The sequence below is a fragment of the Martes martes genome (genome assembly GCF_963455335.1).
Source record: "Martes martes genome assembly, chromosome: 2".
In the NCBI taxonomy this organism is placed as follows: domain Eukaryota; kingdom Metazoa; phylum Chordata; class Mammalia; order Carnivora; family Mustelidae; genus Martes; species Martes martes.
The window spans coordinates 152171415-152411170 of NC_137889.1; the positions used below are offsets into that span (position 1 = coordinate 152171415).

Below are 239756 nucleotides of genomic sequence, written 5' to 3' on the forward strand. Positions count from 1 at the left end.
TACTGGGTGATGGAGATGCCGCACGTATACATTTTGACAATTCCAACCTCCAGTTCATCTACATTTTGAATATATATGCATTTCTGTGATATTCATAGGTTGAATTCTTAGCTAAATAAAACAAATTTATACAGGGCATGTGATGATTTGTTTTATTGTTTTTTGTTTTGGAAAAAATAATAAGCAACAATGACAAACAACTTTGCAACCACAGTGATTTTTCTTTTGCCATTTGGGGAAGAGTCAATAGGATGTAATGTATTCCTTTCCTTGCTTAACAATTCTCTCAAGATATGAAAGGCAGGTCAAAAAGTGTCCATTCTTCTACGGAGAAGGAGATGCTTATGTGAAGCCAGTGGACCTTCTTGGTACTGCCCAGGAGAACGGTGAGCCAATTGGTAGGGAAACCCTGTTGCCCTGCTGATAGTCACCCTGGGTATCCCCAGCTAGAGCACCCACACGAGAGATAGCGCACTATAGAACCACTATTTAGTAATTATATTGCCAGGGTGATTTCTGTCATCAGAGAAAATTATTGAAAGTTTTACTTTGGTTTTGAAAAGCAATGTTCCCTATGGTGAGCAGTGAGGAGAGACATTTTAAAAACCCAACTTTAGGGGCACCTGGCTGGCTCAGTCAGTAGAGCATGGGACTCTTGATCTCTGGTTGTGAGTTTGAGCCCCATGTTGGGTATAATGATCACTAAAATATATAAATAAGTACACACACACACACACACACACACACACACCCAACTTGATGGATTCTACTGTTGTAGATTCTTATACTGGAAAAAAAATCCTAGAAAATCCATAAGTTGATCACCTTTTCGTGTTTTGTAAGGGTACCTTTTTTTCTTTTCTTTCTTTTTTTTTTTTTAGGATTTTACCTATCTATTTATTTGACAGAGAAAAAGAAAGTGAGAGAGCACAAGCAGGGGGAGCAGCAGAGGGAGAGGGAGAAGCAGACTCCCTGCCGAGCAGGGAGCCTGACGTGGGGCTCGATTCCAGGACCCCGGGATCATGACCTGAGTCGAATGCTCAACTGACTGAACCACCCAGGCCCCCATGGGTGCCTTTTTTAAAAGATTCTCATCTATAAGGCTTTATCTCTGTCAGACATCACTATAGCAAATATTAACGAGTTACTTAGAACTTATAAAATTATGACAAAAACACTATTTCATAACTGAGAAAACAGAGTGGGAATGCATTACTTTTTCAAGTTTCCTTTATGTATCAAGTTTCGTATCAGTCCATGTAAATTATAATACTACAGTAAAATAGGAATTATTACACTTATTAAAGTTATATATTCAGAGAATCAGTTCTTCTTTAAGTTGAAGCCTAGCTTACAAATCTTATTATTCTATTTATAAGGCTAGCAAATGTTAACAGTCACTTTCAAAAGGCTTTTTTGATTCCTTGATCCCAGTTACAAATTAAATTAAAAAAACACCTTGAAATAACCTGTATATATTTATTCAATTTCTTTCTAAGCACTCCAATTAACTGACAAAATTTAATAATCCTTCTAATAAATTAAATTTAAGATACTGTGAACCTTTTATAAATGTTCTAATGCTGTGTATAAATGGAGTATCAACCGGAATTGCAAGTCTGACCTGTTTTGTGTAGACTACCTCCTCTTAATCATCACCAATATGTAAAATAGTAAATATGCACAGATTTTAAACTAAAAAATATCAATACTTCAATTTTTGTGTCTTTTAGATATTTTTACACTTATTTTGAAATCTTGTCAAGGCAGGATGCTTACTCACCAAGGAAATAATTATACCATCTCTCAAATTTTCAGGAATTGCTTACCCACATATTGCAGGAATTAATTCTCAGAAGGCTTGAGGTCACATTATGATCCTCAGTCTTTTTTTTTTTTTTTAACTTATTTATTTATTTTAATAAACATATAATGTATTTTTATCCCCAGGGGTACAGGTCTGTGAATCACCAGTTTACACATTTCACAGCACTCATCATAGCACATACCCTCCCCAATGTCCATATCCCCACCACCCTCTCCCGTCCCCCCTCCCCCCAGCAACCCTCAGTCTGTTTTTTGAGATTGAGTCTTTTATGGTTTGTCTCCCTCCTGATCCCATCTTCTTTCATTTTTTCTTTTGCTACCCCCCCCCAACAGCCCCACATTGCATCTCCACTTCCTCATATCAGGGAGATCATATGATAGTTGTCTTTCTCTGATTGACTTATTTCACTAAGCATAATACCCTCTAGTTCCACCCACGTTGTCGCAAATGGCAAGATTTCATTTCTTTTGATGGCTGCAAAGTATTCCATTGTGTATATATACCACTTCTTCTTTATCCATTCATCTGTTGATGGACATCTAGGTTCTTTCCATAGTTTGGCTATTGTGGACATTGCTGCTATAAACATTTGGGTGCACGTGCCCCTTCGGAGCACCACGTTTGTATCTTTAGGATATATACCCAGTAGTGCAATCGCTGGGTCATAGGGTAGCTCTATTTTCAGCTTTTTGAGGAACCTCCACACTTTTTTCCAGAGTGGTTGCACCAGCTTGCATTCCCACCAACAGTGTAAGAGGGTTCCCCTTTCTCCACATCCTCGCCAGCTACTGTCATTTCCTGACTTGTTAATTTTAGCCATTCTGACTGGTGTGAGGTGGTATCTCATTGTGGTTTTGATTTGTATTTCCCTGATGCCGAGTGATGTGGAGCATTTTTTCATGTGTCTGTTGGCCATCTGGATGTCTTCTTTGCAGAAATGTCTGTTCATGTCCTCTGCCCATTTCTTGATTGGATTATTTGTTCTTTGGGTGTTGAGTTTGCTAAGCTCTTTATAGATTTTGGATACTAGCCCTTTATCTGATATGTCGTTTGCAAATATCTTCTCCCATTCTGTCAGTTGTCTTTTGGTTTTGTTAACTGTTTCCTTTGCTGTGCAAAAGCTTTTGATCTTGATGAAATCCCAATAGTTCATTTTTGCCCTTGCTTCTGTTGCCTTTGGCGATGTTCCTAGGAAGAAGTTGCTGCAGTTGAGGTCAAAGAGGTTGCTGCCTGCATTCTCCTCAAGGATTTTGATGGATTCCTTTCTCACATTGAGGTCCTTCATCCATTTTGAGTCTACTTTCTGGTGTGGTGTAAGGAAATAGTCCAATTTCATTTTTCTGCATGTGGCTGTACAATTTTCCCGGCACCATTTGTTGCAGAGGCTATCTTTTTTCCATTGGCCATTCCTTCCTGCTTTGTCGAAGATTAGTTGACCATAGAGTTGAGGGTCTATTTCTGGGCTCTCTATTCTGTTCCATTGGTCTATATGTCTGTTTTTGTGCCAGTACCATACTGTCTTGATGATGACAGCTTTGTAATAGAGCTTGAAGTCTGGAATTGTGATGCCACCAACACTGGCTTTCTTTTTCAATATTCCTTTCGCTATTCGAGGTATTTTCTAGTTCCATATAAATTTTAGGATTATTTGTTCTATTACTTTGAAAAAAATGGATGGGATTTTGATAGGGATTGCATTAAATGTGTAGATTGCTTTAGGTAGCATAGACATTTTCATAATATTTGTTCTTCCAGTCCATGAGCATGGAACATTTTTTCATTTCTTTGTGTCTTCCTCAATTTCTTTCATGAGTACTTTATAGTTTTCTGAGTATAGACTCTTGGCCTCTTTGGTTAGGTTTATTCCTAGGTATCTTATGGTTTTGGGTGCAATTGTAAATGGGATTGACTCCTCAATTTCTCTTTCTTCTGTCTTGTTCTTGGTGTAAGAAATGCAACTGATTTCTATGCATTGACTTTATATCCTGACACCTTACTGAATTCCTGTACAAGTTCTAGCAGTTTTGGAGTGGAGCCTTTTGGGTTTTCCACATATAGTATCATATTATCTGCAAAGAGTGATAGTTTGACTTCTTCTTTGCCAATTTGGATGCCTTTAATTTCTTTTTGTTGTCTAATTGCTGAGGCTAGGACTTCTAGTACTATGTTGAATAGCAGTGGTGATAACGGACATCCCTGCCATGTTCCTGACCTTAGCGGAAAAGCTTTCAGTTTTTCTCCATTAAGAATGACATTTGCAGTGGGTTTTTCATAGATGGCTTTGATAATATTGAGGTATGTGCCTTCTATCCCTACACTTTGAAGAGTTTTAATCAGGAAGGGATGCTGCACTTTGTCAAATGCTTTTTCAGCATCTATTGAGAGTATCATATGGTTCTTATTCTTTCTTTTATTAATGTATTGTATCACATTGATGGATTTGCAGATGTTGAACCAACCTTGCAGCCCTGGAATAAATCCCACTTGGTCGTGGTGAATAATCCTTTTAATGTATTGTTGGATCCTATTGGCCAGTATTTTGGTGAGAATTTTCGCATCTGTGTTCATTAAGGATATTGGTCTGTAATTCTCTTTTTTGATGGGATCTTTGTCTGGTTTTGGGATCAAGGTGATGCTGGCCTCATAAAATGAGTTTGAAAGTTTTCCTTCCATTTCTATTTTTTGGAACAGTTTCAGGAGAATAGGAATTAGTTCTTCTTTAAATGTTTGGTAGAATTCCCCTGGGAAGCCGTCTGGTCCTGGACTTTTGTTTGTTTGGAGATTTTTGATGACTGCTTCGATCTCCTTACTGGTTATGGGTCTGTTCAGGTTTTCTATTTCTTCCTGGTTCAGTTGTGGTAATTTATATGTCTCTAGAAATGTAACCATTTCTTCCAGATTGTTGAATTTGTTGGCGTAGAGTTGCTCATAGTATGTTCTTATAATTGTTTGTATTTCTTTAGTGTTGGTTGTGATCTCTCCTCTTTCATTCACGATTTTATTTATTTGCATCCTTTCTCTTTTCTTTTTGATAAGTCTGGCCAGGGGTTTGTCAATCTTATTAATTCTTTCAAAGAACCAGCTTCTAGTTTCGTTGATTTGTTCTATTGTTTTTTTAGTTTCTATTTCATTGATTTCTGCTCTGATCTTTATGATTTCTCTTCTCCTGCTGGGTTTAGGCTTTCTTTGTTGTTCTCTCTCCAGCTCCTTTAGGTGTAGGGTTAGGTTGTGTATTTGAGACCTTTCTTGTTTCTTGAGAAAGGTTTGTACCGCTAAATATTTTCTTCTCAGGACTGCTTTTGTTGTGTCCCACAGATTTTGAACCATTGTGTTTTCATTATCATTTGTTTCCGTGAATTTTTTCAATTCTTTAATTTCCTGGTTGACCCATTCATTTTTTAGAAGGATGCTGTTTAGTCTCCATGTATTTGCGTTCTTTCCAAATTTCCTCTTGTGATTGAGTTCTACCTTCAGAGCATTGTGGTCTGAAAGTATTCAGGGAAGGATCCCAATCTTTTGATACTGGTTGAGATCTGATCTATGACCTAGGATGTGGTCTATTCTGGAGAATGTTCCATGTGCACTAGAGAAGAATGTATATTCTGTTGCTTTGGGATGGAATGTTCTGAATATATCTGTGATGTCCATCTGGTCCAGTGTGTCATTTAAGGCCTTTATTTCCTTGTTGATCTTTTGCTTAGATGATCTGTCCATTTCAGTGAGGGGAGTGTTAAAGTCCCCTACTATTATTGTATTACTGTTGATGTATTTCTTTGATTTTGTTATTAATTGGTTTATATAGTTGGCTGCTCCCACGTTAGGGGTATAGATATTTAAGATTGTTAGGTCTTCTTGTTGGACAGACCCTTTGAGTATGATATAGTGTCCTTCCTCATCTCTTATTATAGTCTTTGGCTTAAAATCTAATTGATCTGATATAAGGATTGCCATCCCAGCTTTCTTCTGATGTCCGTTAGCATGGTACATCGTTTTCCACCCCCTCACTTTAAATCTGGAGGTGTCTTCGGGTCTAAAATGAGTTTCTTGTAGGCAGCATATTGATGGGTTTTGTTTTTTTATCCATTCTGATACCCTGTGTCTTTTGATTGGGGCATTTAGCCCATTAACATTCAGGGTAACTATTGAGAGATATGAATTTAGTGCCATTGTATTGCCTGTAAGGTGACTGTTGCTGTATATTGTCTCTGTTTCTTTCTGATCTACTACTTTTAGGGTCTCTCTTTGCTTAGAGGACCCCTTTCAATATTTCCTGTAGAGCTGGTTTGGTGTTTGCAAATTCTTTCAGCTTTTGTTTGTCCTGGAAACTTTTTATCTCTCCTTCTATTTTCAATGATAGCCTAGCTGGATATAGTATTCTTGGCTGCATGTTTTTCTCGTTTAGTGCTCTGAATATATCATGCCAGTTCTTTCTGGCCTGCCAGGTCTCTGTGGACAGGTCCGCTGCCAATCTAATGTTTTTACCCTTGTATGTTATGGACTTCTTTTCCCGGGCTGCTTTCAGGATTTCCTCTGTCGCTAAGACTTGTAAATTTTACTATCAGGTGACGAGGTGTGGACCTATTTGTATTGATTTTGAGGGGCATTCTTAGCATCTCCTGGATTTTGATGTTTGTTCCCTTTGCCATATTAGGGAAATTCTCTCCAATAATTGTCTCCAATATACCTTCTGCTCCCCTCTCTCTTTCTTCTTCTTCTGGAATTCCAATTATTCTAATGTTGCATCGTCTTATGGTGTCGCTTCTCTCTCGAATTCTCTCCTCGTGGTCCAGTATTTGTTTGTCTCTCTTTTGCTCAGCTTCTTTATTCTCTGTCATTTGGTCTTCTATGTCACTAATTCTTTCTTCTGACTCATTTATCCTAGCAGTAAGAGCTTCCATTTTTGACTGCACCTCATTAATGGCTTTTTTGATTTCAACTTGGTTAGATTTTAGTTCTTTTATTTCTCCAGAAAGGGCTTTTATCTCTCCGGAGAGGGTTTCTCTAATATCTTCTATGCCTTTTTCGAGCCCGGCTAGAACCTTGAGAATCGTCATTCTGAACTCTAGATCTGTCATGTTACCAATGTCCGTATTGATTAGGTCTCCAGCCTTTGGTACGGCCTCTTGTTCTTTTTTTTGAGGTGAGTTTTTCCGCCTTGTCATTTTGTCCAGATAAGATTTGCTTTCTCCTGCTGTGGAATTCCGCTGTTCTTGGTGAGCGAAGTTGGTCTTGGCTGGGGTTCTTGTTGATCTTCTGGGGGAGGGGCCTGTTGTGGTGATTCTCAAGTGTCTTTGCCGCAGGCGGAATTGCACCGCCTTTGCCAGAGGCCGGGCTAAGTAATCCGCTCAGGTTTGCTTTCGGGAGCTTTTGCTCCCTGAGCGCTTTCCGTAGAGTTCCGGAGGACGGGAATGAAGATGGTGGCCTCCCCATCTCCAGCCCGGAGGAGCCGAGAGCTTGGGGTTCCACTCCTCAGTGCGCCCTTAGAGAAAAGCGCCCAACCGCCCCGCCTCCCTGGCCTGCGGTCGCGCCTTGTGGAAAGCAGTCAATTGCTGGAACCTGGAGAAAAGCACCCGGTCGCTTCTGTCTCCGTGGCCTCTGGCCGCACTCCGAGCCTGCGACCGGCACAAGGTAACCCCGGGTTGAGAGCTCACTCCTCGGCTTTGTCACTGTAGCCGGCTTCCCTGCTCTAATACCTGCAAGCTCTGCAACACTCAGACACCCCCGGTCCTTCTGTGACCCCGCAGGACCTGGGGTTACGCTGACCCCACGTGGGCTTCTCCCCGGTTTAGCCTCTGGAGCGATGTCTCTCAGTGGAGCAGACTTTTAAAAGTCCTGATTTTGGGGGCACCTGGGTGGCTCAGTGGCTTAAAGCCTCTGCCTTCGGCTCAGGTCATGATCCCAGGGTCTTGGGATCGAGCCCCATGTCGGGCTCTCTGCTTAGCAGGGAGCCTGCTTTCTCTTCTCTCTCTCTCTCTGCCTGCTTCTCTGCCTACTTGTGATTTCTGTCAAATATATTAAAAAAAAAAAAAAAAGTCCTGATTTTGTGCTCCATTGCTCCGCCGCTTGCCGGGAGCTCGCCCCTCCCCCCGGGGTCTATCTTCCCATCGCTTTGGATTCACTTCTCCGCAGGTCCTACCTTTTAGAAAGTGATCGATTTTCTGTTTCTAGAATTGTTGCTCTTCTTCTCTTCGATTTCCCGCTTCAATTTTCCTCTTCTTTCTCTTCGATTTGTAGGTGTTCGCAATGGTTAGATAAGCTATCTAGCTGATCTCCTGCTACCCGATGTCGTCTCAGCCTGCTACTTCTCCGCTATCTTGATTCCTCCCCTCTATGATCCTCAGTCTTGCCTCAAATACCACCTCCTAAATGATCACCCAGTTCAATACTGAAAGCTGTCTTCCACCTCCCCAGTTGCTGCTCTTCTTTACCCTGCTCTAAGTGTTCTTTTTACTTAATTTTAACATCCCACATAAATGGTATACATATTACATTTGTCTTTATTGTCTGTCTTCTCCCTTGAGAATGTCATCTCCATTAGGATAGAGATCTAAGTTTTTGTTTATTGATCTATCTCAAGCCCCCAGAACCATTCCTAAATTATACAGAAAACAAACTTTTTATATACGCAAAAAAAACTTGAAACACAAATAAAAATTTTAAAGTGTCCCCTTTCCTCCCTCAACCCCACTTCCAAAGGTGACCATTCCTACATCTCTATACATTTTTCTATATTCTTTCATAAGTATACATCCACTTTTTTTCTTACACAATGCATTATTTGTATACATATTGTTCTGTAATTTGGAGCACATATTCATAATCAAGCCACCTTCTTCTGGAAAAAACATTGGACAACATAACTCTTCTTTTTATAAAGAGAAGAATCGTATATGACAAAAAAGGAGCTGTCACTTACTTTTTTTTTTTAAGATTTTATTTATTTATTTGACAAACAGAGATCACAAGTAGGCAGAGAGGCAGGCAGAGAGAGAGGGGGAAGCAGGCTCCCTGCTGAGCAGAGAGCCGGACCCGGGCTTGATCCCAGGACCCTGGGATTATGGCCTGAGCTGAAGGCAGAGGCTTAACCCACTGAGCTACCCAGGCACCCCTGTCACTTACTTTTTAAGTCAATCATTTTGACTGCAGGAAATCAGGAAAGGGAAAGGCACATATAAGTAGTAGTTAATAAAGTTTCTTGGGAAAGTGACTGGAACTAAAGTAAATGTGTTTCACCCTGGCTGAGAGGATGCATGGCCAAGAGAGACACGAGCAAGCAGGGCATCCAGGACAGATGGACTGGGTGTGTTCTGTGGACAGTGGGTGGATGGGCTGGGCAGAGCAGAAGGCTGTATATTAGCAGATAAGTTCCTAATATTCACCATCTTGCAGAAAATATATCCTACATGCCAGGTAATACACTAAGAACTTGATGAGATTTATCTGTGTTATCACATTTAATCCCCAAGGCAATTTTTTAGCTTTTTTTTTTTAAAGATTTTATTTATTTATTTGACAGACGGAGATCACAAGTAGACAGAGAGGCAGGCGGGGGTGGGGGGGAGGTTGGTGGGGGGAGCAGGTTCCCTGCTGAGCATAGAGCCTGATGTGGAGCTTGATCCCAGAACCCTGAGATCATGACCTGAGCTAAAGGCAGAGGCTTTAACCCATGAGCCACCCAGGTGCCCCAACTTTTTAGCTTTTAATTTTGACATGATTTCAGACTTACAGAAAGTTGCAAATGTAGTACAAGGAATCCCTCCATATCCTTTACCTAGATTCTCCAGATGTGAACATTTTTTTTAAAGTTTTTATTTATTTATTTGACAGAAAGTGAGATCACAAGTAGGCAGAGAGGCAGGCAGAGATAGAGGAGGAAGCAGGCCCCCCACTGAGCAGAGATCCCAATGCGGGGCTCAATCCCAGGACCCTAAGATCATGACCTAAGCTGAAGGCAGAGGCTTTAACCCACTGAGCTACCCAGGCACCCCCAGATGTGAACATTTTACTGCATTTATCATATTCTCTCTCTCCTCTCTTCACCTCTTTCTTCTTCTGTGTGTGTGAAAGTGTGTGCATGTGTGCAGGTGTGTGCACATCAGTGTGTGCATATGTGTGAGTACTGTGTGTGCACACTTGTGTGCCTATGCATGTGTGCAGGTGTGTGCATGTGGGTGTGCGCAATATGTGTGCATACTGTGTGTGCACAGGCATACACATACTATGAGTGCATGTGTGTGTGTGCAAATGTGTGGGTGTGTGTGCACTATGTGTGTGCAGGTGTGTGCATACTGTGTGTGCACATGTGTGTACTCAAGGTGTATACATGCTATGCGTGCATGCATGTAGGTGTGCAAATGTGTGGGTGTATGCATGTGGGTGTGCACTGTGTGTGCATGTGCGCTGGTGTGCACACGTGTGTGTGTGCAAAAGCTTTCACTGAAGCATTTGAGAGTAAGCTGCAGATACCTTACTCCTTACCTCTAAATATTTTAGTGTGTATTTCCTTTAAAAATATTTTTAAAAGCATTCTCTTATATAACCACAGTTCAATGATCAAAATCAGGACATTAACACTGACACAGTTCTGTTATCTCATCTACAGATCTTATTCCAATTATGCAACAGTCCCCCTTATGTCCTTTATAGTTTATTTTTTTGCTTTTTAAAAAAGATTTATTTATATATTTGAGAGAGAGAGAGTGAGCAGAGGGAGGGGGAGAGGGAGGGAGAATCGTCAAGCAGACACCCCACTGAGCACAGAGCTCCAACATGGAGCTTGATTCCAGGACTCCGAGATCATGACCTGAGCTGAAATCAAGAGTCAGCTGCTTAACTGACCAAGTCCCTCAGGTGCCCCTGTAGTTTGTTTCCTTTTTAACATGATGCAGAGTCCAGGCTGTACTTAGTATCACATCTCCTTAGTCTCCTTTAAACTTGAACAATCCCTCAGTCCTTTTTGTCTTTTATAACCTCGACCTGTGCTGAAGAACACAGGACATTTATTTTGTAGACTCCCCCTCAGTTTGGGTTTCGTTAGATTTACTTGGGTATCCTCAGCAGGAATGAGGAGACATGAGGTTGGGACCATCCCAGTATATCCTATAGGAGCATTTGATATCTTTTTGTCCTATTACTGGTGGTATTTACTTTGATTACTTGGGGAGTGGTCTTATCAGCTTTCTCCACTGTGGTTACTCTCTTCCCTATTCAGACTAGTCAATATCCTCTTGAGAGATATTTTGAGACTGTGTAAACAGCCTATTTCCCATCAAATTCTTATCCACTCATTTTAGCATCTGTTGATGTTTCCTGCCTAAATCAATTGTTATTTTGATGGTTACCAAATGGCTCTTTTCCTAATTCCATTACTCTTTCTACATGTATTTGTTGGCATTTTACTGCAAGGTAGAATCTATATATTCATTCATTTATATATTTTTATCAGTATGGACTCACAGATTCCTATTTTACTCTATGGCTTATTATCCATTCCTATTTCATTATTTATTCTGATGCTCAAATTGTCCCAGATGTGACCCATGAAAGTGCCTTCCGGTAGCTCCTTTTGACATGTCCACCCTTCTCTGAGCTCTTACTTACCTGTGGCAGAGCAAGCCCCATTCGGGATTAGGGACCACTGCTCACCCACTCTGGAGGACCAACGAGTATGAGAACTGCCCTTGCCCACCTCATCCTTGACAAAGCAACAGAGGAGAGAGAGAAGATGGCATCCGTTAGGAAACCAAACACCACGTCATCGTCATAAGATGTTCAAATGTCAAGTACTCAGTGAAAAAATTATTGAACTTAACTTTGATTAAGAAGTTTATCAGAAACACCTTCTCTGGGATTTTCTTTTAATAAAAATTCATTATCATTGGTGAATGGGATGCATCTTTGCCAGATTTCCACTATAAGTGACCATAAATTGTGCATTGTTTGTGGAAAAGATAATGTAATGAATTACATCATGATGTAAAAAGACCATTAAAAAAAAAAGAAACCTTTTATCCAAAAACACCAACATTTTTAGCACTTTCATTAAGGATTAATTTATACGCCATGAACTGCAGTCATATACGGTTCAAAAAATTAATTTAATTTCAAAAAAATTAATGAAGTCTATGACTCAATGGTTTTCAATGTTTACAGAATTGTACAAACATCACCACAACTTTAAAACATTTTCATGGCCCCGAAAGAAGACCATGTACCCTAGCATTACTCTCCCTCTCTTCCAAGCCCAGTGTAGGCAACCACTAATGTACTTTCTGTCCTATGGGTTTGCTTATTCTGGACATTTCCTATAAATGGATTTACACAATATGGGGTTTTTGTGACTGGGCTCTTCCAATTAGTCTGATTTCTTGGTTCATCTATGTTGTAGCATAATGTCCCAACACTAACTTTTGTATGTCATCATTATGTCTCTCATCCCAAATAGAGTAGAGCATGTACTTATTTTCCTTCCCTTTTCTTCACATAAAAACATCAAGCTTATTTTTTTATTTCCACATAATTTTGTTCTTTATAACTTTTAATGGCTATCGAATTTCACGACATTCCCCTGCAGTGGAAATTTCCAGGTCTGAGATTTCAGACAATCCCATCAGATCCTATAATCCCTTACTCAGAGCATCGTTAAAGACTAATCTGTTTACGAAAACTGAGTCAAAGGATAGCATGTAACAATGATCATTTTAATACTCAATTGTTCCCTCTGCAGCTAAATGAAGGTTTTATCCTAGGGAACCTGTGACACCATCGCAAGGGCTGACTAGCCATAGCAGTGACATCCTCTTCTGGGCTTCTCCCCAGGAGACATGGAAGTCATTACCATTGTTCCTCAACTAAGGGCCATTGTGACAAAAATGCAAAAAATGAAGCTTTCCGGGGAACATCTTCATTATCACATTAACACTTCTTTCTCATGCCTGTTTATAAACAAATGTACTTTGGGCTTTTTTCAAATTTTTTATTAAGGAAATTTTCTAATCTATTTAAAAGCAGAGAGACTACTATAATGCAGTCCCCTTTCCCAGCTTCAACAATGATCAACCCCTGGCTAATCTTCTTTCATCTGTACCTTCACCTCCACTCTCCCACCTCCAATGACAAAAGCTTCTCACTAAAGATATTTTCCAATATTTACTTGGAATGCCCCTTCCCTGTCCTCCCATAGATATGGTTATTTTAACTTTATGTTCAGTAGGTATTTTGGGAGAATTACTATGTGCCCAGCATTGGGTCCTGAGGCTACAAAGATGAATAGGACATTGTTTGGGCAGTTTACAGACCAGGAAGGAAAAACACAAACATCCCATTTGATTATAACATGAGGTTGGGGGCTGGGCAAAGTTGGTTCCTGACACAGCTTCCCACGGGCAGTGGTAGGATTTGGAAATAAAATCATTAATAGTAACCACATGCTGGCATGAGGGTCAAATTTCCAATAAAGTTACTGGTATGGAAGATCTCACATGATATTATTTTAAGGCTAGAAATGATGAGCTTGGGGTTGGCTAAAATGTGAAAACAGGGCCACTTCTCTGATGGAACCCTTGAGCAGATGTGTTGGTGCAATTCACAACCTAGAAAACCCAGAGCACTGAAAGTCAGTGTGATTGCCCTTCTTTTCCCCATCACCACAAAGCTCCCAAGGCAAAGAGACATGGGTCCCAAGATCACCTGGGATGGGGATAGAGACAGGGTAGGTAAAAGGAAAGGTAATTGAATATCTCCATAAATCACCAGCCTCAAAGGTCTGAGCCAAAGTTAAAATGTACATAACACAAAAATACCTAGACAGCCAGCCATAAATGGGAAGAAGATGGTTTGTCTATGGACAACTGTGAAGAAGCTTCCCTGCCCGTGGGCTCACATAGGCTGCCTGGTCAGGGGCAGCTGACATCTTCCAAAGTGCAGGGGACTGCTTGTTGATGCACCGAGTTTCTAATGTCAGAGCCAGATCATCATTTCCTTGACAAACCGTTCAATCAGTAAGTGTTCTTGTTCTTCCCACATTCAGTCCCCAAGATGCACTCATACACACAGGACGTTCTGGGAGCCAGAGTTGTGATTGGCCCATAGAACCAGAAAAGGGTCCCATTTGTTTACCATCAGTTTTGAAGAATAAAGAAAAGGTAGGCAGGTGAAGAAAAAGGCTGAGGAATGAGGGTGTAAATAAAAACAAAGGCATTGAGCCCTGAAACAGCATGGCCTCATCACAGGCATCAGTGGGGGTCGAGTGCTGGACAAGAAGCATGAAGGGAAGGAGGCAGGTGCAAAAGGTGGGCTGGTTCCCAGAGCTTTTCAGCCTGTGAAGGGACATGGGCTTGATCAAAGGATTAGAAGCAGGGAGATGGCATGATCAGACACGATCAGACTTGTGTATTAGAAAGATCCCTGTAGATAGAAAATTGAGGCAGAAGATCCAGGTGGAAACATGTTGCAAAGTGAAGGGCAGAAGGAGGCGGACTTCAACCAATTCAGAAAGATTTAAGATTGTTGTGAACTAAATTGCAGCACCCGCAAATTTCTTATATTGAAGTCCTGATCCCCAGGACCTCAGGATATAACTGTATATGGAGATGGACCTCTAAAGCGGTAAATACGTTAAAATGAGTTCATTAGGGTAGGCCCTAATCCAGTATGCCTGGTAGGCCTCATTATAGGAAGAGATTAGGACATACACTAGCATCTTGTGAAAATACAGGGAGAAGACAGCCAAGCCAAGGGGAGAGGCCTCAGAAGGAAACCAACTCTGTAACACCTTGACCTCAGAACTTCTAGACTCTAGAACCTTGAGTAATAAGTTTCTGATGTTTGAGCCCCCCAGGCTGTGATACATTGTTATGGCAGCTTTAGGGGAGTAATACTAGGGAGTAACACATGTGAAGGAGGGTCAGGAAAACCAACAAGACTTGTTGGTTGCAAGTGGGGACAGAGGAATGAGAAGGATCCAGGAGGCCAACCAGATTTCTCATTTGATGGGATTATTAGATGGTGATAACATTAACTGTCACAGGAATCCAGGAGAAGGAACAACTTGATTAGTTATATCCTAGAGCCTGTGGGTGGGACATCCATGTAATGCACAACCAAAAACTGAATATTGAATCAAGCATTTCACAAACGCTGGCACAACTGTGATTCTTAGCCCATTTCCAGGACTGTTTTTGCTGTGTGCTCACCCCTCAACCAGAAGAAAAAGAAAAAAAAAAAAAAAAAAGGACAAGATAATAATATCTTCCCTGAGACAAACCATAAGAGATTCTTAATCTCAGGAAACAAACAGGGTTGCGGGAGGGGAGGTGGGTGGGAGGGATGGGATGGCTGAGTGATGGATATTGGGGAGGTTATGTGCTATGGTAAGAAAAAAATTAAAAATTAAAAATTTTGAAAAATAATATACTTTCCTGTCTACCTTGCTGAGTTGCTGAGGGATCAGATAAAAGTAATACAGTATATGCAAACAACCTTTAGGAATCATATAAAAGCACTTTTTAAAAGAAAAATGTATAATTATATCTAATTTCTCCAGGATACTCACTAATGGGTAATTTCCAAACTGGACTAAGCTCATTGAAGTTCTTTTTTTTTTTCCTTAAAGAATTTATTTATTTGAGAGAGAGAGAGAGAGAAAGCACAAGTAGGGGAGCCACAGAGGGAGAGGGAGAAGCAGACTCCCCAATGAGCTTGAAGTGGGGCTCAATCCCAGGACCCTGAGATCATTACCTGAGCCAAAGGCAGGTGCTTAAGCAACTGAGCCACCCAGGCACCCCTCACTGTGGTTCCTTAGAGCAATCTGCCTCAAAATGACAAACTGTTTTCTAGGCAGACACTGTTTACCAAATCCTGGATCTGGTAGTAAGATCCCTTTGATTTGTTTTGTTTTGTTCTGTCACCACAGGGTAGCAATTTCCCATTTCCAGAAAATTAACCATGCTGGCTTATAATGCTTAGTGTAGTAAGGACTGACTTACAACAATGACTTGCATTTTTGTAAGATTTCTTACCAGAGGAAGTACTATAAATCAGAGATAAGTTGTTTCATTTGAAACATCAAATCAAAAAGATATTAGAGAAGTAACAAACTTCACCTTCCTGTAGATACTGTTGCTTTGTTAAAATCCTGGGCTAAATGTTTTAACATTGTTATTACTGTGATATTGTCACAAAAGCATAGGTTATAATAATCATAGTCAAAGCAACACCTGGTGTGCAAAAATGTATAAACTGTGATTCTGAAGTTACACTACTTTTAAAAACTGAGGTGGTATGACCACCTTTCACCACCTGGGGGAAGCAATCCACCAGCAATAAACACATTGTGTCTTGGGGTGAGGTGGTGAGGGGGACAGGGGATGTTGTACGCGTCTTCCAACTTAGATTCATTCTATGATTATAAGAGGCTACATTTCAATATCAAGTTCCAATCAAAGAAGGAATGTCCTTTTTATATTTTACATATACCACTGCTGGCTAAATAGAATGGGTGTCATTTCGGGGCGGGGATGGAGGCAGGTGTTGTCAGACCGCAGAGGGCAGAAACTGTTAGAACTTCAGAGGTCTTCTTCCATCTTACCAGTGATCTGTAAAGTCGTGGCCATAAAAGTATGCCTCTTTAGTCTTTTGAGGGAACAGAGTCCTAAAAATAAAAATATTTGGTTAACTGATAACTCACCAAGGATAAAAGAGTAGCTAGGGCAACCATGACAAGTCACTGGATCAATCTTTTTATTCATAAAAATCTACTCTTTAAAAGTTATTATCAGGGGCACCTGGGTAATTCAATCGGTTAAGCATCTGCCTTCGGCTCAGGTCATGCTCTCAGGGGTCCTGGTGGAACCCCACACCAGGCTCCCTGCTCACTGGGGAGCCTGCTTCTCTCTCTGCCTCCTGTTCCCCCTGCTTGTGCTCTCTCTCTCTCTCTCTCTCTCAAATAAAGATAATAAATAAATAAAAAAATCTTAAAAACAAAAGACTTTTTTTTTTTTTTTTTTTAAGTAATCTCTATACCCAACATAGGGCTTGAATTGACAATCCCAAGATCAAGAGTGGCATGCTCTCCTGACTGAGCCAGCCAGGCACTCCAATTCAGGAGATTATTGCAGGAAAATCCCAGACTTGACCAAAATGAGACTAAGAAATAACAATTAGTCGGGGCGCCTGGGTGGCTCAGTGGGTTAAAGCCGCTGCCTTCGGCTCAGGTCATGATCCCAGCGTCCTGGGATCAAGCCCCGCATCGGGCTCTCTGCTCAGCAGAGAGCCTGCTTCTTCCCTTCTCTCTCTGCCTGCCTCTCTGCCTACTTGAGATCTGTCTGTCAAATAAATAAATAAAATCTTTAAAAAAAAAAGAAATAACAATTAGTCTTCTTTACTAGTAGCTTATGGATGTAGGAGGATGCAATGAAGTTCTTTAAAAGGCACATGTTTGAGTGTAGGTACCTGGAGACCCGGCTCTTTATAAACAGGCAGGACTGGACCCCTCGCTAGGCAGGCTGGATGACTAGGGAGCTGCAGGAAGTTGCCTGAGGATGAAACTCCTACCAAAAAGGGGTGATTAGGACCAGGAACTAGAATGTGTCCAAGGAACAGAAAGCTCAACGGGTCTGAAAGCTGAGGCAAAACTGGAAAATAAAGAGAAACAACCACCAGGGGATCTGGACGCCACTGAGCCATTGAAGGCATGGGAGATGTCCAACAGCAGTCATGATCATTGTCAACAGTTCAGGACATGGCTGGGGGCAGACAGGCCAGAACTCCAAATTTGTTTTTCCAGAGAAAGAACAAGCTGGTTTAAAAGCCTAGAATCGGGTACAAAAGCAAGAGGCTCTTCATGATTCATCAGCAGCCAACACGATGTTCATGTCAGGAGCTGCTGGAAGTGAAGTCCAATAGTGTGTCGCTTGTGCTGGGTCTTGATCTGCCTCCACCAGCTGTCCAGTTCAGTGATCTGGGACCACAGTCTCAGAAACAGCTCTCTGAAGGCCGAAAATAAGATGGTGTGTCTAAACCAAGCAAGGCTGCTGCTCAACGTGGTCCATGGACCTGCTTCTTCAGCATCACCAGAGAATTTGTTAGAAATGTAGATCTCAGATCTCACCCCAGAAACACTGAATCAGGAACTGCATTTTTTACAGGACCCCAAGGCAATTTTATGTACTTGAGGTCAGGTCTTCTGGTAGTGGTCAGTGAACAGCCTCAAGAATGACCAAAGCAGACTTGTTCATTACTAAACTTAGAAGAACCTTCAGCCTGATGGTTCACATGTTAGGGCAGAATTACCTGAATCTATTGACTGATCAGTGCGCTCCCTAGATCCAAGAAGAGTATCCATCTCTAGAACAGAGAGCTCGGGATACAGAAACACAGTTCTACGTTTATTCATTGGTAGAATGGATAAGGATGAAATAAATCTATTTTTTGAGGAATTCACTTATTAGAAGCAGAGCAGAACCTTCCCTTGGCTCTAGAAAATTGTTGATTACAACATGTGGAGTGCTCACTTGCTCCAGACACCTTCCACCCACTTCACATAGTCATCCTCCCCGAATTTAATCTGTAGATTTGAATGGCCTCCACTTTGCTCAAACTATATTCTACCAGGAGTGTTGGGCATTGATTTTCTAAATCTAGAAACAGATTCTGTGACTCAGAAATATACCTTTCTGTCGTTCTTGTATTTCAGACTCACCTAGAAAGATTGTTTTATTTTTTTAAAGATTGTTTATTTATTTATTTGACAGAGAGAGACAGTGAGAGAGGGAACACAAATAGGGGGAGTGGAAAGGGAGAAGCAGGCTTCCCATCTAGTAGGGAGCCCAGTGCGGGGCTCAATCCTAGGACCCTGGGCCAAAGGCAGTACCTTAACCGACTGAGCCACCCAGGCTCCTGGAAAGACTGTTTTAAATGCAAACTTTCAACTCACCATCCCAGAGATTCTGATTCAGAGGGTCTAGGGTGAGATCTAGAATTCTGCATTTTTAACAAGCAGCTCAGGTGAGACTTACCCACATGGGCCACAACCACACTTTGATAAACGTGGGTCTGGTTGTTAATGATCACTTCCTGCTTACACAGGCACTTCTCAGGGAATGAAGAGGGATTAATTAGAACAGCCAGAGAGTTGCTGGCTTTACAAGCATTTCTTTTACACAAGTGATGCCAGTGAAATCCCGCTGACCTAGGGCAGAACTTGGAGAAAATGGCCTGGTGAATCACTGCCAAGGAAAATGCTTGCCTAATGCGGTGCCTTGAACTTGAGTCCCTGCCATCAGAAAGAACACTGGCTCACAAGACCACACCTATTGAATAGGGAAAGAATGGGACTTCAGGTAAGGAAACAATAGGGGCCCCAACCAGGTTCTGTGAGTATTTTAGTTACGCAGACACTGAGAACAAAAATTAAGATCAGGAAGAAAAATCAGACTAGTCTGTTCCAACTGCTAGGGTTAAAATGTTTTTCTAATAATTACATTGTGACCACAGAAAATTTAAAAAAGGACCACAGAAAATGACCAGGCCTCAAAAAAGTAGTTAACCATTAAAAATGTTATCATAAATTCTTGGTCAACAAAAGACTCCTAAGAGAGTTGTAAGGCCACAAATCTCCTGGGTGGTTCTAAATAAAAGAATACCAATGAAAAGCCCTCACTGCCCACCCTGTCACGACCCCTCTCACTCCTGACAGCTTCTTCTGTATCCTTGCTTATAAAACTCTATTGCTTTACTAGCTCTCCTTTGTCTGGGAGATTCATTCTTGGACTCCTTGAGACAAGAACCTGGCTCTCGTGCTTCAATATGGAAATGGTAAAATTGAGAAAAGCACTTCCTTTCAGATAAACACCTATACAAATGTAAACTCCTAACAAGATAAAGGGCAAGCTTAAAATGTTTTCCAGGAATTCTGTATATATCTGTAAAACTGTCGAATATTACATTGGTAGAAGCAGTGAATTGCACTATTATGCAATTGATGCTGTGATCTTGTTTAAAGGTCTCATACAGGTGCCAAAATTATGGGGTGAAGAATACTGCAAGATCACTGCAGGTGCTTGGTGGTTATGCCAGAATGCCTCTCAGGTACTATGGAAGGGGTGGGTCACCTTTGCTTGCGTCACACCTCCTGAACAATGTGCACACGTGGTTGCTGTGTAGTAAGACATGTGACGCCCAGCATGTCCCTCGCATTAACAACAGGCACTCTGATGACGGGAGTACCCTAAATACCAAGTTCTCTGCATCAAGCTTTACCCTGTTTGAAAAATAGAGAACCCATAGTAAATTGCTAAACTTCTGTTGTGCCCTTTTAATGTGCAAGACTCTACTCAAAGTTTTGTATCTATGTCAATTAATTCTCACAGCAAGCGCAGGAGGAAGGTATACTATTATTCATGCCTTACGATAAGGAAAGGGAGACAGGGAAGCACACTGTGAGGAGCCCAAAGACAGTCTGGCTCCGGAGCCCAGTTTTATTGCATCATCTCTCAGTAATTGTTGGGTGGTACTTATTTATTCTGGATACTAATCCTTTGCTGATTACCCAGATTGCAAATATCTTTTTCCAAGCCATGGTTTGCCTTTTCACTATCTTGATGTCTTTTTGTTGGGCAGAAGTTCTTCATTTTAACGTAATTGAATTTATCAACCTTCCTTTATTGTTAGTGCTTTCTGGACCCTGTATAAGAAATCTTCGCCTGCTCCAATTTCATCTGAATAGTCTCCTGTATTATCCTTTTTTTCTTAAAGATTTTATTTATTTATTTGAGAAAGAGAACCAGTGCGGGGAGAGGCAGAGGAAGAGGGAGAAGTAGGCTCCTGCTGAGAAGAGAGCCCAACGTGGGGCTTGATCACAGGACCCTGGGATCATGACCTGAGCCGAAGACAGATCCTTAACCGCCTGAGCCACCCAGGTACCCCAGTCATCTATGTTATCTTACACAGATTTTATTGTTTCACCTTTCACATTTGCTTGGAAATTATTTTTGTGTTTGTTGTGTGGTAAAGGTCAAAACTCCCTTTTTCCCCCCTGAACACACACCCACTTGGCCTCCCTTCATTCACTGAGATCAAAGGGCTTCTTCATTATGTAAAAGACTCCACTGCTCTGCAGTACCACTTTATAAGAATTCCAGTGTTCCTATAAAAATGCTAATTCGTTTTTAAATATCAGTTTGGCATAACTTGTGCACAAGCCAAATTATATTGGGATACTTTTTATTTTATTTTTTTCCTTAAGTAGGCTCCATGCCCAACATGGAGCCCAATCCCGGGGCTCAAACTCATGACCCCAGTTAAGACCTGAGCTGAGATCAAGAGTCAGATCCTTAACCAACTGAGCCACCCAGGCACCCCTATTGGGATACTTTTTAAATATTAGGAGATTATACTAGAAATCTGATCATAATACTCAGATCCCACACATAACTGGACTTCTGCCTCGAGTGGCTAGGGCAAAAGCCCATGCATGTCCCTGCAGCTATCTTCTATTCCAGAGCCCCCAAAGGGGTTTGCAAAGAACACAGTTCTCTGGACGGGTGAGGGGAGGACTTACATGGGGAGAGCAAAACATTTAATCCTTCACCACATGAATTCATTTGTTCAAGCCACAGAGTGTGGCCAGTTTTCATTTTCACCCTAGGGTTTTTTTCTAAACTTGTTAAGGAGCTCGTACCTGGGACACAGCATTAAGAAGAAGCATCTCCCAATCCTGTTTGACCTCAAAACCCTTTGATCTCAGAGCACTTGGCTCTCAGCATGGCCTTCATTCTCTATTTACTAGTGAGAAGAGAAGCTATTAAGCCATTAAGTTCCTGCCACCAAACCTATAAAGCCACCTGCATCTGACCTCACTCTTTCCTTCCTTCTCCAGTTACTAGCTTGTGCTCTTCAGTCAAGGGATGCCCCTTTCTTCTGCTCTAGGGCTGCCCCTTTTGCTTCCTTAGGACTCTGCTCCCCTCCTCCCCTTGCATCTTTCCTCTTCCTGGTGACCAGGTCCTCCCCTACAACACATAAATATGCTTCACATCACCCACCTTAAAAAAACAAAAAACAGGAAACAAAAAAAACAGGACACCTGGGTGGGTCAGTTGGTTAAGCGTCTGCCTTGGGCTCAGGTCATGATCCCAGGGTCCTGGGACTGAGTCCCACGTCAGACTCCCTGCTCAGTGGGGAGTCTGCTTCTCCTTCTCCCTCTGCTGTTTTCTCTCTCTCTCTAATAATTAAATAAAATCTTAAAAAAAAAACAAACATGAGAAATGTAAAATGCTACAGCTCTTTTGGAAAATAGTTTGATGGTTTCTCTAAAAACTAAATATGAGTTTATCATACAACCCAGTAGTTATACTCTTGGACATTTATGCCAGAGAAATGATAATTATAGCCACATAAAAGCCTGTATACCATGTTCATAGCAGCTTTTTTTGGAAGAGTCAAAAACTGGAAGCAACCATAATGTCCTACAACAGGTGAATGGCTAAAAAAACCTGTGGAGCATCCATAGCAGGGAATAATACTCAGCAAGAAAAAGGAGTGAACTATTGGTATGGATCTCAAGAGCATATGCTGAGTAGGAAAAACCAATCTCAAAAGTCACATGCTATATGATTCCACTTATATAATACTCTAGAAATGATAAAATTATGCATGGAGAACAAATTAGTGGTTCCCAAGGGTTAGGGATGGGGCAGAGGGGAGCATGAGGGGGATCTTTGTAATAGTTTGATTCCATAACGTAACATAGAACTATATGCACACATTATACTAACATCAGTTTCCTGGTTTGGATATTGTACTGGAGTTACATAGATGCAGATGTAGATCTGATCATGTGATAAAATGACTTACAACTGTATATACATATACACATATTAAACCAATGTCATCTTCCTGGGTTTGATATTGTACTATAATCATGTAGATATAGAAGTCACCACTGGGGAAAGGTGAAAGGGAAATGGAATCTCCTGGCTTCTTTTCCAGCTTTCTGGGAACTGATAATTTTTTTCAAAATAAAGCACTAAGAAGAAAAGGGAGAATATCAGTGTCCACCAAACAAACAAAAACATACCATCTGCCCTAGATCCCACATTCCACTCTAAGTACAACAATATCTTTCTCTACTTTTTTGCAGCCAAACTTATTCTTCAATTTTCAGTACACTACTTAGCTCATTAATTTATTCATCAAATATTTATTAAGTGACTATTATGTCATGTACATTATTCTAGTTTCTTGGGACATGTGAATGAACAGAATTTCTTTCCTTTACAGCTTACATCTGAGGGAAGGTAGAGGTGGCACACAATAAAGTAAATAAATAAAATATATAGTATGTTCAATGATGATAAACGCCATGAAGAAAAACAAAGTAGGAAAGAGGAATAGTGCTTGAGTAGAAATAAGTAATTTAAATACAGTGTCAAGTAAGGCCTCGCTGAAAAGTAATATTTGAGCAAAGACCTTAAGGAAGCAAAGGGGTGAGCTGGCAGAAATCTGGGAGCTTCATCTCTGACTGACCAAACAGCAACTGCAAAGGTCCTGTGGCAGAAGCTGTGGCTTTTTTCTAGAAACAGTGAGGAGGTTAAGTGTGATAGGAATACAGACAGTCATAGGAGATGAGGACCAGGAGATAACTAGTCAGAAGTAGAGAGATCAGATCACTTGCTGGATATTTTAAGTCTGAAAGTGAGTGATTGGAAAGACTCTGGGGAGTTCTGAACTCAGGAGTGACATGAGCTAACCTACATTTTCACAGAATCTGCTGAATATGGAATAGACCTTTGCAACTGTTCTTGCCAAGGTAAACTGTAACCTCCACATTGCATTCTCTGTTGGACTCTTCCCAGTCCTTATTTCTGCGGACTCACCTCTGCAGTGTTTGAGTTTGTTGATCACTCTTGTCCTCTAATTAGTATCGTTATCTGCTATCTCTGGGGCCACTCCTCTGTCTCTTCCTTTACCTGTCTCATAAATATTGGACTTTCTCAAGATTATGTATATGGCCCTCATATTACCTAAGTACAAATACTCCACTTGGGCATTCTTATCCTCTCTCCTGGTTTCAGCTATATGCTGATGCTTGCAAAATTTGTATCAATTTTGCAAGCATGACTTGCATGACTCACCTGGGCTCCAGACCCATCCATCCAGCTGCCTATTGCTTATTTCCACTTGGATGTCTCTAACTGGAGTAAAATGGAACTGTTTCTCCTACTGCCTCTTTGCATAACCCTGCCCCCCAAGACTGTTCCTCCTCCTGGGTCCTCAATCTCAGTTGAAAGCAAGATATCCACCATGCTGCTTAAGCTAGAAATCTAAGTCACCTTTTTTTTTTTTTTTTAAGATTTTATTTATTTATTTGACAGACAGAGATCACAAGTAGGCAGAGGGGCAGGCAGAGAGAGAGGGGAAAGCAGGCTCCCTGCTCAGCAGAGAGCCCGCTGCGGGGCTCGATCCCAGGACCCCGGGATCATGACCCGAGCGGAAGGCAGAGGCTTTAACCCACTGAGCCACCCAGGCGCCCCTCTAAGAGTCACCTTTAAAATCTTCACTGTCCCTCACTCTTCAAATCTGGTCCCTCACCATGTCATCTTGATTCTACATTAAGTGCATGATAATTCTCCATTTCTCTGCTTTGCTCCAAGCCACCAGCAGCTCTCCCCAGCGTACAAGTCTGTACAAGTCTTCAACTGCTGGACCCTGCTTACCTGTAGAGCTCCATTTTGACCTCTCAATTCCTTGAACGACCAGCCACACACTCCTCCCTATTCAGAAGCGCTTTACCCACATCCTTTCTCTTCACATCCATCAGTCCTACTCATTGTACAGGTCATAGGTTTAATGTTAATTTCTCTGGGAAAACTTTCCTGCCCCACAAATCAGGTGAAAGCCTCCTACTCTGTGCTCTTGTATTTTCCCTATTACAGCCCTCACTCATCACATACCTTTGGCATCATCTTTTTTAGTTGTCCTTCCTTCCTGCATGATGTGCTGAATGGAGGCAGATTGTGCCTTTTATTTGTCTTGTATCCCCAGAGCCTACCTCATTACCTGCCATATTGTGAGCTCTGAAAATATTTAGTAAGAGGATGAATGAAGTAAATAGGTAGATCCCGGGGTTCATGTAACTCAGGACACTCTTGCCTGTCTTATTCACTGCTGTACTCACCAGCACCTAGAACACTGCCTCACATGAACTAGACATTCAATAAATATTTGCTGAATAAATGAATGAGCACACATAGCAAAATTCCATGCCAGTGGCCTGAGGAGTAGTATATTATTGCGTGTGACGTGGTTCTATTGAGAACCATCCTCTTAATCCTTAATCGACAGAGATGTGATCACGAGACCAAATTACACAGCAATGAAGCAAATACACACAGAAACATGAAATGGTATCTCAGTAAATCTTTACACATTATATTCATGCTCCCCCGCATGAATACCTCTTCCCCAACTTTGTAGAAGTCTAGATTATCTCTCTCAAGTGATTGAATCAGAAGTGTTCCAGATTTGGGGTCCCCAGATCAGTCAGGGGGATGCATGTAATTGCAAATAGGGAAATTAAGTGAAAATCTATAGACTGAATTACATAAATCAAGACACATTCCACCTGACATGTTCCCAAAAAACTAGCAGTCAGGCTATTAAAGGACAGACATGCAACTGAAGGATCCTTTTTGAAGAAAAGGAGAAACCTAAGAGAAAAGGCTTGTTGAGTCTGACTTTTGGGGATGTCCCAATGAAATGACTGGGTCTTACTTAATCACCCTTGGGTGATGGCTGCTAATTATCAAAGGGGTTCCATTTAGCTTTTCAGTGCTTCACTTTTATATATTACTAGACAGCCAAAGACCACCAGGCTTTTGAGGAAATCCACCCACATCAAAGTTAGAGGTTCAAACAAAGAACAGATGGTTCTCTGAGGGAACAGACAATTTGGAGTAGAAGCAAATTTCAGAGAAAGTATCATTAATATCTAGAGAAAAATAGTAGTGAATATTGCAACAATGAGAAACGAAAAAACTCTTGGAAATTAAAATTTCTGGTAGCAGAAATAAGAAGTTTAGGAGCAAAATCCAAGGAAATGGGAAATAAGATCAATGTTAAAAAATCCATGTTAAGGGGCATCTGGGTGGTTCAGTGGGTTAAAGCCTCTGCCTTCCGCTCAGGTCATGATCCCAGAGTCCTGGGATCCAGCCCTGCATCGGGCTCTCTGCTCAGCAGGGAGCCTGCTTCCTCCTCTCTCTCTGCCTGCCTCTCTGCCTACTTGTGATCTCTGTCTGTCAAATAAATAAAATCTTAAAAAAAAAAAATCCATGTTAAGCCTCCATTCAGTCATGTCAGCCTCTATTCTTAATATAATCGATTCTTACTACAGAGTAGCTGTTGTTATCTCATTCAAAAGATAAATTTGTCAGGGACAGCTGGGTGGCTCAGTCAGTTAAGCACCTGAATTCTGCTCAGGTCATGGTCTCAGGCTCCTGGGATTGAGCTCCACAACAGGCTCATGGTTCAGTGGGGAGTCCACTTGGCCTTCTTCCTCTCCGTCTGCCCCTCCTCCTGCTCATGCTCTCTCTTTCTCTCTCTCTCTCAAATAAATAAATAAAATCTTCTAAAAAGGGCCGGGGGCGGGGGGAGCACCTGGGTGGCTTAGTCAGTTAAGCCTCCAACTCTTCTTGGTTTCAGCTCAGGTCATGATCTTATCTCATGGGTTGAGCCCCACGTCAGGTTCCTCCTGGTAAGTCTGTGTGAAAGACTCTCTCTTTCTGCCCATCCCCCTGCTTTCTCTGTCTCTCAAAATAAATAAATAAATCTTAAACAAAAAACAAAAAAAAGATAAATTTGTCAGTAATCTTTGGACATGAGATTCCTTCCAACTGGAATGTGTCTTCTAGGGATAGTCCATTAAAATGGAAATTTCTTTTTTTTTTTTTTTTAAGATTTTTATTTATTTATTTGACAGACAAGTAGGCAGAGAGGCAGGCAGAGACAGAGAGAGGAGGAAGCAGGCTCCCTGCTGAGCAGAGAGCCTGATTCGGGGCTCGAACCCAGGACCCTGGGATCATGACCTGAGCTGAAGGCAGAGGCTTTAACCCACTGAGCCACGCAGGTGCCCCTAAAATGGAATTTCAAAGTCTCACATATATTATTTTAGAACATTAATCTTAGGTGTGTACACAACAATGAATTTGCTCAGCATTTACAATATACTTTGTGGGCAATTGCATTGATTTAAAAAAAAAAAAACTTTATTTATTTATTTGCCAGAGAGCGAGAGAGAGAGCGCACAAGCAGGGGGAGTGGCAGGCTGAAAGAGAGGCAGACTCCCTGATAAGCAAGGAGCCAGGTCCTGGAGATCCTGACCTGAGCTCACGGCAGATGCCCAACCAACTGAGCCACCCAGGGATCTCGGCAGTTGTATGGGTTTAAACATTAACAACCTAGTGTATAAACTTGCAGCTCTAACTGCTTCTCTGGGTCTTTGTTTTCTTGTGACGGCTCCCACGTAAACATTAATAAGTAAAATTTGTACGCTTTGCTCCTGTTAATCTGCTGTGTCACTTTAATTTTCAGGTCCAGCCAGAGACCTTAAAAGGGTAAAGGAGAAATTCTACCTCTTCTACAATGTTAAAGAATGTAGACAAAGAAGAGCCAATCTAACAAGGGCATCAAGAAAGAGTTCCTTTGGGAAATGAAATCAGAACTGTGACCTGAGAGATGAATAGCAATTACTGTGTGGGCAGATACTGCCTGTTGCCTAAACAACGTCCAGTCTCTCTTTCACTGTTAATTTTAGAACCCAGATTTTCATCTTGGGTAGCAGCCTTTCTTACAGATAGGGACGGCCAACCAGTTGTAAATAGAAGTCCTTGGGCAGAGCTTCCAAAACATTTTGTAAAGGGAATGACTCTGCTGGGGGGTGGGGTGGGGTGGGGGCTTGGTCTTTACCCTTCGTCCTATTTGGAAGGCAGAGACAATGGCTGACTTTCCAGCAACCAGATGACCTTGAGGATGCAAACTCTCCGTTAACAGGTGGGAGAGGCCCTCTTGTTTACTCTGTCTTTCAACCCCCACGTGACAACCTAACAATGGAGCTTGGACCTGATCACTTTCTTACCTAGAGATAAAGAATTCACACAGGCTGGGCTGGACCCATCACGTTGTATGGGAACATCTTTCCCTGTTTCACACTCAGTGTGTGTTCCTTTGTTCTTCTGAAGCATGTGTCAGTCAATGGCCCACAGGCCTGCCCCCAGCTTTCAGTATTCCAGAGTGCACTGGGGAAGGGGAGGGGTCCTGCTACTGAGGCGAGAGAGGGTTGTGAATAGTTCAGTCGCCCTGCACTGGCTTTCGGGGAAAGGCATCGGCCATGGCGGACAGACTCCTCAAGCGTACCTTGCCATTTCTGCTCTGTGTGAATAAAGCATTGCTCCATCCAGCGCTTGAGTGCATTGCATTTTTCTTTGACAGCTCTGATACCAAGATGGCGGTAGGCACAAGAGCTTGGACTCCTGCTCTGCTTGTTCGGCAACAGGTGTCTTTTGCTGAACACTAAATATGGTAGAGCAGAAAGACAAGAAATTTGAGCCTCTGATAAGTTTAGGCAGCCAATGTACCGGCCTTTGTCTTCTCTCACATGAGATGATGAGTCTCTAATATGTTTAAGCCTCTGTGTAAGAATTTCTTTAAAAATGCACACGAAGCTACATAATGGTTCATGGATGCCCGAAACCACAGATGGTACTGAACTCTATACATACATCCCTATGATGAAGTTTAATTTCTAAAAAATCAGCCACAAGGGCTCCTGGGTGGCTCAGTCATTGAACATCTGCCTTCGACTCAGGTCATGATCCTAGAGTCCACGTCAGACTCCATACTCAGCAGGGAGTCTGCTTCTCCCTCTGACCCTCACCCCACTTATGCGCTCTCTCTCTCTCTCTCAAATAAATAAATAAATAAATCTTTAATAAAATAAAGTAATAAATGAGCCATAGTAAGAGATGAACAACAAGAACTACTACTATTAAGCTAGGACAATGATAACAATACACTGTAATAAAAGTTATATGAATTGGTCTCTCTCTCAGAATATCTGTTTGCACTCTACTCACCCTTCTTTTTCTTGTGATGATGTGAGGTAGTAACAGTCTGGCAGGACAAGATGAAGTAAGTGGAATGACGTAGGCATCGTGGGGGAGCATTGGGTTGGAAGTTCCGTTAGAGGATCCGGTCAGGAGGATCACCTGCTTCTAGACCGCCTTTTGACAGAGGGTAACTGAAACCACAGAAAATGAAGCTGCATACAAAAGAGACAACTGTCCAGGGCTGTGTGGGCCTCTCAGGTTTGCTGGGTTCCCAGCACCTCTTCCACTCTCCCCCTCTGGTGAGGGAAATGTTCCCCCCTTGGAGTCCCACCTCCTCAGGGAGCAGCCAGAAGCTTCACTTTCCCAGCACAGTCGGGGGTGGGGTTAGATAGGGGACCTGACTCTGCCAGTGTTGCCACCCTCAGCAGACTGCAATTCAGAGGAAAGCACCCTGAGGAGGGAGGCCATGTGGGATCAGCATTGCTGGTAGGTTCAAAGCAAAAGGAAGACAGATCTAGCTGGTGCCATCTCTTCCTGCTTCCCACCACCCTGAGTCTAGATAGGACGCCTATATCCCCATGCAACCATGAAGGAACCGCCAAGCAAAGAGCAAGAACACCGGGGCATCATGAAGCAGCTGAACTAACATTGGAAAAACCTATCACTGGGATTGCTATTATATGAGAAAAACAAACTGGTGCTTCTTTGGGCCTCTATTAGTCCAATATTCTGCTGAAATTGTTCCTAACTTAGGGCAAAATTACAAACAAGCACTGCTAGGTGTTGTCATGGAGATGTGAATCCAGGGCCTCTTTCTTGACAAATATGATGAAATATTCTCTCGCTGTGCTCCGTAATCTCGGGAGCATTTGAAACTCTTGAGGTCCCAATCCGTAGGCAACCTCCCTCCTTCCTTTGGTGATGCTACACCATTCATGTTATGAAGCTGAGCATGGTGTTCAACACCAGAGCTACATACAGGGCTTTCCAGCCAGGAGGCTCTCAGCACACAAATCTATAATGTAAGGGGTAGGTGGTGTGTGTGGTTGCATATGTCCCCAGGCTTAGTAGGGCCCAACACTTGCTTTAATGATTTGCTGTCAACACCTTGTAATTCTTGATCATTTTGAAGAAGGGACCCCATATTTTCATTCTACTCTGAGCTCCAAAAATTAGGCAGCTGGGCCTGGTGAAAGACTAACATACCAATGAACCAAATCAGAAATATGGTGCCAACTTCCTCAAATTCCTCCCAATTTGATTCTCATACATCTACTGCAATATAAATTGATGACTTCCTGGGAGAGTCCATAATACCTGCAAATGAAAATCAAACACTCCTCACAATGCTCCTGTTCTCTGTGAATTTATTTTTTTGTAATAAAATGTGTAAGATTTAAAAAACATTTTCATTGGGCATCTGGGTGGCTCAGTGGGTTAAGCCTTTGCCTCCGGCTCAGGTTGTGATCTCAGGGTCCTGCGATAGAGCCCCGTATCAGGCTCTCTGCTCAGTGGGGAGCCTGCTCCCCACCCCCCGCCTGCTTGTGATCTCTGTCTGTCAAATAAATAAATAAAATCTTAAAAAATATATTTTTATTGAGGGGCAATAAACATATGATGTTATATTAGTTCAGATGTGTATTTTTTTTAAGATTTTATTTTTGTAAAGTAACCTCTACACCCAATGTGGGCATAAAACCCACAACCCCGAGATTAATAGTCACTGACTCACTCTACTGACTGAGCTGGCCAGGCACCCCTAAATGTGTGTTTTAAGGAGCAGCAGCAGACCACATCCCTCTCCTTCAGACCAGCCCACTTGACAGCTTCTCTGCCTACACTCACTGTCAAAGGAAACCAGATAATGCTGTAGCATCATGATGTGTTTTATTATTTCAATTCTGAACTTCCAACAAGCCCCCACAAGAGATTGTCCAGTTTGGAAAAGAAAAAAGAAAACCAAAGTAAGCATGAGAACCAATAAGAAGTAGGAAACACTTCATTTTAAATCCAGGGTGGCAGAATTGAAGTATAGGAGCCAGGCTTTGTAATGTTATCTGTGTGTATTGGTTAGAATTCCACGTCAACTGTTAGAAGAAAGGACAAAATAACAGTAGCTTAAACAAAGTAACAGTTGGTATGTTAGCAGTCCAGAAATAATTCACTGGCCTCATGCTATTGGTGACAAGCCTCCTTTGTCTTGTGGTTTATAGCTCCTCCCACTAAGGCTGCATTCCAGGGACAGAGAAGGGGAGAGGAGGAGGAGGAGGGGGGGGAGGGGGAGGGGGAGGAGGAGGAGGGGGAGGGGGAGGGGGAGGAGGAGGAGGGGGAGGAGGGGGAGGGGGAGGAGGAGGAGGGGGGGAGGAGGAGGAGGGGGAGGAGGGGGAGGGGGAGGAGGGGGAGGGGGAGGAGGGGGAGGAGGAGGAGGAGGAGGAGGAGGAGGAAGTCTTCTTTTCCATTTTACAGAAATCTTAAGTTTTTTTTTCAAGGAACTATTCTCTATTATCTTCCTGTCCCATTGGTTGCTACATTTTGTTGTCTGGGCTGGTTCTTCGTTTCAACATTTTTCTTTTGAAGGCCCTTAGAACTCAGTCCTTGTTCCTTTGCTTCCCGCCCCCCTCTTCCTCCCCCATGCCCTCCTTTCATAGATTCATGGCTTTAGGTACCATCTTCATGCCAACGACTCTCACATGTATATCTCCAACCCAGAACTTTCTCCTGAATTCCAGACTTACATCAAGTTACTTCCTTCACATCTCCACTTGGATGTCTAGTGGACATCTTATATTACTGCTCATCGCCTCCTGCAAACCTGCTTCACCCATAGCCTTCCTAGTTGATGGCAGCCTAGTTCCCATTCTCAGTGAAGGCAACTTCTTCCTTATAGTTGCTCAGACCATAAACTGGAGTCATCTTTGACTCCTTTTTCTCACACCCGAACTCCAGTTCATGAAGAAGTTCTGATGGTCCCACTTTATTCCTTTTTAAAGATTTTATTTATTTAAAGAGAAAGAGAGTACAAGCAGGGAGAGTGGCAGGCAGAAGGAGAAGCAGGCTCCCCACTGAGCAGGGAGCCCCATACAGGACTTGATCCCAGGACTCTGGGATCATGACTTGAGCTGAAGGCAGACACTTAACCAGCTGAGCCACCCAGCTCTCCCTCCACTTCCCAGAATCTGACAATTTCTCAATACCTCCACTTCAGCACCCTAGCCTGAGCCACCATCAACTTTGGCCTACATTTTTTAAGAGTGGCTTAAAATTACAGTATTTATTATGCTCACAGATTCTGTGGGGGTAATAATGCAGACAGGGTTTGTCTCTGCTCCTTGACATATTAGATTCCAGGCTGTGGCTGGAATCATGTGAACTCCAGTTCTCACACATCTGGAGCTTGATTCTGGCTGCTGTCTCCTGGACTTCAGTTCCTCTCCTCTTGGCTCTTCCACACGGTCTATGGGCTATGTTGGACTTCTCAGCAGGGAAGTAGTATTCAAGCAGCTGATGGTCAGTTCTTTCCACTCCTTAGATATTTAGACTTCAGAGTCAGATTATTCACTGGACATCTCTCTTCTCCATGTTTCATCATTAATGTTTATAGTATTCAGTATTTATGGTTTCTAGAACACAGTTTTCATCCTGCAAGGATTTCAGCTTTGGAGTGTCCTTCACCCAAGTTTCAAATGTCTGGCTGACTCCATCCTGAAGAGGAGTGAGGAGAAGAAGCACTCTCTCCTGCAAAGTGAATCAATGGCATATGCCATCTAGAAGCTAGATTGCAGGCATCTTAAAAAAGGGCATAACTCAGGGACGCCTGGGTGGCTCAGTTGGTTGGGCGGCTGCCTTCGGCTCAGGTCATGATCCCAGCGTCCTGGGATCGAGTCCCACATCGGGCTCCTTGCTCTGCAGGGAGCCTGCTTCTCCCTCTGCCACTCTGTCTGCCTGTGCTCACTCTCTCTCTCTCTCTGACAAATAAATAAATAAAAAATCTTTAAAAAAAAAAAAAAAAAGGGCATAACTCAGGAACAGCCAGATGAAAGAGATACGTGGGGCAAGGTATGTGGGAAGGGGCGTGGAGCTTCCATGCCCTCTCCAAGTGCATCACTCTCCCTGAATCTCCACATGTTCACCATCCCAAGTGCTCCAACTCTGACCTACATTATCCTGTCTATAAACAAGATTTGCATTGCATAACAATTTACAGAGTTGTGAAAGATGTTCCTTGGAATCTGAATCAGATACCGCAGAGGAGCCTCTAGGCAGTCTCTCTGGAGCAGGTACAGGTTGCCAGGGAAGCATAACCTTCCCCTACCTACACTGCGTAATCTTTTTGTACCCTTTATGCCATATCTATCAATTGTACTAAAGCACAGCTTGTACTTCTCCCAGTTCCTACAAAGTACTTAATGAGTCCAAGTGAACTCCCACATCAATTATAAACTCTTCCAGCCTTTCAAGATCCTCTTTAATTCAGCACCACTCTCTTTTATAACCACCTTTCATTCCAGGCAGGCCTGATCCTCATACCCCAAGCCAAGCCAACACCCTCCCTCATACGTCTCCATATTTTCATGGCCTCCTCAATCATCTATATCCTTCTCAGTCTACTGGATCATTGCAAGCTTTTTTTTTTTTTTTTTGGTTTTGCGTTTATTATCTAAAGACCACAAGTGAGACCTATCCTATTCTTCAATTATCAAATCTATATCCACTAGACCTTGATCATGCTTTCATTCAAACATTATGTGAACACCTTGTGTATGTGCCAGACACCCACACATGGAACATTATCAAAGTTTCTGGATGGTGTGCCATCAAAGTCTTAGTCAAGCTGAGAAGGGGACAGAAGGAATTGGGGCATAGGCATATATCATGAAAGACTGTCTCTTTTTATCTCTTACACTCATGATATATCTTGCTTCTATTACATAATAAAGTCCTTGAGGCCATGGACATTTAAATCCATAGTTTCTAACAAAGAACTTAGGGAACACTTTGTAACCTTAAGGTTTGATCAATCTTACACCCCAAAGTGGTCAATAATACTGTTTGGTAAGGACAAGAGTTATTGGGAGGCTGTGACATTTATTTCTCCCTTACCCCATTAAGTATATGAAGATGTAAATGCTGTGGTCCTTGAAGCACACTGTGCAGTTGGTGTATCCCCACCACCTCCCTGTGCCCTAAACTAAAATCAAAGATCCAGCTAAAATTAGGATCAGACACTGGTGTAATATTAAGGATAGCTTCCCTAATGCCTTCCTCTGTGTGCTTACCAATGTTCTCAGCGTTGCATTCAACCATGTACTTAAAAAAAAAAAGATTTTATTTATTCACTTTTAGAGAGAGAGCGAGCGAGCGAGAATGCACTAGCAGGAGCTAAGGGAAGGGCAGAAAGGGAGGGAGGACAAGCAGACTGGGCTGAAAGCAGAGACAAGGTGAGGCTGACCTCTTGACCCAAGATCAAGACTAGAGCCGCAATCCAGAGTAGGACACTTAACCGACTGAGCCACCCAGGTGCCCCCAACCATGTAATTTTTTTGCAATAAAAAATTTAAGACCTTTTTTTAAAAAAGGAAACTTGTGTTAAAACATTGAGCACTATTCACAAGGATCCTATTTTCCAAAGCAATACTTAGGGTGTCTTACATTATAACACCCCCGGACGACATGCAAGTTCAAAATATTTCCAAAGAAGGATACGAATAAAAAAAACTCGATAGGAGAGCCTTTAATACCTGGTTAGACCTCTACAGTAAAACCCCACGTCTCCTACCTCTCCCGGGTTTCCCGGAGCCCCACCTCCATTCCCGCCCCTCGCCCTACGGCGTAATCGAGACTCCGCCCGCCTCTTAGCTCCGGCCGGCACCAGGACCGGCAGGCTGGCACGCCCCTGAGCCTGCGCCAGGTCCGCGCGTCCATCCCAGCACCGCCCAGTATGCGGGCGCGCGCCTTCCCGCACCGCCCCCGGACATCTGCCCCGCCCCCAGGCGCCCTCCGCTCGGTCCAGCCCAAGCTCGTCCGCGTGCAAGCCAGACCGTACCCAAAAGCCACGCCCCTCGTGGCCTCCAGCCACGTCCCTGACGCCTGCCGGCCTCTCCCTGGCTCCTTGCCTCCACCCCACCGGGCGCGCGCACGCTGTCCCCGAAAGCCCCACCCCCAGACCGGCGCCCGTCCCCTCCAAATCACCACGTGCTCGCTGGAGGGCGGCGCAGGGGCTGAGCTGGGAAGATGTTCTTGCTGCCCCTTCCGGCTGCCGGGCGAGTCGTCCTCCGACGTCTGGGCGTGAAGCATTTGTGGGCACGGGGTCTCGCCGCCGCAGACATGACGAAGGTGAGAGGCCGTCACGGGAGTCCCGCTCCGGGCGACCGGGGCTTCGAGGGGTGGTCGAGACCGCGGTGTCTGGCTTCTGCGCCAAGTTCGGAAACCCGGCTCAGAAGTTCCCTGGCATTGCCAAGCTGGGCTTTGGCCCGGGCAGGTGGCGTTGGGCTGCCCATCCCCCAAGCTGTTTGCCGAGGGTGTCCATTCTTCCATCCTTTGCTTGGTGGGGTGGGGGGGGGGCGCGGAGAGTGCTAGGTTCCGAACTCCGGCCGAGAGAGAGTGATACCTGCGGCCACCGTGTCCTGAGCTCGCACTCTGTGCCGTGTCCTGAGCTCGCAATCTGTGCCGTGTCCTGAGTCCTTGTTTTGTTTAGCCCGCGCTGTGCCCCAGGAAAGGACATTGTCGGTGGTGTTGCCGCCGTAGCTAGGACAGAGCCCGCGTTTGGTGAGGTGCAGCGTCCTCTAAGGTCCCAGAGGCGGCCGGTCTCGGGCTCCACTCCCCCCGCCCCATCTCCCCTGAAGTGGAAGGCCAGGACAACAGCTCCTCCGGGACTAAATTAATTGCCCGAGTTTCTAGAGGAAAAATAGCGTCTCTCTAGGGAAAAGGGCTTTGCACGGGGACCCATATCTTTGTGAGATTGGAAGGAGAGAGTCTTGCAGGAGAAAAGCGTTTTGCATCTAATTGAACTAAAAAAAAATTATGAAGGTCCCTATTGGGATGTGGAGGATCTGGGAAGGTGAATGGTTCTGTGGGAGAAGCCACAAGCTTGGGAATCACGCTTAAGGACCAGAAGAAAATGGCTCTGTCTGGCGAGGAATATTCTAGATAGGGACTGAGCTCAGGCCTCCAGCAGTATCGCAGGTGGCAGGGGGGACCAGATGCCTTGTCCTGTGTTCTTTCCAATACTGTGCAACATCCTTTCCAGGTGACCGCTGGGTCCTGTGTCCTTAGTTCCCCACTTGGTTCCACCGAATTCCGGGCAATGGGCAATCTTAGGAAAATTAGAATCTGGAAAATTTACACCAAAGAAGAGTTATCTTTTTGATGAAGAAGAGAAAGAACACTGTTTGCTCCAAGTACCAGTGTGATTTTGTGGAAAGGTGGTGGGATTGTCAGAGAAGGAATCAAGATCCTTGCTCAGTTCTGGTGCACATGGGCTAATAGATCAGACCAGGTTTCTTCTCTCTCTCGGTCTGTGGGAAGAAGAGTACGTGTTCTTTCCACCTCACAGAGTTGCTGTAAGGCAGAAAACATTTTAAAGTTAAAAATTGCCGTGCAAAGACAAATAGTGATTCCCAGGTTGACTTCCTTCTTTCAGTTGTTTGAGGCGTGACAGGATAAGCTGCTAAATGCTGGGCACAGGGCTCTACTCCTGCCCCTGCTGCCTCTCTGTGAAGATGCATCCTTCTTTCAGCCTAGGAATTGGCCAGAGTACATATTTGTATTGGCAAGTGCAGCCATTGGCTTTACTGTGGTGGCATCCCAGAACACCTGAGATCTGCATTTGGAGATTGTAGGGAAGGGAAAACTTCCTTCTACTCAGCAGGCTTCTGTGGCTGGACCTGGGAATTAAAGGGATGTATGACAGGTTAACAGGGAAAAGTGTACAAAATTTGTTTGATATTTTTACATGGACATGGGAATCTTCGAAAGGAGAATGAAGACCCATAAGCCTCGAGGCCTGAGTGTGTGAATACCTTTTTAAACAGAGAATGAGCAATTGTTGGGATGTGATGAGACAGAGGGGGGCTTGGGCTGGGGCAGGAAATTTTGTGACAGTGACTGTGAAGTATGGAGAGGGTAGATTAATGGAAGATAAGGATTATTTTAGTAGGTTTGTTTGTGTGGGTCCATTTTGGTGCTGACTCCCAGTCTCTGGGGATAAGAATGTTCTCTTCTTAGTACAGGGAGAGCACGTTTCTTACAGGAAATTTTTTCACCTGCTTTTAGGTAAGAAGTGGCATATTTTGGGGTGGCATGTTCTGAATCCCCTTGTGGTCTAACTTGGTTAAAAACAGACTTGTTTTCTTAAACAAAACACCTTTCTGCCCTTCTTTGTTTGGAAGTAAAGGAAACCCTTTAAGCTGTGAAAGCCCTTTCTTGGGAGGCACCTTGAAGACTCAGGACAGGTACTGCTTGGGAGTCTTTTTTTTTTTTTTTTAGATTTTATTCATTTATTTGACAGACAGAGGTCACAAGTACGCAGAGAGGCAGGCACAGAGAGAGAGGGGGGAGGAAGCAGGCTCCCCGCCGAGCAGAGAGCCTGACGCGGGGCTCGATCCCAGGACCCCGAGATCATGACCCAAGCCGAACGCAGAGGCTTAACCCACTGAGCCACCCAGGTGCCCCACTACTTGGGAGTCTTGCTTTGGCAGGAACATTTAGGCAAGATGTAAGTGTAGCTGACTGCCCAGCACCTGCTTCTTTTTTGGCTTTGTCCTTAAGGGGAACACAGTTTGGGTGGAATTATTTGCTGCTTCTGGAAGGTGGGGAACTCTTGAGTCTCCTGGTGATCTCTAATTATACTTATTTTTTCTTGCTTATTCTTTCTCAGGGTCTTGTTTTAGGAATCTATAGTAAAGACAAAGAAGATGATGTGCCACAGTTTACGAGTGCAGGAGAGAATTTCGATAAATTGGTGTCTGGAAAGTTGAGAGAAATTTTGAACATGTAAGTAGTCACCTATGGGCTCCTGTTTTTAACATGCCCCGAAATCGAAAGAGAATTTTTTTTTAATGCTTTATTGTTAGTACGTAAAAATGAGCGGAAGTCAGTTGGCCATTATCTTCTCAGTGGAAGTGAAAGTATTTGCCCCTGGAATGCACTTTGGTACTTTGCCTTTCAGTAGGGGTGAGTCTGCAATTCTGGGAAGTCAGGCCACTTCAAATCAGAAACAGATTGTGAGAGACTGACCCAGAAAGATGTGGAAAGTACCAGATTTCCTCATTCCACACTCATCCTAGTCCCTGGACTAGTTCAAAACAGTTGATGGTACAGCTCCATTCTTGGTGTGCCTTGAGTTTCAGAGTCTCCAAGTGAATCCCTTGAGGGTATAGTTAGACTACAGATTCTAATTCAGTGAATTTGGGTGGGGCCTGCCACTGAGAGTACTCAGATTAGCTATAGTTTAGAGGAAGTACAGAAAAATTGGAGTTTCCAGCACCTTCTGAGCTGTTGGCCACATTTGGCAGAAAGGGAAGTGTCAGCATAAAGCCACTGCAAGTATATGTTATTTGGATTATAGATAACCTGTTGGATTACAGTCTGATAAGTACAGTAATTGTCTAATACCGGAGTGATAGAATTTGCATTCCTTCTCAATTCCCAGTCCTTCACCAGTAGACGGTCATTAATTCATTAATCCAAAATCCACTGTTAGAGGACAGTACAGCCTGGCCTTCCTAGAGATAATTGTCAGCTGTGGCATCAGGGCATCCAGTCTTCTGTCTGTAATTATTCTTTGCCACCTGCTTTGTTTGGAAATTGCCCATTATCCCATCTCTACAGAACCCCCCACGCACCCCAAGAGCCTGCCTGCTGAACACTGCTGTCAGCTTGGCTGTTACGAAAGATGGGAGATTCCGGGCTAGCCTTCATCCAGTGCTCTGTCCCCCTCTCTGTGGCCACACATTATCCACCCAAGGCATTGCTTTCTGTAGTTGTTTTCAAAGAAGTATGTACTAAATCCCATGTGGAAGTTTCCTAAATGATTTTTGAGCTAGAATTAGAAATGCTGCATCTGAAAAATTTGTATTTTGATAAAAACAGAAATGCAGCAAATTCACAGAAGCAGCAGAGTATTGTAATAACGTGAAAGGTATATATATGTCACTTTCCAAAGGAGCAGAGACAACTAGTTTTTAAAACAAAAATTTCCTCTCGTTTTAGATCTGGACCTCCTCTGAAAGCAGGCAAAACCCGAACCTTTTATGGTCTGCATGAGGTATGAGATGAAGATAAATTTTTATTTGGCAGAGCCTTGGTGAGCCCCTCCTGAGTGCCAAGTACTGTGATTGCACAGTCATTCAGAAAATTTTGTATCTGATTGTGTGTATGCTTTTATCCCTGTGTTAAGCCACAAATATTACTTAAGATTGTGAACAGACAGTTGGCTGTTAAGAAGCATTGCATTGCAGTCTGTGGGCTTTCTCTGTTCAGTTTCCGTAGTTGTGGCATAGGCTTACATAGAATTATTTGCAAGATTATCCTTACTCTACCTTTTAAACACACAAATGGGGGGCACCTGGGTGGCTCAGTGGGTTAAAGCCTCTGCCTTTGGCTCAGGTCATGATCTCAGGGTCCTGGGATCGAGCCCCGCATTGGGCTGTCTGCTCAGCGGGGAGCCTGCTTTCCCCTCTCTCTGCCTGCCTCTCTGCCTACGTGTGATCTCTGTCAAATAAATAAATAAATATCTAAACACGCAAATGGTACAGTTTTACCAAGAATACAGGGTAAAATAGAACAGAATAACCAAATTTCATGGGGAGGTTCCTATGAGGAGGTGAAGGTAATTGTGTGGGAGCTCCCAGACCCTTCCCCGCTGGAAATGGATGTTGTAAAGACATGAAGGGGTTGATCTTGTGCATGTGCTGAACAGGACTTCCCCAGCGTGGTGGTGGTCGGCCTCGGCAGAAAGGCAGCTGGAGTCGATGACCAGGAAAACTGGCATGAAGGCAAAGAAAACATCAGAGTCGCTGTTGCAGGTGATTGCACTTTCGAAGTTCAAGGTTGATGGAGAGGCTTGAGGATGTCCTCTTTAAGATGGTCTCTTTCCGCTCGCTTGGTGCTTATATCCGTCACCACCTTCCACCACATTCAGAGAAAACACTCACCAGAGCAAATGCTCAGTTTCCTTTACGTGTATGCCTGGCCTTACGTAGATACAGAAGGCTAGCTTTTGAAATTTTAGTTTTGATATTTCCGTAGCTTGTGTTTGGAGGTTTTGCAACCATTTACTTATTGCCTCCTGCATTATAGACCTCAGAGCTCTCTTCTACCAGAAAGTTATGGTGGATTTTTTTCCCTTTTGTAATACAAACCTGGTGTTGCTTGGCTTAAATGATGTGGAATCCTCTTACCTACAATTAAAGGAAATGGGCGCAAAGTGTAGGGTGCTTGTTTCTTATTCGTTACCGGAGGTAGGTGTCTGTCCCAGTTTGCCACGTGCATGGTTTACACGTTGAGGTAGATGCCACTGAGTCACTTAGGGGCTGAGCAGCAGAATGAGGCCTTTACCACAGAGACTGCTCAGAGATGCTTTGAGAGACATTGCTGAGACAGTGATCATTAGCTTGATTGATCTTTGGCCCTGTGGATAGCATCTCTCCTTGTTAAATCTGCTTTCAAAGTTCATGTTGAGTGATTCGTTCATAACTTTTATTTAGGACTTTTTTTTGCTGACCTGATCTTCATAAAATGCTTTGTTACTAATGGACTTTACTCAGTTCTGTGGATATAATTTCAATGTCATCATTCCTTTCCCATTTTTAATCTGGCCCACTCTTGGTGACTGGAAAGCTTTGCCAGGAAATTCTGGTGTTTCAGAAGTTGTACAGTAAGAGCAGCTGCTTCTGAGGGCCCGTTCTACGAGGGGCCGGGCCAGGCTCACTTCACAGAAGGACGCTCAGAGAGGTCAAGTGCCAGTGGGATTGGAACCCCAGATCTCTTATTTTCTCAGCCCACAACCATGCCTCGGCCTTCCATTATTGGGTTGCCTCTGACTGACTCCATTTTTTCTGGTTTTTCTCTGTCCTTCTGAAGCGGGGTGCAGGCAGGTTCAAGACCTGGAAATCTCTTCTGTGGAGGTGGATCCCTGTGGAGATGCCCAGGCGGCTGCGGAAGGAGCGGTGCTTGGTCTCTACGAGTATGATGACCTAAAGCAGAAGAAGAAGGTTGTCGTATCTCCGAAGCTCCATGGAAGGTGCTGGAACAAAACCAAGATCATGCTTGCATTTCCTGACATTCAGATAGTGGGGCATTTGGTTAGGAGCTGCCTGCTTCTCACTGTGGGCACATCACACAGCTTGTCTGGGACTGCCCCCATCACCTCAGCCGTTTTACAAGCGTGGTGACTGTGCCTATGCTCTGCTCCTGGCTTTTGCCAGGTGCGGGTTTCAACCCATGGCTTCCTAGGCCCTTCCATGCTTGCTGGTTACTGGGAAGCCAAACCAAGTCGGCTCTCTGAAGAGGGAGGAATGAGGTGACAGGTCCCAGCAAGTGTCGTTATGAATAATTTCCATTTAGCCAGCATCTGCTGGCACTGTGTCAAATGCCAGGATACACAGACAGAGGGCTCTTAGGGTCCTTGCCCTCATGGTCTTGTGGGGAGAGTCATTTTTCAGCAGCCTTACTGAGTACCTACTACATTGCAGCCCTATCTGTCCTGGGTTCTAGGAGATAAAGCCTCTGCCGCCAGGGATAGACAAAGAGGTGGGACCTTCAGGAGATGGTGCTGTGAGGACAGTGGGGTCTTGATATAGCTTGGGGTTTGGCAGCTGTGAGGGAGTGGTTTGAAATGAGAGCTCTGCTACCATTCAGCCTGGCTTTGAATCCTGGCTCTCCTACTTGCTAGCTGGGTAACCTCAGCGAAATGACCAAAATCTCTGTTTCACTTTCTTCATTTGTTCAGTAGAGCTGTAATGCCAATGTCATAGGGCTTTTATGATTGAAAGACACTGTCAAGTGTGCAACACATGGCAAATTAATTCCTGTTGTGCCTAAGAAGAGCCGAGATCATGACACGCATGCCTGTATCTTTTCTTTGCAAGCTGGTCCTTGCCCTTTGGTGCACTTGTGTTCAGAGCCCTGACCTGGGCAAAAAGAAGGCAGAAAGGCCTTCACTTTCACTTCGGGACTGTTGAGTGTGCTTGCTCCATACAAGCACTAGGGGCTGCCTCATCCCTGCTGCAGTGAAGGAGGACACAGTGGGCTGTTGGAAAGATGGAAACCTCCTCCATTGGTTTGTGTGTTAGAGTTAGGACTTTGGAGACCCATCAGTCTACCCTTTTTCATGCACATGAAATGTGAAATGCTTCCCTCCTCTAACTTGGCTCAGCCAGGGCCGTGTTTTCAAGCTCTTGGGACCTGTTACCCTGGGTCAGAGCAGAGAAAGATCCAGGTCCCGTGTGTCCATTTTGCACTTGGGGTCTTCCCCTTTTGTTTTTGTAGGGTAAGAGCCCTCCTAGCTGCAACACAGTATCTTGAGAGGTTGTCTGACAGTGATCTTGTGCTTGCTTCCACCAGTGGGGACCAGGAGGCCTGGCAGAAGGGTGTCCTCTTTGCTTCTGGGCAGAACTTGGCACGCCACTTGATGGAGACTCCAGCTAATGAGATGACGCCAACTAAATTTGCCGAAATTATTGAGAAGAATCTCAGAAGTGCTAGTAGTAAAACAGAGGTGCACATCAGGTAATGCAGGGTCCTGTCATAGACTCAGGGTGTTCCAGGCAGGAATGTTGGCGTTCCTAAAAGTCCAGCACCCTCAATATTCAGAGGAGTGACTCAAGACCAGGGAGATAAGATGACCCACTGGCAGCCACAGACAAGCTAGGATAAGGGCTCAATTTGAGGTTCTTCTCATGCCTTTGAACGAGCACCTTGACTTCACAGTACATACTGTGTGTGTGTGTGTGTGTGTGTGTGTGTGTGTTTGTGTGTGTGTGTGTGTAACAGCTTTCTTGAAATACAATTCACAAAGCAATGTTGTATCTCAAGGGAGCTTGCATTTAAAAGGCTTCTTCAGTGCTTAATTGTGACCACAGTTCACACTTCTCAGGAAAATGCCTGTTGTCTAGACAGAGTGAGTAAAAATGTGTAATCTATAGAAAACAAAGGACTTGGAGCTTGATGACATTTTTGGAATGGCTGGCACATATTTAACCTGTGGTAAGCTTTAGTCTCTATAAAGGTGTCTTGGCAAAGACTGTTCTTGTTTTATTTGAGGAGACACCAGAGCTGTTTTATGTTAGCAAACAGTGACTGTGTGGTTACACACCCGTGAGGGCGCTTTCTGTGTGTGCCTGGGAGTTTGGCATATAAAGGTTGGGGGTGGTGGTCTTTGCCCTCAAAGAAAGGAGGAACTTAAAGGCAGGAATAGGCAGGGAAAAGGGGTACGCAGAGGATCCTAGTCTAGGAGGGTTCTGGGAGAGCCAGAAAGGCTTGCCAACGAAAATGGGGCCCAAGCAGAGTCTGGAAGATTGCACAGAAGTTAGTAGATGGAGAGAGAGTCGGACGGGGCATTTCAGATGCAGAAGCTCGTGTGCGGTGGCCCCTTGGGAAACTGCCAGGGCTTGTGAGCCAGCCAAGGGAAGGTTCAGGCAGGGATCAGGCAGGTCAGGCAGGTCAGGCAGGTCAGGCAGGCATTAAACAGAGAAAGCTGCACCAAACCTGCTCTAGTGTAGGTGGCTCTAAGTCAGAGAAGTACAGATGGGAGTTCCAGAAGACCAGGGCTTTCATAAAGTATGTCAAGTACTGGGAGTTTGTGGTTAAAATACCCACATACAGCCTTGCTGCTTTTGAAGTGGTGTTTTCATTGTCATCCCTTCTGTTTTTATGTTCTTCCCCCTCTGAAGTAATATTTGTGGCTTAACACAGGGATAAGAGCATACATATTTATACCTTTCATGTTTAATAGTTGTAACAAATGGATGGGCAAGTGTAGGAGGAGCACTCCTTGGTGTGGTGTTTTTCTGCTTTGCCTGTTGGGAGTGTAGGATTTCTCTCCTGGCCTAGTTCTTGTGGCCAGAATTCAAAACAAAGACCTTTGTACCCCTTGATACGGCATCTGTTTTCCGGGTGGCATTACACGCTGTCCCATTGGGATCACCCCCGGTGATCCTGTGTTTGTTAAGTAATTACTAGTTTTCCCACTTCAAGCAGACATCAGACTGCGGTTGAAGCCGTGAGAAGTAGTGTGACAGTGTTGAAAAGGTCAAATTCCTGCAACTCTGAAACCGCAAAGAATTGTGATGCTTTAGTCCAGTCCTAGGACTGTAGCTTTTTCGGATTTTTTTGTTTTTGTTTCTGTTTTGTTTTTATCGGTTGGTTTTTTGAATCATTTTTAGAAATACAAAAAATAAAGCACTGCACCCAGAAACTGCATCCTTTATGGTCTCAAAGCTTTGCTAACTTTATCTTACATGAAGTCTTTAGATAGAGATCAGTAGATTAGGGGGAACAGATCAAGCAATAAGTACTTAACTGACTCTGTCCTGTTACCTGACATTGTATTGTACGTTATAGGTGAATTCTCTTGGTAATTCGGTGGCTTGTCTTTTGACAGATCTATCATTGACCTCGTTTTTTGGGTTTTTTTGTTTGTTTGTTTGTTTAAGATTTTATTTATTTGAGAGAGCAAGGGAGAGAGATACCAAGAGAGCACAAGCAGTGGGGAGAGGGAGAAGCAGGCTCCCCGCTGAGCTGGGAGCTAGACAATCAGTCCCAGGACCCTGGGGTCATGACCTGAGCTGAAGGCAGAGGCTTAACTGACTGAGCCACCCAGGTGCCCCAGCTTCGTTTTTTAGATGAGGAAACGGGCTCAGAATCAAGTGGCCCAAGAATATACAGAAAGCAAGTAGGATGTGATAATTGAAGCATTAACACATGTATATATTTTAAGAGTTTTACATAAGAATTTCTAAGTTATTTTGAAATAGAGATAACCAAACATGTTGACTTTTCTCTTTTTCTGCCCTATAGACCCAAATCTTGGATTGAGGAACAGGAAATGGGATCATTCCTGAGTGTGGCCAAAGGATCTGACGAGCCTCCAGTCTTCTTGGAAATTCACTACAAGGGCAGCCCCAATGCAAGCGAAGCACCCCTGGTGTTCGTTGGGAAGGGAATTACCTTTGACAGGTACCTCTTCATGTCTCTGTGCTTTGCATTTGGTGAATGCGCTGTATGTACTTGTATCGTTTATTTAAAGTTTGCTTCACAAGCATGGTGTCTGGTCCAGGCTTATATGTTACTTTAAATGTATTAAGCTGCCATGTAAAATTCTTATTGTGTCTCAGAGAGTCTATTAGGCATCTTACATGTGTTATCCTTGATCTTACTCCTAGGAGTTAGGCAGATCTTCCACAGGTAAGGAAAGCATGGCTTGGAGAGGTGCAGTAATTTGCTCAGAGCCCCATAACTCAGACACAGAGTTGGATGTCAAACTCATGTCTGTCTTTAAAATGACTTAAGATCTTTCCACTGTACACTTTGATTTTCTTATATGGATATTAAAGCTCCTTCATGTGGATAATGGGAGACAGCTGTTTGGATCATGGCATTGCCCCTTTGCTTGCTTCGGATTGCTTGCTTTAGCCAACCAGCCTAGCTCCCATTAATCTTATTGAACCATAAGTATTTTTTAGAATTGGGAACTGGTTATTCCAAACAAGGAGAAGCTGAGGTGGAGAGGTGGTGTAGGTCCCTATTTCCCGTGGGAGGCACTGGCCGCTAATTAAGCATGAGGGTTAAAAAGGATTACTTGGGCAAAAACTAAAGTAGATAAAACACCTGAGCTATTTGTTGTGGGGCCTTTTTGTTGGTGGTGGTGGTGGTGGTGGGGTTTTTTTCGTTTTTTTAACTACAGGACTTCTCAGGGCACAGAATATAGTGTTTTCTAGGCATCCTTTTGGAGGGAATTTAGTTCTCTTGGGACTCATGGTCTATGGAAACTACTTTGGAAGATGCTTGTATGGATCCATAAAATCTGGGTGTCTCCAGTACACTCGTGCACCCATTCAGATGGTCTGCCTGAAATGTGAATGAGTGCAGCCCTCCCAGAAATGCTTACAGGTGCCGTGAGACCCAGCCCGAGCAGAGCTGGCCGCCAACAGGGTCTTTTATGTTAGCCTCCTCTGTCTTCCACCCAGAGGTCCCCCTTCTCTCTTTCAAAGCATTGGTCTCCAAACAATCATTCTGTAGCCCATCACTAAAAGATTCAAGCTCATATTGTTCACATTATGCATATTGATTTTTAAGTTACATCCATAGGCAATCATAGACATAAGACTTACGTGTCTGTCATAAAGCACAACAGCAAATAAAAATTAGAGTGAAAGTTATGCTGTTTTTAATTGTCTTGCTAATTGTGAATATTTTATACTGTCTGGAGCTAATATCTTGATGCAGCATTAATGCTCATTATGAAATTTATGGTTATTACAAATCCATACTTGAATTTGTGCTATGAGAATAATTTAGCAAGGAAACCTGACGTAGTCTATGGGTTTAGAGAAAGCTTCCTTAAGGGAGTTATAGGTTTAGCTAAAGATGGGAATGGTAAGGGTGCCTGGGTGGCTTAGTCGGTTAAGCAGCTGCCTTCAGCTCAGGTCATGATCCCAGGGTCCTGGAGTCGAGCCTGCTTCTCCCTCTGCCTGTTGCTCTGCCTTCTTGTGTTCTCTCTCTCTCTGTGTCAAATAAATAAAATCTTTAAAAAAGAAAAAAAGTGGGATTGGTGGGAGGAGTTAGTACAGCAGGGAATAGGGTAGAGAAGAGCTTGGTGGAGGCTGCAAGGCGGGAAGGACGAGGGAACTCCTGGCCCTGAGAGATGGGAGAGTGGGTCCAGCAGAGTATAGCAGGGAAGGAAGCACATAGTGGCTGGAGAGGTGGGCAGAGCGGTGGTTCTGGGCCCAGTTGCATTTTGGACTTTGCTCTAAGAATAATTAAAGTAACTAAAGGGTTTCTAGCTAAGGAAAGCCTGTTTCTTCTCTAAGTGTTATGGTTTTAACATTTAAAGCTATGATCCATTTTGATTTTTTGTGCATGCTGTCGAAAGCATTGTGGGTTTTTTTGTTCTTTCCATATGGGTATGTATTTGTTGCAAAACTTTGTTTAAAAGACTATCCTTTCTCTGTTGAACTACCTTGCACCATTGTTAAATCAGTTGGCCATAATCAGTGGGCCTAACTCTGGCCTCTCTGTCCTTCCCCCAGGACCTTGTGACCAAGTGTCTAATGAGTACAGCTTTGTCTTGATACGTAGTAATATGGGTTCACCAGCTTTGCTGTTCTTTTTCAAAATTATATTAGCTGCATCTTTTGCATTTACATACCAGTTTTAGAATTAGCTTATGATTTTTTACATGCACACACATGCGCGCGCACACAGACACACACAAAGGCTACCAGGATGTTCGTTGAGGTAGGTATTTTTTATTTTGGTAAAAAAGGTAGTTGTGTGAGGAATAAAATGAGGGGGGTAATAAGCCTGATACAGGGAGACCCGATTTATAGCAGCCATGGCAAACACCCCTGTGACATGATGGTGGCCTCACCGGGATGGATGCAACAGAAAAGAAACGATGGATTTGAGAGGGATCTGAAAGGTGCGCAGCGATAACTGCTGCTCTCTGATTGGTCGTTACTTTGAACCATAGTCCTGCTCATGGAGAGTAAGCGTGAGTAGACAGAACGACCTCATGTACTGGTGTGTTCCCTGCCACCCCGCCCCCTTGGGGTTCTCTGTGGACTTACTGAACCAAGAGTGTGTTTCTTTCCTTATTCTGAGCCAGTGGATCATCTTTAATTCTAGGTGTAATTGACAGCCATCCCATTATCAGGTGCTTCTGAGGTGAATGAGTATTAGGACTTAATCTCTAAGGAAAGCAGACCTCTGTGCAGGGAGTAGACTCTGGAGTCACAAGGGCAGGTCGGCAGCGGGTCTCAGAACCCAACCAGTTGGAGCCCGGGCCCCAAGCCCAGCCCATGAAGCAAGTGGTTTCTGCACTCTTATAGACCGGAAGCAGAGAAGTCACTAGGTAGTTAAAGAAGCCTGTTTGGGGGAATAGTTTGGGTTTTTGCTAAAACTGAAACCCTTCAGAGCTCTCACATTTGAGCACAGTCTTTAAGGCTTTGGGTGAGCATCTTTTTTCTTTTGTTCATTCTTATTTTTAAATAAGTTATTTATTTAAGAGAGAGTGTTAGAGCATGAGCGGGGGTGCAGGGGGAGAGAGGGAGAAGTAGGCTCCCTGCTGAGCAGGGAGCCTGGTGGGGGACTTGATCCCAGGACCCTGGCATCATGACTGGGCTGAAGGCAGATGTCTAACCCAACTGAGCCACCTGGGCACCCCTGGGTGAGCATCTTCCTTGTGCATCTGCCTGATTCAGGTTGTATTTTGCCATCAGCAGGATGAAGCACACCTTAGGGGTGTTCCTCTGTCCCATAGCTTGAAGGGGATCCTTCCAGTCTTCTGAGCTTGTTGGCTTTTCTTCCCTAACAGTTCGTGACCCTCAGGTTCAATAAGTTGATCAATTCATAAAATTTGCTGAGAAGACAAGTCTATGTGGGTGTCAGGAGTTAATGGGCAAATACAGAGATGGGATTTGAGCAGCGCAGATCGCATGAGATAGTAATATTTCCAGTGACACGACTTAAACATTTCATTCAAAAAGAAATAAAATGAGCTAAGAGACCCATTTATATTTTTGCAAAGTTTGCAATATCCTCTTTTAAAATGTTGAAATCATTCGGATTCTCAATTTAGAAATTTGAATTTTCTTTGCGAGGGAGGTAGTGCCTCTGTTTATATATTCGCTCTTAAGGAAGTGATTTGGGTCCTCTTTGTTGCCACTGATGTTGCACACTGTCCTTTTCTCCCACAGCGGTGGCATCTCCATCAAGGCCTCTGCAAATATGGACCTCATGAGGGCAGACATGGGAGGAGCTGCCACAATCTGTTCGGCCATCGTGTCTGCTGCCAAGCTGAACCTGCCCATTAACATCGTAGGTGAGGGGGCAAAAGGGGGTACCCTGGGGAGCCCTGGAATCCGGTCAGATGACAGAACAGACAGCAGACGTGGTTTCCTCTAACCTGAAAAGACCAAGAAATGGTTTTCATCAAGCAGAAGCTGTTGAGCTAAGTGTTATCTTGTCTGAACTGATTGAGTTAAATGTGTTTTGCAGTCACCGGCTGTAGCTAGAATTGATTTTTTGGTACTTCTGCAAAAAGCATTTAGCAGGCAGGGGCACATAATGTCAAGTCTGTGATTTACTCCAGTGAAAAATGCTCAGTAGTCAGGGTGGAAGGACACTGCTGGCATATGCAGTGATTGTCTCATAGGGGTTGTGGCTGATTATGAGGCAGGATGTATAGAAAATGCGTGAGACAGAAAAAGCGTTCAGTCCGCAGCAGCTCTTCATGGAGTTCCAGATGCCAGACACAATGCTGGGAGTTTGCCATGTTTCAGAGGAGTGTGGGGATGGGGGGAGGCTTTGGTTAATGACTTCCCCGGTGTCACGTCCGTTAGGTCTGTCTCATATGCACCCTCCCCCTTCCCTGCCAGTATCCTAGTCTTGTTTTGCAAAAGTAAGTTGCCAACATGCCATGTCACTCCCGAATGCTTCAGCATGTATCTGTCTGCTAAGAACAAGGGCATCCTGTGTAATGACCATACCATTATCATTCCCAGGGATTGATACAGTCATCTAATTCAGACTTCCCAGTTGTCTACAAAAATGTTCATTTTGTGTACACACACACACAAACACACTCGTTTTTATTTTGGAAACCTTAGAGCCAGTTAAGGATCACACATTTAATGTGGTTCCAGGTCCCTATTTTTTTTAATCCGGAATGTTTTTCCTGCCCTTTTTTTCCTTCATGATACTGGCAGTTTTGAAGAGTTCAGGCTTGTCTTGTGATGGTCCACAATTTGGATTATTTGGTTGTTTCTTCATGATAGAATCAGGTTAGACTCTTTGGTTAAACACATGCATTTCCTGTGGCTGGCGCACACGATGTCAGTCGGCTCCTCGGTGATGCTACATTTGATCACTTGGGTGTCTGTGGCATACTTCTAATGGCGCACCAGTGGCCTGGGTCTGTTGGGTGTTGAGCGGGGACCCAGCACATTCCATGTTCATATATGGTTTTCATATATGGTTTTCCAATAGGTTTGGCCCCTCTTTGTGAAAATATGCCCAGTGGTAGAGCGAACAAGCCTGGGGATGTCGTCAAAGCCAAGAACGGGAAGACCATACAGGTGCGTGAATGCCAGACATAGCCCTGCCCATTCTGGTGATCCTAGAGGAACCTCCAGTCACCACATAAGCACACCTTGAATGGAAGCGGAGCATGGGCTCCATTTAGGGGAGGGTGGTATCTTCATTGCAGGGAGTTTTTCATACAAAGTCAGAAGTATTTCTTCATGGGAATTTTAAAAGTATTTTCTCTATCTTACTGTTCCTCCTGTAAACCATGCACACAAATCACCACACATCTACAGCAAGCCTTGTACAGCATGGCCAGGCAGGAAGAGTGAGCAGTTTTCTAGAGCTAGGCCTGTGTCATGCATGATTAACTTCTTCACTTTTGGTGTTCAGGTGGAGCACACCATGCTGAGTCATGGACTCCGCACCCCTAGGGATGTGGCTGCAGGGTCTTCTGCTGGGGCACCTGCATGCGTGCACACACTGCCCCTAATGCCTGGCCACTGTTTAAAAGAAGGGACTCTGGATCTCAGCTCAGGTCTTGATCTCAGGGTCATGAATTTAAGCCCCACGTTGGGCTGCATGCTGGGTGTGGAGCCTACTTTAAACAACTTTACAAAGTTGCTGAACTTGCAAGGGTTCCTCCTGTCTGGAGAGCTGGACTGCCACCTCACTGTAACCTTCCGAACTCTTTAGCTTCTTTGTCTTCAGAAAATTTTGAAATTTTCCTTTTTTCTGCTGGATACTTGTTGGTACAATGGGCTGGACATTTTCTATTTATTTCTGCTTCCAAAGTCATGAGCATTTGGGCATCAGCTCTGTGTACAGGGATTATTATATTATATTTGTTCTTCAGATTAAATAAATTCCTATTCTAACTAAAGTATACGTATGTTTTTGGTACTCTGGCAAGTGTCACACTAGCTTTCCTCACTTTTAACTTGAAATGTTGTATCTTGTGTTGATATTGTAGACATGTGTTTTCTTACCCTAATTCTTTCGACCCTTCTCTTCTCAGGTTGATAACACTGATGCCGAGGGGAGGCTTATTCTGGCTGATGCCCTTTGTTATGCACACACCTTTAACCCAAAGATCATCATAAATGCCGCCACCCTGACAGGTCAGACGCGTGCTTTTCCTGCCTTTGTTTGAAAAAGCCACATTCATTGGCGTAGGGTGCGCACAGTAACTCAAGGCATGATTTTTCTGAAAGTTGGCTTGTTCCACCTACATTCAAATATCTTTCACCAGGGGAATTGTTCTGCAGCTGCCAACTGTTTTAAACATTAGGTTTGTTGTTTTAAAACATTCCAGGCTGCAACTCTAAAAAAATAATAAGCAGGTTATATCAGCCCATCCAGAGTCCCCTCTGCAAATGACTTGAGATGTTTTGTGGTATGAGTGCTGTTTGATACAGATCTGAAGATATTAGTGAGAGATCCCCAAATCAGGAGCTGTTTGTATTAATCGCAGTGTATCTGAAGTTAGCTGAGTTTTCTGAACTTTTTGTACTTGTTATAAAGAAACAAAAAACATGGTGGGGGGTGGGAATGTCCTCATTTAACAGAGGTAGCGAGGCGTAATGTCCAGATCACCTCGCTCTCTCCTGCTGGGCCTCTTACAGCCCTTTAGCCATGGGCAAGTTACCTGACCACCCTTGCAGCACTGTACCTAGGATGCCTGTGTTACCCTAGCAGAGTAGTGGAGTTTGGGAGGAGTTTTTAGGAAGTCTCTTTAACTCAGCCCCTGCTTGTGGCAGACAATGGCTAAAGGAAGGCTAGTAGCCCACTGGGTCTGTGAGTCCTGAACTCATTCCCCGAGGGATGACAATAGGCATTGCTTTGCTGCAGGTGGCAAACAGTAGTAGTCTTTTATCTAACAGTTCTCTTTCCAGGGTTCATTCTGTTTCTGTCTCTGCCTCTTTTAAGATTAAAATTCAGATTTTTTAAAAAAATCTTTTGGGTTTAGTTTGTCGTCTGCTTGTGTGAGCCTTTATTATAGCAGAAATCAATTCACGTTTTTCCTTTTATGGGGATCTAACAAGAGTGCATAGATTTACTAGGAGTCCTTTTTTTTTTTTTAAGCCAGCATTACAGTATTTTTGTGGTCTTCTTCCTGTTCTTTTTAGCAAAGGGGAGCTGGAGGTTGGGGGTGCTGAGGCTGGTGTTTGCGGGGCAGTGGTGAGGTGGGTGGTAGTATACCCTTTCTGTAAGTGAGGACTCATAGCCCCCTTCCCTTCCCTTTTTTTTTTTTCCCTAGTCTGAGGGTGGGAAAGTTGGCCCCAGGTTATTAAGAGCAAGCTGATGGGTGAGCCTTTACACTGCCTGGGTGTTGGCCTGGCTGAAGTTCCCCACACACTCACAGAGCCCCTTCTGGGTTCTAGTTGCTGTGATCAAAGGGGAGCATAAGAAACACTTTCCAACCCCAGGTTCCTGGTGGGAGGAAGTACACAGTCTTTAGAGATGGAGGCCCTGATCTTAAATTGGTCTTGCATTTTAATAGCATGTGATTTTGGACAAGACCAAAGTTGTCTCATCTGGAAAAAAGGGTATAATAATGCCTCACTGACAGGAGGAGTTTCTGTGCAGATGAGATGAGATGATACAGGGTGATGGCCCTGGCCTGGCAGACATTAAACCAGTGTTCACTGTCCTTGAAAAGGCAGGCCTGTACCAGACCGTACATGGCCATTCAGTAGTGCTGCCTGTTTTCATTTTCCTCATGCATGGTTGTGATTTAGGATCAAAAGAGTGGTGACATCATCACCTTCCTTGGAGCTTTGATTCTTCTGTGGGACTATAACAATTCTGGTAACTTGATCAGTTAGCACCTTTGGCTCCATATGGGCCTTGGAAAAGAATATGGAAAGTAGGTCCCTGCTATTGGCAATTCTGAAATTGGTGATGGTAGCAGTTCTGTCACTGTATGTAGAAAATAGAGGATTTTCTAAAGAATGCAATGAAATCAGCTTTAGAGCCTTGATCTCAGTTGGGATCATATCAAATATTTACATCTACTGCTTTAGTAGAGGACATCACATTCTTACTTGAAGATGGGGCATCTTGCTGAGAACTGCTGCTTGAGCTGGGATCTGAAAGAGGAAGCATCGCTGGGTGGAGGAGGGAAGGAAGAGCATCTCAGAGGAGGGCGCCCTTCACTTTGGGTGTGTGAGGGTAACGGCAAACGGGACTGGGAAGAGCACGGTGTGACTGGGGTGGGTGCACGAGGCCAGCATTAGGAGGCACCAGACCCCAGCTTGGCCTTGACGTGTTTCTGGGGTTTGTCCTGAGCTTAAGTGCAGCAGGAAGCTATGGGGACAGTAAGATCATGTTTGCGCCGTGAAAGGGCTGGTGCTGGCAGTATGCAGAATGCCCTGGAGAAGGGCCTGAGGGGTCTGGCAGGCCAGCTAGGCAGTGAGCAGTGTGCTTGTTGACTCTTGTAGATGCGTGAGTGTGTATGTAGATGCATGAGTGTATGTTACAGACAAATGTTACAGTATGTGCAGATGGCTCCAAAATAATCTGTCAGGCAGCGGGTGTAGAGGGAACAGGTTTGCTCAGGAGTTGGTAATTGCTGATGCTGATTAATAGGTATCTGCATTTATTATACTGTTTCCTTCGTGTGTATTTGGAAATTTCCAGAAGTTTATGTTGTTGTTGGTTTTTAAGACCATTATTACTGCAGTCCAGTTTGTGGATGATGATGGTAGCACTAGCAGTAGGGAGACGTGGATAGGCTTGAGAGAGAATTGGGAGGTAGAGAGTAACAAAACCTTAAGGAACAAATGACCAGACAGACGGAGCTGCCCAAATGTCATGCAGAATCACAGGGTTTTACAAATGGGTCACTACTTTTTGTTTTAAATGATCAACGGGGGATGCCTGGGTGGCTCAGTGGGTTAAGCCTTGGCCTTTAGCTCAGGTCATGATCTCAGGGTCCTGGGATGAGTCCCGCATTGGGCTCTCTGCTCAGCAGGGAGCCTGCTTCCCTCTCTCTCTCTCTCTCTCTCTGCCTACCTCTCTGCCTACTTGTGATCTCTGTCAAATAAATAAATAAATAAAAATCTCTGGGGTGCCTGCGTGGCTCAGTAGGTTGAGCAGCTGCCTTCGGCTCAGGTCATGATCCCGGATTTCCAGGATCGAGTCCCTCATCAGGCTCCTAGCTCCTTGGGGAGTCCGCTTCTCCCTCTGACCTCCTCCTCTCTCATGCTCTCTCTCACTCACTCTCTCTCAAATAAATAAATAAAATCTTAAAAAAAAATAAATGATCAACAGTTTGACATCCCTTATGATTAACCAACTATTAATGTAATTTTCTTGTGACTTTTGGAGAAAATATACAGTTCAGTGCCCTTGTGACACACAAGAATGGATTTCTTACGTGCTGCTCCCTTCCCTGGAGAGTCTGTGTAATTGTGGTGTGTGTGTGGCTGGTGGGGTTAACCAAGATAAACAAAATGTAATGATGGCTCTCTGCTGTATTCCTTAAGTCAGAGATGTGTGCAAATATTTACCCACAGACATGCAAGTCTAGGGGATCACTCACTGGGTGTCCTACAACCAGTGATGCCAACTGCAAAGAAATGGGAGGATATGGGAAGTTTTCTTTATTGTTAAAAAAAAAAAAGTCTACAAAACGGTGTATATAATTGTATTTTCAACTATCCATTTTTGTTGGGGGAGATGCTAATAAGCAGTGCATGAGAAGCCACCATGCAAAGCTATACTTAAGGATTAAGGAGCAAGCTGGAGGGGTGCCTGGGTGGCTCAGTTGTTGGGTGTCTGCCTTCGGCTCAGGTTGTGATCCTGGGGTCCTGGGATCAGGCCCTGCGTTGGACTCCTTGCTCGTGGGGACCCTACTTCTCCTGCTTCAGCTCCCCGTGCTTGTGTTCCCTCTCTCACTCTCTCTCTGTCAAATAAATAAAATCTTAAAAAAAAAAAAAAAAAGGCAACCTGGCCATGACTACATGACTTGTGAAAACTATAAAGTTTCCCTCATCTTCTGTGGTGTCTCCTCTGATGTTCCAGGAGTGTCCTATTACTGAATGATAGTGGGCTTTGCTTTTCCTTTTGCATAAATACTGAGCTCCAGTGTGCTAGGCCCTCAGCACATACTTAGGAATCAAACATGATGCCTGCCCCAGAGCTTGCACAGGGCCAGCGGAGTAACAAAGGAAACTGTTGAGAGCTGGTACCAGAACTAGAGGAGGCGCTGAGTTGCAGCACCTAATTGTGGTTGACATTCAGGAATGTGTGCCTGCAAAGAACCTGGAAGTCCGGATTTTTAACTTGATTTTTAAAGGTGTATTAATATAGGGGCGCCTGGGTGGCTTGGTTGGCTAAGCAACTGCCTTCAGCTCAGGTCATGATCCCAGGGTCCTGGGGATTGAGTCCTGCATTAGGCTCCTTGCTCAGTGGGGAGTCTCCTCCCTTTGCCCCTCCCCGCTGCTTGTGCTCTCTCTCATGCTCTCTTACTCGCAAATAAATAAATAAAATCTTTAAAAAACATACATAAATGTAAAAAGAGAAGTCAACCAACGGAGGCACCTTTGTTGGAGGAGGAAATGCAGATGAAACAAATACGTTACGATAAAATAAAAATACTTTTTTCCCAAAAAAAGAAAAAGGGGCAGAGAATCTTAATAGCAGATACTTACAGATGTCATTAAAAATATTGAGGAATTAGAGATGCCTAAATGTCCCATAGGAAGTGATTTTTGATAACCTCTACCCGATGCACTTTTAAGATCATTAAAACTACTTTGTAACGTTTGTTTCTAAAAGAGGAAGCATAAGAGGAAGAACACATACTTGGACATGAACAGTATGGTCTTAATTATGTTTTTTAAAAGTTCAGAAAAAATCTGGAAGGAAATATTAAAACATGTAATGGTTATGCTGAGGATGAGGTTACTGGTATTGTTTCCTTTTTTACATTTTCCTTAATAACTGAAGTTGAATTCTAATTGAGAAAGTAGGAAGATAGTAAATACAGTAAAGATTTCTGAAGCTTCTCTAGTTTTGAAAGTGAAGCAGGTACTAAAATCAAATTATAGGGTGAAGTTTTGGTTTCAGCGGCAGAGAAACCCATCATGCCTGGAGAGACTGAACGCTGACCTGAAGCCTTGTGTCTTGCAGGTGCCATGGACATAGCCTTGGGGTCTGGTGCCACTGGGGTCTTTACCAATTCGTCCTGGCTGTGGAACAAACTATTTGAGGTAGGAATAATAGGTAGAGACTAAAATGACATATGATTGAATTGTTGTAGTAGAATAATAATTTTTACTGTTTTATTACCCCTGTGTTAAAGTGATTTTTATGTCATAGATTTGCCTTTGAATTGAAAATACAGTACACTCTGAATGGGTTCTCTATAAATGTTCCAAAATGATAGTTATGATACCAGATTTCTCCTCTCCTCCTGTGGCCTCAGAATGATGAGAAGGTGACTCACAGAACCATGGCCATCGTGCAGACTCCCTGCGGTAGAAAACGTTATGAGAACAGCTTTGTCAAGGAAGGGATGACCTTTAGTGAATGCTTATTGTGAATAAGTAGGGCTTGTCCTGATCCATTTGTGGGCGGTGATAAGGACGCTCTGTTCCTTCTGCACACTGTTCATAGCTAGCCTACCTCTTCCAAACAGTAAGCTCCTATCACCCCCTCTCTGGTTCCTTTACCCACTGCCTGCGGCTTTCCCCAGCCTACCCCACTCAGCCTTACTTAGCCTGGCTGGAGGCAGCCTGCAACTCCAGTCTCTTGGTGACACCCCAGTCTGCTGTGATCATCTCTCTGGTTTGCTTCTTCACTGATTTCTCTTTTAGTTTCCTCTGCCAGTTTTTTCCTTCATCTTCCCGTTTGGTGGGTGTTCAGCCCTAGACCACATTCTCTTCTCCCTGCCTCCCCACCACCACCTTCTTCATGGGGAAGCCTAGTGGCTTTAGCTAGCTAGCACCTCTCTGCTGCTTGCTCCCATCTCTCTCCTAAGCTCCAGACCCTGTGTATCTGCCTGGTAATGAGACAGCTCCCTCTGGTACCTCCAGGAGCTTACTACCTGCCAGTAAGAGACAAATCCAGAATGTCCTTGAATACATCTTTGATGTTAGTTTATGCTCCTAAATTTACCCTTCCTGCCTAACCCTTGTGACATTCAGCTCAGTTGTCTCTGTGCAGGCTAGGCAGGGGACTCTCCTCTGGCCTGTCGTGCATTCAGTGTCCCTCTTTATTAAGCACCTACAGCGCTGATTTTTTAAAATTTAAGCTTTTTTTTTTTTTTTAAATCAAAGTTCTGTGTGCACGAACATTTAAGTACCAGTCAGCAGTCTACAACAGTCTACAGTCTTATCTTCCCAGAGGCAGCTGCTTTCAACATTGGGGCTGATCCAGCTGCTGTTGACTCATGTCTCCAAATAACGGCTTCTGTTGCGGCTTCCTGACTTTTCACTTTTGGGTCTTCTCTCTGACCACCAGTATATTAAAACAGTCTGTGTATCTGTTTCCCTTACCAGCCTCTGGGCCTTCTGATGGCTCAGATATTAAATTTCTGTATAGCCCCAACACCTGGTGGTGCTCTATTGAGATTCAGTAACTGATTAATGTGAATGAGTGTGTGTATGATTATGCGAGTACATAAGGTCACCTTATCTTGGGCTCTGGTCTTCAGTGATGCAGTTTCAGACATGTATTCCTTAGCACTCTGAGCTGGCAAGTATCACAAAGGCTGTTTCCCCATAATCAATCCCATAAAGTTGATGTACTGCTGAATACCATCTTACTGTAAATTGACATCCGTAAGAATTGATGATTTTGGCAAATGCCCTACAGATTTGTGGGGTGTTTTATAACATTCCTGGTTTCGTTTATAATTCTTTAGTAAATCTTTTGATTAACTGAAATGTTTCTGGACCCGGTTGCATAGTTTCCTGTTTTAGAGGTCAGAACAGTTCTTGCTTTCCAGCATTGAATACTTTAGTGCTATGAATTTAACCAGAGCTTACTTCTTGCAGTCTCCAGCTATTGTACCTATTTCTTCTTTAGGCCAGTATTGAAACAGGGGACCGTGTCTGGAGGATGCCTCTGTTTGAACATTATACAAGACAAGTTGTAGATTGCCAACTTGCTGATGTTAATAACATTGGAAAATATAGGTATGTAAAAGGAGCTATAAAAGTACATTTTTACAATCACTGGGTACCAAAATGACCACTTTAAATTTTATGCCCTTTCACAGAAAATGTAGCGAATTTCCTTTTGATACAGTGCTCATAAGCACTAATTTCAAATGTCTTTAATTTTCAAGGTATTTTCCATCTGGTGCTTGAAATTTTGTGGGTTTTTACAGCTAAAAGTCATTTTAAACAAATCATAAGGGAAAGAAATGAAAAATAGGTGAATTCATTACCATGGGAAAGAGGAATCTACAATTTATCCTTTATTGCTTAAAGCTATATCTGAAAATAAATATTCTGAAAGTGGTTTTGGGTTATGCTCTTAATCTCATAAACTTGACTTTTGCTCTCTGGTCATAGAAGCTACTTAGTGAGAATAGAAAGTCTTAATGGAAATGTTCAGTGCACATTTACATGGGGTTAAAAAATGATTTTTGTTTTTCTCTTTAGGTCTGCAGGAGCATGTACAGCTGCAGCATTCCTGAAAGAATTTGTGACTCATCCTAAGTGGGCACATTTAGATATAGCAGGTGTGATGACCAACAAAGATGAGGTTCCATATCTGCGGAATGGCATGACTGGGAGGCCCACAAGGACCCTGATAGAATTCTTGCTTCAGTTTAGTCGAAACAGTGCTTAGTTCAGATCTTCTAAAATTCTCTCATTCTGTCTTAAATGGGCAGTTGAGCCTCAAAATATTTTTGAATGAATGGATGAAAATCTTTCAAAGGAAACAATGGGTGGTATTTAAAAATGTAGAACAAAATAAAATTTGATTGCCTTGATTTGTTCATTTTACATGGAGATTTATAAAGGTAAAGCTAATCTCTAGCTTGGCAAAGATTTTTAAGATATTCTATAAATCATTAAATGTTTAAAAACTACCTAGTTAATTTTCAGAATATATGTTTTTAATATAGGAGCAAAGGTGTCTTTTAGATTTGTGATGCTAGGAATAAATTAAAGGTTACTATGCAATTGTCAGAAATAATAAATCAACTTTTTGTGCTTTCTGGTGTGGCTCTGGTATTCTGTATTACTGTATACTCAGTAGTAGCCCAGCTAGCTTTTTTGGCTGTGTTATGTGAACTAAGTAAGATGGTATAGTATTTTCTCAATGTTAATAATCACTTTAGGGCACTCAGCAATGAGTTTATCAGTTGGTGAGGTAGCTGCTATTATCCCCATGTTACAGATGAGGAAAATAGTCACCAGAGAGAGGGAGGGGTAAGAATATGTCAAAAATGTCAACATGGAGGACATTAGAAGGAAAGGAAAAGTGAATTGGGGGAAATCGGAGGGGGAGACAAAGCATGAGAGACTGTGGACTCTGAGAAACAAACTAAGGGTTTTGGAAGGGGTTGGGATGGGTGAGCCTGGTGGTAGATATTAAGGAGGGCATGTATTGCATGGAGCACTGGGTGTGGTGCATAAACAATGAATCTTGGAACACTGAAAAAATAAAATTAAAAAAAAAATGTCACCAAGCTACTAAGTGGGAGAACAGAGATTTAAACAGGAGGGAGCCTGCCTCCACAGCTGGCTTAATTGTTACATTGTAATGCTTCTGTCAGTTCAGTGACTTGAGTGGATGTGGGATGTATTTGAGTTAAGGAACAAGACTAATAAAAGAGACTGTTCATGGGTAAAGTATTTGCTTACCACCTGGGACTACAACAAGTCAACAAAATTGTACTCGTGCAGATTTACGACAAAGCTCTCCTCTTTTCTTTTGTATCTAGGTGAACAAATTACCCATGAATTGAGTCCCTCTACTTTTTTCTTTTTTTAGGACTAAACATTTGATAAGAAACCTGTTTATTGGAGTTATTTTTAATATTTTATTATTTTTAAAAGTTTTATTTTAGAGAGAATGTGTGTGTGGTGGTGGGGCAGAGGGTCAGAGAGAGAATCTCAGTCACAAGCAGACTACCCCTCTGAGCAGAGAGCCTGATGTAGGGCTTAATCTCACAACCCTGAGATCACAACTTGAGACGAAATAAAGAGTTAGACACGTAACTGACAAAGCCACCCAGGCGCCCCAATTTTTAATATCTTAAAAATTTGACATGTAAGAGGATGTTATATGTCTCAAGTGGTTTATAGAGAGGGAATGGATATGGGCATGCATATCTGTGTTATTTGTTAGAATTAAAGAAAATCAGGCAGGAATAGTGAGTAAACAGGTTCCTCTGGGTATCCATGTCCAGGAGCTCTTTTGTCAGGGAAGATGGAGAGGTGGAACCACTGGCTCGTGAAGGGAAACTAGAATTAGATTTCTTTCAGTGACTCACAAGGCGAAGCAGGGATTTGGTAGAAGTCTTTTTATAAACAGAGGAACAACAGAACTCTTTTGTTTACCAGAGTGTGGGATCCAAAAGGCATGACTTAGCCGTGGATTCATGTGCTTTATCTAATCTCACTGAGATGAAATTTAGTTATCATTGCAGGTACATTTGGCTGCCAGGTATTAGACAAACCCTTGACTCCTCTCAACCACACTCAACCATGGGTATTATCCATGTCTATCCATGAGGACCAGGCATGGCTATGGCAAGCACCAAATCCAAACCAGCAGTGGTTTAGAATACGATAGTGTTAAAAGGTAGCTGAAGTAAAGAAACCAAAACTGAAGCAGCCACATGGTCATCAGAAATCTAAGGTGGGAAATGTGTATCACCACCCAGCCTCAAGGCTCTCTTGTAGTCACAGATGGCCACTGGGGTTGAAGACTATGTAAGAGTGAGAAGAGTCAGTCTTCTACTTTTGCAAACAAGTAAAGTGAGCCCAACTCTTCTTTTTTTGGTTTTATAAAAGATAAATAGTAAAATATTCATGCTAATATTAACTGGCTTATTTTTAAATATATTATTTACATTCTCAGTTTTAATATGTAGGTATTTTACATATTCCAAGTTTTAATTGAACAAATACCAACACAACCCATACCTGTTTGTAGTACTCAGTATTTTGGGAGTATAAAAGGGTCCTAAGACCCAGAACAGTTTGAGAACTGCTGGAGCCCACTAGTTTCCTTATGGCGTTATATTTTTCTTTGGTCAACAATTATGCCTGACAGTTTGGGGTGTTAAGAATACAGGTGATGAAGACAGGCAGGCCCTGATCTCATGGAGCTTGCATTCCTGTTGGTGCATGTGTGTTAGGTGACTTTGTTAATGAAGACAAATGAACCACATAATTTCATGTAATGATTAAGTGCTATAAAGAAAATTAAATGGTGAAGTGGCTGGAAGTGTGGGCTAATTTAGACTGACAGGGGAAGATGAGTTTTGATCTGAGACCTGATGGGCAAAGGGGAACCTTTGCTTTATCTAGCTGCTACTGCCCTGCCTCCCTCACTCCAGCCCCACTGGCCTTTCTGTGGTTCCTAACTATGACAGGCGGGTTCTTTCTTCAAGGACCCCTCTGTCTAGAAAACTTTTCTGGTTACATTTTCATTCCAGTCATTCTAGCCCAGATCTCTTTGAGAGGACAGCTACCCATCTCAAACCCATCACTAGCCATTTGCTTACTGGGTTTCATTTTTCTTTTATCACTTATCTCCACTAGATATTGCTATATATATATATATATATATATATATATATATATATATATACATATATTTGTGTGTTTGTCTCTCTTCCACAAAAACAGTAAACATGACAACAGAGACTTGGGGTGACTGTTATAACCCCAGATTAAATAGAGCCTAGGGCACGGAAGGCTCAATGTGCTGGATAACTGTAAAATTAAATATAATGGGAAAAGAAACCTTAGCTTCTGAAAAGATAAATGAATGCTAAAAGGAAGTTACTGAAAGATTGCATATGTGGCTTTAATGCAACCATAAATATCTAAGGCGAACAGAGACGTAGTGTTTGTTACCCGCCTCTCCGCACAGAGAACTTACGGGTAACTTTGCCAGTTTGTTCCCGTTATAGCCACAGTAGTAGATTAGTCACTGGTGCACTGTAAGGGCTCAATTACTGTGGAATGAAGGGGTGCCTCCCTCCTACCAATCGCTAACCTGAGCCCAGAGAGAGAAAACCTTGGCCAAAGTCACTCCAAATCTCAAGTGCAAAGGCGGGACTTGGCACAGGAGTATCCCGACTCCGGGGAAAGGGCTAGTTCCACCGTAGCTACTGATTCTCCACTCCCCACAACTGCGCCAAATCCTGTTAGAGCCTTTCATTCTTAAATTAGGAAAAGAAAAAAGCCTGACCGCCTACCGGCAGAAAAGGAGAAAGCGAGGGTTATCAAACCTGCGGTTTCCCTGGAGCCCCAAGGACGCCTGCGGAGGCCCTCAATGTCACATGACTAGGGCTGTCACGTGAGCCGCGCGCGCCAGCCTGCGCAGCCGCACGGTGCCTCTTGCGCGCCATTCCAGGAATGGCGGCTCCGCTGGGAGGTATGTTCTCCGGGCAGCCACCTGGACACCCCGGGGACTCCAGGGGCCAAGCTTCGCTTCTTCAGGCCGCGCCAGGCCCTCCGAGAACTTCTAACAGCACCTTGGTGGATGAGTTGGAGTCTTCTTTTGAGGTAAGATGAGACTGGGGCGTTGTGTTCCCAGCCTACCTTCTTTCCTGAAACATAAGCTGCGCCTGGGCAGTTGTCTCTTTTCAGCGACGCCCACATCAGGCTTATGAATAGGGGAACAGGCTCAGAAAACGGAAGTCACTTGCTTTAGTTTCCACGTTGGGTGGTGACCGGCATTCTGCTCAGGTCTGCTGGCACAGTTGTAAACTTTTATGTTTCTGGAAGCACGTGGGCTTGGAGTTTGCCCATCCCCAGCCTCGGGACCCGTCTAGGTTCCGTCAGTTGTACCTGTTCATCCTTTTTTGAGCCCTGAGCGCTCTTCCCCTCACTCCTGCGTGTTTAATACTGGTTCATCTAGGACAGGTAACGTCACGCTGCTATGTCCTGTGTTCTTTCCCTTGGGCTCCATCCTCAGATGGCTCCAAACTAATGGACTCTTGGAGATGAGATGGACTTAAGTGAGGGTTGCTGTATGAAATTTGGTACTAGAGGGGAAAGAAGGGAAGCTGGAGAGAGTGAAGGAGGCAGGGATGACCCAGATTCTGAGTTCTACCCAAGAAGTTAACCCCTCTAGCAAGGGAAATGGGGAGTGGTAGACAAAGGAGAGGTAAAAATAGGTGCTTAAAAATAAGATGGCTTTCAGTGGTCTCTAGAGTGGAAGATGAGCCATTATTGTGTGGAAATAAAATAACTTTTAATTGCAGCTACCTTTCCACATTTTAAGTCCTAGTCGTGTGAGTTTTATACTGTGTATAATAGCAGAGTAGAGTGTGAATATAGGTTGTTAATGAATGTGTTATTGGGGCTGCATGGGAAAAATGCTTTTACCTGGGACTGTACGTTAAAAAACTTGGAAGTAACTGATTAAAAGACATCGAAATTTATCTGGGAGAAGGATGAGATGCCTTTGCAGTGGTGCCAAGCCATAAAGGAGAGGGTTTGGTAAGCTTTAGAGCAGCATTTAGCATTGAGGTGAGGTGGCTGTCAGTCATGAGTGCTTGCTGAAAGACTGGCCTTGTAGAAGTCTTGGCCAGAGCAGACACCAGTGCCCTAATGCTTAAAACCCTTTAGTGGCTACCTGTAAATCTTGAGATAAAGCCAGAAGGTTTACTGTGGTATTCCTAGCTTAGCATATTCAACTCTCAGCTCCATTGCAGTTTCCTCTTACTCTGACCACAGAAGACTTTTTCTCCATGTGCTGTTTGTGTTCTCTCTGGGTTTCCAGGTCCCCTCTTCCAAATTGTGTATCATTTCCTCAATGGATCTGCCCCTGGTGCCTTTTGTAGGATTTACCACTAAACCAGGCCCTTAAAGTCAGAGGCCATCTATCTCTCATTCCTCCATCAGTGCTAATACAGTGGTACCACATAGCAAGTGCTTGATGAATATTTGTCAAACAGTGAAGGAACCTGTTGTGTGTCAGTCCTGGTGTGGAATGGGACTGCGAGGAAGGGGGTGAGTGGCAGGAGTTGGGACCAGGTGGTGGTGTTAGCAAATACCAGCAGCCTCATTTGCAGGTCTCCCTCTGAGGGTCTGATGGACTCAGTGTACCAAGTTTCTGCATCAGCAGTAGTATGTCTTGTCAGCTGATGTGCAAACTCGGACTCTGTCAGCTCATTGCATGACTTAAGAGAAGTTATTTCTTACTCTGAAGGAAGATTTTTGACATGTGAATGACATATTTTTTCTTACTTTTTTTTTTGGGTCACACAGGCTTGCTTTGCTTCTCTTGTGAGTCAGGACTATGTCAATGGCACGGATCAGGAAGAAATTAGAACTGGTAAGAATTTACTCTCTGTAGACTATGTTCTTACCTTCAGCAAGATTCCTAATTACTGAATTTATACTCGATGTGTTTCAGTTCTATTTGTATCCTAAGAGAACTTTTCCAGGGAATAAGATTTATGCAGTCATTTCTGTGTACTCCTGGTTCTTTGTTCAGTTTATTAATTGACATGTCACTCATAATTAACCACTTAAAATGAGCTTTCTTTCCATTTTGGTTTGGTCAGTGACAACCAACAATGCATACTGCTTTTTTCAAAAAACTTAAGTTTTGATTATTTTTTGAAGGTGTTATGCAGAAAAGTCTCTTGTGCTTCCCTGACTTCACCCAAGTTCTGCCTCAGAGGCAACCAGTGTTTCTGACTTTTTTTGTACCATATTTTACATGTTACATTTTAACTGGAAGTCATGATGCTAGTTGCTGGATATCTGGATTATCTCTCTTCAGAAGAACTTTTGTGTTGTACTGAGGTATCATTCAACTCATAAAAGTACAAATTATGTGCTATTTAATGTTGGTTAATACATAGGGGTTGGGAGTCAATATCACTGCTGTGACCAGAATTAAAATTCCAGATAACATCTGTGGGAAGGTGCCATTTTGATATTTTGACTGTTCATTTATTAGGGAGGTACACGTGTCTAGGGTTTTTCTTACTATTTTGGCCTTTTTCTCATAAGGTGTTGATCAGTGTATCCAGAAATTTCTGGATATTGCAAGACAGACGGAATGTTTTTTCCTACAGAAAAGATTGCAGTTATCTGTCCAGAAACCAGAACAAGTTATCAAAGAGGTATGAATTCACATTTCTCCTTAACTTTTAGGAAAAACACATGTTGTCAGGATTCCATCTGTGCTTTAAATGAGATATATATCCTTTTCCCATGAGTTACCATAGGGCTTTGTAGATTGAATACAAATGTTGCTAGCTGTCAGTGTTGATGACAAGCTGGGCAGGTAATGGAGCCAGAGGGTCGTGGAGGAAAGATGGACTCAAACAGAGCAGTTTAATTTGCTGGCTTTCATGAAAGACTTTTCCTTCAGGAAAGGTTCTGCTTGAAGAAGGTGGAGAAGCCATTAATGTAGATGACAAGCTCATTTTGGACAGAAACTGGGGTGTGTGTATATCCCAAGCTGCCTTAGACGCAGGAAGGGCTCAAGTTTCTTCAAGGAATCAAAAATTAAATGTTTTGTCCAGCTTCCTTGAGACTCAGGATTTCATTTATCTCAGTTGTTTGAACGGGGGCATTTGGGAATGTGTTGAGTTTGCCATGATGACTGGGAAGCTTTATTGGCATTTAGTGTATTGGGCCAAAGCCTGCCAAATGTATTGTGGAAGGAAGAAGAATCATCTTGCCCAAGAGACCTCTGATGCCCCTAATAAGAAATACTAAATTGAAATGCTTGTTTTGGGGACTTTTGAAGTAAGTCCTCCCAGTTAATTAAAAACATTCTTTTTATTCACTGATACCAGCTGTTGAAAACATGAAGGGTAAGATGATATTTTTAGTTTATCATGTCAGATCATTTTCAGATTTGAACACTTGAGTAAGAACATAGGTGTGTTTGCGGTCAGGCCTTAATAAAGAATTATAATGCTGGTATTCATTTAAAAAACTCTTGAATATGAGATTTTAACACTTTATGCTGAAGTGATAGAACAGTGGTTTTGGACTCTTTTTAAACAGTTGTTCGCATATGTTTCAGGTTCTCAGTGTTTTAGATCTCAGCAGTAGCCTTTGAGTGGAGGTATTGGGTGCCTGGGGACTGGGATGGGAAAGAGACTGCCCTTCGGTACTTTAGAATATTGGAACATCTGTATTACTTACGAAATTAAAACGAAAAATAAAACCTCCCAGTGTTAGGCAGGCATCTTCCATTGGAGGAGCTGCTGCAGGTTGTTTATGGATAGTGGAACCAAGCAGGATAATAGGTGTACAGTGGTTTAATTGATTCTCTTGTTTTGAATTACTTCTTAGAGCTCTTACCAGATCAGGAACTGTTTTCACTTTTCATGAGCTTACTCTTACTTCGTTGTCTTCGTTTGTAGGATGTCTCAGAACTAAGGAATGAGTTACAGCGGAAAGATGCTCTGGTCCAGAAGCACTTGACAAAACTGAGGCATTGGCAGCAGGTGCTGGAAGACATCAATGTGCAGCACAAAAAGCCAGCTGAGATCCCTCAGGGCTCCTTGGCCTACCTCGAGCAGGCATCAGCTAATATCCCTGCACCAATGAAGCAAACCTGAGTCAGAGCTGGTCTGAAGGTGATCTGGTGTGTGAGTCAGCCTTAACAGTCTTGACAGACATCACTTCTTGTGGACATGACATTTTGGAAGAACTCTGTGCCAAAGAATAAGATGATTTTTGTTGATGATCTCACCTAAAATTTTCCCCTTATTTTTATAAGCGTTATTTTTTGAGTACTTTATAAAATGTCTATATAGTTTTGGTAAATCAAGTAAATTTTCCCGTCTGTAGCAAAGTTTAGACTGTTAGTGTGATACCACTTAGAGATTTCCTTTTCATGTTTCTTTTTTCTGTTTGTACTTTTTGTTTTTGTATGAGTCTCTTCGTGTTTCCAGTTTTAGATTAGCTTGTATGATCTGATCTAAGAATCAGAAGGTGAGGATTTTGTTTGTAGGCCTTTCATGACAATTATCCCTCAGTAGTTGCGCAGAAAAATAGGTAAATTTGCATGTTTCAAGACTTTAAATTACCTCAAGAAGAAGAATCTAATACAGTGATATTTGTAATGCATCTGGAGCTCTTAGAATGAGGATATTTTGTAAATAGGTTGAAAGGATTATAATATCCTAAGTTAGTATAGTAATAATATGGTATCATAATATGGGATCATAATAATATGATCATAATAATAATATCCTTACGTTGATGTTGACTTTTATTTGAGCTAACCTTTATATTTTGTGTGGTGGTTTTCCACTTTTTGGAGTGGAGGTGTGTAGTAGGAGCAATAATAAGCTAAATTTTGTTATGTTCTCCAGTGATGAATCACTGTAAGTAAGGGGGCAGACATTGTTTTCATTGTGATGCTTGAGGCATATATGCAGTATGAAACATTAAAGCTTGCTATGATCATCTCTTTTCATTTTGAGTTTGCTTGTGTCTTTCTTGTTTCTGTTTTTTTGTAGCTGAATTTTCTACTAAGGATGGTTCTTGCTAATAAGTGACATTGATACCAAGGGACTGAGGCTTCTGGGTGGGGAGTGGGCTGCAGGATGACCCTCAGCAAACTCCCTGTTCTCAAAAATCATGGGCGTCTCAGCATTTGGGAAGACATTTTACCCTCTTGTTGGCTACAGAGGCCAATGAGATTCGCTACTGAGCTGCTTTTGAGAAGTACAGAAGGGCATTGAGTGTGGTGCTCCCTAGGTGAGATTTTCCTTTCTCTGTGTTTACAGTCGCTTATTAGATGACACCTCCTAACTGAAAACAAATGCTCTGTTGTTTTCTAAGCAGGCAGTACTTCTACACCCTGTATCCTGACTTGTTTTGATTCCTTCAGCCTTGAAGGCTCCTCCCTCCATAAGGTTGATACCCATCCGTTCATGGTTGTTTGGCCTGGATGCCTCCTGGTCCCTGAAGCCTCTGCATGCCCTCTCTGCTGCACCCCACCCAGGGACATGGGACTTCCTCTCTCTTTGCTGACCTTGCTTGATTCTCCCTGGGGGTTAGAGATTTATATCTGTTTCTGAGCCCCTCATGAGAAGTAGGCATTGTTCCTCTCAGAATATACACTGACCATTTATTATTTATCTTTTATGCATAATACTTATTACTCATTCTTGTCTGTGCACGTGTGTGGGGTATCCAGCTGGGGTCAACCCCTCAGTGTAGATTAAACAAAGCTTTTAAAAGTTGTTTTTACTTTTGTTCTACAACCTCAAGGTTGTTAATCTGGCCAACCTCGTCCTTGCAGAATCCAGATGGATCCTGGGGAATGAGTATAAAGACCAAGTAACCTCAAGTGCAACCACTGTGTTGGCTGTTACATTGATGCTAGAGCAGCTGATAAGGGCTCAGGTACACGATAGCAGCCATTGCTTGGGCGAGTTCATTCTTTTCCACCCTAATTAAGAAACCGTTTACAGCAATCTTCCTTTACAGTCTTGCTCCAGCAGTGTTAGCCCTTCCTCCTGTCGTAATAGGGCCTACCAAGATTTATCACCAAATCTTGCTGATTCTCCCCCCGACTCAATCCTGAATCAGTTCATTTCTCTTCATCTCCACTGTTCTCCCCAAGCCATCACTGTCAGGTCTGGACCACTCACTCTTGAGAGACTGATGGAATCAGATTATGTACACAAGAACTGGAAGAACGTTTTCTCTCTCAGATTGAGTTTCTTTGTCAGTGTTTTCTAGGGTATGGAGAGGTAGGATTTTAGTCACTGCTGGTGAAGGTGTAAACTTGATGGAAACTTTCTGGATGATAATCTTGGTATGTCACAGAAAGCTTAAGCATGTATCCTTTGATGCTTTACTTCACTCAAGGAATTTGTCCTAAAGAAATAAATGGTAGAAGCATGCACAGATTTAGTTAACAAAGATGTATCATTGCAGGATAGAATCTAGAAATTTAACCATCTTTCACTCAGCTGCACCAAGAAAGAAATCAGACAGATGTAGAGTCTCAATAAAATTCTGTCCCTGCAGCTTGTATCCTGCTGAATTAATTAAAGGAGACAGTTGTACAAGGTGCAGCCTGCTTTGCTAGTCATCAGGAGTTGCAGTGTTGGAAAAATATTTCAATAAACAGAGCTATCCATACATAGTTTTTAAAACACAAAATGGAAGCATGATCCTACAATGTTCACCTTAAGCAGGAAACAAGATGACTAAAAAAAATGTGATATTGGGGCGCCCGGGTGGCTCATTTGGTTAAGCATCTGCCTTCAGCTCAGGTCATGAACTCGGTCCTGGGATTGAACCCTGAGTTGGGCTCCTTGCTCAGTGGAGATGCTGCTTCTCCCTCTCCCTCTGTGCTGCCCCCCAACCTGTGGTCTCTCATACTCTCTCCCTCTCTTTCAAATAAATAAAATAATTAAAGAAAAAGTGACACTGAAAATAACATGGTATATTACATGTCTGGGAACAAGTATTGTCATTTAAGAAATTATAGGGCCACATGTTTTGATTAGATGGTGATTTTACCTTTATTAAATTGTGAGTTGTAATTGGATTTCTCTCAGAATGACGTATGGAAGCAGCTTTTTATTTGAAGATGATCTAATTGAGGTTAATGTGAACGTCCTATTTCCACGCTCCATCTTCATCTAATTTCACCTTTCTTTGGGAAAACAATACAAGTCACAGCCATTTTTATTGCCCAGTTGTTTGAAGTTTTATTCAAAGAGCAAAGGTTTGACAGTGCATAGAATAAATAACTGTTTATGGCCACCTGTGGCCAGCACCAAAGGACTGAGAACATATTTTGCCCAAATGTATTGAGTCTTGTCAAATTGCACTTCTCTGTCAGAAGGTCAGACAATTCAGTGTGGACTGACAGGTCAGCACCGTGAATGGCCAGTCCTGAGTCCCTTTAATGTACTGAGCATCCATGCAATGGAGAAGCAATGCACCATGAGGCAAAGGGCCCAAGCCCAAAGACCACAAGTTCAGTAGATCTTTGACTTCATAGAATACTCTAGAAACCTTGACAAGTGACCAAATTGAAACTATAGTCATTGAAACTGAGATGTGTGATGGGGCAAGGCTCAGTTATTTACGGAAAAAATCTGGCAGTGGTTAATTCCAATTCATGATTGGTATCATTCCCCATAATATTTTGCTTAATTCTTGTAAAGCCCCTTTTGAGGTAGGTGTTATTCCCTCTGTAGTCTACATGTAGTCTTCATGTCCTGGAGCTATAAAGTCAAAGCATTCAATCCAGGTATGCCAAGGTCGGCTGTAGTCCACTCCTAGTTTTGCCTCATTTTGTTTTTTTAATTGGCTTTCATGAGTATCTTGAACTTTTATTCTTCTTCCTACTGAGGTTGAATGTGCATTTTGGAATTGTGTCATTTACATAGAAATACTTTTTAAGTGGAGATGACTAGCATTCTAAGGAAAAATGAAACCACTTTTAGAGTAGACCATGGAAATCACAAAGCCTGATATTCCATAAAATGGAATGAAACCTTTTGGATACTAGAAATACAATGTGAATGTTATCAGCAACATTAATATTTTCCTAGGGTGCCTTTTGATAACACTTTTTGGGGTGGGAGGGTTACCTTAATGGCAAGAATTTTTTTTTAAGCACTGGTGTCACAATGAAATAGTATGAAATGTTAAGGCCAAAATTTGTTTTGGCTAATATATATAAACCATATCACAAGCAAGTTATTTGGTTGGTTGGTTGTTTAGTTCATTCCTTCAATCAGATGCTTTAAAAGAAATGTTTTTCAAATGTCCTCTTTCTGATGAATCCCAAGAACCAGTTCAGAAAGAAAAATACTTGGTAAACCATTCCTGGTGGGCAGAGCTCTGTTTCTGCTGGACTTCTTTGGGTTGGGCTGTTTCACCATCTTGTGTCCTAGAAACACACCAACAAACAAAAAGGGTTTCTTAGATGGTTTTGAAAATTATTCAGCAAACACCGTAATACCCCACTATCTTTCAGGGAAAGAAAGCTGCTTCGTTACTCTTGGAAAGACAGTACAGTGTAACTGGCCAACATTCATAGCTGGAAGCAAGTTGTGAAAGGTGGGGGTGGGGAGGGAACATCCAATTCCCATTTTGAAACCACGGTCTCCAGTTTTACTTTAGACTAATGAGCCATATCGTGCAACCTTATTTATTTCAGGCACAAATAAACTATAAACCTCATAAAAAAGGGAATGAAATAGTTAATCATTGCAGCCTTACAATGTCTGACTTCTCTAAAAGCTATCTAATGTGTTCTAGCATCTCAATAAGACAGTGGAATTAGCCTAATAAATTGAAAAGAGACAGTAAGCCAGAAAGTATGATGTATACCTGCCTGAATGGTCTCTGTCTGCATTTGTGAAGCTTTACACACAGGTGTGTGCTACTGAGATGAAACCAGAGTCAGGAGTTGGCTCTAGCAGTTTGAGAGGGCTGTGCTCAGGGGTCCAAGCCTCAGTTACCCCAGCTGTGAAACAAAAGGGCTGGACTCATTTGGTGACTGCCAGAGGCTCCGTCTAGCTCAATATTCATAAAGGGCTGTGCCTCCCCATTTGTCCAAGTAGACGGGGTTGCGGGCCTTTGGAAAAGGAACTTTTTAGAAGGAGCCCTTTCTGAAATGCAAAATTCAAAGCCCAGAATGTAAAATTTTGCCTCTGAATGGAAGACTGGATAGGAGGGAGCACTAATAAAGGGAAAACTCATATTCCTGAAAGAAACATGTTGCAAGGGTTTCTGGGAAAGTAAGATGGTGTCTGAGAACATCATGAATGAGCTCCCAAACCCATAGATTAAGAGGTCTTACAACTTCAAGATGATACAGTAAATCTTGGGAAATAACCTTAATAATAACAGTGGAAATATACTTTCTGTACTAGGTCTTGTGCTAAAGCATGTTCCACAGATTCATCCCTTTAGTCCCACATCAGTTTGATGAGGGAGATGCTATACTATCATCATTTTAAAGGTAAGGAAATGGAGATCCAGAGAGGTCAAGTAATCTGCCCAAGGCAACCTAGCTAAGAACAAGAAGGATCAGAATTTGAATCCAGACTTCAGGGCCAGATGATGAGAGTCCCTCTTCTGTGTTAGCCACAGTGACACGGGCAGCTGAGTGTCCCTTACCTAATCCATGGAAAAAGGCTTTCTGGAATTTGGTACCAAGATAGTACCTCTTCTAAAGAATGACATACTTCCTTCCTCTTACACAACCCTTTGGCTTGATTGTAATTTGTCCAAGACAGGGCTTGTTTTGCCATTCTTTATATCTGCCCAAATGCCGGATATTTAAGAGGTGCCAGAAAGGAATCCAAATTCCCCTCCTATTAATGGAAACTGGAAATCACAGCTTCCCCTCCCACCCCAGCCCTTACCTTGTGGCAGTTTTCACATCTAGAGACTGGGGAGGTTTGTAAGGCTGACCAGAGCCAGGGCTTGGGTCCAAGCTGGGTGATTTAGTTATCGGAGGAGCACTGATCCTGGAGCTCAGATCACCACTCAGAAAGTTCTTTGCATAGGAGGCGAGGTTTGGCACACTGACCACTCGGCTGGGCACTTCCTCCATCTTCTTTTTCTGTTTGTATTAGAAGGAAGGTTTTTTAGTGCTACCCCAAAGAGGCATTATTGTAAAAGCAAAAAGGCCTACCTAGCCAAAACTATATGGGAGAGGAGGCGAGAATTTGTATACTTACATGTTTGTTTGTTGTTTGTTTGTTTGTTTTTAAGATTTCATTTACTTGAGAGAGAGAGTGTACATGAGAGAGCACAAGCAGGGTGAAGGACAGAGGGAGAAGCAGACTCTCTGCTGAGCAGGGAGCCGGACACGGGGCTCAATCCCAGGACCCTGGGATCATGACCTGAGCTGAAGGCAGATACTCAACCAACTAAGCCACCCAGGCACCCCTTACATGTTATTTTTTAAAGCATTTTTTCCTCCAGTCTACTTTATGTTTTAACAAACACATAGGTTTACAATTTCTTATCAGAAACTTCTGGGGATAGGTGTGTTTTATAATTTAAAAAAAAAATGTTTTAGGCTTTAGAAGGCCATCTAAAACCCCAAGCAGGGGCTGGGCCCATTGTCCTCAAATGTGTTAATATTTCTGGAGTGAAACTTAGATCTTGTTGCACTGAAGGGCATATATAAAAATTATAAATGAGCTCACATCAGGTTTATTGTCCTTTGAACTATTAAAAAATATTTTTTAGCACTTTTAAGATTTCGTGATAGCAGATGAGAGACTTGGATGTGAATATTTTCATTATAACAACTTGCGAAAACATACAGGGATTAAAAAATTAAGAAGTGGGAGATGCCTGCTCTTTACTCTCCTCCCTATCACCCAGACATAACCGTTATTAACAGTGACATGTTTATTTATAGGGAGTTTGGAGAATACAAAAACCCATAAAAAATAAAAAAAATTGTAAGTACACATAATCCACTTAGCCAGATACAAATACTGTTTGCTACTAATTTGGAGTATTTCCTGTGAGTCTTGCTTTTAGTGGGTATCCCTCTGAATGTATGCCAGCCCACTGACAAATAAGCTACAGTTACCTTTAGGAAAACAAAACCAGCAGAATTGTGTGATGCTTGAAACCAGGAAACCAATTTACCTTCATGGAAGGGGTCAAATATCCTGGGTGAGGATTGAAAGAGAAGGACCGATTCCGATGGGACATGGCACTGGGGAAGGCTGCATAGTGAAATCTTCTCTCCTCCTGGAAAAACAATACAACTGAGTCTACATGTGCCTAACTATACAGCACTGGATTTGACCTGAAGGAAAATGGCTGTGTGAGGGCAGATCACAGCACAAGGAGAAGAAAGCCCAGGGGAGGGAAGGGGAGGTCAGCAGGGGTCACCGGGGATCAAGCTGCTGTCCAGGGAAGCTTTGAGAAAGCAGCTTTACTCCTGTGTCCTTTGAGTCCCTAGCTTCTCTTGTATAAGAAAGAGAAAGCTTATTTGAAACACTATACATATATATATATGTCCAGGTACTCTTAGCATCTGAAAAGAGTCTACTGCAGAAAGTTAATAATAAGGAGAGAAAACTCCAGCTACAAACACCATATGGCCATTGTTTATGTGTATCATTATCCACTTTTTTCTTTCCTGCTGTATTATTTTTAAAGATTTTATTTATTTATTTGACAGAGATCACAAGTAGGCAGAGAGGCAGGCAGAGCGAGAGGAAGGGAAGCAGGCTCCCTGCCAAGCAGAGAGCTGGATGTGGGGCTCGATCCCAGGACCTCGATCCCAGGACCTGAGCCAAAGGCAGAGGCTTTAACCTACTGAGCCACCCAGGCGCCCCATGCTGTATTATTTTTAAAGCAAATTCCAGTCATTGTATAATTTCATCTGTAAAAACATCAATACGTATCTCTAAGAGATAAGGATTCTTAAAAAAAACAAAAAAAACAAACCAAAAAGTTAACCACAATACTTCTGTCACATTTAGCAAACAAGCTATTCCTTAATATCTAATTTTCAGTTAGTGGTGAAATTTTCCTGATGGTCTCATCAGTGTACTAATATGATGGGAATGGTCAGGAATAGGAGTGGGAGTGAGATTTGAAACACATGGCTGTACTTGTGGGAGGATCTGACGCCACAATAAGATGTAGATATTACTTGGAGAATATGGGAGGCCATGGGAAGTGCTGAATAGAGCCGTGCTATCATGTGATATATTTTCCTAAGATTGCTCTGGTTCATGTGGGGGAGGTTTGAGTGGGAGACCAGTGGTTCTCCACTGTGTGTGAGAGGGGCTTGGACTAAAGTGGTGGAGGCAGAGATGGGGTGGGGGGAGGTGGCTGGACTGATGTCCCCCGTAGTGGGCTACACTGACAGGAGTGAGTCAAGACCCACGGTCTCCAGGGCTGAATGTAAGCCAGGGGAAGCAGTCCTAGCCAGTTCAGCTGCGGTAATACAGCTCTCAACCAGACCAGAGAGCAGGGAGAGGTGGGTTAGTGCCCAAAGGAATGGATACAGCTATCGGGAGACAGGGATATGAGGTGGGTGGGTTATGACAGGGCAGGAGTGGATGGAGGGTGGGGCATTCCAAAGAAACAGCCTTAGGCTTTGGTGGCTGTTGGATACAGAACCAGAGGGAGAAAACTAAGAGCCCAGGGGGTGGCTTGCTAACTGCAAAACAGGTAGTCATTTTTGCAAAAGGAAGATCAATAAACAATAATTGGCTTGATTTACTAAAATTCAGAAGGCAAGCCATTCTAGATTTTTCCAGTTCTGTAGGTTAAAAACAAAACAAAACAATGTCAGGTAGATGTTGTGGGACTTGAGTGCTTTTTCTGCATCTATTTTCCTGTATTTTTTTTCAGGCATATGTTTTTTGTTTGTTTTGTTTTGTTTTTTAGATCATAGACAAAAGGAATCAAGGATCTTCTGGAGGGAATTTTAGGGTTATCAGGATTAAAATCGAAGGGCCCTGAGCAAAGTAAAATGGCTCTCCCGAAGAACTCTGCAGAGCCCCTGGTTGCCCTGACAGCCTCACCATGAGCTGCTTGATGATCTCCTCTCTCTCCTTCAGACGGGTCTGCAGACGGCCTATGAGCTGAACGTCCTCTGGCCTGGACGCCCCCTTCCCTGTCTTCTCTCCAGAATCTTTCAGTCTGTTTGGAGCAGGCATGCAGTTAGTCTCCTTACTGTCATTATCCAACAACAAACAGGTGGATGTGGTGGGGACGTTGCTGTGAGCTTAACCTGGCCAGCTAATCTCTCTATTCACGAAAGGGGAAACTGAGGCCCTGGGAGCTTGCCCAGGGCCCCCCACTGAGTTGACTGCAGCGCTCCAGGGGGAGACCAGGACCTCAACTCCCAGTCTGAACTTCTCCGGAGACTGCGGGGCCAAGGAACCAAAGGCCTGTGTGTGATACACACGCTGCTCTCAGTGAAGCTTCAAGAACCAGGGATGTCACTGGACAAAGGCCTCCGCAAAATAATGCCCCTCAATCCCCCGCCAAATGCCCACGCTCTCCGTCGCTGCTGCCACAGTAGGGCTAATGCCGACGTGGCTCTGGCGCCACCTGCTGGCCGATACAGAACGCGGCATGCGCCGGTTCTCCGGCGGAGCAGTGGGGCAGCTGGAACAGAGCCAGCTAGCCCTTTGAACACGAAGCTGGAGAGAAATAACTCTCTGCATGGTGGGGGGAGGGTTATGGCTGTTTGTGACCTATGGACTGTAGCTGATAAGAAGCCAGGACTTTAGGGCGAGATGACTTGGGATCTAATTCTTATTCTGACTTTTTCTAGCTATGTGACCCTGTCCGTAGCCTTTCCCTGTGACCTTTGGTTCTCTCTTCTTCAAAATGGGCACAAACCAGGGTGGTTGTGAGGATTTTGTGAGATATTGGAAGCCTGGCATGTGGTAAGTGCCCACTAGGTGGTAGCTCATAAAACCTTCCACTCTGGATTTCTCATGATTTGCTTTGTATTGGAGACAGTGGAGAACATTTTTTAAAGAGCATGAACTAAGGGTCAGACCAGTGACATTTAAATTCACTCAGTGCTGCTTGACCTTAGACAAGTGGCTTTACCTGTCACCTTCCAACTGGTCTCTCTGCTGCTAATCCTGACTACCCCCCTCTCTTCTCCCAGCAGCCAGAATGACCCCATTAAAAGATAAATCAGGCCATGTCACTCCTGCTCAAAGTCTTGCAATGGCTTCCCAGTGAATTCTGAACACATCCAAACTCCTTCCTGTTTAGTGCAGGGTCTCCTTCATCCCTCCCAGCTACACCACCTACCTCAATTCCTACCACTCACCCTCTCACTTATTCCTGGCTGTTCAGGCACATGAAGCAGGCCCCAGGGCCATTGCACTTGCTGTTGTCTCTGCTGGGAATGCTCTTCCTCTAAATGGCTCTCTCAGTCCCCCCACCTGCTTGTGCTTAAGTGTCACCTCCTTAGAGAGGCCTTCCTGGCCTACCGCTGCCACTCCCTAGACACAGATCCTGTATTTCTTCCAGAACTTTCTCTATCTAATATGAGTCAAATGTTTATTTGCTTCTTTCTTGTCTGAATCCCCATCTAGAATTTGTGAGCTCTATAAGAGCATAGTCTTTGTTCAGTTCCCAGCCTAAAATAGGGCAGGGCACACAGTAGGCTCTTAATAAACATCTGTTGAATAAATCAGTGAATGCATCCCAACATGCACAAGGCCCTTTGGTTCCTTTATCTGTTATCTGTCTGGGGGAGTAACAGTTTCCATCGTGAAGGACTGCTGTAAAGATTCAATGAGATGAGGCATGTGAGAAGGGGCAAATGTTTAAAAAAGTAGCCTTGATCCTTCTGATTTCTTCCCAGTGTGAGGGTCAAACCAAGTCCACAAGGCAGTGCCCATTCCTCACAAAATCCCAGTGCTCTGCACAAAGAGAATGCAGGCTCCCAAAGTGAGGGGGACCAGCTCTCCGCATGTACCCAGGACTGAGGTGCTTCCTGGAACTCAGGACTTGTAGTTTCAAAACTGGGAGAGTCCCAGGCATACTGGGATGGGCTGGTCACCCTAATAAAATGTACATCGACTACCCCCTCACAACCTGGGGCCCCAGACCTCGCTTACTCAGTTTCCAGGGCAGCCAGCCGGGCCTGGAGCCGGGCTTGAGCACTGCTGAAATCTGCCACCATGGCCTGCATCTCCTTCCGGTGTTCCTGGCGTAGCTTCTCCGCCTCCCGGGCTCGCTGGGCTTGCTGATCCTCCTCTAGCAGCCTGCAGGGGGGTGAGAGCTCAGCTAGGCTGGCCTGGGCTCTGGGGACTGAACTTCATGGGCACTGGGGATTCTCCACCCTCCGCGGGGTGGCTGGGCTGGGGAGACAGTCTGGAGGAGTGGTTATATGAATGTGAGGTCAGGACACTGGGAAGAAGACCTGGGCTCTCTGAGTTGTGGGGTCCATGAGAACCCTGCCTTTGGGACCCCTTCTCAGCACCTCCTACCCCAGCATTCCATCTGTAGTTATAAACTTTCTAGCAACGGGGTGAAAGAGCTGTGAATTCAGAACTGATAGAAGCTATCCAGCTTGGGTTAGGTAATAACAGTAACCGCCACGGTTTACCAAGGGCTTCCTCCAGGCCAGGGCCGGTGCAAAATCCTGCTTATGTTTCACTGCAGTCCACGACAGCCCTGAAAACTGGTGTTCTTACCTCCACTTGCAGACGACGGCACCGTCTAGGGGAAGTTAGCTGACTCTCAGGGAGCTCACACAGCTAAAGAGTGCCCAGCACCGTTTGCACTATTCCATCGCCCTGTCTCCCTAAGGCTGGTTTTGAAGATGCTTTTGGTATGGTCAGGTCTGATTCCATAAATTCCTTGTTTGTAGGGAAGTAGGATTCCCTTTTCTATTCCAGGGCAAATCCTCTGCAGGGTTGAGCCGAAAGCACTAGTACTTTTCATGGGTCTGGAGTAACATCAGTGACGTGCTAGCATTAAGGAGTCTTTCCTTTGCGGAGATGGTGAGGCGGGGAGCCTTAGATCTCAGAGGCTCGCCACCGAGCAGTGGTGGAAGCTAGGGTGGGCGGGGAGCTAGGGTGGGCGGGGAGCTCCCCTGCCTGGAGACCCACCTGCGCTGGTCGCGGAGCTGCAGCGCCTCCTGCTGGTGCTGTTCCACCTCGGCCCGCAGCCGCTGCACTGCGTCCTTGAGCTGCGAGTTCTCCTCCCAGAGGGCGCACGCCTGGCTCGGACCCGGCTCGGCGGCGCCCTCCGGAGAGCGGGCCTGGCCCAGGCCGGCCCCGTCCTGGGGAGAAAGGACCCAGGAGGGGTGTTTTCAGGGGGCGCCAAGGCGGACGAGGCGCAGAGGGCCCAGACGTGCCGCGCAAAGCCGGACCCAGTGCTCCGCCCAGCCTCCTGCTCCGGATTCAGGAGCTCACAGCCAGGCTCCAGGTTTTCCCGCTTTGAGAACTGGCCACATCCGGCTCTCACGAAGCTTAATAAGGTCGGTCAGCCAAGAACGTGGCTTAAATAAAAACCGGCCAACCACTCTGCCCGTTTTTTCAGACCTCCTTGCCTTCTCTGCCCAGAGAGCCCTCCCTACCGAAATAGCATTGCTTCGGGGAAGAAGAGATCAGGTTTCTCCTCTCTCCTCTCCTTTCTACTCTCTGCCATCACTGAATCCGAATCCTGGCTGTGAAGAGATCACAGGGCAACGCGCTGTGGTTTCCTCAGCCAGCCCGGGAGCGGTCCGGGAAGGCACCATCTCCCTTCCAGTTTTCCAGTCCTCTGGCGCCTGCTCCGTGGCTGGCATCCAGTAAGTGCCAAATAAATGCTTGCTAAATGAAATGGCGCCTGAATGCCAGTGGTTCAGATAGAAATTCGAAGATCTATGTCCAAACTCAATGGGATCAGAGTTAACTCCTGCTTAGGGAACGCTAGGGTTTTCAAGGCCGCTAAAACGTGCCTGAAGGCTTCTGCATTTGCTCATGTCGGAGGACTGAGCAGCTTGGCACAGGGAGCATCTGTGGGACACGCCTTACGCTTCCTGCCTCCTGCCTTGGGGCTTGCGTCTGCATGACACTCATGGGCTCTTGGGCGCCAGGCACTGGAGGAGCTTGGTTAAGGTCCTGTGGGACCACCCTTGACTAATGCGAGAGCCTGATGTATAAATGCATCCCTGTCTGTCCCTAGTTCGGACAGAGAGGATAATTATTTCACAGAGCTCCTCAGAAGATCCCAGCAGGTGGGATACCACTTACCTGCAGTGGGGGCCAACTTAGGGATGCATCCTTGTATGGGGTATCTGTCCCTTCCCTCTTTCGGTTCTGCTGCCTGGGGCTGTTCCTCCTTGCTAATACCCCCATGTTTCTTCTCTGTGTGAGTTTTCCTCTGGGGCCTTGCTGTTCTTCCCAGAGGGTCCCGAGCTTCCCTCCAACGAGGTGAAGGTGAGGGAGGGTGCCTGGTGGCAGCCAGGTATCATCTCATCTACCCAGTGATCCCAGGGTTCTATCCATGGCACCCAGGGAGCTTGTCGTCACAGACGTCACAATCCCACAATTCCCCTGCCCCCTTCCATGCGTATGGCTGACTCCAACAGATCTAGAACACTTCCTGGAACACGATCTGTCTTTCCTCTGCTACGCTTTACTGGGCAGAGCTCCCTGTGACTCATCATTTAATATTCTTCATGAAACACAAATCATCTTCAGGTGCTCGGTACTGACAATATCTTGAGTGAAGAATCCCATGCTCCCGGGACCTCCAGCGGGGCTGGGACACCAACTAATCATCCGTACCCACAGACTTGGTGTTGCGCCCATGTGGAGAGTGGGGGTGGAGATGAAATGAGGCAGACTGGCCTGGTTCTCAAAAGACTCCTGGTCCAGTTGAAAACAACCGTAAAGAACATCCATGATATGATGGCTGCCTAACTGGGTCATGCAGTAGACATGAGAGCGGCAGGACTATAACAGAAGTGCTGGGGGAGCTCAGAGATGGGTGAGGCCACAGGTGTGGAAGGGAGGTCCCCAGAGCCTCACCTCGATAGCACATATACTCAGATCGGAAGGGAGACCCCTGGCCCAGAGGGTGAGCTGGGCCCTGAGGAGGGAGGAAGGTGTCCCAAGCAGGGATCAGGCACATGCAAAGGCCCAGGGGCACGATGCTGGGCCCACATTTAGAGCAGAGGGAAGTAAGGCTGAAGATAAGAAGTGTGGCCAGTGGGTGAAGGCTTTTCCTCGCCAGGCATCTGGAAGTCGTTCTGATAGCAGGAGGGAGTCACTGAAGCTTTATATAGATGCATACCTGTCACCGTATAGTACACAGTGGGCTGCAGGGGAGAGAGTCTGGGCTGTTAGGAAGTCACGGCACTGCTGGCCAGGTGGGAATATGGATGTACAAGGAAGGGGCTGAGGGGCCAAGTCTGACTAGGAAGTTCAAGGAGAGTTGGTGTTGAACCTCGGTGACAAAAAGGCGGCTTCCATTGATGGAAGCAGGGAGGTTAAGGCAGGGAGACTGTCTGAGGAGGCATTCTGAGACATCCTCTGCAGATTTGAAGGAGTAACCCCAATTGGCTGATTCTAGGGCCCATGTCGCAACGCCACTCTGAAATACTATTGTGTCTGAATTTAAAATGACTCACAGCGCTTAAAACTTGTTTTTTGCTTTTCAAAATGGGAGGCTGCAGACCCATCCAGGATCTCCCAGGACTGTGGAAGAAGCGTCTTCCCCATTCCAGAAGTGAATGATGACCCCCTGGAGCCCCTCCTTTATGACTTTCTCCCTGTAGCCCTGATGTCACTGCAAGAGGGGTGCAGTGTGGGCAGAATGCGGTGCTGACCTCGGCAGGGATGGTGTGGTCCTCGCTGTCCCCTGGACACTGGGCGATCGCCCGCCGCCTGCCCAAGCCGCCCAGAGACCTCAGCTCAGCCTGCAGCGCCTCCAGGTCCTTCTGGTGCTCGGAGCAGGCGGCCCGCTGCTCCGACAGCTCCTGCTTGAGGGACTCTGGAGAAGGAAGAGCTATTACTTTTTAAAGACAAGATCATTTTCAAGTGCTAGTAAATTTGATATTTTCCTTTTCTGTTAGGGACTTTTTGGGACTCTATTTTTGTTGCTGCAAAGGATTGCTGAAACATTGTTCCAAGAATTCCATAAGCCATGAGATACCCTGTAGACTTAGATGTCTTAGTACAGAACACATGTTCAACATATGTTGGTAAAATAAACAAGTGATGTTTAGAGTGGAAATTAATGATATTATAAAAATGTATCTGTAGCAAAAAGACTTCCCGTAAACTTACTAATCTTCTCTGAAAGTTATAGTATATTAAACACAACAAAGCTTACTTATTCTGATGATATTTTGAAAAATTTACTTGATTTATCTTTCCTCCCCATTAGGATTTTAATAGTGATTTCTATAGCCTCTTTTCTTTAAAAAGCCCAAACCCAACTCAGTATTTTGAAATCCTTTATCACAAAAATATCTTCAATAAAACCCTTTAGTAAAGCGTAACTAGAGCGGGTTCATTTATTACCCTTCCCTCTTCTGTAATATATTTCCTTCCCTCCCCTTCTCCCTCCCTCCCTCCCTCCACCATCTGTCCATCCACTCTACCTCTCTACACATCCACCTACCCATCTGTCCATCAGCCCATCCATCCATCCATTCATCCATCCACACAACCACCTGCCCTTCCGTCCTTCTACCCATCCACCTGTCCATCCAGCATGGCCGGGTCCCCACCCCAGTGGATCAGGTAATCTGATGGACACTCCCTAACCCTCACACACTGACCTACACTGCAGGTCAAACGTGTTTCACACAGACAGTGGAATCACAGTAATTGGGACCAGGAATGTCTAATTTAATAATCCTGTCATGGTAGCCCCCCCCATAGCACCCACAAAGCCAGCGACTTTCTATTATCCTAAGAGAGTTCATGGAGCCCCTTCTTCCTGGGCCTATGTTGAGAATCCCAGCACGTACCCAGGCTCTCTCCTGAATCTTTTGTCCAGGACAGGACCAGGTTGCTGCGGGATCAGAGGGACAAGGGAAGTGGCGGTAGAGACAGCTGCTGTTGGGTGCTGGAATCACCAGTGGTGTTCAACATGATCAACATGAATCTTGTCTTGTATCTGAGACACATGGGTTTTATCTTGTGTAATCCATCTTCCTTAGATGATGCCAACTCTAGCATTTCCCACTTGGATGTTAACTGGGGACTTAATGGGACTCTCTCTCCCCATGTCACTTCCTCCAGAAACGGGCAGAGGTGATGTGCTGATGTGCAGTTTGCAGGACTCACTGTCTAATGAAAAAGCTCAACCAAGCAGCAGGTAGATGGTAATCACTTATGGAGGTAAAGAAAATGCTCTTTCCCAAAATTCTCTTAAGGAGAACCCTGCCTGGGTTTGAAAAAATATGTATTTAATGAGGCCAATATGGTCTTTAATGCTAGGCATGAAATAAGGAGAGGCATTTGTCTTGCTCTTTAGAGTGAGATGGAAGATGAGAATAAAGGAGAAAATGAGGGAAAAGATGATCTACAAAGCCAGAAAAAGGCTTCGAGGGCCAGCCATGCAATGTGGGAATATTCAGTAATGATAACAGTGAACATCAGCCTAGCATTTGCTACATACCAGCTGGATGTTGTTATTATCCCCATTTCACAGATGAGCAATTGAGGCACAGAACAGTTATGTAACTTGCCCAAAGTCAGGCAGCTTGTGAGTGCTGGAGCTGGGCTTCAAGCCCAAACAATTTGGCTCCAGAGATCTTTACTGCTTCTGGTAACTTCCAGAATGGTCCCTGTGACTGGTTTTGGATGTCTGAAGAGGAGGTGAGTTTCCTGCCGAGGATGATGTTGGGGCAGGCAAAGGGCAGGAGCCTGGAGGCGTAAGTCCCCCAGATTTGCGGAAAACTTCAGAATGGAAATGAGAGGTTGAGGGCGATCCCATGAACGTGTCACGAAGGCTCAGAGATCTGGCTTATATTGAATAATGATGATGATGATGATAACACGGATGCCTCCGCTTTTCCAAGGTTCGCCTTACACCACTTTCATTTTAAAAAAGACCTACATTAGAACCTCTTTGCCCTAACCTAGAGAAATCCGAAGACTTTCATTTTTACATAAAAAGGCGAAAAGGGAAAACAACGTTCTTGGCTGGTTTTGCAGCGAGCGGTCCGGAAGCGGCGCGCACCTCGGCCCTCGAGAGTGGCGCCCCCCAGCGCCTTCCCCGGGAGTCACACCCAGCATCTCAGCGCCAGGCGCTGTGTCCAGGAGCGTCTGGACTTCGTCTCCAGCTTCTGTGCACATCCGTTCGCAAGATGTGTCCTGTGGTATCAGGAAAGCCTAAGACAAGTGACTTTGGGGGTCTGAGAACGCTCCAGAGTGTTCGTTTAAATGAATGGTAATTGCTTCTTTGCTTTTCGCAATTTTGATTTAGGGAATGTTTCACAGGAGCACCCTGCTTTCGGACAGCTAGAACAGTCACCAGGCTCCTGTCATATGCTAGGCACTTTCTATTTAATATCATCACATCCACACACCATCCCTATGCGTAGGGACAATGGTGACTCCATTTTCTAGAAAAGGAAACTGAGACTGACAGTGAATCCCCACCCCTACCCCAGGTCTCCCAGCTAGTTGGAGGCAGAGCCCGGAAAGTCACCCCGGCCTGTGTGCCTCCAAACATGGGGGCCCCATCTTGCCCTGGTCTCCACGTGTGGACCCTGCCAGGTAGCTAGACCCTCCCAGGGGCAGCGGGCTGTATACCTAACAGCAGAGCCTGTTGAGTCTGCATCCTCTCCAGCTCCCCCTGGAGCTTCTGCTGGGCCTTTTCTTCCAAGGCCTGGAGCTCCAATCGGTGTGCCTGGTGCTGGATCTGGAGGCTGTGGCTGGATTCCTTCTTCAAGCGCTCCTCCGTGGCCTGTGGATGAAAGTGGGATAAAGCGGGCACGGGGGAGGGGACCTGTCCCCTCTGCCAAGTTCCTCCTATGCACCAGGGCGCACTGAGCATTCATACTCCTCGGTGGAGGGCTTATTGGGCTACTGAGAACGACCTGAGATGTTGGTGATGGCTTGGCCACAGCAGCCATTTTATACCATGTGAACCCAACTCCAAACCATAGCTGATTAGGCCAGAGTGGACACCTGTTCCAAGTTGAGCCAGTCATTGGGAATTTGGGGTTAGGAAGCCAGGGAGAGGGAGCGCAAATAACATACAGACAGACACTGACTAGTTGGCTCCAGATTTAACACATTCGGGAGGGGGGGGGGGTGACCATCTTACACCTGCCCCAGGACCAGGGAGGTGGAAAGAGTTGTCTGTGAAGAGAAGAGCAGGAATGACAGAAGGAAGGGTCCCTATAGTCTTTCCAGTCTCTGGACTAGTCTGGTCCCCAGAACTGGCTGTGTCTCTGCCCTCTGGTTCACTTATTATTCTTCTCTTAATTCATTTATGATTATTTCATAAATAATCATATTGATTATTATTATCATATTATTATTACTTATTGAAAGTCTCTCATATATCAAACACCCAAAGCTGTTTCTATGAGTAGCTTTGTAAACTTTAATAGAAATCTCTTCATTGCCTAAGCTAGCTCAAGTTGGTTTCTGGCAGTCAAAATAATAATGGTCCCCAAGATATCCATGTGGGGATCCCTGGAACTTGTGAATATGTTACTTTCCTTGGTAAAAGGAGTTTTACAGGTGTGAATAAGTTAAGGATCCTGAAATGAGAGCTTATCCCAAATTATCTGGGCAGGCTTAACGTAGTCACAGAGGTCCTTATAGGAAGGAAGCAGGACAGCCAGTCAGAGGAGAGGTGCTGATGGAAGAAGGAAGCAGTGGTGGAGGGGAGCAGGAGTAGGGAGGGTGCTAGGGGAGAGGGAGAGGAAGAGAGGGATACTTGAGGACGTTACATGCTGCACTGTTGACTTGGATGATGTAGGAAGGGGCCAGGAGCCAAGGGAACACAGGCAGCCTCCAGAAGCCAGAAGAGGCAAGAGAACAGATCCATCCCTTGAGCTTTTAGAAGGAACACAGTCCTGCCAACACCTTGACACCTTGAATTTAGAACTTCTGACCTCCAGAACTGTCAGATAATAAATCTGTGATGTGGTCAGCCACCAAGTTTGTGGTATTTGTGAGAGCAGCAATAGGGAATTAATACAGTTTCAGGGGGGTTTTGCAACAGAGAGTTCCAATTAAGACACAGCTTATCTTGGGCCACCTGGGTGGCTCAGTGGGCTAAGTGTCTGACTCTTGATTTCTGCTCAGGTCATGATCTCAGGGCTGTGAGATCAAGCCTGGAGTCAGGCTCTGTGCTCAGTGTGGAGGGTTCTGCTTAGGATTCTCTCTCTCCCTCTCTCTCTGGACCTTTCCCTGTCCCGCACCCCCCACCCCGTGTGCATGCACACACTCTCTCTCAATAAAATAGAATAAATAAATAATACAAATAAATAAAAAATTTTAAAAAGACATAACCCATCTTTTAAAAGAGAAAATCGAGGCTGGGAGAGATGAATTAGTTTTCCTAAGGTCACGCAGGAAAGATGCAGGAAGCATCATCTCCCTCCTTTGTGCCAGCCAGCTGCAGGGAAGTGAGCTGACTGAAGACAGGTAAAGGTGGGACAGGACAGTCACCCCTGGGCAGCAGGGTCCTGGACTCAGGCCCTCCACACTCCCCATGCAGCCTTTGGAAACAATGAGAAATGGGGTTTCACCAAAGATGGGAGGCTCCAGTTCAGAGCACCGAGCCTCCCACCACCAGAGCCCCAGGGAGCACAGTGGCACCTTTGGCTTTGCTGCTCCCTGAAATTGGGAATCCGTTTTACTCCTCCTCTGGGAAACTCAGTCAAACGGTGCTGAGTTTATTTCATAAGACAGAAAAGTCTCCTCCCTTTCAGACTCTCCAGTATTTCTTCCTCTTGTACTTGCTACAAGGCTCAGAGAACTGCAGTTGGCGACATTTTTATCCCAAGGGAAATGGGAATGAAAAGGTCCAGGCTAAGGTTTTACAGAAGATGGGGCCAAACTCTCTCACTCCATGATCCAGCCCCTCTGTCCCCCAGGAACAGCACAGCGTTTAGATCAGCACTGCCTGCTTTTTTGCTCAGCAGCCCTCCATGGTGAGAACTATGCAAAGTTGAACACTCAGGGTTTACATCAAACCACTCACCCCTGGTGAATGACTCCAGTAAACCTATGGGAGGTTTACTCTCCTTGTGTTGTGGTTGTTTTAAAGCCTCCTAAAAGGCCCATGTTCACCCTATCTTCAAAGGTAATGATACCAGTCACAGTGCAGGTGTTTGTGTGGGGGCAGGGAGGGGCGGGGGGAGGACCAGTGGGTTCCCAACACCAACAAGCAATGCTGAACACCAATGGAGGACAGTGTTCTATGAGTCAACTCAATCCTGACACACTCTCTGCCTGGAGAGAGAGAGCATCCCACAGGGTGAGAGCTCAGTCCCATCAGACTGCCCCGAGTCTTAGATGCCAGCTGGAAGACTAGGTCATTACCTGTGCTCCTGACCAACGGGCTATAAATCAGCAGTCCCACAACCCCTCAATTTGTTAGAATGGCTCATGGAACTCAGGAAACCTGTTTATTTACTAGGTTATCAATTTGTGACAAAGGATAGTAAAGGATATGGATCAATAGCCAGATGAAGAGATATGTAGGAAGAGGTCACAGAAGGTTTTGTCCCCATGAAATTGGGGCGCGGCGCCCTTGTGGTATGTGGCAGTGTTCACCCACCTGTAAGCTCTCTGAGCCCACTCTCTGCTTTAGGGTTTCTAAGAGGCTTCGTTACATAGACATGATTAATTAAATCATTGGCCACTGGTGACTGAATCCATCTCCTGCCTTTCCCCCCTCCCCAGAGGTCAGGGGTGGGACTGAAAGTTCCAACCCTCAAATCCTAAGGTGGGTTCCCCTGGCAATCAGCCCCCTAATCCTCAGTGGGGTCCCCAAGCTTCCTCATTAACATAACAGAAGACACTTTGGCTGCTCTCCTCGCTTAGGAATTTCCAAGAGTTTTAGGAGCAGTGCGTCAAAAATGAGACTAATATCAAATAAGATTTCTTTTTAGAAATCACAGTAACACACTCTCCATCCCCATCCTGGGTAGTCTCCTTCCCCTGTGCTCCCCAACTGTCCCCTGGCTCCGACCCACTGAACTACAACAGCCTGTCTGAGTGGTTGCCTTTCCCCCTGGAGGTGCAGTCCAGAAAGCCAAGAGTGTGTTAATCATTCTGATGCCTGCGGAGCACAGCATGGCGGTAGGTGGCGGAAGCTGTTCTATAAATAATTCAGGGTCAACGAGTGAGCAGTAACAGCCAATCTTTAAAAATGAAGCTCTGCTATGGACTGGATGTTTCTGCCCAACCCCCCTCCCACGCCCTAAGTCATAGGTTGAAACTGATCCCCCATGGGATGGCATCAGGAGTGGGACTTTTGGGGGTTGATGAGGTCAGGACAGTAAAGCGCTCATGATTCAGTGCTCTCATAAAGGAGATTCACAAAAGCTCCCCCACCCCTTTTCCCTTGTGAGGTTATAGTGAGGTGGCTGTCTGTGAACTAGGGAGTGAATGCTCAACAGACACCAGGCCAGCTGGTGCTTTGGTCTTGTACTTGTAGCCTCCAGAATGAACAGTGGGGAATTAATTTCTGTTTCCAAGCGGCTCAGTCTGTGGTGTTCTGTTACAGCAACCTGAATGGACAAAGGCAAGCTCTTACTCAGCTTCGTATGGTTCTAAGTACTTTACATGTGTTATCCCTTTGATGCTCTCAACAGTCTTAGTATTTATTATTTTATAAATGAGGAACCTGAGGCACAAAGAAACTGAGAGATTGCCTGAGCCCACACCTTATAAGTGGCAGACCCAGGATTTGAACCCATGCATCCCACTCCTCCTCACAATCCTGTACAAGGAATGACTATATATCTGGTATTTTAAATTAGAATTGGAACTTGATTCTTTGGTGTCACTTTGGAATCATCGGACTTGAGCCAGCAACAAGGACCCCATGAACCTGTAGGGTCTCCAGGGGCTAGAGCTGAGACCTGCAAGGTATGGGGGGGATGGGTGGAGCTGAGGAGGCAGGGGCTCAAAGGCTCCTTCCTTCCATCCAGGGGAGCCCTGGAACACCACCCCCACTGCTGAGCCACAACCCCCTGCTTCCCCTGGGAGCTAAGTCTACAGCCTGGATAGGTAAAGCTCAGGAGAACACAAAGGCCAGCATTACCCACCACCTAGCAACCTGGCATCTCATCAACCGGAGCTGTTGTAAATTGCAAGTCAAATTGGAAAAAGATTTAAAAGAATAAAAGAAGAGAACTCACATTTTTTAAACACCTATTAAAAACCAGACAGTCCACATGCATTATTTCATTTCTTTTTTCTTTTTTTAAAGGCTTATTGTATATTTTTATCAGGGCAATGCATGCATATGGTATAAAGGGTTAAATAGTATTAAAAGAAAGGAAAACCCTCCTTTTTCCTCTCTCAGCACTCTGCTCTCTGGAGGAAAGCTCTGACAACTCTTCTAGTTGTTTATTCAGGTATTTGCCACCATTAACAGGCTAGAATCTCCATTCTGCTCTGTCTTGGTTATTTTCAAGACTAAGAATTTTCTTTGCATTTGGGTAGATGAGGATTTTAGGTCTCATACAATCTCCCCCTTCCCTTCCTCACATATCATTACATTTTTTTTTAATATAGTGGAATATATTCAACACTTTTGTTATTATGAGTACATACAGTTTGTCCCCGAGCAAAACTATTATGATTAATGCCTACCTGCACAACTTTTTGTTTTTCCTTGCATTAATAGCTTGCTGCATTTAAAAAAAAATTGCTTAGCTTTCTTGAAATATTTGGTTAAGTCTTCCTTCAACATCTAAAAGCTTTGTAAAACATTTGTGTGTGTGCATGTGTGTGTGTTAAATACGTTCAATGCAACTTTCTACATGGGCAAATGGATCAGAAAATCCAGTAGTTTTATTTTATCCTAGAGCTGCTCTTCTGAGACCTCAGTCCTCTTGCTCCAGCTTGGACTGAGCTGTTGTCTTGGCCAGGGCCAGCGGCATAGCTGGGCTCCTTCCTCTTCCTTCTTCTCCTACCCTGAATTCCTCTATCCTAGATCCCTTTTATTCCAGAATCCTTGGCTTGCTCCCTCCTTTGGGTGGGGCACTCTTCAAGGAACTTCCTAAGGAAAAGCATGTGGAAGGCACAGCAGCCTGGGGCCAATAGGAGACAGAAACCACACAGTAATTTAAGTAGGAGTTCAATATAAAAAATTACTGTGCTATTACAGGAGAGTAACTCTAGAGATACAAAGAGAACTCCAGGGTGTCCTGAGGCTGGGAGAGAGTACCCAAGATGAGGACAACTTAGAAGGGGGGAATCCTTCCCCAGTTTCGGATACAGACCTTGTCGGAGAAGGTATGGTGGTAGCTTACTGGTGGAGAAGATCACTGAGCTATCCAGGCCACTGTTGGTCCAGTTACTGGTCGAGCAGGAACAACCCTCCATAGTACAGAGGAGCCACAGGTGGGTGATATTCGGAGAGAATGGGGGTGCCCATGCAGATGTGAGGGCCAGAGCAGATGATGGTATTTGTCTCAGGAGGCTCACAGAAAACAAATCTCTGGGCTACAGGCAACAGTGGCCAGTGAGGGTGGGGATCACAGGGAGAGTCAGAGTAAGCTGTGCTGGTGTGAAGACTGCCTTCCTTCCAGGAAAGCAGTCACTGGGCCCAGGCCAGGTCTGTGAGGTCACTGTGAGCTTACTGGGGCAGAGGAACACCAGATGTCCTCACACAGCCATGTCGCTCTTCAATGAGCAACTAAAGCCAGAGACAAAGCAAAAACACAGCCACCAGAACCAGGAAGAGAAGAAGCCTCTCTCCTCCTGCAAGGTGCCTCCAGTGCCCTCTACTGACAAAGCTTAACATGGTGCTCCCTGCGAAGGAGAAATGCTTCAGGAATCTGGGTCATTACTGCAAGGCAGACAGGGAAGAGTGAATTGGGAAGTGAGAGGCAGAAAATTGAGAACAGAAGGCAAATTCCTTAATATTTTACATGCCTGTCTATATTTGTATTCAATTCTTACAGTTATTAATAGTTGTAATGGAATTTCTCAGAATTATGCATTGGCTTCTAGTATACTGTTTTGCTGTCTGTGAGATGTCCCATGACATTCTGATTCAAGTAATTTGTGTCTGGAATCACTTTTCCTCACTGGGAGCTTTTGGAATTTCTTCTGTCTCCCTGGTGTCCTGAAATTTCAAGATGAGCCTTGGTAGAGGCCTTTCTCCTGTAGTTCTAAGGAGTTCATTTTTTCTTTGAAAATACTTTCCCTTTCTAAAGTTGGAAAGAACTCAAATTCATGGAGGCTAAAGAGCATCCTACTAAAGAATAAATGGGTCAACCAGGAAAATAAAGAAGAATTGAAAAAATTCATGGAAACAAATGAAAATGAAAACACAACTCCTCAAAATCTGTGGGACACAGCAAAGGCAGTCCTGAGAGGAAAGTATATAGCAATACAAGCCTTTCTCAAGAAACAAGAAAGGTCTCAAGTACACAACTTAATCCTACACCTAAAGAAGCTGGAGAAAGAACAGCAAAGAAAGCCTAAACCCAACAGGAGAAGAGAAATCATAAAGAGCAGAAATCAATGAAATAGAAACCAAAAGACAGTAGAACAAATCAACAAAACTAGGAGCTGGTTCTTTGAAAGAATTAGTAAGATTGATAAACCCCTGGCCAGACTTATCAAAAAGAAAAGAGAAAGGATCCAAATAAATAAAATCATGAATGAAAGAGGACAGATCACAACCAGCACCTAAGAAATACAAACAATTATAAGAATATATTATGGGCAACTATAGGCCAGCAAATTTGACAATCTGGAAGAAATGCATTCCTAAAAACATACAAACTACCAAAACTGAAACAAGAAGAAATAGAAAACCTGAACAGACCCATAACCAGTAAGGAGATTGAAGCAGTCATCAAAACTCTACGAACAAACAAGAGCCAAGGGCCAGATGGCTTCCCAGGGGAATTCTACCAAACATTTTAAGAAGAATTAATACCTATTCTCCTGAAACTGTTCCAAAAACCAGAAATGGAAGGAAAACTTCCAAACTCATTTTATGAGGCCAGCATTACCTTGATCCCAAAACCAGACAAAGATCCCATCAAAAAGGAGAATTACAGAACAATAGCCTTGATGAACACAGATGGGAAAATTCTCACCAAAATACTAGCCAATAGGATCCAACAGCTCATTAAAAGGATTACTCACCACGACGAAGTGGGTTTATTCCAGGGCTGCAAGGTTGGTTCAACACTCACAAATCAATCAATGTGATACAATACATTAATAAAAGAAAGAACAAGAATCATATGGTATTCTCAATAGATGCTGAAAAAGCATTTGACAATGTACACCATCCTTTCTTGATCAAAATTCTTCACAGTGTAGGCATAGAGGGTGCATACCTCAATATTATCAAAGCCATCTATGAAAAACCCACAGCAAATATCATTCTCAATGGGGAAAAACAGAGCTTTTCCCCTAAGGTCAGGAACACGGCAAGGATGTCCACTATCACCACTGCTATTCAACATAGTACTAGAAGTCCTATCCTCAGCAATCAGACAACAAAAAGAAATAAAAGACATCTGAATCAGCAAAGAAGTCAAACTATCACTCTTTGCAGATGATATGATACTTTATGTGGAAAACCCAAAAAGAATCCTCTCCAAAACTGCTAGAACTCATACAGGAATTCAGTAAAGTGTCAGGATATAAAATCGATGCACAGAAATCAGTTGCATTTCTATACACCAACAACAAGACAGAAGAAAGAAAAATTAAGGAGTCGATCCCATTTATAATTGCACCTAAAACCATAAGATACCTAGGAATAAACCTAACCAAAGAGGCCAAGAATCTGTACTCAGAAAACTATAAAGTACTCATGAAAGAAACTGAGGAAGACACAAAGAAATGGAAAAGCTTTCAATGCTCATGGATTGGAAGAACAAATATTGTGAAAATGCCATGCTACCTAAAGCAATGTACACATTTAATGCAATCCCTATCAAAACACCATCAATTTTTTTCAAAGAAATGGAACAGATAATCCTAAAATTTATATGGAACCAGAAAAGACCCCAAATAGCCAGAGGAATGTTGACAAAGAAAGCCAAAGTTGGTGGCATCACAATTCCAGACTTCAAGCTCTATTACAAAGTTGTCATCATCAAGACAGTATGATACTGGCACAAAAACAGACACATAGATCAAAGGAACAGAGTACAGAGCCCAGAAATAGACCCTCAACTCTATGGTCAACTAATCTTCAACAAAGCAGGAAAGAATGTCCAGTGGAAAAAAGACAGTCTCTTCAACAAATGGTGTTGAGAAAATTGGACAGCCACACACAGAAGAATGAAACTGGACCATTTCCTTATACCATACACAAAAATAGACTCAAAATAGAAGAAAGACCTCAATGTGAGACAGGAATCCATCAAAATCCTTGAGGAGAACACAGGCAGCAACCTCTTCGACCTCAGCTGCAGCAACTTCTTCCTAGAAACATCACCAAAGGCAAGGGAAGCAAGGGCAAAAATGAACTTTTGGGACTTCATCAAGATCAGAAGCTTTTGCACAGCAAAGGAAACAGTACACAAAACCAAAAAACAACTAACAGAATGGGAGAAGATATTCACAAATGACATATCAAATAAAGGGGTAGTATCCAAAATCTATGAAGAACTTCTCAAACTCAACACCCAAAGAACAAATAATCCAATCAAGAAATGGGCAGAGGACATGAATAGACATTCTGCAAAGAAGACATCCAGATGACACATGAAAAAGTCCTCAACATCACTTGGCATCAGGGAAATACAAATCAAAACCACAATGAGATACCACCTCATACCAGTCAGAATGGCTAAAATTAAGTCAGGAAATGATAGATGTTGGAGAGTATGTGGAGAAAGGGGAACTCTCCTACACTATCGGTGGGAATGCAAGCTGGTGCAACCACTCTGGAAAACAGCATGGAATTTCCTCAAAAAGTTGAAAACAGAGCTACCCTAAGACCCAGCAATCACACTCCTGTGTATTTACCCTAAAGATACAAATGTAATGATCCGAAGGGGCACATGCACCCAAATGTTCATAGCAGCAATGTCTACAATAGCCAAGCTATGGAAAGAACCTAGCCATCAACAGATGAATGGATACAGAAGATGTGGTATATATACACAACGGAATACTATACAGCCATCAAAGGAAATGAAATCTTGCCATTTGTCACGATGTGGATGGAACTAGAGGGTATTATGCTGAGTGAAATAAGTCAATTAGAGAAAGACAATTATCATATGATCTCCCTGATATGAGGAGTTTGAGAGGCAGAGTGGGGGGTTTGGGAGGTAGGGAAGGAAAAAATGAAACAAGATGGGATTGGAGGGAGAGAAACCATAAGAGACTCTTAATCTCACAAAAAGGGTTTCTGGGGGTGGGGGGTAAGGAGAGGGTGTTTGGGTTATGGACGTTGGGGAGGGTATGTGCTACGGTGAGTGCTATGAAGTGTGTAAGCTTGGTGATTCACAGCCCTGTACCCCTGGGGCAAATAATACATTATATCTAAATAAAAACAATTAAGAAAAATAAATAAAAAAAAAACAAAGAAAATACTTCCCCCTCCTTTATCTCTTTCTGGAACTCCCAATTATTATATATGAGCCTCCCAGTTGTGTCTCTACACTTTGTGTTCCTTCTCTCCAACCACCCATTTCACTGTATTTTTTTTTTCCTTTTGGTTTCTGGAAGGTTTCTTCATTTTTTTTCCATTTCAACTCATTTCCTGACTTTTAGAATTCCTGTGATCATATTTTTTTATCTAAAGAGCTCTTCCTTAACCTAATTGCCCCTCCTTTACAAATAGCATGTTGTTCTTTCACGGATGCAAACATCATCTTTTAATTTTGAGGAGATCAATACTCAAAGCTTTTTTTTTTCTTTCTGCTGACTGCATTAGCCATTTCTTCTGAGTCTGTTCCATCTCCCCCAGTTATTTTGGATACCAACTACCATGTTAGAGGCTTCCCTAAAAAGTTTAGTAATTGCCGTGCTTTCTTATTAAAGATGGAACACTGAGATGGAGCTACTTGGAAGAGGGTCCGCTGGGTGCTGGGCTCCTCTGGAAGGTGACCAGATGGCCAACCAGCAATTTTACTGGAAGTCCACAAATGTGAGAATCTAGGTCTTTTCTCTAGGATGGTTTAATTTCCCCAGAGAACATTCTCCAGTCTCCTACTTAGGGAGTGCTTAAGTACTAGCTGCTTGACTTCTGGAGCTGAGCAGGAGAATGCACTTCTGGGGACCACAGAGAGGTGGCAGTGGTCCAACGAATAGCTCAGTATACAGATTTTCACCTGAACCTATTCTCAGACCCAAGCTTCATCCCAGCTCCTGTGAATCATATTTCCTAATTCAGAGTCTCTCTGGCTCAGTTTATCCAGGGATTTCCCCCCACCCTGTCTCTTGTCTTTAAATAAGGGAGAGCTAATTGCTTGCCTGTGCTGACTGAGTTGGGAATGTGACATTCTATGTCAGTCATATTCCTCATCTCACTCTTGCCTCTGTGATAACTGCTACCTCCAATTCCTGAGCCTTTCTGAGCTCTGCCATGGAATCAGCTTGATTCTCGTCCTCTCTCTGCAGGTACTTTGGCTCGAGCTTCTCCACTCTGTGAGGCCACATGCTATTTCCTCATTTCTGTCCTGTTCTCATGTAGCGGGGCTCAAGGGCACAGATGCCTTCTGCTTTATCTGGAATCGGAGTATGCTTCGGCTTTGTGTTTCCTTATTGTTTCCTGGATGGTTTCCAATAAGAAAGGATTCAAAAGCCTTTATTTTGTCACCTTAAAACCAGAAATCCATTTTTACACTTATTCATGGACATCTCAAAGAGGTGGATTTCAATACCCCCAGTGTATAGAAGAGGAAATTAAACTTGAAACTGTAATTCAGTGAGACCCTTTTCTAAGGAGCTATCCTGAACTACGAAGAGATTCAGGGTCTGAACAGACACAGATGTTTCTTGGCCCCAAGCAGGTTCAGGTGGCAGATCTGATGGTATAAGGAAGTCATTAGATAGAGCATAAAGACTGCTATAACCGAGGAAGAGAGTGTGTTGTGACAGTCTTAGTGGGAGCCCCTGCTCCTGAGGGAGCAGGAGCAAAGGCTTTCTGGGAAAGTAGAAGGTAGGAGACGGACGAAACCTGCTCCTGCTGGATTACACATCATGGTGCACTTGACCTGCTTGTCCCAACTTTCCAACTTGCCATCTCTGTTTTTGTCTCCCATGTGAGTCCGACCCCCCAGCATGCATCGTGCACAACATTGCCCAAGTCATAAAACTGTTCTTATGTTATCAAAGTCACATAGAAATAGGGAGACGCAGTACAAGTAGCCAAATAGACCTAAGTGTGAATTCTTGCATGGCCACATCCTAGCTGTGTGACCCTGAGCAACTTACTGAATCCCTCTGAGCCTTTTTCCTCATCTGGAAGAAGGGAATGTGATAATAGTGACCCTGGAAGATTCACGTAGGGATTAGAGATCATGTACAAAATGCACCCCGTCTAGCGCTCGACAGATGCTTCCACGGCAAGGGCTCAGTAAGTAGTGGACTTCCTAATTCTCCCCCTTACCTTGAGTTCTTGATTTTTGGCCTTCTCAAGCGTGCGCAGGGCTCGCTGGTGGGAGGCCTCGAGCTGGGCTTTCACGGCCTGGTTCTGCTGAATGGTCTCCTGGAGCTCATGCTGCAGCTTCTCCCTTTCGTGGTCGGAGAGTTGCTTGAGCTCCTGCAGGTCCTCCCTGTAGGTGCTGGCGCACTGCTCCAGAGCCTGCTGCATCTGGGAGACCTGCCCCCCCACGGCATCCTGCCCTCAGGCTGTGCCCTCTCCCTCCCCCTTCCCTTCCTGAGGGGCTTGAAAACAACTAAGTGCAATGGATATCTCCTTGACCCAGCTGAACCTCCTCTATCTGAGGGAACTCTGAAGGGGAGTGCTGTAACCTTGAAAAACCTGTGATGGCCAGTCTTCTAGGGGCTTCTCAGCTAGAGCCACGAATGTCAGGTCTGAAGGGCAGATGGGTTGAGATGCAAGCCATCCAAGACACATTGAAGAGGGGACCCCTAAAGCCTTCCCTGAAAACTCCCTTGAGTATTACACCCACTCCCCCATCACCAGACAGCCTCTCAATCCTTTTGACCTTGTTCTGTTTTCCCTTTTTCCTAAAATCTGATCATCCTCTAATATACTATGTGCTTTACTTCTTTCTTATGTCTGGTATTTTGGGTCTGTTCCCACTTCCTCTGCTATAATACAAGTGCTGTAATGCAGGACTTTGCCTGGGTTTGTTCACTGATGTACTCCAATTTTCTAGAAGGTTCTTAGCTCACAGGAGGTGCTCATGGGCCACAGGAGTTATTAAATAAATGAATGAATACGGAGAACCAAGAATCCCACCTTGTCCTGACCTAGAATGCCCTCCCAGCCCGGACATGAATCAGGTTCTGTATGTATTTCCAACATTGTCTGGAAGGAGGAGAAGGAGGCGGGGTTCCACCAGCAGGAGGGCACCTCCCCACCATGGCTGTCCTACCTGAGCCTGCAATCTAGCCTTCTGGCTTTGCCACTCCTCCTGTAGACGCTGGATTTCTGGCGCCTTCTCCTTCAGCAAAGAGTGCAGTGGAGGTTGCAGGTCCCTTCCCTCCTTAAGGGGCACTTCAATCCTTTGAAGACAGAGAGGTGCAAATCACAAAAGATCCAGGGCTGGGAACGACATGACCACCTGGGGCTGGGAGAAGGGAGTTCCCATGGCAGGGAGCGGGGTGAGCGGGGTGGATTTAAGAAAGTAACCTGACTCACAGTTCTAAGTGTTACTGCACAATTAGGATTCAGCTGGAGCCCAAAGGTTTCAGCGGGTGCTTAATGATTGGCTGTTAAAACGACTGAGAGGGGCACCTGGGTGGCTCAGTGGGTTAAGCCTCCGCCTTCAGCTCAGGTCATGATCCCAGGGTCCTGGGATCGAGCCCTGAATCTGGCTCTCTGCTCGGCAGGAACCCGCTTCCCCCTTCTCTCTGCCTGCCTCTCTGCCTACTTGTGACCTCTGTCAAATAAATAAAAAAAATCTTTTAAAACAAACAAACAAACAAAAATGACTGAGAGCTTGGAGTTGGTTATGGGGCTTAGTCCTTGGGGCTCTGAAAAAGAGGCCTCTCTGAATTAAAAATAGAGCTTCCCTATGACCCTACAATTGCACTACTGGGTATTTACCCCAAAGATACAGATTTAGTGAAAAAAAGGGCCATCTGTACCCCAATGTTCATAGCAGCAATGGCCACAGTCGCCAAACTGTGGAAAGAACCAAGATGCCCTTCAACGGACGAATGGATAAGGAAGATGTGGTCCATATACACTATGGAGTATTATGCCTCCATCAGAAAGGATGAATACCCAACTTTTGTATCAACATGGATGGGACTGGAAGAGATTATGGTGAGTGAAATAAGTCAAGCAGAGTCAATTATCATATGGTTTTACTTATTTGTGGAGCATAAGAAATAACATGGAGGACATGGGGAGATGGAGAGAAGGGAGTTGAGGGAAATTGGAGGGGGAGAAGAACCATGAGAGACTAGGGACTCTGAAAAACAACCTGAGGGTTTTGAAGGGGCGGGGGATGGGAGGTTGCGGGAGCCTGGTGGTGGGTATTATGGAGGGCACATATTGCATGGAGCACTGGGTGTGGTGCATAAACAATGAATTCTGTTACACTGAAAAGAAATTAAATAAAAAAAGAGGCCTCTCTAGTCTAATTTCACAACACTTCCTGCAGATGAAAAAAATAGTGAAATAATAATACTTTACTTGAATACAGTACTTGACACTTTCCAAAGCAGGCTCATGCCTTTGACTGGCTGTCCCAGGGATATACCGCAGGGTAGCACACAGGTTTTTATGGATAGAGCATGAATGAGAAGATGCTGGCTTAAAACTACAGTGGTTTCTTCTGTATTCTAGCACAGATGCTCATGGATCTTTTTGGAGGAGACCTTCCCTTACCTAGAGCTGAACATTTGAACCAGGTGAGAAATTCAAATATAACTGGTTGAGATGGGGATTTTAAGCATTTATCCTGTGTAGTGATGTAAAAGGATGCCACGCAATAGGCATCTCTGCAGAGTTTGCTGGAATGTCAGTGGTGTTTTCTTCCTACGCTTAATTTAAAAAAAAAAAAAGATTTATTTATTTATTTGAGAGAGAGAGAGATTAAGAGCACGTGCTGTTGGAGGGGAGGGGCAAAGAGAGAAGGAGAGAGAAACTCAACCCAACTCCACACTAACCACGGAGCTCAGCGCAGGGCTCAATCTCACGACGGTGAGATCACATCCTGAGCCAAAACCAAGAGTCAGACTGTGTCACCCAGGTGCCCCAGTGTGTGCTTAACTTTTTACAAAATTATCAAATGGTTTTCTGAGGTACTGCCCCATGTTATGCTCCCACCAGCAACGTATGAGCATTTCAGTTCCTCCACATCATAGTCAATATTTTGTGTCTTCAGTACTTTTAATTTTAGTCATTCTGGGGGGTGTGAAATGGTATCTCACTGTAATTTTAAGTTGCATTTCCCTGCTGACTCTGATGTGAAGTGCATATTCATGTCCTTATGTGCCATTCTTTATTTGCAAGTGTGTTCAAGCATTTTGTCCATTTAAAACTATATTTGTCTTTTCTATTACTGGCTTATAGCAATTCTTTATATATTCTGGATGCAGACTGGATAACTTTTTCCAGCCTGTGATTTGTTTATTCATTTTCTTAATAGTATTTTTTAATTAGCAGAAATTTTAATTTTGATGAAGATCAATTTATCAACTTTTTTCTTGGATGATTAGTGCTTTCATATCCTAAAAAATTACCATGTACTCCCAAATTCCAAAGAGTTTCTCCTATGCTTTATTGTTTTACATTATACATTTAGAGTTAGTTATTGTACATGGGGTGAAGTTAGGGTTGAAGTTCATTTTTTTTCATACGTTGATTCAGTTACACCATTTGATGAAAAACTCTTCCTACCTCCATTGAATTGCCTTGGCACTTTTAACAAAAATGAATCCAACATCTTTTGGTGGGTCTATTTCTGGACACTCCATTATTTTTCATGGATCAATTTGTTTATTTGTATATTGATACCACACAGTCTGCATTACTCTAGCTTCATAATGTCTTAAAATCAGGTAGCCTGAGTCCTCCAACTTGGCTCTTCAAGGTTCTTCTTTTCTTTTTCTAGGTCCTTTGCTTTTCCACTTCAATATTGAAAAGAGCTTATTTATTTCTACAAATAAAGCTGCTAGGATTGTATTTGGGATTGAACTGAATCTATAATTCAATTTAGAGTTATGTCTTAACACCATTGAGTATTTCAATCATATCATTCTGTCTGTAAATAAGACATTTTTTACTCTTCTGTTCTCATTTGTAGCTCTTTTTCTTGCTTTATAGGACAGGCCAGAACAGTGTTAAATAGTGAGAGCAGAATGTTTGCCTTGTTCCCAATCTTAGGAGGAAAGTGTTCAACATTTCACCAGTAGGTATATTGCTGTAGTTTATCATGATTATCTTTTTCAGGCTGAAGAACTTCCCTGCTATTCATGGACTGCACACTTTTTATCATGAGAGGATGTTAACTTTTGTCAAATGCTTTTCTGCATCTACTGAGATGATTATTTACTTTTTCCCTTTATTTTTTAATGGGCGAATTCACATGAATGCTATTCACATGTTAAACCAACACATTCCTGGGGAAATCCTACTTGATCATGATGTACTATCCTTTTTATATATCCTTTGATTTGATTTCCAAATATTTTGTACAGGATTTTGCATTCATGAAGAATGTCCATTTGTTATTTTCTTTTCTTTTAAATGTCTTCGTTAGGTTTTGGTACCAGTTATGCTGATCTCATAAAACAAATTAAGGGGTATCTACATTCTTTTTTCTGAAAGAGCTTATGTAAGACTACTATTAGTTCTTCTTTGAAATAGTTGATAAAAGGCCCCTCGATGGCTTAGTAGGTTAAGTATCCAACTCCCAATTTCAGCTCAGGTCATGATCTTGATGTCCTGGGATGGAGCCCCACATCAGGCTCTGCTCTCAGCCGGGAGTCTGCTTGGGATTCTCTCTCTCCCTTTTCCCCTCCCCCTGCTCATGCTCTCTCTCTCTCTCTCAAATAAATAAATCTTTGAAAATAAAATAAAAAAATAAAATTGTTGATAAAACTCACTAATGACATCAACTGGGGCTGGAGTTGTCCTTTAGAGAATTTTTAAAATCAATTTAATTTTTTTTCTCACTGTAGCACATATCCTCCCCAATGTCCATCACCCAGCCATGAGTTACTTATATTTTCCATTTCTTCTAGTGCCATTTTTGGTAAGTTGTATTTTTCAAGGAATTTGCTTTTTGGTGAAATCACTGATAAAAAGATTGTTCATAGAATTGCCTTATTTCCCTTTAATATCTATAGAATCTATAGGGATGTCCCTCTTTCATTCCTCTTTCTTGTTTTCCCTAATCATTCTTAGTGTGAGAATATAATTTTCTAGAACTAAATTTTGTTTTCTTAATTTTTTCTATTAGCCCATTTTCTGTTTCATGGAGTTCTGCTCTTATCTTTCTTTCCAATTTAATTTAATATCTTTATTTTTAATATCTTTATTTTACCTTCTTTATATCTTTATTTAAAATATCTTTATTTTACCTTTACCTAGTAAGATCTTTATTTTACCTTCCAATTTTACTTAATATCTTTCCTTCCAGATTTAGTTTCCTTATCCTTTTCTAATTTCTTAAGTCGAAAACACAGATAATTGATGTTAGAGCTTTCTTTTTAAAGTAGAAGTATTTAAAGCTATGAATTGCCTTCATTAGCTATCTCTCCCAAATTCTGACATGTCCTATTATTATTGAATTTGAAGTAGTTTCTCATTTCCACTGTGATTTTATTTTTTAGCTAATAGATTATTTAGGAGTATTCTGTATAAGTTCCAAATATCTGAGGATTTTCTCAATAGCTTATTATTCTGGATTTCTTACTTTTAAAAAAAATTTTTATTTATTTACTTGAGAGAGAGAGCTAGCATGAGCAGGGAGCAGGGGCAGAGGGAGGGGCAGAAGCAGGCTCCCAGCTGAGCAGGGAACCTGACATAGGGCTCTATCACAGGACACTGGGATCATGACCTGAGCTGAAGGCAGATGCTTAGCCAACTGAGCCACCCAGGAGCCCCTTATTCTGCATTTCTAACTTAATTCTTTTGTGGTAGACAGAGTATATTTCAGAGAATATTCCAATCCTTGAAACTTATCAAGATTTATTTTGTGGCCCTACATTGGAGAAAGTACCATGTGCCTTGAAAGAAGATCTGTTCAGCCTTGTTCAGACCATTGTCTACAAACGTCAGCTAGATTAGGTAAGCTGATAGTGTAACTCAAATCTTCTGTATCACTGCTATTAGGCTAGTTGTCCAAATCCTCAGAGAAAGGTGTCACAATCTCCAACTGTGGCTGTGGATTTCTCCCTTTCATTCTCTCACTGTTGGCTTCAGTATTTTTAAAGCTCTGTCATGAGGTCAAACACATTTAGGATTGTGGTCTTCCCGGTGAACTGACTCCTTTACCATTATGACATATCCCCTTTCATCCCTGGTAATATTCCTTGTTCTGAAGCCTACTCTAACATGAATTAGCTTCCTTCTGCTTACTGTTTGCCTGGCATAGTTCATCCTTTTATCTTCAGAACTATCTGTGCCTGCATCAGTTTACAGGGCTGCCATAACAAAATAGCATAGGATGTGTGGCTTAAAAAACAGAAATGTTATTTTCTCACAATTCTGGAAGCTAGATGTCCAAGATCAAGGTGTCAGATTTGCTTTTTTTTTGAGGCTTCTCTTCTTCTGAGGCTTGCAAATGGACACCTTCATGTTGTGTCCATACACTGATGTTCCTTTGTCTCTGTTTTCTGCATGCTGGTCTCTTCTTATAAGGACATCAGTCCTGTTGGATTAAGGCTGCCTTAATAATCCCATTTTAACTTAGTTACCTTTTTAAAGGCCCTATCTCTAAGTACATCACATTCTAAGCTCCTCAATGTATGAGTTTGGGGGAGGGGACACAATTTTGCTCATAATAGTGTCTTTATATTTAAATGTCTCTCTCGTGGACAACATATAGCAATGTCTTGCCTTTTTATCCTGACAATCTCTTTTTTTTAAATGGTATATTTGGTTCTTGAATACTGTAATTATGGCAATGATTGGGCTTAAGTCTATGTCTTGCCATTTGCTTTCTATTTGCCTAATCCTTTTTCTTACTGTTTGCCTTCTCTTCTTCTTTTCTACCTTCTTACCTGGCAAATATTTTTCAGTCTTCCATTTTATTCCTTCATTGAATTTTTTTTAGTTCTTCTTTGTATTAATGTTTAATGTTCCTCTATGGATTGTAATTTGTATCTTTAATTTATGACAATCTATTAGAGTTAATAAGGTAACTCTTGATGTAAAATGTAAGTCCGTTACAATGATATAATTCCATTAATCCTATCCCTGTCCTAGCAGCCCAAATGTCTATCCATATTGGGTAAAGAAAATGTGGTGTATGTATATATGATATGAAAGTGTGTATATGTGTGTGTGTGTGTGTGTGTGTGTGTAAAATATTACTCAGCCATAAAAAAGAATGAGATCTTGCCATTTGTAACAACAGGGAAAGATCTGAGGACACCTATGCTAAGTGAAATAAGACAGAGAAAAACAAATACATTTAATGATTTCATTTATATGTGGAATCTGAAAAACAAAGCATAAAAAAAAGATTTTTTAAAAAGCAGAAACAGACCCATAAATATAGAGAACACACTGATGGTGCCAGAGGGTAGGGGATTGGGAGATGGGCAAAACAGTCAAAAGGGAGTGGGAAGTACAGGGTTCCATTTATGGAATGAATAGGTCACAGAGTTGAAGTGTATGGTGCAGGGAATATAATAAGAAATAATAAGGCGGAGGAGGAGGAGGAGGAGGAGGAGGAGGATAGAAAAAACCTAACCCTGTCCTTTGTGCTAATAGTCATATATTGTCAATAACATACATTATGAATCCCATAATAAAATGTTGTTAATATCATTATAATTATTCTTCTTAAGTAGTTGGATGTGTTTTGTTTTAAAGTAATTAAAAGAAGGTAAAATAATACTCTTCTATATTGACCTATATGTTTACCATTTCTGATGCTCTTCACTTTCTCCTATAGATCCAAGTTTAAATCAAGTATAACCTCTTTTTAGCTTAAATAAATTCCACTAGCACTTATTATAGTGCAGATTGGTTGGTGAAAAATTCTCTTGGCTTTTATGTACCTGAAAATGTTTTTATTTCACTCTTGTTTTTGAAGGATATTTTCACTTGATTTAGAATTTGGAGTGGACAGGTTTTTTTGTTTTTGTTTTTGTTTTTATTTTTAATTTTTTTTCAGTGTTCCAAGATTCATTGTTTATGCACCACACCCAGTGCTCCATGCAATACGTGCCCTCCTTAATACCCACCACCAGGCTCACCTAATCCCCCTCCCCTCCAAAACCCGCAGTTTGTTTCTCAGAGTCCACAGTCTCTCATGGTTCACCTCCCCCTCCAATTTCCCCTAACTTCTCCTCTCCAACTTCCAATGTTCTCTGTGTTATTACTCATGCTCCACAAGTAAGTGAAACTATATGATAATTGACTCTCTCTGCTTGACTTATTTCACTCAGCATAATCTCCTCCAGTCCCATCCATGTTGATACAAAAGTTGGGTATTCATCCTTTCTGATGAAGGCATAATACTCCATTGTATATATGGATCATATCTTCTTTATCCATTTATCCATTGAACGACATCTTGGTTCTTTCCACAGTTTGGCAACTGTGGCCATTGCTGCTACGAACATCAGGATACAGATGGCCCTTCTTTTCACTACATTTGTATCTTTGGGGTAAATACCCAGTAGTGAAATTGCAGGATCATAGGGAAGCTCTATTTTTAATTTCTTAAGGAATCTCCACACTGTTTCCCAAAGTGGCTGCATACCAACTTGCATTCCCACCAACAGTGTAGGAGGATTCCCCTTTCTCCACATCCTCTCCAACACACGTTGTTTACTGTCTTGTTAATTTTGGTCATTCTAATTGGCGTAAGGTGGTATCTCAATGTAGTTTTGATTTGAATCTCCCTGATGGGTAGTGATGATGAACATATTTTCATGTGTCTGATAGCCATTTTATGTCTTCATTGGAGAAGTGTCTGTTCATGTCTTCTGCCCATTTTTTGACATGATTATCTGTTTTTTGAGTGTTGAGTTTGAGGAGTTCTTTATAGATCTTGGATATCAGCCCCTTTGTTTTTGTTTTTGTTTGTTTGTTTTGCCTTTTAGGATTTTAATGATAACGTTCAGGTGTTTTTTGGAAAGCAGAAAGAGTATGAGGCTGGAAGGCCAAGAAGGAGTTAATTGTCACTAGTACTCATGAGAATTCAAGTGTTCCCTGTATTTGTAATTTGTCTTTAAAGACTTTGGGGTTATCTTTTGTTTTCAGCAACTTTTCTTGGATGTATCTAGGGATTTCTAGGATGTATCTATGACGTTGCCTTTGGATTTATGTTGTTGGGAGTTCACTGAGCTTCCTGACTGTGTAAGTTGATGTTCCTCATCAAGTTGAGAGACTATTCAGACATTATTTCTTCAAATATTTTTTTCCTGCTCCATTTTCTTTCTCTTCTTCCTCCTGGGCTCCAACTATATGCATGTTAGACCATTTGATTTTGTCCCACAGGTCGCTGAGGATCTCTCCATTAAAAATTTTCCCCCTTTATTCTCTGGATAAGATAGTTTCTGTTAATCTGTATTCAAGTGATTAATTTTTCTTTCAGGGTCTCCAGTTGGCTATTACACACACCAGTGAGATTTTCACTTTGAATGCTGTACTTTATAGTTTCAGAATTTCCCTTTGTTTCAAGGTTTTCATGTCTCTGTTGAATTCCCTATATGTTCACTGATTATAACAGTCTCTCCTTCATGTCCTTGAACATACCTCTTACAATTGTTCTAAAGTCCTTCTCTGCTAATTCCAACATCAAGGTCATTTTAGGGTTTATTTCTATTGGCTGATATTCTTTCTTGATTACAGGTCACATTTTTCTGCTTCTTTGCATTCTCATAATGTTTTTATTGTATGATGCATATTATGGATAATATAATATAATATAATAAATATAATACTGAATAATAGGAAGTCTAGATTATGTCTTCCTTTCAAAAGTGTTGATTTTTGTTCTGCCAGGCAGCTAAACTACTGAAGGCCTTTTCTGATCCTTTTAGGTTTGAGCTTGTCTTTCGTTAGAGCTGGTTCACTTCAATATTGTCTTCTGTTCTAGGGTATGGATATGTTTCTTACCCATAAAATCTGACCTCCGTGAGGTCTCCACTGAAAGCCTGTATTGCCTTGGAAGATTTTTCTATCCCAGGTAAGCTGGGACTGCACCATCTCCCAGCATGGCCTGTCCTCTGGGATTTTTCATTTACTCAACACCACAGCAGCCACACACATCAAGCCCCATAGAACACCATCTTGTGTGTTCTCTCAAGCCCTTGTCCAAGGACTTATAGCAAATCCTCATAGTTTTCTGTCCTTCCTCCCCTGACATAGAACTACCTGTTCGGATACCCTACCTTACAGATTCCAGCCACTGTACCAGCCCTGAGCTCTGATGTCTGCCTTCCCAGCTCAGCTTGACTCCACCTCTTTTGCTGCAGCTGGCAACTCCCCCCAGGAAGAAAAACAGGGGCAATGGTGGGTGATCATGGGACTTGACCCATGCTCCCCTTCTCAAGAACACAGTCTTCTGCATATTGTGCATTCATACGTTTTGCCCAGTTTTATAGCTATTTACAGAAAGAGGAACTCAGGCCAGACTGGAAGCCCATGGCTGGAGGTGTAAGTTTCAGTTTTTATTACTGACTATTAGAGTATCAAGTGATCTGGAAAGGTGGAAGACCTTTGTCTCTTCATTTTGCACAGAACAGCTGCCCTTAATTGAGATGTAGCTGAAACTGTAATTCTGGCATCAGAGAAACTCATCCAATCCTACCATGTTCTAGCAGTGTAACCTTGGGTAATTTACTTGACCTCCCTGTTCCTCTGTTTTCTCCATCTTTGAAGCGAGGTACTTCAATAATAACATCTATGTATTGAAGATTAAATGGGTTAATCATTTTAACGTGCTTATCACACTTCACCATTTGGTAAATATTTGTTATTATTTTCATCACCATCGTTACTCCCTGGAACACCACTAATGAGATTTCACTCTCTGACCCCATTCTAGTGCCTCAAATTTCCTCACCTCCTCCTAAAGAGCCAATTTCATCCTGCCACCCATCACTAAGTGAGCTGACTCTCCTAATGTCCCCCATCCCTCCTCATTAAAGCTGATCCTAACCTGCTCTTCTGAATTTGACCTTAAGCCCATGGAAAAGCCACATCCCTTTTCAGAGCCACCATGCCAAAAAAATCCAGTGTCCTGACCAGCATTCCCCACCAAGCTAACTACTAAATATGCAACCTTGCCCCTAAGGAGCCACCACATTTGTTCTGTTCTGCAACTTCTGATGTTAGAGCTCAGGGTACCTAGTCCTTCCCTTCTAGTACTTCCCTGTCACTGCTTAGCTCTTCTCTTCACACCAAAACCCTTGTGGGAGTGACTGCCAGAGCCCCTCCTTTTTTGCTTCTGTAGTTGAGGACAACCTCTTACTGAAACCATCACCACAGGAGAAAAAGATAAGGCTGTTGTAATCACCACCTACTGTTGATAATGCTCAGCATCCTCTCCCTGAGAAAGCTTTTCCTCTTTCCATGTGATTGTTTTTAGTCCACAGAGTTTAAAAGCAGCTCACTCTGCACTCACCCTCAGATGGGGCCAGGGGAGGATGTGTCACAAATGCTGCCCAGTCAGAGCACTCCATCTTTGTGGCCAGAGTGATTGGTTCAGGAATTGACATGTGACCCAGGCTGGGCATCTTAGAGACCTCTTTGAAATTTCCGTCATAATTTTAGGAAAAAGACTCTTTCTCTCTGGAATTGTGAGTTATAAGCAGGACAAGGTTTGTGGTTGCCAGTAGTAAGGATGTAATCTGGAAACCTGAGTCCAAAGTCTGTCCTCCTTCACAGCTGTTCTTATATGCCTCATAGATTCTGAGGCAAAATCTGGAGGATTCAGTGGAAGTATTAGTAGCTGGGAGTTCACTGGGCTATAGGCTATGGTCTCATTTAGGGGTTTACACCCTGCTTCCCCAAGGCTATGATCTGCATAGTTATGCCTCATCCCCCAATTGATATGTAGAAACTTATTGCTCAGTGTAAGGGTATTAGGAGATGGAGCTTTAGGGAGGTAATTAGGTTTTGAGGGTGGAGTCCTCGTGGTGAGATTGGTGCCCTTATAACAAGAGACATAAAAGAGACCTCTCCCTTACAAACCTCTCTCTTTCCCACCCCTCCCATCCCCCCTCTCCATGTGTGGACACAGAAAGAAGATGGCCATCTGCAAGCCAGGAGCAGAGTTCTCACCAGGAGACTGAGTGGACCAGCATCTTGTCCTTGGACTTCCCAGCCTCTAGAACTAGGAGAAATAAATTTTTGTTGTTTAGGCCATACAATCTGGGGGATTTTGTTACAGCAGCCAGAGCTGACCACAGGACATGTGGACTGCATAGTCTTCTCTGTCCAGTGATAATTTGGTCGTGTGCCTTGCTTTGGCTAGTGGAATATGACTGGAAATGAGAGGATGCAGTTCTGAGCACAGGCTTTAGGAGGCACTGCATATTTTCATCAGCTCTTTTGAGATTCTTCTCTTTTCCATGACAATAACATGCTCCAGATAGAGGATAATATTTCAGTCTCGGCCCCAGAATGAGCAAGCATGTGGACAAGACTTGAACTTTACTCACAGTTTGGGGCAGGCAATGATGCCTGACCATCAGGCAGGAGCCAAGATACAGGTAGCTGACATAGGAGTTAAAAATCACTGGTATTTTGGGAATGTTTGTTACAGCAGCAAAAGCCGACTAATATAGATGACAGAGATGGGGTATCTCCCATCAGCGACAAAGCTCCCTCATGTCTCCTAGTTAAAGGATGAGGAGCAGAGATTTGGGGCCAGCTGAGTTTTAGGCAGGTTTACTAACCTCTTTGAGTTTCTGGTTCTTAATCTATAAAATGGCCTCTCTAGGTTGGTGTAACAATGGAATAAGGTAAGTTGTGTTAAGCCCATAGCTGTACTGAGAACATACAAAACACCTATGTTCTCTTCCTAAGTGTGATGTAAGGGGCAGTGATAAACACTTGAGGAATGAATGAATGAATGAATGAATCCTCCCAGAGCTGAGTCCTCATTCACTGGAGCACTTGCAAGCCTGCGTGTCCTCCTGTACCTTTCTTCTTCATCACTGCTGGTTCCTTCTTCAGCTGCTAACTTATCATGATACTCTTCTCCTTTGGGCAGGGTCTGAGGTTTATTCGGCTTCAAGCATGGATCCTAAGGTAAAAAGAGTTGCAAGATGAGACTGAGTACACCTCCCTAATTCAACCCAGGCTTATCAAACCAGAAAGCAGAGGAGAAAGAGCCCCTGGTGATCCATAATTGGTGCACAGTCCACAGGCCTGGCATGATGAGACCTGGGACAATTCAGTGCCTATTATAGTGCCTGGCTTAAGAGCAGCAGTAGCCCTTATCCCTGTATCCTAGCTTCCATTGACCAAGCACTTCACACATCTGATGAAAGTCAAGCACAGAGATGGTAGGTAACCTGTCCAGGGTCCCACCATCAGTGAGAGGTGGAAATGGGACATGCAGTCAGCAGGTCTGACCCCGGGACTGCTATGCAGATCAGAAAACACTGCCAGCAACAACTACTGATCCGTGTGAACAACCGCTATTATTACAATGCCCATTTTAAGGTGACAGCCTGTGACATCTCATGACATAGGATCAGAGAACATGGAACTTGCTGAATGACCATACATGTCAAGAAACGGGGTGTGGTGGGAGGAGAATATGGAAATCGTGAGTGAACACTCAGGCCTAGGAATTTTCTATGAATTAAATTTGTTCATGTTATCATTCTCTCCTTTCCACAGAAATAAAAGGTGAAAAGGATGTTCTTTTTTTTTTTTATTTGTCTGCTTATTACAGTAACCATTGTCTATGGAACACACTAGTAAGAAAGGCTAGGAACTGATGTCTTCATTGGCAAATCTCATTAAATAATGTTAAATTGCAGCCTGGGGTTTCCACTAATTAGTTGCATGGCCTTGAGCTAATCTCTTCTCTTTTCTGGCCCAGAACTTCATCAACTGCAAAGCAAAGGGGTTGGTTACATCTGTGGTTTTCAACTTGTGTTCCAGAGACCTTGGGACATGTCTGTGGGGTCCACAGAGTTCAGAAGGGGCAGAGCTGAGGCTGGAGGATGAGGCATGGGGCTCCAATTCCCTCTCAACCTGGCATGAAATTGCTTTGGTTGCCCTTCCAGGTACTATAATGTTTATTATTATGTCAAGGTTAATGATGACCTCTGTGTTGCCAAATCCAGTGGTCACTCCCCAGGCTTCAGCTAACTAAGCTTCCCTGCAGGACTGGAAATATCTGGTCACTCCCTCCAGCAAGAAGTTCTCTCTCCTGGGTTTCCTCCTCCCTCGCCAGCTGCTCTTTCTTAGTGTCTTCTGCTCAAGTCCCCTGCTCTTCTGCCCCTCACCTTATTCCTTGAACTTCTCTCTCTCACTCCCCATCTCTCTCTTACCAGCATCTCATCTAGTTCCATGAATACCGATGACAAATTTAATCTATTTCTAAGATTTACCCTAAAGTTTGGACTTGATATCCAACTGTCCTCCAGATTTCACTTAGATGCTTAATAAGCTTCTCAAACCTCAACATGTCCAGATCTGAACTCCTGGTCTCACCCTCTCCAAACAGCAAGCATGCACCTGTCCTAGGGCCTTTGAACCAGCTGTTCCACTGCCTGCAATGCTCTTCACTATAATATTTGCATGCCTGCTCCCTCATTTCACTAACCTCAACCAAGAGACCTTCCCTGACTTAAATCCTAAGCTCTAGTACCAGACACCTATATTTAATTCCCAGTTTCTTCTTCTTCTTAAGGGTGTAACTTTGGGAGCATTAGGTTGTCATGGATTAAATAAACCAATAAATATAAAGTCTTTGAAATGTATTAGCTACACAGTGAATACTCAAATTAATATTGCCTGGGATTATTGTTCTCTGATAACCTTCTCTGAAATACCACCCCATCTCACTTTCTTTCTCCCGTCTTGATCTATGTCTTCCTCAAAATACATATCATGGCCTAATGTCAATTACATGTCTACTCTTTCACTCTGTTTCCCTCACTGGAAGGTAAGCTGCATGGGGGCAGGGATTCTGCTCTGTTCCCCGCTGTTTCCCTGGTTCCTAGAAGCAGTGTGTGGCACATCAAGAGCACTCAGTAAACAACACATGAATAAATCCCAAAAAATCTCTCAGAGAGCAGGGGGGCCCTTATCTCCCACACTTGCCTCACACTCCCACTACATCCCATGGCCCAGAGTTGGGCCCTTGTGCTCCTGATTCTTAAGTTCCAAGTTCTGTTTGAGTCATTTGTGTTTCCTTTAAACCTAGCAGAAACCATGTGATGCTGGAAGCCTCACTTTCAGGGACTCAGGGTGGAGATGACAGTCAGAAAGACAATGACCATCTCTGCCCAGGAGGGCCAGTGGAAGGGTGCCCAGAGGTGATGGCCCACTAGAGAGTATGCGTTCCCTCTGCCTCCCACACCACTCTTATCTAAGCCCTCGTCTTCCCTTCTGGAGCAATGTGTCCTGGGTCAGCTTAGCTAAGCCAGAACTGCCTCTTCCAGGCTTTCCTTCCCTGCGTAATTCTGGACCATGTGACTTTGTGTAAGATCTGGAAGATGGATGTGCCTTTTTTCTTGTGCTTTGATGTTTGCCACAGGACATCAGGTGCTGGTTCACCTGGTTGGCCCGGGCTGCCTGGGGATCTCAGCTCCTCCACCTCCCACGGGACCCTCCATAGGCTTCTCTATTTTCCAGGACCCAAGGCATGTTTAGCTCTGTGAGGAAGCATGTTGGTCACCGAAATCCTCCAAGCTGGAGGCTCATCGGCTTCAGAAACCAATACTATTCAAGCTTAGCCCCATGGGTTGCATTCGTCCTTGGTCTTCCCCATTCCACATTAATCCTTCTTTGCTTCTGACTGCCTGCTCAGCTATAGGCCCACTTTAGGCCTGACACTGGACATGGATGCAACAGTTGAACATATAGAGTGTTCATAGGGTGTTCACCTGGCTCCCACAATTATTCCATGTTTTTCCAAAAATAAATCCCATGTTCTCTATCATTTCTAGTAGTCTGTTTCTCTGACCAAACTCTATCTCATGCACTCTTTAATCTCTAGATCCTACTTATCCTCCAAAGCCCTACTCAACTGCCACTTCCTCCATGAAGCCCTCACAATCTTTTTTATTGGCACTATCCTTTCTGCTCTTGAAGGTCCCATAACAATTTTTTTTTTTGCTACTGTAATTTGCTCACAAATATTTTTGGGCATTTACTATATGCCAGGCACTTTTCCAGAGACACAGCAATCAGTAAGACAGACGAAAGTTTTTTCTGCTTTGTATTAATTATAGGAGTGTTCTCTTTCTCCCTTTCTGGAAAGTAAAAGTAATCCCAGATATAGTTTTAAAAATGTTATAAATCCTCCAGCTATTAATGCTGCTATCCTCCAGCTATCCTCCAGCTATCCATGCTGCATGGTCATTTTCCTTTGCCTGAATCCTTTTTCTTTAGTGTGTATAACTGGGTACTAAAATCCAGCTGACTGACATGGTCTTGTTACAGGGACCAGTGAGTTTCATTCATTGCTGTGCACTTTCAAAAATGATGTCATCAACCAGTTTGTAATCTCTGTGTGGACCGTAAGCTACAAGGCCCACCTTTGCCTCCCACTTTCAAGTATTTGGGGCATTCAAAGTGTCTCCCAATTCCTATAAATCCTAGAAGCAAATATCACAGTCTAAGCAAAACAGCTTTTTGAGACACCTGTTATTATCCATGTTCTGGATAATCCAGGGAAAATTGCATGGTAAATGCAGAACAGCAGCAGTGAATCAAAATAGCATAATACTATAATATAAATATATATGTAATTATTAAAATGAATCAGTCCAGGTTTCTAAAGGAAAATTGGATGTTATAAAGAAGTACTGGTAAATAGAAAGCACAAAATATATTGGTAAAAGCAACCCTAAGGGTACCAGTAATCAGGATAAACAGGAACTGGCTAAGTTCAACATGTTATCTATCCCAATAAAAAGAATCATTCACTAAAACTCTCTAATAATGAACCTGTAGGCATCTAACAATAAAGCCTGAAAACTAGGCAAAATGTTTGGAACTGTAGGGAGAAATGGGCAAATTTACAACTATAATGAGAGAATTTAATAACTACCTCTCAGAACTGATATAGTAAGTAAACAAAATGAGCTAGGATATAGAAAATTTGAACAAGATTAATAAGCTAAACCTAATACCTAAAAAAAAATACTAATCAGTGCTAATATTTATATGGTGCTAAGTGTTGCCAGGCCCTCAACTCTATGAGATGGGCAGTATCATCTGTGACAAAACTGAGGCCAGAGAGGATATGCAAGTTCCCCAAGATCATTTGATGAATATATCACAAAGCTAGAATTCAAATATACAGTTGATCCCTGCACAATGTAGATTTGAACTGTGAGGGTCCACTTATCTGTGGACTTCTCTCTCAGTAAATGCAGTAATGTATTTTTTTCCTATAATTTTCTTAACATTTTCTTTTCTCTAGCTTACTTTAAAAATATGCAGCCACTTTGGAAAACAGTGTAGAGATTCCTTAAGAAATTAAAAATAGAGCGTCCCCATGACCCTGCAATTACACTACTGGGTATTTACCCCAAAAATACAGATGTAGTGAAAAGAAGGGCCATCTGTACCCCAATCGTCATAACAGCAATGGCCACAGTCACCAAACTGTGGAAAGAACCAAATGCCCTTCAATGGACGAATGGATAAGGAAGATGTGGTCCATATATACTATGGAGTATTATGCCTCCATCAGAAAGGATGGATACCCAACTTTTGTATCAACACGGATGGGACTAGAGGAGATTATGGTGAGTGAAATAAGTCAAGCAGAGAGACTCAATTATCATATGGTTTCACTTATTTGTGGAGCATAAGGAATGACATGGAGGACACAAGGAGATGGAGAGGAGAAGGGAGTTGGGGGAAAATGGAAGTGGAGACGAACCATGAGAGACTGTGGACTCTGAAAAACAATGAGGGTTTTGGAAGGGTGGGGGGTGGGAGGTTGGGTGAGGCTGGTGGTGGGTATTAAGGAGGGCACATATTGCATGGAGCACTGGGTATGGTGCATAAACAATGAATTGTGGAACACTGAAAATAAATTTAAAAAATAAATAAAAATTTAAAAAAATATGCGTTGACTGTTTACGTTTGTGGTAGATCTTCTTGGTCAATAGTAGGTCATTAGTATTTAAGTTTTTGGGGAGTCAAAAGTTACATGTGGATTTTTAATTATGCACGGAGCTGGTACCTTTAACACTAGCATTTTCCAAGGGTTAATTATATACTTAAATGACCAAACTGAGAATATAGGTTTTTTTCTATCACATTGGGAGCAATTAAAAATGGCCCCAGAGGGGTGCCTGGGTGGCCCAGTCAGTTAAATGTCTGACTTCACACAGGTCATGATCTTGGGGTCCTGGGATGGAGCCCTGTGTTGTCGTTGGGCTCCCTGCTCAGCGGGGAGTCTGCTTGTCCCTCTTCCTCTGCTCCTCCCCCTGCTCATGCTCTCTCTCTCTCAAATAAATAAAAAAATATATTTTTTAAATGACCCCACAGAAATCTACAAGCAAATCTCACCACAGTTCCAAGTGTTGACATCCTATGATCATGTGATCTGATGATGACAATGCAATAAAATTAGAAAGCAATAAGACATAGGTTTTAAAAAGTAAACTCCAAGATACAGCCAAAGACATACACTTAGAGGGAAATTTACAGCCTTCACTGTATTTATTAGAAAGCATTCAAGAAGTTAGAAAAAGCATAATAGAATAAATTCCAAGGAAGAAGAAGGAAAGAGATACAAAAAACAAAATTAATGACATAGAAAAGAAGAGATCCAAGCAATGCATCTGAAAGGTGGCTTTTCGGAAAGACACATGAAGTCTGATCAAGGAGAAGAGGAGAAGGAACTTAAAGCAATATGAATAATGGACAAATAGCTCATGAAAGTTATTATAGAGATGAAAAAGAATTCCAAATGTACTCTGAGCCACTGTAAGGACTGTGAAAGGAAATGCACAGGATGTAATTTCTGGGCCACCTTACCGACAACTGATATATTTAAAGGCATCCCGGGCAGGAGTCCAGAAACAGGAGAGGATGGGAGACACTATGAAAAGCTGATGAAGCACCGGGAGGACTACACCGGCTCCCAGCTGTATCCCATTTTTCTATTTCCATACATTGACTGATGGATGCCTAGGACTCTATAAGCTGTGCACCCTACCATCCTTATGTCACAGATGAGGATGTGAGATCAGAGAATAGTCCAGCGACTTGCTTCAGGTCACATGGCCACTGGAAGATGGCCTGAGGACTGGACCCCTGGGTTGTCCTGCTGCCTGCCCTGTGATTCCAATAACCACAATGCTACTTGCCACTACCATGTTGGCAAGATCGCCAGCTGCCAGCATCGGGACTTAACTGGGTGTGGGTTCAAACCATGTTGTACAAACATGCTGTGAGAAATATCTGTGAAACAGACCCTTAAGATCAACCTGAAAGATGAAGGTTGTTTTCCTAATCAACAGGAAGGTGAAGTCGGTAATCCCTTCTGTCTATTCACTTTTTTTTCCATCCTCCAGGACCAGAGACAGGGGCATTCTTTCTAGAAAGAAGGTGAATCCTCCTCTTCTTCCACAAGTAATTGGAGAAGGACCCCAGTGTTCTTCTAAATTATCCTCCAGCCAGGACTAATTTCTGAAGGGGTTCCTAATCTAACCTTGAACTACCAGGACTCAAAATGGAACCCTTAATTCCATTCATTCAGTTGTCTTGTCATGTATCAGTTTGTGCACAAGATAGTGCTTGACATCTGCCATATACAGGTATATTAGGTGATGGAACGGTAAAAATTAAGAACAGAGAGTTCCTGAATGTCAGCAAACTTACGGTTCAGCAGGGGGGACGAACAAACCATATAAATGTCAAAAATATTTTCCCCCTCTCTCCCTCTACCTGTGTACCTGGCATTTGAGGTCAAAGTACATAATTCAAGAGGTCCTAGGCTGCCATCAGAATATTTCACAAATAGACATGACCATGGAGATCAACAGTTGGCTGAAACAAGTGCTTCAAGCTCACTGATACTCATGTCAATGGTGCACTCTTCTCTGACCTTCAAACGGAACAGATTCTCCAGCTGCCCCTTTCCTGGTTTTCTGCTTGGGATCTCAGCGAGTTCCTGCAAGAACGACCCTAAGCCACTCCTGGTGTATTCGGAGTCATCCACGCCTAATTCCCACTCCTGGTTTCCCCATCAGGCACTTTGCTGCAGTTCTACCCAGTGCTCTCTGTCCAGGGCCAAAGGGCCTGGGCATAAAGTGTACACAGAAAAATAAATAGTTCTGCTTCTCTTCCAACCGTCCATCACCAAAGTCTCCTCCCAACTCCTCCCAAGCAAAGAGCTGGCTGGTTATTTTAATCCTGTGTTCACATTAGGTTTTCATCTTTCATCTACCAGGCAGTTAACCTCTTCTGGATTGTTTCTATTTTAAAGGAACACCCACGCCCAGGAAATCTCCTGGAAGGGAATATTCAAAGTCATTCTCAAGTTCAGTTGACACTCTTTCAAAGGTGGCATTATGTATATCTTAAAATAGAATACCTAATGCAATGGGTTTTTGCTGAAATGATTACAGGGGGTTGTAATAGATACTATAAAGTCACCTTACATTTATAGATTCTTGAACTGTTTTGAAAAGTGCCTTCATAAACATTCTTCTGTTCATTACCACAAGTCTCTGCTGTGGAGCCAAGTAGGGATTATCGCTGCCAATTTACTAAAGAGAAGGAGTATGGAGTTATGGTTTGGAGCATGGGTCTCAGATTCCCTACCTGTAAAATGAGGATAACAATGACACTTGTCTATCTGGGTTGTTGTGGGGCTCTGTAAACTATATTGTTCTTGGCACACAGTCATGGCCTGGTCTGTGTCTGCTACTTACAGTAATGAGGAAACTGATCTCAGGTTTCTGGACTTGCCTGAGGTCCCCCAAACAGGTCTGGGGGAAAGCTCAGTCTGGAGCTGTTGCTCATTCTATTCTGTCTTCCCAGGTTCAGCAAATCTCAGCCTAATTCTCAGCCAAGAATCTCTCCAGAGAGTCAGTCTTCAGGGCAGCCTGTCTTGCTCCAAGTCAGATCGAACCAGGCCCCCCTACTCACACTGCACAGAGGGTTCACTGCAGTTGTTCGAGGGCTGAGTGTTGGTTTGTCTTCCCACCCCCAAGACAGCTGACACCCTTGGATTCCTATGATCCACTGGGTGTGTCACATGGTGTCAGCTGCCCAGTAAACTGCATGGGGCCCCCTATGAGCTGGGGACACGTCCCAGACCTGGGAGAGCTTCAGCGTGCCCCTCGTCTCCCTTCCTCCAGGCCTCAGGGATTTCGCCTTGAGACCTTTCACTGTGCTCCTTCTTCCTGTCCGGTCCCTCCCTGGGGAAGACATCTTCAGCTTTCAGTGTCCAGGCAGATGGCAACAAACGTCACTGCTCTACGGAATCTTCCTGGACTTCCCTGGGCAGACATCTGCCTCTCTCATCTCGGCTGCAAAGAATCTTCCTGCCATTATTACAGTATTTATCATCCCACGTGACTATTTAAGTAAATACTTATTTCCCCTACTAGAAATGGAACTCTCCAAGGACCAAGACTGGGCCTTACTGACCCAGAATCCAGCTCCCATGCCCTGTAGACGCCACACATAAATATTTGTTGAGACAAAAAAAGACTTGAATAATAATGATCATCAATGACTCTCCTTTTTCTTTTGGAAGGGTAGAGGCACGAGACTCTGTGGAAACTCCACCCCTTTTCTGCCCTAGTTCACTGTGACCTAGGCACCAGAGGAGTCTTCCAGAAAAACAATTTCCCTTCAGAAGTACTAAGACTGACATGACTTTCTGAAAACCAATGAAAAAAAAGCTATAAAAAAACAAAGAGAATCAAAGAGACTTGACATGAGGTTCGACAAGACAAAAGGTTTGACAAAGCCCCAGCTAACTGTGCTGGGGACAGAGCCACACCCAGGCTTGGCAACCCTCTCTCAGTATGTTCTGGGAGTGGAGGGAAAACAGCTCGAGTCTCAGTTGACATTATTATTTATATCTCTCTTGACTCACTGTAGGGCTCTGGCAGAAAAGCCAACGGCCTAAACTGAAATTCCAGAGTCTTGAAAAAACTTAAGTTTTATGGCCCCTTGTGGGTCCATCCATGTGGAGGGCCTCCTATGACTGTGCTGCAGGGGGCCGCTCACACAGTCTCTCCACCAGCCTAAGAAATTCTCCAGGACTTTGTATCTCTAGGGCCAAGTCAAGCTTCGACTCGCTTGGCTGACATATAGTCAGCTTGCCAAAAATATTTGAACTAAATTCCAAATTTTCTCTGATGGATCACGTTCCAAAAGTTTTATAATATACTGTGTTGGCGAGGATGTGGGGAAACAGATGGTCACATGTGCTGCTGTTGGGAGTGTGCACTGAGACATCATCAGTGGAAGGCAATGTGGCACAACTATCAAAGTTAGAGACGCACATGCCACTGGACCCAGAAAATTATATGATCACAAGTTAGCATCCACCAAGCATTTGCACATGCTGGGTACTTTCCAACACTGTACATATATTAATTCATTTCATCCTCACAAAAGCCCCCTGAGGTAAGTGATATCATTGCCCCAATTTACAGATGAGGAAGCTCAAGAAAAAAGACTTTAAATCATTTGTCCAAGATTGTCCAGCCAGTAAGAGCACAAGGATCTGTTTTAGGGAGAGCTCGCCTAACCATGATACTACACTATATCCCTCTATAGAGCTATCCATTGGAGCATTATCTGTAATGGAGGACACCAACATAAATATCTATCATAAGGGAAAGAGTAAATATATTACGGTTTTCTGTATGGGGAAAACTGGGCAGTTGTTCTTTCAAAGAAAGGAGGTTGATATGGAAGTGTACTGATGTGTTGCAATCTCCAAGCTATGAAAATTTAATGAGGTAGAAAAAGTAGAGCCTGGGCCAGTATGCTACCATTTGTAGAAAAAAAAAAATTCATAATTATGCTTGCATATGCATGGTATATAGCTCTGAGCAGATACACAAGAAGAGATAAAACACAACGAAACCAGACAAGGAACTAGGGAGAGGAGGGAAGCTTCTCACTGTATGCCTTTATATACCTTCTAAATCCTCTGCCACATATATGGATTAATTATTTGAAAAGAAAACAATTTAAGAGAATAAGTCATACCTGCAAAGCACATAGGAGTTGCCTAATAGAAAATACAGCACCAGATGTTTAATTCTATTACTAAGTGTCCACTTGGCTTTAAAGCTATTGGTTTATGAATGCTTCTCTCCTCCAGGGTCTAGCTCAGAGGCTGGCCCATCCTAAGTATCCACAAATGATTGTGGAATGAATAAATAACGTGCATATAGAGTTGAATCAAATGGAACTGATGTTCCCTGAGGTTCCAACGTGCAATTCACACACAGGAGGGGTGTGCACTGCTCTCTAGCAACCGGGCTCATGAGGGACAGTGTTCTAGACCAAGCAGGGCGGGAGGAGAGCCAAGTTTCATGGTGAACCAACCTAGGGTTGTTAACATGCATGTGTACTTTGAACTTCCTCAGGATTTTTAATTACATCAGTGGTTCTCAACTGGGGGCAATTTTGTCTCCAGGAGACACAGGACAGCATCTGGAGACATTTTTTGGCTGGGACATTTTACTGGGGAGATGCTACTGGAATTTGGTGGGCAGTGGCTGGGGATAAGGCAGAGAAACCCTGAGCGATCATAACAGCTCTGACCTTTATTCACCTGCCCCGGGACATACCTAGAACTTCAGGTGCGTGTATTCTCCCCCAAAAATCCAGCCGATGCTCCGTCTTCCTGAGCTTATCAATCTTATTTTCACTGGAATCTCATCACTCAGGAGCCCAGCCAACTCTGTCCCACCTCCCTGCCACAGTCACTGTGAGGAGCTGAGAAATAGTTGAATAGTTGAGAAAGAATCGTTCTGGGAAATGGCACAGGGTGCTGGTGGAAAGTTCAGCTGTCCCCAGGGCCAGGTGCTCTTCCAGCAGAACGCAAGCTCATGAGGCTGGTTCTTGAGAAACTGAGGGAGGATGGAAATATCTGCATACTTCTCAGGCAGACGCCATCAGAAAGGATGCATGGCCCCAGAGCAGGAAGGACCAGACCCACTGAGGTAGGTGCATATGCGCCGTTAGCCTTCTCCTGCAGGATTATGTGGGGCAAAGAGGGTGCTCTAGGATTCTCCCCCAGTCTGGGTGTCAGAGGGGGAAACCCAGGGCATCTTGGCTGCCCTGCTCAACCCCAAGACAAAGTTGAGATCTGTTTTACCTGGGAGGCATCCTGGGCATGTGTTGATACTCTCACAAGGGGAGTGGGGCTCAGAGCCACAGACCCAGTGGCTCTGTCCTGTCCTGGGTGCTTACATGCCTATGACCATGGGCAAGTCACCCAACTACTCTGTGCCTCAGTTTTTTTCTCTGTAAAATGAGGGCATTACAGCATTGTCGGAAGACTCCAAAGAAGTTATAGATAGGGGCCCTGCTCGAGAGCTGACGGGTCCCGTACAAACATTAATTGTCATTCACATCCATATCTCCCAGATTTCTGGCTCATTTTTACCCTGGTGAATATGTGGTTAAATAGGGCCCAGCCCAGTGGGCTGGGCCTTGGGGACTGCTGGCAGGACCAGGGCTCAAGTTCTGGAAGTCTGGGGTCAAAGGAGAGAAAGTGCAGTTCCTGTCAACACTCAGGCACATGGACATGGTGAATAAGAGACGGGCGAGGAAGAAGCAATGAGATTCAGACTCACGTGTGTTTACCTGCCTGGAGTATGAAGTGGACTGAAAATCTGGGACAGCAACAAAATAGAATGTTACGGTGATGGCCCTTTGCTGGCTGCAGCTGCAGAGGTTAATAGGGAAGCTGAACCAAGAGGGCCAATGAAGCCAGGACGCTCAAACGCTGACTTCACGGGAATTATTTATGTGTTTGACATCATGCAGCGAATATTCAATGAGAGCATATATTCTGCTGCATTAAACTGTGGCCCTGGGAAGATATACTGAAGTCCTGGTCCCCAGTACCTATTCATGGGATCCTATTTGTAGAGAAGCTTTGTGAATGTAATTAGTTACGATGAGGTCCTACTGGAGTAGGGTGGACGCTAACCAAGGATCCGAGGGTCCGTAGACAAATGCCCTGTGAAGACCCAGAGGCACAGACACGCAGGGAAGATGGCCCCGTGAGGACAGAGCCAGAGCTCAAAGTGATGCATCCACAAGCCACAGAATGCCATGGATTGCCAGCAGCCATCAGAAGCTGGGAGACAGGCACGCAGGAGAGTCTCCCTCACGGCCGCCAGAAGGAACCAACCCTGCAGACACCTAGACTGGGGACATCTAGACTCCAAAACTGTGAGACCACACATTTCTGTGGTTTAAGCCACCGAGTGTGTTGTGATTCATTATGACGGCCCTAGGAAAATAAAACGGCTTACCATGAGCGGACAGAGGACTCACGGGAACCAACTTCCACCCTGGAGTAGGGTCTGTAAAAGGGCAGCCTCACGGGAGGGCTAGCGTAAGAGTAACTGGTATCTCCATGCGGAGGGAGGCGGCCAGGGGCATTATTATTATGCTTCCTGCTGGGCAGAGCCCAAGGCCGCCTCTGGGCGAGTACCCTTTTATCTGCCAGGCAAGATCCTCTCAGAGAGGGAAGGAAGATTTCATCTGACAAGCCTTGTTCTTTTTCAAACCACGTGGATAATTACTCAGAACTCTATTTTCTTCATGGCTTTTGCGAATGGATTTTGTGGTGATTTTTTTTTCCAGACATTTTGGCAGCTCTGAGCGGGGAGATAAAAGAACCCATTAACACCAGCATGTGTCATTAGGGACGATGAAGTGCTGAGAGAAGGGATATATCCTTAATTAAAGCAGGAAAAAACCAGAGGTTACCTGGGTCTCTAAAATGCTGCACTGTTGGCAATCCAGTTCTTGGGGCCTTTCTTTGCCTTTTCCAGGACATACCTTATTCTGTTGGATAAATTCTTCCAGTCTCAAAACCTAAAACAGAAGAAAACAAACACTTGGTAATGATATGGAGCCCCATCTCCTGATGGGGTCATTAATCTGGGAAACCATTCTCCAGGGTCAATCAGTTCTGGGGACAGTGCCCCATTAGACAGCTTCTAAACGTGTTTCTGGAAAGGCCACTTCTAATTGGCTGGTTGTTTCATCTTTCTAGAAAAGATGAGCCTGGCAGGGGTAGAGTACTCTATACTTCCCTTTAAATTATGGCCATAAATACACCTATATGGGAGCTGTAAGGTGGTTTTCCTTGGCTTTCACACCATTCCTGGAAGATCACTCCTTTTCTTTTTTTTTAAAAAGCTAGTTGGTAAAGAAAATGAATAATATTTAAGAATTATACAAAAGAAAGAGTGGCTAGGAGGTACTACTCAAGTGTACAGTCCTAATTATGATGATGATGATTAGCCAGCTAATTGTAGAATATCGATTAAACAGGCTGGTTTCTCTGCTCTAGACTCTGAGAAGAACAAGACAAATAACCAAAAAGAAAACTCAGGTTTGCTAACAAATCTTGGTAGGAAACCTAACCCTCCTTGGGCCCCATGCCAGGTATGAGGAGGTAAGGAAGAAAGACAGAGTGAGAGCAAAATGGTAAGAGAATAAAATACAGCCCAGGCCTTCCAGGAGCTCTCATCTTGTGGAGAAGGCAGCAGGTAAATGGTTATCATCACAGAAACATTCAGGAGACAAAATGATAATAGTACCATGAATGGTGTGTTTCTCTGTGCCAGGCACAGACCTAAGAATTTTGCAGTATAAAGTTGTTTAATCCTCACAACAACTACTATGAGATACATACTACTGCAAAGAATTTACAGCAAAAAACTCTGCCCAGGGAAGTCTGGGGCACTTCAGGGGCACTGAAGGATGAATAGGAGTCCGTCAGTGGCAAGGGTGACAAGCGACATTCCAGGAGACAGGAGTAGCAGGTGCAATGGCAGAGGGAAGGTAGGATGTGCATGAGGACGAGGAAAGTTCCATGTCGGGGACCTGGCATGCAGGAGTGGGTGGGAGGAAAGTGAGTCCTGGGCAAGAGTGGTGGTGGGTTGGGCTGGGCCCCAATTATGAAAAATATGGAAATTAAAGATTTGGGGGAAGGAGGAGTGGGGTCTTAAGCGGATTGGGTTTTAGAAGGCTAGTTCTGGAATTAGCTGACTCAGGGAGAATGTGGAGGCAGGGAGATATAGGCCAACGCTCTTGATAGACTCTAGGCAACATCACAAAAGACGATCATGAAACTATTTATACTGCATTTTGCTAAGGCTTACAAAATATCCAAATGGGAGTCCTATGCAATTGTTTGTGTAACATCTGAGAGAGGTAAAGAAAAACAGAGTCTAGCAAGCCATCCTGGGGGTCTGATAAAGGGAGAGGAGAGGATTGGAGCCCTTAGTGATAGGACCCACAGGACCTGACAACTGATTGGATGTGATGATGGGGCAGGGGCGGGGACTCCAGGTGAAGATGGAGGAGGTCAGGCCCATTTCTAGCTTTGGTAAGCGGTGGTGGAAGAAATGGAGGATGAAGAGCAGGCCTGAGGTGCTTCGTTGTGATCAGCCTCTGGGTCAGGCCAGCCATCTGCAGATACTCAGGTCCTGAATGATCCTTGTCATCAAACGCGCGGCACACCGTGCTACAGGGAGTATTAGCGTCATGGTTAAGAGTGGGGTCTTCAGAGCCCCATTACCTGGGTTTGAATCCTAGACCTGCTAGTCATTACCCGTGTGGATTTGAGGAAGTGATTTAACTTCTGAGCCTCAGTTTACTCATCTGTAAACCAGGGATAATCCTAGTACCTACATTGTATGGTGGTACTGAGGATTAGAAGCTAATACACGTAAACTGCTTAGACAGCACCTTAAGTAAAGGAAACACTCAGGAAAATTCACTGTTGTCATTTTTAGAGAGGAGCTCTCCACGGCATTGAGAGAAACAGTCGGCAGGGGGACCCCAGCGTCCCATGTCAGAAGCATGACTGGGCTGGTCCCACACAGATATGGGAAGCTCTCCCTAAGCTCTGCAGAGCAGCATAGTCCAGAGCCAATGTGAAAACTGACCGTACGACTTGACAGAGAAGGAGAGAGGAGGAAGAAAGAAATGGATGTCTTCACCTTGCTGCCACCTTGGGCTGAGGCGGAACAGAAGCCTCTGGAGCAGAGCCTTGCCGCCGGGGCCGCTCCTCCTGCGCCCCTAGTATATCAAGTCTGAGGTATGGCAGGCTCAGCTTTTAGAAACATGATAACTTGTGACATAGAAAAAGAGGTTGGAGAAAACCGTAATGTGTACATGCGTCTCACACAGCCAAAGAGACAACATATCACAAATACAGCTGCAGCCCCTGAGTGTCTCCCTGATCCACCACCTTCTCTCCCTTCTAGAAAAAACCTGCAGTTCAGGTTTCCTTCTGTCATTCTCAGGCGTGTCTCCAGACTGGACTCCACTACGCATTGCTAAACAATCGATACTGTTTTGCACACGGCTTCTAGATGCTTAAAAGCTTCCCTAGGAGGTTGTGGCACTCAGTCAGGGCTGAGGAACCAATTTCATGGACTCCTGAGGGGAGCATGGACTCAGGGCTCATCTGGAAGATGTGAGAGAGGACAGGGGAAATAAGGAAACCCCTTCACATTTTGGGGGGTCTAATGAGCCAAGAGTAAAGCCTGTTTCCAGTCCCTCCCACGAGGTCCCCCCAGAACATGGTCAACAGGTCTTTTATACTTTGACCTTGGTCTCTGGGTGGTCTGGACAGGTGCGCTCACAGAGCAAATGTGATGTTCAGCTGGTCTACAGGCGCTCTCTACTCCTTTCTCCCTTGCCTGCCTCCTCTGTGCCTCCCCAGACTGGCCCGGTGACACAGATATGACCGATGGGAGGAGGAGTCAGTGGAGCCCTCTGTTCACAGAGGTGGTTTCCTGATGAAGTGGGCAGGCCTGGTCATCACCTCTCCCATGCCCCATTTCCTGGTGTAAATTTGGACCTGACAAGAGGGTGGTGACACTCATTTTCCAAGCCTGAGGGAATCTGAGCTGACTTTCCCCTTAGATGCAACAGGCACAGGACCTAGGTACTACAAAACTTTTAGGGGCCACAACAATGTTTGAATTTCTTTTAAAGTCAGGTGGTAAAAATACAGTTTGGCTATATTAATCTTTATATCAATGTGGTCATAAAATACAATTTTTGATATATTTTTTTTCAATGGAGGAAGGAGCCCATGAAGGCAAAAGCATCTAATACCCAGGAAAGTGAGGACCCAGCCCAGGAGGAGGAGAGACTGTGGGAATCTCAGATATACCAGATCTGATGTCATTTAGCCACAGAATCCACCCTAGCAGCCTACTGCCTCCTTTTATGTGAGACATTAAACGCCTCTTTGTTAAGCCTCCATAAATCAGGCTCTCTGTTACTCACAGCTAAATTTATGCCCCAAGAGACAGATTTCTTGTCAGGCCAAAGTCCTTTCCTTTCTTCCAAGGATGCTGAACGTACAGAAGTCGGGCCAGTTTTCTGTGCTTCCTGGCATCTCAGTTAGCCAAGACTCCCACCCAGACCCATCACTCCCAAGCACTGAATTAATTTGAGATTTACCTCGAGCAGGGAATTCTGGAGCTTCACATTTAGGGCTGCTTTCTCTTCTTCCAGCTGCTTGATTTCATTTTCTGACTTCTTCTTCACTTCCTCCAACTGTGCTTCTACTTCCTAAATGGTGATTAGAAGAGTTATCCACACAAGACATGAATGCATGGACAGCACATGTACATATTCACACCCTGCCTTATCCCAAAGGACTTCAAAGAAGCTTACAATAAAGGTTGCAGGATACAAAATTAATCTACAGAAATCCATTGCCTTTCTATGCACTAATAATGAGGCAGCAGGAAGAGAAATTAAGAAAACAATCCCATTTACAATTGCACCAAAAAGTAAAATACCTACGAATAAACTTTATCAAGGAGATGATAGACCTGTACTCTGAAAACTATAAAACAATCATGAAAGATATTAAAAAAACACAAACAAATGGAAAGATAGTTCATTCTCATGGATGGGGAGAACAAATACTGTTATAATGTCCATACTCCCCAAAGCAATCTATAAATTTAACGCAACCCCTGTCAAAATACCAATAGCATTTTTCACAGACCTGGGACAAATAATCCTAATATTTGTTTGGAACCACGAAAGACCCTAAAATAGCCAAAGTAATCTTGACAAAGAAGAATAAAACTAGAGGTATCACAATCCCACATTTCAAGAGTTACTAAAAAGCTATAATACTCAAAACAGTATGGTACTGCCACACAAACACATAGATCAATAGAACAGAACAGAAAGCCCAGAAATAAACCCATGTTTATATGCCTCTTGGCAAAAGAGGCAAGAATATGCAAGGAAGAAAGACTGTCACTTCAACAAATGGTGCTAGGAAAGCTGGACAGCTATATGCAAAAGAATGAAACTGGGCTACTTTCTTACACCATACACAAAATAAACCCAAAATGGATTAAATACCTATATGTGAGACCTGAACCATAAACAACCTAGGAGAGAAGACAGGCAGTCATTTCTCTGACATCAACCATAGCAATGTTTTTCTAGATATGGCTCCTGAGGCAAGGGAAATAAAAGCAAAAATAAACTACTGGGATTACATCAAAATGAAAAGCTTCTACATGGCAAAGGAAATAATCAACAAAACTAAAAGACTACCTACTGAGTAGGAGAAGATACAAATGACACATTTAATAGAGGGTTAGTGTTCAAAATTATATATAAAGAACATAGAACTCAGGGTGCCTGGCTGGTTCAGTCATAGAGCATGTTACTCTTAATCTTGGGGTTGTAGGTTCGAGCCCCACATTGGGTGTAAAGATTACTTAGAAATGAAATCTTAAAAACAAAAAAGAACATACAACACCAAAAAATAATACATTTTAAAATGAGCAGAAGACTTGAACAGACATTTCTCCAAAGAAGACATCCAGATGACCTATGCTCAACATCTCTTATCATCAGGGAAATGAAAAAAATGAAAATCAAAACCACAATGAGATATCACCTCACACCTGTCAGAATGGCTAAAATCAAAAACACAAAAAACAACAAGTGTTGGGGCACCTGGGTGGCTCAGTGGGTTAAAGCCTCTGCCTTCGGCTCAGGTCATGATCTCAAGGTCTTGGGATAGAGCCCCGCATCAGGTTCTCTGCTCAGCAGGGAGACTGCTTTCTCTTCTCTCTTTCTCTCTGCCTGCCTCTCTGCCTACTTGTGATCTCTGTCTGTCAAATAAATAAATAAATAAAAATAATCTTAAAAAAAAAGAAACAACAAGTGTTGATGAGGATGTAGATAAAAGTGAACCCTTTATACTGTTGGTGGCAATGCAAACTGGTGCAGCCACTGTGAAAAACAGTACGGAGATCCTCAAAAAATTAAAAGTAGAATTACATATGATCTAGTAATTCTACTACTGGGTGTTTACCCAAAGAATACAAAACACCTATTCAAAGAGATACATGCAGCCCTATGTTTATTGCAACATTATTTAAAAGAGCTAGATTAAGGAAAGCAGCCTGTGTCCATTGACAGAGGAATGGATAAAGATGTGGTACACACACACACACACACACAGAGGAATATTTCTCAACCATAAAAAAGGATGAAATCTTTCCATTTGCAGCAATATGGATGGATCTAGAGAATATAATGTTAAGTGAAATAAATCAGAGTTAGAAAGACAAATACCATATGATTTCACTCATATGTGGAATTTAAAAAAACAAATACACAGAGAAAATAAAAGAGACAAACCAAAAAACAGACTCTTTTTAAAATTAGTATATAATGCATTATTTGTTTCAGGGGTACAGTTCTGTGATCCATCAGTCTTAACACAATTCACAGCGCCCACCATAGCACAGACCCTCCCCAATGTCCATTACCCAGCTACCATCCCCCCTTCCCTCCAGCAACCCTCAGTTTGTTTCCTGAGATTAAGTCTCTTATGGTTTGTCTCCCTCTCTGATTTCATTTTGCAAAAAAACAGACCCTTAACTATAGAGAACGAACAGATGGTTACCAGAGGGGAGGTGGTTGGGGGGAATGGGTAAACCAAGTGATGGGGATTAAAGAGTACACTTCCAGTGAGCATTAAGTAATACAGAGAATTGCTGAATCACTATATTATACAACGGGAACTAACACAACACTGTATATTAACTACACTGGAATTAAAATTTTTTAAAAATGATAGCTTAATTAATTTTAAAAAGTCACTGGAATGAATAAATCCAGAGTCAGCAGCATTTTATAAAAACAATTACTTCATTCCTGGCACTGATATACTTCTGAATCTTAGCTTTTAATATTACTTAAAGGAAATAACTGCAAAATTATTGAATTCTACTTCCAAGTTAAAAAAAAGAAGCCTACAATAGTCATAAAATATTTTAAGAAAACACAAATTAGAAATAAACAATGGGGTGCCTGAGTGGCCTGGTTGGTTGGCCATCCAACTCGGTTTCAGCTCAGGTCGTGACCTCAGGGTCGTGAGATGGAGCCCATGTGGGGCTCCATGCTCAGCGCAGAATCCATTTGAGATTCTCTCCCTCCCCCTCTGCCCTTCTCCTCCACTGGTCCTTTCTCTCTTCCTCTCTCAAATAAATAAATAAAATATTTGAGGGAGAGAAAAGAAATACACAAGAAATTCAAAAGAAAACAAATGTTAAGATCATACCCCAAATCTGATCTATACTGGCAGGGGGTACATAGTAGACATCTGGGTGTAAGTTTCACAGTGTCAAATGAGAAAAGAGAATGCTCGTTACTGACACAATTCTCGGTGTTCCATAAATCAAAAATACAACTACATTCTCAGATGCAGGGAAATATTAAAATCAGAGTAAAATTTTCCTCTGGTTTTCTCAACAGCTTCCATACTTCAGTCAAAATGACAGGGCATGGGGCGCTTGGGTGGCTCAGTGGGTTAAAGCCTCTGCCTTCGGCTCAGGTCATGATCCCAGGGTCCTGGGATCGAGCCCCGCGTCGGGCTCTCTGCTCAGCAGGGAGCCTGCTTCCCTTCCTCTCTCTCTGCCTGCCTCTCTGCCTACTTGTGATCTCGGTCTGTCAAATAAATAAAATCTTTAAAAAAAAAAAAATGACAGGGCTCACAGAGCTTCTTCCTCCACGGTTCCTCACCCCAGCTTGACTGCCTCACACAGAAGATCCAGACAGAGGAACATTCTGGGGATGATGTGGATGGCACAGCCTTTTAGCTGTGTGATCTTGAGTACATTTCCTACCCTCTCTGTGACTCATTGCGTTCCTTCCAAGCCTAGCACAGTTCTGGCTGGGTGAGGGATGGATAAATAATGAGTACAACTATTATTCTGATAGATGTCTAACATTTCCAATCTAGTCTGTTTGGGGAGGAACCTTTTATCTGTCTAGAGGATATCTAGAGGAGCAGATGAAACATCCTGTTCCTCTTAGCTGGCCTTGTAAGTACATAACAGCTCATTTATTCGACAAATACTTATTGAGACCTATCATGTGCCAAGCACTGTTCTCAGAGCTAGAGATAAGAACAGACAAAATATCTACCTGCTAGGAGCTCACATTGGCATAAAATTGGCAGCAAAGTCAATAGGCACGACTTAGTAGATGCTATGTTGCATGGTGACAAGTGCTGAGGACAAATAACAAAGCAGGAAAGAGGGCTATGGAAGATTGAGGGGGTTGCGTTCAGTTCACATAGTTTGGCCAGAGAAATCCTTGGGAGAAAGTGACTCTGGAGTAAAGGCCTGTGTTGTTAAGTAAGGAGCCTAGCCAATGAGATGTCTTGGTGTGTGTACTCCTGGACCTGTGCAGGCCCTGGCATGTTCTAAGGATGGAGAGAAGGGCTCTGTGGTTGGAGTGGAGTGACCAAGAGAGAGGGGGTGGGGGAGGGGCTAGAGGACATGGGAGAAACCACAGAAAGCCTCAGACGTTGGTAAAGACAGAAAAGATGAAGGCCAACCAACAGCTGGAAAGTGGAGTGGCAATATTCAGCTTTAATAAGGTCATTTGGCTTCAGTCTTGAGGACAGGCTGGAGGGGGGATGGGGTGGGGGGGGCAGCAGGTGGGCCAGTGAGGAGGCTGCAGCAGTAACCCAGGTGGGAGCTGAAGGGGGCTGGACTGAGGCAACAGTGTGTCTGGCAATGAGTATAGAATGTTTTCAGATGTTTTCTCAGTGTGGACTGTGAAGGCCTGCTGTCAAGGACAACACCAAGGTTTCCAACCTGAGCAGGGGGAGGACGGTGCACCATTAACAAAAAGGAGGAAGACAGAAGAAGAAGCAGGTTTGCAGAAAGTAGGAGGAGCTCGTTGGGGATATGTTGAGTTTGAGACCTCTGTTAGATGTCCAGTGTGCAGGTGGACACATGGGTCTGGGGGAAAGTTCTGGATTGCTGGTGTGCATTTGTGAGTCATCAGCCTACAGAAGGTATTAAGCCATATATTTGAATGAAAAAAGCTAGAGAATATAAAGGAAAATAGGAGAGATTCAAGAACAGAGAGCCCGGGGACACGCCTGCATTTCTGAAGTTGAGGTCATAGTATCTGAGCATTACCTGGGGCTCAGTTCTTCCATGCTGTCAATGATTACCAACCTTTGCGCTGCAAGCAGATGGACCTAGTAATAGCAGCTGACATTTACTGAGTGCCTACCGTTTGCCAGGTCCTTTCCACAAACACTCATTCTGATCATTACGAAAACACTATCAACTGGGTACTGCTGTTGAAGTTCCTTTAGACCAGTGGAACAGAGTAGAGAGCCCAGATATGGACCCTCAACTTTATGGTCAACCAATCTCTAACAAAGCAGGAAAAAATATACAGTGGAAAAAAGACAGTCTCTTCAATAAATAGTGCTGGGAAAATTGGACAGCTATGTGTAGAAGAATGAAACTCAACCATTCTCTTATACCATATACAAAGATAAACTCGAAATGGATAAAAGACCTCAACGTGAGGCAGGAATCCATCAGAATCCTAGAGGAGAACATAGGCAGTAACCTCTTTGACATCAGCCACAGCAACTTCCTTCAAGATATGTCTCCAGAGGCAAAGGAAACAAAAGTGAAAATAATTTTTGGGACTTCATCAAGATCAAAAGCTTCTGCACAGCAAAAGAAACAGTCAATGAAACAAAGAGGCAACCCATAGAATGGGAGAAGATATTCGCAAATGACAACACAGACAAAGGGCTGATATCCAGGATCTATAAAGAACTCCTTAAACTCAAAATACACAAAACAGATAATCATGTCAAAAAATGGGCAGAAGACATGAACAGACACTTCTCCAATGAAGACATAAAATGGCTATCAGACACATGAAAATACGTTTATCATCACTAGCCATCAGGGAGATTCAAATCAAAACCACACTGAGATACCACCTTATACCAGTTAGAATGGCCAAAATTAACAAGACAGTAAATAATGTGTTGGAGAGGATGTGGAGAAAGGTGAATCCTCCTACACTGTTGGTGGGAATGCAAGTTGGTGCAGCCACTTTGGAAAACAGTGTGGAGATTCCTTAAGAAATTAAAAATAGAGCTTCCCTATGATCCTGCAATTGCACTACTGGGTATTTACCACAAAGATACAGATGTAGTGAAAAGAAGGGCCATATGTATCCCAATGTTCATAGCAGCAATGGCCACAGTCGCCAAACTGTGGAAAGAACCAAGATGCCCTTCAACGGACAAATGGATAAGGAAGACATGGTCCATATATACTATGGAGTATTATGCCTCCATCAGAAAGGACGAATACCCAACTTTTGTATCAACATGGACGGCACTGGAAGAGATTATGGTGAGTGAAATAAGTCAAGCAGAGAGAGTCAATTATCATATGGTTTCACTTATTTGTGGAGCATAAGGAATAACATGGAGGACACGGGGAGATGGAGAGGAGAAGTGAGTTGGGGGAAATCGAGGGAGAGACAAACCATGAGAGACTATGGACTCTGAGGAACTAACTGAAGGTTTTGGAGGGGAGGGGTTAGGAGGTTGGGTAAGCCTGGTGGGTATTATGGAGGGCACATATTGCATGGAGCACTGGGGTGGTGCATAAACAATAAATTCTGGAACACTGAAAAGAAATTTAAAGAAATAAATAAAAATAAAAAAAAAAAAAAAGAAAAAAGAAATGAAGCTTAAAGAGGTTAAATGACTTGCCCCAGTTCATGTGGCCAGTAGGTGGCGAAGCCAAGATTTAAACTGAGGAAGGTTGACTGCTTGGCTGTATACTTCCTCCCTGCCAACGTAAGGGAACTGTGGTATCCAGTACAAATGCCTGACTGAAAGGTCTTCCTACCTCTGCAACAGCAAAGCTGAGCGAGGTCCCATGGGCGGGCTCCCGATGCTCCCCAAAGCAGGGTGAAGGAGCTGGAAGTCCAGTCTTCAGGAACTGGAGCCTTGTTCTGTTTCCAAGGAGTGATGTGCACTTGAGCTGACATATGGGAATGTGGGGGGCATGGCTTGTGTGATGGGCAATGACTTGGGGTTAAATGGAAACCTGTCGTTCATTCATTCAACCAACCAATATTAACTGAATATCTGTTATATGCTAAGTATTGAAGGGACCAGGGGTACAGTCACTGTGTGCTGGTAAATGTTATACTATTGGCTTCCAATCAATCAAACAATCGATCGATCAAATTGATTTGCAGCATTTGTTGACTTTCCTGGTATAAGTACACCTACTGTGGCTCACTTCAAGTTACTACCATGATGTCCCTGAATAGAGAGTTGGGAAAAGATGTGATAAGTGCTTCTCAGGAGTCAGTACAAGTTGACTCTGACATACAACTGTATATAATAGTGAACAGCATTCCCCAGGGGGGAAAGCAAGTAGGAAATAGGTGATTACAATGAAATGTAGTGACAGCTATGCTAAGGTAGGATCAGTAAAAACTAGACAAAATGAGACAAGTGAATTTGGGAGTTGGGAGGGAGTGATGCCTCTCAAGGGAGAGAGAGACATTAAGACCAAGAAGGGAAAGGATATGGAATGAATGGTGACTTAAACAGCTGGAGGGCAGAACTGAACAGGGGTCTGGTGTGGGATGAAGCAAGGGAGACAAATAGGAGTCCAACCACATAGTGTCTTAAAAACCACATGAAGGAATTTGAACTACACCATGAAGATGATAGGGGGCCTTGGGAGAGTTTGAAACCAAGGTTGAGTTTTCAGAAGATCCCCCTGGAATGGAGACTGGATTCAAGGATGTGGGGACAGGGGACACAGGGAGACCAGTAAGGAGATCATCGCATGGTCCAGCAAGAAATGGTGGGTGACCAGACCAGTATGCTACCACCAAGGACAGAGGGAACTGGACATATTCCAGGGCCATCAAAGAAGTTGATGAATGGGTCTGATGACTGATTGAGCGTGACACACAAAGAAGTCCTGTCTGACTCCTGGGTTTCTGACTTGAGCAGCTAAAGAGATATTGCTACTGATCACCTGGAGGACACCTGTACATTTTCTATGGGGCCAAGTTCTGTGGGGCTAAGTGACTGCCCTGGGGTCAGTCATATAGAAGAAAAGAAGCATGCACTTAGATTGTAAGGTCACATGAGGTGGACAATTAGCACGGTATCATTTCTTCAATAAATCTATGATCCCTTTTGCAGGGCTTGGTGTTTGGAGAATTCATTTGTTAAAAACAATATATAAATTATCCTTTTGCCCCAAGAACCATCAGAAACAAAGAAAAATTCTGATTTTTTATTTCATCGATTAGCTTCTTAGTCACTGAAGCTTTTGTTGAATAAAAGTTTTGTTAAACATGCCTTGCAGTAAAGACACTCATTAACTCTGTCAAAATGTGCTCACTGTCATGATAGTGTAGACACTTGGGAGAAAGATTCCTAGCAGAAAGCAAGGGCTATTTCTAATTTTACACAGCTTAACTTCCCAGGGTCCTTGTAATCAATCACAGCTTCAGCTGTTGCCTTGACAAATGGACCTAAAGTAAAAAAAAAATGTCCCCACAGGTGGAAAGAGCTGATTTCATTAGTGATTTTTGGCATCAGGAAGCTTCATTTTAGCTGCAGAATAATGTAGTTTTCTGTCGGAAGAAGAACAGTTTTGGGTTGCCTCGAGAACACAGATTGGGAGGAAAGCATGCCCATATCTAGTTCAGTCCGAAGTGACCCCGAGGATTTCAACAGGAAATTCGAACACTCTCCTAGCTAAGCAAAGAGAAAAAGCACAACTACAAGGATATGAACATGAGGGAAGAGGAGACTAGTACTTTCAGATCTAAAAATTGCAGCATCCCATTCCATACCTGGAACAGGGTTGCATGGGCCTTTAATTTACAGAAGTCACAGAGCATTTCCAGAAACTGTTCTTCCGAACTTTCATAGTACTCAGGGAAAAAGCTTTACTGCATCTATTTCATGGGGAAGAAAGCCCACAAGGTAGAAGTAGGACTCACACCTACTTTCTGCTTCTTTGTCTAGATTGTCTACAATTACAGGTAATTTAAAAAATAAACACATGGAGTTTGAGGCCCATGTTGGGTGTAGAGTTCACTTAAATAAATAAACTTTTAAAAAAAGAGAGAGAGAATAAAAAGGCACATGAAAGAGAACAACAAATGAGCAACAACAGAAAATTACCACAGATTTCAATTGGTGCTTTAAAGGAAAACACGTTGGGGCACCTTGGTGGCTCAGCCCATTAAGCACTGGATTTTGTTTTCAGCTCAGGTCATGATCTCATGATCCTGAGATCAAGCCCCAGGTTGGGTTCCATGCTCAGGGTGGAGTCTGCTTGAGATTTTCTCTCCCTCTCCCTTTGCCCCTCCCCTCACTCACACACTGTTTCATTCTCTTTTTCTAAAGTAAATAAATACATCTTAAAAAAAAAGGAAAACAAAACATGCTAACATTTTTTTTCCAAGAAGAAAAATTACTGTTTGAAATCCCTCTGTTTGCTGCTCCCCTTGCTTGTGTGTGCTCTATCAAGTAAATAAATAAAAACTCTTTTAAAAAATCTATACTCTCAACAAGTGAACATTCTTAATGTCCAGCATCCAATTAAAAATTACTAACGGAGGCTGCAGGGGGCTGAAATGCAGATGCTAAGTGGCAGCACAGAGAACCAGCAAGAAGGACATGCAGAGACAGCCACCTCGCCCCACCAGCCCTGGTGGCCTGAGGAGCTGGGCTAGAAGGCAGGTAGGATAGGTGCCTGCTCCATGTCTGTGTGAAGCTCCCAGAGGCTAGAAGGCACCTGCCATATGTGACTGTAGGCCTCTGGGAACTAGGGCTTCATGACACCTGACACCTGTGGTCTTTTTGTCCTGAGGCTCCCTCTGCCCCAAGAACTTGTCTCCATTTGGATTCAATGTGTGGTTCACCCAACAACAGAGAAGGCCCACACTGGGTCCAGGGGAGTGTCCTGACCTGCTCACGAGCACAACACTTTGAGGTACAGATGCTGAATAAACATTTGGGGATCAATGTGGAGCCCGTAGAGGAATAGCTTTTGTTCAAATCTTACTCCATACTGGATAGCACTAGATTAAGTGTTTCTTTAAACATGACCTGCCCTAAAGAACAGTGCATTCATCAGTACAAAATAACGATGGGACACCAACTAGACTGAGGGGTTCAGGACCTGTGCCTACAAGGTCACTTTCTAAAGGATGGATCACAGTCAAGTGAAGCAATCACAATGGCTTTAAAAGCCTACGGGGACCATTGTGTGAGTTCAAGGGATGGATGGACTGGGCTGGGCAATGGGCTATTTAGTGGGAGAAGACTTTTTCTGTGGGTATTCTCAGGGGGATTACTAGGGGGCCAAGGAGCATAGAGATGGAGAGGAGCACCCTGGTGTCAAGCAAAGGAGGGGCTGACACAAAGCCTTCGGAGGCTTCCCAGTGTCGGGTGGAGAAGAATGTGTCCGGGAAACCATAAGTCCAAACAAGGCCTGGCAGGACACAGCGGATATGCTTAGCCGTTGTTCAGGCTCCCTGGTCAGTGTTGGGTTGGGTGTGGTTGTGGAGAACAGCAGCCAGGTGTTCAGGCATTCTGAACAGGGAGTTCCGGAGAACAGCCAGGGTGCACAGCCCAGGTGACATGCATTCTGGGGGGGGGGGGGGTTCAGGAGGACATTTGGGTTTGGGGCATGAGTAAGTAGGAGAATAGGGCCACTTGCTGATGGGGATTCGGGGTGAACCTCTCCGTGGATTTGCGCACCACTGTCCCAGAGTGTTTCTTTCATTTTTCACAGTGGGGAACATGTCTACAAAGGTTTCTACAAGTGCTGTGCAGCCAGGCTCCCTTCCGGCTAACTGTCCTGTGACAGCTGCAGAATCTGTTTCCTGTGGGTCAGCCCAGGGCATCTCTGCCGCTGCACCCAAGCCACTCCTCCTGCCCAGCCCCCCACTTTGTAGTCCAGTCCTGCACACTGAGGAGCATGGCATGAACGGGGTGTGCTCATCTTCAGTTTTCTTCTGTGGAACTGAAATGCCTGACTTTGAGAGCATGGTTGAGGCCATCGCTTTCAAAAAAAACCCACTTCTGTGCAGGAAAATTTTCAGGATTATTTTTGGCAAAAGAATTTCCCAAAGATACATTTTCATTACCTCTGAGTGAATGAACTCCTCCGTCTGTGGGGCCAGACATGACGGGGCATATTGGCAGGCATTCTGGGTCTAGACTGATTTGGGTTGAAATGACTGATCCCTGCTTTGGGAAGCAAGAGGATACTCCCCTCATTCTGCCTAGTTGGGGGTGATGTGAAAAATCAAATTATTGCAGTAGTTCTGTGTCATCTGGGTTCTTCAGTGCCAGGGGAGAAGCACTGCTAATCTAAGCAGGAGGGAACCTGTCGGGAGGCAGGTACTTGAGGCTCACAGCTGGGTCAGGCCTCGGGATGGTCCTGGAAGGAACCAAGGAAGGAACCCTCCTTGAGACCCCTGGTCCTAGAGTCACTAGCAAGGGTCCACGTCCCTGAGGGAATGTCCAGGTGGATGTGGGAGGACCCCAGGCTGACATGAAGGAAGGAGAGACTGACCTTTGGGGTTTCCAGTTGTGCTGACCATCAGGCTTTTCTTCCCCTATAACTACACTTTGGTGATAGGAATGAGGGCAGAAGTCATTCCCAAGCAGGAAATTGTGGGGAGTGGGGAGTGGGTAGGAACAGGAATGTGTGTCCCGTCTCATGTCAGTGCAGGGCACCACCCCATTGGCAGAGCCAGTCCATCCATCCTCAGGGCTTGAATCTTGGCCTAGGCTCCCTCTGGGGGTTGGGGAGTGGTATTGGGCGGATGAGGCCTAGGTTGACAACACAATTAAGACAGGGCTACTTTGATGTAAATTTTGAGCAAGTCCAACATCAATACCAACCATCCTAGTAAGCACATCTCTATTGATTTCCACCAGCATCCACTAAATTTCTCAAATGTGCTTAACACACAGAAGCAGACATTTTCTGAAGACTCCTCACTCCCACTCAGAGTTTTGGTCACTACAAAGTTCTCATCCATCCTTGGGAATAAATTCAGCAAACAACATGGTTTCAGTTGTCATGTGCCCTAATTGCTGTCTGCAGGGAAGAATGCCATGATGATGTGACTTTCCAAACAGTCTGTCCTCTAATTTCCCAATCATGTCTGGTCAGGCTGAGCAGTTATAGTTCTGGCCAGGCTTTGATTTGCTCCTTCTGGTTTGGGCACAGCTGGGGCTGTACTTGCCAGTCACACTTCTGTAGGCCCACCACCCACTGACATACCAGATTTAAGAAGATTCCGAGTATCAACATAACACCCCAAATATCCAAGATATAATTAAGAACAGTCATCATACATAGGACCAAGAAAATGTCATCTTAAGCAAGTTAGACAATCCAAAGACCCCTAATACTGAGGTGACTCAGGTTTTGGGATTTCCTGATGAATGTTAAAGTAGCCATCATAATAATGCTTCAAGAAGCAATCATAAACATGCTTGAAACAAAAGAAAAATAGTAAGTCTCAGCAAATAACAGAAGAAATAAGTTGAAAATTAAGAACTGAAAAAATACGGGGTGCCTGGGTGGCTCAGTCGGTTAAGTGTCTGCCTTCAGTTCAGGTCATGGTCCCAGGGTCCTGGGATCGAGCCCTGCATTGGGCTCGCTGTTCAGCAGGAAGCCTGCTTCTCCCTCTCCCACTCCCCTTGCTTGTGTTCCCTCTCTTGCTGTCTCTACCTCTGTCAAATAAATAAATAAAATCTTTTTTAAAAAACCTGAAAAAATAAAATAACTGAAAATTTAAAAACACAGTAAATAGGCTCAATGTAGCATAGTGGAGAGAGGTCTAGAGGAGAATCGTAAACTTGAAGACAGAACAATAGAAATTACCTCATCTGAACAACAGAGATAAAATGACCAGAAAAAAAGAAAAAGGAAAAAGAAAAAAGAATAGAACCTGTGAAAAATGTAGCAAAAACTCTTAACATTTGTGTGACTGGAATCCAAGAACAAGAAAAGAAAAAAAAGTGGTAGTTAAAGAGCATTTCAAGAAAAAACTGGGGATGCCTGGGCAGCTCAGTTGGTTAAGCTTCTGCCTTCGGCTCACGTCATGCATGGTCTCAGGGTCCTGGGATCAAATCCCGCATCAGTCTCCTCTCTCAGTGGGGAGCCTGCCTCTCCCTCTGCCTGCTGCCCCTGCTGCTTGTGCTCTCTCTTGCTCTCCCTCTGACAAATAAATAAATAGAATCTTTTAAAAAATGGATGATAATCTCCCAAATTGGCAAAAGATATAAACCTAAAAATTCAAGAAACTGAGCAAAAACTGAACAGGATAAACCTAAAGAAATCCACACACATGTTACAGTCTAAATTGTGTCCTTCCCAAATTTCCATCTTGTAGTCCTATATCCCCATGCACTTGGAGGTGGGGCCTCTACAGGTAATTAAGTTGAGATTAGGTCATGGGGGTGGGACTTTTATGAAGGGGTGAGCATCCTTATAAAAGACACTAGAGAGCTCTTGCCCTCTCTCCACGCACATGCCCAAAGGAGAGGTCATGTGAGCACACAGTGAAAAGGTAGCTGTTTGCAAGCTAGGAAGAGAGCCCTTCACAGAAACTGACCATACTGTCAGCCTGATGATGGACCTCTAGCCACCAGAACTGTGAAAAAATTAATATATATTGTTTAAGTCCATACAGCTTAGTGAGTTCTTAGATGTGGTACTAAAAGCATGATCCATAAAAGAAAACATTTAATAAACTTGATTTTATCAAACATAAAAACTTTGGGGTACCTGGTGGTGCAGCTGGTTAAGCATCTGACTCTTGGTTTCAGTTTAGGTCATGATCTCATGGTCGTGGGATAAGGCTCTGTGCTCAACATAGAGTCTACTTGAGATTCTCTCTCTCCTTCTTCTTTTGCCCCTCCCCACCAATAATAAATAAGTCTTTTTTTTTTAAAAGTAAAAACTTTTACCCTATTAAAGATCCTGTTAGGAGAATGAAAAGAGAAGCTACAGAAGAGGAGAACATATTTGCAAACCACATATCTGACAAAAATGTGTATCTAGACTATATAAAGATCTCTCAGAACTCAACAGGAAAAAAAAACCCACAACTATCCAAGTAGAAAATGGGCAAAAGACATGAACAGACATTTCACCAAAAAGAGTATGCAGATGGCAAATAAGTACACGAAAAGATATTCAACAACACTAGCCATTAAAGAAATGCATATGAAAACCTTTATATTACTACCTACCCATTAAGATAGCTTGTTAAAATAAATGGTGAAAACATCAAATACTGGAAAGAATGTGGATCTCTCATTCATTACTTTACTAGTGGGAACGTAAATGCTACATTTGCTCTCGTAAGATAGTTTGATAGGTTCTTCAAAAGCTAAACATAAATACTACAACACAGGAATCATGCTCCTGGACACTTACCCCAGAGAATGAAAAATTAAGTTCACACAAAACACTGTGCACAAATGTTCACTGCATGTTTATATTTAATAGCCTTAAGACTGGAAACAACCAAAATGTCCCCCAAAGGTGAACAGGTGAACAAACTGTAGTATGTCCATAACATGGAATCCATCTCAGCAATAAAGAAGAAAGAACTATTGAGGCACACAAATTGGATGGATCTCAGGGGCCTTATGCTGAGGGAAAACCAAAAGAAACCCAACCATCCTCAAAAGGTCACTGCTGTAGGTTTTTGCTCATGTAATGTTCTCAAGAGAACAAAACTCTCAAGATGTAGAACAGATTGGCAGTAGTCACAGGCAGGAATCATGGGGCCAAAGGTGGGTACATGAGGGAAATCTTCGTGCTGACAGAGCAGCTCTGCACCTGGGTTGTGCTGTTGCTTATGTGAATGGACACAATACAACAATGGAACCAGACAGGCACATCATGCCCATGTCAGTGTTAACACTGTTTTGCAGTTATGTTACCAGCGGGGTAAAATGGATGATAGGTACCTTAATGAAGGGACCTTTCTGTACTACCTGCAGCTACCTTTGGATCTATAAATCAATCAATCAATCTATCCATCCTAATGCCATACCTGTCAGCATGTCCCAAAATAGCTCCCTAAAGCTAGCCTTTCCACCCTGGCTCTCTGGAGCTCAAGGCTTCCCTGTGGGTCCAGTGACCCCATCCTGTGGGTGCCAGGCAGTGGTGGAGGAGGAAGGAGGGGTCTAGTGCTAGGCTGTGGCTGGGCAGGTGCTGGGCTGAGGTAGTCCAGGACCAACAGAGCAGAGAAGGACAGGTGTGGGGCAGAGGCAGCACCCAGAGTGTCCTCCTCCTAGAACTGATGCTTTGCCTTCAGGAAGGAAAAAGCCAGGATAAGGAGCCAGCTCACAGTGAACCCTCCAGCCCTCTTTCCCTCCCATCCTCCTCAGGACTCCCATCTGTCCCCCTGATTCTGCAGATCCACTCCCCAATCTGCCATTTCCTGCCTCCCACTCACCCTCTGACCTCCACCCCTACCTGAGTTGTCTGCATTTTACAGATGAAGGAATTAGGGACTCAGAAGGGGTGAGCAGCTGTAGATCACACCCCCAAAGTGCTGTCCTAGCCCCTTCATCTCCAGGAAGCTGCTATGTCTGGGGACCTGCTATGTCTAAGGGACATGTGAGCTGGGTCTGAGCAGCTGAGCAGAGGATGTTCTCAATGTTGGATCATGGAAGTGACCTACTCGCTCCTCAAGTCCCAGATACCTGAACTCTACCACTCTCCCTGCTGGCTCCTACAATCAATGATCCTCAAAATGGCTTTTGAGGGAAGTATAAACTTCCCTCTCTCTCACCCAAATCCCTGTCAAGTTCACCCTGTACCCACTCCCACATCCAGCTTCTTCACAACTCTCCTTAGTTTACACTCAGTTGCTAGGAACACATTGACTTGAACACCCCACAGGGGCCTCAACTTCAGGCTCTCCACGTTCACCTTGGCTAGAGCTGCAGATGGGCCCCAGCTCACTGGGATCCATCCCTCCCTTGAACTCCTACCCGACTGCCCCTGGAGCTGGAGGGGCCCAGCCTGGAACCTGGGATTTCTTCTCCCTCCTCACACCCCACCATTCAATTCATCACCAATTCTCAGCTCTGCCTCTTGGAAGTGGCCACCTCCCTCCAGGCCCACAGACAACCTCCAGTTTCCCAGATGCACCTGTTCCCACCTGTCTCCTGCTCTGCCATGTTACCTGCATCCAGCCCCACAGCTAGAGCAGCCAGAGTGAATCCCACATCTCTCCCTGCAAATCCTTGCTTCCTTGGCTCAGAGCATGAAGCCCACCATGCTGCCCCTCTCCAGTCTCTATCTACCGCCCTCACCCCACACCACCTCCCCCAGAGATAGGGAATGCTCTTCCACTCTGGCCTTCTCCACCCTGGTCTTCACCTCATGTGTTCTCTTCGAAGGCAAGGAGTCTGCAACTGAGAAGTACCTGCTGCTGTGGCCATAGTTTATAGCTGTAACTTCAGGGTCCAAACCCAGGTTTTGCCATAAACTGGCTGTGAGAACTTGGACCAGAGATGGTCTCTGCAGAATTATCTGTGTGAGGATTTTCTACTTCTCTTTTTATTATCAGGATGGTACCCACCTCAGAGGCTGGCTTTGAGGTCTAGAGGAGTCAAATTGTGTGAAAGTATTTGACAGGGATGAGCAGGCTATGCTCAGCAGCAGCTCGCCGTGAAGAGCCATGGTGAACCTCACCCACCATCTGGAGAATACAGTGACACATGAGGCATGGTGGTGTCTGCAATTCCAGTGTACACACTGTGATCACCCAGGGATTATTTATTTTCAAATAATTATTTTTAGAGAGGGAGGTAAGATGGTAGAGAAGTAGGAGACCCTATTTTAACCAGTCCCCTGAATTGAACTGGATATCTACCAGAGCACTCTGAACACCCATGAAATCAGCCTGAGATGTAAGATTATACACTTCTGAATCTCTACAGGGGCAGAGGATCATCAGTAGAGAGGGTGAACCTTGCCTGGATTGCGGTTGATATTTTCAGCTATACATCCCCTCAACCACCTCTCACCAGAATAACTAGGAGGAATAACCCCCCAAGAGAGAAAAAATTAAGAGACTGTGACCTCTGCCACAGAACTAATGGATATGGACATAAGTGAGATGTTGGAAATAGAATTCAGGATAACAGTTATGCAGACAATGGCTAGGTTGGAGAAACCCATTAGCGGCAACATAAGGGCAGAAGTGAGAACTGATCTGGCAGAACTTAAAAATGCTATCAATGAGATCCAATCTAATCTAGATACTCTAACAGCTGGGTAAATGAGGCAGAAGATTGAATTAGTGATCTAGAAGATAAACTGATAGAAAAGAAGGATCAGGAGGAGGCCTGGAAGAAACAGCTTAGGATCCATGAAATAGAATTAGAGAGATAAATGACGCCATGAAATGTTCCAATGTCAGAATTATTGGGATCCCTGAGGGGTTGGAGAGAGAGGACTAGAAGATATAGTTGAGCAAATCCTAGCTGAGAATTTCCCTAATCTGGGGAATGAAACAAGTGTTCATGTCCTAGAGGGAGAGAGGACACCCTCATGATCAACAAGGGTAGAATGACCTACCAGCATGTGATTGTGAAACTTGTGAATCATAGGACCAGAGAAAACATCTTTTTTTGGTTAAGATTTTATTTATTCATTTGACAGGGAGATAGAGAGAGCTCAAGCAGGTAGAGCAGCAGGCAGAAGGAAAGGGAGAAGCAGGCTCCCCGCTGAGGAGAGAGCCCAATGAGCAAACTGTCCTGGGGACTGGTTAGCTCTATGCTGAGTTGGTTTGGAGAATTCCCCATTGGCCAGGTATTCAGGGGCCTTGGTGACCTTGGGCTCAACCTCATCAAAGGGATGGTCATCAGTCAAGGGTCCAGGGGATTAGTTTGCCCTGTGCTGAACTGGGTTGGTGGGCTCCTGGTGGGCTCAGTGTCTGGGGGACTCCATAGCCCTGTGCTAACTTGGTTCAGGGAACTCCCTATTGGCCCACGGTCTGGGGTACTGGTTCTCCTTGTACTGATGTGAGTTGGAAAACTTGTAGTTGACTGGATATCTGGGGGTTTAGTTCATCCTGTGATGAGCTAGGTCACTGGGCTCCTGGTTAACCTGGTGTCTGAGTGGACTTAATTGCCCTGTGTTCTGCTGGGTTGAGGGCTGCCAGCTGGAAGACTCCTGGTGGGCGCACTGTCTAGGCAACTTGTTTACCCTATGGTGAGCTGGAGCAGAATGGGGCCTAATGGGCCCACTGTCTTATGGACTTGTTAATCCTAGCTGAGCTGGTTTGGAGAAGTCCCCATCATCTGGATGTCTAGGGGACTTTTTTGTCTAGTGATGATCTGGGTCAGTGGGCTCCTGGTCAAAGGGATCTTGGTTGGCCCAGCCAGAAGTCTCAACTGTCCTGTGATTTGTTGCTTTGGAGGGCTCCCAGGAGGGCATCTCTTGGTCAGCCTAGCATCCTGGGTACTTGTTGGCTCCATGCTGAGTTGGTTCAGAGATGTCCCCATTAGCTATATTTCTGGGAGAGTGTCTTACTCTGCTCTGTGGGATTGGTGTGCTCCCACCTCGCCATGTGTCTAGAGGATTAGTTTCTTCTGTGCTGACCCTGGACACAAGGCTCCAGCTCAGCAGAATGTCCAGGGGACCCTCAGGACATGCCACTGACTTCCCTGTGCTGAGTCGGGTTATGATCCCAGAGGACTAGAGGGGTTCTGCCCGACTGCGTGAGGGTCCATTGAACTGTGATTCCCAGGGCCCCCTACCTTTCTGCCAAATGGGACTGGGTAACTGGGTTGTCTGACCAGCCCTGCAGGGGTACCTGGGTCCTGGTGGTGCACAGAATATCAGAGAGGCAGAAAAGTAGAAGCATCCATGAAGTGGACTGAAAGGTGTGGGCGAGAGGATGGGGCAAGACCAGTCGGAGAGAAGCTGCCATTAGCAGGAACAGGGAACCCTGAAGAGTACCCCAGTCATAGCTCCTGGATACTGTTTCTAACAGCCACCGTTCATCCAAAGCCTCCTAAGCATATCATTGTGCCCCAGCCAATCACCAGGGGGCTCTCAGCTTGGTCTTGCTCATGTGGCCAATCACCAGGTGGTTCTCACTGTGACCAACCTGACGGCTTCGCCTGAACTACATGTTTTTATTTATTTTTTTTAATAGATTTTATTTATTTATTTGACAGACAGAGATCACAAGTAGGCAGAGAGGCAGGCAGAGAGAGAGGAGGAAGCAGGCCCCCCTGCGGAGCAGAGAGTCGGCTGCGGGGCTCGATCCCAGGACCCTGAGATCATGACCTGAGCCGAAGGCAGAGGCTTTAATCCACTGAGCCACCCAGGCACCCCCATGTTTTTAAAGAAAAATATGTTAACCTGTTTTGAGAAGAAACATTACTATTTGGAATGTATTTATAATAAAGTTGGTGGTGTAGCAGCAAGAGTCAATGAGTAGGAAGTAAAAAATGTCACTTAGAGTCACCATCAGCAATCATAGCAACACCAGTATTAGTCAGTACATGTGGCATTAGACCCCACGAAGGCTCACACTTCAATATTAAAGTGGTACCAGAGCAAACGCTACTCTAAACTCATCCTAACAAAGTTTTTAAAAAGTCTAGAAAATGGTATCTTTTAACAATAAAAAGAATAAGTCTGGCAAAGATAAAGCTGATTCACAAGTAATTTACCTGCTGGCCCAAACAAAATTCAGCACTCAAGAAAGGGTGCTAACAAAATGCAGTCTTTCAGAGTTAACACTCTTAATGTCCAGCATCCACTAAAACATTACTAAATATCCAAAGAAGCAGGAAAATGGGACTCTTAACCAGGAGAAGACTCAACCATAGGTGGAAAAAAACCAAATGACAGATGAGGATGCTAAAAGAACAATCACAAACATACCCAAGAATTTAAAGGAAAACAAACAGAATGAGGAGAAAAGGGGAGATTATAAAGGAGGATCAAATGGAATTTCAGAGATGAAAAAATAAACCAAAGAGGCTTAAAAAATTGTAGGATGCGCAAAAAGAAAAAAAGATGAATGAACTTGAAGATACAGGAAGAGAAACTTTCCAAACTGAAGCTCAGAGAGACAAGGAGACTAAAAATAAATGACCAGAGCTTCAGGGACTTGGAGGACAATATCAGAAGGGGGGGGGGGGGTGGTGGTCCAAGGAGAAAATGTCCTTAAAATTTCCAAACTGGAAAAACAATGTGTTTATAAACTCACAGATCAGGACATTCAATGAATCCCAAGCAGAAAAACATATATACAAAAAAATCATACGTAGCATACCATAATCAAGGTGTGGAAACCAGTGACAAAGAGAAACTCAAAGCAGTCAGAAAACAAAAGACTTATTATATGCGGGGGAATAAGAGGGGCTGCCAAGCTTTCATGAGAAGAAAATGCAACCCAAAAAGTGCTGAATGACATCTTTTTCTTTTGAAAGAAAAAAAAAAAAAACCTCTGTAAACTTAGTATTCTACATCTAGCAAAAATAAAGGCAAAATAAAGACATTTTTCAGATATATAAAAACAGAGAGAATTTGCTGTAAGTGGACTTATACCACAAGAAACGTGGAAGGGAATTCTTCAGGCCAAAGCAACAAAGACTGTAGAAATGGGAAATGGGAAAGGAAAACTATAAGATTATAATATAAAAATATAAATTATATAAGAAATATTTCTTTTCTCATTTAAAACTTTTCCCTAAAAAATAACTGGCTTTTCAAAGAAATAGAAAAGCAATGCACTGTTGAGTTTGTAACATGTGTAAAGTAAAACATATGACAGCAACTACACAAAGGTCAGGAAAGGATAAATGGAGATGTATTGTTATAAAGTTTGTACAGTGAAGTAATATATACACGGGATGTAAAATAGTATTTAGTGGCGGTGATAAATTAAAGACACATGTTGTAAATCCTAGAGCAACCACAAGAGCACCCCTCCCAGAGGAAAAAAAAGGAAAAATGGCTAATAAGTCATTAGTGAAGATTAAAAAAGGAACTATAAGAAATAAATTCAATAAATGAAGAATAGAAAAAGAAGTAAAAAAAGAACAGATGTAACAAAAACAGGACGATGGCAGACTTAGTGATAATTACATTCCCTGTAAATGGTCTAAAGGGCCCTTAAAAAGGGGGGGGACACACTCCCACCCCAAACCAGGAGGGGAACACAATTTATTTCTATGTGATTCATTTCCCATATGGACTCATGCCCCTTGATTAAAGCCGCAATGAGATTTCTACAGTCAGAGTCAGGCTTGGCTAATAGGTTACCAGGGTAACCTGTCGCTCTGGGAGAGCCACTGTTCTTCCCACTGACTGTGGCTCTGGATAGAAAGAGTGTTCAGCTGTTTGTCTGAGGATTGGATTTGTGTGACCCCTCGAAGCTCACGGGAGGAGGAAGGAAAATGCTTTGTACACAGCTGCTTCCTGCCCAGCGCAGGGGTGGGAACCATGGGCTCTGGACTCAGGCTATCAGGTTTTTATACTAGCTCCAGCACTCCCTGTCTGTGTGAGTTGATACATAACATCTTTCAGCCTGTTTTCTTATCTCTAAAATACGAACACCTGTTGGGATGCCTGGTGGCTCAGTTGATTGAGCGGCTGCCTTTGGCTCCAGTCAGGATCCTGGGGTCCTGGGATCGAGCCCCACATATGACTCCCAGCTCAGCGGGGAGTCTGCTTCTCCCTCTCCCTCTGTGCCGCCCCCAGCTCCTGTGTGCTTTCTCGCTCTTTCAAATAAATAAATAAAATATTTAAAAAATTTTAAATAATGAAATATGAACACCCATTTTGTAATCCTGTTTGGAAGATTCAATATGTTCCTAAGAATAAAGTGCTTTACAAATTATAGTGGGCACACCCAAAAAATTAAAAATTAGAAAAAAAAGTATAGTAGGCACCAACCAATATTAACACACGTGATGTCACCCTGTGCACACGGTAACTAATCATAGCCACCGCTTATTGAATTTTTACTGCATGCTGTGCATTGAACTAAGAGTTTTTATATAATACCATAAGGAATCCACAGAACAAGCCCTCAAAATATTTATCCTTATTTTAGAAATCATGTTTTGGAGAGGTTAAGTCATACAGCTAGTGGATGCATCACGACTTCCTAGACCACAACCAGTTTGGGTCTTTTGTGAATTCGTTTATTTACCCAACACATCCATTTATGGAGTACCCACTACTCCTCACCAGGGCACAACACTGCATTCCTCAGGGCTATATGACCATCTTTCAGCAAGGAGTCAAAGCTGATAATGCAGGCTTTCGCATGATAAAGAGGCTGTGTTCATAATATTACTGATTTACACCCCGTTCTTTCTCTAAAACGCCACAGATGTTACTTGCTTTTCCCAGCAGACATGTGGAGACGAGGCTCTGAATTCCGCCTCAGCAGAAAGCTGCCCCCCTTGGTGGGAAGCTGGAACAGGACCCAGAGGGCAAGAACCTTCTCTCACATTGGCAAGCCACTGATTAATCACCTGCATCTACCTATTATGCCCCAGGCACACACTATGCTTTGTGTTTTCACACAGATTACGTCATTTAATCCTCCCTCGCAGCTACTCCAGGAAGTGCTATTAACATCATCTGCTTTATAAATGAGGAACCTCAGTCAAGCCAGCTTTCCCTCTGAGGGGCTGGCGCTCAGTAACTCACGGGGCTCCCGACGCTGGGGCGTGGCAGTGCTGGGATTTGGATTCAGGCAGTCGGCTAGGGCCTGAGAGCTTTCTTCATGTAATTTCTGTCTGGTTTTGCTGAGGAGACTTGAATGCCCTCAGTTCAGCGCTCAGAGGATACAATTCTACCTCATGTCAATGATTCTAGCCCCTACCTGCTCACAGCCTTAGGGGTGTCCCCGTCTCCTCCAAAGACCCTCCACTCCCTTGGTCAAATAACTGAGATGTGCAGACAGCAGGAGCTCAGTAAGTGTCTGAGGAAGGGAAGAAGAAATACAAGAGAAAAAGAGGGAGGTAGAGGAGAGGAGGAAGAATCTGAACAGAGCCTACGGAAGGGGATCCCACCTTCTGCAGCTTCCTCCTCTCGGCCTCCACCGACGAGCGAACAGACTTCATTTCTAGCGTGTGCTTCTTCACTAAGTCTTCCAGTCGCTTCACTAGCTGGTCTTTGAGATGTTTCTTCTCCTCTTCTGTCTGATGTTTGATTTTGCGAAGGTCTTCTTCATATTGTTGCTTCATATATTCCGTCTCAATACTTGCCTCTTTCTTGGTCTATAAACAAGAGAAAGGGCCTTGTAAACCTGCCAGCGTGGGGTGAGGAGCAGGGCATCACCGTTTCTCTTTGGTACAGAGTTTACAACATTTACACACTGGTTTTACTGCTCGTAGCACCAGGGCCATAAAGTTCATAGAACTATAGATCTGATATTCATAACAGCCTTCACTTTACCCACCATTAGCAAAAGACTCTTTGGAAACGTGTACCTACAGTCATGGGATTGGATATTCCAGCCCACTCCAGCGGTGTCTAAAGAATTCTTTGTTTGTTTTGATTGGGGAACCTGTAGTGGAAGTCCTATGCAAATTTCTAGTTTCCCAGGAGCCAGCGAAAGAAGTAGGGAGAATTCTGCTATATTCTTAGTCTCCTAATTTCAAATGGCAGGAAATTAGCTGGAACTTCACACCCACATGTCCACCCCTAAAACCACGGGACCTGCTGGTACCAAGTGGCTCTGTCATAGTTGGGAACTGGCCTCTACCCGAAGCTCATTCCGGCAAAGTCTCCTGTGACTTCTTCATTCCCAGGGCTTGGTCAGACACTACCTGTGCCTCTGGGCCTCCTTTGGTGCACGGACACTCCTTGGGAAAGTCTGGCTCCTGTTGAGGAGGGAGATTGCGGCCTTCCGGGTCATTCGCCTTTCCTAGGACTTCCTTCTCTGAAACTAGCTCCATCTTCATGTCATCTGCAAGCGTAAGTTTCAACATCATTTAAAATGCCCTTGTGTTCAAGGTCTTCTGCAGTCAGGTACCCATTCTGCTATTCAACTCTTCTACCCCCACTTCCCAGTGGACTTCCTGCTCTGTGGCCTTCTAGCCCTCAAGCACAATCAAAGTGGTGATTGTTGTCTTTGTTCAAGCAGCATCTTGAGTTCAAACAGTTGCCCTGTTCTAGCTTCTTAAACTAATCATTGTCAAAATGTTTTGATCATGCTTTCCATACGTTGAAAAAAATCACTGAGCATGTTCCTGCATATATATACATTCAAAATATTTAAATGTAAAAGACAAAAAATAAATATAACTAGAAATGCTCATTGTTTTCTTCCCATATTCTTAGGAGGCATCCCTGCCCCATTTTTGAAAACACTGCACAAACTCCTCCGCACACTTCTGGTTCCAATTCAAACCTCTCCTCCTCCACACCTTTCCAGTCCACAGTGACTTCTTTCCAGAATGTTTCATTCCCCTGGTGCCTGGGCCACCGCATGATACCAAAGGGTGCTCCAGACTATAAAGTCACTGTCCCATAAGCTCCCTGGGGGCAGAGCCCATGTTTTGTGTCTTTTCTATATCTCCTAGTATCAAGCTGATCACACTGTAGTATTCAAGAACTTGCTGATGAAGGAGTCTCCTCCTCCAGAGGAAGGCACTCTGGAGTCAGATATGCTCAGATATACTTGTTCTATCATGACCTGTGGCCTTGACCTAGCCACCGACCCTTCCTCAGCCTCGTTTCTTCATCTGCATCATGGGAGACACTGACCACGCCCACCCACAGTACTACTGGGGAGACCCAGTAACATCACTGTGAAATGATGGGAAAAATATGAAGTGTTGCTTCAGCGTGGAGGAGAAGACAGTGCTGAGCCGTTCAAGCATGTGGTGGTTCTGGTGAAGAGGTTTCGGGGGGCAAGGGGTCCTGCTGCACCATACCTTTTAGCTCTCCACACTGTGGCAGCTCACCTGTGCCCTGCCTGGGTTGAGCACCCTGCCTGGGTTGAGCTCGCCCACCAGAGGTCAGATGAAACAGCCCACCCTCGCTCTGCTCCCTCAACAGTCTCAGGGCGCAAGCAGCACCAGCCGACCTGGCAGCGGCCCTTCTCTCTGTTAAGAAAAACAAAAACCAAAAACCTACAAACAAACAAAAAACTCTCACAGAGCCTCTCACCGCTTTTCTGTGTCACGTGACACTCCTGCAGCATCAGTCTGTCTTTGGCAACAGCCAGCTTCTCCCCAAGTTTTTTTGCAGTGGTTTTCAGCTCTGAGTTCTCCTGCCGAGCCTCCTTGAGCTGCACATCCAGGTCCTAAACAGACAGAAAGGGTCTCATTGCCCTGGGGACAGTTCGCAGTGGAGACACACAATGTGCATAGATCTGAAAGGTGGGTCAGTGCACAGCAGCCGCTCTTGTCTTTGGAATTCAGGGGCTCATGTTCACCCAATCCCTACTCATCCTGATGGGCTGTGTGCCTTTGGGCACGTTATTTAACATTTCGGTTGTGAGGATTAAATGAGATAAAGTGCCTGGGACCGAAAATGTGCTCAAGGATTACTAAGAATATTAGCTGCTGCGACTTTCAGAGATGGGGCTCTATGAGTGTGTGGGGTTTGTCAGTGGTCTGTCTTGTCAACGGTCTGGCTTGCCATGAAAGCCAAGTCCCAGGATTTCAGGACAGGTAAATTGTTAGGGAATGAGCAGGGCTTTAGAATGAGGCTGTTGTCAGTTAAGAAACTTACAAGCTGTGTGCCTAGCAGGGTTAGTCTTTAAGCCTCTCCATTTCTAGACCGAAATTATCGTCTCTGTAAACTTTAAGTGTTGAAGCTCTCTGAGGTCTGGCACCCAGTCCAGCTTGTCATGTGTCTCCTACCTGTAGCCCTGGGTCTGGCACACAGTAGAAATTCCATAAACATTTGCTGACAGAAGGTTGTTGAACTCAAGGGAAATATGAGTCACTTGGGTGGGAGTCAAGTGCCTTGCACAGTGCCCGACACATAGTAGGTGTTAAAATTAGAGACCATGTTTATGATCCCATTGGAAGGCTAGCAAGAGACCCTGCTTTACCTGTGTCCTCTCCTTTAGCTTCTGGGCGTACTTCTTCAGGTCACTTATCTTGCGGCCTCTGTGCTCCAGATCCCCTTCCAGCTTCCTGACCTGGGCCTGCAGGGCCGACTCCTGGACCTGGAAGTTCTTGCGGAGGTCCGTCTCCTTCTCCTGCCACTGCCACAGAGCCTCGCTCACTGACTGCTGCATGGCCTGCCGGATGGCCTCGGTGTCCCGCTCGTAGGTGGCCTGCAGCTCCTCTGCCTTCCGGGCATAGTCCTTGCTCAGCTGTTGGTTTTCCGCGCGCAGCCGCTCTACCTCCAGCAGGACCTCCCGCATCTCGTGGCCATGGCCTGGCTCTCCCTTGGTGTCTGGGCCCTCCTGGGAAAGCCGGCTCCACTGGGGTGCCTCGTGGCTCGTCAGGTGCCTGAGCCTCTTCTCGTAGTCAGCCTTGAGCTCCAGCATCTCCTTGGAGAGGCTGAGGACCCGCTCGGCGTGCTCAGCCTCCACCCTCAGCTCCCTTTCTTTGGTCTCCAGCCTGCACGTGGCCGACTGCGCCAGCGCCTCCTGCGTCAGCCTCTTCTGCAGTTCGAGCGCGCTCTCCAGGGCCTCAATGCGCTGGAGCAGGGCCTCCTCCTCCGCACGGCCCTGTTCCTGCAGGAGCCTGGCCTTGGTCTCCGCCACGGCACTCTGCAGTTCTTCCTGGTGGGCCTCGCGCAGTGCCTCCATGCTGGCCTCCGCCTCATCCTGGCGCGTGTTGAGGGCGTATATCACCTGCAGGAGAATCCCCGGAGCGGGTTAGTGTGAGGAGTGGGAGCGGCTGTGAGGGGCCACGTGACCAGAGCTGCTCCTCCTCCGCGGCCATACCTGGGGCGGGTCCCCACCAGCCGGACCTGAGAAGAGGACGGGTGTGGAAGTGGTTTGTTAGAAATTGTCCCCAGGAGAAACCCGCGAGGAAGCAGGGAAGTGGGACAGGAGCATGACGGAAGCCAAGTGACGGAGTGAGGACACATAAAGGCCACAGAGGGGATCTGTGGCAGAGATCCCTAGGGGACCTCCGGAGTGCCATGGGAATCCAGCAAAGGGTTTAATAAGCTCCAGTTTAGGGGTGTGGGGTGGGAAGAACACTTTGGAACAACAACAACAACAACAAAAAGCCTTCAAAAAACCCCAACAAAATGTCAGAAAATAGAATTCTGCAACATATAAAACGATTATATACCATGATCAAGTGGGATTTACCCCAGGAATGTGAAGTTGATTAAACATCTAAAAATCAGTTCATGGAATATACCGTACAAGCAGAATAAAAGACAAAAACACAGGATGTGTCGACAGACAGAGGAAAAGTATCTGATAAAATACAACACTCCTTTGTGATGGCAACACTGAACAACCTAGAAATGTATCCAAGGTGTAAGACTGTTTCTCCATAACTTCAGGAACAAGATAGGGGCACTTTGTTACTGCAGAGAAGAAAATGCAGGAACGTGGGAGTGTGGTGGGGCGGAGCAACCAGCCTGAGCAACAGGTAGATGTTTACTGAAAGGGAAAAAAAAACTACAGGTAGGATAGGCATGGGGAAGAAAATAAAGAATTCTGTACTGGACACATTAAACTTGATTGCCTCCTGGGGCATCAGAGCAGACAGATAAATTTCTGGAGCTCAGAGGAGGAAGTCTGAGCTAGAGATGAAGGGCATACGGAATCAGGATAGCTTTGTTGTTTCTTTTGTTTGCTTGAGGAGAGTCCAGAGTCTATCTGCATATGCCACCCCCCCACCCCACAGATGCAGGAGGGAAGGAGAAGCTGGGCGGAGGCGTAAAGAACATAGGACAGGAGACTGGCAGAGCTCACCTGGCAGAGGCGAGAAGGTGGCTTCTATGTTGTCAGGAAGGATGGAGGGAAGGCTGTTCAGGGGTAGTGTGCTGAGCTCCAAGGGAAGTGGGAAGTGTGGGAGGTTTGAGGAGGAGCAAGTTGTGAACTAGTTTGGGGGAAGGGAACTGTAAAATACAAGGCAACATTAAAGGCTTTGAATTCGCAGTTAGTTCTCTGCTCTGGACTCTCTTCTGCCACGTTTAGCTGACTGAGTTCAGGGAAAGAAAAGAAGAGGGGTAGGTCATCTCAGGCTGGGGTTTTACATGGTGATTGTGGAGAGAGGGACAAGGCAGCAGAGCTGTTTTCTAGAGCCAACAATCTGGAAGGAGGGGGCAGGAGTAGGTTTTTGGTGGTGACAAGGTCAAAGGTATGGTGAAAGTGGAGAAGAGGGTAAGGTCACTGGATGAGAAGGGGTCAAGAGACTGAGGAATCAAGGGGCTGTGTGGTCCCCACACGGGATGTTGAACTCATTGAAAATGACTGAAGAGGAGCTGGGCTGGTGAAGGTGAGCAAGAGTCAGGGGCCAAGCACTCCCCGTCAGCTCCCTTGGGCACTGAGGTTAAAAACATCCTTCTGAAAAGTCCCCGCCACACAGCTTCACACTTACAGACTCTTAACTTTTGTGTGTGTATGTGTGTGTGTGTGTAATTGTGAAGCAGTTGTTGAAGAAGGCCAAATGGCACTACTAGGGCTGACATCTGTGATGCATTTAATAGCAGTTTACCTCAAGACTGCACAACTTGAGAAAGAGGAACCTTTTATCCATGATGCTGCCGAAAATCTTATTTTCACTGTCTACATGTGATCTAACTATTGATGAGTTGTCTGTCTCCCTCCCTAAAATGAAGACTCCGTGAGAGAGGAGCTCAGTCTTCTTTGTTCAATACTGTTCATCCCCAGTGCCTGGCTCAAGGTGGACACTCTAAAAATATTTCTTAAATGGATGAGTGAATGAAGAAGGAATCAGAGCTCTGTCTTGAATGATGTAGTTGTAAAGGTATGAGATGGGCTTGACATCTTGTGAATTCCTGGGAGAGTAAACACTGCCTTAAGAATTGTGAATCTAACACTCTCTGATGGCAAGAACAAGGGAAGGAGGACCTCCCTCCCAGGAAGACCAAAGGAAGGAAGGTCTCCCTCCCAGGACGACCCCCATCCCAATGAAATAAAGCTGCTGTCCCCACAACTCTTCTTTCTCATCATCCTTGCACACGATTTGGCCACCTTTGGTTTCTATGGCTTCTCCTGGCTTGCATCTAAGATTGGATCTATTAAGTGAATGCTGAAATCGGTATCCCACTGGTTGTCATTTGTGTTAATAATAAATACTATTTTTCCAGAGCTTACTATGTGCCTACCACAAGGCTAGGTGCTACATACGCATTCAGAATCTCAGAAAATCCTCAGAGCAATGTTGCAAAGTTGGTATTGTCCTCCCCATTCTAAGAATGAAAATTTGAGGTTCAGAGAAGTTTAATAAGTTTTTCAAGGTCACAAGACATAAGAAACTTTGACTAACTCTAAAGCACATGCTCACAGCATGGTACAACACTGCATCTCACTGTCCCATTCAACCATTTATTCCTTTATGCATTTACTGCACTTCTCAGAAGTGCCAGGTTCTGTGAAGGGCACAGAACATGCTGGTCAATACGACAACTAAAAGTTGTGACCTCAGAAATGTTTTAATTTAATGGGTGAGTCAGACAAGAATCTGTAAGATTTCAAAACCTTGTGATAAGTGCTGTCACAGGGATCAGCACCAGTTACTATGGAAGAAGAAGGGGTCTAAAAGGAAAGGAGACTTCCCAGGAAAAAGTTAGCCTTACCTACTCGAACTTGGGGTGACCTGTTCCCTTTTACATGTCAACCTGCATATGGGCAAGAACAATATGACTACTGTGTGCTGTCTCATAGCACTTGGGAGGAAGTTGAGGGCACCATAGGTTCATAATAAGTAGATCATTATGATTCTACAGCAGGTCATCAAGGATTTATGCTTTCTTTCCACAGAGTTGCTATAGCAGAACAGCCACTGAGCAGACATCACATTTCGTAGTCCTCTTGTATCTACATGAGACCATATGCCTAGTAATTGCTAAAGGAATATAGCCAGAGGTAGGGATGTCATTTTGGGGCCAACATTAGGGTTAAGGTGACAAGGAGGGTTAAGAAAAGGGCATGTATTTTCCACAGTCTCTTTTTCTCATCTGCAAACTTACCAGACAAGACTCAGAGGCTTTAGAAGAAGGTAGAATACAAGATGGAAGGCATCTGGGTCCTTGATGACTGACTAGAAGGCCATCCACCCACCAGGAGCACTGGCACTGATCTTTCTATACACAAGAAATAAACTATTGTGTTGGACCTCTGAAGTCTTGGTAGTTATCTGTTCCAATAGCTACCATTACCCTAGGAAAACTCAGGAGATTCAGCACATAGTCATAGGATTATTATGATTATAGGGAAAGGATACAAAGTAAGCTTGACAAAGGGAAAAGATGAACAGGGAGAGGTCTGGAGGAAACTAGGCTCAGGCTTCCAAGAGTCCTCCCCCAGCAAGTCCTCTCCCAGTACAATCACACGGGACTTGCTGAATTTCCCTATCAAGGAGTTGTAGCAATATTTGTGAACTATTGTTTACCAAATAGCTGTTTAAAGACTCAGCAAGGTTTTTACGGAGGCCTAGTCAAGTAGGCAACTTCTATTGGCAATACCAAAATTGCAAACCCCCAGTAGGAAAGCAGGTGCTCAGCATAAATAACATAGTTTGCATAAGCAATTTAGGCATAGTGAGTCACTCTTAACAATTTGGGTGGTGGGAACCCTCTGAAGATCCAAGTTCCCAGATGCCAACTGAGGGCCACTTTGCAAGCTGACCACTCTAGGCACATGCTGTCTTGGGCCTGCTATGTTAACTCTTTCTGTACACCTAACACCCAACTGACAAAGGTTCTCTTCAGTAGAGTCAAGCTTGCACCATGAGTAAATCTGAACACGAATGAGGTTTTCATGGTGAAGAACAAAACATTCTCAAGAAGGTTATTCCATGAAATTTGGCATACTGATTCCATGAAGGATAAAATCAACTGCTGGTGTTGGTGGTGATCTGGGAGAATGGAATTCCAACATTCAACTATACCTGAAGAACAGAAAACTTGGTTGAATCACGATGCCACAAAAGCACTCAATAAAGAAAGAACCCAAATGTTCCACCCCTTTGAGTAAAACCACTATCCCTTGGGTTTTCAGGTCTATAACTCTTTCCAGCATTTGCTCATGTGAGTCTTCTCTGTCTTGTGAAAACTCTCCCCACATGCATACCCTTGAATTAACACAAGATCAGAGGTAGTGGAGATGGTATCACACTGTGGGTGGGCACACAATGTCTGATGGCCCTTTGGCATATATATATTTACTCATGGTGTCTCGCAATTAAAAGTCTCCAAATAATCCCCAGCAAGGGTCTGCTCCAATTGTTCTGCTTGGCTGAGATCTGGCTACAGGGTTCCTGGCTTTCAACAAGTGCCAGACTCACCTCCCTTTCCTGGACACCCTTGCCCAGAAAGGTACTCCAAGGATGTTGTGTGCACAAACAAGAAAGTACATTATGTTATTTTACATTTCATATCATATTATATTCCTCACCTTCTTATAATACACACACATGTTCATCTAGATCATGTTTTTTTTTTTTTTTACCTAGCAGTAGATCTTGGAGACTATGTAATTCTGTACATAAAGAGATGCCTCATTTTTATTTTTGGCTGCCTTATATGCTATTGTATGGTTTTGTTATAATTTCTTTTTCTGCTTCTTACTGATAGACATTGAGTTGTTTCTCCACAGTTTTTTTTTTTCATTTCACTATTATGAAGCAAACATATTTTCTTTTTCCATTCCTGCCAGTAAACTTGAGGTCTGCTCTTTGCTTATGAATGAAATTCCAAAGCTTGGCCTTAAAAAAAACCTGAAGTCTTCATAGTTAATACAGAATCCTAGTGAAGAGATGGAGGAAGAGTATCCTCTCCCAGCAAGAGAAAAAAATGCCATTTTGTGTCAAAAAACTAATTCAAAGAATTTTGAGAACTTTCAAAAGCCTCACACTTGTCTTCATATGCAACATGGAGACATGTATGAATGTTCACAGTTGTGAGCTCCTGGGGTGACTCTACTGGGACATCTTGCCTACTTTCAAGATATCCTCTTCTTTTTCTACCCTCTCCACTTCCTCACTCCTGCAAGTTTTTTTTCTGAGCTTGATATTTCTTTGTTCTCCTGGTCCAATAGTCTGTTTTTATCTTAACTCCATGCCTTCCCCACCTCCCTTTCTAATCTGATGGCCAATCATCTCAACTACCTTCTTTTTAAAAAATTTTTTAAATTTTTAAATTAACATATAATGTATTATTAGCCCCAGGGGTACAGGTTTGTGAATCGCCAGGTTTACACACTTCACAGCACTCACCATAGCACATACCTTCCCCAATGTTCATAACCCCACCACCTTCCCCCTACCCCCCTTCCTCCGGCAACCCTCAGTTTGTTTTCTGAGATTAAGAGTCTCCTATGGTTTTCAACTACTTCTTAATGACATCCTCAAACCCCCTGCCTATCTCATCTTTAGCCTCATATCCTTGGCACTCAAAATAGCAGATCAACCCAACCACCTCAACCCTTGTCAAATACTCCCAGCTGATCCTTAAGATTCCCAACCTTTGAATCACTATATTGTACACCTGAAACCTGAAACTAATATAACACTGTTTGGCAACTAACTGGAACTAAAATTTAAAACTTAAAATAAAAAAAAAATAAAAAAAGAAAGAAACGTGATCAGTATAGATTTGAGGTCATCTAGGTCATTAAAGACCTTGTTAGAATGAAAAAAAGAAAGATGCCTAACTTCATCTGTGTTCTCACAGATGAAGAATGCTCACACTTTAATCAATATGTCTCATAATCATTCCCTATTCCTTTTTCCCATAGGGGCTATTCAATTCTCTACCACATTTTTTAGGTCACATCCCCAGTTCTTGGCCCATTCCTACTCTCCTCCCCTACAGTGTTGTCTCTTGCTTTTTAGAGAAGGAATAGTTAAGAGCTTGGGCTCCAGGGCTAGCTAACCTGGGTTGGAGCTCCAGCTTCACTGCCTCCTAGTTGCTGACCTTGGGCAGTAATTCAACCTCTCCAGAGCTCAGTTTCCTAACAGCAAAATGAAATTAACAGCACCACCAAACTCCTAGGGTTATCCTGAGAGCTACATGAGACAATGCATAGAAACACCAGATACCAAATAACTGCATAATTAATGTACCTGCCGTCCAGAGAAAAAAGACTTGTACTATTAATCATGAGGTGGTAGGATTTAGTGCAGTGCTGGGACTAAAGCAGACTGGTGCAGTTAAGGAGAGAATGGAGGGCAGGGAAGGGGAGGTGATGGATGGATACCATTCTTCCCCAAAGCTACTGGTGAAGGGAAGTGGGATAGAGCAGGTAAATGGGCAAATAGGATCAAAGCAGGTGGGCAGGGGCACTAGAGAAAGGCAGATGAGAAGAATTTTTTAAAAAGGAAAAGATGCAAAAGAATATTTTATTTGGAACCACTGGAAAAAAGTAGAAGGAATTTCTCCTCCTGTATAAAGTGTCCTTTAGCTTCCCTGCAGACAACAGAAACTTATCCCATTCATCCTTCTCCTTGAGCACTTTGCACCACTTGATTGCTATGGCCCTTTTGTGTCCCATTATGGACACTTGGGTGCTAGATGTCGAAGTCACACGTGAACTTCTTCAGAGTAGGGACCTCAGGGACCCTCCACAAGGCCCTTTCTATATTACGTAGTCCCAAGCTCCTAGTACAATGCCTGGCCTGATTCGGATTCTCAGAGTATTTACTGGTAAATAGAAGGAGGACTTTGCAAGGGGCGGTGAGAGATTGAAAGAATAGGATTCAGGAAGGGAGATGGGCAGGAGCAGAGGCCCTGAAGTGGGAACAGACAGGAAGGAGACAAAGATAACAATGAGAAGACTAGGCTTGGAGTCTCCACAGCCTGAGTGCAGATCCTGTTTGTCATTCAATGTATGGATCCTGATGGTATTCACTAGCTGTCTGACCTTGCACGTGCTGTCTTCCTGAGTCTCAGTTTCCTCATTAGAATCAAGTTCCTGCTTTATAGGTGACTGAAGGATTAAATGAGATATTGCTATAAGACATGTTACATAGTGCCTGGTTTATAGTAAGTGATGTAAGAAAGATGGGGTTTGGAGCTGACGGCCAAGAAGGAATTCTTGAGACATCTTTGGTGCACAAAGGTGGTTTTATTAAAGCACTGGGGCAGGACCTATGGGCAGAAAGAGCTGCCCTGGAATAGAGAGGAGCGGTGATTACACACTTTCGAGTTGGGAAGGGGTTAGGGATAACCAAAGTCTCTAAGGAATTTTGGAAGAAAGATTTCCAGAACCTTGAGGGAGCTAGCAATGGTTGGAAAAGGTCATTTATTACTGCCTACTAAAACCCTAGTCATGAGACCCTTCACATGGATTGGTGGGTCATATATTTAGGGGAGGATTCCCAACATATATCTTGGGGAGTAAAGATAAAGGAAGTTTCCAAAGGAATTTTTATATATTTAAGTAGCCTTACAGGATCCTGGGGATTGGGCTGAGATTGCCTTTTGCTCTTAGCAAAGTATTAACATTAAGGCAGCTGAGTCCCTAGAGAAATGCCACTCTGCCTATTTCAAGTACATGTCAGTGGACTGTGGGTAGTGAGGAAATTTCATTTTTCTTTTGTCTTTGTTTCCCACATCAGTAAGCACCTGATAAGACCCAGCTGTTCCTATCATGGTTGTCTAGAGGGCACTTTAAGCTGGACAGAAGTCTCAGTGGCAATGGCATTTCTCTTAAGGAAGGCAATATGGTAGGAGCAATGGAGCTAGCTGGGTCCTCTGGAGTGAGAAGGACTGAGACTTAACCTTCCTCACAGCAGAGATTCCTGGTGTGCCCAGTATCTGGTTCTTTCCTTCATCCTTAAAAATAGAAGCCCTAATTTCTCCATGGGCAGTTGGCCACATTTCTCAGCTTCCCTTCCAGCCCTCAGCAGCCATGAGACCAAGTTCTGTCCCACTGGAGAGAAGTAGACCTATTATTCCTTTCTTCCAGGATGAGTCCCCTCTATGGCTGAGCAGTCCTCTTGGACCACACAGCGGACACCAGAGGTGAAGGCTGGCAACAGAGTGAGCTAAGAGGAGCTGGGGTCTCTGATGCCCAGCAAGGCTGTGCCAACCCTGAACTGATTCCAGCTGGACTGTGTTTGGGTTTTCCGGACAAACCTGATTCAGTTTGTATATATATATTTGCTTTCTGACTCTTATTTTTAAAAAATTGCTCAAGTTCTTTAACTTCTTGGAGCCTCAGTTTCTTTCCTCTAAAACAGACCTGGTTTTGTTTTGTTTTGTTTTGTTTTGTTTTTTTTTAGGATCTAATAGGATTACACGTCTGAGGTGTCTGGTACATAGTAGGTACTCATTAAATGTTTCTTCCTCCTCTCTTCCCACACTCTGCCCTCAGAAAGAAACATCTCCTTTTGGACACACAATCTGCTCCTCCCACCCTCTCAGTCTACAATTGCCGAGCAGAATTGGCACAGACCCACGCTTCCCCTGGGCCTGGTGCCTTGCTTTCCTTCACTCACCACCTACTCAACTGAAACAGCAAAGGGCTGGCCTGAGCCTCCCTGATAAATCCACCTCTTCAGTAGGAGGCCAGCTTCACAATCCATCAAGGGACGTGAATAATTCAGCAGCCAGGACAAGTACTGAACCCGTCCAAACGTCTTCCTAAGAGTTCTAGAAATCCACTGCTAATGGTTTCAGCAGAGGGCCTGTGAGGGTCTTAGAGGTCTCAGAAGTTGAGAACTGTAGGTTTAACAAAATTATAATTGATGTAGTATGTGCACGAGATTTTGAAGAAAGTTTTCCATCAAGTCTGGCCGCCGGAGTTGGAAATGAAATAAAAAAGGAAGAAAGGAAAGAATATTTATTGAGTGCCCAGAGTGTCAGCTTCACTGGGCCAGGTAATTGATATAGGACTTTTCAATTAATCTTCTAATGATTCTACAAAGTGAACGTTCTCATGCCTGGCCCTATTTTGCAGATGAGGAAACTGATGGGGATCCTAACTCCACATGCACGGGTGACATAACATGATGCTCACAAGGAGGCCTTACTGGGCCTACTGAGCTGGGTTTTTACCATAACTCCACCTCTTTCTAGCTGTGTGACCTCAAGTATGTGACTGAACCTCTCTGATTCTCAGTCACCTCATCTATGACATGGAGAAAGCAATACCTCCCTCGTAGATTTGCTTGGACACTAAAATGACATTATCATGAACATTATATGGATATATAATGGATATATAACATATAATGCACATTATAATGAACCAAAACCCTAACAGCATTCCTAGCTCACAGTAAACACTCAAGAAATGCTGTCTGTTATTCTTTTTACTATTATTGATATTGTTACCAAAAGCCATTTAGCTAAAAAGTGAGAATGCTGGAATTTAAACCCAAATTCTTCTGGATCCTAAGTTAAAAGAAACAGAACCATAACCATGGTTAGAAAAGAGCTGGTAATAGTCTCCTTTCAAGATTTTTTGCAGCATTTACTACATTTGCAGAATTTACCAGGCATGGTGGTAAGTGCTGGAAAAACAGAAGAAATAAAATCATTCTGTTTAGGATTTTAGATCAGGTATGGTAGATTGTATTATTTGTCCAATTTTTCCCCCTTCCATCCCCTTCCTGGTCCTGGTCCTCCCAGTCTGTGTATCTCATTTGCTTTTCCTTCCCTGTTGGGCTTGGCTTATAACTTGCTTTGATGAATGGAATTTGAGTGGACTTGTTGCAAACAGAGGCTTGAAATGTGTTTGTGTTTCGGCTTCCCCCTTGTGCTTCTACCCTCTACACTAGAAGAGTAGATTCAGGGTAGCCACAGTTCCCAGAATGAGAGACACATGGACAGTCCAGAGCCCAACTCAAAGCCTGGCACTCTCCTGGTTCAGCCAAGCCCGGCAGAGAGCTGCCCAACAGCAGCCAATCTGATCATGAAATAAATCACTATTGTTGGTGTGCCTGGGTGGCTCAGTGGGTTAAGCCTCTGCCTTCGGCTCAGGTCATGATCCCAGGGTCGTGGAATCAAGCTCCACATCGGGCTCTCTGCTCAGCAAGGAGCCTGCTTCCCTCCTCTCTCTGCCTGCCTCTCTGCCTACTTGTGATCTCTGTCTGTCAAAAAAAAAAAAATCTTTAAATCACTATTGTCATAGGCCACAGAGGTTTTAGGGCTGTTTATAAAACAATGTTATTGCTGGAAAACCCAAAGAGAGACTAGTAAGCCAACTAGTAAATTTAAGAGGCTCTGAGGTACTTTGTCAGCAGTCTGCAGGGGAGCAGGGACAAGCACTGAAGCAAGGGTCATACTGCTCCCGTAACTCTCACCCTTCCTTCCGGCACCCTCCTTAATGCATCACCTCTATCAATGTAGAAATGTGCTGTGATTTTTATCATTAACAAAAATCCTTCTTAATCCCAGTCCCCCATTTTTCTGCACTCCTTTATAAAGACTTCTCAGGTGCTTTGCTTACACCTCTTGTTACTAATTCCCCACATTCTCTTCTCTCTTGAACCTTCTCCAGTCAGGCTTCCAACCTGACCAATGCACCAAAATAACTCGGTACCGTTTCGCTAACGATCTCCATGTTGCTAAAACAATAGCCAATTCTTAGTCTCCGACTGTTCAACTTTTCAGCAGCTTTGGACATAAGAAATCACTTCTTCCTCCTCAGAGCAGTCCTCACTTGGCTTCCAGAATACATCACCCTCCTCCTGATCACTGGCCACTCCTCATCTGGCTAGTTCTTTCTTATCTCTCATCTTTCAAGTAGAAGTTCCCCATTGCTTAGGCCTCAGACTGTTTCCTTCTCTGCAGACATTCCCTAGAGATCTTATCCAACCTCATGACTTTATGCATGCTTGTTTGCTAATGATTCCCAAATTCGCACGTCCAGGCTGGACTCATCAGCTGAACGTTAGACTCGTGTGTCCCGTTGCTACCAAAATCTCCACTTGGATATCTAATATACATCTCAAATTTAGTTCTATTTCCCCCCCCTCAAAACCTGTTCTTCCCACAATATTATCCATCTCACATCATGCAATATTCTCTAACTCCCTTCTTCCAGTTGCTTAGGTCAAATTTTGGAGTTAACCAACAAGTACATGAAAAGATATTCAACACAACATCACTAATCATTAGGGAAATGCAAGTCAAGTCTACAAGAGATACCACCTCACACCCATCAGGATGGTTATTCTTAAAAACACCAGAACACAAGTGTTGGTAAGATGTAGAGAGAAATGGAACCATTGAGCATGGCTGGTGGGAATATAAAATGATGCAGCCACTGTAGGAAACAATAGGATAGTTCCCCAAATAATTAAACATAAAATTACTGGTTGATCCAGCAATTATATTTTTGGAATTTCATTTCTGAAAGAATTGAAAGCAGGCACTTGAACAGGTATTTGTACCCATGTTCATAGCATTAAGTCACAATAGTGAAAAGATGGAGACCCCCTCCAAGTGCCCATTGATGGATGATTGGATAAATAAAATGTAGTATATACATACAACAGAATATTATTCAGACTTAAAAAGAAAGAAATTCTGACACATGTCATGATTTGGATGAACCCTGAAGACATTACGTTAAATGAAATAAACAAGTCACGAATGGACAAATATTGTGTGATTCCTTATATGAGGAACCTAGAGTAGTCAAATCTAGAGATAAAAAGGAGCATGGTAGTTGCAGGGGCTAAGGGGAAGTGTAGGAATGGGGAGTTATTGTTTAAAGGGTATAGAGCTTCAGTTTAGGAAGAGGATAAATTCTAGAGATATAATGGTGATGGTTGCACGATGTGAATGAACTTAAATGCCACAAAACTGTACATTTAAAAATGATAGAATTCATGTTATTTCTACTTTGAAACAATAAAAATAATAGTTAAAAATTTTTTTGGAGTTATCCCTGGTTCAAATATAACTCTCATATCCACATCCACTCCATCAGCTAATCCTAAATGTGTTCGCTTCTCACCACCCCATCCTTCTCTTAACCTGAGTCATAAGCATCTCCCACCTGGACCATGACATAGGCCTCCCAATCCTGGCTTCCACCTTCCCCCTACAGTACTCTGAAAGTCAGCCAAATCATATTCCTCCACTGCTCAAAATCTTCCCTTGGCTTTCCAGCAAACACTCAGGAAAAGTCAGGGCCAAAAAGGGGTTATATGACCTGGTTTCCCATAACCTTTTGAGCTCACCTCATCCTCTTTTTGGGTCAGTCGTCTTCCACTGCACTGAAATCCTTGCCATGCCTCAGTCATGTCAAGCACACTCTCTCTTATCTCTGCATACACTGTTGCCTTTTCTGGGATTAGCATTCTCCCATCTGACATCTAGATGGCTTTGGGTTTCTGCTCATATGCCACCTTGTCAGTGATACCTGCCCTGATTACTCCAAATCCATGCCCATATCTTTTCCTGCTTTATCTTTCTCCATGTCACCTTCATCTGATATATTATATGTTTAACATGTTATTTTTAAAAATTTGCTTATTTGTCTCCCTCTCTAGAAAATGAATTGTATGCAGGGATTTTTGTCGAGTCTACTACTAGATCCCAGCACAGTGCCGGACTCTGCAAATATTTGTTGAATAAATGGCATCTCTCTTTATCCTAGCAGAAAGGAATCAGAGTTCAGAGGATACTTGAGTTGGGTTTAAAGAGATGAGTGGTTGTCAGTCAGGAGGTCAGAAAGGGGAGGAAAACACAAGTAGGGGGAGTGCCAGGAATGGAAGTAGCACCAGGGCTTGATGCAGAATGGACTGTGAGGGGACAGGCAAGGGGAGCCTTCCCAGGGAGAGGCATTAACGGAAAGTTAAGGACAGTATGACAAGCTGCTGGACGGGCAAGGCTTGGACCCTTAAGGGTCCAGCATCCGTGTTGACTTGAGATTGTCCTATTTGCACAGTGCATGGTGATCATGCAAATTCCTAAGGGGCCTTGCCCCAGAAAGCCTGGTGTGTAAGTCATGGGGTGGGTGGGGTGAGGTGGGGTGGAGGTTGCAGGGATTTACTTTTTTCTACATTCATTTGCTGAGTCTCAGACTCTGAAAGCAGACGTGTGCATACTTCGGGGGGGCTACAGTTTTTATGTCCCCTGCAGGAAGATTTTTTGCACAATATTCTGCCTTTGGAGTATGGGGAATAAAACTCTCTGTAATAGTTAATTTGATGTGTCAACTTGATCAGGCCATGGAGTGCTAGATACTTGGTTAAACATGATGCTGGGTATGTCTGTGAGAGTGTTTCCAAATGAGATTAATATCTGAATCAGTGGACTGGGAAAAGCAGATTGCCCTCCCCACTGTAGGTGGGCCTAGCCAATCCACTGGAGGACCAAATAGAGCACAGAGGGGTGAGGAGGGGGAATTTACTTTGACTGCTTGAGGTAGACTCAGGCTTCTTCTATTCTTTGACTGGGATTCACACCACTGCTTCTCCTGCTTCTCAGGCCTGAGGACTTAAGGCTGAAATTTATAGCACCATCTCTCATGGGTTTCTAGCTTGCAGGAGATCAGGGGACTTCTCACCTTCCATATTCATGGAAGCCAATTTCTTCTAGGATATCATTCATATGTATATTGGTTTTGTTTCTCTGGAGAACCCTAACTAATACACTCTCCCTTTCATAAGTTTGGGGACCACTGCCCTGGCTGCAGAGGGGAGTCCTGAAGAGAGCAAGGAGAGAACTGCAGGAGGCAGGAGGCCAAGCTGGGAAGGGGGGGCGGGGAGGGGTGTTGTTCCAAAAGCTGGAATTAGAGCTGGGGAGGGGAAGAAGTACCAGGAATAATGGCAGGTCCAGGGACTTTCTACATGTAGGGTGGGAAAGAGGGAAAAGAGTCTCCAGCTTGCATGACAAAAGAGGGTGTCCACGCCATCCCACCTTGAAAGCATAGCATCCTGGGAAGCCAGAACATGGAAAGTCTATGGTCACTGATCTTGACTCAAATGTCTGCACATATAGAGGAGCCCCAACTTCCTGGCACAAAGTCAGAATAGAGGACAAGCTAGATCTTATGAAGGAAGACCTGAATTTGGGTGCCAAAATGTCCAAGAAGCGCAGAGGTCATGTGGTTGCTGTCCCTTCCTTTGTGTAAACAGGATAGAATAGGTCCCAAACAAGGCTGGGCTCCTGCAGGTAAATGGACTTGGGAAAGATTTCTAGAAGGAGTCCTTGATGCTAATTAAAATCTCACCATTACCCATCAGAGAGCCATTGCTAGGCACCTGACTGCGCATGGCTGGGCTGTGAGGCTTAGGCTTCTGAATAATTGAAGCCCACAGTCTCCCAAACCAATTTAGACTGAAACTTAGCTGAAAGGTAAGGGCTGTACCTCTGAAGGCTCTTATTTAGAGTACCTCCTCTTCCTGGCTCAAGCCAGCGCTCACACAGACATGGACCTGCCTGCCTTCCGGGGAGCTGAACAGGTGCAAAAAATGTGAGACCTGGAAAGGGACCACTTTGTCTTGCAAATCTCGAAAGACTTGCTTACAGCTTTTTGGAAAGCAAAGACTAGGGATAGCTCCTTTACTTACCCAACAGTAGTCAATGGATACATGTCTGTGTTAGTGATACTTCTTTGGGAGATAAAAGTAATACAAAGAAATCTTAGTATCACACACAGGGAATATTGTAACAGACAAGTAAGCCAAATTGGGGCATCAACATCTGTAACAATGCATATAAATAAAATTGTGTGAACTCAAAAGCAGAAATAACAGCTCTTCAAATTTACTCATTTCGATTACGATTTTATAAATTCAAATTCTGAAAGCAGGCTTTGTGCATATGTCTATATAGACATGCATATCCATTTGCTCCATACAGATGATCTAACGATGAATGCTAATGTTATTTTTACACAGCACTTTCTGGCTCACAAAGCAACTTTCAAAGGTAAACCCCACATCATGGAAGATAAATTATACTGAATGGCCATTCTAAATGAATTTTTATTTTCCCCACTGTTCTCTGGGGGGAAAAAAATCTCTTTAAGCATTTTCCAATCCATTTGTTGTTCCTTCTGAATAATCCTCAGCATATGGTATGTTTCAAGCTAAATATTCTTGTCCAAATAACACCTTAACCCAAAGGTCCCTTTATGATACTCGGGGCACTTTTGCAAATTGTCTTCCCAGCCACAGCTGAGTTTCTGTGCTTTGACCACATGAGGACTTGAGTACCGAAGCACGGAATTCTGCCAGATGCTCTCTCTGTTTGACTCTCACTTGGGGTGATAGGTAGACATTGCTCAGTTAACCTGCACACAAGAAATGGAGGAGCCACACTGGGTCAAGCTCAAGGGCTGGACCATCTTTTGTCTCTGGCTTATGCTATCAGAGAAAACAGAGTCCATGACCACCCACCATAGCAGGGGCCTCAGAAAGTTAGAGTAGATTAAATTAAAATTAAAGATACAAAGTTGAAGATGCAAGAGGGTGTTTCATTTTTCTTCTTAAAAAAGATTTATTTATTTGAGAGACAGAGAGGAAGCGAGTGGGGTGAGGGGCAGAGGGAGAGGGAGAGAGAGAGAATCTTCAAGCAGACTCCGTGCTGAGCATGGAGCCGGATGCAGGGTTTGATCCCAGGCCCCTGAGATCATGAGGTGATCCAAAGCCAAGAGTCAGACGCTTAACCAACTGAGCCACCGAGGTGCCCTGCGAGATGGTGTTTTAAAATCACACACACAGGGGCGCCTGGGTGGCTCAGTGGGTTAAAGCCTCTGCCTTCAGCTCAGGTCATGTTCCCAGGGTCCTGGGATCGAGCCCCGCATCGGGCTCTCTGCTCAGCAGGGAGCCTGCTTCATCCTCTCTCTCTGCCTGCCTCTCTGCTTACTTGTGATCTCTGTCTGTCAAATAAATAAATAAAATCTTTAAAAAAAAAATCACACACACATGTCAACAAAGAAAAGGGTCATGAATATACAAAACACGGCCAGGGTTATCTCTGGATGATAAAAAATGAAGGGTGATCAGTTTTTCTCCTTTTTTGTGTTTGTTTGTTTGTGCATTCCCCAATTTTTTCTATGAGTATATGCTTCAATTATAATCAGAAAAAAAATCTATTTTTTTTTCCTCTATTTTAAGTTAGGGCTAGAACATCAAACTGTTCTGCATCAGTTAATCCACAAGTGTCTGGGTCTGAGACACAGGTCTGGCAACCTGACAAGGAAGAAATAAAGTCCTGAGGCCTCCCCCCAAGAGATCTGGCATTAACTGTGATGCCTCCATGGGCTGGTCTATTTTGGTCTGAATGGCCCAATGACATATGTGTTGTCTTTTCCATTTAGGTCCCTGGTTCCACAGAGGAGAAGAGTTTAAGGGAGTCTTGCTGCTGTGGGTGTAATGAGATATGAAAAGCTTTTTGAACCAGGAGGCAGGGAACCACAGGTCACAGACAAATAATGGATGCTCTGGATGCCATATTGGGTGTAGCTCCTGCCTGTTTTCAGAGCTGAACTCTTGAGGTCAACCTCACATAAACCTCTCCTGGAAACAAATCTAACAACAACAGCAAGAGCATTTGGCTTTTGTAAACTTGAGGACAAACATGCCCTCTGTATGGCCTCTACCTTTCTGAAATAATCTCCCCAAACCACTCTCCCCTTTATCCCTTGCTCACCGGAGTGTTCTTTCTAACTCTGTGGGCTACATGACAATCCTACTGAATAATCTTTGGGGGCCCTTTATCAGCCACAGCAGTGGCTCTCAACCCTTTCTTGTCCCAGTGCCCTTGAGGGTTGGACAGGGTAGGGATTCATCACTGTAGAGCCTGCTGGTTTTGTAAGGATAGCGATGACTTCTTCACTGTTGAGTCCAGACACCCAGCCCCGGGCCAGGGATCTAGCAGGCACACAGTAGGTCCTCAGTGAGAGGTTACTGGAGTAAACTAGCAGGGACTATTTGTTACACAGCACTGTATCCTAACCACCTAACAGAATCCCTTGTCTAGAATTGGACAGAAAGTAAAGGAATGAATGAGTGAGATGGAAAGGTGAATGAAGAACTCCATGTGACAGAGAGAGGACACCACTCAGATGTGATATATGCCAAGTGAAATTAAGCAGACCTGCCAGGGAAGAGGAGCACACAATTATTATCTTCATGTCACTGTGGAAAAATGCAATTTTATTCACCAAGGTAATAAGGTCAGAAAATAGTAGAGTAGTCCCTGGGTGGCTCAGTCAGTTAAGTGTTGGACTCTTGGTTTGGGCTTAGGTCATGATCCCAGGGTCTTGAGATGGAGACCATGATGGGCTCTGTGCTCAGCAGGGAGTCTGTTTGTTCTCTCCCTCTCTGCTCCTCCCCCAGCTTGCACTTTATCTCTCCCAAATAAATAAATAAATAGTTTTTTAAAAGAAAATAGTATAAATTATTCTTCAATAAGCATTTACTGAAAACCTAATATGTGTCAGTCCCTGAATCCAGTGCTCTTTTCACTCAGTTCAGATCTCACAGCTATCTCTAGGGTTGCAAAAACTCCTAATAGAACATTCTGTAGGTGAGCATCTGGGAGGTTGCCAGAATTGGGTTCTGGTAACAAAATTATGTATAAAATCATCTAATCACTTTATTTTCACTAACGGTGACAATCTTCCTTCTCTTGGCTGAGTTGCCCAAGCCAATCTTGAAAAATCTGTCAGCATTAAAGGACAGAAAATGTACTTATTACATACTTCTGAAAGTACCTCCTTTGCTTTTAAAAGAGAAAGAAAGGTCCAGGGGTTATGGAATAATGCATTCCCAGCATGTTTTGGTCTGATCCTTCTTGTCCAGTAAAAATATGTGAAACTCCCCCTTAAAATATTTATGTTTTATGGGGTGACTGGGTGGCTCAGTCAGTTGAGGGTCTGACTCTTGATTTCTGCTCAAATCATGATCACAGGGTTGTGAGATCAAGCCCCTCTGGGCCCCCTGCTGAGCATGTAACCTGCTTGAGATTCACTCTCTCCCTCTGCGCCTTCCCAGCCCCCACGTGGGCTCTCTCTCTCTCCCTCTAAAATAAGTAAATAAAATATTTTTAAAATAATGAAAAAAAATCTTAATTTTGTAGCAACCAAATCCTAGAAATGTGCAGATTTAACAATCAGGGCTCTCCCAGATACAAAAACAGAAACCCAAATTCACCGTGTTGGGGAAAAGGCAATTTATTGACTCATGTACCTGAAAAGTCCAGAGCCAGACTTAGCTTCAGGTATAGATAGACCCAGGCTCTCACATGTCATATTGACTCTACCTCCTCCCATCTCATAGTTTTGCTTTTCTTTGAGTTGGCTTTACCCCTCAGGAGGTTCTTAGCAAAGTACCACAGACAGCTTCAGGATTACATTTTACCAACTTAGCATGCCCCTAGAAAGACAGCACCTCTTTGCCAACCATTTCAACAAGTCTCAGGGCAGACTCTATTCACCCCATCAGAGTCATGGTTTCTCACACAAATTCCTGTAGCCAATGGGATAGACTACACTGACCAGCTAAGCTCAGGTCATGTGGGATCCAGGAAAATGGGGTTGACCTGCCTCAACCACAAAGACTAGAGACTGCAGTGGGGTACACTGTGCCAGCAAGAACAGATGTCCACTACAGCTCATATTCCTGATCCTTCCAAGAAAACCCGATGCAGTTTACAGAGCACCAACTCCAAAGTTGGAGGAGACAGAGAAAAGATTAGGACTTGGTCTCTACTCTCAGAGAGGAAACCAGAAGCAAACGTGCATATGCAAAGGAGGAGACAAACTTCCAGGCAGAGAGATGGTACAGGCCCAAGACCCTGTGAGGTGATGAGGGAAGCCCAGGGCCAGCTGATAAGAGATCCTAGCTCCAAGGCCCCATTTTGCCCCTTTCAAGAAGTGTGACCTAAGGCAAGTTCTTCTATTTCTCTGAGAAAACTGTTTCCTCTCCTAGTAAACAAAATGGTCATACTGAACTGATATTTCCCAAAGGGATGTATGTGATCTCCGGGTCGAGGGATTGAGTCTCGCATCAGGCTTCGAGCTCAGCATGGAGTCTGCTTGAGGGTCTCTCTCTCCCTCTGCCTCTGCCCCTCCCCCTGCTCTGTCTCTCTCTCTCTCTCAAAATAGATAAAATCATTAAATAAAACACAAAAACTGTCTGAACCAATTAACCATGTAGCTCTTCTACAACCAATATTAGTATTTGATAAAGTGAGAATGTTTTATATTAAAAGCTGGTAACTTCTTTAATCTCTGTCATGGGCATTTCTTTTTCCATCATCAAAAAGCAAATATAAGGATGACAACTATGAAAAAAGTGGACACCTGGGTGGCTCAGTCAGTTAAGCATCTGACTCTTGATTGTGGCTCAGGTCATGATCTCAGCGTCATGACATCAAGCCCCACAGCGGGTTCCATGCTCAGTGGGGAGTCTGCTTGAGATTCTCTTTCTCTCTCTCTCTTCCCCTTCCCTCCATAAAATAAATAAATAAAGCTTAAAAGTAAAAAAAAAAATTAAAATAAAGGGAAAAAGAGGAGACAGTCTGTTTCCCCCACACCAGGGCCTTAGAAAGTGAAAAGTCAGGTCTTGCCTTTCACTGAATCTCCACTAGTTGTCTTATGTACAGATGAGGAATCAAGGCTCACAGGGTTTATGCAATTTTGCCAGTAACCTTCCTCTCATTAGGACAGAAATGAATCTAGAACTTGTCCCCTGATTTTCAGTCCAACGGTTCTTTTTTTCTAAATTGAGTTTTTGAATAAAATTGAAAAGGTATTGATAAAATTTCTCAGTTGTGCCAGATAAACACAATGCCCTTTAAAAAATGTTACCTGGGCGACATTGCTCATGTGTTGAACAGAGGTTCAAAAGGAGTCAATAAATGCCAAAAAGAAAGGTAACTATATTCATAGAATTTTAAGATTGTAAGCAAGTTAACACCCACTGAAACCATCTTCCTCACTTCATAAAGAAGGCAAGCATGGCCCCCGGAATCTACTGATTTCTACACAATCACATAGCTTATGTGGAAAAGTCTTGACTGGCTTTATCTCTTGATCTTCAGTGTTCCTTCCCCTGAACATTAAAGTCCCTCATGAGAAGGATAAAGGGCCTCAGTACACCCTAAAGTTGGAGCCTGTGGGACTCTCTGAAGACCCCATTTCTCTCTCTCAGGCATCACCTATGAAACCTGTTACTCTCTGATCTAGCCAACTGCAGTTCAATATTCTGCATTTATAGCACTCCTTCCCTTTGTCAAGCACTATGCTAGGGATAAGGAGATGCAAAGATACAGAAGCCATGGTTCTTGCCATGGGAGTCTCCAATTAACAACAAACACGTAAACCATTAGCTATGACATGGTACAAAATGACACAGTAGTTGGGTATAGAGTGGCGGCCACTTTCTCTATTTTCCCAGGAAATATAATATCCCACATGCCATCTGTGGCAGACTCTCTGGCAGAGGGGGGAGTAGGTATCCTCAACTGGGCTGATGTTAGAACCCCATCCCTCTGACCAAAGTGATTGGCACAGGATGGGCATATGATCCAAGCAAGGGCAAGCAGGGTCCTTCCTAGGATTTTCTCCACTAAAGTGGGAGAGAATCTCTCTCTCACCTGTTGGATCTGAGGGTTGGAAGAGTATGAATTCACAGTGACCTGTGGCCTTGTTCTCCATCCCATGAAAAAAGCCAATAAGTAAAAAAGAATGACTACTACCCAGACAAGTACAGAGATGTGAGTGAGAGAAAAGTTAAGGATATGTGTTTAATATAATTCCTAGGTGCTTGGATGCCCATCCTCCTCCTCTTTATCACCATCATAATCGACATTTGTCAGTGTTTAATTTTATGTCAGTGTTTAAATTTATGTCAAGTACCTTGACATCATCCCACTTAATAATGATGATAGTAGTATTTTTTTTTAGATTTTATTTATTTATTTATTTGACAGACAGAGATCACAAGTAGGCAGAGAAGCAGGCAGAGAGGGAGGAAACAGGCTCCCTGCCGAGCAGAGAGCCCGATGCGGGGCTCCATCCCAGGACCCTGGGATCATGACCCGAGCTGAAGGCAGAGGCTTTAATCCACTGAGCCACCCAGGCGCCCCTGATGATAGTAGTATTAATAAAATTATGAAGGTAGTACTATGATCCTCTTACAGAAAAGTACTAAGTCACAAAGAGAACAAATAATTTGCCATGGGTCACACAGCTAGTGAGTGAACTGGGCCAAGAACCTAAACTTATCTGACTCCAAAATCTTAGTTCTTTCTACTGCTACAGAAAGCCCTGAGGCCACAAGGCACTATTCTCTGAATTAAGGCAGGCCTGAATTTCTTGTATAGAACTAGGATTCAAGTATCCACACCATGTGACACCCCCCTTGCCCCCGGCTGGATGGACTCTGAGGTTGGTTTTTTTGTCTGTGTGGATTTCTGGTGAGTCTCTTCCCTAATTTGATTTCCCTCCCTCCCCCTACCACCATGGGTGGAAGAACTCTCCCCAGGTGGAGAAATCTCAAGTCCTGTGTCTGAGAACAGCTGCCCCAGGGTCCACATCAGATTTTCCCTCTTCAGTTCTCACCTCTGTACATAATAGGCCACCGTTTCCCACACCCACTCAATATCTCCACAGGTATTCAATAAGTTGTTTTTATTGAGCATTTATTATGTGCCAGACACTGTTCTAGGTTCCTGGAACACATAAGTGGGCACAATATACAAAGATAACTACCCTCATGGAGTTGAATTCTAGTCTCAGGATGGCAGGAAGAGGATAGTGGTGACAGGGAGACAGACAATGAACAATAGATATAATAGGGGCACCTGGCTGGCTCAGTGAGTAGAGCATGAGACTCTTGCTCTCAGGGTTATGGGTCTGGGTCCCATGTTGGGTATAGAGATTACTTAAAAATAAAATATTTTTAAAGAAAACCCAAGAGATCAAATTTAAATAGAGTTTTTAAAAATAAAAATAAAATAATACAAAAACACAAATAAAATAAAGTAAAATCTCTTTAAAAAAACCCAATAGGTATAATGAATGAGCTTATTATGACACATTGGACGGTGGTAAGTGCAGAGCTCGAAAAAGTAGATCAGAGAAGGGAGATCAGCAGTATGGAGACAGAGGGTGAAACAAGATGGTTCTGGTTAACCTCACTGAGAGATTCAGGCAAAGATGAGAAGCCAGGAAGACATGTGCATGAAGAACTCAACGCCAAAGCAAGGGTCCTGAGGCCAGTGGGGCTGGAAGGGAGTGACTCAGGGGACAGTAACAGGAATAAAGTCAGGGAGGTCGGGGGAACCTGAGCGGTACAGTCAAGGACTCTGGCTTTCACCCAGGGATGACTGCCACTGCTGGGTTTGAGCTGAAGGGTGGCCATAACCTGACTTGGAGGGGTTCATTCTGGCTACTGAGTTGAGCATAAATCACAGGCAGGCAGGGTGGAAGCAGGGAGACAGGAGGAGACAGTCTAGGGGCAGTAATGCAGGACTCACCACAAAACGTGTCCCTCAGTGAAATCACCCTCTTCTCCCAGCTATGCCCACCTGCTTCTTGATGCCATGATGAAGTCACCTAGGTAGGAAATCAGACATCAACTCTGGCCCTTTGCTCCTCTGTCCACAACACTTGGTTACTGAAGACTGAGGTGACTTCCCTGACCGCAGGGAAGCCCTCACTTCCATCCCTCTTCCTTTTGTTCCTCCTCCTTGTCTTGCCCTCAGGACCTTTTCATCTCAGCTGAGCCTCCCCTTGTATAGCTCCTTCTCTCCCTTCCAGTTGTCCTCCACACCACACACCAAGTCACTACCCCGGCACTGCCCCCAGATCCCCCACTGCCCACTGGATCAAATGATGCTCCTCAGCATGGCAGTCAAGTCTCCACACAACCAAGTTTCAAATCCTGCCACCACTCCCTCAGACCCCAAGCTGCAGTGACACGGGGTTACACACGGCTCTCTAAACATGTCACGCACCTTCAGATTTCCACCTTGCTCACACCTCTCCCTCTGTCTTTCCTGCCATCTTCTCCCTGGTAAAACCCTCCTCAATGCTAAGTTCCGGATGTGATGATGTCACCTGCCTTCCAAAACCTCCTCCAGTGCCACTATGAGGAATTCATTCATTCATTCATTCATTCATTTACTCACTCATTCAAGAAGTATCTCCTGAGTCCCTAGGCAATCAACTGGCCACCGTGAGTTACTCTCTCCTAACTTAAGGACAGTTCTCTTCTGGTGTGAAGACAGAGAAAAAGATATGGGTCCTTTTATTTCCATCGCTTTCTTTTCTTAAAGAAGGTAGAGGTGAATGTATTACTTCCTTCTGTGCACCCCCATGGGACCTGTCGATGTCCCCTTGGAGCCCCGATCACAGCACATCATGATCTGAGGCTGAGGCTCCGAGCGTTGGAAGAGGCACCCCCATGCATATAAACTTTGCACCCCTGCTCGGTCACATACGAATGGGCCTTGGCCTGGAACGCTTCCTTACCTAGAGATGAAGATCCCACGCAGCGTCTGCCAAGCTTATTGATTTGTGTGGAAACTTCTTTCCCTGTTTCAGGCTCAATATGTGCTCCTTTGCTTTGCTTGAGTGTGTGTGCCACTGGCCCCTGGGCATACTCACAGATTTCAGTATTTCAGACACCACAAGGGAGGAGGGGTCCTTCTACAGATGTACAATTGCCACCATTGGGCTGTGTCAGCTGCTGGGCATTCACTAGTCACGAGGGACCCGTGCACATGACTGTAGCAGATCTCTTTCCATGTGAGTAAACCATCATTCCATCCAGTGTGTTTTCCTTGGCAACTCTTATACCAAGATGCAGTGGACACGTTGCTTAGATTTCTATTCCTGGTGGCTAGTCTCATGCTGATCTTTGCTACCCCCGTGCAGTTGGAGTCTTCCTTTAGCCCTGGTAACCAGAGCACAGTGTTCTGCTCACCAATTTGCCTATCCCCAGAATCTTATTTTTTAGCTGGTATCCTGTTAATAACACCATTTCCAGGGTGCCTGGGTGGCTCAGTTGGTTGAGCGACTGCCTTCGGCTCAGGTCATGATCCCGGACTTCCAAGATCGAGTCCTGCATTGGGCTCCCAGCTCCTCGGGGAGCCTGCTTCTCCCTCTGACCTTCTCTCTCATGCTCTCTCTTACTCATTCTCTCTCAAATAAATAAATAAAATCTTCAAAAAAAATAATAAAAAATAACACCATTTCCAGACTCTCCTATAGGTGATTGTGACCACGTGGCTAAGCTTTACGTAGCTGAATGAATGAATTGTTAACAAAAGTATTATGAGGGCTTCCAGAAAGCCTCCTTAAATGGGAGGGATGCACCCATGTTCATCCCTCTCCTTCCAGCAGTGTAGAAAGGGGTAGCCCTGGCTGGAGCTCCAAAAGTCACCTTGAACCATGAGGTAATGTTGAGGGTGAAGGCTTGCAGCTAGCATGGCAGAGCAGAGACATATAAAAGCCTGGCTTCCTACAACATGACTCTTGAATCCCAACCTGTGACTGTATCTCGTAAACAAATGGGTATGTATTAAATGGGCCATACCACAAAGATAATATAAAATTAATATTGTGCATACATATATAAAACATGTAAAGATATTTGTAGTTCAGGAAATATTTGGGGGATAACCAGGGATTTTTCGCTGTAACTGTTAAGACCCAATTGAGTGATGTTTATACTCTTCACTTCTTGAAATAACACATAATCTTGCTTTTGGAAGAGTCCACTGTCAGGCTGGCCTCGTTGTTTGGGTCATGATAGGCAGACAAGGAAGAGTGGCAGCTGCCCAGCTGGAAGCTGGCTGGGAGAGATGAATGTTTTCATGATGATACTTATTAGATATTTATAAAAAATAACCTCCAAGCTACCAGGTAATTTGTATCATAAAGCCTCATGAGGGGTTATGTTTTATATCCTGTATTTCTTTTTCCATCATAGTAGTCTTCACTGTTGGCTCCACATGTAAAGCAAACTACAAAACCATATGGTCGTTTGTTCTGGATTTTTGTAGCTGGAGGGAATAAAGAGCCAACTTACTGTTTTTCTTAAAAAAATATACCTATTACTAATTTCTTTGAAAGAAAAAGAAATTACTATTAGGAAGTGAAGTATATCTCTCCTGATGTACACATTCCCCTTTGATGCAATTGTTTAGCAAACATTGTTCTGAAGGCCTGCTATATTTCAGGTACGGTTCTCAGTTGGGGGTATGGCACACTTGAAGCACACCCAAACACTTGTGTGCACAAAGCTAACATTCTAGCAAGAGAGTCAGACAATAAATATGTGAAAGAAGTAAACAAATTTTTAGTTAGTGATAACTGCTAAAGAAAAGCATAGAGTAAGGAAGGGATGTTTGGGGTATTGTGGTTAAAATTTTACAGAGGATGGTGAAAGAAGGCTCCTCTGAGAAAGTAACATTTGAGGGAAAATGTGATGAAAGGAAAGAGCAAACAGTGCAGTGTCTAAGGAAATAGCACTACTGACAGAGGTGCAAGGCTGTGTGTGGGCAGAATATCAGCAGGTGTGGCTGGAGAAGGGAGAGCTATGGAGAATGCACAGCAGGTTAGAGGTGCTGGAGCTGGGTCATGGAGGTCTCACAGGTCATCAAAGAAACTGGGATTTTACTCCCTGTGAGATGAAAGCCCTGGAGAGTTTTGAGCACGGTGACATGATCTGAGGCACATTTTATAACAATTACCTTGGCTCCCATGTTGAGAACAATGAAAGAAGGATTAATCAGGATTTGTCTCTTTGGGCTCTCCAGACACTGTCTCTCACCAGCCATTCTACCCTCTTCATTCCTTCAGTGATCTTCTTCCCCAAGCCACTTCAGAATCACGAGCAGTTCTGGGCTCCCTCTGTCCCCATCAAAATGTATTTTTGGCTTCTTTAATGACACTAGAGAGTCAACAATATGCCATTGTGACAAATTCAAACCCAAGAAGAGCAGAGTGAAGAACAAAAGTTGGTAGAGTCTTCACAGGGTAGTCAAAGTGGGACTATAATCTTCATTGTTTAGTTAGGACGTCTTCAGGTGTAAGTAAAACTAATCCAACTATACTCATTTTCTATTTTTGATAAATTACCACAAATTTAACCACTTAATATAAGGTATATTTGTCACAAGTCTAGGCATGGAGTGGCTGGTTTCTTGCTTAGGGTCGCAAGGGCTGAATCAAGGTGTTGGCCAACTGAGTTCCTGTCTGGAGGCACTGGAGAGAAATTTGTTTCCAGACTTCAGGTTGTTGGCATAATTTAGCTCCTTATGGTTGTAGGACTGTCACCAGGGACTCTTCTCAGCTCCCAGAAGCCACCCATGGTCCTGAATACATGGCGTTCCATCTCCCTCACTGGATTCTTACACTTCACAGATCTCTCTGATTTCTCTCTAATCTCTAGACTTGGTGCTAAGGGCTCATTTGATCAGGTCAGGTCCACCTGGATAATCTCTCCACTTTAAGGTCAGTTTATTTGGGACCGTAACTACAACTGCAAAATCCCTTCACAGCAAAACCTAGATTAGTGACTGATGAAATAACCGGGAAAAGATGTGTATATACCAGGGATGGGGAATTTGGGGCCATCTTAGAATTCTGCCTAATATACCAAGTAAAAGAGAACACACTGACCCATGTGTATGGGAAAGACGTCCCAGAGAGTGAAGCACTGCTGTTAGAGCCAGCAGGGCCTCAGGACAGGCACTAGGACCCAATGCACCCTGACTTACTCACACTGTCTCTCCATTCACCTCTTAAACTCTGCTGGCTTCTTCTCATCTTCCTTCTGCAGATTTGCTTTCCCCATATAACAAGAAAGATAGCTATCAACTGCTCTAGTTACTGCTCTCACAGTTCTACTATTCCAGCTGAAAGGGAATTTTCTTTTTCCTAATGTTTGAATATCAATTCAGAGAAGAATCTCCCTGCCTAGGTCATGTGCTATGGCTGGAATGGAAAATGGAGCAACAAGACTAAGATGATTTCAGAGCCATTTGGAAAAGGAAAGTTCTCCAAAGGAGGGGAAAAAAAGGTACTCTGGATAGACAGACAAACAGACCCACTGTGACCCTAGTCAGCTGTCAGTCTCACTCTTTCCCCCAAAGACTTAAAATCTTCCCTGCATCACTCCCTTTCCTTTTCTTACCTGACTAGTCTTACCTTCTTCACCTCTCAGGGGACTGAGATCTAGTTCCAGTATCCACAAGATCAAGTTCAAACCTACACCAGCTAGGGGTGTGGGATGGGGTTAGACAGTGAAGGAATAATGCCTTGTATAATAATCTAGAAAGAATTCTGGATTAGAGAGTAGTCCTTGTTCTGCTACTAACCGTGACATTGAGCATGTCATTGTAGTCATGGAGGTCTGCCCCTCAGAACTGCCTTCCAGAGACACTGATGTCTGGAGTACAGTCACTTGACAGCTTCCACCTTTCACATCCTTGGATTCACTGCGACATTCACACCAAGACAGTGATCCCCCAAAGCTGCTTTGAGCCAACAGCCAAGCCCAATGGGGATGCCAAGTTTGAGCTATTCCGCCCAACACAAAATTTCTATAACGTTCTGTCTTTTCAAGAGCTCCTTATTGGTCTGGCCAAGACACCTTCTTAGCTATACTGCGGTCTGCTAGTTCTCCCACCCAATCCTGCATCTTTCCTTCTCCTCTCATAGCTGCCAGGCCTGCATCAAGGGGGTGTTCCCTGTCTACTCCTTTTCCCTCTCTCTTTGCTCTTCAGAAATTTCTCCCAATAATGCTCTTGCACATCTAAACTGGTCTTGGTGTTCACTTTTTGGAGGATCCAAAATGACACACATGTCAATGCTCTATTTCTCATCCGTAACATGAAAGGAATTGGAGTGGATTTCTGCATCCCTGATAGCTCTACAATTTCACCTATTTTTGAGATTCTAGAAGGTTATCCTTTTTTTTTAAATTAAATTTTTTATTTATTTTCAGCGTAACAGTATTCATTGTTTTTTCACCACACCCAGTGCTCCATGCAATCTGTGCCCTCCCTAATACCCACCACCTGGTTCCCCCAACCTCCCACCCCCCGCCCCTTCAAAACCCTCAGGTTGTTTTTCAGAGTCCGTAGTCTCTCATGGTTCACCTCCCCTTCCAATTTCCCTCAACTCCCTTCTCCTCTCCATCTACCCTTGTCCTCTATATTATTTGTTATGCTCCACAAATAAGTGAAACCATATGATACTTGACTCTCTCTGTTTGACTTATTTCACTCAGCATAATCTCTTCCAGTCCTGTCCATGTTGCTACAAAAGTTGGGTATTCGTCCTTTCTGATGGAGGCATAATACTCTATAGTGTATATGGACCACATATTCCTTATCCATTCATCCATTGAAGGGCATCTTGGTTCTTTCCACAGTTTGGCGACCGTGGCCATTGCTGCTATAAACATTGGGGTACAGATGGCCCTTCTTTTCACTACATCTGTATCTTTGGGGTAAATACCCAGTAGTGCAATTGCAGGGTCATAGGGAAGCTCTATTTTTAATTTCCTGAGGAATCTCCACACTGTTCTCCAAAGTGGCTGCACCAGTTTGCATTCCCACCAACAGTGTAAGAGGGTTCCCCTTTCTCCACATCCTCTCCAACACACGTTGTTTCCTTTTGATCAAAGAAGAGAAAGAGGGCTGAGCAACTAGATCTCTCATCCACAACTATTGGGGCTTCCAATCCTTACTATGTTTGATTTTTGTCACTATAAAGAACCTTCCTATTGGTAACATCTTATCAGAAAAGGTAAATAATTCTGGCCAATATTTCAAATGGCTACAAAGCACTTAGGGACTGGCTGAAAACTCCAAACATGGCTTGAACCATCACTTTGCCAAAGCCGTTGGTTCTCACACTTCAATACACAGAAAAAGCAACTTATAAAAATACATATTCTTGAACCCAACTCATAGGGAGCTTCACTCATGAGGAGGGTGGTGGCTCCTGGGAATCTGCTCCCCTTTTAAAATGTTTATTTTTTAAATCGAAAATATTTTTATTTATTTATTTATTTGAGAGCGAGAGCATGAATGGGGGAGGAGTAGAAGGAGAGGAATAAGCAGACTCCCTGTTGAGCAGGGAGCTGTACGCAGGACTTGATCCCATGACCCTGAGATCATTACCTCAGGTAAAATCAAGAGTAAGACTCAACCAACTGAGCCACCCAGGTTCCTCCTTCTCCCCCCATTTTTTTTTTCATGTATCTATTGGCCATTTGTATATCTATTTATTTATTTTTATTTATTTCTCTATTGTGCTATGTTAGTCACCAAACAGTACATCATTAGTTTTAGATGTAGTGTTCCATGTAAATCAAGTTCCCTGGGAAGTCTGATGCTGGTTGTTTATGGCATAAATTCTGATAAATGAAAACCTGTGATAAAGTAAATTTACATTTTTCTTAAGTTTTACAGTAAGTATTTACTGAGAACCTACAGTGTGTTGTGGGAAGCCAAATGGTATCATCAACTCTGCATGGTTGGGGGGGCAGCAAGGTGATTTCTTATAGGTGGTAACATTTCAGCAGGTCATAAAAAATGAGAAAGAATTTATTCACCAGGTGGTAAGGTGGTGAAGTCACTTCCAGAATATTTAGATAACAGCTGGGAAGCTGAGGAATTCTGGAGTTAGTCAGCAATCAAAGAAGAGACCACAGGAGAGAGTATGGACCCTCAGTTCTATCTCAGTTTCTGGTTTGGACCTTATTTTAGAGATCTGTGATACAGACACAGAACATCACTTCAGGAGTTTAAGGAATAGCTCTCTCATCTAGTTAAAACACAAGGTCAACAAGGAGTTGAGAAAGATTCAGAAGCAGTAAGGGCTGTTTTTAATTCCCTGGCATATTATGTGCTAGAACTCAGAATGGTGCTCCCTATAAAACTCTCTGTGAGGTTTCAGGATCTCTGCTCTCATCCCCTCAGCTGGCATTCTGGGGCATCTCACAGTGCCAGGAGGGAGTATCTAACTGGCTTTAACCACCCAATCTGTCTCCCAAGGTTAACCAGGCCCAAAAGAATCAACTATCAGTTAGGGCATCCTCAAAAGTGTTATCCCCGGTAGAAATGGGGATCAAGATCTTTTGGTCCCCACTGACAATCCTCAGAGCTGACCCATACTTGCCCTTGCATTTGACATAGTTTTGTCCCTTACATTTCAATCATTTGTATACTTTTTAAAAAATCATTTTGTCTTTCATTATAATACCTTGGAACTCATCATTATAAAAGTGGTATGAGGTCAAGGTAAAAGTAAATCAAAAGAACTATTTTTAAAAATTTTTTATATAATTTTTTATTTTTTAATTAACATATAATGTATTATTAGTCCCAGGGTTACAGGTCTGTGAGTCACCAGGTTTACACACTTCACATCACTCACCACAGATCATACCCTCCGCAATGTCCATAACCCTACCACTCTCTCCCTACTCCCCTACCCCCGGCAACCCTCAGTTCGTTTTGTGAGATTAAGAGTCTCTTATGGTTTGTCTTCCTCCTAATCCCAACTTGTTTGTTTTTTTTTTTTTTAAGATTTTATTTATTCATTTATTTGACAGACAGAGATCACAAGTAGGCAGAGAGGCAGGCAGAGAGAGAGGAGGAAGCAGGCTCCCTGCCGAGCAGAGAGCCTGATGTGGGGCTCGATCCCAGGACCCTGGGATCATGACCTGCGCCGAAAGCAGAGGCTTTAACCCACTGAGCCACACAGGCGCCCCCCAACTTGTTTTATTTATTCTTTTCCTACTCCCTAAACCCCCAACATTGCCTCTCAACTTCCTCATATCAGGGAGATCATATGATACTGTCTTTCTCTGATTGACTTATTTCACTAAACATAATACCCTCTAGTTCCATCCATGTCATTGCAAATGGCAAGATTTCATTTCCAAAAGAACAATTTAAAAACAACACCTGCCCATTCCATCCTAAAGCAACCGAATATACATTCTTCTTGAGTCTACATGGAATATTCCCCAGAATAGATCACATACTGGGTCACAGATCAGGTCTCAACTGGTACCATAAGACTGGGATTATTCCTTGCATATTTTCAGACCACAGTGCTTTGAAACTTGAACTCAATCACAAGAGAAAATTTGGAAAGAATTCAAATGCATAGAGGTTAAAGAGCATCCTACTAATGAATGAATGGGTCAACCAGGAAATTAAAGAAGAATTTTTTTTTAATTAAATTTTTTATTTATTTTCAGCGTAACAGTATTCATTGTTTTTTCACCACACCCAGTGCTCCATGCAATCTGTGCCCTCCCTAATACCCACCACCTGGTTCCCCCACCCTCCCACCCCACCCCTTCAAAACCCTCAGGTTGTTTTTCAGAGTCCGTAGTCTCTCATGGTTCACCTCCCCTTCCAATTTCCCTCAACTCCCTTCTCCTCTCCATCTACCCTTGTCCTCTATATTATTTGTTATGCTCCACAAATAAGTGAAACCATATGATACTTGACTCTCTCTGTTTGACTTATTTCACTCAGCATAATCTCTTCCAGTCCTGTCCATGTTGCTACAAAAGTTGGGTATTCGTCCTTTCTGATGGAGGCATAATACTCCATTGTGTATATGGACCACATCTTCCTTATCCATTCATCCATTGAAGGGCATCTTGGTTCTTTCCACAGTTTGGCGACCATGGCCATTGCTGCTATAAACATTGGGGTACAGATGGCCCTTCTTTTCACTACATCTGTATCTTTGGGGTAAATGCCCAGCAGTTAAAGAAGAATTTTAAAAATTCATGGAAACAAATGAAAATGATGCAGAAAAAGCATTTGACAAAATACAACATCCTTTTTTGATTAAAACTCCTCACAGTATGGGGACGGGGGGACATACCTCAACATCATAAAAGCAACATATGAAAAGCCCATAGTGAATATCTCAGAAAAAACTGAGAGCTTTTCCCCTCATGTCAGGACACTGCAGGGATGACCACTTTCACCACTGTTGTTCAACATAGTACTAGAAGTCCTACCCTCAGAAATCAGACAACAATAAGAAGTAAAAGACATCTGAATTGGCAAAGAAGAAGTCAAACTCTCACTCTTCACAGATGAAATGATAATCTATGTGGAAAACCCAAAACACTCCACCCCAAAATGTCTAGAACTCATACAGGAATTCACCAAAATGTCAGGATATAAAAATCAATGCACAGAAATCAGCTGCATTTCTATACACTAACAATAAGACAGAAGAAAGAGAAATTAATTGATCCCATTCACAACTGCATAAAAAAATTACATACCTAGAAATAAATCTAACCAAAGAGTTAAAGAATCTATACTCTGAAAACTATAGAACACTCAAGAAAGAAATTAAGGAAGACACAAAGAAATGGAAAAATGTTCCATGCTCATGCATTGGAAGAACAAATATTGTTAAAATGTCTATGCTACCCAGAGCAATCTATACATTAAATGCAATCCCTATCAAAATACCATCAACACTTTTCACAGAGCTGGAACAAACAATCCTAAAATCATATGGAATCAGAAAAGACCCCAAAGAGCCAAAGAAATATTGAAAAAGAAGTTGGTGGCATCACAATTCCGGACTCCAAGCTCTATTACAAAGCTATAATCATCAAGACAGTATGGCACTGGCACAAAAACAGACACATAGATCAATGGAACAGAATAAACAGTCCAGAAATGGACTCTCAACTCTATGGTCTACTAATCTTCAGCAAAGCAGGAAAGAATATCCAATGGATAAAAGATAATCTCTTCAACAAATAATATTGGGAAAATTGGACATCAACGTGCAGTCATGAAACTGGGCCATTTTCTTACACCTTCCACAGAAATAGACTCAAAATGGATGGAATACTTAAATGTGAGACAGAAATCCATCAAAATCCTAGAAGGGAACACATGCAGCAACCTCTTTGACTTAGGCCACAACAACTTCTTGCTACCCACATCTCCAAAGGCAAGAGAAACAAAGGCAAAAATGAACTACTGGGACTTAATCAAGATAAAGAGCTTTTGCACAGCAAAGGAAACAGTCAACCAAACCAAAAGACAAATGACAGAATGGGAGAAGATATTTGCCAATGTCTTTTCAGATAAAGGGCTGGTATCCAAAAGTCCATAGAGAACTTATCAAACTCAACTCCCAAAGAATAATGCAATCAATAAATGGGCAGAAGACAAACAGACATTTCTCCAAAGAAAACCTACAAATGCCTGAGATATTTTTTTAAATGCTCAACATCACTCAGCATCAGGGAAACACAAACCAAAACCACAATGAGATACCACCTCACACTGGTTAGAAGGGCTAAAATTAACAAGTCAGGGATGCCTGGATAGCTCAGTTGGTTAAGTGTCTGCCTTTGTCTCAGGTCATGAACCCAGGGTACTGGGATTAAGTCCTGAATTTGGGCTTCCCACTCAGTTGGGAGCCTACTTCTCCATCTCTCTTCCCGCTGCTTGTGTGCACGCTCTCTTTCTCTCTCTCTCTCAACTAAATAAATAAAATCTTTAAAAAAATGAATAAACAAGTCTAGAAATGACAGATGTTGGTGAGGACGCAGAAAAAGAGGAAACTTTTATACTGTTGGTAGGAATGCAAGCTGGTAGAGCCACTCTGGAAAACAGTATGGAGGTTCCTCAGAAAGCTGAAAATAGAGCTATCCTTGCACTACTAGGTATTTACCCCAAAGACACAAATGTAATGATCTGGAGGGGCACCTATACCCCAATATTTATAGCAGCAGTGTCCACAATAGCCAAAATATGGAAAGAGCTCAGATATCAATCAACAGATGAATAGATAAAGATGTGCTACACAAACACACAAACATACAAAGTGCAATATTACTCAGCCATCAAAAAAATGAAATTTTGAGGGGAAACAAGATGGTGGAGGAGTAGGAGACTGAAATATCATTAGGTTCCAGGAGTTCAGCTAGATAGTTATCAAACCATTCTGAACACCTACAAACTCAACAGGAGACAGAAGAGAAGAGCATCAATTCTAGGAACAGAAAATCAACCACATTCTGGAAGGTAGGACATGTGAAGAAGTGAATCCCAAGCTATGGGAAGATAGACCATGGGAGGAGAGAGAGCAGTGGAGTAGCAGAGCACAAAATCATAACTTTTAGAAGTCTGCTCCACCGAGGGACATCGCTCCAGAAGCTAAGCAGGGCTGGAGCCCTTGTGGTTTCCGGACCCATGGGGTCACAGAAATACCTGGGGTGCCTAAGTGTGGCAGAGCCCCCAGGTATTGGAGCAGGGAAGGCGGCTACAGAGACGGAGCTGAGAAGTGCACTCTCAGCTTGGGGTTACCTTAAACCATGATCTAAACACAGTTGGGCCACTGCTCTTTGAGCAGGGATCCCACAAGGGGCAGATCCGGAGAGAGCTCCCTCCTTCCCCTTCCAGGAGGAGTGGTGCAGGATGGCACGGCAGGAATCTGCTGGGTTTGGAAACTCTAAATGGGTCCATGCACCAGAGATAGAAACTCTCAGTCATAGGCTGGGTGAGCACGGAGTGCAGCCAGAGACCAGGGAGACTGGAGGGATTGACTGCTTTTCTCTGAGGGTGCACTAAGGAGTGGGGCCCTGAGCTCTTGGGTCCTCCAGGCCAGAGATTGGGAGGCTGCCATTTTCAATTCCATCCTCCAAAGCTCTATGGAGAGCATTCAGGAAACAAAAGCTACCAATAGCGATCCTGAGCAGTTTACTTTGCCTGGCCCCTGGCAAGGGTGGTGCAATTCTGCCTCAGGAAAGACATTTGAGAATCACTGCAAGAGGCCCCTCCCCCAGAAGATCAGCAAAAACATCCAACCAAGACTAAGTTCACTGATCAATGAGAACTGTGGAACTCCAGAGCTAGGGGAAAGCAACACACAGAATTCATGGCTTTTTCCCCCATGATCCTTTAGTCTTTCAAAGTTAAATTTTTTAAATTTTATTTTTTTCTTATTCTATTTTTTTAACTTTTCCTCTTTCCTCTTTTAATGTTTTTTAAACTATTTTATCTTATGAATATCTTTTTTAAAAATCTTTTAAAATTTTCATTGTTATAGTCACACTTTATCCCTTCATTATATTTAACCTTATTTTTTGTATACATATAGGGTTTTTTTCCTTTAAAATTTTGGTACAATTTCTTCTAATAGATCAAAATATACCCTAAATCTAGCTCATGGTTTTGTTCTAGTCTGCAGCCTGATTGCATTCTCTCCTCTTTTTTTCTTTTTCTTTTTCCAATCAACTTATCTTATCAATTCCTGTTTTAGAATCTTTTTAAATTTTCATCTTTATAGTCATATTTCATCCCTTCATCGTGTTTACCCTTATTTTTGTATAGATATAAGTTTTTCTTTCTTTAAATTTTGGAAGGTAGTTTCATCTAAGAGACAAGAATACACTCAAAATCAAGTGGGTGTCTCTGTTTGATTCACCAGTGTCTCTCTCTCTCTCTCTCTCTCTCTCTCTCTATATATATATATATATATATATATATATATTTTAATCTTTTCCCCCCCTTTCTTCTCCACCCTCCCCCCCCATTTCGGGTCTCTTCTGATTTGGTTAGCATATATTTTTCTGGGGTCTTTGCCACCCTTTTAGTATTTTGTTCTCTCATTCATCTATTTTTATCTGGATAAAATGTCAAGGTGGAAAAACTCACCAAAAAAAAAAAAAAAAAGAAGAAGAACAAGAGGTAGTACCGATGGCTAGGGACCTAATCAATACGGACATTGGTAATATGTCAGAACTAGAGTTCAGAATGACAATTATCAAGGTGCTAGCTGGGCTCAAAAAGAGCATGGAAGATATTAGAGAATCCCTTTCTGGAGATAAAATCGCTTTCTGGAGAAATAAAAGAACTAAAAATCTAACCAAGTTGAAGTCAAAAAAGCTATTGATGAGGTGCAATAAAAAATGGAAGCTCTTACTGCTTGGATAAATGCATTAGTAATGTAGAAGACCAAATGATGGAGAATAGAGAAGCTGAGCAAAAAAGAGACAAACAACTACTGGACCATGAGGGGAGAATTAGAAAGATAACTGATACCATAAGATGAAACAACATTAGAATAATTGGGATCCTGGAAGAAGAAGAAAGAGAGAGAAGGGAAGAAGGTATATTGGAGGAAATTATAATAGAGAATTTACCCAATATGGCAAAGGGAACAAGCATCAAACTCCTACAGGCACAGAGAACCCCTTTCAAAATCAATAAAAATAGGTCCACACCCTGTCATCTAATAGTAAAACATACAATTCTTAGTGACAAAGAGAAAATCCTGAAAGCAGCTTGGGACAAGAGGCCTGTAATATACAATGGTAGAAATACTGGATTGGCAGCAGACTTATCCACAGAGACCTGGCAGACCAGAGAGGACTGGTATGATATATTCAGTGCACTAAACAAGAAAAATATGCAGCCAAGAATACTATATCCAGCCATGCTGTCATTGAAAATAGAAGGTGAGATAAAAAGCTTCCAGGACAAATAAAAACTAAAACAATTTGCAAACACCAAACCAGCTCTACAGGAAATATTGAAAGGGGTCCTCTAAGCAAAGAGAGAGCCTAAAAGTAATAGACCAGAAAGGAACAGAGGCAATATACAGTAGCAGTCACTTTACAGACAATACAATGGCACTAAGTTCATATCTTCCAATAGTTACCTTAAACATAAATGGGCTGAATGTCCCAATCAAAAGACACAGGATATCAGAATGGATAAAAAGACAAGACCCACTGATATGCTGTCTACAAGAAACTCATTTTAGACCCAAAGACACCTCCAGATTTAAAGTGAGGGGGTGGAAAACAATTTACCATGCTAATGGACATCAAAAGAAATCTGGGGTTGCAATCCTTACATCAGAAAAATTAGATTTTAACCCAAAGACTATAAAAAGAGATGAGGAAGAACATTATAGCATACATAAAGGGCCTGTCCAAAAAGAAGTTCTAACAATTTTAAATATCTATTCCCCTAACATGGGAGCAGCCAATTACACAAACCGTTAACAGCAAAATCAAAGAAGTACATTGACAATAATACAATAATAGTAGGGGACTTTATCATCCTCCTTACTGAAATGGACAGATCATCTAAGCAAAAGATCAATAAGGAAATAAAGGCTTTAAATGACATACTGGACCAGATGGACATCACAGATATTTAAAGCATTCCATCTCAAAGCAACAGAATACACATTCTTCTCGAGTGCACATGAAAAATTCTCCAGAATAGATCACATCCTGAGTCACAATCAGGCCTCAACCAGTACCAAAAGATTGGGATCATTCCCAGCATATTTTCAAACCACAATGATTTGAAACTAGAACTCAACCACAAGAGGAAAGTTGGAAAGAACCCAAATACATGAAGGCTAAAGAGTATCCTACTAAAGAATGAATGAGTCAACCAGGGAATTAAAGAAGAATTTAAAAAATTGATGGGAACAAATGAAAATGAAAACACAACTGTTCAAAATCTGTGGGACACAGCAAAGGCGGTCCTGAGAGGACAGTACTAGTGATACAAGCCTTTCACAAGAAACGAGAAAGGTCTCAAGTACACAACCTAATCCTACACCTAAAGGAGCCGGAGAAAGAACAGCAAAGAAAGCCTAAACCCCGCAGGAAAAGAGAAATCATAAAGATCAGAGCAGAAATCAGTGAAATAGAAACCAAAAGAACAATAGAACAGATCAACGGAACTAGGAGTTGGTTCTTTGAAAGAATTAATAAGATTGATAAACCCCTGACCAGACTTATCAAAAAGAAAAGAGAAAGGACCCAAATTAATAAAATCATGAATGAAAGAGGAGAGATCACAACCAACACCAAAGAAATACAAACAATTTTAAGAACATATTATGAGCAACCACAGGACAGCAAATTTGACAATCTGGAAGAAATGGATGCATTCCTAGAGATATATAAACTACCAAAACTGAACCAGAAGAAATAGAAAACATGAACAGACCCATAACCAGTAAGGAAATTGAAGCAATCATAAAAATTTACCCAACAAATAAGAGCCCAGGCCCAGATGGCTTCCCAGGGGAATTCCACCAAACATTTAAAGAAGAATTAATACCTATTCTCCTAAAATTGTTCCAAAAAATAGAAATGGAAGGAAAACTTCCAAACTCATTTTATGAGGCCAGCATTACCTTGATCCCAAAACGAGACGAAGACCCCATCAAAAAGGAGAATTACAGAATAATAGCCTTGATGAACATGGATGCAAAAATTCTCATGAAAATACTAGCCAATAGGATCCAACAGTACAGTAAAAGGATTATTCTCCACAACCAAGTGGGATTTATTCCAGGACTGCAAGGTTGGTTCAATATCTGCAAATCAATCAATGTGATACAATACATTAATAAAAGAAAGAACAAGAACCACATGATACTCTCAATAGATCCTGAAAAAAGCATTTGATAAATTACAGCATCATTTCTTGATCAAAACTCTTCACAGTGTGGGCATAGAGGATACATACCTCAATATCATCAAAGCCATCTATGAAAAACCCAGAGCAAATATCATTCTCAATGGGGAAAACTGAGAGCTTTTCCCCTAAGGTGAGGAACATGGGAGGGATGTCCACTACCACCACTGCTATTCAACATAGTACTAGAAGTCCTAGCCTCATTAATCAGACAACAAAAAGAAATAAAATGTATCCAAATCAGCAAAGAAGTCAGACTCTCACTCTTCACAGAAGACATGATAATCTATGTGGAAAACCCAAAAGACTCCACCAAATCTGCTAGAACTCATACAGGAATTCAGTAAAGTGTCAGGATATAAAATCAATGCATGGAAATCAGTTGCATTTCTATATACCAACAGCAAGACAGAAAAAAGAAAAATTAAGGAGTCGATCCCATTTACAATTACACCCCAAACCATAAGATACCTATAAATAAACTTAACCAAAGAGGCAAAGAAACTGTACTCAGAAAACTATAAAGTACTCATGAAAGAAATTGAGGAAGACACAAAGAAATGGAAAAACTTTCCATGTTCATGGACTGGAAGAACAAATATTGTGAAAATGTCCATCCTACCTAAAGCAATGTACACATTTAATGCAATCCCTATCAAAATACCATCAATTTTTTTTCAAAGAAATGGAACAGATAATCCTAAAATTTGTACGGAACCAGAAAAGACCCCGAATAGCCAGAGGAATGTTGACAAAGAAAGCCAAAGTTGGTGGCATCACAATTCCAGACTTCAAGCTCTATTACAAAGCTGTAATCCTCAAGACAGTATGGTACTGGCACAAAAATAGACACATAGATCAAAGGAACAGAATAGGGAGCCCAGAAATAGACCCTTAACTCTATGTTCTACTAATCTCAACAAAGCAGGAAAGAATGTCCAGTGGAAAAAAGACAGTCTCTTCAAAAAATGGTGTTGGGAATATTGGATAGCCACATGCAGAAGATTAAAACTGGACCATTTCCTTACACTACACACAAAAATAGACTCAAAATGGATGAAAGACCTCAGTGTGAGACAAGAATCTATCAAAATCCTTGAGGTGAACACAGGAAGCAACCCCTTTGACCTTGCCGCATCAACTCCTTCCTAGAAACATTGCCAAAGGCAAGAAAAGCAAGGGCAAAAATGAACTATTGGGACTTCATCAAGATCAGAAGCTTTTGCACAGCAAAGGAAACAGTCAACAAAAAGAAAAGACAACTGACAGAATGGGAGAAGATATTCACAAATGACATACCAGATAAAGGACTAGTATCCAAAATCTATAAGGAACTTATCAAACTCAATATCCAAAGAACAAATAATCCAATTAAGAAATGGCCAGAAGACATGAACAGATACTTCTGCAAAGAAGACATCCAGATGGCCAATGGACACATGAAAAAGTACTCCACATCACTCAGCATCAGGGAAATACAAATCAAAACCACAATGAGATACCACCTCACACCAGTCAGAATGGCTAAAATTAACAAGTCGGGAAATGACAGATGCTGGCGAGGATGTGGAGAAAGGGGAACCCTCCTACACTGTTGGTGGGAATGCAAGCTGGTGCAACCACTCTGGAAAACAGCATGGAGGTTCCTCAAAAAGTTGAAAATAGAGCTACCCTATGACCCAGCAATCGCACTGCTGGGTATTTACCTTAAAGATACAAACGTAGTGATCTGAAGGGGCACGTGCACCCGAATGTTTATAGCAGCAATGTCCACAATAGCCAAGCTATGGAAAGAACCTAGATGTCTATCAACAGATGAATGGATAAAGAAGATGGGGTATATAAATACAATGGAATACTACGCATCCTTCAAAAGAAATGAAATCTTGCCATTTGCAATGATGTGGATAGAACTAGAGGGTATTATGCTGAGCGAAATAAGTCAATCAGAGAAAGACAATTATCATATGATCTCTATGATATGAGGAATTTGAGAGGCAGGGCAGGGGGTTCTGGGGGATAGGGAAGGAAAAAAATGAAACAAGATGAGATCGGGAGGGAGACAAACCAGAAAGACTCAATCTCACAAAACAAAGTAAGGGTTGCTGGGGAGTAGGGGTGGGTTAGGGATAGGGTGGCTGGATTATGGACATTGGGGAGGGTATGTGCTATGGTGAGTGCTGTGAAATGTGTAAGTGTGATGATTCACAGACCTATACCCCTCGGGTAAATCATACATTATATCTCAATTAAAAAAATAAAATCTTGTCATTTGCAATGACTTGGATGCAACTAGAGGGTATTATGCTAAGGAAGGAAAAAGGCAATTATCATATCATTTCACTCATGTGTGGAACTTAAGAAACAAAACAGAGAAGTACAGGGGATGGGAGGAATAAAACAAGATGAAATCAGAAAGGAAGACAGACCCATAAGAGACTCTTAATTATAGGAAAAAAACTGAGGTTTGCTGTAGGGAGGGGGGTGAAGGGATGGGGTAACTGGGTGATGGACATTAAAGAGGACATGGGATGTAATGAGCACTGGGTGTTATATAAGACTGATGAATCACTAAACTCTACCTCTGAAATTAATAATACACTATTGTTAATTAATTGAATTTAATTAAAAATAACTGCTCTGAAATATAATATCCTATTTAGTTATTTATTTGAGAGAGAGAGAGAGCGAGAGAGTGCACAAGCGGGGATGGGGGAGGGTTGTTGAGGGGGAGAGAGAGAGAGAGAATCTCATGCAGACTCACCACTGAGCCCAATGCAGGGCTTGATTTCACAATCCTGAAATCATGACCTAAGCTGAAATCAAGAGACGGATACTTAACTGACCGAGTTACCCAGGTACCCAAATTATCCTTTAAAAAAAAAGAGAGAGAACATATATCCCACAATTTTAAGGAATTAAGTACCCTCTGAAATATATCCATAAGCCTCTTACTGTTTATGGGCCCTCATTCAGGAACCTCTGGGATAAGGAAAAAGAAAGCCAGAAGAGGGAGATCAGAAGTCTAAAATACTGGAAACATATCTAAAAATTGAATTGTTAGCATGACCTAGATATTTTGCTTTGTTGCCTTGAACACAATAAGCTTAAATAAACATGGCTGCATTACCTTAAAAAAAATCAGAAAGAGAATAAAGTCACACAAAAATTCTGGTGTGTTTCCTGCCAGGTTACTTTTGTACTTAACATTTTAAGGTATTATCATAATTATGATCATGGTATGTATTCAATTTCATTTCCTCATTTTTTAATTTACCTTTATAAGTGTTTTTTTTCTTCATAAACATAAGCGTATTTTTCCTTCATAAGTGTTATGCTTACTGTGGGCATAAAATTCCATCATAAATACCTCAATTTTATTTCATTGTTATATACATGTATCATTGGAAGTTTAAGTTATTTCCATTGTTTGCTTATAAATAACGGTGTTTAGAATAAAGATTTGCAATAAAGCTTTTGTCATAGTTTGGATAGTTCCCTTAGGAGAATTTTTAGAAGTGGAATGCGACAATAAGAGGACAGGATTTTTTTTTTTTTTTTTTTTAGATTTTATTTATTTATTTTGAGAGAGAGAGACACAGAGTGAGAGAGAGCAAGAGAGGGGATGTCAGAGGGAGAAGCAGACACCCCATGGAGCTGGGAGCTCAATGCAGGACTCGATCCCAGGACTCCAGGAGCATGACCTGAGCTGAAGGCAGTCACTTACCCAACTGAGCCACGAAGGCACCTGAGAGGGCAGGATTTTAAGAGTAATTGTACATATCATCAAACTGTTTTTGAGAACAGTGGGACCATTTGGCACTGCCACCGGTCTGCTCCACCACACCCCTGCCATCATTAGGTGTTTCATCTTTAATCTTCACAAGTTTGTTGGCAAAAATTGTTGATATACTTCCCCTCATCCTGTTTGAACCCTGTGACCCTTGATTCCCAGAAATACCCATCAGACATTACAAACCAGTATCAGAGAGGTGTAAAAAATGAGCTACAACACTTTACAAATGTTCATTAAAGCAGTGTTATTCTTTCAGTTCATCATGCTTTGTATTTTCCTACAGATGGAGTTTCTCGACCTTGGCACTATTGGCATTTGGGGATGGGTAAGTCTTTGTTGTCACAATTGCCCCATGCAATGTTGGATGTTAGGGAGCATCCTGCCAGGCATGCCCCCCCTTCCCCCAACCCCATTGTGATAACCAGAAATGGCTCCGGACATTACCAAAAGTCCCTGGGGGGGAAATAGCCCCTAAATGAGAACCCAGTGTCTCCTGGGGAGAAAATGACCTCTGACTAATGGAAAAACGCATAGCTGTTAGCTCAGGTTTCCATTCCAATATTAGACTTTTATTCTTCAGTATCTTAGACCTGATAGTGCCTGCCTAACACCCTTTCTCGGCCTCTCCCTTGCCAACAGAATTCCAGTTTCATTCAGCGGTTCCCCTCCCATGGACTCAGAGGGTGAATTAGGACAAATTATACCTTATCTCAGCCATGTCTCACAGTCCTGTTTCCCTTATCCAGTGACTGCCTCTGGTTTGCGTGTGGAAATCCATCCTGACCAAGGAGACCCAACGAGGAATCTGCTGAAGGACTTCTGGGAAAGAATTCCTTACTAATAGAAAGCAGCACATGGGAGGAAATGCCCTTCTCCTTTGCAGATGGTCATGTCTCTGTGCCCTGCCGGGAATTGCTGAAGCCACCTTGGAAGTCAGAGGGGAGAAAGCATTGACATGTAGAGGACTAAGAAGATGGAAAGCATTTGGCCTGTGATGAGCTCCTTGAGACGGTGAATCACCCGGCTATGGAGAGAGAGGGGCTCTGCCTCCTGGCTTCCTGCTATATGATGCAACACACCTCTAAACTTTATATTGTTGTTGAGTCTTCCACTCTTTGTGTCCTGACTGACTTTCTGGGACCCCAAACATAGTGCCCAAGAGAGGTGGCAAAATCAGGTCCTCTCTGGGCCAGTTCCAACATCCAGGTTGAAGCAATATTCATCCCATGGTCACAAGGGCCAACTCCAAGCAGAGATGTGGCTCCAGGGAGGTCTAGCCAGTTGAAGAAAGAGCTCAACCAAGGGGCAGGGAATCTAGATCAGCTAATTCTAGTCCTAAAGAACTAGGTAAGCAGGCCAGAAAGGCAGAGGTGTGGTGGGGTGGAAGCTGCTTCTAGGGGTCCAGGAGCTCAGGGAAGCCAATAAATTCCAAGCCTACCATGGAAGGTAATGGAAGCTCTTGTTATACCATAATGGCTCTGTTTTCATTGGCTCCGAGTGGGCACGACTGAGCTTCGGGGTCTTCAGCACTAGTTGCAGCAGCTGAGGAGAGCTAGAACAAGTTATTCCTGACCAAGTATCTAGCATAAGAAGGATCTCAAAAATGGCTTAGGAGGGGCACCTGGGTGGCTCAGTGGGTTAAAGCCTCTGCCTTCAGCTTGGGTCATGATCTCAGGGTCCTGGGATCAAGCCCCTCATCGGGCTCTCTGCTCAGCAGGGAGCCTGCTTCCCCCTCTTTCTCTCTCTGCCTGCCTCTTTGCCTACTTGTGATCTCTGTCTGTCAAGTAAATAAATAAAATCTTGTAAAAAATGGTTTAAGAATAAATAAATCAGCTGGAACTTCTAAGACCAAGTTTTACTAAAACAGGTTTTAAAACCTGCTCTGTATGTAAGTTTTTTGCAAATAAAAAGTTTTAAAAATGTATTTAAATGGAATGTAGCATTATTTTCAAGGTAGCTATAAGGCAATTTTCCCACTTACTCAAATCAGCTCCCCTGTTGTCAATAATTTCCACAATCAAGTAATTCAGACCAAAAGGTTATTAAATACTGGGATGACTGTCACTCTCTAGAGGCCTTTAAAAATGGACTAGGCTTAAAATACATGATTCAATGACTTTGCTAATTATAAATATAACCAGCTGAAAAGGATTAAATGTGGAGGTGGTCATAGAGAGGATGTTCCCACAAGTGAACCTACGAAATGGGCGGGAGGGATCGGAGGATCCTCACACCCTGCCCAGTCCCAGGAATGTTTGTTCTACCCACTGTTCCCACACTTGGACCATTTTCAAGGCCACAGACTTGAGAGAGTAATGTGTGGCTGTGACCATCTGAACTAAATAGGTGACTGAACCTGGTTAGAGCCTCCACATAAACTTTTAAGATTCTGGTGGTGGGACAAAGTTCTCCTTTGGGAGCCACCCACGACAGGCTCATATGCAAGCTTCCTTATTTATTACACCTGCCACCTACAAACCTAGGGTGGTCAGCCTCTTTCTTTAGTCTCTACCTGCCCTCCACCTACAGGCCAGCTTTTTCTATTCACATAGAAAAATAGGTCAGTAATCCAGGAACTATTTTAGAAATCAAGTGTAGGAAGAGTGGACTATCCTATCAGATATCAAAACTTATTATAAAGTTATAATAATTAAATTAAATAGTATGGTTCTATACAAAAAATAGACAGATGATTAGAACAGAAGAGAGATTGATTTGTGAATGTTGAACCACCCTTGCGACCCAGGGATAAATCTCACCTGGTCATGGTGGATAATCTTTTTATTTAAATTTTAAAAATTTTTATAAACATATAATGTATTATTAGCCCCAGGGGTACAGGTCTGTGAATCACCAGGTTTACATACTTCACAGCACTCACCATAGTGCATACCCTCCCCGATGTCCATAACCCTACCACCCTCTCCCTAACCCCCTCCCCCCCGGCAACCCTCAGTTTGTTTTATGAGATTAAGAGTCTCTTATGGTTTCTCTCCCTCCCGATCCCATCTTGTTTCATTTATTCTTTTCCGACCCCCCAAACCCCCTCACATTGCATCTCTACTTCCTCATATCAGGGAGATCATATGATATTGTCTTTCTCTGATTGACTTATTTCGCTCAGCATAATACCCTCTAGTTCCATCCACGTTGTCGCAAATGGCAAGATTTCATTTCTTTTGAAGGCTGCATAGTATTCCATTGTATATATATACCCCATCTTCTTTATCCATTCATCTGTTGATAGACATCTAGGTTCTTTCCATAGTTTGGCTATTGTGGACATTGCTGCTATAAACATTTGGGTTGCATGTGCCCTTTGGATCACTACGTTTGTATCTTTAAGGTAAACACCCAGCAGTGCGATTGCTGGGTCGTAGGGTAGCTCTATTTTCAACTTTTTGAGGAACCTCCATGCTGTTTTCCAGAGTGGTTGCACCAGCTTGCATTCCCACCAACAGTGTAGGAGGGTTCCCCTTTCTCCACATCCTCGCCAGCATCTGTCATTTCCCGACTTGTTAATTTTAGCCATTCTGACTGGTGTGAGGTGCTATCTCATTGTGGTTTTGATTTGTATTTCCCTGATGCTGAGTGATGTGGAGCACTTTTTCATGTATCTGTCGGCCATCTGGATGTTTTCTTTGCAGAAATGTCTGTTCATGTCCTCTGCCCATTTCTTGATTGGATTATTTGCTCTTTGGGTATTGAGTTTGCTAAGCTCTTTATAGATTTTGGATACTAGTCCTTTATCTGATATGTCATTTGCAAATATCTTCTCCCATTCTGTCAGTTGTCTTTTGGTTTTGTTAACTGTTTCCTTTGCTATGCAAAAGCTTTTGATCTTGATGAAGTCCCAATAGTTCATTTTTGCCCTTGCTTCCCTTGCCTTTGTTGATGTTCCTAGGAAGAAGTTGCTGTGGCTGAGGTCAAAGAGGTTGCTGCCTGTGTTCTCCTCAAGGATTTTGATGGATTCCTTTCTCACATTGAGGTCCTTCAGTGGATAATCTTTTTAATGTACTGTTGGATCCTGTTAGCTAGGATCTTGCTGAGAATCTTAGCATCCATATTCATCAGGGATATTGGTCTGAAATTCTCATTTTTGGTGGGGTCTTTGCCTGGTTTGGGGATCAGGGTAATGCTGGTTTCATAACAAATCAACAAGAGAAGAGAGAAGAACCACATGGTCCTCTCAGTTGATGAAGAAAAAGCATTTGACAAAATCCAGCATCCATTCCTGATTAAAACACTTCAAGTATAAGGGTAGAAGGAACATTTCTCAACTTCATAAAATCTATCTATGCAAACCCCACAGTGAATATTATCCTCAATGGGAAAAAGCTGACAGCCTTCCCTTTGAGATCAGGAACACGACAAGGATGCCCACTCTCACTACTCTTGTTCAACATAGTATTAGAAATCCTAGCAACAGCAATCAGACAACAAAGAGAAATACAATGTATTCAAATTGGCAATGAAGAAGTCAAACTCTCTCTCTTCGCAGATGACATGATACTTTATATGGAAAACCCAAAAGACTCCACCCCCAAACTACTAGAACTCATTCAGCAATTCAGTAATGTGGCAGGATACAAAATCAATGTACAGAAATCAGTTGCTTTCTTATACACTAACAATGAAAATTCAGAAAGGGAAATTAGAGAACCAATTCCATTTACTATAGCACCAAGAACCATAAGATACCTGGGAATAAACCTAACCAAAGAGATAAAGGATCTGTACTCGAACTACAGAACACTCATGAAAGAAATTGAAGAAGACACAAAAAGATGGAAGACCATTCCATGCTCATGGATCGGAAAAATAAACATTCTTAAAATGTCTATACTGCCTAGAGCAATCTATACTTTCAATGCCATTCCCATCAAAATTCCACCAGCATTTTTCAAAGAGCTGGAGCAAACAATCCTAAAATTTGTAAGGAATCAGAAGAGACCCTGAATTGCTAAGGAAATGTTGAGAAAGAAAAACAAAAGTGGGGGCATCACATTGACTAATTTCAAGCTTTACTACAAAGCTGTGATCATCAAGACAGCATGGTACTGGCATAAAAACAGACAAATAGACTAATGGAACAGAGTAGAGGGCCCAGATATGGACCCTCAACTCTGCGGTCAAATAATCTTCGACAAAGCAGGAAAAAATATACAGTGGAAAAAAGACAGTCTCTTCAATAAATGGTGCTGGAAAAACTGGACAGCTGTGTGTAGAAGAATGAAACTCAACCATTCTTTTACACCATATGCAAAGATAAACCTGAAATGGATAAAAGACCTCAACGTGAGGCAGGAATCCATCAGAATCCTAGAGGAGAACATAGGCAGTAACCTCTTTGACATCAGCCACAGCAACTTCTTTCAAGATATGTCTCCAAAGGCAAAGGAAACAAAAGTGAAAACGAATTTTTGGGACTTCATCAAGATCAAAAGTTTCTGCACAGCAAAGGAAACAGTCAACAAAACAAAAAGGCAACCTATGGAATGGGAGAAGATATTCTCAAATGACAATACAGACAAAGGACGGATATCCATGATCTACAAAGAACTCCTCAAACTCAACACACACAAAACAGATAATCATGTCAAAAAATGGGCAGAAGACATGAACAGACACTTCTCCAATGAAGACATAAAATGGCTAACAGACACATGAAAAAATGTTCATCATCACTAGCCATCAGGGAGATTCAAATCAAAACCACACTGAGATATCACCTCACACCGGTTAGAATGGCCAAAATTAACAAGACAGTAAACAACGTGTGTTGGAGAGGATGTGGAGAAAGGGGAACCCTCTTACACTGTTGGTGGGAATGCAAGTTGGTGCAGCCACTTTGGAAAACAGTGTGGAGATTCCTTAAGAAATTAAAAATAGAACTTCCCTATGATCCTGCAATTGCACTACTGGGTATTTACCCCAAAGATACAGATTTAGTGAAAAAAAGGGGCATCTGTACCACAATGTTCATAGCAGCAATGGCCACAGTCGCCAAACTGGAAAGAACCAAGATGCCCTTCAACGGACGAATGGATAAGGAAGACGTGGTCCATATATACTATGGAGTATTATGCCTCCATCAGAAAGGATGAAGACCCAACTTTTGCATCAACATGGACGGGACTATAAGAGATTGTGCTGAGAGAAATAAGTCAAGCAGAGAGAATCAATTATCATATGGTTTCACTTATTTGTGGAGCATAAGGAATAACACAGAGGACATGAGGACATGGAGAGGAGAAGGGAGTTGGGGGAAATTGGAGGGGGAGATGAACTATGAGAGACTGTGGACTCTGAAAAACAATCTGAGGGTTTTCGAGGGGCAAGGGAGGGGGAGGCTGGGTGAGCCTGGTGGTGGGTATTATGGAGGGCATATATTTCATGGAAACTGGGTGTGGTACATAAACAATGAATTCTGGTACACTGAAAATAACTTTAAAAATAAATAAAAAATTTTTAAAAAAGAACAGAAGAGAGAGTCCTGATTGCCAAATTCATGGTAAAAAGGACATTATTCAATAAATGGTGCAGGGTAATTTGTTAAGCATTTGAAGAAGAATTAAGTTGGATTCCCCACTTCACCCTTTATATCAAAATTAATTCCAAATTGAGTAACAATTCAGATGTAAAGAATAAAACCATATGAGCATTAGGAGAAACTGTGGATTCATTTATATTTATTTTATATATTATGTACCATTAATTTATAATGTTGGAGAAGGGTAAAAGCCTTTCTAACCTGTTACTTACCTACTGTATTTTCCTTTTGCTGAATTTCATAGCTTACAATGATGCAAATTTATTATCTCACAATTTGGGCAGTCAGAAGACCTAAAATCAAGGTGTCAGCAGGGCTGCACTCCTTCTGGGGACTCTAGGCATAACTGTTTCTTTGCCTCTTCAGCTTCTTGAGGCCACCTGTGTTCCATGGCTCATGGCCCCTTCCTGGATCACTCCTATCTCTGCTTCTTCCTTCTTTCTTAACAGGACCCTAATTATATTCATGCAGTCACTCCTTCCCAGTGTAGTCTGGGTGACTCAGAGGAAGCGGACCACATGCCCAGTTCCACTGTATCAATGGGTCTTGACTGGTCCTGTAGTGATGGTTATTGATCCAGAATGGTCTTGGGATCTAATTAATTGGTCCAATCAAGAAAGTGAGAAACTAATATTCCATAATACGGGTAAAGAGGTTTCACTCTCCCATTGATTAAGAACAACGTGCTAGCCGTTGTCTTAGGACAGGAAGGGAGGCCAGCCTCAGAATGGTGTCCACACTACAGATGTCAGAGCAAGGACAGAAAGGACCTCAGGTCCTGATGATACTGTTGAGCAATTCCATCAACATACCCCAAAGTCTTCCCTACTTTTGGACTTTCTGTTAAAGAAGAAAATAAATTTTCTAATTCTTTAAACCATATTTGGGTAGCTTTTCTGTTAATTGCCCTGGTAGTATCCTAACCGATACACAACCAGAACATAAAACCCAGAATCCATTAAGAAGAATATGGACATATTCCAGTTCATTTTAAATTCAGTAAACTTTAAACTTCTATGTGGGAAAATTATAAATATGTCAAAAGACAAGAGTAACAGAAAAATGTTTTTAACAAATATGATAAAAAAAACCAATACCTGATTTAACAAAAGCTTGTGTAAATCTTAAGAATGTAGAACCTAGGACGCCTGGTGGCTCAGTCGGTTAAGCATTGCCTTCAACTGAAATAATGATCCAGGGTCCTGGGATGGAGCTCCACATTGGGGTCCCAGCTCAGCAAAGGGTTTGCTCCTCCCTCTTCCTCTGCCCCTCCCCTGCCTTGTTCTCTCTCTCACTCACTCTCTTCCTCAAATAGATAAATAAAATCTTAAAAAAAAAAAAAAAGAATGTAGAACCCAATAGAAGCACAGACAAGAGACCCACATAGTTTAAAGAAAAATAAATGCAAATCAATGAATGCTCAAACCCACTCAAAATCTTTAAAAGGATAACCTAAACAAGTAGATTAATTTTTTGTTTTAATATCATCTGAGCAGAGAAAAAGGTTTCATGAGATTGTTGGTTCAGGTCGGGGGAAATAGGCTTCTCCCACATGTGGATGAGAGTATACATATCAACACAACCTTTCTGGGGGGTAAGGGCACCCAAGCAATATTTCCCACAATTTCCAATGAAAGTGCCCTTTGATCCAGCATTTCCACTGTGAGGATTTTTTTTTTTTTTTTTTTTTTTTACACAGAGAGAGATCACAAGTAGGCAGAGAGGCAGGTAGAGGAAGAGGGGGAAGCAGGCTCCCTGCTGAGCAGGGAGGCAGATGCAGGGCTTGATCCCAGGACCCTGGGACCATGACCTTAGCGGAAGGCAGAGGCTTAACCCACTAAGCCACCCAGGCACCCTCCACTGTTAGGAATTTATGTTATGGGTGCCATGATGTAGGTCAAGAATGTTTACTACCGGGGTGCCTGGGTGGCTCAGTGGGTTAAAGCCCCTGCGTTCGGCTCAGGTCGTGATCTCAGGGTCCTGGGATTAAGCCCCGCATAGGGCTCTCTGCTCGGTGGGGAGCCTGCTTCCCACCCCACCCCCCGTCTATCTCTCTGCCTACTTGTGATCTCTGTCTGTCAAATAACTAAATAAAATCTTTAAAAAAAAAAAAAGGAATGTTTACTACAGTATCATCTGGAAGGAAAGAAAAAACAACAACAACAAAGGAAACAACTAGGATGCCCAAGGAAAACCAGATAATGAATTATGGACATTCTGCAGATGTTAAATAGGGTAGCCTGAAATTAAACATGCAGAATGGAAGATTCTCCAATATCTGTTAGTATAACTAATATAATGGAATAATGTTAATATAATTTTTAAATAGTAATAGCAGTTTACATAATATGAGCCTTTGTATAAGATTTTTAAAATGAGATATGCATAAAAATAGATATGTATAGATATGTAGGTATTTACATATATAGCTAAACAACATGGTAGTGTAGGTATAAATTTTGTTTTCACAGAAGAAAACACAAGAAACTTCTAATAGATTCATGAGCAGAACTTATTTTTCATTTTCTACCTCCCTGCATTGTATAAATTGTCTGCTCTTGTGTATTTTTTAAAATGGCTCATATTAATTATCTGAACTGTCGAGTAATTTGTCATTTTTATTTTTTTATTTATCTGTGCATTCAAGAAAACAAATAGAAGTTATTTTGACTATTAATTGGCTGGAGAGCCATCTGGACGGTTGGCTTGAAAGCCAACTATTCAGCAGGGTATTCAAGGCCCATTACAATCAGGCCACAGCTTCCTTTTGAGTTTATTCATTTATTCATTAATTCAGCAAATATTTGCTGCAGACTCACGAGATTTCTAGTTCTGCATGAGATGCTCATCTCTTCAATGATCACAAGCCATGGACACTGCCCTCCAGTTGCTCATGGACATTTGTACCATAAGTAGCTACAGAGGGATGTTTCGTGCATGACACTGTCATGGAGGAGAGGGCCATGTGTGCTAGTTTCAAGGTGGGAGGGGGCTGCTGTCCGTGGGTGATTCACAAAGGCTTCACAAAGCCACCCGCACATGACCTTGCAAAGTTCTGAGGTAGAAAGGACATTCCAAGCGGAGGGAACAACATGTGCAAACATGAGGAGAGGTGGAAGAAATTGGTGTGTTTGCAAATCTCTATGTCATCTGTCATGTTCTGTGCATGGGGCAGGGCCAGGAAGTACAAGATGAAGTTGGAAAGGCAAAAAAACGGCAGATCACAGATGACCTTGTTTATTCTAATGGCCATGGGGAACCAATGCAGGATGTGGGGCAGCAGCATGTATGATCCCTGAGTGTTTCAGAGAGGTCAGCAATGAGGATAGATGCTAGTCCTATGGTGGTGGGTACAGGAAAGTTTGTAGGCACAGTAATTAATAGTATAGAATGGGCCTGAACTCTGGTTCTATAACTTCCTAATTGTAAACTTTGGGGAAGATTATTTAGCATCTCTGTTTCAGTTTTCTCAGAGTCAATGCCCAATAATCTCCCAAGTTTTCAGTATCCAACTTTCTCCAGGGCACAGCTGCGCCAGTACACTTACCTCACAGCTCCTCTTGGGAAAAGTTGGAAGACTCAGTACCTAGGGTGTCAGTACCATGAGTTCTTTCTTAAGGGGGACCTGATCTCCCCTACATTCAAGGAATTCCAGGCCTATGAACTGACTTAGGTCTGTAACAATGCAAGGAACCATGACTCTCAAATAGCTTGATGCAACTTAGGCCTCTGTTCACGAGACCTACAGATATAAAATCATCAAGGCTGAATTAAGAACCCTTTACACCTCAACTTGAATTAGAAGTATCAATATGAACTCATGATGTAATTTATGTTTAGAAAAATGTATATCTTATATATGTGCATAGAAAGACCTAGATTCAGTGAATGACCTAGTTGCAATGAGTGCTGTCAGTGTATAGATTTGTAGTCTCTAAATGCCATTTCCTACTAAGAAGAAACAAGGGTTGAAATATGTGAGTAAGGTGTTCAACAATGTTCATCCTCAAATCTGTAACTCACTTCTTAAAGGACCAATAAAAATATCCAGCTGCCTCCCTGGCATCTTCACTTGGGTGTTTCACGGGACCTCCAAATTCATGCCAAAAACAAAATTAATGACCCCCCCCCAACTACTAATGACCCTCCCAGCTGCTACTAATTAGCAGTGTGACCTCAGAGAAGCCTCTTAGCTAGTCTAGTCTAGCATGTGTGAACTGGGCCAGTAACTAAATTATCTCTAGGTTATTTCCAACTGAAGAAATGTGCAGGACTAAAACTTGTGTCCAGGGGTGCCTAGATGGCTCAGTGGGTTAAGCGTCTGCCTTTGGCTCAGGTCCTGATTCCAGGGTCCTGGGACTGAGCCCCAGGTCAGGCTCCCAGCTCACTGGGAAGTCTGCTTCTGCTTCTTCCTCTGCCTCTGTCCCTCCCTCTTCTGCTTGGGCTCTCTCTATCAAATAAATAAATCTTTAAAAATAAATAAATAAAACTTGCCTCCATTTGTTAGTACTAATGTAATTGTGCATTATGTCTAAAAACAAGCCACTCTTCGCAAAAAAAAATATTTATTTTGAGAGAGAGAGAGAGCCTGTGAGCAGGGGGAGGGGCAGAAGGAGAGGGAGAGAGAGAATCTCAAGCAGAATCCCTGCTGAGCATGGAGCCAGACCCCAGGGCAGGGTGGGGGTGGGGGTGGTGTTTAATCCCACAACCCTGAGATCATGACCTGAGCTGAAATCAAGAGTTGGACTCTTAACCGACTGAGCCACCCAGCCACTCCAAAATAAGCCACTTTAAAAGGAACTTACCTATACAGCCTGCAGTATATTTGGATGAAATTTCCAATAGCCCATAATTGATTTCACTGTGGGCTCATGCATCCTGGACCCAGCCAACCACGTAGCTAACTGCCTACCTTCCTGTAGCAACAGCCAGGGACCTGTCTATTGTTGAGAAGGTAATTTAGATGACTTTTTTTTTCAGGCCCAGGTTTTTGTATCTGCTTCGGAAATGTGACAGGTGCAATTTTTTCCAAGGTAAGAGGAAGAGATGATTTTGACCTCTAGTGAGGCGTCTGTGGAAGGGTGACTTGTCATCTTTATTGCATAAGTGAGGGTGTTCCCACCGTAAAATGAAAGGGGCAATAAATAAGCTTCTTGCAGGCTGTAAAATGCACTCGGCGGGAGGGAGGCCTGAGTGACAACTGCACACTGCTCAAGGGTCACCACAAGCCTCCCCCTCATCCTATGGCCCTCTAGAGTAGCACGTAGATCATGCTGTTGGACTTCACTGTCTCTCTCTTTGGATGGCTCACCTGATTTAAGGAGTTAAAAAGCTGAATAAGCTTAAAACCAATGGGAATAAAAGAGAATGTCCCCCCGGGTAGAAAAGATAACACATCCAAAACTCAGCTTATCTTTTCTCAGAGGCAATTATAAGTCTGACATCAGCTGGAGGCTCCTATCGTATCATTGAGAGTGAAAGGAAATGTGACTTGAAACCCCACTCGACGTAGAGTGGGAATCTCAGCACTAGCCATCTTTGGAGTTTTCAGGGCCCTGACTTCTATTTCTCTGGGTTCCCACTAGCTCCACATCCTGCTGACACTGGACTCGTTCCCTTTAGAGATTACTCACAACCCTGGTGTCCTGTCCTGCTTCTGCAGACATTGCCAAGTGGTGGACACTGCCTAGACGCTTTTAGTTTCCCCAGAACCACCTGGATGGGGGCGGGGTGGGGGTGGTAGACCTGCTCGCAGTGTTGGGAGAGGTGTTACATTGCATAGCATCAGAGCTCAGCAAGGAGACCAAAGTTGGAGATCAGGCATCTAGGTTCTTAAAGTCAACTCAAGAAAATCTTCAGCCATTTGCTGCTGTGTTTTTAATCTACTCACTATGTCATTTCTGTACACTTCAAGGTAGGTGTTGCTTCCAATATTTGTCAGGTGAAACATCTAAGGAATTGTTAGGTAACTTTCTAAGGCTCAGACGCTTCATGGCACCAAGGGATGCGAATTCCGGACTGGCTGACTAAGGCTCTTTCCCTCCATCACATTGCACCCCCCAAAACAGCTCAGGATTTCATAGCATGCCTAGTTTGTAAAGAATTCACATATACAGGGCACTGGGTGGCTCAGTTGGTTAAGTGACTGCCTTTGGCTCAAGTCATGATCCTGGAGTCCCAGGATGGAGTGCCCACATCTCACTTCCTGCACCTTTCTCCCTCTGACACTCCCCCTCTCTCATGCTCTCTCTCTCTTTGTCTTTCTCATTCTCTCTCTCTCAAAGCATAAATAAAATCTTTAAAAAAGAGAATCCGTAAATACATTCTCACCCGAATCTAGCAACAGTTCAATGGAGGAAGTGGGGAATGGGCAAAAATACCCATTTTGTAGATGAGGTTTTGAAGCTCTGGAGAGGTGAAACGCCAAGGTCAACCAGATATTCAAATCAACAAAACCATTCCGGCCTGCCCCTGCTCTCACAAATAAACAAACACTTCCTGGACACAGGCAATGCATTTCACATTGTTAGGTATTGCTATGTGTGAACTGTCCTTTTAATATTAGTTCAGAGCACTTAGAGTTACTTAAAAGACCTCTGGGAAGGTGGGGAGCCTAAGCCTTAGGTCCTCCTTGGAAACTGGTTTACCAGTGAGAACCACCACCGCACTGTTGCATATTTGCATAAGAGCCTACTGGAATTCCTGGAAGAAATGCCTATTCTCCAGGGAACTCTAGGACTTCCCACTGAGTCCTAAAGCTAGTGAATTGAAGGCTCTTCAATGTCCAAAGTTGAGCCTTGAGTGAACAACGACCTCCCAACTAAGTCACTGGTTCCAACAGAGATTGATTGGAACCACCCTCCTACCACCCAGAGGATCTGGGCAACATCTGGAGACATTTTTAGTTGTCTGGGGGAGGGCACTGGTATCTAATAAGTAGAGGCCCGTAATGCTGCTAAACATTTCACAATGCAAACACCAGCCTCTCAAAACAAAGAATTATTTGGCCTTAATTGTCAATAGGACCCAAGTTGAGACACCTGGCTCTAAGCCTAAGGTAATGCCTCGGCTCCTTGCCTTGACTAGAGCACAAAGCAAGCTCAAGGTAACAGCCTTCATGTGTTCTCTGACCTAAAAAGCTCAGAAACAAGTAGCTGGCTCCTCATAGAAGGGACTGTAAGGAAATTGAAAGCATGAAATAGCCTTCAGGGCCCTGTCTAGGGTGGCTGAATACCAGAGGGAGGGAAGTCTCCTCACCTTCAGGAGCATGAGCTAGATGACTGGCAGGAACATCGGGGTGGGGTGGGGGGAGTGGACAGGGGTGGCTGAGGAGCTCCTCTTTCCATGGAAAACAGATGGAAAAGGCAACCAGAAGAAGCAGCAAAGAGGCACAAAGCTTTCCCTGCAGCAACCCCGAGGCAGGCAGGTGTCATGGGCGTTGTGCCTATTAGCTCCTGACAGTGAGTCCTTGGAGGATTTCACAGGGGTGATACAGGCAGTGGCAAGGCTGGAACCAGACCAAGTCTTCCGATGCTCTTAAGTACTGAATTGTGTCCCCTCCCAGCTCCATATGTTGAATTCCTAACCCACAGTGTGCCTGTATTTGGAAAGTGGGCCTATAAGGAGGTAATTAAAGTAAAATGAGGTCATAAGGGTGGGAGCCCTAAACCAATATGAGTAGTGTCCTTAGAAGAAAAGAAGGGACACCACAGATCTCTCTTTCTCTACATGTGTGCAAAGGAAAGCAATGTGAAGACATAGAGAGAGGAGACTGTCTACAAGCCAGGAAGAGACCTCTCACCAGAAACCAACACTGCTGGCACCTTGATCTTGAACTTCCAGCCTCCAGACGTGTGAGATAATACATTTCTGTTTTCTGTTTAAAACCACTCAGTGCAAGTCACACAGTCTGTGGTATTTTGTTACAGCAGCCTGAGCTGACAAATGCAGATGTCAACATCTGGCTCCCTGCACCAGGCTCTCCCATGCATGGGTCATCATTCCAATGGCAGCCAGGTCACCGATGGCCATTTATGATGGCTTTTTTTTCAGGACTCAACCATCTTCCATCTTTGCCACCAGTCAACACTCCCTCTTGAAGGTCTCTCATCCCAGGTAAAATACCAGCTTCACCTGTGTCTCCTGATACCTCTCCCAAGGATCTCTCAGGCTCCCTTTCATAGGCTAGCAATCTTGAAGGTTCTGATTTTGACAGCCCTTTGTTCTAACTCTACAAATTCTCCCTGGGAAAGCTGCCAAAAGACCTATTTCCACAAGGATTTTGAGCAATCTCCATCCCCATGAATGGAAGTACCCAGCACAGAATCAGCTTATGCTAAACATTTACTGAGTGAAGGAGCAAATGAACAAACAAACAAAATATCCCCTATAAGTTGGTAATCCCTAGTCTAGCTCCTTCTTCTGAGCTCCAGCCCTGCTTAGGCGCTGCCCACAGCTGCATAACAAACTACTCCCAAACTCAATGACTTACAACAAGAAGCATTTTTTTCTTATGTAGGCAAACCGTGGTTGAGCTGATCTAGGCTGGATTTAGCTAGAACGGATCTGCTCTACGTTTCAGATTTTGAATCATCTGTGTTTGGCACCAGGCGATGCCAGGCAATGACAGCTGGATTCAGGTCTCCTCACTTGGGGCCAGACTGTACAGACAGTGGCCACTCAGCACAGGGTTATCTCATGGCAATCTCCAAACTGTACAAGCACAGTGAAGGCCTCTGCCCATATTCACATCCTCTAACATCCCATAGAGCAAAGCAAGTCTCAAGGAGCAGCCCATCACCAATGGGATGAGGAGGTAATCTCTGCTCATAGGATGGGGGAGGGGGAGAGGAGTGAGTGAATATTTGCCAAACAATAGTGCAAACATCTTCACAGACCTGTACCCCTGGGGCTAATAATACATTATATGTTAATAAAAAAATAATGCAAACATCCAACTGGCACAGATATATATTAGATTTCCTAGAGGAAACCTCCCCCTTGAATATCTTACAAACTCCTTAAATTCTCCATGTTTTGTTAAGAACCTGGCACTGCCAAATTCCTCCTTCTGTAGAGTTGGGTCTCCTTGACTGTGTCCTATTAGCAGGGGATCTGGCTGAATTTGGAAAGAATTCCAAATGCCTACTTCTAACAGCTGGTTCCCCTGAACTCTGAATCACCCACCTTCTAGAACCCCTCATTGTGCAGGCCCACACAGCTGAAGAGCTCTCCCATTGCAACTCTTGGGTTGTCTATGGCATCTCAATGGAATGTTCACGTCCCAGCTTCCACAGTTCAGTCCGAGTTCCTCCCTTGCCCATCAACTCCAGCACCCAGGTCCCACCAGGCCCTGTGCCTCAGCTTGCCTAAGTCACAATGAGGAGACCGCATACCACACAGCCCTTTTGAGCACTCACCTGTTATAATGAAAACCAGCTTCTCTATATCGGCTCTTCTCTGAAGATATCATCTCATGGACAGGGCTGTGAACCACTTTTCATGGAACTGATACTAGGACCCACCAAAGGCGAGAGAGGTCAGCAAATAAGTCACCGACTAGCTTCTGCTTTCCTGAGGCCCGGTTTAGATTACATATGTTCACACACACACACACACACACACACACCCCATATACCCACTTCTAATCTCCCCTCTCATATTTATTTAGGCTGTCGCCAGATAATTTGATAGGTTTCCTTAGGACAAATGGGCCCTGCTCCAGGAGGCTGAGGACAGGAATAGCAAGTCTGGACAGGCATACTTTGGCAGCAGAAAGAGGAAAAGCTTTGCTAGATGAATGTCGGCAGTATTGCTGGCTCTTGCCTGCTGTATTAATTTCTCCTTTAAAAGAAAGCTGACCCATTTTTTCCAGCCCACAGCCCTAATGGACTCGTATTCAGAGGCCATCCTTCTCCCACATAAAGAGCTGTATTGTGTTTAATGATAAGCCTTTTAATGGAATTTGCTATTTCTGGGTATCTGGGAAAATGCCATTAATGAGCTTGCAAGTGCAAAAAAAAGCAGATGCTTCGGGGGCATGCTTCTCAAGGGCAGAGTACCCTGGCAAGAAGATGAACAAAAAATCAGAAAACAGGTTATTTCTCACTGTCTTGGCACTAGTTTGGCCTAACCAAAACTATGATCTAGACAAACCATCTTCAAAATGTCAAGGTATCACCCTTAACCATCCCCATGCTACCCACCTCCCAACATCTTATCTGTAGGCCCCTGATTCTGATGTCACCCCAAATGTTTCTATCATCCTCGTCATAACCAAGTCGTCAGCAGAGTGCAAAATTAGACCAAGACTCATGGGTCAACCAGGCAGACTAATATCTGTCGCTCCTTCAAAACCTGTAATTGGTCAGTGTCCATTTAAGAGACTGAGCACAACACGAGGAGGACAGACCAAAGAAAGAGGCAGGCCACTCCAGGCTTGTAGGTGGCAGTTTTAATAATAGCAAGGGGAACTTTCATATGAGGCCACATCCACCCTCCAAATCCCTGAGTCCTGGCGCTCATGGAGGCACTGAAGATATATAAAAAATGTCTAACAGGAAGTCCTGGTCCTGAGGGTTTAACAGTTCAAAGTAAGCCAACTCATATTACTGAGTATTACTAAGAGCAGGGCACTATGCTAGAAGCAGCTGAAAGTTCAAAAATGAGGAAGACAGAATAGAGAATCCTGGTCATTTTAATGGCTTGCTCAACCTGAGGTCTGCAGCATCACCTGAGCTGCTTTACTTTCTATTTATTTTTTTATTTATTTGAGAGAGAGAAGGAGAGAGCGAGAGAGCACGAGCAGGGGGAGCGGCAGAGGGAAAGGGAGAAGCAGGCTCCCTGCCCAGCACGGAGCCTGACCCAGGGCTCAATCCCAAGACCCTGAGATCATGACCTGAGCCAAGGCAGATGCTTAACTGACTGAGCTACCCAGGTGTCCCACCTGAGCTGGTTTAAAATGAGATAACACCTCACACCAGTCAGAATGGCTATAATGAACAACTCGGGAAGTGACAGATGTTGGTGAGGCTGCAGAGAAAAGGGGAACCCTCTTACACTTTGGGGGGAATGCAAGGTGGTAGAGCCACTCTGTAAAACAGAATGGAGGTTCCCTAAAAAGTTAAATAGAGACCTACACTATGACCCAGCAATTGCACTGTTAGGTATTTATCCAAAGGGCACAAACATAGTAATTTGAAGGTGCACATGCACCCCAATACTTAACAGCAGCAATGTCCACAATAGCCAAACTAAGGGAAGAACCCAGATGTCCATTGCCAGATGAATGGATAAAGAAGATGTGGTCTATATATACAATGGGATATTACTCAGCCACCCAAAAGAATGAAATCTTGCCATTTGCAATGACATGGACAGAACTAGAGGGTATTATGCTAAATGCAATAAGTCAGCCAGAGAAAGACAAACATCATATGAGTTCACTCATATGTGGAATTTAAGAAACAAAACAAACGAACATAGGAGAAGGGACGGAAAAATAAAATAAGAACAGAACAGACAGGGAGACAAACCATAATAGACTCTTAACTACAGGAAACAAACAGGGTTGCTGGAGGGAAGGTTGGTGGGGATGGGGTATTTCGGTGATGGGCATTAAGGAGGGCACTTGAAGTAATGAGCACTGAGTGTTGTATGTAACTGATGAATCACTAAATTCTATCCCCGAAACTAATAATACACTATGTGATAATTAAATTGAATTCAAATAAAAAATTAAAAGTAAAATGCATATTCTCAGGCCTCACCATGGACTGACTGAATACAAAGTGCTGCAGGAGGGCCTGGCCACTCGTGTTTAATACCAACATTTGAGGAGTACAGGCCTAAAGAGCTTCTTAGAGAAGTGCAGGAAATAAGACAAACACTCAACTCTCTCTGCTACTACACAGGGCAAGCCCAGGACTGACCATGGACCAGAACCAATCACTTAGGCCAGAGGCAGTGGCTTCAGAGTTAAGCTGAAGTCACAGCCAGCAGTGGAGTTTTAAAAATGCATAGTTGCTTGGGCTCCACCCAGACGTTTTCATTTGCTGATTTGAATTTTTGTTGAAAAGCACTGACCGTTATCAGAGGAGAGAGGCTCAGCAGGTGCCGAAGCAGCCGTCAATAATGGGGAAGAGAGAACTGTAAAAAGCCAGTGTATTTGCTTCCTGTGGCTGCCATAACGAGTCACCACAGACTTGTTTAAAACAACAGACCTTGATGGGGCACCTGGGTGGCTCAGTGGGCTAAGCTTCCAACTCTTGGCTTCGGCTCAGGTCGTGATCTCATGGGTTATGGGATTGAGGCCTATCAGGGAGTCTGCTTGAGATTCTCTCCCTCTGTCCCTCCCCACCCCAAGTCTCTCTCTCTCTTTCAAACAAAGGAATAAACCTTTAAAAAGACAACGACAGAACTTTATTCTCTCATAGTCTGGAGGTTGGAAGTTCAAAGCCAAGGTGCCTGCAGGCCTCACTCCCTTCCGAAGTTCATGGGGAGAATCATCCATCATCCATCCTCCTCTGCTCCAAGCTCGGCCTCTGTCTTCACATGACCTTCACCTCTTCCGTGTCTTCTCTTCTGTCTCAGAGCCCCCTTTGCTGTGCTCTTCCAAGGACACTTGTCATTGCATTCAGGGCTCATTCAGATAATGGAAGACTATCTCATCTCAAGATGCTTAACTGAAGCTGCAAAGACCCCTTTTTCTCACGAGGTAGGATTCATAGATTCCAGGGATTTGATATCTATCAGGGGACCATTTTTTTTGTATGTGTGTCTACCACAGATACCGACAAGAGAAGACAGCATCTGCCAGGTACACAATTGGCATGAAGCAGTAAAAGACTAAGCAACAGTCTCTTGGGCCTGCTTTTTAACCAAATGAGAGCCTGAAGTTCAAGGGGAAAAGTTATTATGGTATCTGTTCAGGACTCTGCAGGCAGGGGCATCACTTTTCAGGAAGATTTTACCACCATTCTGCTTCAAAAGACTGAAAAGAATACTATCGTTGATGATGACATCAATGACTTACCAGCAGGTCTCTGCTTCCTGTTCTGAAGATTCCATAGCTGAGAAAAACGCTCTCTCAGGAGACTAGGGACAAGACAGAGAGGACCACTGATATGCCACTGGTTCTAATGGACCTCCAAGCTTTGAGAAAGCTGCTTGTTTCTCTGATGCCTTGAGCAATCCATGAGCATTTTCTAGTTGTGTCTTTTTACTCTGAAGGATCAGAACATAGTGAGTAACTTCAAATAAGTCTGTCAAGCAGTAAGAATGTGAGCTGACCACCTGGGCCTGTGATTATGTCACTGTGGCTCGAAAGTAATTACAGCTACTCCCCTCCCCACCCTTATCTGTAGGGGATATATCCGGATACCCCCACATAGTACCTAATCTACATGTACACACTGTACGTTTTTTCCTCTACATACATACCTATGATGTGTCTTTATTTATAAATTAGGCATAGTAAGAGATTAACAAGAACTACTAATAAGATAGAACAATTTTAATGTTATACTAATGAAAGTTATGTGAATGTGGCCTTTCTCAAAATATCTTATCATACTCGCCCTTTTTCTTGTGATGATGTGAGCTGATAAAATGCTGTGTGATGAGATGAAGTGAGGGGAATGACATAGGCATTGTGACCTATATATCACAATATATCAGGAGGATCATCTGTTTCTGGACTGTAGTTGACCCCAGCTAACTGAAACCATGGAGAAAGCGGGACTACTATACACCATTCATTGTCTCTGCCAATATGAGTGTGCTGTTTCCACAGAAATGTTCCAGTAATTGGATTATAGAGGAAGAGAGTTATAATAATTGCCTTTAAAAATGACAAGCTTTGGGGACGCCTCGGTGGTTCAGGCAGTTAAGTTTCTGATTCTTGATTTCGGCTCAAGTCATGATCTCAGGTTCGTGGGATTGAACCCAGCACTGAGCTCCATGCTCAGTGTGGAGCCTGCTTGAGATTCTCTCTTTCCCTCTCCCCCTGCCCTTCCCCCTCCACACACATGCACATGTTCTCTCTCTCTCTAAAAATAAAAAATAAATCTTTTTCTAAAAAATGGCAAGCTTTGGGGCGCCTGGGTGGCTCAGTGGGTTGAGGCCTCTGCCGTCGGCTCGGGTCGTGATCCCGGGGTCCTGGGATCTAGCCCCGCATCGGGCTCTCTGCTCCATGGGGAGCCTGCTTCCTTCTCTCTCTGCCTGCCTCTCTGACTACTTGTGATCTCTGTCTGTCAAATAAATAAAATCTTTTAAAAAAAATGGCAAGCTTTGAAGTTAGCAAGTAAGAACACCTTGCCTATGGGACTGTTTTCAACTAATCACCAAATTCTCCTCTCTCCAGGTCTCCCTTCCAATCTTCCTGATATTCCTTCATAGGAGTCTATTTGTAACAGAAGTGAGTTTTGCTCAGAGAAATTTAACTGAAGAAAATAATCTAACAAGTGTGCAGCGATACAATCTCAAGAGTGTCCATCACAGGTGTGCTTGGGTGGTTCATTCAGTTAAATGTCTGACTCTTGATTTTGGTCCAGGTCATGATCTCAGGGTTGTGAAACTAAGCCCCATGTTGGGCTCTCTGTTCAGCACAGATTCTGCGTGTCCCTCTACCTCTGCTTCTCCCTTTGTGTACTCTCTCATTCTCTCTCTTAATCTTGTGTACTCTCTCATTCTCTCTCTTAATCTCCCCCCCATATATATAGTCTCTCTATGTTTCTATCTCTGCCCCTTCCCTGCCCCCTTCTCCCTCTCTAAAAAAAATGTCCATAATACTAATTACGATAATGAAAAAACAGAATCAACCAAAATGCCCACCAATAATAGTCCCTGCCTATCTCAGGAAAGCTTCCTTGATCCCTTAGGCTGTTCAATGTTTTCATACTTCTTTCTTGGTAGCATATCAAAATTGTAATTCAATTGCTGTATAAAAACAGTAGAAGCTGTCTTAACCTGTCCCCATTCAAACAACTTGTGGATAACTTAATAACTCTTCATCCTTTCTCTGGAAAACAACAGCAATTCTGCTCACACTGTCACTTCTTTATGCCAGTTGTATTTGCTGCTGAATTATGTAATCTAACATCATATTAAGTCAGTTATATCTGAATATAAAAACTAAGCCGTTCCTATGAAAACTAAGTTGAATGCTTTGGACAGACTCAATACAAGAAAATAGCTAAAGAAAGTAATCTAGAATATCTAGATTCAATTCTCCACATTAAGACACCCAAATAAGAAAGAGTAGAGATGAATTATGGGAAATAGAACAGATGTGTGTGGGAATAGGTCAAGTGCATCATGGGTAGGGTGATGACCTATCCAGGTCAATCTAGGACAGTCTCTGGTTACACCTGTTGTTTCAGTACCTTCCCCAGTTTAGTGCTCCCTTTCATTCTCAGAAGTGTCCAATTCGGGTGGTAAAATAGAAGGCCACTCCAACTATGGCTGTAGTTTATGTAAGACAAATAAAGTTTAAAGCCAAATAGGCCATCCCAAAGAATTAAAACTGAGCCTCACAGGAAAAGATTAGTGAATAAGTGTTCATATACATGTTTTAAATTGGGGTTCTCAGGCTTTTTTCTGTAAAGGTCCAGATAGAAAGTATTTTAAGCTTTAGTCAGTCTCTGTCCCAACTTTTCAAATCTGCCTTTGCTTTTGTGCTGAACAAAAGCTACCCTAGATAATCCCTAAATGAATGTATGTAGCTGTGTTCCAACAAAACTTTATTTTGGATACTACATTTGAATTTCATATAATTTTCATATGTCACAAGATATTGTTCTTATTTTTAAATTTTTTTCAAGCATTTAAAAATATAAAAACCATTCCTGGTTCATAAGCTGTACAAAAATGGGCAGTGGGTTGATTTAGCCTGTGGGCCATAATTTTGTTGGCCTTTGTTTTAAGTTAAAAGAAAAAAAAAAAAACAAAGTTATGTATGTGTTAGGTTTTTTTCCTTTGTGGTTTCCATTTTTCAATTATTCAAAATGCTCAAATGACATTAAATAAAACAGCTTCTATTGTATTCGTTCACATTCTTTTTATTTCTCTTGCCTGTAAGGTCCATGGATAGGGCGTTTTACCTGACACATAACAGGTGCTCAGTAAATGTTTCCTAGATGAAGGAAGTTATACAATATTTATACAGTGGAATACTAACACAACCATGAAAAGTTATGTTGGCAAGCTCAGGGTCTATTGTGAAAGGTTAAAAAAGAAACCCAGGCAACACAATAGTTATGTATGATGTAACTCTACTTTCAGAAATTATAGGTTTATGTTTGCATGGGGAATTAGATAGGAGGGTATACAAAACTATTATCAGTTATTTTATCACTATAGTTATTACAGGTTTGGGGATGATTTAAAATCTTTTTTTTTTTTGCTTGTATTTTTGAATTTTATAAAATGGATGTGTTCTCTAAAATGGTGTATGATTGCTCATCCCTGTTTTATAATTCTCGTGTCCGGAAGGAATTTAAATCTGACCAATGGAGGCACCAAGTTTGGTCAGACCCTGCGTCTGTGGTCAGGGACTGGGAGGGACTAAGTGAGATGCTGGCCATGGGGGAATGGGGGAAATCCTCTTATTTGTCAGATAAGACCAGTTCTCCACGCCACTCCGAAAATTAGAGATTAGCACCTCCTGAGTTCTGGCCTTGAAAAAAGCTACCATAAAATATATATAGGCTATGGTTAAACTTTCATATTTTAAGCTAGGAGCAAAGGGAGGTCTAGGAAGAGTTTTATGCATGTAGCCCATCACTAACCAGGCACTGTTTCAGGCCGTGGAGGTGCAGGAGAGAACAAAGCAGACAGAAATCCTTGCCCTCCAGAAACTTCCTTTGTGGAGAAGAGAAAGTGACAAACAGCAAGAGGGAAAAATGATGATAGCAGATGGAGCTGAGAGGACCTCCAAGAGGGGCTGGGCAGCAGCATTGTCCAGGCAGACAGGGTGGCGTGGTCTGAAGAGACATCTGAGCCGAGCCCGGTCAGCCAAGTCAGGATCAGGTAGAAGGAGCCCAGAACAAATTCACTGAGCAGCACAAGCCCAACACATCTGAAGGCCCGAAAGAAGACCACTGTGGCCCGAGAGATGACACTGAGACATGGACAGTGGCCACCTCAGGCGACCACGACAGAGAATTTATCCTAGGTGAACAAATGTTATTCCAAGTGAAACAGGAGGCCGCTGGTGGGTTTTAAACAGAAGACCATGTTCTGGTTTCTATTTTCAAAGCTCATTCTTGCCCCCATGTGAGGTGGCAAGGGTGGGCCCCAAGGCTCCTAAGGGGTTGGGGCAGAGGGGGAGGTGGAAATGGGGAACAGTCGGGCTGATTTGTTATTTGTTTACAGGGTGAAGTCGCTGGGACTCGCTTCAGAACTGCATTTTAGCAGGAGGAAGATAGGATTCAGTTTGTTTGGTTTGAATTTCTTTCGTCTGCTTTAATTTAGCAGCTTTTTCGGGATACGACTCTGACACCATACAATTTGCCCAGTTAAAGTACAAGTCAGTGGCTTTAAGGACATTCACAGAGTTGTGTAACCCTTACTACAACTGACTTTAGAATATTTTCTTTACCCCAAAAAAGAAACCCTGCACCCCGTAGCCACTACGTGTCCCCCTCCCTGCCACCTTGTACTCTGTATCACATTTTATTTATCCATTCTTCTCTTGAGGACTCGGGAATTGCTGGTTCATACGACAACTGTTTAATGGAGGAATTGCCAGCCCGTTTTCCAAAGTGGCTGCCATGTGGTATGTCCCCACCAAAAGTGTGTGAGGGTGTGATTCAGGTTTAAGGTCATTCTGGCTGCTGTGCGGAGGAAGGAGGGATGTAGACACCAGAAGAGTCATGCAAAAGTGAAGGCATCTTAGCGGGTAGGTTTCAAAGACATCCAACTTCAAGTGCACCTCATAGTGTTTTATGGCAAAAAGATTTTTGTGAGATAGCCAGCTTGACACCATGAATCACATCATTAAATGGAAAGATTCCAATGGAGAGGACTTGTTAAAACAGATCTGTAGTTTTCCAATCTCGAATCCTAAAGCAAACTGGTGTGGAACTGCTTGAACATCTGTCCCCAAACAAGCTCCAGCAAGCAGGAGGGTATTTTCAGAGAAGCTGCAGGAGTCAGTTGGTGCAATAAAACTTCCACACCTTTAAACCATGAAAACACAGGGCTCAAGTGGCAGCCTGTCGCTAACAGGCATCACTCCCACTGCCTTAGGATACTGCCTCTCCGTCCCAGAGAAGGGCTAGCTTTGTTCCCACTGCTGGTTTTGATGACTGCATGAGAGCTCCGGCCCTCTGCAGTTCTACCAGTTCAGAAATGGAAGGGAAACCAGTATCTATCAAGATGATGATATAAACAGCCCTGGGTGAGATGCTCCACATTAAGTTAGTGAAACCTCCTCTGTCAAATCACCAAGGAAGAAAGACCTAATTTTTTCTGATTAGAGATGAGGAAAGTTGGCCCCTTTGCATGGGAAGATCAGAAAAGGCCTCTCTAAAGAGATGGTCTTTTAGCTGATATCAACCATGTAAGGATCAGGAGGAAGGACAGTCCCAGGTAAACCCCAAAATTGTTCATTAGCTCCAGGTGTCTTCATGTTTATTCTCATTTAATTTTTCATCTATATTTCCTAGTATAAGTAAAAGTAAGAAGAAGCCCTCTAGAAATTAATCAAGTTTAAATTGGTTGAAAAGATAACTATGAGTCTAAATTAGAATTGTTTTGGGGCACCTGGGTGGCTCAGTCAGTTAAGCATCTGCCTTCGCCTCAGGTCATGATGCCAGGCTCCTGGGATGGAGCCCCTGCATCTGGCTCCCTGCTCAATAGGGAGTCTGCTTCTCCCTCTCTCTTTGACCCTCCCCCCATCATGCTCTCTCTCTCTCTCAAATGAATAAACAAAAAATCTTTAAAAAAAAGAAATTACAATTGTTTTTCCTTAATCTTTCTGATCATACTCAGGACCTATTCCCATAACAGTATCATCCACTCCATCTCTACAGACATCCACTATCTCCCCCACACATCAATATCATCGTCTCTTAGTAGACATTGGACTAAGGTGAGATCATGTAAAAATTAATGGCCTGGCAGACAGAGTAGAATGTGTGCTTCTATGAGCAGATTACTCCATGAGAAAAAAGGTAGGCTGAGGAAAGAGCTCTGCCCAATCCCTGCTCTCAGCTTCACTAATTGGATACACCTTTCTCTCTCCATGGGAAAAAGTAGTAAAGATGATTGGGAGAGGTTATGGAAACATAAGGATGACCAGGGTAGACATATCACCTCGCCCCCCACAAACACACCCAGCCCTGGTTCTGTCAATACATACTAATGTATCATCAGGCAAGAATTCCGGCTCTCTCCTGGGTCTTGGATTTTTTCCTCCCTCCATTAGAGATGGTGCTTCCCTTCTTGCTATGTAGAACTGCTGTGCACACAGAGGATGAGTAAGTATGTCAAAGCCTTTGCAAAGAACACAACTACAAAAAAGAATGAAATCTTGCCATTTGCAACAACACAGATGGATCTAGAGGGTACAATGCTAAGTGGAATAAGACAGAAAAACACCCAGTGTTTTTCATATGGGTGTAATACCCAGTGATTTCACTCATATGCAGAATCTAAAAAACAAAACGAACAAACAAACAATACAGAAAGACTCATAAATATAGAGAACAAACTGGTAGTTGCTAGAAAGGAAGAGAGTTAGGGAGATGGGTGAAAGAGGTGAAGGAGATTAAGAGCTATAAACTTCCAGTTATAAAATAGATAAGTCAATGGGTGCCTGGAAGCTGCAGTCAGCTATGAGTCTGACTCTGGGTTTGGGCTCAGGTGGTGATCTCAGGGTGGTGAGCTCGAGTCCCATGTCAGGCTCCTCACTCAGTGGGGAATCCGCTTGAGATTCTCTTCCTCTGCCCCTCTCCCCTCCACCGTGTTGTCTCTTCTCTCTATCTCAAATAAATAAATTTTAAATAAAACAGATAAGTCAAGGGGATGAAAGTATAGCATAGGGGAGGTAGTCTTGTAATAATGTATCATGCAGTGATTATTGTTCGGGGCTTTGTGCAACCTGTAGAACTGCTGAATCACTGTGCTGTACACCTGATACTAATGTAACACTGTCTCAACTATACTTAATAAAGTAAATAAATAATAAAAGACAGGGGTGAGGAAATAATAGAAAGCCTTAAAGTTCAAAAAGGAAAGCATTACAAACACTAAAAAAAAATCATAAGGTATTACTAATGTGTGGAAGTTGCAGGCCCTTGATTGCAGGGTCTTCCAAGAGACTGGCACAGATCCTTTTCAATGGGTGACTGAGAGGGTCCTACAGGGTTATTCTACTCCTTATGCTTTTAGCTTGGCAGCTTCTGGCACCTAACGAGACTGCTCCTTGTCTCCTGGGCGCTTTTCCTCTGATCGGGAGACGAGAGGGAGTGCTATGTGCATGCGGTTTTCACGCTTGTGGTCCCAGGCCCTGAGAGTCAGCCTTCAGTTCGAGAGATGGCTCACGGAGAGGGACTGTCCCTTTCATTTTCTTGTTCTAATACAAAGCTTTTATTTGGAGCAAGACATTCTATACCTCCTTGAAATTGGGAACCGGAGAATCCCTGGGTGTGAGGGATGCCAAACCTTCTGGGTATGAGGATGTGGAGCCCTGCCAAAAAAAAAAAGAATCAGCTGGACATTGTTAGGGCAAAGAAAAAAGCAGAGGCTGGCCTGACAGGCCCAGGGTCAGGGCTAGGCAAACCTGACTGATGCTTTCAGAACCAAAAGCTTCCCAAAGGCTTTAGTGGGGAGTGAATTTGGAACCTCCTAGGGCCCAAATGACTCCTCTGTGCCCACTTTACTATTTAAACCTTCAAGTGCTCTGAAATGGTGGTTCTTGACCCCGAGTAAACATCAAGAGTTCTTGAGTGACTCAGAAAGCAGCAGTGCCTGTTACCGTTCTCTCCTCTCCTCCACAGGTGGGGCCTGGGGCCTTACATGCTTTGTGTTTGTTTTTAACTTTTGATTTGGAAACAATTTCAAGCTTAGAAAAACACTGCCGGGGAAAAGAACAGCACAGAGGACAACCCCATACCCTTTACTGAGCCTCCCCAGTGACTCACATTTGTCCCATTTGTTTTACCATTTGCTCTCTTTCTGTTTTATTTATAAAATAAAATACTTTGAAAGTAAGACATCATACTTATGTCCTTAAAGAGGACCTATTTCGGGGTGCCTGGGTGGTGCAGTCAATTAAGCGTCCCAACTCTTGATTTAGGCTCAGGTCATGATCTCAGGGTTGTGAGATTGAGCTGGCTCTGGGCTCCATGCTCAGTGAGGAGTCTGCTAGAGATTCTTTCTCCCTCTCCCTCTGCCCCACTGTCCAACCTGCACCCCCCTCGCATACATGTGTGTTCTCTGTCTCTCTCTGTCTCAAATAAATAATTATTTTTTTTTAAAGTAAGACCTATTTCACTGTGCACTACCCAGAATAAGGATATGTTATTGCATAGCCACAAAGTATATTTTCAACTCCAGCAAGTTTAACATTGACATGCACGCTTTTCATCTCCCTATCATCAAATTCCAGTTGTCCATAGACTTGACTGTCTCCTTGCCACATTTTTCCCTCCAGAAGAGACTTCAGTCTGGGATCTGTCTAGTTGTCGTCTCACTGGTGTATTTTTAAAAGCTACCCAGGGGATTTTAATGTGCACCCTGGACTTTGAAAAACCATGTGAATGAATATTTACTACCCTAACATATGTTGAGTGCCTATCAGGTCCAAAGTATTGTGAATAGATTCAAGTTTATGATTTTTAAGGGACATATATATAAATATGTACAAATACATACATATGTATATGTATGTGTATATACAAATCAACTATGATACCAGATGGATAAATATCACGAAAGAAGTGTTAACCAAATCTGTGGGAGGAAACTTTAAATGTAACAAGCTTACTGAGAGTCTACCATGTGCCAGGCATTGTACAAACTTCTGGAAAAACAGATGTAAGAAAAAATAATGAATGCACAATTAATAATTAATGAATGCATGGTTAATTTCAAAAGCTAGGTTTTTCAAAGGCTTTTTGGGAGGGAAGTGAGACTTAATAGATAAGTAGAACTCAACTTTTAGAGAAGAAGACATTTCAGGAGAGTAAACATAAAGAGAAAAAGGAAGGGAAGTGAGTGAATTGTGGAGTAAGCAAAGAAATGTACTTCACTGTAACTCGAGAACTGGGAGCATGGGGTTGGATCAGGTTTTCCTAGGAAAGTAGGCTGAACAATGTAAGATGATACAGTCACTTTGGAAAATAGTTTGGCTGTTTCTTCAGAAGTTAAACATAAATATAACATACAATTCAGGGCACCTGGGTGGCTCAGTGGGTTAAGCATTTGCTTTCAGCTCAGGTCATACCAGAGTCCTGGGACAGAGACCTGCATGTGGGGGAGGAGAAGGTCCCTGCTCAGCGGGAAATCTGCTTCTCCCTCTGCGCTGCACCCCCCGCTCATGTGTGCACTCCCTCTCACTCCCAAATAAATAAAATCTTTTTAAAAAGTAACATACAATCCAACAATTCAATTCCTAGACATCTACCCAAGTCTAATGAAAATGTTTGTCCACACAAAGACTTGCATAGGAATGTAATGTTCATAGCAACATTATTTACAATAGCCACAAAGAGGAAATGACCCAAATGTCTGCCACAGAAGGTACGTATCCATCAATGGGATACTAGTGAGCAGTGAAAAGGAATGAATGACTGACATATGCTATGACATGAATGAACCTCAGAAACATTCTGCTAAGATTTAGCAACTAAGTGAAAAGCACCAGATGGAAATACCATATATTGTATCTTTCATTGAGTTGAAGGGTCTGCAAAAGACAGATTTATAGAGACAGAAAGTAGATTAATGATTGCCTGGTGTAGGGGTGGGAATGGGGACTGATGACAAATGGGTACCTAGAATAGGTTTCTTTGGTGGGATGGAAATGTCCTAAACTGGATTTTATAGTGTATATATATGTTACAGTGTAATAACTCTGAACATTTACTAAACATTTAAACATTTACTAAAAAATGTTGAATCGTACACCTAAATAGATGAATTTTATAATATATAAATTATACTTCAATAAAACTATAAAAATTAAGTTATTAAAGTCAGAAAGGAAATAAGTAATCTTAGAAATGAAAAATATAATTATTGAAATTCTAAAACTTGACAGGACTTAAGACTTAAGGTGGGAAAAACTTTGGACTGGACAACTTATTTAGAGGACTAGTAAACAGAAGGATTTAATTAAGGAATTCATCAGAATCCAACACAGAGGCAAAAAATATTTTTTTAATCACATTTCAGGGTATAGATGAAGAGGTTTCCTCACTGACCTAATGGCAGTTCCAGAAAAGAAAAGGTAGGCAATGACAGAGAAACATTATCTGAAGAGAAAATCACTGATAATTTTACAGAATTAAAGAGAGCACACCGGTCCTCAACAGAAAGTACACTAACATATAGAAAGTCCTGGTGAAAGTGCTGAACACCAAAACAAAACAAACACAAATATCACATGTTATCAAGGGAAAGGCAGACTGACCACAAAGGAATGAAATTTAGTCTAGCAGCAGAATTTCGCCAGCAACAACCAGTGCCAGAAAACAATGGAGTACCTTCATCACTGTGCTTTGGGAAAATAACTGTTCACTAGAGTTTTACTTTTTTATTTTTAAGATTTTATTTATTTATTTGACAGACAGAGATCACAAGTAGGCAGAGAGGCAGGCAGAGAGAGAGGGGAAGCAGGTTCCCTGCCGAGCAGAGAGCCCGATGTGGGGCTTGATCCCAGGACCCTGAGACCATGACCTGAGCCGAAGGCAGAAGCTTTAACCCACTGAGCCACCCAGGCGCCCCTGTTCACTAGAGTTTTATATCCAATAAATTATCACCCAGCACTGAGGACAAAATAATTACAGTTTCAAATATACAAAGAATTCCCTCCCCCACCTAGACCTCAACAGCAAAGATTACTAAGAAATAAACTTCAGCTGGAAGAAAAGTGAACCTAAAGAGAAGGCTTTGGATTTAAGAAAAAAATAGTGAGAAGTGATGAAATGTCAGTGAATTTAATTAACACTTGATCATAAAAATGATTTTCAAATTTAAAAATGTCAAATGCTCTAGACAACAATGGCAAGATGGAAAAGGAAAGGGCTGTTAAATGGGTAAAGTGTGCAAAAATCTTTTGCAGGAATGGGGCGCCTGGGTGGCTCAGAAGGTGTAGCCCCTAACTCTTAATCTAGGATCAGGTCATGATTTCACGGTGATGATCTCAAGGTGATGATCTCAGGGTCCTAAGATCAAGCCCCAGGTGGAGACCCAGGCTCAGTGGGGAGTCTGCTTGAGATATTCTCTCTTCCTCTGCCCCCTCCCCTTCTTGCTCTCTCTCCAAAATAACTAAATAAATCTTAAAAGAAAATCTTTTACAGGAAGAAAGAATTACACCATAACTTTGTTAAAAAAATTATAGTTAAGTACATATGTTGAAAAATAAAAGACAGTTCGAGAAGAATAGAAATAAAGCCTAATGCCCTCAAACCAGCAGTGGAAAATGTGGAAATATAGATCATTTTACTAATTCAACAGAAGGCAGGGATAGAGGAAAAGGAAGAATGAAAAAGGACAGCACACAAAAACATAAAACATGATAGAAGAATAAGCCCCAATATATTAGTAATCACAATCAATGCACAAAGATTAAATTCACCTGGCAGAAATACAATCAATTTACTGAAAGATTCAGTCTAAAGAGATGGAAAATACGTGACACACAAACATTAGCCAAAAGAAAGGTAGCACATTGATATCAATATTAAAATGTCTAATTTAAGCAATTAGCATAAAAACCATAAAGAGAGGCACTACATAATAAGAATCCATTATGATTTCTAATGCAAACTATCCTTTGAAGAAACACTGCCTACTGTGTGCCAGGGATCATGCTGCTTTCTCCACTGCTGTTAGCTTCAGTGCTTGGCACTTAATAGGTGTGCCGTAAATACTACAGAGTGGAATGCTTCCCACATTGTATTGAAATGATCTGTTCAAGTGTTTGTTATACACAGGGGTAAGGACCAGGTCTTAGTCAGTTTTATGCCATCAATATTCAACACAACACGTGGCACACAGTAGGCACTCTATAAATTTAAACTGAATTAAAGTCTTCCTCTCTTCCTTAAAAATCTTCCCTAACTGTTCCTGCCCATAATTACTTACCCTTTGTTTCCACTTCTATAGAACTCACAGTTTGAAATACTCAGCTTAGCAATTGATTATATAGTAGTGTCTGAGTTTGCTTTCCATATTTCAAACTCGTGTCTACAAAAACATTTTAGATTCTTTAAGGATAGAGATGGCTTATACTGTGTCTAGAGCCTTAAATCAATATTTTTTAGGGGTTGATGTCACATTTGGATAAATGTAGATCAGATCAGTAGTGCCAGCCACACATGCCAAACCCTCAAGGGGTATCTCCAATCCCTTTTTTCAATCCTTGACTAAAGAGATCACTGTTTGGAAACAGGTTCATATGCCAAAATGTGGAGAAGTTGATAGGAGGGGCAGGAGAAGGCAGCTAGTGTCCATTTTCAAGTCCCTGTGCTCCCTTCCCTCTGGCAAAATAGGAAAGAGCCTGTGAACCTACAAAAAAAAGGGGGGGGAGGTGGGAGGAAGACAGGGAAGAGAGCATGTCCCATATACTGCTGGACAGAATCTGGACCTGACCCTTCCACTAGCAGTCATGGTATCAGGAGTTTATTATGATGTCAAAAGGAAACCCCAAGGCAAACAGCTATATTCTCCCACTGGAAACTTGTGTAAGAACGGAATCTTGTTTCCATCTATACACAAGGCACAAGAGGGGAAACCTACAACAAGGAGCTCCTAACAGGGAAGCTGCAGAGGGTTAACCAAGGGCAAGGTGGCATCTTCTTGGTGGTCTTCATCCTGTCCTGGAGAGGTTCAGTACTGTCCCTGGGAGGACGTAGGAAGATGGGCTGGCTGACCTCCCAAGGTCTTTCATAATCCAATAATTAATGGGGAATGGTGCACTTCCCCATTTATGCTCTTACACACATCTGCACCCAGTTTGATAGTAAATCCCCTGGGCTGCCTTCCAGGTTTAGTACGGTGCCAGGCAAGCTGCCGGCACTCAACAAATGGCTCAAATATTTGTTGAATGAAGGAATAAATTAATCAAGTGTTTAAACAGAGTCCACATGACCTCCCCAGCTGTAAAGTACAGCGATGAATAAAATCACAACATTCCAGACACGATCATTTGAGCAGAACTGGCAAAGGAAAACACACGCGTGCGTGTGCGCGCGCGCACACACACAGAATTCACACTAGCACTGATTCAACTATGTTTCCCACCTTGGGGGCACAGACCACCTGCTCAGCAAGCAGTCTGTAGGAGTTTCTTTGGTAAGGATCCTCTCTCTCCAGAGAGGTGCTTCCAGAAGGTCAATTTACCAAGGTTTAGGACTGCTTCCCTTACCGATTGACCTCCCAGACAAAGTTTCTGCCGGGATTCAGCCTGGGCCTCCCCTGGGCGCGTCCGCTGTCCCCCAACCTGGGCACCCCACCCAGGGCGCGCAGCTCGCCGGCCCGCAGCGCCTCACCTTACCTTGGTGAGCTGGGCGATCTTCTTGCACATTTTCACGTGCATGTCGGGATCCCAGTCCATTCTCCAGTCGGCGCCACCGCGGGCATCAGCTTTGGAGCCCTGGCAAGTCCCGGACGCGTGAATTTTGCTGTTGAGGACAGAAGCCATGGCTATAACGCGTCCAACACTCAAGGGTTCTCGCTCGTGTTCTCGCTGCCCGCGGTGTGCACGTGCGTGCGCGCGCGGGCCTGTGAGCGTGTGGGCTTTCTCCGGAACGGTGGCACTGCAGTCCCGCCGCCCGCACCGCCGCGCGGCCCCTGCCGCCCCGAGGTGTTGGCCTTTCGGCGGTTCGCGAGCCCACCCTCCCTGCTCCGGAGCTCGCTCGCTGGCTCTCGGGCTCTGCGGGCACCCGCACCCTGCGGCGAGACGCCGAGGATCCGCACGTGCCGCTCGCGGCGACCCGCGCGCCGCTCTCCGGCCGGTGCGGGTTTCGCCTGCAACAGTGGAGCTTCAGCGACCAGAAGCCGCCGGCCTTGGAGAGGTTTGCGCTGGCCCCGCGCCGCGCTCTTGGACACGTGGGTGGCTCTTGGCTCCAGACTCAGCAGCGACTGCCGGTGGTGGGCATCCCAAGCCAAGGAAGAATTAGGGCCGGCCTCAGCCTCGGGCAGCCGGGGAGCACGGTCTGGGAAGGGGCCCTTGGCGATGTTCTCCGGGGTGGACGGGTGGCGAGGGACAGGGCACCTTGACCAGCCAGCACCCTTAGCCCCAGGCTCCGGAGCCTCAGAGCTCGGCGCTGGAGGCAAAGATTGGGGCCGGGAGGTCTTGAGAGGGAAGGGGAGGTAAGAGCAAGTCGCGGGGACGCGACGAGGTACCGGGACCCGGGTGCACAGTGTGGGCCTCAGTCGGGACTGCGGGTAGCAACCCCCCTTCCCCCATCTTGGGGAGGAGCCCGGACGTTGCGGGAGGATTGCCAGAGATCACCGAACAAAGGGAAGAAGCCAAAGGGGCGGCCAGAGGAGCTGGTGACAGAAATCTGGGACGAGAAAGAGAGGAACGCGTAGTACAAGAAGCGGTAGGAGAGCAGAGGAAAAGTCATCAGAGAGGCCAAAAGGATGGTAGCAGGTGTGGGAAAGGAGGAAGCAAAGAGGGATGGAGTAGTTGACTAACAGAGCTGAAAGTCTAAGTAAACCGAGCTCAGTGAAAGGGAAGTGTGACTCATCCATATCCACGCTCTTGGCCACTGGCCAGATGGAGCCAGAATCTTGTCAGGATTAGGAGTTTGTGCATTTTTATTTTGCTTGTTGAGTGCAGGAGTTAGTGACCAAATTTCTTTGTGGCTCACTTACTCTGGGTTCAAACAGTGGGCTTTGGGGCAAAGTGACAACACCCTGATCAGATTTTCCTAACGTGTGAATAATAGCATCAACATAATAAGCAATTTTCATGCTTAATATATTTCATTTTACAGACTGCTTTATATCAAGAGTTTTAGTCATCTTGATAAAGCAAGCAAGCTCCAAAGGGTTTCAGAAACCACAATCCCATTCTCTACACTGCAGGTAACTATACCCATTTTTATAGATAAGAAAGTAGATCCAGAACATTTGTACCAAGCCAGGCAATTGCAAGTAGCCCAGTTGTGTCTGGACCAAGATATTCCTATTCTAAATTTCTTACTCTGGCCCCAGGATTCTACACTGGGTTAGGAATGGCCAACCTGGGTTTGTGGTTCCTACTAAATTTAGGTTTCCTCTCTGAGACAACATCTCAGTTTCCCAGTGCATTTAGAAAACAGAATGCCTGGGGGCGCCTGGGTGGCTCAGTGGGTTAAAGCCTCTGCCTTCGGCTCAGGTCATGGTCCCAGGGTCCTGGGATCGAGCCCCACATCAGGCTCTCTGCTCCGTGGAGAGTCTGCTTCCTCCTCTCTCTCCCTGCCTGCCTCTCTTGCCTACTTGTGATCTGTCTGTCAAATAAATAAATAAAATCTTAAAAAAAGAAAAAAAAGAAAACAGAATGCCTGAACCAAAATCTCTCTTGATACAGTGTCTTGGTCCTATGCTAGATTCCCTGAGTCAAAATACTTGGAGTTGAGTGTCCAAGAACCCACATTTTAAACAAGCTCCCTTTAAAGTACTTTCTGCAGGGTCTTATTACCCCTAGGAATTCAACCACTGTGTAAACTAGAGGGAAATTAGCCTTTTTAGTCCAAAAATGTTACCAAAAGTTGTTCACCATTTTGGAAAATCACATCATCAATGGTCACATGGCTCATGCTATTTGGTTGCCAATATAACACACTTGTATTGTATTTGACCTGTTCATGGTGAGTCTACCCAGATGTCCAAGCATCGGAATAATACATTAAGTCATAGAGTTAATCATATCAGATCATTTATATATTGAAATATACATTTAATTGTAATGACTTTCCTTTTATTTCTTTATCTTACTATCAAGAAATTATACTGGTTTTTAAAAATGTGTGTGCTCATTTAAAAAATTATCTCTGAATTTCAGTATAGTAACATGAACATTATTTTTAAAAGTGACATCTGGTCTGAATGGGGTTGAGAATTCACACTAAGGTTTGTTAAGACTGTGATCTAACCCGAAGTTTTACTTATTTAAATATGATCCTATTAGGTCTAGGGGCTGAAATATTTTCCAATGGGATTTTTTTTTAAGAAAAAAATTTTTTTTTAATTCATTTGTGAGATAGAGCAGGAACAGAGGAAGGGGAAGAGGGAGAAGCAGACTCCCCTGAGCAGGGAGCCCGACATAGGGCTTGATCCCAGGACGCTAGGATCATGATCTGAGCCGAAAGCAGACACTTAACCAACTGAGCCACCCAGGTGCTCCATCAGTGGGATACCTTATACTTTCAAAAAAATTTATTTTTAGATTTTTATTTATTTGACAGGGTAAGAGTGAGAGCGCACAAGAGAGGGAGGAGTAGGCAGAGGGAGAAGCAGGCTCCCGGCTGAGCAGGAAGCCTGAAGCGGTATTCCATCCCGGGACTCCAGGACCATGACCCGAGCCCAAGGCAGATGCTCAATTGACTGAGACACCAAGGCACCCCATACTTTCAAATTTTTCATGGAAGCCTAGGAAAACCCCAGACTCCTTTATCAGGCTTTGTTGAACCACAGCTACTAAGTAGGGAAGATAATATAAGCTGACCTGTCCTGGAAGGAGTTCTCTGCAGCTGCGGAGATTTCCTAGCACTATGATTAGTAGGTTCTTTCACACTATCAGAAATGAAATAGAGGGCAGAAGGGAATTAAGCACTGTATCAAATATGGTGTGTGGGTGGGAACATTTATTAGACCACTAATATGATCTTGGCATTGTGCTATGCTCTTTGCACACGTTCTTACTTCCTTTAAGGTACTTATTATCATTGTCATTCTACAGACTAGGAAATTGAAGATAAGGGAGGCTAAGCACCCGATTTTATACAGCTGGTAATGGATCTGAGTCTATCTGACTTTGAAGAGCACAATGCTGGTAATCTGAAATTCTTAAAAGCCATAATTGATTTGTTCTTTCTGTAGATTATAGAAATGTAAGCCTCTTACAGTACTCCTCTCCCCAAAAAACTCATCTATAATAAGACAAAATATAAGAAGCAAACAAAAAATTACCCCCAATCCTACACTTAGAAAAAACTACCGTTAATATTTTAGAGAAGATTCTTTTAGATATCCTTTCTGTACACATCTAGAAGATGTTATGTACATAAATGCATATTTAAAACAAATGGAATACTGTACATCATGTTTTTGAACCCTATTCATTCATATAAAATAGACATCTTTTCCTCTTTTGTCATTAAAGATATACATTCCTATTTTGAACAATCAGTATCTCTATACAAAATAACATATTTATCCTAACCCCTACTGAAATTTTTTTTTAAATATTTTAAGCAAGATGTTTCATATATGTTTGCTATGTGTATTTTCTTTCTTTTGGTGGGGGGAAGGGCAGGGAGAAAGAGAGAGAGAATCTTAAGCAGGTTCCATACCCAGCGTGAAGCCCACCCAACACGGGGCTTGATCTAAAGCCCCTGAGATCAGGGCCTGAGCTAAAAACCAAGAATTAGATGTTCAACCAACTGAACGACCCAGGCACCTAACAATATTCACTTCTGTTCTAAAGGACAGGGAAAACAAAAAGGACATATAAAACTCATGTGTTAATATAATGGGAAAGCAAATAGCTTATGAGATAGAATTATTAAGATGTGTTAAGTATAGAAAGCATACGGTAAGACATGATAAAGATAGAATGGAATATAAAAGGTGGAACAAACAAGAGGGTTACTAACTGAAAATAATGGAAAGGCCAAGTTGTAAGTTCAGATGATATCACCTTCAGGCCAATAGCTACATCATCTCCCCAAATGCTATTTGTTTTTCACACCCATCCTAGCCCCATATATATGTTCTGTCCCAGAAAAACACAGAAAGCATGGCTCACAGCAGACCTCTAACCAAGCATACTTGCTCTGCACGTTTCTGATAGAAGCATGTGTCAGCTCTAGGCACCCCTCAATCAGCTGAGCTGCCTTTCCAATTTCAGCAGTGGTCCCCGTAACAGCCCTGTCAGGAGTGAAGGTCAATGCGGCAGATAGGACATAAACACTGCCTAACACAGGATTTGGGTAAATATGGTCCTCCTAGCTCCCTGGCACCTTATCCCAAATGTCTTAACTGTCACTGTCCAACTGACTTCTATTGAAAAGTGATTGACTCAACCATGTGATTTTGAGCATCTTAATTTGGGCTATGGAGTTTCCTGTCCATGACACATGGGATAGCCTGTCTGAAGGTGTATTTGGAGATTACCACTGAATCAAGATAACTTCCTACATGACATCATATGTGGATCTTTGCACACATGTGCGAGTATTTCCATAGGAATAAATCCTAATAAACCAGTTTCAGGAAGTCAGCAAATTTTAAATGTTGATGATATATTGTTATACCATTCTTTTGAAGTTATGCCAATTTATACTCTCATTAAGAGGGCACAAAAATGTGTGTTTTCCCATACCCTTGCCAAAACTAGCAGGTATTGATCTTCAGAGAGCTTCTGTTTTAATAGGTAAAGAGTGTCTCCCTCTACACACCATTTACGTGAATATTAGTAGGACTGTTGGAAGACCTTTCCAGAAACTGATCAGTTATTGGAATCAAAGCTTTTTTTTTTTCTTTTCATTGTTTTCACTGGGCTTTCTTCCTTGTGTTGAAATAACTTTCTAGGCCCAAGACAGAGTGCTCAGAATGTCACATCAACAGCCTGAAACTTAAGATAACTTCTGTGTCCTTGTTAGTGCTTTGCCTGACCAGAAACACAATATATCCAGTCAGCCAATCCTCAAATGCCAAGCCAGTTCTGGGCTCTGTACTTATTTCCTCTTCCTCTTTAACTCCAAACAAGGTTGACTGTGTGGCCCTAGCCATCAGATATTTTCCATTTTTCTCTTCCTTATTCTTTTTTTTTTTTTAAGATTTATTTATTTGAGAGAGAGAGAGAGAAAGAGCATGGGGAAGGGGCAGATGGAGAGAGAGAGAATCTTAGGTAGACTCTGCGTTGAGCATGGAGCCCCATGCCGGGCTCCATCCCTGAGATCATGACCTGAGCTGAAACCTAGAGTTGGTTGCTTAACTGACTGTGCCACACAGGCACCCCACCCCTTGTTCTTTATTCTTTACCCTTATAAAAGCTTCTTGCCTTCTACTCTCTTTATTGTCTCTGAACAAAGAGTCTGTCTACTTCATGAAGTATTGAAGTTTTGTATTACCTAAATTGTCTTTAATAATTTTTAACATGTATTACAAGATCTTTCCTTGTAGGGGCCTTTAGCACTGGGCCTATAGTATATACTGCAAACATTTCACCCAGTTAGTGATTTATTTTAGCTTTCTTATGCTTGTAAAAGGAGTTTTCCAAGGTAAAGCAAGCAACCTTAGCTAAGAGAGTCTCTCTCTTTTTTTTTTTTTTTTAAAGATTTTATTTACTCATTTGACAGACAAGTAGGCAGAGAGGCAGGCAGAGACAGAGAGAGGAGGAAGCAGGCTCCCCGCTGAGCAGAGAGCCCGATGCGGGGCTCCATCCCAGGACCCTGGGATCATGACCTGAGCCGAAGGCAGAGGCCTTAACCCACTGAGCCACCCAGGTGCCCCAAGTCTCTTTTTTAAAAGTAGGGTTGGGAGGTAGGGCCTGGGTGGCTCACTCTGTTAAGCATCCTACTTTTTTTTTTTTTTTATATTTTATTGATTTATTTAAGAGAGAGAGTGTGTGTGTGTGCATAAGCAGGGGGAGCAGCAGGCAGAGGGAGAGGGAGAAGTAGGCTCCCCGCTGAGCAGGGGGATCATGACCTGAGCCAAAGGCAGATGCTTAACCAACTAACCCACCCAGGCTCCCCACATCTTACTCTTGATTTTGGTTCAGGTCATGATCTCAGGGTCATGAGACCAAGCCCCGAGTTGGGTTCCAAGCTGAGTGTGGAACCTGGTTAAGATGATCTCTCTAACTCTCCTTTTGGTCTCTTCCCCTGCTAAAACATGCTCTCTCTCTCGCAATAATAATAATAATAATAATAATAATAATAATAAAAAATAGGGTTGGGAAGCCATAGGGTAGGAGGAGTTTATGTAACTCCTCAACTTAGAAACTGAACTTTTCAGCTAGCTGTAAGCCCTCAGCCTGGACTTAACTTCCTCCTCACCATAACACATAACACCTGAATCACCTGCACTCTTCACTTCCAAAGGAGTCAATATGTTCAACAAATTTCAATCCCTCCTTTTCATATTAATCCAACTAATCCCAGCTACCCTAATTCCAATCCCTCCTTTGCACAGAGGACCTGAATGAGAACTGCACTCATAGACTTTTGCCTATATAACTCTGCTCTCTCTTGGTCTTCCTTGGAACACAATTCAGGTTTCTATCGGAATCTGTGCCTCCCAAATTACAATCCGAATTGCCCAGATAACTGTTTGCTTAAATTTTCAGTGAATTCTTTTGTTGGTTGACATGCTCTATAAATTTTTTCAATTTTTATATAGGCAAAGCTATTGATCTTATATTTTCTGTGCGAGGTTAGAATACAGACCTGTTTTTCCAGATGGCTAGACAGTTGTCTCAACGGGTATTGAATAATTCATCTTTACCACACTGATAATCTAGGTGCTGCCTTAGGTGATCTCTTTAATAGAAATTTACTAATCTTTTAGACTTTGCTTAGTCAGAGTTTTCTCTCCTTATCAGTTAAGTTGCACGGGAAAATTGATTGTCATTACTACTAATATACTTCTACTACTCATCTAAAACCAAGATCACATTCTTGAGTGTTTATTTCACTTAACCTCTTTACATAGAAGGCCATTTTCCCTACTGTGCCTTATTCCTACTGTTAAAAAGAAAACCACAGGCCCAAAATGGTGTCACTTAGGCCAAGTCACCAAACCAGGGCTCAATGTCTAATGTTAATCGTGGTTTCAAGCTCCCCCACAAATGTTGTCTTAACTGGTCAGTCAGGAATTTTCTGATAAGAATCATTAAGGTAATCTGTCACAGAGGATGATAAGGTAATCTGCATGAAGACACCCCCTGCCATTCCTCCCAAAGGGAAAGTGAGCTTGCCTGGAAGAATCCTTTCTTTCTTTTGCTGATAACTTCCTTGCCTCAGCCTCCTTCCTATAAAACCTTCCATTTTGTACTACAACTCCTTGGAGCTCCTGTCTACTTACTTGGCAGGATGCTGCCTTACTCATGAATTGCTTAATAAAGCCAGTCAGACCTTCAAATTACTTGGTTGAATTTTTTTTTTTTTTAACACTACTCATCTTTTAGACTAGTTTGCAAGTCCCTCAAATATCTGCTCAAAGCTCTGGATTTCTGGGTAGCACCTTTACCATATTTTTAAAAGCTAAAGTTCTCTGTCAAAGATTCCCTCCTTTTTGAGGGAAGAATGCAAGAAATGAACACAGAGCTTAAACTGGCACCATGCCTTTATTGTAATCCTCACACACATTAACTAGTACCAGGATTTCATCGAAGGTAGTGTAGCGCCTGCTTTCAGGCAAGAAGCTTGAGCAATGGACACATGAGTAAGGTAAAAGGGCCCACAGTGACCACCAAGCTGAATGTAATCAGGCTCATTCTGTGACCCACCTAGATATAGCCATAGTCCCTAACTGACCAATTACAACCAGGCACAGTTACCAAAAAAGGGAAAATTCTGTATTTCCTCACTCTGCCCTATAACTATAGCCCCTCACCACTGTCCTGTGGCAGACAGCTTATCCATTGCTGTCCTGCCCACTGCCCCCTTGCTGTGTGTCCAGTAAGCTTTTATCTCTTTTGTTTGGCTCTGGGTGAATTCTTTCAAAGTCCTCCCATTCAACTGGGAGTTCCCACAGATAGCCTGGGATCAGGTCTTCCATCTTATCTCCACAGGAGGAAAATAAAGACAACATTTGCACTGAGATTATAGTATCTCAACACAACACCGCAGGACATGATGCTTTGGAATAAAATGTTTTGTGGCAATATTATAGACAGATTATATTATTGCAGGGGTGTGGAGCACAAGGGTCAAGAAAGAATTCTTGAGACATCGTTTGGTGCAACTTAGTGAGTTTATTTAGGTAAGATGCATGGGGATAGGACCCCTGGGCAAAAGAGCTACACTTATGCTGTATGAAGCTAGTGGTTATATGCCTAGTGATCAAGGGGGAGGGGACAGTCAGGGAGTATTAGATCTTAAATGTCTTCTTTAAATTTCTACTCGTAAATCAACTTTTAAAAGATTTCTCTGATGCTTCCCATTCAGTTCAATAGTAACTGTCTGTGAGATATACAGGCAGTCATGAGATCCTTTAAGAATGTAGCAATCAGGGGGGCACCTGGGTGGCTCAGTGGGTTAAAGCCTCTGCCTTCGGCTCAGGTCATGATCCCAGGGTCCTGGGATCGAGCCCCACATCGGGCTCTCTGCTAGGCAGGGAGCCTGCTTCCCTTCCTCTCCCTTCCTCTCTCTGCCTCTCTCTGCCTACTTGTGATCTTTCTCTCTGTCAAATAAATAAATAAAATCTTAAAAAAAAAAAAAGAATGTAGCAATCAGGGACGCCTGGGTGGCTCAGTGGATTAAGCCTCTGCCTTCAGCTCAGGTCATGATCTCAGAGTCTTGGTATCGAGTCCTGCATGGAGCTCTCTGCTTGACAGGGAGCCTACTTCCTCCTCTCCGTCTCTCTGCCTGCCTCTCTGCCTGCTTGTGATCTCTGTCTGTCAAAAAAAAAAAGAATGTAGCAATCAGCAACAATTTGATCCTTATCAGAATTATACAGGCTGTAGGTCAGCCTTCTGGGCTAAAGTGAACATTTTTCTGCTTCTATTTCTCAACAATATTAATATTAATATGAATACCATGAGCTCCACATGGTTCTGGAAATAGCTTGTGGGAAATGAGTCTAGGAACTCTAGCATTGGTAGTCATTTTTTTTCATCCTCCTACCTTAAAATTGTGTTAACTGGTAACAAAGGTGTGAAACACAGGGGTAAAAGAAGAGTTGAGTACAGGAGCTAGGAGCAGTTCATGGTAGTAGTCTTTTCAATACCTGAAAGAGTTAACAACCCATTTGCAAAGTACTTCTAATTTTGCCTTAGGGAAAACAGGTAGGAAGTGAATTGGGCAGCAATACTGCTGCCTTTCTGGTATTTTTCTGGAGTTCATTGATAATTAAACAATAGAACTCTCCAACATTCAAAAAAGGAATGGAACTGGTGCTTTTTAATTCTCTTGATTACACAGCAGTAGAGTGCTCAGTACTCAATGGATGTGCACGTGTTTTTAAGCGAGTTAAGTACCGGTAATATGGCTGACCTATCTATGGTTGAATATTTCAGTGTAGCCATTTCTCAGTTTCCTTGATCACTTGATCACTTCGCCTCTGCAAAGTGAAAAAAAGCAAAAATAAACCCAAGTATTGTCCAGAGTATTTACATGGATTTAGAATTTTTTTTTTTTTAAGTAAGTTCTATGCCCACTGTGGGGCTTGAACTCAGCACCCTGAGATCAAGAGTTACACAGTCTATCAACTGAGCCAGCCGGGCACCCCTGGAGTTAGAACTTTCCAAATTCTGGTTAACCTAGAAATTATCACGAACTTGGTAAAACTGAGCATTTCAGACACCCCATACCAGAAATTTTGATTTAGGAGGTATGAGTAAGGCATTTAAACAAGCCCTTCAGTGACGCTGTTGTGGATGATACCAGGCCCCACTTTGAAAATTGCTTTAATGGCTCCAACAAACCTTGTCAGTTTCTTCTAGGTCTTGCTTTATAATGTCCTTCCTGTCCTCTCTCCTATTTCAGTCCTGTCAGCTGTCAATTTTCAGCTCAGGTCACACTTTTGAGGCAGTCCTGACCTGACTATTCCAGTTGGAGATGCTCTCTGAGCTCCCATGGCAATCGGTGTACACAGGACATCTCCAAACTGACCAAGCAATCTGTCAGCAGGAACTTTTTGAGCATGTATTCTCAATAATGTACTTCTTCACCTAGGAATCAGTATCATACTGTACTAATATTTTACATACACTATAAAATATTCACGGAAGTTAACAGATGAATTTAAAAAATAGGGGTGCCTCAGTTGGTTAAATGTCTGCCTTCGGCTCAGGTCATGATCCCAGGATCCTGGGATCAAGTCCGGCATCTGGCTCCTTGCTCAGCAGAGTCTGCTTCTTCCTCTGCCTGATGCTCCCCGTTTGTGCTCTCTCTCTGACAAATAAATAAAATCTTAAAAACACACACACACAAGTTTATACATGTGAAAAATCATAAAGTACACTTAAGATTAGTGTACTTTTCATATTTCACTGTGGGAATATTATCCCTTACTTAAAAAAAAAAGGCAGATAGACAAATTGACTTGGCACGGTTTACACAATAGATTTGATGAAAGAAAAAATGCACATCACCACACATAATCATCTGCAATTAAGTAAAAATTTATTGATTATATAATAATGACATAAACAAATTATGGGGAAAGTCTTC

General features: G+C 43.3%; 3 protein-coding genes across 3 annotated transcripts; 2 read left to right on the top strand and 1 right to left on the bottom strand.

Moving 5' to 3' along the window:
- Positions 1-35066: 35066 nt before the first annotated feature.
- On the top strand, positions 35067-59348 carry LAP3 (leucine aminopeptidase 3). The gene is made up of 13 exons (XM_080796132.1): positions 35067-35259; positions 37802-37917; positions 39136-39190; positions 39845-39950; positions 41008-41167; positions 42490-42654; positions 44944-45102; positions 48843-48967; positions 50134-50222; positions 51188-51290; positions 56308-56387; positions 58207-58316; positions 58788-59348. The coding sequence occupies exons 1-13, from the start codon at positions 35158-35160 to the stop codon at positions 58975-58977; spliced, it is 1560 nt and encodes a 519-aa protein (XP_080652258.1). The 5' UTR covers positions 35067-35157; the 3' UTR covers positions 58978-59348.
- A 3371-nt stretch (positions 59349-62719) lies between these two features.
- Positions 62720-67773, top strand: MED28 (mediator complex subunit 28). Its single transcript, XM_080796833.1, has 4 exons — positions 62720-62879; positions 64590-64656; positions 65343-65455; positions 66713-67773. Exons 1-4 carry the CDS (start codon positions 62730-62732, stop codon positions 66908-66910), a joined length of 528 nt encoding a protein of 175 aa, XP_080652959.1. The 5' UTR covers positions 62720-62729; the 3' UTR covers positions 66911-67773.
- Positions 67774-69821: 2048 nt separating this feature from the next.
- On the bottom strand, positions 69822-229251 carry FAM184B (family with sequence similarity 184 member B). The gene is made up of 18 exons (XM_080796825.1): positions 228704-229251; positions 152127-152879; positions 151235-151370; positions 149890-150029; positions 149131-149337; positions 126120-126230; positions 122397-122504; positions 109409-109512; positions 97498-97627; positions 96543-96755; positions 84560-84713; positions 81619-81782; positions 78911-79083; positions 77915-78061; positions 75848-75965; positions 73950-74054; positions 72704-72903; positions 69822-71220 (listed from the first exon to the last, which is right to left on the bottom strand). Exons 1-18 carry the CDS (start codon positions 228848-228850, stop codon positions 71127-71129), a joined length of 3204 nt encoding a protein of 1067 aa, XP_080652951.1. The 5' UTR covers positions 228851-229251; the 3' UTR covers positions 69822-71126.
- Between the last annotated feature and the right edge of the window lie 10505 nt (positions 229252-239756).

Excerpts from the sequence above, each read along its gene's own strand:
- LAP3 (XM_080796132.1), top strand. The coding sequence starts at position 35,158 with ATGTTCTTGCTGCCCCTTCCGGCTGCCGGGCGAGTCGTCCTCCGACGT. Across the intron at positions 51,291-56,307 it reads AAATGCCGCCACCCTGACAG|GTGCCATGGACATAGCCTTG; the intron begins GTCAGACGCGTG and ends TGTGTCTTGCAG. Across the intron at positions 58,317-58,787 it reads AATAACATTGGAAAATATAG|GTCTGCAGGAGCATGTACAG; the intron begins GTATGTAAAAGG and ends TTTTCTCTTTAG.
- MED28 (XM_080796833.1), top strand. The coding sequence starts at position 62,730 with ATGGCGGCTCCGCTGGGAGGTATGTTCTCCGGGCAGCCACCTGGACAC. Across the intron at positions 64,657-65,342 it reads TCAGGAAGAAATTAGAACTG|GTGTTGATCAGTGTATCCAG; the intron begins GTAAGAATTTAC and ends TTTTCTCATAAG. Across the intron at positions 65,456-66,712 it reads CAGAACAAGTTATCAAAGAG|GATGTCTCAGAACTAAGGAA; the intron begins GTATGAATTCAC and ends CTTCGTTTGTAG.
- FAM184B (XM_080796825.1), bottom strand. The coding sequence starts at position 228,850 with ATGGCTTCTGTCCTCAACAGCAAAATTCACGCGTCCGGGACTTGCCAG. Across the intron at positions 150,030-151,234 it reads TCACGTGACACAGAAAAGCG|ATGACATGAAGATGGAGCTA; the intron begins GTGAGAGGCTCT and ends TTACGCTTGCAG. Across the intron at positions 109,513-122,396 it reads GCAGCATTTTAGAGACCCAG|GATCCATGCTTGAAGCCGAA; the intron begins GTAACCTCTGGT and ends TTTTTACCTTAG.